Source organism: Artemia franciscana, chromosome 11, assembly GCF_032884065.1.
Source record: "Artemia franciscana chromosome 11, ASM3288406v1, whole genome shotgun sequence".
In the NCBI taxonomy this organism is placed as follows: domain Eukaryota; kingdom Metazoa; phylum Arthropoda; class Branchiopoda; order Anostraca; family Artemiidae; genus Artemia; species Artemia franciscana.
The window spans coordinates 44,734,271-45,022,628 of NC_088873.1; the positions used below are offsets into that span (position 1 = coordinate 44,734,271).

Genomic DNA, 288,358 nt, shown 5'->3' on the forward strand with positions numbered 1-288,358 from the left:
ATAAACCTACACGCTATAGACCTGATCAGAATCTTTTGCTGTTAGACCTCGTCATATTGCATTATCCTGATTCCCTCATTAAAAATGATTATTTGCCACCAATTGCTAGTAACAATCACCTAGTTATTCTGTCTGTGTTGTCCCTGAATATTCCTCCTAAACCTCAATTTTGTCCTCAAACTTTCACCGACTATGAGGCAATACAGCAGGAACTTTTATCTGCAAACTGGTCAAAGCTTATCACTGGTGACATCAATGAGTCTTGGTCAAATTTCAAAAATACTCTCCTTGTTCTTGAAAAGAAACACTCCGGGGTTATTTTTAGAAAAGAGCCTAAAACACTCCCCTCCCCCACTAAGGAAGTTAAGAAGCAGATTAACCAGAAATCTAGAGCTTGGAAACGGTTTATGAAGAAGAGAAACCAGAAGACTGTCAATTTACAAGGCAGCACAAAATTGTGTAACAGATTTTGTCAAAAAACTGAAATAGGCTTATGAGGAAAAATTATCTTCTGACATCAAGTTGAACCCAAAGTCTTTCTGGAGACATGTCTCTGCTAAAAATCCAAATCATCATACTATTCGTGAACTTGTTGACCATGGTGTACTACACTCATCTCTAATAGATAAGGCTGACCTTCTAAATGCACAATTCGCTACTGCCTTCACCAAAAACTCAGGTACCTCCTCACGAGATCTTCCATTGTATGGTGCTTTTTCCATGCCTGATCTGTCAGTAAGTGAAGTAATGGTTTTCAATAGCCTTGGAAAGCTTGATGTGACTAAGTCAAAGAGACCAGACAGTGCTCATCCAAATCCTCTTAAGGAGTGTCGAAAAGCTCTCAGTTACCCCCAATGCATGTTGCTCCAGATATCTCTTCAAAATGGAGAACTACCGTATGGTTGGAAAACATCTTGTATAGCCCCAATCCTTAAAAAGGAACAAACAAAACTCTTCACAAAATTGCAATCCTACAAGCATCGCTTCTGCAGTTGCTAAGGTGCTTGAAAGATTTGTTAACAAAGCTCTAATTGAACATCTTGAGGTCAATAACATCACAACATGGATTCAGATCTGGTAGATCTGTGGACACTAGCCTCATCCACACATATGAATTAGTGACTACACTGCTTGATAAGGATCTTCTCGTCAACATGATTCGTCTTGATCTGTCCAATGCATTCAACAAGGTTTGTCATGAATTCTTCACAGTCAAACTGAAGGCTACAGGTGTCAATGAAGATTTTCTACAGTGGATTATGGGGTTCCTATCTGAAAGATCACAGATTGTCAGAGTTTTTGATCACAAGGAACTCCTCATTTCTCTTCTCCCACAACTGTATTAAGTGGCGTGCCCCAGGGCACTATTGTTGGACCAACACTTTTCAACTTCTGTGTCAATGGTCTACCCATCCTTTAGTCAAATCTTATTACCCTTTATGCTGATGACTCAAAACTAGTTGAAAAAGCAGCTACTCCCTCTGATGAGCAATCAATTCACACAGATCTCGACAGTGTAGGAAGATGGGCTAACATGTGGCTCCTTGCTTTTAATGTTGACAAATACCACGTCATCCATTTTGGCAAACAAAACAAGCATCATAAGTATATCCTTCAAGACAACTTCCTTTCTGCTGTTTCCGTTGAAAGATATCTTGGGGTTATTGTTGATCACCAATTAAATTTTAGCAGCCATACTAAGTCTGTCTCATCTTATGCAAACAAATCCCTCAGTATCACAAAAAGACCCATATCCAGCCAACACCCAAGAGTTCTTATGAAGTTATATAAGGTGCTTATATGACCACGTCTGGAGGTCGGAATTTTATTGGCAGCCCCTTTTTAAATCAGATAAGAAGCTGCTTGGAAATGTCCAGCATCGTGCCACTAAGTTGGTTAGCAGTATGAATAAATTTTCATACAAAGAAAGACTACGCCGTTTGAAGCTGCCAACACTGAAATACTGAAGAAGAAGGGGTGATATGATTTTAACCAAAAAACCCTTCTTAAGAACACTTCCCAGTCTCTTTGAACAACCCTTGCATTCTGGTACTAGAGGATATTCAATGAAGCTCCCCTTGCAGCATTCGACAAGTAGACATAGAAGTCATTTCTTCAGCCAAAGAGTCGTCAATCTGTGGAATCAACTCTCTGAGGAACCAGTTTCTGCGACTTCAACTGACATGTTCAAATCCCACTTTGATAAGGAATGGCTCTGCAAGGAGTTCTTTTACAATTGGGAAGCTGCAGAGTCCTCCACAAGAGTATAGATCAACAGCCACAACCTAGAACAAACGAATTTTTTTCATCACTGGAGCATCACCAGGACGGAAAATTATTATATTCCGTCAAACTATGATTTAAGGTAATTTAAGGTAAATAAAGAATATATTATTTGGAATGGGGGAACATGTATGATCCTGGTTGTGACCAGATAGACTAAGATATTAAAATATAAATTCAGGATACTTGCTTAAATCCGATCAAAGTTTGGATATAGCCAGTTATCAGAATACCTAAAAGGTCAATAGTAATGCTTACTTGATCAAATTCCATTCCTGTGGCAAGCATTGTAAATCATCCAATTTTTTTTTTTTATTTAAACATAGAATTTACAAGTGGGATGGCAGGGATATTTTTATTTTGGGTGGGTTTGACAAGGCTAAAGGTGTCTGGGTTTAACCTTAGTGAATCTTAACGGGAATATTGGACTAAATTAAAAGACACTAAGTACACCCAGTTTACAAAAACACTCGACTTCAGTATTTCAGGAACAGCAGAAGGTGGTAAGCTAAATATTCAGGAAATGTTAAGAAAGATGATGTCTACCCAAAACACATGCAACATTAAGTTGAAACTTTCAGAGCAGTGAAAGGGTGTAGAAGGCAACAAGTGGGCAGTCCCAATGCCCTTCTCCTTTTGTTAAGTCCCAAATAATGACAGATACAAATTTGAGATAGCCATTTCTTTAGGATAAAACCTAGATCAATAACTATGGTTCCAGGGATCACATGTGTAATTCAGAAAGCTTTGTTCAAGGATTGTGAATAATGCCCTTTGTGTTTTCTTTGCATATTATAATTGTTTAATGAAAATTTCATCTCCATTCTTTTTGCAATTTATTTTCATTTTGATTTCAAATGCTTGCCAGACTGAATTGGACATTCAATTCTGAGGTTCAGCCGGATGACTGGCTTCACAACGAGACCTGAGGTGGTAGTATGGGTCTGTCATGTGCTGGCAAGGGGTGGTGTATTGCCACCCATTGCAGTGGTGCCCTGTTCCACTTAATGATTTGTGATAGTTAATGGACTACTGTAACATACAGGCCTACAATTCCACCCTATAAAACTCAGGACCGAATTCTCATCTATTCTCCCTTAAGAAAATTTCAAAATAAGATCCTTTAGTCTATATCCATTTAACGAAGACTTTAAAGTTAAATTCCTTATTCTATAAAGTACATGCTTTGAGCATGCTTTCGATTTGTTTGTTATTCTTGCAACGGCAAACAAAAGTTTTCCATTTGGACTAGCCAATAAGAATCTAGTTTCAACAAAAAAAAGGTCAACAAGTTTATTTGACCTCTGCGCCAAATAAGAATTTATTTGAGATAGAGTAGATGGCGCTGTTGCGCTAGCACAGCTGCAGAGCCCATCTACCAAGTTTAGCTCAATAGTGCCCAATATATGTGTGCTGGTTCGTCAATGGCGTCACCAGCTAAAGCAGTGACTATCCTGACAGTTTTCTGTGCCATCAATATGCAAATTAAGTACAGGAAAGATAATCTATTTGATTTTTCTTCACCCATGTATACGGTGGCGCCATCTACTTTTTCGAACTTTCTGTGATCTTCTGACGAAGCCACCAGATGCTTCTCCCGTCCCTTTTTTTAGATGTCAGCACTGTTCACAGTAGAGCTACTTCTAAGCCTACCTACAGACTTACGTCTGACAGCAGAACCAGATATAATGCCAAACTGATTCCTATGCGTTCAAGAACAAACTGATATTATAATTCATGTGTGCCTTTTTTTATGTCCATGTTTAAAAGTGCATAATTTTTATTTTTAATATTTTTGCAACTGCAAATTAGCCAAGAGCTACGAAAGTTGTTTAATAAACCGTTCTCTCTCTCTCTCTCTCTAAGAAAATCCGGGTAATTCCAAAAAGAAATGGCATATTATGGGAGTGGGAAATGCCTGTTTGGTTGCGAAAGAACAATACCCTTTTTGGAGGAGGTCAACTGCGCATTAAATACAGGATTAGCGCCCTCACCGAAAAATTTTTGTCGGGAGAAAAATTTCAAATTTTGAGTTAGTCAAGTTCTAACATTTAGACAGGATAGTCATTTTGTAGAACAGCCAAACCTTTGCTTAAATTGAAGTACCTTATCTGACAATTTGTATGTAAGTGCTGAAATAAATCTATTGTTTATTAATCGCCCTTGTTTGTGAATCTAAGCACCAGGCACAGTTTCCATAGTCTTTAGGTACGCTCTCAAGGGAATCTAGACAACATAGGAGAACCGAATATTACTAAGATGATTCTTTCACCCAAATCATTGGGGATTATGGGATTATTATCTGTGTCATTCTGTTCTAATTCCTCAATTACTAAGCTCCCATGATATAATCTTGTATTGAATAACCCCTATGTAATGCCGACGTTAAGCTCCCAAGACTCATGGAAAACTCCAAACATCACTCATAAATAAACCCCCTCAGTAGCATCACTTATAAATAAGGTGTCGACATGATTTCAATTATAGGAGTATAATTGAAATCAGGTATTCACGCGTAAACCCATTTGTTGTTCAAGTGCTTTATAATAATGTGAGGTGTAGGAGTATAATTTTAAAAATTCTAGGAGTAAGAACAAAAATAATAATGAAAAATACACGATGTAACACTATGGATGTGGTTTTTGTGGTAAAGGAATTATAAAAATGACCTTTAATAAACAATAAAGAATTTTAAGGAAACATAATATTTAAAGGAGATTAGTCGGAATGATGAGAGCATCATTGTACAGCGGGAAGGGGGATTTGTGATATACAGGCCTGCAATTCCCCTATGAAGTTTAGGACTGAATTCTTATTTATTTTCACTTAAGACAATTTTAAAACAAGATTCTTTAGTCAATATCCATGTATAAATTCGAAGATTTTAAAGTTAAATTCTTTATTCTACAGAATACATACTTTGAGCATAATTTCGATTTGCTTGTTATTTTTGCGACGGCAAAAAAGTGTTTCTTTTTGGACTAGCCAATAAGAATCCTATTTCTACGAAAAAAGTCAACTAGTTTATTTGACCTCTGCGCCAAATAAGAAAATCCTGGTATTTCCACAAAAGAATGGTTTATTATGGGAGTGAAAAATGCCTGTTTGGTTGTAAAAGCACAATACCCTTTTTGGAGGAGGTCAACTGCGCATTAAATACAAAGATTAGCGCCCACACCGAAAAACTTTCGTCAGGAAAAAGTTCAGTTTTTGAGTTAGTCAAGTTCCGACATCTAGACAGGATAGTAAATTTGTAGAACAACCAAACCTTTACTTAAGTTTAAGTTGATGTACCTGATCTGACAATTTGTATATAAGTATTGAAATGGAAAGGTTGTAAAGAGAATCCGATGTCGTGTGGGATTAGCAATGGCTCAATTCTATTCATGGCAGTATGACAGAAATTTTCGACGCTTTACCAAGTGACATTAAGCAAGTTGACAGTTCAGACCCTGTCATGTTTCCTAAATTTGAAGATGGCCTGATGAGTAGTTCTCCTAGTATTTCGGTGCCATTTAAGCTTGAATCTGACTTTCAGGAATCTAGCTCCATATCTATTACTGAACTAGAAGCAGCGAAGAGACAAGATCAAAAAGATCGTTTGAAAGGCGAGATGGAGAAAGGACAAAAACAAGAAAAATTGAAGGAAATGATGATGAACCTTGTGAAAGTGAGGAGTATTGGCAAAGTGAACACGATTCAAACAAGCTGTGGTATGTTTGCCAGTTGCCACATAACAATCAGTTTATGGTTTGCTGTGACTGTTATGACGAGTGGTTTCATGGACTATGCGTTGGAGTTACTAGGATTCTTGGTGAAATAAGTGACAAATAAATTTGCCCTCTCTGTAGATAAAAGCCAGAGAAAAGAGCAAGAAAACAAAGACAACAACAAAATAGCCGCTGGCCATCCAGCAAACGCTCTACAAAACAGTTGAAGTTGCTAGATCCATGGAGGAGTAAGGATTCTACATTTTCAAAGCGTATAGCGATAAAAAACAAAAAAGGCAATTCAAATCAAGGATCAGAAATTGAAAAGAATACTCCGGTGGCAGCAAAGAATCATGAAAGCACTTCCTTGATAGCAAAAGATAATGGAAGACAAGCAGAGAGATTTGGTAAAAACCTCTTTTCTAATGAAATAATTCTTTGCTGTAACGACTTACGCGCGGGGGGGGGGCACAACATTCTTTGCTGTCCCATTGTCTGTGCATATAAATAGATTGTCAGGTATAGCGACTCTTAAACATGCAACATAGAATTGTCCATGGGAAAAACAATCCGTATTCAGATCTATACCGCATTTTTCTAATGATTGCCCTTGAGCTTTGTTTTCCCCGTCGTCGTTTATATGACGGGGGGCCCCTGTGCCCCCCGGCGTCCCCTTTTTAGCTGTGTCCCGGTTGTCATTTATATTCCCGGTGTCCCGGTCGTCATTTGTGTCCCGGTGTCCCAGTCTTTAATTTCTCTTTGATTGTCCCGGTTGTCATTTATATTCCCTGTGTCCCGGTATCCCGGTCGTCATTTGTGTCCCAGTCTGTAATTTTATTTTTCAGACGTCATATGCAAACCCTCAAATATACAAAAAAAAAATGCAAACCCTCTAACATACAAAAAACAACAGGCATTATTTTTTTCTTTTTTGGTTTTTTCTTTTTTTAGTTCTGTAGCTTTTCTAGTTTTATAGCTTTTTTTCTTTTTAGTTTTTTACCTTTTTTAATTTTTACTTTTTTTAGTTTTTTTTCTTTTAGTTTTCTTTGAGCAGCTTTCTCGGCTGTTTCTTCTGCCATTGTAGAATTTAAACTAAAATTTCTCTTTGAATTAACTTTTTGAGCAGCTTCCTCGGCTGTTTCTTCTGTCATTTTAAGATCTATACAAAAAATTCTCTTTGAAACGCCTTCTTATAATGACGTCATATACAAAGCCTTTGACGTCATATACATAGCCTTTGACGTCATATACAAACATAAGAAATACATACATGACGTCATAATGATCAATCCTTATAATGACGTCCGTCGACAAACATGACGTCAGTTGACAAACAACTTATGTTTATATATATAGATTTTCATTTTTAAGTCAAAATTTGTTTCAAAATAGCGACGAAGACCACACTGCCTTTCCATAGCAAACATATACAAAGTAGAAACAATAGAGAAAATCGTTTCAAGACAGTGGATATCAATTCTGTGAATATTTTGGCCCTATGTACAACGGCCATCTTCAGCACAATACGAGAAGGAGAGAGAAGAAAATACGTATATATAAACAAACTTACATTAAAATGTGAGAATTAAAAATGGTAATGTTTTTTAAAAACGATTTTAAAAACAGCCCTAGCATCCTTACTTCATCAAAGTTCAACCAGGACTGACAAAAAGAATGTGAGGTGATAAATTCATTCAAACAACACAGAACAAAGTGATTAAACACAATTTCTCAGCGCCAACCTTGCCTTTTTGGCAACCTGTCTCAAAGGCCTTTTCGTAACTGGTTCAATACTATTATAAATCGGTTTAGTAAAATGTTTTGTAAGATCTTTTTAATTAAATTTGAGTATAAAAAATTTAGCGAGTACTCCCCTAAGTCTCTGTTCAAAGAAATAATAAAATTTATTTTGAGACTAATTTCGATGAATTCCCGAACCACCTGTTTTTTAGTGTTGAGTGAAGATTTTTCAAAAAGTATCGCGTGGGAGGGATTATTAAATATATGCCAGCCAAAAGCAGAATCAAAGTAGTTATTGGAACTATTTGAAATTAATACCTTGTCTGTCTTTTTTTATGCTGTTGTAGCCGTTTTTCTAGATTCTGATGGGTTCTGCCAACATAGTAATTTCCAGTCACAATCTATTGTGACGGGGGTCTGGGGTGAGACCCCTCTTTGGCGAGTAACTGGGGTCTTATGTTTACTGAAATTTAAGAAATTAATGATTTGAAAATTATTAGTAAAAACTACATACAGATTATTTTTGTGAAAATATTTTTAATTTTGTTGCGATTTCTGGGATATGAGGAAGATAGACAATATTTGAGGGCTTATCAGTAGCCTTACATTGTGAAATATCTTCTTGGATTTTACAAAAATGTCTTTTTAGTCTACGGGTAGCTATCTTATTGAAAAAAGGAATGGGGTATCCATTACCAAAAAGAATCTCTCTGATAAATTTCATTTCTGCATTTATATACAAATCGGAGCCAATGTTCAGGGCACGATCAATGAGGGAAGATACAACTGCTCTTATAATTTGTGGGGCAGATTTGAATCAAGGTGAAGATATCTAGTGTTTTGTGTTGGCTATCAATAGATAGTTAAATCCAGTTTATCTGCATTGCGAATAATTAACACATCTAAAAACGGTAGTTTATTTTCAATTTCAAATTCTAGGGTGAACTGCAAATTTTGGTCATAAGTGTTAAGATGATCTAAGAAGCCCCGAATTTCAGCTTCCTCATAATTCCAAAGTTAAATTACGTCATCCATATAACGACCCAAATAGACGTGATTTAAAAAATAAAAATTTAATGCCCAATTTTTAAGGTTCTCGACATAAATTTTTGCCATTAGCCTGGATAAAGGTGCCCCCATGGGTAAGCCAAATTTTTGCTGATAAAAATAATCACGAAATTGAAATCGCGAAACATTACAAATTTTAACCAGAGACATTAAAACTTCAAAATTAATTCCTGTCGTTGAGACCTCGATTAAGTGGTAATTTTTTCTATTTTGTTTATTAACAATTCCTAAGAAATAGTCAAATCTATATTTGTGTACATAGAAACAATGTCAAAACTACTAACTATTGTGTTTTCTGAAATACTTGTGTTACTAAGTTTTTAACTAAATCTGCCAAATTACGAATATAGGAATTTTGGGAATACAATAAAGGTTTGAAAGCTGTGCAAAGTCAATTCCCAATATTGGCAACGGGGCTTCAGTACAACTACGACAGGTCTTAAAAGAATACCTTGTTTATGTGTTTTTGGAAATCGTAGAGTTTGGGACAGAAACTACCACGGGGGAATTTATTGTATAATTGTGGGGTGATTTTACCATTTTTTTAAGCTGCTTTAATTCATTTATAATATTATTAACAAAGTGATCAGTAGAATCATGAGTTATTGTTTTATATGTAAATGTGTCATTTAAATGCGAAAAAATTTTGTTGTCATAGTCTGTCATATTCGTGACAACGAATGAATTGCTTTTTTCTGCTTTAGTTATTATAATAGAAGGGTCTTTGGGTAAATTAGATAGTATTTTAATGTCGTGCAAATTTTTCGGTGTGGAAGTGGTAGAAAGCTTAACCTTTTTTGGCTGTTATAAAGGGCATTTATAGAACCAGATCTAACTTCATCAGTGTTTGAAAGAGATGGATAGTGTTTATGCAAAGCGGACTCTAGAGAGAAAACTATATCTGCCACAGGAACTTGTTTCGGTAGAAAAGAGAATTTTGGACCTTTTTGCAGTGTTTCGAATTCCTGGGGCTCCAATGTTTTAGAACATAGGTTAACAATAGCAGGTCCAGGAGTGAATCTTGGAGACTAAATACGGTTTCTCGTCGAAGATTATTTCTCAAGCTTTCCAATTTCTTATAGAGGCTTTCCTCAGACAAACGAAAATCATGGCTAAACAAATTCCTTTCGAATCTAACAACTTGAGCAAAATCAACAGTGGACAGGTTTTCCCGCAAAAAAGTTTCCAGCGATTTTGTCTAGAAAAAAGGTATCTTTCTTTTTTGTCCTTAATAATATGGACTAAGATTTTAAACTTTACTGTATGGGCAAATTACGCTTCTTTCTGGGTATTTAAATGTAATTTATATCTTAAAGCCTTGGGAATAAGGTTTTCATTTCTACAGGATTCTAAAATTTTGATTGATTGATAATATTAGCAGATTTTTTAGATAGACTAATAAAATAAAATATATCTTAGGTCACCTGTTCCCCATAGGCTAGACGAAAATAGCGAAGAAGACCATACTGCCTTTCCATAACAAACAAATAGAAAGTAAAAACAATAGGGAAAATCTTATGACCGAAATTTCCAGTTTACCCTAGAAGTTAAAATTGAAAATAAACTTCCGTTTTTAGATGTGTTAATTCTTCGTAATGCTGATAAACTGGATTTTACTATCTATTGAAAGCCAACACAAAACAATAAATATCTTCATTTTAATTGAAATTACCCCCCACAAGTTAAAAGAGCAGTTGTAACTTCCCTCTTTGATCGTGCCCTGAACATTTGTTTCGATTCGTATATAAATGCCGAAATAAACTTTATCAGGGATATTCTTTTTGGCAATGGATAACCCCTTCCTTTTGTCAATAAGATAATTAACCGTATAATAAAAAGACATTCTTGTAAAATGGAATAAGATATTTCACAATGTGGGGCTACTTACATGCCCTGAATTATTGTCTACCTTCAGTATATCGCGCAAATCACAACAAACTGAAAAAATATTTGCACAAAAAATAATCTGTATGTAATTTTTACTAATAATTTTAAAATCATTAATTTATTAAAATCCAATAAAGGTAAGACCCCGGTTACTCACCAAAGAGTTACCAAAGTCTATCAAATACCTTGTGACTGTAGAAATTACTATGTTGGCAGGACCCATCAGAATCTAAAAAACGGCCGTAACAGCATAAAAAAAACACAGACAGGGCATTCATGTCAAATAGTTCCAACAACTCCTTTGATTCTGCCTTAGGTTGGCATATATTTCACAATCCCCTTCATGCGATACTTTTTGAAAAATTTCCGCTTATCACTAATGATTTGTGGATAAAACAGGTGGTTCGGGAATAAATCAAAATTAGTCTCAAAATAAATAATAATATTTCTTTGAACAGGGACTGTGGGGAGCGCTCAATAAATTCTTTTTACCCAAATTTAATTAAAAATGATCTAACAAAATATTTTACTAAGCTTATTTATAATAGTATTGAACAAGTTACGAATAGGCTTTTGAGACAGGCTGCCAAAAATGCAAGGTTGGCTCTGAGAAATTTCACTTTGTTCTGTTTTGTTTGAATGAATTTATCATCTCACCTCATTCTTTTTGTCAGTCCTAATTGAACTTCGTTGAAGTAAAGATGTTAGGGCTGTTCTTAAAAAAGTTAAAAAAAATAACATTATTAGTTTTAATTCTCACATTTTAATGTAAGTTTATTTATATATACATATTTTTTTTCTCTCTCTTTCTCGTACTGTGCTGAAGAAGGCCCTTGGACATGGGCCGAAATATTAACAGAATTGATTTCCACTATCTTGAAAGGATTTTCCCTATTGTTTCTACTTTGTATTTGTTTGAAAATTTGTACGGTAATTGTGTAAAATAGGTTAAAAGGTGGCGATCTAGTTGCCTTCCTATCACTTTGACCCTGAAATAGGATGACCCTGAAGTCCCATTTTTTTCCTTACAAATCGATATACCAAGTAAGGTCTTGACAACTATCTAAGTCAAACTACCCTTAAGCAAATCAAATAAACATTTAAAAAAACACTCTAAATATTACCAAACTTGTGTAGAACGTAAACAGTAAAGTACTATGGGTGAAAACCTAAAAACGAATTTTAATTTGGACGATTGATGATACACCAAATCAATTAGTGAAATTGGCAGAGACATAAATATTATGGCAGGGGTGTGAAAGGAAGAAACATTATAAACTTAGTGATAAAAATAAAAGAATGTGCCAATAGTGATTTATAAAATGAACCTAGTGACAAATTTCGACATATGTGCCAGTAGTGATTTTATTATCATGTAATTGTAATCCCATTTTGAAACTTTAATGTTTTCGAATATTTTGGATCAATTGGAAATCACAGTTCAATTATAAAGAAAAAAATTAATTACGATAAAAAAAACAATTGAAATAGGTATTCACAGTGTAAATTCATGTTTTTGTTCATGTGCTTTATATTAATTTGAGGTGTAGGAGTATAATTTAAAAAATTCTAGGAGTAAGAACAAAATAAAAATATACACAGTGAAACACTATAGATGTGGTTAAATAGTCATTTTGTAGTAAGGGAATTATAAAAGCAACCTTTAATATGCCATAAAGAATTCTTATGAAACATAAAATTTTAAGGAGATTAGACTGAATGATGAGGGCATCATTTTACAGCAGGAAGGGGGGAGGGGGTATGCGACATACAGGCCTGCAATATCCCCCTATAAAACTCCAAAATAAAAAGGTTTATTTTACCTCTGCACCAAATAAGAAAATCCTGGTAATTCCACAAAAGGAATGGCTTATTACTGAAGTGGGATATGGCAGTTTGGTTGCGAAAGCACAATGCCCTTTTTGGGGAGGTAGACTGCACATTAAATATAGGATTAGCACCCACATCGAAAAACTTTCGTCAGGAGAAAAGTTCAGTTTTTGTGTTGATCAAGTTCTAACATCTAGACAGGATTGTCAATTTGTAGAACAACAAAACCTTTGCTTAAGTTAAAGTACCATATCTGACAATTTGTATATAAGTGCTGAATTAAATCTAATGTTTGTTAATCGTCCTTGTTTATGAATCGAAGCACCGGGCACTGTTTCCATAGTCTTTAGGTACGCCGTCAAGGCAATCTACACAACATAGGAGACCCAAATATTACTAAGATGATTCTGTCATCCGGATCATTGGGGATTATTAACGGTGTCCTTATGATCTAATTCCTCAATTATTTAGTTCTCATGACATAATCTCCATTTGAATACCCCTTATGTTATGCCGAAATTAAGTTCCCAAGACTCAAAGAAAACTCCCAGCAACATCACTAATAAATAAACCCCCTAAGTAAAATCACTTATGAATAAACCCCCCACCCCTTAACATTTGGCGTGGCCTGTAGGATAAGTAATTGAAATCAAGTGTAGAACTGATTTCAATTATAGGAGTATAATTAAAATCAGGTATTTACGTGTAAACCCATTTGTTGTTCAAGTGCTTTATATTAATGTGAGGTGTAGGAGTATAATTTCAAAAATTGTTGTAGTAAGAACAAAAATAACAAAAATACACAATATAACACTATGGATGTGGTTAAATAGTCATTTTGTTATAAAGGAATTATAAAAATAACCTTTAATAAACAATAAAGAATTTTCAGGAAACATGAAACTTAAGGAAGATTATTCCGGATGATGAGGGGATCATTCTACAGCGGGAACGGGGAAATGTGACGAACAGGCCTGCAGTTCCCTCCTATAAAATTCAGGACCGAACTGTCATTTATTTTCCCTTAAGAAATTTTCAAAATAAGATTCTTTAGTCTATATCCATATAAACATTCGAAGATTATAAAGTTAAATTCTTTATTATATAAAATGCATGCTTTGAGCCTGGTTTCAATTTGTTTGTCATTCTTCTAACGGCAATCAAAAGTGTTCATTTTTGGAATAGCCAATCAGAATCTAGTTTCTAAGAAAAGGCAACTAGTTTATACGACCTCTGCACCAAATAAGGATATCCTGGTAATTCCAAAAAAGAATGGCTTATTATGGGAGTGGGAAATGCCTGTTTGGCGGCGAAAGCACAACACCCTTTTTGGAGGAGGTCAACTGCTTATTAATTACAGGATTAGCGCCCATACCGAAAAAATTTTACTGGGCAAAAAAAGTTCAGTTTTTTAGCTTCTCAAGTTTTAACATCTAGACAGTATAGTCAATTTGTACAACAACCAAACCTTGCTTAAGCTTAAATTGATGTACTTTATCTGACAATTTGCATGTAAGTACTTAAATAGAGAGGTTGTAAAGAGATCATTGTGTCATGTGGGATCAGCAATGGCTCAAGCTAATCATGGCAGTATGACAGAAATTAGCGACGCTTTACAAAGTGACATTGAGAAAGAGATTGTAAGTCAGACCCTGTCATGTTTCCTAAGCTTGACGATGGCCTGATCAGTATTTTTCCAAGCATTTCGGTACCAATTAAGCTCAAATCTGACTTTGAGGAATCTGGCTCCATATCTATTACTGATAAAGAAACAGTGAAGAAATCAGATAAAAAAGATCGTTTGAAAGGCGAGATGGAGAAATCACAAGAACAAAATAGAAACATTGAAGGAAATGATGATGAATCTGGTGAAAGTTAGGAGTATTGGCAAAGCGAAGACGGTTGAAACAATCTGTGGTGTGTTTGCCAGACATGACATAACAATCGATTTATGGTTTGCTGTGACTGTTGTGACGAGTGGCTTCATGGACTATGCGTTGGAGTTACTAGGAATCTTGGTTAAATAAATGAGACATGGATTTGCCCTCTCTGCAGAGAAAAGTGGAGGAAAAAAAAGACAAAACCAAAATAACTGCTGGCCATCCAGCAAACACCCTACAAAAACAGTTCAAGTTGCTAGATCCATGGAGGAGTAAGGATTCTACCCCTTCAAAAGAGGACGTAAAGAGAGAAAAAAAGGGCAATTCAAATCAAGGATCAAAACTTGAAAAGAATACTCCGGTGGCACCAAAATATCATGTAAGCACTTCCTTGATACCAAAAGATAATGGAAGGCAAACTGACATATTTGGTAAAAACCTCTTGTCTAATGAAATAATCAAATGGCAAGCTCTGAGAAAAGATAAAATTCTTACATATAATGATGCTTGGCCAATGTCAAAAACCAAAAGGGGGTCAAAGAATAGCAAAGACTCTTCTAGTGAAGATTCTGTGTTTGAAATGGCTACAGGGAGCAAAAACATTTACGAAACATCCATGGCATCACCTATACCAAAAACAGGCTTACTTTTGCAAGATGACGAGTCTTGACGTCAATTACTGGTAACCGCTCCCCAGGCAGTTAACCAAGATAATAGATTGTCCTGGTTAATCTGACATATGGATTAGACTGTTTTTGTAGAAAAGGAAACAAAATATCTCTGAGTCATCATAGTGTGATCTTCGTCATAGTTTACAGCACAAGCGCAGCAGCATATGCCAAGGAAAAAATGCACGGTCTGGATTGCAATATATTTGATTGCCCTGGATGTAGACTCACTGTCAGATTCAATTCTGAAAAGATGTAGGTCGGGAAGAATCATCTGTGATTTCAAGTTCATATTTATATTGTTACATTTTCATTTTTGTATCGTTTTTTATATATAAGTAGGTTTGAAGTGCTTTATTTTGATTTCTTTTCAGAACAGCCCTCTCTCCTTTTTCCCTTTTTTCTACCTTACTCTTTCTTAGTTTCCTTGAGGCTCATAATTTCCTTTAGTTGTAATTGTGGAAAATAGGGCAAGAGGTGGCAATCTAGTTGCCTTCCTATCACTTTGACCCTGAAAAAGGACAGTGGAACTTCTTATGCCTAATACAATGAGGGCTCTCAAACGTTTATACGACCACACTCCATAAAAACCTTATATATTCAGCGAAAAAACTTAACATCCGTGTTCTGAGGAATCGGGGGAAAGGTCAATTCTCAAAGATTATCTTATTGGACCCTCTAACTACGCTGAAAAACTAGGCTCTTTAAAAATTTTCATTGGATGTGCTTAGGGAGATGATGGGTGTGGGGGAAGAGTGGTTGCCCTCCAATTGCTTCCGAATATTCAAAAAGATGTAGAGCTTTGAATTCACAATTAAACGAGTTCCTTTCGAAGTTTCTACGACAACTCCTTCTGTAAAAAGTACTTCTGGTTAAAAAATACACCCATATCAGTTAGGTGCCTCTATCTAAAATAACTAAAAATAGCAGAAAGGGAACGAGCAAACAAAGAATGCACAGGTAATTGACATTAGAAAAAATAGATGACTAACGGTCATACCACGTAGATGGAGGAAGACGCTCAATACTTAGCGTATCACTTCTGATCGACCAAGACTTGATAACATTTCCCCATTCGCTTTCTGGCAAAGGAAAATACATAGGTATACAGTAATAATACATTGACTTAAGATATTTCTTATATTTACTACGCATCTAACACTTAGGGTCCGATAAAATTCCAGAATATAGTCAATCACATCCAATCTATTCTTTTATGCAGAGCTTAATTTTATTTTTCAATATTTTTAAATTAGGGTCTAAAGACTAAATGGGCTTTTTTCGGACCATATCTAACCAGGGGCACTTTTACCCACATCGATTTTTTCCAGGAATCACTATTGCGTAGCTGTGGACAAACTTCCTCATGAGCATCGTACCAGAAGCAGAATATATGCTAATTGATCAAGACAGAAGAAAATATACACTAGCAAACGTCCAGGAATTAAAAGAATGCATTTCATTTCAAAACTTAGTTTACCAACTGACATTACCCATATACAACATAAAAATAGGATCGGTACGCTAGATCTCTTTCTAAAAGATAGTAAACATTAAAAAAAACATTTATCAATTTAAAAAACGATTTATGGTTATTCAATGTACCAAAAATACGGTAGGAACTCTATCCTGCTACAACAATACAGAGAAAATTTAACCCAGTTACCGAACTGAACTATTACTAAAGGAAGTTGGAACAATTACCATTAAACAAGGTTGCCAACTTGTAACCAAAGAGACAAGTGTGCAAACATCCTTGATCACAATGAGCAAAAACATCAAGAGCCCAAAGATAATAAGGTTTTTTGGAATAAATATGTATTGACAATCCCAAATATAAACAACGAAGAATCAAAAACATCCATTTGGCCAGAAATAGAGAAAATCAAACGTACAATGCAATTAACAAAAATAAAGGAGGTATTAGACTTACAAATACTCCTGTTCACTAATGAAGAACAAAGATTGAAATATATAGAAAATCAGTATGGGTTATTTTCACCGAATTCCTGGTACAATATTAAATTTACTATATTATGCTCTTTCTGATTTTGCTGGCAATAAGAGGACTACTAACATTAAACTATGGAAAGCCCTAAAGAGTGAGAAGAAAAAAACCCAAACATGATAAAATATCGGCACAGGAAATGCATCAATTTAACCCTACTGCCCCCGACGACATCTAAGCCATTAGAACTGGGAAGATATAAAAATACAAGAGGATTAAGAGTTCGTCTCCTGTACATTCATATATCCTGTCGCTATAGTAAAGACGTATTGCTGATGTATATTAGTTGAAAGGCTATGACACAAGAAACTTTGTTTCCTTTTCAACACAATTACATCAGAAATATAGAACGCTTGGCAGAAGGACTTATCCATTTTTATAGAAATACAAGAGAATTGAAAAGTCGTCTCCTGTATATCCAAAGATCCTGTCCCTACGCCAAAGAATATTACTAATATATGATAGTTGAAAGGCTATGACACTATAAATTGTGTTTCTTTTTGACACAATCATGCATCAGAAATATAAAGCATTCGAAAAAATAGTAAATGTAAAATTAAGACCTCTAATATTTACGATGTATTTAACCAACTAGTAACCAAAGAGACAACTTTTCAAACATCTTTGATCACAACGAGCACAAAAATCATGAGCACAAAACATCATAATAAAGTTTCAAGGAATAAATGTGTTATTGACAATCCCAAATATAAACAAAAAAGAATCAAAAGCAACCAATTGGCCAGAAATAGAGAAAATCAAAGGTACAATGCAATTAACAAAAATAAAGGAGGCTTTAGACTTACAAACACTCCTGTTCCCTAATGAAGACAAAAGATTGAAATATACAGAAAATCTGTATGGGCTATTTTCACGGAATTCCTGGTACAATATTATATATACTATATTTGTGGTATTTCTGATTTTGCTGACAATAAGAGGACTCCCAACATTAAACTATAGAAAGCTCTTAAGAGTGAGAAGAACAAAACCCACATATGATAAAATTGAGGCACGGAAAATGCATCAATTAAACCCTACTACCATCGACGATATCTAAGCCATTAGAACTGGGAGGATATAAAATACAAGAGTTTGTCTCCTGTACATTCATATATTGTGTCCCTATAGAAAAGAAATATTGATGATGTATATTAGTTGAAAGGCTATGGCACAATAAACTGTGTTTCTTTTTCAACACAATTACATCAGAAATATAGAACGCTTGGTAGAAAATATTATATTTAAATAAAGACCTCTAACAATTACCGAGGACTTATCCATTTTTATAGAAATACAAGATAATTAAAAGGTTGTCTCCTTTATATCCAAATATCCTGTCCCTAAGCCAAAGAATATTGCAGATAAATGTTAGTTGACAGACTACGACACAATAAATTGTGTTTCTTTTCGACACAATCATGCATCAAAAATATAAAGCATTCGAAAAAATAGAATATGTAAAATTAAGACCTTTAATATTTACCATGTATTTAATCATTTTTTAGAAATGTGCTCCTATATTCACATATCACAGCCGTATTATGTAATTAGTGTTGAAATAATAATGATATTACTCGTTAATAAATATGTGCTATATTACTCTTTTATAATTACAATATTCTCTGAAGATATTAGTCTTTAATAATTTTTTCTATTTACATTCTGTTATAAAGATGTTACGCATTTATAAATGTCATTTTGCGTATTAATAATGTATCCTACCAAGAAATTTTTATTATTGGAAGTGGCAAGCTCCAACACTGACATAAGATGCATTATGGTCAAAGATCAAAAACGAGTAAAACCTACTATAATTTATCATCCACAGAAGAATGCAAGAAAAATCACACAATTGATTCTTCCCAACAGCTGCACAACGACGATAAAACACTTCAATGATACCAGTCGTGTAGGTGAAAGTACCAACTGCTATCTTACAATCATCTCTAATCCTATCAAAAAACCGTACAAGCCTAAGAAGGAAACGTATTCAGCTGAGAAGATACACCCACCACACATTGTGTAAGCACCAACAGAACCATGACCATCAATAGATCACATGCAACAAACTATATAGCATTCAAACATTGGAAACATCAGAAACATGTATGAACATCGAAAAAGAACAATATAAGACCCATTTTTTTTTCTTATAAATCGATATACCAAGTAAGGTCTTGGCAACTATCTAAGTTAAACTACCCTTAAGCAAATCTGATAAACATTTAAAAACATGCTATAAGCATTACCGAACTTGTGCAGAACGTAAGAATTAAAGCATTATGAGGTGAAGAACTAAAAAGTAATATTAATTTGGACGAATTATGATACACCAAATGTATAGCATAAATGGGAGACAGTAACAACGGTCATCAAAGGGGTAAAATTAACCTTTGCTGGGCTGCCCACTTAATTGGACAATCTGTCTTGGCTTTTTTCTACAATTGGCCATGACTTTGACTTTTCCCACAACTATTTCCTTTTTTTAAATTCAATTTTTTGGAAAATAAGGGGAACTTCCTCTAATCCTAGTTTCTAATCTAAATTAAGGACTAAAGACCATGATGACAAATTCTGTATGCTTCAGGGAGACAAGAAATTACGTGAAAACCCGTTCGAAAGAGGAGCCAGACGTGAATCCCCATATATCTATATGACTGATGATGTGACAAAAGGAGTTCGTGACATTCGCAATTCCCTTAGAATTAAACAAAAAGAATTTAGAGTAAAGGGAATTAGTGCTTGGATCCCTCTAGTGTTCTAAATTCTATCTAAATTCTAGACGGTGTCAATATTTATTATTTGTCTTCCTTTAGTGGAAAGTTTTAATCATGTTTAAGCTAGTAATTCGCTTAAAATTAGACTTGAATTTGGAATTTGTCTGTATATCTTTAGGAATCAATAGTATACATATACAGCAAAATATTTAAAATTTATGAAGATCAGACTGATATGCCTTTAAAGAAAATTGATTTTGGTAAACCAATTCTAATAAAAGTAGACAGTGGGGTAGCATTTGATTTGTATTCTTTATCACAAGAAAAAAACCAACAACAAGAATTGTCAATTAAGCATTATGCTTAATTGATAATGAAGCAAAAGTAAAGCTGAAGTGGTATAAAATCCAGTAAGTGAAATACATGTATGAGAAATAGATATGCAGATAGAATAGATAGAATCGTAGATAACTTTGGAATTAGGAAAAAACATGGTGGGAGGGAAGGGAAAGACTTAATAATCATATTTTAACAGTATTGCATCAAAACCTGAAGTTCTCCAACTCAAGCCTCGACTCAGCCCTCCCAGCGTTTTCCAAGCTTCAACTCAGCCCGCCACTTCAGATCAGCCCCATCGGGAACCTTTAAATCAGATAACCCAGTAGTTGCTTGTGCCCTCACAATGGGAGCACGATATGCGTTCCAAACTGCCGTATCAGCAGCAATCTTTAGAGGTATATCATACGGCGTAGGAATCTTTGGAGCAACAGCTTCAATGCTGGTGTATCACCATCAGAGGATTCCTGTGTTTGGACCGTTTGTTCAGCGGCTCAGAAGAATAGCGACTGAAGGAGGAATCGTTTCAAACTTGGAAGAAAGTTTTTGGCGATTGATTGGCTTTCTTTTCAGTGATGGTTTATCGCCTCAATAGACCGCAGTCTCTTTATTTTATCTATTCACTGTCAATAAAAAGGTATCATCCCTATTTTGAACTTTTTTACTTTTGTAATAGATAGAAACAGTCGCTTAGTATTTTTTTTTGGTGAATTTACAGTTTATGATGAGTATTCGTGATGTAGAAAGTTTCCAAATTTTATCGAAGCTCCGAATCATAATTTTTAGAAGTGGCAAATGAGCTGTCATCAGCACAACAAACAATTACATTAGAAGATAGTGAACTATAGTTGGCACTATGGGCAAAGGATGGCTCTGGATGACAAAATATACAACAATTAAGACAAACCAAAAAAAATACATAATCCCTAATGCCAAAATGAGACATCTTCGATAGACGAATTTCAGCGGTTAAGTAATCAAATACAATACGAATAAGGCAGCCAGAATAAATCCCGAATCTAATGCAGAATGTATAAAATTCAAAAGGGTTATGCAGGCATGTTCAGTGGAGTGCCTCGTTCGGAAACCAAATTGAAAATCATGAAAAAAGTTAAAAGATTTTAGAAAAAAAGGACACGAGAAAGGATAGTCTTTTCGAAGATTTTATAAAACACTGATAAAATTAGAATTTGTCAATAAATTGCTGGATCTATTTAAAGAGCGAGTTAAAGAGCTACAGAGTTAAAGAGCAAGGTATAGACGAGGGGTTTAAGTTTTAATGTTGCTCCTTACTTTCAGTTAAAAAAAACTTGTCTTTTTATTTAATTAGTTCAGAGAAGAGGGTGAATTAGAATAAATGCAGTAGTAAACAGTTGTTTATGTAATGTATTTCGATTGTCTTGGGTACATCAGAAAAATCTAGGGACTTTTAGGCAGTTTTTAGTTTGGGTAGCGGATATTTTACATAGAAAACGTAAATTTAGTGAAAATTATTAAAAATTTATAGCTCAAAAAAAGGGGTTCGAGATTTTTGGTTATAATCCTTTGACTGTTAAATCATTGCCTGTAAATTCAGGCTCTGCAAGCAGCACGGTATATAAGTTATCCACTAGATGAGTTAAAAACAAGAAAATGAAGCTTGAAGAGTCTTCATAGCCCTTGGCTCCCTTTGTTCCCTTCGTCCCAGTAGCTCTCTTGGTTATGAATTCTCAAGTCTAATTTTTCTTCTTTTTAGTGTGCTCCGGGAGGCAGCATGCTCGAATTGACGAAACAATTGGTCACAATTATGTTTGGACAAGAAATAATCAATTTGTTCAAGTTTGTGATTTTTTATAAAATAGTTCCTCTGATAATGAAGTGGTGGAGACCAATTGAAACGGATGTACCAAATGAAACGGATGGCAAGAAAAGTCATGGTGGGAGGACTATACTTTAAGTAGCTTTCCTCCTGAAGTTATTAAGAATTTAAACGTGGCAATGAGTAAGTAACATCCACACAATCAAGAAAGTATTTGGTGGTTTATCCACTCAGTTTTTATGTGTAAGATTTTGACTGTTAATCCTACTAAACAAACTATAAAAAAGAATCTTATTTAAAAAGAAAATTCTAGACGGTGTCAATATTTATTGTTTGTCTTTATTTAGGGGAAAGTTTTAATCACGTTTAAGCTAGTAATTCGCTTAGAATTAGACTTGAGTTTGGAATTTGTCTGTATATCTTTAGGAATCAATAGTATACATATAAAGCAAGATATTTAAAATTCATGAGGATCAGACTGATTTGCCTTTAAAGAAAATTGATTTTTTTAAACCAATTCTAATAAAAGTAGACAGTGGGGTAGCATTTGATTTGTATCCTTTATCACAAGAAAGAAACCAACAACAAGTATTCTCAAAAACTCAAAAGGATAAAAGTGCTTCTGTGTGTGGGATATTTACAGATAGCGATGAGATCATCAAATAATTTACAAAATATTAGAATAAACCGCAGCCAAAAATTGGTATGGATTGAATACACCTACCCTGTATCGTGATTGGCTGATTATAGAGCCAGCGTACATAGCCCAATTTGCAGCTTTTAGCCAATGAGATTGATTGAGTAATAGAATTGTATATTTAAACTAATATGCATTTTTGGACATATCAATGGGTGTAGAATCATCGGTCCGCATCCCCCTAGATTTTGAAAATACATTTTTGGTATTTCATTTAAGACATGGAAACCCCCCCCCTCCCTAATGTTTTGGAAAATATATTTTACCCGACCAGTTTAGTAGAAGGGCATTAAAATGGGAGCCCTTTAGTCAACTTACATTTTCTGAAGGCTGTTGAATACGATAGTGAGAAGCCTGATTCTAATGATGTCAAAGAACTCTTGTATCTCTTTGAGCTTTTCAATGGGCAGGACACATACTCACATGAAAGAGTCACTATTGGTCCATTCCGTAAGTAAGAGTATCTGATAATCCCGCCAGATTATGTTGTGCCTGAGATCGAACCACAATATGTGATGACTACGGATGCTAGGAACCATTTAGACATGCGTCATTCCTTCCTAATTGCCTATTTGAACACCCAAGCTTTTAAAGTTGAATTAAAAGATGGTGGGAAAGACACAGCGTTTCAATTATTAATGCTTTCATTGTGTTTCTGTTAAATAGAGAGAACAATCTTAAAAATCTCATAAAGGAAAACAAAAAAGCATTTTTATAGTTTAGTTTAAACTGTTGTTTGTGTTTCATAAAGCGTGTATATATATTTGAAGTGTTCATTTAGTATATAGTGTGTAGATAGTTATTTTTAGTGTTTTTACCATGTCTTATATTCCGCCATATGATACCGACATTGATTTCAGAGACAAAATCTCATTTCTTACTTCTCTAACTACGGGGCGGGTAAAGAGGTGTTGCAAATATTGGAAAATAACGCGGGGGGTCAATTTGAAAAAATATTAAAAACTAAAATAAAACCAACGAAAAACCAAAAATAAAAGACAAAATTCAGTATAAGCTGAAATTAGCAGAATTAAAACCTGATACCTTTTTTCGATTATTTCTTCTTATTTAACAGTGTGCCATCTTTCTCAAAACATAACCTGTCCCTATTTTCTATCCACCACCTCTCTTGATAGCGGGAGGAACCCAACTGAACACGTCAGAATGGAAAAAAAAACTCTCGCAAGTCTGAATCAATTGAAACGTATTAATGCCACAATAATCGTCTGCTTACAGTCTTTTGAGCTATGTGTGATCTTACTACCCCAATGGATGCCAAGAAAAGGGAGGGGGGGAAATCATACATGTCAAGAATTGTTAGATCACTGTTTCTTTTAGTTTGCAACCGCGATTCCCAACATGGTGTCCATGCCTTAATGGGAGGGGGGGAGGGCTAGAGAATCTTGGTGGGTCTTGTGATGGACATGTACCATTCGGTTCACTGTACTCTAGAGCCTTGATTTTGAAAAAAAAAACATTTGTTGAAAAAAAACGTCAAATTCACAAAATCGGTTGAGAACCATTACACTATGGCTTCTAAAAACAAAATAACACAAAAAACTAAAGAAAAAACCTATCAATCGAGTATTTTTATATTATATTGGTTGAGAACCATTACACTATGGCTTCTAAAAAAAAACTAAAAAAAAAACTAAAGATAAAATCTACCAATCGAGTATTTTTATATTATTATTCTTTTTTTTCTTCTTCCCAAACTCAGAATTTTTTTCTGGAAACATTAAAGTGATCAGCATCGTAAAATACTTTTTGTCAGACTAGTCTTGTAAGAAAATGCTTGGACACTTGTGTTTTTTGTGTACAATAAAGGAAATTTAGGCGACGTAATGGACCTGATTGGAAAGGTTTCGATCAGAACCAACGTAAACCACATTTAGTCCTTGTTTAAATCAGGTTTTACTTGCTTAATTTGTTGCATGGTTTCGCTTACATTTGATTTTCAAAAGAAGATTTGAAGGAAATGCCGGTAAAAATATCCTGTTTTCGTGAAACATGCTATCACAATTTTAAGGGAGAAAAAAAATATTTGATGCGCTAGTAAACAGTGCGTTTTTTACAAGTACATTTTGTGTTTTCATGTTCTTCTCTTCTTATTCTTTTTTTTCTATTGGCTGATGAACAACGCTATTAAGCCGGAAACAGGGGTAAAATAAAGTAAAAAAGATATATCCTCCGGATGTGATGACGAGGAAGACAAGGAAATAATTGAATATGGAACAAGAGAGAGACAGATCGTTCTGGGACGAGAGGGACGAAGAACAGGAATATCCCAATGACATAATAAATATAGTATTTCCAAGAAGACGTTTGGATGACGAAGTTGAAGATAAATCAATAGATGACGAAGGTGAGTCATTGGATGACGAAGGTGAAGATGAAGCAATGGATGACGAACCAGAGGAAGGTGAAGAAGATTATGCAACAGATAAGGAAGATGAAGAAAAAGGAAAGTGGACGGCAGCAAAAGAAGATTTTAGACCTTTAACAAAACCTTCCGAGATGGCCAAACCAAAATCAAGGAAAATGCCACATGAAGACTATGAGAAAAGATCAAAATGTAGGAAAACTGAAGTTTTCCATCATCTTACATTTTGATGTTTTCTTTTGATAAAGGGTTTTCATTTTAATAACAACGCAGAGGGTCAATTTGAAAAAATATTAAAAACTAAAATAAAACCAACGAAAAACCACTAGTTTATCATGGGGTTCCATGCCTCACTGGGAGGGGGAGGAGGGCTTGAGAATCTTGGTGGGTCTTGTGATGGACATGTACCCTTCGGCTCACTGTACTCTAGAGCCTTAATTTTGAAAAAAAAAACATTTATATTGAGAATAACGTCACATTCGAAAAAATCGGTTGAGAACCATTACACTATGGCTTCTTAAAAAAACTAAAAAAAAACTAAAGATAAAATCTATCAATCGAGTACTATTATATTATTATTTTTTTTTTCTTCTTCCCAAAACCCAGAATTTTTTCTGACAACATTAAAGTGATCAGCATCGTAAAATACTTTTTGTCAGGCTAGTCTTGTAAGAAAATGCTTGGACACTTGTGTTTTTTGTGCACAATAAAGAAAGTCTTCAGTTTTGTGTTTCTTTTAGTTTTACAGTTTGGGTTTTGAACCGTTTTCGTGACAGTCCTCCCACTGGCTCCATTGATTTTCTTTATCTCCAATGCTATTAACATTAGATTGGAGGCGAAGAAATTCTTGAAACGTTATCAGAGGCTAGTCGCACACACTGTGAAGGGCATTGGTATTTTAGGCAACGTAATGGACCTGATTGGAAAGGTTTCGATCAGAACTAACGTAAGCCACATTTAGTCCTTCTTTAAATCAGGTTTTACTTGCTTAATTTGTTGCATGGTTTCGCTTACATTTAAATTTCAAAAGAAGATTTGAAGAAAATGCCGGTAAAAATATCCTGTTTTCGTGAAACATGCCATCATAATTTTAAGGGAGAAAAAAAATAATATTTGATGCGCTAGTATACAGTGCGTTCTTTACAAGTACATTTTGTGTTTTCATGTTCTTCTCTTCTTATTCTGTATTAAATGAGAAAAGCGAGTTTTCCAAAAAATAATTTTTTTTCAAAACAGTAGAGCCATATCAAAACTTAAGGTGAGGAGAAATAAAGTAATACAATAAATCAAAGCTTAAAAACACTTAGAAATTACTGTAAAATTAAAAATGAAATAAATTTTAATGATTGACCGTGTCAAGCAAAAACATAGTAAATATATAGCAGACTATAGATAGATACATAAAAAAAATTCAAAATTATTAATTAAGTCAAATTTGACTTGAGTTGACGAACTTTAAAAATATGTCGTTCCATTTCAAAGCTTCGTTAAACCAAATTTGTTTGGTTTCGTTTATTTCTTTTAAATTTTACAGGAAAATACGTTCCAGGAAAATTTAAATACTTAAGCTAGAAGTTGTCAACATAGTTTACACTCAAAATTTCACCAAGAAAAAGAAGAAACTGAGGAAGTTGATTCGTTTAATTTGTTGTTGAAAGTTGATTTTTTGATGTAAACGATAACTGCAACATCACCCCATAGTTTTTCCTGGTAAATTAATCAAAAAGAATAAACTGTAAACTAAACAAACTGTTTAAGAAAAGACCTACATAATAAGCGTTAATTATAACGTAGTTATAGTATATTATGAAAAAATATAGGAATTCTTGAATGCCCCACCTTAATCTATGTGTTTAGTTTTGAGTTTGTTTGTTTTTCCCTATCCTAATATCAGATCGAACCTGATTAACAAAGCTAGGCCAAAGGAGGGCCAAATTTACATGAAGCATTTACATGAAATACCTAAAGCATGTGAAAAAATTGATAATAATAAAAAAAATTAATGCAAATCATACCAGAAAATGATCGTGATGGCACCAAGAAAATTGCTAGCTCTTATCTCAACAACTAACTGGTTTTTACAGCTGGTAAAAATTTGAAGAAAAGAGATTCACTCATAAGGTAAATTGAAAGCATAGTCTGGAAAACATTCGGTGCTGTTTTATCTATGTGCAACTGAAAAAATTACTGATCACTACCCGAGCAGTAGTGAATCGTAATTTGTGTTGGTCTGATAATAGCTGTAACGATTTCGAGATAGGTGTAAAAAAGATGTTTGGCAATAAAGGCGTATTCAATTATTAATAAATATGTTTTCACTTTTATTGATTTCCCCTTTTATTGTGTAAACAATAGTAGAAAAAAGGTATGATAACCATAAAAAATGAGAGGAAAAATTCACAAGCTAATTTGGCTGTTAATAAATAGTGCATCTAATCGTGCATTCATTGCTGAAAATTTTAAAAGAAAATTATTGTTATTAACAAAGCGTTTAGTAGTAAAATGGATGGATTATGTCGTGGGACATATGGCATCTAAACTTCAACATGTTTAATCTCTATCAGTTTTCAGTGATATGAGAAACGAAGCCCAAAAAGTGAAAATTATTTATTGATCGTGAAAATTATTAGTGAAAATTATTTTCACTGCAAGATTGATTTTCATCATCGATTTTGAGGTGTTTCATTTATATGTAAAGTTCTTATTAAACATGTTAGACTGTAACACCCATACTTCCGAAAATTGCAAAGGGGACATCAGATGTATAATTTGTCTAAATACATGAGAGATCGTGTGTGCACTGTTCCACTGACGGTTGAGATTTTGAGTTTAAACGTTTGACTGTGATTTCATAAGACAACAATTGTAAGGAATATAGTCAATCTTGATTGTTGATTTTGTACGGTTTGAGTCGAGTTGGATTTATAAACCTTGTTTTTTCACATTTTGCAAATCGGAAATCCTGTTTTATGAACTTATTTGTTGCAAAGATAATTCTCGATTTTTATAGGGATTAGGTTTGTCAGCAGGAAACCCCTTTGTTGGAATTGCAGAAATATCTGGTTCCCCGTGATCAGAAGTATCAGTTTCCCCCAAAATAAAATAAGTATTTCCTTTAAATTTACCATCACAAACTACACTGTGCGAAATAGATATTATAAGTTAATAAATGAAGCGGTAAATTCAATCTTATAAGCCATAGAAACAACTATTACCATAAATACGAGTGAAATACAGGAATAACATACGAAACACAAGACTAAAATTAAATTGAGAAACAAATCTTTGAAATTGACTTTACTTGGAAGCTTGGATAAACAGATAAGTGAGGAAAATTAATTGTCTCCAACAAAGAATGACAAATTAAATGGCCAGCTCATTTGAGCAGTATCCAAAAAATATAAAACTCACAGTAATAACTCCAGTGAAAGTAAGCGAAAGTTGTAGTTCCCCACAATTTATTTGTATGTTTTATTTCGCTTTCATTGGGTCGACAATAAGTGGTTCTATTTTGCAAACACACTTCAAGTAAAAAGTATTTTTTTTGTTCTACTTATTTATTTTGCTTTATTTTTTTTGCAATTACTTTTCAGTTATAATTCAAATCCTTAATATGTATTATTTAAAATTTACCTTGAGCATGTTTTGGATGTTTCTAGCTTCTGCACTCTCAATGGCATTTTAATTCGTGGTGCCATACCTTACGCACTATTCCTATATTGGACTCGAGCGATACCCAGGACATCAGAAAAGAGCTACCAATTGTTCGTCAGATTTTTGCTCTGACGACGTAATTCTTATTGAGGCTGGAGTTGTGTTGGCTAGCATTTTGCTCTGGAATATTCGTCAAAGACCATATCTGGATCTATCTCTGATATAAAAGGACGACCCACAAATTTAGTTTGCTATTTCAAAAACCACCCCATATCCCCTCGCTATAAATACATTCTAAGTGATAATACATTTACCATTTAATACATTTAAAGTGATAAAATTTTTAGAAAAGATTACCATTCAGAAATGATTAAATAATCCAAAACGAATATTAAACTCTAATTTTACATAAAGATTGAAGGGTGATGGTCATCTTTGTCGTAATCAACAGAGTCCTAGGGCAAGTCTTTTTTCTTTTAGAGTTTTGTGGCCCTTATAGTGTGGCTTGTTGACTATATTATACCCGCCATACCACGTCAAGTCCGTTATGAAACAGAGAGAACTTCTTGGAGACGAATTTCTGGAGTGGTTTTGTCCCCCAGAGGAGGATGTATAAAAGAAGTTGTTTCAACAGTTCTGAACAAACAGTTATTCTGTGAACATCTGTATTTGCACTGTACAATTTTCAGCCGGATTGACTAAGACAAGTAAATTCTTTAACATTTTTTCAATGAATTCGGAGTAATAGCATCATTTTAGTGAGCACTTTACAGAATTGGATGTGAATTATCTTGGGTGTTCGTTTATCTATTTTTTGACAATTATAAACATTATTGAATATAAATGTGGTCAACAACAGCAGGAAGCGATCAAGACAAAGTGATTTAGAGGATTCAAGAGGATCCACGGAGTCCACTAATAATATTTCAAAGTTAAATAAAATCCTTGAAATAGTCGGAGCAACTAAAAACGATGTCTTTGAAATAAAATTGGAAGTCATTGACATTAAATCTGGTTTAGAGTTCCTAAAATTCTCGCATGGAAGATCTAGAGTTACCAAGAACAGCCCAAGAAAATGAATTATCTAGTATCAAGCAGAAAATATCGGCATTACGAAGCCAAATTGAAAAAGAGCCTGGTTTGGGTGAACTAGCATCTAGAGTCCTTGTTTTAGAAAACATGAATAGGAGAAGGAATGTTATTATATGGAACATTAAAAGCGAATCTAAATTAAAGGCTAAAGACCATGATGACATATTCTGTATGCTTCAAGGAGACGAGAAATTACGTGAAAACCCGTTCGAAAGAGGAGCCAGATTTGAATTCCCATATATCTATATGACAGATTATGTGACAAAAGGAGTTCGTGACATTCGCAATTCCCTTAGAATTAAACAAAAAGAATTTAGAGCAAAGGGAATTAGTGCTTGGATCCCCCTAGTGTACCCACCTGCATTAAGCTTAATTGATTATGAAGAAAAAGTAAAGCTTAAGTGGTATAAAGTCCAGCAAGTGAAATACATGTATGAGAAATAAATATACAGATAGAATAGATAGAAATAGTCGCTTAGTATTTTTTGGTGGATTTATAGTTTATGATGAGGATTTGTGATTTGGAAAGTTTCCAAATTTTATCGAAGCTCTGATTCATAATTTTCTGAAGTGCCAAGTGTGCTGTAATCAGCACAACAAACAATGAAATCAGAAGACAGTGAACTATAGTTGACACTATGGGCAAAGGATGGCTTAGGATGACAAAATATACAACAATTAATAAGTCTCTGCTTTTTTACTACATACAAAAGATTATTTACATAGATCAAAAATAACACTGGCCGTAAAACTGATCCTTGAGGGACACCAAAATTCACTTGTGAGGGTGAACAGAAAAGTGGATCGACAGAAAATAACCCATCATTCAAATAAGACAAACCAAATAAATAAATTATCCCTAATGCCAAAATGAGACATATTTGATAGAAGAATTTCAGTGGTTAAGCAATCAAATACCTTACGAATAAGGCAGTCATAATTAATCCCAAATCTAATGCAGAATGTATAAAATTCAAAAGGGTTATGCAGGCATGTTTAGTGGTGTGCCTTGTTCGGAAACCAAATTGAAAATCATGAAGAAAGTTGCTAGATTTTAAAAAAGTAAGGAGACGAGACAGGATAGCCTTTTCGAAGATTTTATTAAACACTGATAAGAATGAAATTTGTCGATAATTTGCTGGATCTATTTAAAGAGCGAGTTAATGAGCTAGAGTCAAAGAGCGAGGTATTGCCGAGGGGGTTAAGTTTTAATGTTGCTCCTAACTTTCAGCTAAAAAAACTTAATTTTGTGTTTAATTAGTTCAGAGAAGAGGGTGAATTAGAATAAATGCAGTAGTAAACAGTGAATTATGTAATGTATTTAGATTGTCTTGGGTACATCAGAAAAATCTAGGGACTTTCAAGGCAGTTTTCAGTTTGGTTAGCAGATATCTTACATATTTTACATAGAAAACGTAAATTTAGTGAAAATTATTAAAAATTTATAGTACAAAAAAAGGGGTTCGAGATTTTCGGTTCTATCCTTTGACTGTAAAGTCAATGCCTGTAAATTCAGTTTCTGCAATCAGCACCGTATATAAGTTATCATTAGATGAGTTAAAAACAAGAAAATGAAGCTTGAAGAGTTTTCATAGCCCTTGGCTCTCTTTGTTCCCTTCGTCCCTGTTGCTCCCTTGGTTAGAAATTCTCAAGTCTAATTTTTCATCTTTTTAGTGTGCTCCGGGAGGCTGCATGCTCGAATTGACGAAACAATTGGTCACAATTATGTTTGGACAACAAATAATCAATTTGTTCAAGTTTGTGATGTTTTATAAAATAGTGCCTCTGATAATGAAGTGGTGGAGACCAATTGAAACGGATGTAACAAATGAAACGGATGGGAAGAAAAAGCCATGGTGGGAGGACTATACTTTAAGTAGTTTTCCTCCAGAGGTTATTAGGAATTTGAACATGGCAATAAATAAGTAATATCCACGCAATCAATAAAGTATTTGGTGGTTTTTCCACTCAGTTTTTATGTGTAAGATTTTGACTGTAAATCCTACTAAACAAACTATAAAGAAGCATCTGATTTAAAAAGAAAATTCTAGACGAGTATTCTCAAAAACTCAAAAGGATAAAAGTGCTTCTGGGTGTGGGATATTTACAGATAGCGATGAGATCATCAAATAATTTACAAAATATTAGAATAAACCGCAGCCGAAAATTGGTATGGATTGAATACATCTACCCTGTATCGTGATTGGCTGATTATAAAGCCATCGTACATAGCCCAATTTGCAGCTTTTAGCCAATGAGATTGATTGAGTAATAGAATTGTATATTTAAACTAATACGCATTTTTGGACATATCAATGGGTGTAGAATCATCGGTCCGCATCCCCCTAGATTTTGAAAGTATCTTTTTGGTATTTTATTTAAGACATGGAAACCCCCCCTCCCCCTAATGTTTTGGAAAATATATTTTACCCGACCAGTTTAGTAGAAGGGCATTAAAATGGGAGCTCTTTAGTCATCTTACATTTTCTGAAGGCTGTTGAATGCGATGGTGAGAAGCCTGATTCTAATGATGTCAAAGACCTCTTGTATCTCTTTGAGCTTTTCAATGGACAGGACACATACTCACATGAAAGAGTCACTATTGGTCCACTCCGTAAGAAAGAGTATCTGGTAATCCCGCCAGATTATGTTGTGCCTAAGATCTAGCCACAATATGTGATGACTACGGATACTAGGAACCAATTAGACATGCGTCATTTCTTCCAAATTCCCTATTTGACCACCCAAGTTTTTAAAGACGGATTAAAAAATGGTGGGAAAGACACAGCGTTTCAATTATTAATGCTTTCATTGTGTTTCTGTTAAATAGAGAGAACAATCTTAAAAATCTCGTACAGGAAAACAAAAAAGTAACAAACAAAGTTACTTAATAAAGTTGCATAATAAAGGAAAGCCTTCAGTTTTCTGTTTCTTTTAGTTTTACAGTTTGGGTTTTGCATCGTTTTCGTGACAGCCCTTCCGTTGGCTACATTGATTTTCTTCTTCTCCAATGTCATTAACATTAGATTGGGGGTGAAAAAATTCTTGAAACGTTATCAGAGGCCAGTCGCACACACTGTGAAGGGCATTGGTGTTTTAGGCGACGTAATGGACGTATTTGGAAAGGTTTCGATCAGAACTAACGCAAGTCACATTTAGTTCTTCTTTAAATCAGGTTTTGCTTGCTTAATTTGTTGCATGGTTTCGCTTACATTTGATTTTCAAAGAAGATTTGAAGGAAATACCGGTAAAAATATCCTGTTTTTGTGAAACATCCTATCACAATTTTAAGGGAAAAAACAAAAAAATATTTGATACGCTAGTAAAAAGTGCGTTCTTTACAAGTATATTTTGTGTTTTCAGGTTCTTCTCTTCTTATTCTGTATTAAATGAAAAAAGCGAGTTTTCCAAAAAATAATTTTTTCATCAAAAAGTAGAGCCATATCAAAACTCAAGGCGAGGAGAAATAAAGTAATACAATAAATCAAAGCTAAAAACACTTATAAATTACTGTAAAATTAAAAATGAAAAATTTTTAATGATTGACCGTGTCAAGCAAAAACATAGTAAATATATAGTACACTATAGATAGACACATGAATCTTGACACTAACAAAAATTCAAAATTATTAATTAAGTCAAATTAGATTTGAGTTGACGGACTTTAAAAATACGTCGTTCCATTTCATAGCTTCGTTAAACCATTCAGGAATGATAAAATAATCCTTAAACGAATATTAAACTCTAATTTTACAGAAAGATTGAAGGGTGATGGTCACCTTTGTTGTTAACAACAGAGTCCTAGGGCTAGTCTTTTTTCTTTCAGTGTTGTGACCCTTATAGTGTGGCTTGTTGACTATACTAAACCCGCCATACCACGTCAAGTCCGTTATGAAACAGAGAGAACTTCTTGGAGACGTTTGGTGGAGTGGTTTAGTCCCCCGGAGGAGGATGTATAAAAGAAGTTGTTTCAACAGTTTTGAACAAACATTCATTCAGTGAACATCTGTATTTGCACTATACAATTTTCAGCCAGATTAACTCTGACAATTAAATTCTTTAACATTTTTTCAATGAATTCGGAGTAATAGGATCATTTTTTCGAGCGCTTTACAAAATTGGATGTGAATTATCGTGGGTGTTCGTTTATCTATACTTTTACAATTATAAACATTACTGAATATGAATATGGTTAACAAAAGCGGGAAGTGATCAAGACAAAGTGATTTAGAGGATTCAAATTCTGTATAATTCAGGGAAACAAGAAATTACGTGATAACCCGTTCGAAAGAGGAGCCAGACGTGAATCCCCATATATCTATATGACAGATGATGTGACAAAAGGAGTTGACATTCGCAATTCCCCTAGAATTAAACAAAAAGAATTTAGATCAAAAGGTATTAGTGCTTGGATCCCCCCAGTGTACTCACCTGCATTATACTTTATTGATAATGAAGAAAAAGTAAAGCTTATGTGGTATAAGTCCAGTAAGTGAAATACATGTATGAGAAAGATATATTTTTGGTTTGTTTTGGTATTTTTTTGGTGGATTTATAGTTTACGATGAGTATTCGTGATTTGGAAAGTTTCCAAATTTTATCGAAGCTCTGATTCATAATTTTTTGAAGTGCCAACTGTGCTGTCAACAGCACAACAAACAATGACATCAGAAGATAGTTAACTATTGTTGGCACTATGGGCAAAGGATGGCTTATGATGACAAAATATACAGCAATTCAATAAGTCTCTGCTTTTTTACTAAATACAAAAGATTATTTACATAGATCAAAAATAACACTGGCCCTAAAACTGATCCTTGAAAGACACCAAAATTCACTTGTGAGGGTGAACAGAAAAGTGGATCGACAGAAAATAACCCATCATTCAAATAAGACAAACCACAAAAATACATTATCCCTAATGCCAAAATGAGACATCTTCGATAGAAGAATTTCAGTGGTTAAGCAATCAAATACCTTACTTTAAAACTATAGTGAACTATAGTTGACAATATGAGCAAAGGATGGCTAAGGATGACAAAATATACAACAATTAATAAGTCTCTGCTTTTGTACTACATGCAAAATTATCTGTTACAATTATCTCTGATGTTACTACATCACATTTATGTTTTGACAAAAAATCATCACTTCGTTCAAGTTTGTGATTTTTTATAAAATAGTGCCTCTGATAATGAAGTGGTGGAGACCAATTGAAACGGATGTACCAAATGAAACGGATGGGAAGAAAAGCCATGGTGGGAGGACTATACTTTAAATAGTTTTCCTCCTGAAGTTATTAGGAATTTGAACGTGGCAATGAGTAAGTAACATCCACACAATCAATAAAGTATTTGGTGGTTTTTCCACTCAGTTTTTATGTGTAAGATTTTGACTGTAAATCCTACTAAACAAACTATAAAGAAGCATCTGATTTAAAAAGAAAATTCTAGACGGTGTCAATATTTATTGTTTGTCTTTCTTTAGTGGAAAGTTTTAATCATGTTTAATTCGCTTAGAATTTGACTTGAATTTGACATTTGTCTGTTTATCTTTAGGAATCAATAGTATACACAAACAGCAAAATATTTAAAATTCGTGAGGATCAGACTGATATGCCTTTAAAGAAAATTGATTTTTTTAAACCAATTCTAATACAAGTAGACAGTGGGGTAGCATTTGATTTGTATCCTTTATCAAAAGAAAGAAACCAACAACAGGAATTGTCAATTAAGCATTATACTTAACTGATAATGAAGAAAAAGTAAAGCTTAAGTGGTATAAAGACCAGTAAGTGAAATACATGTATGAGAAATAGATATACAGATAGAATAGATAGAAACAGTCCCTTAGTATTTTTTGGTGGATTTATAGTTTATGATGAGGATTTGTGATTTGGAAAGTTTCCAAATTTGATCGAAGCTCTGATTCATAATTTTTGAAGTACCAAGTGTGCTGTCATCAGCACAACAAACGATGACATCAGAAGATAGTGAACTATAGTTCGCACTATGGGAAAAGGATGGCTTAGGATGACGAAATATACAACTATTAATAGGTCTCTGCTTTTTTACTACATACAAAAGATTATTTACAAAGATCAAAAATAACACTGGCCCTAAAACTGATCCTTGAGGGACACCAAAATTCACTTGTGAGGATAAACAGAAAATTGGATCGACAGAAAATAGCCCATCATTCAAATAAGACAAACCAAAAAAATGCCAAAATGAGACATCTTCGATAGAAGAATTTCAGTGGTTAAGCAATCAAATACCTTACGAATAAGGCAGCCAGAATTAATCCCGAATCTAATGCAGAATGTATAAAATTCAAAAGGATTATGCAGGCATGTTCAGTGGAGTGCCTCGTTCGGAAACCAAATTGAAAATCATGAAGAAAGTTTCTAGATTTTAGATTTTTTAAGGGAGACATCACAATTTTAAGGGAGAAAACAAACTAATATTTGATGCGCTAGTAAAAAGTGCGTTCTTTACAAGTAAATTTTGTATTTTCATGTTCTTCTCTTCTTATTCTGTATTAAATGAAAAAAGCGAGTTTTCCAAAAATTATTTTTTTATCAAAAAAGTAGAGCCATATCAAAACTCAAGGCGAGGAGAAACAAAGTAATACAATAAATCAAAGCTTAAAAACACTTAGAAATTACTTTAAAATTAAAAATGAAAAAAAATTTAATGATTGACCGTGTCAAGCAAAAACATAGTAAATATCCCTTTGATGCCTGAAGGTTCCCTCAGGAACCATGAACTTTTTAATTTATTTTAATCCTGACCGTTTGACCTATTAACGTCAATCCGTTTGCCATTGTCTCAATCTGATCTACCTAGACAGGTTTGTATTTTTCTTAGTCCGTAATCTGTCACCCTTGTGTGAGGTAATGAAGTTTGAACCTGTGCCCTCTAGCCTTGCTTGTTTTTCCTGAAAGGTGAGAATACTTTTTTGTGAATAACTTTATTGTTTATTGTGCTAGAGTTTTCATTCCAAAAGTTTTAGAAAGAGGACGTTTTGTTTGTTCAGATGAGCTATCATACACTCCTATAGCTGGAAAACCATAGGATAGAAACGACCCCCAACGTCGTGGTTCCTCTGGGAACCATCCGGCGGTAGCGAGACCAGATGAGACGGTAAGCCGTATACAGTGTGAGATGCCTAGATATCATGAAAACAGTTGCTTTACACCATTGGAATCAAATTTTGAGAGCTCGACCATGTTCTGTGGCTTCAAGGAACCATCCGACATGCATAGCTCCGAATTTTATCGCTCGGTTAAGAGCCATCTAGACAAGAACTGGTGGAGTTGCCGTCGTCAATAACAATGTAGGGGAGACCGGGGTTGACCCGGACGCGATTTTTTGAAACGGCATATCTTCTAAGCCATTGACTTTTCTCCAGTTCTGACTTCACCATAAAATGCGTATCCGTTAGGACTACCTTCGAGATTTTTTTCATATTTTTCTACAAAAAAGGAAAAAAAGATTTTTATTTTTTTTCATTTTTTTGAAATGTCCGAAACAACCCCTACCCACGGGGTTGGATCGGACGGCCCCAGTATTGGTTCGGACACCATGCTAAGACATTAGATTTCGACTTCTTTTTTTTCAAATATGCATAAAAGTATTAAAAAACAGTACTTCAGCTATATAAAATGACAAAAAAGCTTTAAAATGACACACCATTCACCGGAGTTGGTACGAGCTGAGATTTTACTCAAAGACCGCTTAGTATGCCACTAAAATATATTCCTAATGCGAACTGCTGTACTTGCTTAGTAGAAATACTTATTTTCAAGCATTCATCCGTGTATTTTCTACCCTAAATACCAACTTTTTAGAGACGGGGTTGGTTCGGACAGATAAAAAAAATGTCCGAACCAACCCCCAATCGCCGTGTCCGGCCCATTCCCATGTGTCCTCGTGCGACGTCAAAGTGGTTTGAAAAAAAATCAAATAGATGGCGCTCAATAAACTGCTCTAGGATCTTTCTATGTGAGCTACTTTTCTCCTGAAAAAATGTCATTGCAAATCCATCAGCCTGGTCCACTCTATTAAACTCCAAACAGAGACCCTTGAAAAAAATTCTTACCTTAAAAAACACTTTTTGCAAAATACAAACAAATGGCTGCGTGTATCTAGATCCAAACTGGCTTGATAATAGGGCAGTAGATGGTGCACCTTTCGTGATTTTTTGAGAATTTTTACTAAACCGCTAGGTGTCCATACTTGACTGTCCAGATCAACCCCGTGTCCGGGTCAACCCCGGTCTCCCCTACTAGACTGTTACCAAATATATTTTTTACAGTGCAGAAATGGACCAGCCTTCTCCGAGTACATCAAAAACTGTGGAAGATGAGTATTCGGCTGTCCAGCGAAGACTTCGAAGACGCCCCGTGTCATTAGCACAGGCTCTGAATTTTGTTCTTTGCCCGGAAGACAACTCCAACCTAGAAGATCTGTCTGATGAAGATGAGGACCCATCTGATCCTAGTTTTCTCCTTCCTGATCCTGATAATAACCCGCAGGAAGAAGAGATTGAAGAAGAAATAGAAAGCGGTCGAATTGAAGCTGACGACCACAACAGTGAGGATGACCATGAGGACGTCGAGATCGCCAGACAAAATACCACGATCTCAGGCACTGCTGCTTCGAAACCAAGCAAACGACGGGACCTTGCTTGGAGAAAAGTGGATTTCGTCCAGCCAGATGCTGCGTGGAAGGATCATCTTGTCGTCGACCAAGAAATGAGTGGCAAGACACCCCTGGAATTTGTCAGGCTGTTTTTTGACCAAGGCGTGGTCAACCATATACGTGACCAAACGAAAATTTACGCTCTTCAAAAAGATGCCAAAGAATTTGGAGTTTCATCTGCCGAGGTGGAATGCTTCTTAGGGATCCTTGCATTCAAAGGAATAGTGAAAATGCCGTCATACCGCAGTTACTGGTCAAACGAAACGCGCTACCCTGTAATAGCTGATGCCATGTCGCGTGACAGATTCGAGCAGATCAAAAAGTATCTTCATTTCAACGACAATCTTCCCAGAAACCACGAGGAGACCCTGGGCACGACAAGAACCACAAAGTTCGTCCTCTGATAGAGATGATCAGAGATAACTTTATGAAGATACCCCCAGAAGAACACCAGGCAGTAGACGAGCAAATTGTGCCGACAAAACAGAGGATTTCGTTGAAGCAGTACAATCCCAAGAAACCGCATAAGTGGGGTTATAAGTTCATCTCAAGGGCTGGGGAGAGTGGTTTCGTTTACGACTTTGAAATGTATACGGGTAAGGGGTCGGTTGATGTCAGTGACCTAGGAGTGATTTTGTCCTGCGGCTTGCAAGAGGAATACCCAAGCACAAAAATTACAAGCTATTCTTTGACAATTGGTTCTCCTCGTTAGACTTGGCACAAACACTAAGTGATCAGGGCATACTTACACTGGCCACAGTGAGGGCAAGGCTGTGCTTTGGAATCAGACAGCAAATTGAAAGCCCAAGGAAGAGGCTCATACGACTAGCGAGTGGAACCGCAGTCGAATGCCATTGTGGTGAAGTGGTATGACAATAAGCCAGTCCACTTGATTTTGACCTATGCCACCCTAGACCCAGAAGATACGTGTAGGCGGTGGGATGGTAAACGAAAAGAGTATGCCGATGTCAAGCGACCATATTGTGTGAAGGAGTACAACCGCTTTATGGGTAGTGTAGATCTTGCCGACATGTTGCTGGAGCTTTACAGGATCGACTTCAAGTCACGGAGCAAATGGTACATGAGGATCTTCTTCTTCTTGTTTGACCTCTCCGTTGTGAATGGCCGGCTCTTATACCGCAGGTGTCTTGCTGCTGGGCAGAAACCAATGAACCTGCTACAGTTCAAGACAGATGTGGCACGTGCACTTCTATCTGGTGCATCTTTGGCAACACCAAAGAGAGGTAGACCTTTCAGTGACGCAGATACCAACTCTCAGAAAAAAAGAAATTATACTTGTCGCCCCCCAGATTCGACAAGACTCGATGGACAGGGGCACTTCCCGGCTTGGATAGAGAGCAAACAGAGATGCAGAGTATGTGTACAAGCTCATTCCAAAGTGAAATGCGTAAAATGTGAAGTGTCCTTGTGTTTCACACCAAAAATGAATTGTTTTCTGACTTACCACACTATGTAGCCGATCAGAGTGTTTTTGTGCCATGATTGCCGGATGGTTCCTGTGGGAACCATTTTTTTATTTCATCATTCAATACATTTTTTTTTCTTGCCATTACTGTCGTGGAATAGGTCATAACGAAGCCTGGAAACGGCCAAAATATTTTTCCCATTCTTTTTTCATAATTCAGGCATCAAAGGGATATATAGTAGACTATAGATAGATACAAGAATCTTGAAACTACAAAAATTCAAAATTATTAATTAAGTCAAATTTGATTTGAGTTGACGGACTTTAAAAATATGCCGTTCTATTTCATAGCTTCGTTAAACCAAATTTGTTTGGTTTCGTTTATTTCTGTTAAATTCTACAGGAAAATACTTTCCAGGAAAATTTAAAAACTTAAGCTAGAAGTTGTCAACATAGTTTACCCTCAAAATTTCACCAACAAAAAGAAGAAACTGAGGAAGTTGATTCGCTTAATTTGATGTTGAAAGTTGATTCGTTGCTGTAAGCGATAACTGCAACATCCCCCCTTATAGTTTTTCCTGGTAAATTAATCAAAAAGAATAAACTGTAAACTAAACAAACTGTTTAAAAAAAGACCTAAATAATAAGCATAAATTAGAACGTAATTTTAAAATATTATGTAAAAATATAGGAATTCTTGAATATCCCCCCTTAATCTATGTATTTAATTTTGATTTTGTTTGTTTTTCCCTCTCCTAATATCAGATCTAACCTGGTTAACAAAGCTAGGCCAAAGGAGAGCCAAATTTACATGAAGCATTTACATGAAATACCTAAAGCCTGTGAAAAAATTGATAATAATAAAAAGAAAGTATGCAAATCATACCAGAAAATGATCGTCATGGCAACAAGAAAATTGATAGCTCTTATCTCAACAGCTAACTTGTTTTTACAGCTGGTAAAAATTTGAAGAAAGGAGATTCACTCATAAAGTAAATTGAAAGCATAGTCTGGAAAACATTCGGTGCTGTTTTATCTATGTGCTACTGAGAAAATTACTGATCACTACCCGAGCAGTAGTGAATCGTAATTTGTGTTGGTCTGATAAAAGCTGTAACGATTTCGAGATAGGTGTCAAAATAATGTTTGACAATAAAAGCGTATACAATTATTTATAAATATGTTTCCACTTTTATTGACTTCCCCTTTCATTGTGTAAACAATAGTAGAAAAAGGGTATGATAACCATAAAAAAGGAGAGGGAAAATTCACAAGCTAATTTGGCTGTTAATAAATAGTGCATCTAATCGTGCATGCATTGCTGAAAATTTTAAAAGTACAATATTGTTATTAACATAAAGCGTTTAGTAGTAAAATGGATGGATTATGTCGTGTGACATATGGCATCTAAACTCCAACATGTTTAATCTCTATCAGTTTTCAGTGAAATGAGAAACGAAGCCCAAAAAGTGAAAAATTGACTGAAATATTTCAGTAAGTTCTAAAAATATATTATTTCCCTTGGTAGCCTCTATAAATCAAATTTACCTGGATATCTTTTCTTTATTACTCTATAATTCTACGGTATTTAAACTAGACATACGTTTTCCACTATTTAAACTTGAAAAAATTTCACTAAAAAGGAACAAAGCCGAAGAAAATTCAAAAAAATATAATTGGTTTTTACAGGGGAAGAGGAATTCGAATTATATCAACCTTAGCTAATTTTCAGGTGATATGACGTAAGAAAGCATTGCTGGAAAAGCTCCAATCTTTTATACTCTGCTTATCGTCGTCAGGTCATTTGTCATGGCGTCGGGTCATCGGGGCATTCGCCAGTATGGTTTTAGGAATAGGAGAGAACGCGTCGACACAATTTTCAATTTTACATTGATAATTGAGAAGTGACTGAGTCATCAAACCCCTTCAGTCTGTGTTTTAGCAAGGGTCGTATCCCCATGTAAAAGGAGACTCCTTGTCACTTTAAAAAATCAGTCATTAGTTATATGTACGGGAATAGCTTTCCTTACCAACGGAGCATTAATAGTGAAGATGGTGGGTGCTGTGAAGATGTTAAATGTGAAATAGCCAAGGTCGAGTATTGAAAGATACAGTGATGACAGTGGTCAAGTGTGGTTCTGAAGCGAAGGCCTTCTGAAAGACGGAGGAGGATTTATTGGATATTTTTCAGAAAATTTGTGTCCATACTGTTGAGTATGCATCTGACAGACCAAATTTTAAACAGTAATATGTACCAAAACAGGGGCGGGAGGATGTTGTAAAGAAAAATTCAAGGTAAAACTGAACTTCGTTGGAGGGTGTAAAGAGGGAAACTTTAAATAGATTTGGAAGGAGGAGGAGACACGCACGTAGCTGCTTTGGCTTCAGGCGGCTTGGTACTGGAAAGACTTTTAGTAAAACACACTTTTTAGTGTTCCCAGTCACCATTCTTATTGAAGTAATGTTTTTTCTTTTAATACTTTTCTAGAGCATGTTTTTAGTGCCATTTATTTTTCAGGCATTCATCATAGCCTTCACGTGTGATTTTATCCCCAAATGTGTCTACTTTTATTATTATAGTGAAAATTTTATCATGAATGGCTATTTTAACAAAACCCTATCCTGGTTTGATACCCGTGATTTCATGGACGACAAACTGGATAAACCAGGTTTTGAATATTACCGGTATGTTTTTTCGTCTACTTCCAACTCTCTCTTGATCCCCTCTCTTCTCTTGCTTTCTCTTTTTTTGGCCTTTCTTTTTCTGTACCTCCCCCTTTCCTTGTGTTTATTTTTGGTTTGATCAATAATATACGTTCAAAAAACATTAATCTCGAAATGGCTATTTTTGTATGAAAAAAAAGAAAACACTATTAAAAATTCTACTTTTGAACTGAAAAGGGGAATAGTTGTGGTAAAAATCAAGTCATGGCCAATTGTACAAAAAGCCAATTGAACAGATAATATCGATAATAATCGAAAGTACCAAGCTCTTCCGCTGTTGCTGTTGTAATGGGACTGGAATTGTTTTCAAGGTCTCAACTTTTATCATGGGCCAGATCTGCTTATCTGCAACAACGTTTAGAGGCATAGGAATCGGTAAGAATTCAGAAGTATTCAGGTAGGAATTCAGAAAGCCTTCGAAAGTACCAAGCTCTTCTGCTGTTGCTGTTGTAATGGGACTGGAATTGTTTTCATGGTCTCAACTTTTATCAAGGACCAGATCTGCCTTATCTGCAACAACGTTTAGAGGCATAGGAATCGGTAAGAACTATACTGACTCAATTAACAAGCTAATCACAATATTTTTGCTAAATTTGAATTCCTAATAGCGAATATCTGGACGAAGTACAATCAGAAAATGCCTGATTTTAATCATCCTACGCTCTTCAAAGGGTTTGCTGTATTTAGCTGTACTCTGTATTCAAGAATTTGTGTGAAAATTAAGTTTTCAAAAAGAATTCGTGAACAAAAAAAAAGATTTAAATTTAAGAAAAGTGATTGCTTAAAATGAACCCCTCCCCCCCCCCATCGACCCTACTGGTAACAAGTATAAAAACAGTGGCAATTAATAAGTAAAGATCAAATCAGCAAAATAAAATAGCTTATACGTGTAATTTAACCAATAACATCCTAAAAAATTTAATGTGCTGCATAATTCGGTACTTGTTAAATTGAACTCACAAAATAAGTGAGGTTAGGTTTATCCTAATGAAATATACCAAAATATGATGATAATATAATACCTTAGAAACAAAATTATGGAAAGTATGGTAAAGTATTGTGGAAAGCTGGCCGCACAGAACGCATTATATTAAATACCTAAACTAACCACATCTATTTATTAAATTTGTAATAAAAATACATTTCAATGCCAGCAAAATTCAAAAACTATCCACCATGGCCAAGTCGAGTGTTGGAAATAATTCAGGCCAAGAACAAAAAAATATCCTATGTTGTATTTTGTTATGGTAGCCATGAAATCGTGACAACAACAGCCTCACAGCTTTCGGACTTTGTTAGCATTTCAAAGGAGGCTAAGAAGAAAAATTAATTAGGCGTTGCGAACTGTGAAGGGCATTGGTGTTTTAGGCGACGTAATGGACCTTATTGGAAAGGTTTCGATCAGAACTAACATAAGCCATATTTAGTCCTTCTTTAAATCAGGTTTTACTTGCTTAATTTGTTGCATGGTTTCGCTTACATTTGATTTTCAAAAGAAGATTTGAAGGAAATGCCGGTAAAAATATCCTGTTTTCGTGAAACATGCTATCACAATTTTAAGGGAGAAAACAAAATAATATTTGATGCGCTAGTAAAAAGTGCGTTCTTTACAAGTACATTTTGTGTTTTCATGTTCTTCTCTTCTTATTCTGTATTAAATGAAAAAGCGAGTTTTCCAAAAAATATTTTTTTTATCAAAAAAGTAGAGCCATATCAAAACTCAAGGCGAGGAAAAATAAATAAATACAATAAATCAAAGCTTGAAAACACTTAGAAATTACTTTAAAATTAAAAATGAAAAATTTTTTAATGATTGACCGTGTCAAGCAAAAACATAGTAAATATATAGTAGACTATAGATAGATACATGAATCTTGAAACTAACAAAAATTCAAAATTATTAATTAAGTCAAATTTGATTTGAGTTGACGGACTTTAAAAATATGTCGTTCCGTTTCATAGCTTCGTTAAACCAAATTTGTTTGGTTTCGTTTATTTCTGTTCAATTTTACAGGAAAATACTTTCCAGGAAAATTTAAATACTTAAGCTAGAAGTTGTCAACATATTTTACACTCAAAATTTCACCAAGAAAAAGAATTTTTTCATTCATCATAGACTTCACGTGTGATTTTATCCCCAAATGTGTACTTTTATTATCATAGTGAAAATTTTACCATGAATGGCTATTTTAACAAAACCCTATCCTGGTTTGATACCCGTGATTTCATGGACGATAAACCGGATATACCGGGTTTTGAATATTGCAGGTATGTTTTTTCCTCTACTTCCAACTCTCTCTTCATCCCCTCTCTTCTCTTGCATTCTCTTTTTTTTGGCCTTTCTTTTTCTGTACCTCCCCCTTTCCTTGTGTTTATTTTTGGTTTTATCAATAATATACGTTCAAAAAACATTAATCTCGAAGTGGCTATTTTTGTATGAAAAAAAAAGAAAACGCTAATAAAAATATAAAAAATTCTACTTTTGAACTAAAAAGGGGAATAGTTGTGGTAAAAATCAAGTCATGGCCAATTGTACAAAAAGCCAAGACAGATTGTCCAATTAAATGGGCATCAAGTCAAGGTTAATCCTACCCCCTTCATTGCCGTTGTTACTGTCTCCCACTTATGCCTACACCAAAAAAATAAAAAAAAGTAGTCAGTTTTGGTTTTTAGCTATGGTTATATTCGGAAAACATAGAAATCTTGTCTTTGCTAGAACACTAAACAATGGGTGCAAATATGATTGAAAAACAATCAAATGACAACAATAAGTCGAATTAATTAATTCTGTATAAATTTCCCAGCAGAAACATCAACAAATTTAGACAATTTTTAAGAAACTCCTATAGCTTATTTGGATTCCTGGTTTAAAGGCATTGACAACCGGGGTGGCTTCCAAACTTTAGACATGGAGTCTAGACGAAATCACTGCCGCAAGAAAAACGATACAGGTCATCTAGTCCTATGGTAGCAGCGTCATATAAGGAAGATGGGGTGTTTTTCATGTTGTGGGGTTTGAGCAAGCATGCTACCAAACAAGAAATTTGAATTTGGGTGTAAATTAGATAAGAGAAGCAGGTTCTTTTTAAGTAGAAGTTAAGAGGGACATTAAAACTTAACTGAACAGATAATATCGGTAATAATCGAAAGTACCAAGCTCTTCTGCTGTTGTCATGGGACTAGAATTGTTTTCATGGTCTCAACTTTTATCATGGGCCAGATCTGCCTTATCTGCAACAACATTTAGAGGCATAGGAATCGGTAAGAATTCAGAAGTATTCAGGTAGGAATTCAGAAGGCCTTCGAAAGTACCAAGCTCTTCTGCTGTTGCTGTTGTAATGGGACTGGAATTGTTTTCATGGTCTCAACTTTTATCAAGGACCCGATCTGCCTTATTTGCAACAACATTTAGAGGCATAGGAATCTGTAAGAACTATACTGACTCTCAATTAACATGCTAATCACAATATTTTTGCTAAATTTGAATTGCTAATAGCGAATATCTGGACGAAGTACAATCAGAAAATGCCTGATTTTAATCTTCCTCCGCTCTTCAAAGGGTTTGCTGTATCCAGCTGTACTCTGTATTCAAGAATTTGTGTGAAAATTAGGTTTTCAAAAAAAAAATTCTGTATAAATTTCCCAGCAGAAACAACAACAAATTTAGACAATTTTTAAGAAACTCCTATAGCTTCTTTGGATTCCTGGCTTAAGGGCATTGACAACAGGGATGGCTTCCACACTTTAGAAAAGGAGTCTAGACGAAATCAATGCCGCAAGAAAAACAATACAGGTCAACTAGTCCTATGGTAGCAGCGTCTTATAAGGAAGATGGGGTGTTTTTCATGCTGTGGGGTTTGAGCAAACATACTACCGAACAAGAAATTTGAATTTGGGTGTAAATTAGATAAGAGCAGCAGAATCTTTTTAAGTAGAAGTTAAGACGGACATTAAAACTTAACTGAACAGATAATATCGATAATAATCGAAAGTACCAAGCTCTTTTGCTGTTGCTGTTGTAATGGGACTGGAATTGTTTTCATGGTCTCAACTTTTATCATGGTCCGGATCTGCCTTATCTGCAACAACGTTTAGAGGCATAGGAATCGGTAAGAATTCAGAAGTATTCAGGTAGGAATTCAGAAGTATTCAGGTAGGAATTCAGAAGGCCTTCGAAAGTACCAAGCTCTTCTGCTGTTGCTGTTGTAATGGGACTGGAATTGTTTTCATGGTCTCAACTTTTATCATGGACCCGATCTGCCTTATCTGCAACAACGTTTAGAGGCATAGGAATCGGTAAGAACTATACTGACTCTCAATTAACATGCTAATCACAATATTTTTGCTAAATTTGAATTGCTAATAGCGAATATCTGGACGAAGTACAATCAGAAAATGCCTGATTTTAATCTTCCTCCGCTCTTCAAAGGGTTTACTGTATCCAGCTGTACTCTGTATTCAAGATTGTGTGAAAATTAAGTTTTCAAAAGAAAGAATTCTGTATAAATTTCCCAGCAGAAACAACAACAAATTTAGACAATTTTTAAGAAACTCCTATTGCTTCTTTGGATTCCTGGTTTAAGGGCATTGACAACAGGGGTGGCTTCCACACTTTAGAAAAGGACTCTAGACGAAATCACTGCCGCAAGAAAAACGATACAGGTCAACTAGTCCTATGGTAGCAGCGTCTTATAAAAGATGGGGTGTTTTTCATGCTTTGGGGTTTGAGCAAACATACTACCAAACAAGAAATTTGAATTTGGGTGTAAATTAGATAAGAAAAGCAGGTTCTTTTTAAGTAGATGTTAAGAGGGACATTAAAACTTAACTGAACAGATAATATCGATAATAATCGAAAGTACCAAGCTCTTCTGCAGTTGCTGTTGTAATGGGACTGGAATTGTTTTCATGGTCTCAACTTTTATCATGGGCCAGATCTGCCTTATCTGCAACAACGTTTAGAGGCATAGGAATCGGTAAGAATTCAGAAGTATTCAGGTAGGAATTCAGAAGGCCTTCGAAAGTACCAAGCTCTTCTGCTGTTGCTGTTGTAATGGGACTGGAATTGTTTTCATGGTCTCAACTTTTATCATGGACCCGATCTGCCTTATCTGCAACAAAGTATAGAGGCATAAGAATCGGTAAGAACTATACTGACTCTCAATTAACATGCTAATCACAATATTTTTGCTAAATTTGAATTGCTAATAGGGAATATCTGGCCAAAGTACAATCAGAAAATGCCTGATTTTAATCTTCCTCCGCTCTTTAAAGGGTTTGCTGTATCCAGCTGTACTCTGTATTCAAGAATTTGTGTGAAAATTAAGTTTTCAAAAAAAAAATTCTGTATAAATTTCCCAGCAGAAACAACAACAAATTTAGACAATTTTTAAGAAACTCCTATAGCTTCTTTGGATTCCTGGTTTAAGGGCATTGACAACAGGGGTGGCTTCCACAATTTAGAAAAGGAGTCTAGACGAAATCACTGCCGCAAGAAAAACGATACAGGTCAACTAGTCCTATGGTAGCAGCGTCTTATAAGGAAGATGGGGTATTTTTCATGCAGTGGGGTCTGAGAAAACATGCTACCAAACAAGAAATTTGAATTTGGGTGTAAATTAGATAAGAGAAGCAGGTTCTTTTTAAGTAGAAGTTAAGAGGGACATTAAAACTTAACTGAACAGATAATATCGATAATAATCGAAAGTACCAAGCTCTTCTGCTGTTGCTTTTGTAATGGGACTGGAATTGTTTTCATGGTCTCAACTTTTGTCAAGGGCCAGATCTGCCTTATCTGCAACAACGTTTAGAGGCATAGGAATCGGTAAGAATTCAGAAGTATTCAGGTAGTAATTCAGAAGGCCTTCGAAAGTACCAAGCTCTTCTGCTGTTGTAATGGGACTGAAATTGTTTTCATGGTCTCAACTTTTATCATGGACCCGATCTGCCTTATCTGGAACAACGTTTAGAGGCATAGGAATCGGTAAGAACTATACTGACTCTCAATTAACATGCTAATCACAATATTCTTGCTAAATTTGAATTGCTAATAGCGAATATCTGGACGAAGTACAATCTGAAAATGCCTGATTTTAATCTTCCTCCGCTCTTCAAAGGGTTTGCTGTATCCAGCTGTACTCTGTATTCAAGAATCTGTGTGAAAATTAAGTTTTAAAAAAAAAAATCTATATAAATTTCCCAGCAGAAACAACAACAAATTTAGACAATTTTGAAGAAACTCCTATAGCTTCTTTGGATCCCTGGTTTAAGGGCATTGACAACAGGGGTGGCTTTCACACTTTAGAAAAGGAGTCTAGACGAAATCACTGCCGCAAGAAAAACGATACAGGTCAACTATTCCTATGGTAGCAGCGTCTTATAAGGAAAGTGGGGTGTTTTTCATGCTGTGGGGTTTGAGCAAACATGCTACCAAACAAGAAATTTGAATTTGGGTGTAAATTAGATAAGAGAAGCAGGTTCTTTTTAAATAGAAGTTAAGAGGGACATTAAAACTTAACTGAACAGATAATATCGATAATAATCGAAAGTACCAAGCTCTTCTGCTGTTGCTGTTGTAATGGGACTGGAATTGTTTTCATGGTCTCAACTTTTATCATGGACCCGATCTGCCTTATCTGGAACAACGTTTAGAGGCATAGGAATCGGTAAGAACTATACTGACTCTCAATTAACATGCTAATCACAATATTTTTGCTAAATTTGAATTGCTAATAGCGAATATCTGGACGAAGTACAATCAGAAAATGCCTGATTTTAATCTTCCTCCGCTCTTCAAAGAGTTTGATGTATCTAGCTGTACTCTGTATTCAAGAATTTGTGTGAAAATTAAGTTTTCAAAAGAAAAATTCTGTATAAATTTCCCAGCAGAAACAACAACAAATTTAGACAATTTTTAAGAAACTCCTATAGCTTCTTTGGATTCCTGGTTTAGGGGCACTGACAACAGGGGTGGCTTCCACACTTTAGAAAAGGAGTCTAGACGAAATCCAGGTTTTTATCTTACCCGGGTATATTGTCAAATTATCTTCACACTATTTTTAACAAAATCACTAACTTCAAATTTCAATCGTATACTTTTGAAGAAAAACGTCATTTGGAGGGACTAGTTAACCTCCAATCACTGTCAACTCTTATAAAGGAGATAGGGCTTTCAATTTTCAATTAAATGATCCCCCTTCAAAGTTTACATGACAACCCCTTCCATAGATACATTATGTGTCCCAGGGAGTCTTTTAAAACCCCTGTCCTCAGGCTCTTGAGTTTTGTGTAAACCCTGGAAGTATTGTTAAATTATCTTTGGACAATTTTGGACAAAATTGCTTTTTCAAAACTTCGATCACGTGCATTTGGGGAAAAGAAGGTGTCGGGAGGCCATTCAACCTGCAATATCTTTTAACGTTTGAAGAGGGCACTAGACTTCCTGATTTATGAGCAAATGAGTCCCTTCTGAAATTTATACGACCACATCCTCCACAAGAACCTTATAAATTAATAATGGGCAATTAGTATAGCTTATAGCCCTTGCCCTTGGAGATAAGGGGTGACTGTCATCCCCAAGAACATCTACTGTACTTTTCAATTATGCTGAACTAAATGACTATCTCAATATTTAGTAAGGATGTGTTTTGAGAAATAACAGAGAAAGAGGGCGATATCCACTCAAATCAATTTTGACTCTTAAAAAATACACTAGAAATTTTAATTTCTAGTCAAATGAGCTCCTTTCGAAGTTTCTACGGCAATTCCTTCTATACAAAGTGCATTAGTCATCGAAAATAATAATAACTATGTGCCACATCACTCTTTATTTACTTTACGCCTCAATCTCAAAAGTTTATAAAAAAAAATTACAAGCATAGATAAAAGAAGTGATTTTTTAAATAAATCCTATCATTTTCCTCTACTTATGTACCTTAGCCTAAGTATGATACAACGTAGAAACCCTATGAAAATATTTGGGACAATTCAGTCGCACACCTGCCATCATGAGTCAGCCTTGGCACGTGCACAATGAAAACTTTTTAGTGCATTGCGATGGAATATATGAGACGTGTTGAAGCTATTGCTGTGACACTTGGGGAAACTTTCCGAACTGCGCAATGTGATGTGTCCCATTTCTGAACAAATTTTCCATACTGTCTAATATTTACGCTGAGGTATGTTCAAGTGCCTCAGAATAGAAAAGGGAAATTCTAATTTTTGATATAATTTCACTTCTGTACAAAGCTATGACTTTAGCCATTAAGAATGTCTCTCAAGTATAGATACCAGAAAATTGAGGTATATTAAAAGAAGTTGGTCACTGTTTGACTCAAATAGCTTCAAAATTGTAATATTTATAATGTGATTAGAGCAAACAAAAGTCAGTTTAGTGAATTTGACCTTCCGTTCTAATTCTGAGTTGGCAAAACTGTAATTAGAATTCTAATACCATTAAGAGTGAGCATTGAAATAAATACTAATACTACTACAACTAACAACAACTTTCCGTTTGATGTAAGCAAACGGTAAAACTGACGCAGCAAGAAAACAAGAAGCACAAGAAACTGAATATAAGGAAAATAAATCAAAATTTAAAAGGATATCTTACTAAGTTAAAAAGTATTCACAGATTAAAAATGATTTCAATAGTAAATGTGGAAATTTTATTTCATTTTAAACACAATGATGGCTATTGAATTGAAAAGATGATGAGGGTGACAACTACTAAAATATTTAAATATACAAATGGAAGGACAGATATACAGAATAATAAAAATAGGTCTTGCTAAAACTAATTTAGTTAACATTCTTTGAGTAAAAGCTACAAGGAATAGGTATTCTCTGCTCATTCATCATACTCGCCCGTTATTTTAATTCACATAAAACTTACAGCTCTGATGGCAAACTGGTATTGGATATATAACAGACCAATTCATTATAATTATTGACTGAATCATATATATATATATATATATATATATATATATATATATATATATATATATATATATATATATATATATATATATATATATATATATATATTTATATTTATATATATATATGAAATGGACAGTGCCATCTACATTCTAATTAAACACATGTACTTCTATGTAGATTTCGTTGACTGTAAAATAAGTACTTGTAAAATCATTATGTTAGTTCTGGTTTACCATAGTTCAGACTTAAACACGAATATTCCGTTTTGGTTCAAAATTTCGTATATATGATTACCGGATCATAGCATCCAAAATACCACATACAAAATTAGGATTTTAAAGTGAATTTTTGATAAAAGAAAAAAATTACTTAATCATCAGTAAATATTAGCCTCCAAATAATTTGAAGTTACTATTTACCATTAAGTATTATATCCAAATTAAACATGTATTACATAAAAGATTTAAACTAAGTGTATGATAAATGATAATAAAAAGGTGACAGAATGAATTATATAAAAACAACTTTTATTGAGTCTTATCATTATTCTAATTTTTTCAATTAAGGGTGACAAAAATGAAAAAAGGTAAAAACTAAAATATTTGTTATTACTTTTTCAAGTCGTATCAGAGAAACAAACCTTATATGGTAATCTCGGCTAAACATGCACAGAGAATATTATCTATGTCGAAATTTTAGCAGGTTGAACCTAGTCATTTCCTTGAGTTTTTGATAATTGAAAAGAATAAATCTTCTAACCTCAGTTTAATTTAAAATTAGATAAATCAAACTTATCAGGCCTTCATTCAATCTGTATTAGTTTTTTGGGGTAGGGAGGGTGGCTATTTGGTGGCGATTTGCCATTAGGCCTATGCGTTTCATTGGGCTTTTCATAAGTGTGCAAGAATTATAGTTCATCCTCTAATCTTTGTGTAATTCTAAATTGACTTCTTTAGTTCAAACATAGAATAGCAAAAATTTAAATAATAATTTAATACTGTACTAATTTTACAGGAAACACCCTCCTTGGATCTAATTGATCCAAAGAGGATCAAATTGTCTACGAAAGAAAGTCTACAAGACCAAATTGATACAAAAATATTGAGAAACCATAAATAGATCATACCCCTTTCGGAATCTAAAATGACCACCAATATTGCATTCTTTCGTTAAAATTTTTTACAGTTTATAAAAATTAGGGTTTGACAATTAAAGCAACTACTAACATAGTTTTATCATTAAAATGTTGTTTTATCCATCGATCCCAAGCTTTTCGCACTTCCCGTGCATTTATATGGGGATATAACGACTCGCAAAGGCTCAACTAACGAACTTGGATTTAATTTTCTTTCATTTTTATCAGACCAGAAAAAAATTATGATAAATTTAAAAGGGAAGTTGAGAAACTTACTTCCTAAACAGCAATATTTTTACTCTTCAGAGATCTCGGATTGTTGATGGTTGTTCTCACCTTAAAATTTTTCTATTTTACTATCATAGACTTCACTGCCTTCGTAAAGATGATTCTTCCATAGGATTTTGCTCTTCTTTGCTTCACATAAATGATCTCAATTTGGAACTAGGAGAATACAAAAATACAATACAAAAATCTAAAAAGTACTTCCTTCTTTTTGGATGCTCTAAAAGACAGTTTACCGTTGAGTAAAGCCATATCCAATGCAGAGTCTACATTAAAAGATATAGAGCGTTAATTCCTCTTTATTCAATCCACAAGTTCTTACAAAACAATTCTTATGACCTGAATGTTCCTATTTCTTATAATATAAAAAATTCTATACTGATTTACGGAAAGATATGCACATACTGATGTTTATTGAAAAATTTAATAAAAATATACGGATATTTATTCTTTGAAGTTTTTTTTTATTCATTTATGTTAAAAAAGTGGAAACATATACTTTTCTTTCTTTGAAAAATTATTTTTCTTTGAAAAATATTTCGGGGAAAGTGTTTGATATTAATTTCTCATTGCCTTTACTGACAGTCTCTTTCGTTAGAAAACAAAACAACAATTTAAATCTTTTTAATTTTCTATATAATAAACAATTTTCATAAAAATTTTGCTATCCAGCGCTTCCAAAACCTACCAGCGGGTTGCAAGCAAATATTGAGTGGGTCGCGGCCGTGAATATTAATATTTGCAACGCACAGATTCTGTAGTGGTAATTAATGGAACTTGTGTCTTTTAACTAAAATGAAAACAAAATCACAAGTAATACCAATATTAATGAAAGACTTTTAAAGTAGTTATTAGAAACATGACTTATTTTTTTTTGTTTCTTACCTAACTAAACTTGCAAGTTTTATTTTTACAAAGTTATTTCAATGGGGCATATTTTCAATATAGTATCAACATTCCCCAAATTTTTCACCTTAATGCAATAAGCCTTAGTAGCAGAAGTAGTAAGACGAGTAGTAATACTAGTAACAGTAAAAATGATAGTTGCAGTAAAAGTAGTTTTGGAAGCAGTAGCAGAAGTAGTAATAAGAGAAACAATAGCAATATGAATAGAAGCAGCAGTATTAGAATGCAAACGTTGTATTTTGGTTAGTTAAACAAGCCCTGTATGCTTCAACTTCAAAAACAGAGCTCTTCCTAAGATATTGCTGAAGTTTGAGCTTAGCACAATAAGCCGTTGCTCAGGCATTACTGATACATCATTCTCATATTCTACATATTCATACATTTCCTGCAATTTTTTTAAATGTCTTAAAACCTGTCAAATGTTTACCATCATACACGTGGCCTTAAAAGTATTAAATAAAAAAAATTGTACTGAAAGTAAGGAGCAACATTAAGACTTAAGAAAAACAGAAATTACTCCGTATATGAAAGGGGCTTTTCCCTCCTCAATGCCCAGCTATTTACACTAAAGTTTGATTTTTTCTCTCAAATCTACTTTTTAAAACAGTAAAAACCTAGCGCAAAGAGCGGGGCATTGAGGAAAGAACAGCCCTTTTCATATACAGAGTAATTTCTGTTCGTTTTAAGTTTTAACGTCGCTCCTTACTTTCACTTAAAAAAAATACTTTTCTTATTTAATTTTCTAACGTTTTTTTCAATAATGCATGTTTCGATTTTGGCTCTCTGCACAAGAGTACTTAAAACGAAATTTGCACATATTTTTTTTGGGCAAAATGGCTTTCTCTTAGTTTTGATAGGACGATTTCGATAAAATAAAGGGGGTGGGGGAGGAGGCCTAGTTGCCCTCCAATCTTTTGGTTATTTAAAAGGCAACTAGAACTTTAATTTTTTTACGAAAGTTTTTATTAGTAAAAACCTAATCGTAACGTAACGAACTTCTTATAATATTTGTATATTTTAATTAAGTAAGTGAGGGGGTTTGCCACCTCGTTAATACCTTGCTCTTTACACTAAAGCTTAAATTTTGTTCCAATTCTTTAAAAATGTCCCCTGAATTACAAAGGCCTTAGAATAAAGAATTGAAATTACTAAAAATAATTTTGCATAAAGAGCAGGTATTTAGGAGGAGATGAAACCCTCATATGCGTAATAATTTCAGTTCCTTTTAAGTTCTAATGCTGCTCCTTACTTTCAGTTGAAAAACTTTTTCATATTTATTTTTTCATTGATTTTTTTTTAAATAATGCTACAAAATACTGCGCCCCCTTCATAGAATTTCTCGTCTCCAATGACAAATTCCTCTGTGGAAAGATCCTTCCACGTAACCCACTCCCCTCAACTCATTCCCCGACAAAAAAAATCCCCTAACAACGTCTGTAAACTTCCCAATAACCATTACTATATGAAAACACTGGTCAAACTTTGTAACTTGCAACTTCACCCCGGGAACTGTGATGAAGTAAGCCGTCCTCAAAGACATAGTTATTATGTTTTTCGACAATGCTGAGCAAAATAACTATCTCAAATTTTGATTCGTTGATTTTGGGAAACTGAGCGTGGGAGGTGGCCTTCCAATATTTGTGGTCACTGAAAAACGGCACTAGAACTTTTAATTTCCAATAGAGTGAGCTCTCTCGCAACATTCTAGGACCACTGGGTCAATTCTACATATTTGTAGATAACAGCTTGAAACTTCTACAGAAGGGTTCTCTGATACGCTGAATTCGATGGTGTGATTTTCGTAAAGATTCTATGATTTTTAGGGGGTGTTTCCTCCTATTTTCTAAAATAAGACAAATTTTCTCAGGCTCGTAACTTTTGATGAGTAAGACCAAATTTGATGAAACTTATATATTTAAAATCAGCATAAAAATCCAATTCTTTTAATGTATCTATTAGTATCAAAATTCCCTTTATTAGAGTTTTGTTTACCATTGAGCTGGGCCACTCCTTAATACAGTTAGTTACCACGAACTGTTTGACTAGCATATCAGTAATAGCAGTAACAACGTTGTATTAGTAGTCGTAGTAACAGAAGTAGCGGCAGTATTATTAGCAGTAATAGAAGGTACATGTTGTCTTTTGGTCAGTTGAAGATCCCCCTCATGACACTCCAGAAGTGTCGAATATAATACGCTAAGCCGTTCAGGAAATATTCCTGATACGCCTGCATTAGCAATCTATATGCCGACAGTGTGTCTTGATTTATTTCAACTTTCTCCTAAACAGTTTCCACGGATGTTCTTGCTTTTATTTAGCTCAGCACACCCCTACACAATCTCTGAAAAAGCCAGTCGTCTTTTGAGAAAGTAAAGGTCAATCATTCCCACCTTTCTCAACAATATACACTATTTGTAAACAATGAATGGATTACCAAACTTTCAGGGCAAAAAAAGGGCACAGTTTTCACGGCAACGGATGAAGCCTTTGCCCTAAATGCTTGGGAGGCTGATGATATCCCCAAAGACATAATTAATGGACATTTCAACAATACTGACCAAAAAGGATGCCTTAAAGTTTTGGTTGGATGCGTTTTGGAAAATGACAGGATTGACGTGTGGAGTGAGGTAGTTACCCTCTAATTGTTATTTAATCTAAAAAAGAGCTTTAAAACTCCCAAATTCAAATCATATTAGCCCTATTCATAGTTTATTTGACCCCCCCCCCCAATCCATAAAAGAAGATACACCCCCGAGACACAACTTAAAACCCTTGCCCCTGGGCTCTGGGGGGTGTCGATACTGGAGACTATGCTACATGTTCTTTGGACTATTTTGAACGAAATAGTTTTCTCAAAATTTGAATCAGATTGGCTTTTTAGGAGAGGAGGGCTAAATGCCCTGAAAATCACATATGACTCTTAAAATGAAAATAGAACATTCAAGTTCAAATGCATTGAGCATCTTCTAAAATTTTACCACCACCTCTTCCCTTAAAACCTTATACCCATCCTTGAGCATAACTTAAAATCCCTATTCCCTGCCTCTTAGATTTTTTCCACCCCAACAACCTTTTTATATGATCTCTTGACTATTTTGAACAAAATAGCTACCTCTAAATTTCTAACGGATGCCTTTTGGGAAAAGAAGGTGGGGAGGGCAAGGATCTAGATGCCCTCAGATCACTTTTGACTTAAGACAGTACTACAACATTTGATTTTCAATCAAATCAGCCTCCTATAAAGATTATCCAGCCACACCTTTCATATAAACTTTCTATATTAGTAATGGGCAAGTAGTAAACTTAGATCCTTTGCCCTGATCGGATTTGTTTTGGGAAATAATGGTATAGGTGAAGAGAGGGTGCTAGTTGCACTCCAATCAATTTTGACTCTTGAAAAGAGCACTAGAACTTTTCATTTTCAATTCCATGAGCTCCTTTTGAAATTTCCGCAACAAATACTTCAATATGAAGCGCCTTAGTCAGAAAAAAAAACAAGAAAAATATATCATATGGTCGTTTAGTTTTAATTATTATAGAAATATATTCCTATATTGTTATATGTTCTTCAAATAATTTTGAACAAAACGTATAATACACAATTTCAATCAGAAACACAGGAGGAAAATAAAAAGTCGCGGAAAGACTAGTTGACCTATCAATTTTGACTCTTAAAAAGGAACGAAAACTTTCAATTTACAAATAAATAAAAAACTTTTCAACAGCCTATACGAAAACTTTTTCCAAAAGAAAAATCCTCTATCATCCCTGGACAAAGCTCTATATATATATTTATATACATCATTACATCAAAGACTTCATTTATTACATCAAAGACTTCAACTAAGGGTATCATATATCAAAGACTTCAACTAAGGGTATCATCAATGATAATACAAAGGTGACAGAACAAATTATATAAAAACAACTTTTATTGGGTCTTATCATTATGCTAAATATTTTAATTAAGGGTGACAAAAATGACGATAGATAAAAACTAAATGATTTATTACAACATTTTTAGAGTCATATCAGAGAAACGAACCTTTAATGGTAATCTTAGCTAAAAATTTCCTTTAAAAATTTCTTCAATTATTTCTGTCGAAATTTTTGTAGGTTGAACCTAGTCATTTCCTTGAGTTTTTGATAATTGAAAAGAATACATCTTCTAACCTCAGTTTTATTTAAAATTAGATAAATCAAACTTATCACGCCTTCACCCAATCTGTATTAGTTTTTTTTCTGAGGGGGGGAGGAATATTTGGTGGCGCTTGACCATTAGGCCTATGCGTATCATTGGGCTTTTCATAAGTGTAGTACAAGAATTATAGTTCATCCTCTAATCTTTGTTTAATTCTAAATTGACTCCTTTATTTGGAGTTACATTTCTGGTTTCATAGTGACAACATCAAAGTGAAGGGAAACAAAAACATTGACTATAAATTGTATTCTCAAACAAAAATAAGGTTGGGAAGTGAATTTAAAAAAAAAATGTCTCGACCTAAAAAAGGTGCCGGGACGAACAAGAAAGGGCACAGTGAAAGAAACGCTAGAAATATTGAAAAAGGTGAAACGAGTGATAGCTCTTTAGAAAGGAGACCTGAAACCAAAAGGCATCGACCAGAGTCAGCAAGCCCTTCGCATACTGAACTAATAGAGGCTGAAAGTGTGGATATAGCCCTACTAATAGTGAAGCTCAAAGAAAATAAACAAGGCCACAAAATCAGCAAAGTTACTGCGTGCCTATGGCTCTCAAGGAATTACCAAGTACAGGAAGAAATGAAAATCATGGCAAGAGGAGATATTCTAGTTAAGGTAACGAATAAAATTCATTTTGAAGACTTGAAGGCACTCGACTATATTAACGATTACCCAATTGAGGTATCACTGCCAAAAAGCTTAAGCCAATTTAAGAAAGTCGTTACATTATATGAAAACATCAACCCTGAAGAAATGGACCAAATAGAAATAGAATGGAAAAATAAATACGGCATCTCAAAAATTGAGAAACTGCTAAAAAAGATCGGGGAGGATTTGGTGCCCACTAAATTCTTAGTATTATATTCAAATGTTCCAATACCAGATAGGGTTACAGTTGGACCACTAAGTTTTTCTGTTAGGCCATGGACACCCAAACCTAGAAGGTGTACCAACTGTCAATTGTTTGGCCATATAAAAGATGTATGCCGTACCAACACGCAAACTTGCGGAAAATGTGCCTGCAGAGGTCATTCTGCGGAAAATTGTACTGAAAGTCAGATTAAGTGCAGAAATTGTCAAAGCACAGATCACATTAGTGGGGACAAAAATTGCCAAAAGTACAAGGAAATCCTGGAAATCAGTAAAATTATATCAAAGAACAAAGTTCCTTGGAAAGAAGCAAAAATGACTTATGCCGAAAAAACAAAAACAGGACTTGAAAGACAAATGCCTATCGACAGCACCAACCAAACCAATAATTCGTTGTCGGAAAGAGCTCACGTAGAAACAATTGAACCTGCGCAAATTCAGAAAGTATTGAAGCTACTTATAGAGACTATAAAAATAGTATCGAAACCAAAGTAAATGGAAACGAGATGATTAAAGATATTAAAAGAGCTGCAGAGACAATATTCCCCGGAATTATTAATTCTGACGAACCTGAAATAGAAGAAAGATTTTTAGCAGTAACTGAACATGAATCCAGGGCCTAGTAAGAGTATCCAAGATAGTAGATTAACCAGAAATAGTAAAACGAAGTTTTGGCAATTAAACTGCAACAGATTAACTAAATCGAAATTGGTAGAATTTAAGAAGATATTAATGGATGAGAACCCTACAATAGTTTGCTTGCAAGAGACATGGTGGCACAGTCCAATTATTACTAATTTTAAGGGGTATGAAATAGCCAGAATAGACCGAGAAAACACAGGAAGCCAACAATCAAAAGGTGGAGGAGTAGCTATCTTAATAAATGAAAATCATTTCCAAATAACAGAAATATTAGATGTGAGTGATAATATGATAAATCTAGAAGTTGTTATAGTAAAATGTGTAAGAACAGATGGTGCGGTTTATACCGTGGCAAACATTTATAATAGTAATGGCCAAAACACTATAAAAAATTATCTTGACTTCATTTACCAGAAAATGGAGGGGACCAAGATCCTATGTGGAGATTTAAACGGCCACTCTTTTTTGTGGGAATCTAATAGTAGACAAAATAGGTCAGGACAGGATATTACAAATTTTGCCTATGATGTATCTGATTTGGCATTGATAACTCCAGCGGATACAGTAACATATATGAATATTCAAACTAATTACTCAAGCACCATTGACCTAACATTTGCATCCTGCCGAATCATGCAAGTAGCGGAATATAAAACAAGGGTGGATCTTGACATAGGTAGTCCGCATTCATTAATACAAATAAGCTTTGACCTACTACCGGAAAAGGAAATGCAGTACTATAAAAAGTCAGTACTATAAAATCAGTACTATAAAAAGAGGAAATTTAATCAAGTCGAAATTAGTCATATATGTAAAAAACTAGAAGAAAATTTACCAGAAAAACTAAAGTGTCTTGAAACAGATACTAAATCGTTTATGTCAATAATGGAATCCGCAATCAAGGAAATAAGTGTAAATTGCCAAAGAAAGTTGAAAAAGGTGTATTTACACGGGTGGAATGACGAAATTCAGAAACTGGTGCAAGAGAGAAGAAAGGCCAAGAGATACTTACAGCGTCAATTTAGCACTCAGTTATACATCCAATACAAGGAGCTAGGTGCAAAAGTAAAAAATAGAATAATGAACTTAAAACGCGACACGTGGAAAAAGTTTTGTGAATCAAAGTTAAATAAAGATACCCCCTATTAAGAAGATGTGGGCCACATTTAATACCTTAACCAGGAAATTCAAAGAAAAAGCAAACAAACCAATACAGGACCCACATACTGGACAAATCACAAATGACCCTAAAACCATTGCAAATATCCTAGCGGCAGTTCTTGTCAATAAAAGGGAGCAATTACCAAGTTACTCTACGGAAGAAAACAATACTATGAAGAAACAAATTGAGGTTGCAATCAAAGAAAAGGGAGATTATGACAAAGACTTTGATATAGAAGAACTGTATCATGTCATAAATAAACTACCAAAGAATAAATCTCCTGGGTTAGACGGAATTACAAATGATGTAATCAAAGAAATGGGGCCAAAGAGTAAGGAATTTTTATGTCATTTGTATAATATGTGTTTAGCGAAAGCAAGATTGCCTAGGGCATGGGATACAAGCCTTATAGTGCCAATTCTCAAACAGGGTAGGAACTCGCTAATTCCCGACAATTATAGGCCAATATCTTTGACAACTGTGTTCAGAAAAACTCTAGAACATTTAATAAAGCACAGAATAGAAGAAAAAATAGATAAAGCTCTTAGTAGACGCCAAGTTGGTTTTAGAAAAAAACGGAGTACAATAGATGCAGTAGTTAAACTGGAAAATGAGATAAAAATTGGAATGCAGGAAAAGAACTCAGTTTATGCAATATTTTACGACCTAACATCAGCTTTCGATTCAGTCCCATTACAACTTGTGGCACAAAAGCTTTCAATGCATATTAAAGGGAAAATGCTCGACCTAATAATCAGCTTAAATAAGATTGAAGAAACTTATGTTGCAATTAAAATTGTAATCTCGGACAAGATAACATTCACAAAAGGTGTGCCACAGGGAAGTGTCCGAAGTCCTCTTCTTTTTAACTTAGTATTGGCAGATTTCCCCTTTAAGAATGTAGACGGCCAAATATTTGCCGACGATATTGTCTCATGGGCAAAAGGGAGAACCCCAGAAGAAGCTCAGAAAACAATGAAGATTTCCGTCATAGAGGCAGTTAATTGGGCAAAATTAAATAAAATGGTGTTTTCAAATAAAACTGTAGCTATGATTTTTAATGCAAATAAAAGAAATGAACTTCAGCGACTAGAGATTGATGTGGATAGCTTACATATCCCATTGGTGAACCATACCAGATATTTAGGAGCGTCAATTGATCTGAAACTCAACATGAAGCTGCATATCAATAATATTTTAAGGGAAACTAGCAATATTATTAATCTATTGAAATGTTTAGCTGGCAAAAACTGGGGAGCTGACAGATCAATATTGAAACTTTTTTATACAGCTGCAATACGGTCAAAAATAGAGTATGCGGCTCCATTGATGGCAGAAATGTGTGACAATAATTATTACCAACTAGAAAAAATACAAAACCAAGCTTTAAGAATAATTACAGGCGGAATGAAAACAACACCAATACCAGCCTTGAGGATGGAAACGAGAATAATGTCACTTAAAGGAAGAATTCAACCACTTGCAATAAAATACATTTTGAAAATATCAGACGAAGTTAACCACCCTAACCCAAAAATAATCCAACTACACACTTCGGAAGCTTGGAAATTTATTCCATGGAATTATGCTAAACCACTGGTCCCTGCTGTGGCCAATATTATTAGCAAATTAGGAATTAATGAAGATCTCATACACATAAGACTAGAATCTCCAGAAATAAATTTCAAAGATGTTATTGTCAATATAGATACTTATCCAGTTTGCGAGAAAGAAGACTCATTGCAGGTTCAAAGAAATTGTTTGCTCAATACATTAAGTGAAAAATATCCATCTTTTCAACAATATTACACAGATGGATCGAAAATAGGAGAAAAAGTGGGATATTCTGTATTATCAAAAGAAACAGGCATAACAATAACAGGAAGACTTGAAGAAGGAGTGTCGGTTTTTGATGCAGAAATGACAGCAATAGAAAAAGCGTTAAGAATGATTCATGGAGAATGCGCGCAAAATAGCAAAGCAGTAGTTCTTTCAGATAGCAGGTCGGCGATTGCAGCAATAAAAGGAAATAGTCATAAATCTGTAATGGGAACCTACGACGAATTTAAAAAATGTCAAAAAAAGCAATAACAGTTGGATTACAATGGTGTCCAAGCCATTGTGACATAGATGGAAATGAAAAAGCGGACAAACTAGCAAAGGAGGCTACCTTGATAGGCTCAATAAGTTCAGAGTGCACGAATTTCTATTCAAAATATCGAAGGATTACCTGGCTATTAAAGAAATCAGAAATAAATCGGAACCTTGAAAAATCTATTAATCGATATGTAGAATATTTTAAAGGAAAGACTCCAAATAAAAAGTATATACCAATTACACGAAAAGCAGCAAACATTATATTTCGATTGAGAACCCAACATGCCGCAACAAAAGAACACTTGAAGAAATTAAATTTAAGTGAAACAAATATGTGTGATTGTGCAAGTGATATACAGTCCATTCGACACCTATTGGAAGAGTGCCATATCACAGGAAACCTAAGGTCTGTAGTGAAACAAATATGCGACTCATTGAACTTCAGTTATGGTGAAGTGCCTATACTATTTCCCCCACAAAGTACAAGCCACTATGCCACTCTTATTACTAGAATAGGAAATGTACTTTCGGCTTCAAACCTTGCATGGATTTAGTTAGGATTTAAGTGGAATAAATAAAGAAATTGCATGGAGATTATGCACTTGCGTCTCCAGACAACCAATCAAGAAGAAGACTTCTTTATTTCACACATAGAATGCCAAATATTTAAATAGTAATTTAATACTGTACAAATTTTACAAGAAACATCCTCTTTGGATCTAATAGATCCGAAGAGGATCAAATTGTAATCGAGCAAAAGACCAAATTGATTAAAAAAATTATTGAGAAACCATAAATAGATTTAACCCTTTCGGAATCCAAAATTGCCAACAGTATTGTATTCATTCGTTGAAATTATTTAGTATATATAAATGAGGGTTGGACAACTAAAGCAACTATTCACATAGTCTTATCATTAAAATGTTGTTTTATCCAACGATCCCCAGCTTTTCGCTCTACCCGTACATTGGTATGGGAATCAGAACGACTCTCAAAAGCTCAACTAAAGAACTTGTATTTAATTTTCTTTAATTTTTATCTGACCAGAAAAAAATAGGACTAATTGAAAAGGAAAGCTGAGAAACATACTTCATAGACAGGAATATTTGAACTCTCCCGAGATCTCACATTGTTGATGGTTGGTCTCGCCTTACAATTGTTCTCTTTTGTTATCTTAGACTTCACTGTCTTCGGAAAGATGATTCTTCCATAGGCTTTCGCTCTTCTTTTCTTGACATAAATGATCTCAGTTTGGAACTAGGAGAATATAAAAATTCAATACATAAAATCCAAGAAGTACTTCCTTCTTTTTGGATAATCTTAAATAGATATTACCGTTGAGTAAAGCAGTATCCGATGCACAAAGTCTACATTAAAAGAAATAGAGCGTTAATCCCTCTTTATTCAATCCCAGCAAAAATACTTCTTATTACCTGAATGTTCCTATTTCTTATAATATAAAAAAAACACATCGTATACTGATATTTAAAGACATGCATATACTGATCTTTATTGAACAATTTAATATAAATATACTGATATTTATTCCTTGAAGTTTTTTTCGATTCATTTATGTTAAAAAAGGGAAAATATTTAAAATACATTTTGTTTACAGTAAAGTGCAATTAATTTTCTGGTTTTCTGAAGACCGGGGGAATGCGGACCCGACTCATTTCAGCATCTGCTTATTTTCAGTTTGGCAGTTACTTATTATATTTTCTTTTCTTTTTGGGTATTATTTTCGTTATTGATGTTTATATTCTGGTAATTTTACGCTTGGGACGTTATTTGACTTCATTTTTGCTTATTTTTCACATAATGAGGCTCTTTACTTTTCTTTGAAAAATATTTCGGGGAATGTGTTTGATATTACTTTCTAATTGTCTTTATTGACATAGTCTCATTCGTTAGAAAACAAAAGAATAATTTAAATCTTTTCAATTTCCAAACAGTTCGTGGTAACGAACTGTAGTAAGGAACAGTAGTAACAAAAACTCTAAAAAATAGAATTTTGATATCAATAGCTACATCAAAAGAATCGCATTTGAATGCTGATTTTAAATATATAAGTTTAATCAAGTTTAGTCTTGCCCATCAAAAGTTACAAGCATGAGAAAATTTTCCTTATTTTAGAAAATAAGGGAAAACAACCCCTAAAAGTCATAGAATCTTAACGAAAATCACACCATCAGATTCAGCGTATCAGAGAACCCTATTGTAGAGGTTTCGAGCTCCTATCTACAAAAATGTGGAATTTTGTATTTTTGGCCAGAAGGCAGATCACGGATGGGTGTTTATTTGTTTGTTTGTTTTGTTTTATTTCAGGGGTGATCGTATCGACCCAGTGGTCCTAAAATCTTGCGAGAGGTCTCTTTCTAATGGAAATGAAAAGTTCTAGTGCCCTTTTTAACTGACCAAAAAAATAGAGGGCACCTAGGCCCCCTCCTACGCTAATTATTTTCCCAAACTCACCAGATCAAAATTCTGAGATAGCCATTTTATTCACGTAGTCAAAAAATCTAACTATGTCTATAATAACTATGTCTTTGGGGACGACTTACTACCCCACAGTCCCCGTAGGAGGGGCCAAAAGTTACAAACTTTGACCAGTGCTTACATATAGTAATGGTTATTTGGAAGTGTATACACGTTTTCGGGGGGATTTTTAGGTTGGGGGGGTTGAGAAGAGAGGGATATGTTGGGGGAACTTTCCTTGGAGCAATTTGTCATGGGGGAAGAAAATTTTCATGAAGGAGGCGCAGGATTATCAAGCATTATTTAAAAAAATACAATGAAAAAATAAATATGAAAAAGTTTTTTCAACTGAAAGTAAGGAGAGGCAATAAAATTTAAAACGAACAGAAATTATTACGCATATGATGGGCTCACCTCCTCCTAATACCTCGCTCTTTTTAAAGCTAAAGTATTTTTAGTAATTTCAACTATCTATTCTACGGCTTTTGTGATTCAGGGGTCATTCTTAAGTAATTGGAACACAATTTAAGCTTCAGTGTAAAGAGTTAGGTTGTGACGAGGGGGTGAACCCCTTCGTATACGTAATAAAAACGTGAGAATACAGAAGTTCGCTAGGTAAGCTAATTTGTAAGTTACGTATATCTTTTACTAATAAAAACATTCATAAAAAAATTAAAAGTTCTAGTTGCCTTTTTAAGTACCCAAAAATCGGAGGGAAACTAGGCCTCCCCCCCCCACTCCTTTTTTTCTCAAAATCATTCAATCAAAACTATGAGAAAGCCATTTATAAAAAAAAATGCAAATTTCGTTTTAATTATTCATCTGCGGAGAGCCAAAATCAAAACATTCATTGATTCAAAAACGTTCAGAAATTAAATAAAAAAAACAAGGTTTTATAACGGAAAGTAAGAAGCGACATTAAAACTTAAAACGAATAGAAATTACTTCGTATATGAAAGGAGATGCTTCCTCATCAACACCCCGCTCTTTACGCTAAAGTTTTTTACTGTTTTAAAAAGTAGAGTTAAGAGAAAGAATCAAACTTTAGCGTAAAGAGCGGGGCGTTGATGAGGAAGCATCTCCTTTCATATACGAAGTAATTTCTGTTCGTTTTAAGTTTTAATGTCGTTCCTTACTTTCCGTTAAAAAAACTTTTTTTTTTCATTTAATTTCTAAAAGAATCCATAGCTTGCCTTACTAATTATATTAAATTTTATAACGTAAGTCTTTTCAAAAATCTGGACATACAAATTATAGTTTATATTAGTTTTACACATACAAAGGTTTTCTCGAAAATTAAAAACTAAAACTATTTCCACAAAAACTTAGCTATCCAGCGCTTCCAAAACTATGGGTTGTAACTCACCAGTGGGTTGCAAGCAAATATTTAAGTGGGTCGCGGCCGCAAAAATTGATATTTGTAATGCACAGATTCTGTAGTGGCAGTTACTGGAACTTGTGTGTTCTAATTAAAATGAAAACAAAATCACATGTATTACCAATATGAATGAAAGGCTTAAGTAGTAAGAAAAATGACTTAATTTATTTTTATTTCTTACCTAACTAAATCTGCAAGTTTTATTTTTACAAAGTTTTTTCAATGGGGTATATTTTCAATACAGTATCAATATTATCCAAATTTTCACCTTAATGCACTAAGCTTTAGTAGCAGAAGTAGTAAGACCAGTAGTAATAATAGTCACAGTAAAAAAGATAGTTGCAGTAAAAGTAGCTTTAGAAGCAGTAGCAGAAGTAGTAATAAGAGAAGCAATAGCAGTATGAATAGAAGCAGCAGCATTAGGATGCAAACTTTGTCTTTTGGTTAGTTAAACAAGCCCTGTATGCTTCAACTTCAAAAACCGACTCTTCCTAAGACATTACTGAAGTTTGAGCTTAGCACAATAAACCGTTGCTCAGGCATTACTGATACATCCTTCTGATAGTCTACATATTCATACACTTCCTGAAATTTTTAAAATGCCTGAAACCTGTCAAACGTTTACCTTCATACGCGTAGCCTTAAAAGTATTAAATAAATAAAAAAAATTACTGAAAGTAAGGAGCAAGATTGAGACTTAAAAGAACAGAAATTACTCCGTATATGAAAGGTGCTGTTCCCTCCGCAATACCCAGCTCTTTACTTTTAAAGTTTGATTCTTTCTCTCAAACATACTTTTTAAAACAATAAAAACCTAGCGAAAAGAGCGGGCTATTGAGGAGTGAACAGCCCCTTTCATATACAGAGTAATTTCTGTTCGTTTTAACTTTTAACATCGCTTCTTAGTTTCAGTTAAAAGGAAATTGCTTTTTTTATTTAATTTCCTAACGTTTTTTTTAATTAATGCATGTTTTGATTTTGGCTGTCTGCATATGAATACTTAAAATGAAATTTCCATTTTTTTTCGGGGGGGGGGGGGGGCTATATGGCTTTCTCTTAGTTTTGATAGGACGATTTCCATAAAATAAAAGGGGTGGGGGGAGGAGGCCTAGTTACCCTCCAAATATATGTATATATATATATATATATATATATATATATATATATATATATATATATATATATATATATATATATATATATATATATATATATATATATATATATATATATATATATATTTTTATGTATATATACATTATTTTGACATATGATAATGACATCTGGCATACTTGATAACTGATTCATTCCATCCAAAATATCTAGTGCAAAGTTAGAATTTCAAATCGAATTTTTGCTGCAGGAAAAAAAATTACTAAATTATCAGTAAATACTAGCTTCCAAGCAATTTCAAGGTACTTACCGCCAAAGATTATATGCAAATTCAACGTGCATTATATTGAAAGCTTCAACTACGGGTAATAGTGAAGATGATCGAGTCCTATTATTATACTAAATACTTCAATAAATGGTAACAAAAATGACTATAGATAAAAACTAAATCACTTAAAACAACTTTTATCGAGTCGTATTTAAGACAGAAACCTTTAATGGTAGCCTTGTCTAAACACGCAAAAAGAAATTGAAGTTTGGAATATTGTGTTGTAGATTGTATATTTATTTTCGTTTTTTAGGTAACATGAATTTTACTTAATTTTTTTAATTTTATTTTGCTGGAGAATAGCTGTCATTCACGTGTTAGCAGTTTGAGCCCAGCCACTTCCTTGGGTTTTTGATAATTGTTACAAGAATTACAATACATCTTCTAATCTCAGTTTAATTTTAAATTTGATTAATCAAACTTATCAATCCTTCACCGAATCTGTATTATTTTGGGGGAGAGGGGCTATTTGGTGGCAATTGGTCATTAGGCCTAGGCATTCCAATGAGCTTTTCCTCAGTGTACAAGAATTATAGTCCATCCTCTAATCTTTGTTTGATTCTAAATTAAATAAATCAAATTTATCACGGCTTCGCATAAAAACAGTCAGAGCGGCTGTTGACAAATTCAAATAATAAGAAGCAAAAAATTTGATCTATTTAGGATGTTCATTGATCAATTTCTAGTATTTCATATTGAGGACTTTACCAGTATGAAGAATAGGTCTCATATCAATGACGGTTACAAAATCAATAAAAAAAGCAAATGAAAATTGCACAAATATTGATCAATTATTATTTTCTTCTTTTGTCCTGAAAAAAAAAAGGTGTGGGCACTGAGCTTAAAAAGGGTGGGTAAGTTTCTACTGAACCAAATTATAGAACGTGAATAAATTTTACTGTTCTTTTAACTTTAAAATTGACTTCTTTATTTCATCCTAATCGACTTAAAAATCTGTTCTATAATAATAGCAGGTAAATACATTTGAAAAATAGAAACTAAGTTTCAGTTACTCCCAATTTTCAAATTGGAGTACTACCACCTTTGAATATCGGATTTTGCGTAAAATAATTAAATCTTATTTATCTGCTTTATAAGCCCAGACGTACAGACAAGGGAGGTTCATGACTAAAGACATTGAACTTCCACGTCCGATAGTGCAAATTTGCAATTCTCACAATTCTTGTGATTGATTCTAAGAGCCCTATGTTTTTACAAACATCACTCAAAATTCATTGCCCCTGGCTCACCTGGTCCAAGCCCAAGAAGAAAATCAAGATTAAACATTGCTACATCAAATAAAAACAAATACTGAACAAAACCCTAGATTAAAGCGACTTTACGGTAAATCCTTATAGTCCAAATATCACGTAATAATATATACGTTAAATCTCTTCTTATGCTTCTACACAGTTAACCAGCCAAGTGCTCATTTCTTGCACTTCTTTGACATATTTCTCCAGGATTATAATACCCAGATTTCTATATATTGAAGGTCAATATTCAGTCATTCACAAAATTGCAATATAACTGATTGTAATAAACCAAAGCATAAAAAATACATTAAAGTCCCTCCATATAGTCTTTTTTGGAGTTAATTAGATAAAAAAAACTAAGAACCCATAGAAAAGTAAAGATCTATATTAAATACAAAGTATAAGAAAAAGTTGAGGAGCCATATTAAAGCAATGTATATTTTTAACAGTGTACTTGAATTTTTTTAAATCTTGAAGAAAAATATAGAAAAATCTCATTAATAATATAGAAAACAAATGATAACTTCCAATCATAACTGGAAAGAACTATTGAAATTAAACTGAATATTTAATATATAAACATTAATTATTTAAAAAGGCTTTGGCTGAATTTAATCCAGTTTTTAAATAATGCTACTACTACTACTAACAACACACCCCAGCACCAAACCACCTGAGGTCAACCCAGCTACCCACGCTCCTGCCCCATCAAAACCCATTCAAAAACTCCTTCTTTACGCCCTCCCAGGAAGTTCCCTTAAATATTTCCATATGACATCCTCCCTCCAAAAATGAAGAATACCTACTTTCCGTTTAACCATAGACATTGGCCGAAAAGGGCAATCTTTGGTAATCTTGTCGTCTTTCATCCGCAGAACGTGTCTTAGTCATCTCTACCTTTCTCTCATTAAGGCTCAAGAAAGCAGTATGGATCCATACTTTTCATAGAGCCTACTGTTTGAAAAACAGTCCGTCAGTCGGGTATCCAAGACAATCCGTAAGCAATTTAACTGGAAAACATCTAGTTAATCTTCCTCTGTTTTTCAGAGCACCCATGTTTCAGAACAACGTTTTACTACTGTTGCTTCCAAGTACTTTAAATTTTAATATTCTAATCTTAGCTTGCGGACTTTAATTTCTTTTCTTCCTAACATTTTTCAGCTATGGTCTTGGCTACTCTACTTTTAACATCAAGGTAAATTAAGCTCTCCACTTGATTAATCTTTCAATTACCCAATGTCACCTTTTATCTTCACCAATCCGTAGTATAATTGACTTAGTCTTCTTAAATTAATTTTCAAATCTATTCTATTACCCTTGATTACTAAACCTGGCCAAGATTCATTTTCGTTCAAACTTGCATCTAGAACAATGCAATTCAATGAGAAATTTACTTCTCTATTTGAATCCATGTTCTTCGATTGCCTTAACTGTGCTCCTTAAAACCAAGTCCATCCAAATTCTCCACATAAATGGGATAAAATACAGCCCAGGTAAACTCCTGATTTAATACGAAACCAGCCAATCACCTCATATCCTACCTTACATGCACCCATGTTATTCTTGATAATTAAATCATCAGCATAATGTAATTCAAGGAGAAATTTACTTCTCTATTTGAGTCCATGTTCTTTGATTGCCTCAACTGTTCTCCTTAAAACAAACTCCATCCAAATTCCCCAAATAAATGGGGATAAAATACAACCCAGATAAACTCCTGATTTAATACAAAACCAGCCAATAACCTCATATCCTACCTTACCTGCAGCCATGTTATTCTTGTGCATTACACTAGTCACTTTAATGTATTTATCTGGTATACCATAGAAGGATAAGGCCTTTGCTAAGGCTCTTCTGTCGGTTGAATTGAACACCTGCTTATAATCTATAAAAGTAAAAACTAAAGGTGTTTTATAACTCAGATAATTCCTAATTATTACTCTAAGAGGGCAAATTTGGTCAACGTACACTGAGCCCTTTCTGAAACCAAACTATTCTACTCTTAAAACTTTGTCTACTGTCATTCTAAGTCTAAAAATAAACCATACTAAGCAGCTCCTGCAATCACTCTTGTCACCTTTCTTATACAGGAGTTTAATCGGGGTTTCCCTAAAAACGTTACGTACATCCCCAATCAAAAATAACATTCACAATCTTCAGTAACTTAATGTTACTAATTCTTCCTCACAAAATCTATCTTCCTTCACGTCCAAGGCTGCCTAAACTTTTTCACCTTCCTCTATAGTTTTTCATGTTCTATACCCATTTAGCACATTCTCAAAATATTCTGCCCATCTCCTTTGTGCCTTTTATTATTACTAATTGCGGTCCCTTTCCTATCTTTAACTGGGGCATTTATAGATTGACTACTCTCTCTCAATTTATTAACATGCCAGTACAGTATTTTACTATTATGCCATCTAGCACCATATTCGAGGTCCCAGGTAATTTTAACTATGATTTCCACTTCCTAACTCTTTAGTTCATATTTTAATGATTTCTGCACTTCCTTTACATTCCTCTTATGGACACATTATCTGTCACTCAGATAACTCTTGTACAAGCCCCTTCTCCTCTCTATTCCATAAAACATTTTCGCAAATGTTCCCAGGCTGTGTTCGAAACTTTCTTCTCTTTTACACCATCAGTGGCATCACAAATTATTTTGCTAAAATGGTTCTAACCATCTTCTAAAATATTATGATTAGCAGACATATCTTCTGGTCTTAGTTTGTTTTATTGGGTGCTTTTGGGCTGAAAAAACCTTTTTCTAGTTGAGATCTACCATGGCTTGCCTTCCTATTGCAGAATAAAATTTGTAGGCATGAATATACAATTAGCTAAAGGTAATAAGTTGTGATGGTCTGTGCAGGATTTCGACTTTTTTTTATGGGAAAGCAGCGCCAAGTGCTGAAAACCATGTTTTAACAAATATGATCCCAGGATTTCACAAAGATTCCATTCAACTAAAGTCCCAGGGACTTCTCGAATGGATAATCACAGGAATTTCATGACTCATAACTTTATTTTTGATTTCCAAGTACAATTATGGTATAATATCTAAATAAGATTAAGGTCAGTTTTTTTTCCAAAAATTTATTAATACAAACAATTAAGTTTGCCTATGAATCCAGGAAAATTAGCTGGAGACGCATTTGTCTCTAATCATCAGAGGAGACTTCAAGACATTAAACTTAAGAACTGCCCTTTCATATGAGAAACATATGAGAACTACTCATATGGTATGAGCTCTGGCAAAATTCCAAAAATTAATAGATTGATTTAAAAGGAAAATCAGAGGCTTAATGCCGGTCGGGATTTAAAATAAGAGCTCTGAGCCACGATGTCCTTCTAAATATCAAAATTCATTGAGATCCGATCACCCACTCGTAAGTTGCAAATACATCATTTTTTCTAATTTTTCCTCTCCCTTCAGCCCCCCAGATGGTCAAATCGGGGAAAACAGCTTTATCAAGTCAATTTGTGCAGCTCCCTGACATTTGCTTATGCTACCCACCAAGTTTCTTCCCGATTCCTCCACTCTAAGCTTTGCCCAAGATTTCCTATTTCCCCCTCCAACACCCCCCAATGTCAAGAGATCTGGTCAAAATTTGAAATATGAGCTCTGAGACATGAGTTCCTTCTAAATATCAAATTTCATTAATATCTGGTAACCCGTTCTTAAGTTAAAAATACCTCAATTTTTCTAATTTTTCCAAAATTAACCCCCCTAGCTCCTCCAAAGAGAACAAATCCGTTCCAATTATGTCAATCACGTATCTAGAACTTGTCCTTTTTCTTCTCATAAAGGTTCATCCCAATCTATCTACTCTAAGCTTTTCCCAAGATTATGAAAATCTGATCCGGGGACTCCTATGTCCCCGGATCAGATTCGAGTCGAAAATGGAGCATCTGAGACGTAAGATCCTTCTATATATCAAGCTTCATTAAGATCCGATGACCTATTCATAAGATAAAGATTTCACGTTTTCCAAGCATTCCGGTTTCACCCTCCAACTCACCCAAATGTCACAGGATCTGGTCGGTATTTAAAATTAGAGCTCTAAAGCACAAAATCCTTCTAAATATCAAATTTCATTAATATATGATCAACTGTTCGTAAGTTACAAATACCTCATTTTTTTCTAATTTTTCAGCATTATTCCCCCCCCCCCCACCCGACTCCACCAAAGAGAGCGGATCCGGTCCGATTATGTCAGTCAAGTAGTTTTAATTATTCATCTGCGGAGAGCCAAAATCAAAACATGCATTGATTCAAAAACTTTCAGAAATTAAATATAAAAAAAAAACAAGTCTTTTAACGGAAAGTAAGGAGCGGCATTAAAACTTAGAATGAACAGAAATTACTTCATATATGAAAGGGGCTGCTTCCTCATCAACGCCCCGCTCTTTACGCTAAAGTTTTTTTACTGTTTTAAAAAGTAGAGTTAAGAGAAAGAGTCAAACTTTAGCGTAAAGAGCGTGGCGTTGATGAGGATACAGCCCCTTTCATATACGACGTAATTTCTGTTCGTTTTAAGTTTTAATGTCGGTCGACAGTGGGCAAACTCGACAGTTAAGAAAGAGAAACTATTTTTCTAAAGAAGATTTTTAAGGTTTTAAAGACGTTAGCAAAATGTTGGTATGTTTAGCTAATTTCACTAAACATCCCCCCCCCTGATAAAAACACACCCAAAATCTAGACATGCAGGTGTGGAATAGCATTAATCAAGAAAAAGTTGGAAAGTAACCTGACAACCAGAAAAATATCACAGATATTGAGAAGAGCTAAGAGCTCACATGGCACTTGTGACGAGGTTGGAAGAGCCAAGACCCACGAACTTATATGGTATGAGCTCTAGCAAAATTCTAAGAATCAATAGATTGCTTTAAAAGGAAAATCAGAAGCTTAATGCCGGTCGGGATTTAAAATAAGAGCTCTGAGTCACGAGATCCTTCTAAATATCAAAATTCATTAAGATCCGATCACCCACTCGCAAGTTAAAAATACCTAAATTTTTCTAATTTTTCCTCTCCCTTCAGCCCCCCAGATGTTCGAATCGGGGAAAACGACTTCATCAAGTCAATTTGTACAGCTTCCTGACACGCCTACCAATTTTCATCGTTATAGCACGTCCAGAAGCGCCAAACTCGCCAAAGCACTGAACCCCACCATATAACTCCCCCAAAGAGAGCATATCCAGTCCGGTTACGTCAGTCTCATAACTACGATATTTATAAGCATTTTCCAACATTTCTGGTTTCCCCCTCCAGCTCCCCCCAATGTCAACAGATCTGGTTTTATTTGTTCTTAAGTTAAAAATACCTCAATTTTTCTAACTTTTCCAAATTAACAACCCCCAGCTCCCCCTAAGAGAACGGATCCGTACCAATTATATCAATCTCGTATCTATAACTTGTGCTTATTCTTCCCATCAAGTTTCATCCTGATATCTTCACTCTAAGCGTTTTCCAAGATTTCTGTTTTCCTCCTCCAACCTTCTATGCACCCGGATCCGATTCCAATTGAAAATGGAGCATCTGAGACATAAGATTCTTCTATATATCAAGTTTCATTGAGATCCCATTACCCATTCGTAAAATACCTCGATTTCACGTTTTCTGAGAATTACGGCTTCCCCCTCCAACTCCCTTCAAAGTCACCGGATCTGGTCGGGATTTGAAATGAGAGTTTTAAAGCACAAGATCCTTCTAGATATATAATTTCATTAATATCTGATCACCCATTCGTAAGTTACAAATACCTCATTTTACTAATTTTTCCGAATTACTCCCCCCCCCCCCCAACTCCACCAGAGAGGGCGGATCCGGTCCGGTTATGTCAGTCACCTATCTTGGACATGTGCTTATTCTTTCCACGAAGTTTCATCCTGATCTCTCTGCTTTAAGCGTTTTCCAGGATTCCCCCCCCCCATATGACACTGGACCCGGTCGGGATTAAAAATAAGAGATCTGAGTTTCGAGGTCCTTCTAAATATAAAATTTTATTAAGATGCGATCACTGTTTCGCAAGTTAAAAATACCTCAATTTTTCTAATTTTTTTGAATTAAAACTCCTACAAAAGAGAGCAGATCCGTTCCAGTTATGTCAATACCGTATCTAGGACTTGTGCTTATTTTTCCCACCAAGTTTCATCCCGATCCCTCCACTCTAAGCATTTTCCAAGAGTTTATCATCCGCCCCCCATCCCCCCATCATCCCCTTTACTGGATATGGTTGAAATTTAATATTAGATCTCTGAGACATTATATCCTTCCAAACATCAAATTTTATTAAGATCATATCACTCCTTCGTAAGTTAAAAATACCTCATTTTTCTAATTTTTCAAAATTAACCCTCCCCCTCCACTCCCCCAAAGAGAGCGGATCCCTCCCAGTTATGTCAATCACATATCTAGGACTTGTGCCTATTTTTCCCACCAAGTTTCATCCCGATCTCTCCACTCGAAGCGTTTTCCAAGATTTTTAGGTTGCCCTCCCCTTCAATTCCGCCCAATGTCACCGGATCTACTCAGGATTTAAAATAAAAGCTCTGAGACACGATATCCTTCCAAAATTTAAATTTCATTAAGATCCGATCACTCCTTCGTAAGTTAAAAATACTTCATTTTTCTATTTTTCCGAATTGACCGGGCCCCCACTCCCCCCCCCCCCTCAGGATAGTCAAATCGGGAAAACGACTATTTCAAATTTAATCTGGTCCGGTCCCTGATACACAGGCCAAGTTTCATCGTCCTAGCTTGCCTGGAAGTGCCTGAAGTAGCAAAACCGGGACAGACAGACAGACCGACAGAATTTGCGATCGCTATATGTCACTTGGTTAATACCAAGTGCCATAAAACTGGTAATAGACTCTTATTGCTAAGTTTTCTCTATATAAATTACAAATGGTTGATTCTGTCTATTAAATAGTAAAAAAAAGAAAAAAATATGAATAAATAAATATAACAATAATTAATCCTCCTTTGAGGATACAACTTTGAGGGGTTTCATATCCATATGCCTACACTTCTCCAACCCCTAAATAGCAAGAGGTTGGGGTCCGGGGCGTAATGTATTCCAAAAATAGTGTATTAAACATTTCACAGTTCACAAAAAAATAACAAAAATAGGGAATTAGCTGAAAAATAATCATATATAAGGAAGAAAACCATGATTGAAATAAAAATGTCTGATTAAGGAAATGAACCCTTGCCATTCTGATTCAGTCTAACCCGCTAGTAACTGAACGGCGGCCGATGATCGAATTCAATCTTTTTGTTCTTGTAGGACCAAGTTGTGTAACTTACAGCCCTTTTCCCAAAGACTATGGACAGATATGTCATCACCAAAAGCATAGTTATTGGACCTTATTCAGCAAATATATTTGTAATCAGCTATTATAAAACATCGAGTTAATAAATGCTTCTATTATGAAGAGTGAGAGCATTAAACTATATTTGGCGAAGCTCAACTTTTGCGAACAGGAGAAGGGGAGAGGGTACATCTAGGAATAGTCATTTGGAATTTTGAGATTCAATTATTTGTTCCACTATGAATTTCTTCTTGTTAAGAGCACTCGATATTTTAAAAATCATCTTGCGGGCCGTACTTATGTAGCAGCTTGTGCAGCAAATTTATCAGCATTTTTTAGCTATGTGCTATGATTTTTCACAATTTAAGTATGACTGACGAAAAACTACTGATTAAATCTTAATGAGATTAGCTTACCAATAAGATTACAATGAGCTACTTTTTTTTTACATTGGAAAAGAAAAAATTCTTTAGCTATGTCCTTTGTCAGATCCATGTCAGATGGGTACGTCAAGTTACTTCAAAGGAAATGGGTTGCTTTTAAGATTAAAAATTGATGTCAGTGTAAAAGAAAAAAAAAGAACACGCCAAGAGCAGCATTTATTTTTATTTTTTTAGTTGCAATAACAAAATTAATGAATTAGCAAGTTGCACATCTCAGTTTGCATAAGAAAGAACAATACAAAAGTATGAAAAAGATGTCAAGAAACAACAAATATTAGATGGTGTTGGTGATTTTTCCTGATGCTAGCCCCAGTTTACTTGTACTCTTTAGCATAAGTTACATGAAAACTTCGCAAAATGAAAAAAATAGATACAGCTGGCAAATTTCTATAATAATTATAATTACGTCTTTTTCAATTCGCTTAGATGATCGCACGGTGTAACAAATTTGATGTTACCGGCTTTCCTAGGAACATCTTAAACAATATTCAGTCAATTTTACCAAAACAAAATGAAAAATTTCACAATTTTCATCGAAATCAGGAAAGAACTTGAAATGGACAAGGTTGCATAGGTATATTTTGGCTACTTTGGAAGAGGCAGTGGAGAAAAGGAGAGAATAAAACGTCTTATAGGGGGGGGGGGGATTTATTTTGTATTTGTAGCTCAACCAAGGAAAGAAGTAAATACAACGACGGAAACACAAAACCAAGGAAAACAGAAAAGCATGTCTAAGAGTGAGCTTCATAATAAACTTACCCCAACAGCCCCAAACGGCAAATTCCATTATCCCCTAGACTTAAAATTATTCGTCTAGCCTTGCACAAAAGCTCTTATTGTTCCTTACTTGACTATTACAGTTTGAACAGAAAACGGTTCAAGCTCCACGTAACCGAAATGGGTACATGTCAGACCTACTCAAAATCCGATATACAATTTAGTTTCCTCTGTTTGTCATATTTAGACCCCAGCTTATCTTCCCTGCCAATGGGCTTTAAAATATCATTTCTATTAGATAAAAAATTGATTTTAAAGAATTTATTCTAAATAATCTATTTTATACTATTATTGTATTTCATAAATGCATTTAAATCCAATATAAATATATTGACCTGATGAAGATATGAAGACCTGAAGCGTTACGAGAACACAAACAAGCTTTCAAACCTTTTTTGAGGGATAAATCGATTGACGTTTCCTACATCTTTCATAAGACCCAAATTGGCACGCATTTCATTGGTTAATCCTGTTAGGAAGCTTCATTCTGGAATAAGTCTTACAAGATTTCGCTGCCCACGACGGAGATCCCTTTTCTTTGGGTTTGACACTAAAAGTGGTTGGTTCATGACCCCAATAGTTATCTGATAAGTATGTTTAAATATTCAGCAAATGTTACCTGAAAAAAGATCCTGCTTTAATAAAGATACATTACCAACAAACTTCTAAAAATAAGGAACAGTTTTTTTTATAGATCCGAGGGATCAATGGCTTAATTAGCAATTTGATATAGTCACTGTTTAATTTGGTGATTCAAATAAACAACTTTAAAAAAATCATTAATATCAACAATAATAATAGCACTAATAATGTACATAACAATAATATAATGCAATAATAAAAAACTTCGTAATAATTCAAAATCTTTTTCCGATTATTCCATTTGGATATTTGAAAGGTAATTTGAAAACTCTTTTCCTCAAAGGAAAGACCTAAGATTACACTTCTCATGTAGCGCTAATTTTTTAAGGCTCGTTTAACTACCTCTCTTCCCCTTTATTGCCTTAAGACAAATATGAGTCTTAAGGCAAAACCCAGAAAAGCAAAAAAACACGTCTATGATTGCTTTTCGATAGAACTGTATCTCAAGAGCCCTCAACTACAAATTTCTTGCTCCCCTGGACTTGGCTGCTAGATTTACCGTCCATATGTAATTAATAATGTACCATAAATTTACTATTTCAGCAAAACACATATATACTATAGAACATATGAATATATAACCTAAATATATGTACATACATATATATATATATATATATATATATATATATATATATATATATATATATATATATATATATATATATATATATATATATATATATATTCATGCATAAATCCAAATATATAAGTCACATATAAACAAATAGCTATAGAAAAAACATTTAATGAGTAAAATTAGGAAAAGCACAAACAACAACTATGTTTAGCCATTTTGGGTCGCTGACCATTAAATAGAGCTCATAGGACACACCCAGCTCCAAATAACTACCTTTATACTTGCGATTCCTACTAAAAATTAATGTTTATTAATCATTTGCGAAAGAATCCTCTATGTTCTTGAATAAAATATACTTTATATTTTGCAGTTTACATCTTTATTGTAGCTGTATAGTACAGCTTATAATCATGATATACCTTATATTCTAAATATAAACAAAAAAATGCCCCTTTTTATTCTACGAAGTTACAGGACCTTTTAGAAAAATCTTAGATTTCGCTTCCCAAACGTGTACAGGGGTTCAATTTCGAGAACAAATCTACTAATATTTTATCAATCAATACTTTAAATGAAAAACCGATTATTTTTTATTAACAACAAGCATTAACCATGACCTCATACTAAATATAATATTTTCTGTGTAAAAGTTTTTGGAAAAGAAAATTACGATAGTCAGAAGTTGAGCATTCTTGGCCTCTTCTTGGTTGCAGAAACCAAGGTTGCGATCCACTTAAGAGGAAACCATTGTCCATAGTAGTAAAAAATGTGTTTTTTTAACAGATATCTTACTAAATGAATTCCCTAAGGAACTCCTTTTTATTTTTTTTACATGGGTGACCGCATTGAACAAGTCATTATTGAATACCAGAGGAAGACATTACAATTCATATTGAGTAAAAAGCCGTGATACATTTTTAGATAACAATATAGGCCACGCCAGAGCAAAGTGCTCTTTTGTCCTATAATGTCACTTTCGGCTGAAAGAGACAATAATAATTAAAAAGAATAAATGGATACAACAAGGCAAGCCATCGATTTATCAAAAACCCTGAACTGGAGGTCTCCATCTTCAAAACCAAAGAAAAGAAAAGAAAAAAAGCTCTATAAAACTTTATCCTAATTAACGGATATTCCGGGAAAATCTACTCCGGTTGATACTACCTTAAAGGATCATGAAACAGAAGATGGAGCGAAAGACATATAGACATACTAGAAACTGGTAAACAGGATTCAAAGGAGATCGTTAAAATAAAGTAAGAATCAGCCAAAAAAAAAACAATAGCAAAAAAAAGATTCACGTAATAGAAGCTGGTGAGTTTATATGATGGTATTAAAAAATTATACATGGACATGGTCCATATACATGGACCAAACATGGGTAAACATTACCCTTATTTTTCCGTTCTTTACTAGATTCTAACCAGCAATAACACCCATATATCAAGGTTTTTGTGAGAAAATCACAAACCCCACACAAGGGGGTAAAGTTTAATCTAAAAATGCACTCTTTTTGACTCCCAAATCTCTCTTTTTTTAAATCCATTCGAAATACTTTATACCCCCACCCCAAAGATCGGGAAACTGAAAAATGTATAGATATTATAGAATACATTAAAGATTGTTTACTCATCTTGCAACTTCGTTGGTGTATTTCTTTTATTTTGTTTCTCCTTGTATTTTCCCGGTCATAGAGCCTTACAGGGGAGATTTTTCTCTCGTAAACTTATCGATGAAAATATAGCCTACACTCTGAAATAAGCGAGACATTTCTGTAAGTCTTTGACACAGCAAGTACTGATACTAGAGTCATTTACAATTTATGATTAGCAAAAACAAAACACTCCCGACTCATTTGCAATCAAAAAGCCCACGCTGTGGGTGTATCGTGACTGACGAAGGCCAAGATTTCTATATACTGGTAGTAATGGTAAAAATATTCCAGGAAAATCTACTCCGGTTGATGCTACCTTAAAGGGTCATGAAACAGAAGATAGAGCGAAAAACATAAAGATAGACATAGTAGAAACTGGTAAACAGGATTCAAAGGAGATCGTTAAAATAAAGTAAGAATCAGCAAAAAAAAGATTGACAATAGAAGCTGGTGAGTTAGAGTTATAGGATTTTGTTAAAAAAAATAATACCTAAACCGAAAATATAGTGCAAACTTTCAGAACCGACCCCTATTGACTATGTTTATACAAACAATGAGTGTCAACCACTCGTAGCTATACAAAAAAAAAACACATATTCTATAAGAGTTGATCTGGAAATAGCCAATAATCGGAAAACCTTTCTGTAAGAAAAACTAAACCAAAGGGTCGGTACAAAAAAGAACGGATAAACCAAATAAGAAGGACTGGTCACAATAAAAGCTTAATCGCGTTGTATAAGTAGCTGAGATGTTATTTTTTTCTTGAGCTTTTTCTTGTTTATTGTTTTCATTTTTGTTTGATTTTTCAGTATTTTTATATTCCTATAAGTGCATTTCATGCCTGCAAAGAGGGTGTAAACCAATTATTATTATTAAAAGCTAGTGAAGAAGAGTTAAAGTAAAGTGGTAGATTAAAATTAAAGATTATATCCCTAAAAAGACACTATACAAAAAAAAAATTAAAATGTGCGATACAAACATTATATCACGAAAATATCAAGTGGATATTTCACTTATCAAAATCACAAAATCACAAGCGTAAAAAATTTTCAGAGCATATATTTAGATCGATATGACTTATGAACATATTGCAAATCAAGTAATAACGTATATTGTATTTTTTCAGAAAAATTCCAACAAATGGACAAAGTCCATTTATAAGAAGATTTTAATCCAAGATGACTCAGATTATCTACTTATTTGTCTAACTGCAAAATTACTACAGTGTACATTCGCCTTTGATATTTCAATCACTTAACTTAATAGTCAATTTCAGAAATTCTAATTAAAAAAGATTTAAATAGAATTTAATTACTTTAAACATGTTAATTAAATTTGGTTTTAAATATAGTTATTTTGGATTAAATTTGAAAATGTTTCTGAAATTTGTCATTTCTCTTAATATTTCAGTTTTAACTATTCTCAGTATTAAGTTATCCAAACATTTTTGATAACAATAGATTTTAAAATAAAAACCCAAAAGGCCCGGTCAATATGAGATTTTATCAACACTGACCTTTAACTGGCACCCATTAGAATATTTTAGTCTGGTAAATTCTATAAATCTAGTTCTCTTACAGTGAGAATTGGTGACATATCACAGTGACTGGGCTTTAAAACTTACCTTCCTTTTCTCTCGATCTAATTCAAAAGTAAATTTGATCGGTGTATAGATTTACAGCAATTCCATATGTCTGATTGTAATACTTCGTCATAATTGTTTGGCCCTTCAGGTCTATTAATGCAAGCTCCCTGTAAATAAAAAATATCACACTAAAATATGATTAGGAGGCAAGATAACAGTCCACCAGAACAAATTTTCAAAAACTCTAGCTCGTTTCTGCTCTTCCATAAAGCAGTATGATGTAGCATAAGATGTACTCAAAACCTCATTCCAATGACGCAGTAGGCTTTGGATTTTTACAGGTAGGAAAGGAAGCAGTAGCAAAATTCTTGTTTGTAGTGAAACTAAATTTCTTGTGAACGGTCTTAGAAAGAAATAAGGTTAAACTAAATAATTGATATATAGTGATGGAAACTGAAAAGCCAATCAGTTCAAAATTTTATTTTAAAGCAACTTAATTTTTTTTTTCAATGACGCAGAAGGTTTTAGGATTTTGCTATTAGGGTAGGAGGTAGTACCCATAAACCTGTTTGAGCTGATCTTTGTTCGCTTCAATCTTGATTCGCATATTTAATTAAAGGCTTATTCTTTTTTAGGCTTATTTATTCACTTATCTTAATGCATGTTGTATGTTTGTTTACTATTATTGTTTATGTAGTTTATGTTCATTTTGGGATTCATTTATGCTACAACAGTAAAATATTTTTGTTTGTTTTAAAATCAATTGCATATTCATTTTTTACTGAGATCGCTTTAAGATTTATTCATTCATTTATATTAGCACAACAAAAGAATAAAAGCGAAAGCAATACGAAATCGGAAAAATGGAACAGCAAGAATTGTGAAAGAAAAGATAAAAAAAATAGAAAAAATATTTTTTAAAAAAGAAAACCAAAAAAATTACCCCCCCCCCCCCACAAAAAAACATACCAAATGTATTTAAGCTACTCCAACCCCATCCAGCAAATAAGAGTCCAGCCTAATGCAGGTTAGATTTTAATTACTTTTAGTTTTTTTGACGAGCAATTATGATTGTCCCCTTCTTTTCTTCACTTGATTAGTAGCAATTCCTTTTTTTTTTATTGTTAGACGTTTCTGTTCTTTTCTGGTTTATATCGGCATCAAGCATGCCTTAATTGACCCATCTAAAGATATTGGCGGTCTTTCTTTATCTTTATTGTCCTTTTTTGACGGTCAGCGTTAACACCCACCCCACCCCCCCGCAAAATACACCCCGCGAGAATTTCCCCCGAGAAAAAAAAAACGGAAAATACTCCCCCGCAAAATATCATCTCCACCCAGCTGGTTGGTCTCCAATCCCTTATGACTTCATAAAAAGGACTAGAAGTCTTAATTTCAGATCTAACGCGCGTACTCCTAATTGTTTTTAACTTGAAGGGAGTAGTGGATAAGGATATGGCAATACCCCTCCTGTACAGAAGAAATTCTGATCATTTGGGGTTTAATGTTTTTCTTAACTTTCAGAATAACAGCGTAGACCTGAAATATATTCAGAAATCATAAGGGAATACATATCAATTTCACATTTCTGACACAATTTTAAAATTTTCTTTTGTACCTCCCCCCCCCCAAAAAAAAAAAAAACCTTTGCTGAAAAATGCCCTTTTGCTGGGCAATTTTTCACGGAGGGGATTACCAGCATGATTTTAACAAGAGCTAAGTGCTCATATGACACTTGTGACGAGGTCGAAAGAGTCAAGAGCTCATATGGCACGAGCTCTAGCAAAACTTTAAGAATCAATAGATTAATTTAAAAGGAAAATCCGAGGCTTAATGCCGGTCGGGATTCAAGATAAGAGCTCTGAGACACGAGGTTCTTTTAAATATCAAAATTCATTAATATCCGATCACCCACTCGTAAGTTAAAAATACCTCATTGTTTCTAAATGTTTCCTCTCCCTTTAGCCCCCCCCCCCCACCACCACCAAACGGTCGAATCGGGGAAAACGACTTTATCAAGGCAATTTGTGCAGGTCCCTGACACGCCTACCAATTTTCATCGTCCTAGCACGTCCAGAAGCACTTAACTTGCCAAAGTACTGGACCCCTCCCCCCTAACATCCCTAAAGAGAGTGGATCCAGTCGGGTTATTCAATCACGTATCTATGATATTTTATAAATTCCATCCTGATCTTGCCACTCTAAGCGTTTTCAAAGATTTCCGGTTTCCCCCTCCAACTTCCCCCAAAGTCACCAGATCTGGCCGCGATATAAAATAAGAGCTTTCAAACATGAGTTCTAATTTTTCCGAATTAATACCCCACCATCTTTCCCAAACAGAGTGGATTCAGTCTGGTTATGTCAATCACGTATCTAGGACTTGTGCTTGCTCTTCCCTCCAAGTCTCAGACTGATCTCTCCAGTCTAAGCGTTTTCCAAGATTTCCGGTACCCCCCACAACTACCCCCAATGACACTGGATCCAATCAGGATTTAAAAGAAAGAGATCTGAGTTACGAGATCCTTCTAAATATGAAATTTTATTAAGATCCGATAATTGCTTCGGTAGTTAAAAAATACCTAATTTTTAATTTTTTCTTGTTTTTCAGAATTAACCCTCCCCCCAACTCTCCCAAAGAGAGAGAATCCGTTCCAGTTATGTCAATCACGTATCTAGGACTTGTGTATGTTTTTTCCACCAAGTTCCATCCCGATCCCTCCACTCTAAGCGTTTTCCAATATTTTAAGTTTCCCCGTCCTACCCCCCCCCCCCCCCAATACCACCAGATCCGGTCGGGATTTAAAATAGGAGCTCTGAGACACGATATCCTTCTAAATCTCAAATTTCATTTAGATCTGATCACCCGTTCGTGAGTTAAAAATTTCTAATTTTTCCGAAATAACCGTCCCCCATTCCCCACCCCCAGATGGTCGAATCGGGGAAACGACTATTTCTACTTTAATCTGGTCTGGTCCCAGATACGCCAGCCAAATTTCATCGTCCTAGCTTATCTGGATGTAACTAAACTAGCATAACCGGGTCCAACTGACCGACAGAATTTGCAATCGCTATGTGTCACTTGGTAAATAACCAAGTGCAATAAAAACCATTAGAAATTAGTCTCTTTCAAATGAAAGTGCGCAAGAAACATTTTATTAAAATTTTATTAGTAAATGTTTGGAAAAAAAAATCAATGCCATTCTTCTGATTCAAAATGAGAATTCAGAGACCCATCTATACCAGCTAGATAAAAAGAATTAGCACGTAGTTATTTACCTTCTTTTATAAACAGTTTTTCGAAAGTTTTTTTTTCTTAAATGGTTACTCCGACCTTGGAAGGAGTATTTCGACTCATATACTTAGTTTTAAGTATATACTTATACGAACTTTTATTAAAGTTCTAAAGAGTTTGGTCTTTATTTTAATGTTTTAGGATGAACAGAGGAGGTGATATGTCATATAATGCAGAGCTTTAATTAGATGAAAATAGGCAGTAAAGTGGCAACCATTTCCTCACCAAAATCCAAAACTCAAATTAATAATTTTTGCACTTCTACTACATTTGCTTTCTATTATACAAATCCCCTAAAAAACAACATTGTTGAAAAAACAAGAGCTAAGAGCTCTTATGGCACTTATGACGAGGCAAGAAGAGCTAAGAGCCAAGAGCTAATATGGTATGAGCTCCAACAAAATTCTAAGGATCAAAAGATTGATTTAAAAGGAAAATCAGAGGCTTAATCCCGGTCAAGATTTAAAAAAAAGAGCTTTGAGTCACGATGTGCTTCTAAATATCAAAATTCATTAAAATCCGATCACCCACTCGTAAGTTATAAATACCTAATTTTTTCTAATTTTTCCTCTCCCTTTAGCCCCCCAGATGGTCGAATCTGGGAAAACGACTTTATCAAGTCAATTTGTGCAGCTCCCTGACACGCCAACCAATTTACATCGTCCTAGCACGTCCAGAAGCACCAAACTCACCAAATCACTGAACCCCTCCCCCAACTCCCCCAAAGAGAGCGAATCCAGTACGGTTACGTCAATCACGGATCAAGGAGATTTGCTTATTCTATCCACCAAGCTTCATCCCAATTCCTCCACTCTAAGCGTTTTCCAAGATTTCCCACTTCAACTCCCCCCCAATGTCAACAGGTCTGGTCGAGAATTGAAATAAGAGCTCAGAGACATGAATTCCTTCTAAATAAAAATTTCATTAAGATCCAGTCACGTGTTCTTAAAATAAAAATACCTCAATTTTTCTAATTTTTCCAAAATAACACCCCCCAGCTCCTCCAAAGAGAACGGATCCGTTCCAATTATGTCAATCACGTATCTAGAACTTGTGCTTATTCTTCCCATCAAGTTTCATCACGATCTCTCTACTCTAAGCGTTTTCCAAGATTTATGTTTCCCTCCTCCAACCCCCTATGTCCCCTGATCCAATTCGAGTCGAAAATGGAGCATCTGAGACATAAGATCCTTTTATACATATTTCAAGTTTCATTAAGATCCGATCACCTATTCGTAAGATAAAAATACCCCGATTTTCACGTTTTCCAAGAATTCCGGATTCCCCCTCCAACTCCCCCCAATGTCACAGGATCTGGTTGGAATTTAAAATTAGAGCTGTAAAGCACAAGATCCTTCTAAATTTCAAATTTCATTAAGATCTGGTCACCCGTTCGTAAGTTACAAATGCCGTATTTTTCCGAATAACCCCCCCCCCCCAATTCCACCAAAGAAAGCAGATCTGGTCTGGTTATGTCAGTCACGTATCTTAGACAGGTTTTTATTCTTCCCATCCAGTTTCATCCTGATCTCTCCGTTTTAAGTATTTTCTAAGATTTCCGGTCCCCCCAACTACCCCCCAATGACACTAGATCCGGTTGAGATTTAAAATGAGAGATCTGAGTTACGAAGTCCTTCTAAATATGAAGTTTCATGAAGATCCGATCACTCCTTCGTAAGTTAAAAATACGTCATTTTTTCTAATTTTTCAGAATTAGCCCAACCCCCTCCCCCAATAGAGCGGATCCGTTCAAATTACGCCAATCACGTATCTATGACTTCTGCTTATTTTTACATCCAAGTTTCATTCCGATCCCTCCAATCTAAGTGTTTTCCATGATTTTAGGTTCCCCCCCCCAACTCCTCTCAATGTCACCAGATCTGACTGGGATTTAAAATAAGAGCGTTGAGACACGATATCCTTCTAAATATCAAATTTCATTGAGATCCAATCTCCCGTTCGTAAGTTAAAAATACCTCATTTTTTCAAATTTTTCGGAACTAACCCCCCCCCCCAACTACCCCAAAGAGAGCGGATTCGTTCCGGTTATGTCAATCATGTATCTAGGACTTGTGCTTATTTTTCCCACCAAGTTTCATCCCGATCCCTCCACTCTAAGTGTTTTCCAAGATTTTAGGTTTCCCCCTCCCAATCCCCCCCCCAAATGTCACCAGATCCAGTCGGGATTTAAAATAACAGCTCTGAGACACGATATCTTTCCAAAAATCAAATTTCATTACGATCTGATCAACCATTCGTAAGTTAAAAATACTTCATTTTTTCCGAATTAACGGGCCACCCACTCCCCCCCCCCAGGTGGTCAAATCGGGAAAACGACTATTTCTAATTTAATCTGGTCCGGTCCCTAATACGTCTGCCAAATTGCATCGTCCTTGCTTACCTGGAAGTGCCTAAAGTAGCAAAACCGGGACCGACAGAATTTGCGATTGCTATGTCACAGGTTCATACCAAGTGCCATAAAACACCCTGCTTTACAAAAAGCAAACCCAAAAAAAAACGAAAAAAAAACAGCCAAAAAAAGTAATGATATAAATTTCTTCACCTTAATGTCATAGCAAGACTGGAAAACAAATTTTTGACATCAAGAAGAAGTGAATATTTTGCTTTTCAGCCACGTTGTGACAGCACAATCCTGAAATATCATTTCGACAGCCTAGGGAAGTTAGGATTTTAAATTTCCCCTACTTGTTCATACAAAATGCAGATTTTCACTTCCCAGTTGGCTTTTGTGGTAATAAGGACAGATTCCTTTGATAAACCTAAATATAACTAAATACTTTTCAGCGGTATGCGACATTAGTAAAATCTAACAGAGACCGCACAAAGTGACTAAACCTTGTCTCAAACTTTTCTGTAGAAAGAAACAGTCTTAATAATAAAAACCTTTTTAAAACCTCAACAATTAAAAACCAATTGCAAAAAAAAATAACTTTCGTCCCAAACCAGAGCAAACGGTCCCAACCACAAATCCATCACCTCTTCAATGGGGGAGGTATACACCTCGCCCCCCTGGATCTGAGGTCCCTTACTCAAAACGTATCCAAAATTTTTTTTGAGAGATTAAAGGCTCGGAGAGAACAAGTAAAGGCTGAAATAAATGAGGTATAAAAACAGAAAAAGTTGACTATTAAAGGGGCTCAACACCCACAACTGTACCTCCCACACATTGCGCCCACCCAAAATGCACGAGCTGGTTATTTGTACAATACCGACACACGAAAGGCAACAGCAATGGACGGACATAGGGAGATACGGCACATCAACTGCAATTCCGGTAAATAAAGGCGAGAATTCATAATTGACAAAGGGGGAAGTTGGCATACTAATCAATTCCTATTCTCGTGTTTTTTTTTCGATATGCTATTTCAGTTGGTTGTTAATTTATCCCACCCCTACCCAGCCTAATGGTCCCAAGTTTAGCCCAAACGATACGTAGAAACTAAAAGAAAAGACTAGAGCAATAAAAAAAACATAGTTGAAAAAACTTGGGAATAGATGCTAAAATATTATCAGTGACAAGACAGCATCCATTTGGTTTTTGGTATATTAATTTTGTGTAAGCCTTTAGTTGAGAGGAGGGCAAATTGTTTTTTTTTTTAAATCTTTAAAGAAAAACCAGGGGGGTGGATGTTCAGATTTGCAGTGATAAGACAACATCCGTTTTGTTTTTGAAAAATTAATTTTTTTAATTTTACCAATAAAGAAGTTTTTCATAGAAAAATAGAGCTATATTACACAAAAACGAGAAAAAATAAAGTTAAATAACAATTTAAGCTTTACACCAAGATAAACCATGCGCTTAACAAATTTAAATTCGATTCGTATGTTTTTATTTGTCAAAACAGAAGAAAAAATGAAAATAATGACATTAAGCAAAATTACTGGGAAGTAATAAACAATATGGACTGATAGTTTAGTATATATTAACATCAGTTCCTCATAGCTTTGGCAACTTTGGATTTATGAGCGTTATAAAACGTTCAAAATATATCTAGTTTTCGGTAAATTGCAAATTCTACAAATGCATCTTCTTCATTCTTGATACACATAGTAGCTTTGATTTTGTTCAGCCACAGTCTCACTATTACATGAAAAGTTTCTACTTAATATGTCTTGGTTTCTACCTATTTCTATTATTATAATTACAACTAGTTTTTTTTTTTTTTTTACTGTATACCAGAGTTTATTCTCCTTCATCTTTATTTCACATGTATTGTTTGATTTAGGGTATTATTTATGGTTCTTTTAGTGCTCTATTATTGTGCTGTATGGCCCATAACAAGCAAAGCTTCTTGTGCCGAATAACTTTTTCATGTATGTAAGTGTTTTAGTATTTCAAAAATGATGATAATTGATGATTAATGAGTATTCTTAGAAGTTCCTGAGATACACCAAACACAACTTTTCGAAAACCACGATAAACATATTGCCTTATTACAACAACAAAAGAGAGAATAATGAGGGCTTTTTTCCCAAGACAGTGAACCAACAAAACCTATTTGAATATTTCGGCCCTATATCTAAGGGCCGTCTTCAGCAAAGAAAAAATAAAAAACAATAAAACTCTTACAATAAAAGTTCTCAGTTAAAAATCCATTTTTTATTTTAAAATAGCCTTGGCATCATTACTTTTTAACGAAAAGTTTAGCCAAGACTGTCTGATAAAAGCTAACATTTTACAAGATAAAAAGGTTCATTCATTTCACTAACTGTATTTATTAAAAATTGGAATGATTTCTTATTGCGATATTTGCCTTCTCTGCAGCTAATCTGATAGTTCTTTTGATATTGGGCTTGTTTTTGTTCGTTCCTATTTTTGTTTTAATTTAAATTAGATAATTTTCTATAATTAATTTTGTGTACATAAGGTCTAAGTTCAATATCCATAGAAGTTACTGAGTGCGGCAGATATGCATTTTTGACAACCGTGATGTATATAATGTCTACATTTAGTAGAACATCTGTTTCAAAACTCGATGAACTTTTCAGATACCTTTAGCCATTCCAGGTATCACAAACCGACCTGTGATACAGAGCTGGGACAAAAAGCGTCTTTTGAAATTGTTCGGTGGTCTAATTATCATACCAAAAAAGTTTCAATTTAGTACCCTTAAAAATTCCTAAATATTACAAATATCACCTCTTGGCAACCTGGATGCACATAGTGTGTCTTTTGATTGAGTTAAATTTTTGCCTAAATATTCCTGGAAAGTTCAAACTTACTTTCATTAGCCGCTCCTAAGGTTTCACAAAAGCCAATTTGAACACCTGGAGGTACACAACGCCTTTAATTTAGTCCAGTATGTCTAGAATATTCCACGAAAATTTCAAAGTGATACCTTCAACCACTTCTGAGATATTAGCAGACATTTCGACAAGCTTCTCCAGCAAGCTTCCTCCTCCTCCTTTAGATTTAGCACTGCTCGTCTTAAATTAAAGAAATGAATGGATCCACTATCGAAGAGGCCAGTGGTGCCTCAACAAGCAAACCCTAAAATGGAGAGCCTACTTAGAAATGGGTAAGTAAAAATATTCGAGATTGAGCAGCAACGGAAATCAAAATGGCGGAGATAAGAAACGATACCTAAAAGCTGTACCAATTGCATGCTGAGGCCATTTCCAGAAAGCAAGAAGAGTGTCTCACTTTAAAAAAGCAGACCAGAAATACATTAGTGATAAGATGATGAGGATTGACTGATGGTGAACATACTTTAAGTCCCTTCAGTCTGCAGACACTACGGATGAATTGGTCTTGGCGTCCAACATCACCTACTTCCCTCGCCCCGTATCCGTTCAAGGCCTTCAAGATCATATGGGGTAATGAACGTGGACCATACGACTCGTCAGGAGCAGCAAATTACCTAGCAAAGACTCAGTACTTCGTGAAAAGTTGTAATTGCTTTTTGAGTTTGATCTTAAACTTGGATAAAACAGTAAACGAGATCGAAGTCTGCTTTTCTCACAAGCCTGAACTTTTTAGCTAATTCTCTACGTACATTTTTTTTGTTGAGGGGGGGGGGAGAACAAACTCGAAGAATTTAGGTGTGTTTTCTTCTTCTCATGATTGAGCTACGTCTTTTTGCAAATCCAAGTTTTCTCCCAAGACTCTATTTCTGTAGTTTTATTCATTTACTCTTTTTAGTACAGAGTATACTACTGCTCATGTTTTTCTAGGACCCCCTTCTCCCAAATTTTTCGTTAGTGACAAAGAGCCTTTATTTCTCAATATCAATTAAAATAAATTAGAGGGGCAATGAAAAACCAGGTTTTAACAAGACTGTACTTGCTTGTAGGGCGTCTCTATATATTCTTTATGTGTGTGTTTAATCTGATATATTTTAATAGCCCATAATTACCGTTGTAGGTTTTTTTTTTCTATATTGATCCATTGACTGATTACTATATTTTTTAAAGTGATTGAAACTTTTCCCTTAACTTAACGAGTTAGTTTTGCTAATAATCAATAGCCTTGAATCTATTTTATCCATCTACCAAATTATATTTTCACAATTTGATCAGCAGTTTTTTTGTTTTTTCTTATTTAAGTTGTATGAATGATAAGAAAATCCAAATTAATATCATAAAGTTGACGCATAAAATGCAGGGTTTTGTTGAAATTACTATTTTGAAAAAAAAAGAATTTCACCATCCTAATTTAGGTAGAGACATGCGTCAAATTGCAGTGCGTAGACTTTAATTTCATAAGAAATGCATGCACTTCTAGAAATACAAGGTTTTTGCACAAAAAATGTTTGTTTTTTTAACAAAAAAAAATCTATGACGTACGACAACAAACAAAGAATTATTATCTAGAAATTGACAGATATTTCTAGCCAATGGGCAAACGAAGAGAGAATATAAAAACAGATATTTTGACAAGGATCTCCACCAGCCAATAGTTAGAGTAAAAAAAAAAACTAATAATAAAAAATAAACTTTTGAAGCAAACTCTCTTTTGTGGAAAATCTTCTCCGTTAGATAATTCCACTGGAAAAAAATCCATCCCTTTACGGAAAATTCTACTTGGGACCCTCCTTCATCTACAGAATATTCCCTCCGCAGAAAATTACTTAAAGAAAATTTATTAATTTGTTTCTTTTAATTTTTTTCTTTGAGCTATGTGGTTGGGTTTATACTTCCCCTAATAGGCTGAGAAACAGATTGTTTAAATTAATTTGCTTGTTGATTTGAAATACGAAATTTTGGCTAATCATTCATGGGAGCTTTCAAAAAACTCCTAGATATAAAAGAATACACGTAAATTAATGGTTTGGTTTCCTTTACGATAAATTAACTAAAGAGTAAATAACACCAGAATGCTAAAGGTATATTTTACAAAAGCAAGACCCAAAAATGTCAAATATCTTCTATTCTAACTCTTACATTATCCCTCCATCCCTTGCCCCCTCTCGACCTCATTTCCCTTCCCCTTTGATTTAAAGCCTCTATTAGTAAATTTATTTCTTAACCTTTCACTTGGGCCCATCTCTTAGTTCTGCACAATGCCCTCATATTGCCTATGACAGAGATAAGTGTAGTTTTATCTCTTCTTTAGAAGTTGTCAAAGTATTTTTCCATTTATTTTTATATTTATATCAGTAAACTACGTTATTCACTCTAAGAAATCACTCTTTATTTCCAAAAACAGTTCGCAGACATTAAGTTATGATAATGTGTATCACAACTTCACATATCTTAATCACTTGGGAGTATTAGAAGATTTTGCGTCTATTAATCGCCCGGGTGAACTGTTACTTCAAAGAAAACATCACAACCTTACAATTTACATGGCATCATATTTTTTCAGTCAAGGTTCTTGAGGGAGCGAGGTCCACAGAGCCAGTCACTTACACACAAAATTTCAGACACAGGGATCGATACTATTCTGTGGGATTCAGAATGATCCCATCAAGAAAAAAGGCTCTGTAAAAAGAACAGAAATTAATGTAGGAAAAATCAGATTTTGACTCATTGAAATTTAAGGTTAAAATATTCAGATCAAAATAATGTACCAGAAAGTATTACTAAGCTTGGTTAATTGTCCTATTTTAGTAAAAATGATATTTTGAAACAATGAGACTCTAAGGGGTGTTTTAAGCCTTCGCTTTAGGAGATCAGTTATTAGTTATATGGTTTGCTTTCGTTACATCTATTTTGTCACAAATTTTGTTGAACAAGCTCTCAAAGGGATTACACCTGTTTGAACTTTTGAATTGTTTGAACTTGATTCCTTAACCATGAATTAATTCAGTGACTACAAAAATTGTGCAATCTGACACTTGAATTTATCACACAATCAGATTTTAGGCGTTTTGAATTGAGAAAATTAGATACGATAGCCAAGTGTGGTGTGTAGAGAAAATTGGATATAATTTGCCTGCGCGTTAATTACGCTGTTTAGTGTCGAGAAGGATTAGCAGTTGGGCCGACCTCGCACAGTTTTGACTGATTGTTCACTTGGATACATTAGTGAGGCTCGGCCCTCACAGAAAGATAAGTTTCTTTCACATCTTTCATTTATAAGGCATGAATCCTGCAAACATTAAAATCGGTGAGTTATTCCTAGCCAAATTTGCGTGCTATCCCCTGTTGCCAATTCGAATCCTAGAGGTAATGACGACAAATACCGGAGACTGCAAATTTGTTGTTTTTTGCTACGGCAAAAAACACGATCGTCAGCATGTATCAGTCGCTAATCTTCTTAGTTTTAATGATAATGAGAAGGAAGCATCAACAAAGAAAACTAAGGGTGTAAATTATGCGTTTGATGAGCTAAAAAATCATCCTGATGTTTACCGGCAGTTTCCAAAGAAAGGGCAATATTTGGTAACGGATAGCCAGCTTTCGGATTCCACTGCTAATTTTCGTAGCTTAGTGGCTGCTACAGAGAATAAACTTGCGGCTACAAAGCAAAATATAACTGAAGAAATCAAGAAAAAATTGATGAAAAGGTTAAAGATTTGACATCCCAAACTACAGCTAATATTCATGCTAATTTTCCAGTTGAGACGATGGTTTCTGAAATGCAGTACGCATTGAGTTTCAGCCCAAATTTGAAATAATAGAAAAACATCTGAAAACCTGTATGCATATGATTGAATTATTACAAAACCGTGTTAATCAGCTTGAGCTGAAATTTGATGACATAGAGCAGGAAGGGAGAAGTGATTCCCTGCTATTCAACGGTGTCAAACAGATTTCTTCACAAAATGTTGGTGATGCTATAAAACACATATGTTTGTAAAGATGGGCCTAACTAATATTGTGGTTTCAGACATAGTTAGTGTAAAGCGATTTAGTGTTGGTTCAAATATTGCACAAAGACCAGATAAAGTTGCCCCTGTCCTCGTTCAGTTTGGACCAAAAGAAACAGCCCGCCATGTATTTAAAGCAAAGAAGCAGCTTATTGGCTCAGGATTGTTTGTTGCCGAGAATCTTACTAAACGAAAGAGTGCTTCAAAAGATAAGTTTGGAATTCGCAGTGTGTGGTCCGATCAAGGCCGTATTTTTGTGCGCGAAACCGATACTGCTCCGATTAGGCGGATCTGGTCTATTGATGACCATATATAGTATTTTTGATTTATGCGTTTTAAAATTGTTTTTCTTCTATTCTTCTTTATTTCTTTTCTATTATTATTTTTTAATGGAATTTTTTTTGGCATTTTTCATGCATATTTATGTCTAATTTATTATTTAGATTCATTATTATCATTTCTTATCCCCATGATTTATCTGTCTTCCCTGTTTGCTCGTCTTCCTCTGTGTTTTTTTTTTTTTCTCAAGTGTTACTTTTTTTATATGAAAAATGGTAACGTCTGATCAAGATCGTTTTATTCTTCAGGATTATTTATCGAAAAGTATTGCTGGTGATGATGGTATAACGAGTGTTGAGCTAAAGCATATGAGGGAAAGTGATTATATTGGGCTACCATATAATCAAGATATAAATGAAAGGAGTCTGCGACAATGTTCTTGGAATGTCCACGTAACTACGAGCTACCTAGATATTTTAGAATTAATTGATCAATTTTCTTCTTCTCTTGATATCATTGGATTATGTGAAACATTTCTTAGCTCAAACCAGTCGATCTCTCTGTATTCATTTCCAGGTTATGATCTTCGTATCAAGAACCGAGTATTGATGGGTCGTGGTGGTGTTGGTTTTCTTGTAATGAATGGGTTGAATTATCAGGAAAGGAATGATGTTAGTATATGGACGGAAGGTAAGGTTGAAGTTTTTTCAATTGAAATTAAATTTGATGGGAAAAAGAATATAATTTGTATGGTGTATAATCCGCCCAGTGCTCACTTGGATGATTTCGTGGGAGGAATGAGTCAGCTGATATCGAAAGTACCGTCTGGAGCAAGTCATATTGTTATGGGTGATTTTAACTTTAACCTGTTGGATTTATCTAGTCATAATGTTGATTTTTTAAATTTTATGATATCGAATGATCTATACCCGCTTGTGAGTGTACCTACAAGAATAAATGGACAGAGTTCAACCCTAATAGATAACATTTTCGTTCGTTCTGCTGATTTGAAGCTTTGTTATGCTGATGTGACTTTTCCTGGTTCTGACCATCTTCCTTTGGTTGGTGTTTTGAAGTGTCAGTTAGGTAGATCCAATAAAAAGAAAATAAAGACAAGGTTGATGAAAAAAGAGAATCTTCAAAAGTTTGTGAAGGAAGTTAGTGTCATCGATTGGACCCCTGTATTTTCTGAAGAAGAGTCCCCTACGAGAGCACTTGATAATCTAATGACTATTATTTTACCTATTTATGATACTGAGTGTCCCATTAAGGTAATGGGACCCCCCGTGAAACAGGAACCCCGTAAGCCATGGATAACAAGTGAAATATTGGAAGAGAGGAAGCGAAGGATTGAGCTTTATCAAGTATATCTAGATGATAAAAGTGATGCTTCGTTTCAATCATTTAAAAAGCAACGCAATTTAGTGAACAAATTATGTCGCAAAGCTATGGCTGAATATTATGATCAAAAGTTTTCAAATAGTAAAGGAAATATGAAAGAAAACTGGAAACTGATTAAAGAAGTGACTGGTGGGAATGCTGATACTGGCGGGGATGAAGTACAACTTGAGAGCTTTGCCCGTGAAGATAAGCGTGGAATTGTAAGAGTGGATCAGCTAAAAGTTGCGAAAGTGATACCACTTCATAAAGGTGACCCTAAAAAGGAAATTGAGAATTGGAGACCTATTTCTATTCTTCCATTGTTTTCTAAACTACTAGAAAAAGTGGTTCATAATCGTCTATATGGCTTCCTACAGTCTAATAGTTTACTGAGTGAGACCCAATTCGGATTTCGCAAAGGGCACTCGATGACGAATGCTCTGCAACATCTCGTGGAATCAGTGAATAGTGGTATAAATAGAGGTGAAACACCATTGTCTATATTTATTGATATTCGTAAAGCATTCGATACAGTTGATTTTCAAACGCTAATAAGTCGGTTGGAGTCGTTAGGTGTCCGAGGAAAGTGCATGAAATGGTTTGAAAGCTATCTAACAGGAAGATCTCTTAAAGTAGTCTTGAGTGATGTGAAATCAGCAGCATTTCCAGTGATTTGCGGAGCACCAAAAGGTTCAGTGCTGGGTCCGCTTCTTTACCTTATCCATGTTGATCTCATGCGTTTTTACCTGAAAGATGTGTGTCTTACCTCGTTTGCTGATGATACCGTTTTAACTGTGTTTGCCTCATCTGTGGAGGAGCTGGTGAGAAAAGCGATTTTTGCACTGGAAAGGCTAGAGGTCTTTACCTCATTAAGTCTACTGTGCGTAAATGTGCGCAAGACATTTTTAATGACGTTCTGCAGAGTTGGTACACCGCTAGATGTGTATGGACTCGTAACTTTATGTGGTAAACTAATTCAGCAAGTTGATCATCGCCCGTGGGGTTGGCATACTTCGTCGTCTGCAGCACTTTCTCCCACAGAGGATATTTCTAACTATATATTATACGTTGGTTTATCCATATATCTCCTACGGCTGCCTCATATGGAGCAGTAACTTCTTATCCAACTATAGAAGAGTGCAAATTCTACAAAATAAAGCTGTTAGAACAATAGGTAGATATGTCCCGGATGTGCATGACACCTGTGCTTGCCTTACGTCGCTGAAGCTCCTTAATGTCGGTCAGATAAGAGATTACCAGGCTGCTGTATTTGTGTTTCAGTGTATGAATGGCCTAGCCCCGGATGTCTTTAAGAGTTTTTACCAAACAAATAGTGATCTGCATAATTATGGAACAAGACATAGTAGTGATATCGTTGAGGATTTACGTCATTGTACCCGGTCTTCATTCTCAATTAAACACCTGGGTACAAGTGTAGGGAATGAACTACCAGTGAGCATTAGGGCGGCGGAACACGTACCTCTGTTTAAAAAGAAATTAAAAGATTATTTTTTGGGGGATAAATGTTGAATTCTACTATGGATGGTAGGGTGATTAGGTGAAGGGTGGGTTCGGGAGGTAAGGGTGGGGCTAGGGAGGTAAGGGTGGGCTAGGGAAGTACAGGTGGGCTAGAGAGGTAAGGTTGGGCAGGATGGTAAGGTGGGGTGGGGAGGAATGAGAGGGGGAGGGAGAGTTGTGTATTAATGAGTAAGAGAGATTAGATTTGTTATTATAGGTAAGTAGATATGTGGACTTTCGCGCGAATACAAACCCTCATAGGTTTTTCCCAGCGCGAAAGTGTTGTATTTTATTTATTTATTTGTGAATGTTGAAATAAAAACTTGAACTTGAGGAAGAAAAAAAACTTGAAATTGAGGAAAAAAAAACTTGAACTTGAATACTTTACAACACAAATTGTTCTAACGGTTTTTCAAAATAATAGAAAATCTATTGCATTCAGAGTATATATTTTCACATTAAGGAGGAAAGGGTTGTAAACTTCATTTCTGTTGTTAATGATTTCCTTAGTCTATACTCGTTTTCAATAATAGTCGTTCAATATAATATTTGTTCAACATAATAGTCGTTACGCTGACAGTGTATCCCCTTCTCCTGATAAACCCATTTAATGCCTATATGAAACATTTTTCTTTTATTATTTTTTTTTTCATTGTTTAGTCCGTTGTAATTGCGGTTGTGCTAAGTGACAAGACAAGTTTTACATTAATCCCGTTTACACTTTTCCAATGCGCATTATTGTATAAAAAACAAAACAAAAAACTTTCAATGAGTCCAAAAAAGGTGCTATTGCACTAAATTATTGAATGGTTACTGAAAAACTATGAAGTTATTTGAAAAATAACTTTGAAGAAACAAGACATGTGGAGATATAATTGGAAAATCAACTTTTGAGAAGCAAAATCTATGGAGATCTAATAGGAGAAAAATATTTTTTGAGTTCTTTAACTTTGGGAAAATAAAATTTTTGGAGATCTATTTGAAAAAACAACTGAGAAACAATATCTGTGGAGACTCCATTGGAAAAGCAATTTTGGAGAAACCATATCCATGGAGATCTAAATCCAACCTCTTCCATCTAAACTTCTTTTAGTTCCTTCTTCTAAACCTCCTTCTTCTAAACCAAGAGATCTAAATCTCTTTTAGTTAACCCCAAATACGATGAAAAAAAACATTTTTTCATCATTCATGCAAAATGACAGTGTGAAAGCATAAATTTCATACAAACATTGTAAATCCCTTAGTTGTGAGAAAATCTTTTCTTAGGACATCTCTAGCAAAACCAGCATGTTCAAAAAGAATATACCTAGAAAAAGCAAGACTTCGGGGAAAATTGCATTTCGCCAAAATTGCATTTTTTGTCATTTCACCAAAATGGCTAGTTGGAAAGTATTTCATTTCGTGGCACTCTAAGCGTTTTCCAAAATTTCCCGTTTCCTCCACCAACTCCCCAAATATCACCGGATAAGGTCGGGATTTAAAATAAGATCGCTGAGACAAGAGATCCTTCTAAATATCAAATTTCATTAACATCCGATCACCCATTCGTAAGTTAAGAACACCTCATTTTTTTAGTTTTGCCTCTCTGAAAGTAAGTTTTGTCCACTGAAAGTACGGAGCAGCATTAAAACTAAAAAAGAACAAAAATTATTACGCATATGACGGGTTTACCTCCTCGTTATACCTCACTCTTTACGCTAAAGTATTTTCAGTAATTTCAACTATTTATTCAACGACCTTTGTGATTCAGAGGTCAGTCTTAAGGAATTGGGACAAAATTTTAGCTTTAGGGTAAAGAGCGAGGTATCGACGAAGGTTGAACCCCCTCATACACGCAATAAAAACATAGAATATTAAAGTTCGTTACGTAAATTAATTCGTAAGTTACGTATATTTTTTACCAACGAAAACGTTTGTAAAAAATTAAAAGTTCTAGTTGCTTTTTTAAGTAATCAAAAAATTGGAGGGCAACTAGGCCTCCTCCCTCGCTCCTTTTTTCTCAAAATCTTCCGATTAATTGCAATTAATTAATATGCAAATTTCGTTTTAATTATTTATGTGCGGAGAGCCAAGATCAAAACATGCATTAATTCAAAAACGTCCAGAAATTAAATAAAAAAAAACAAGTTTTTTTAAATGAAAGTAAGGAGCAACATTAAAACTTAAAACGAACAGAAATTATTAAGTATATGAAAGGGGCTTTTCCTCCTCAACGCCCCGCTCTTTACGCTAAAGTTTCTTACTGTTTAAAAATAGAGTTAAGAGAAAGAGTCAAACTTTAGCTTAAAGAGCGGGGCGTTGAGGAGGAAAAGCCCCTTTCATATGCTTAGTAATTTCTCTTCGTTTTAAGTTTTAATGTTGCTCCTTACTTTCATTTAAAAAACTTATTGTTTTATTTTATTCAGCGTAAAGATCGAGGGATGAGTAACAGGTAGGCTAGTTCCCCTATTGTCCGATAAGCAATAATTTATGTTCTTTAAGTATTAATAACACTCCTTACTTTCTCCAGGAAAAAATTATACAATTTGGAAACAATACCAACTCGCAGTTTTAAAGCAAATCTGGGTACTTGATAATTATAGCGACCACACAAAAGAAGTTAATTATAGCGACCAAACTCATGAAGTGAAGCTAGAAAACAGAAAACAGAATAATTATAGCTAACATATTTTGTATGCAGACCCGGTATACTTCCCCCAGCCCCCTCCTAATGTGCAAATATATAGCCCAAATTATATATTTCCCCGATATTCTCCGAACGCGGCTCTCTTAATTGTGTTGTGAGAGCAACACTTTGGTTTTGTCGTGGTTTTTTTTTTTTTTTTTGTTCCTAGCACCCCAATTTCAGTTTAGTCCTAGAAAGTGGTAAGGGTCTAACCTCTGCGGTTTTTACGGAAAGTGTGGACCTTAGGCCGGATTGATGAATATGACTTTACATTTTGGAAAGCTTCGTAGAACTCTTGCCTGGGGCCAAAAAGGATGGTTTTTGCTTGTCCTTGAGCCAGAGCCTATAGTGTGTGAAGTGAAGAGGAGTTGTATAGCCTATGTCAGAGAGGACTATCTGAAGTTATGCAGCCAAGCTTTCGTTTCATCAAACCATGTTCCTGCTTTCGAGTGGAAAGCTCCGTTCTAGCAGGCAAGCAGTCAGGCACCAGTTTCAAATTGAAGATGAACTAAAATCTATAAGTGTTAAATATATGCGACAGTTACCTTGCCCCACAGCCAATATATCTTCTTTGAGTGATAAATAGAAAAATTTAGAGAAGCAAAAAAGCGGCATTTTCCCACGGGTCCGAAAGTGCTGCCGTGATTTCGGCTGAGTTTATCATTCGGTTTTTCGCACTTGGGATTGCGGTAGAGAAATGGTATCAGATGTGCCTCTTAAACTTTAAAAGTTCTCTCATTGCTAAAGAAATTAGAGTTTATCCTTTACTCCTTTCTAAGTGATGACGTTAGAAAGTTGGCCTACGGCAAAAAAGTCAACTTTTGAACTAAGACAGATAGATTTTTTTTTTCGACGGCAGTCGATAGCTTTTGATGAGCTGATTAAAGTATATGTCATCCATTTTTTTGTACAAAAATACCTTCATGAGATATATCAGTTTGAAAGTTTAAAGGGGTTGACAACTCCGAAAGTGCTGCCGTGATTTTGGCTGGGTTTATCATTTGTTCTTTCGGACTTGGGATTGAGGTAGAGAAATGTTATCAAATGTACCTCTTAAGCTTTAAAAGTTCTATCATTGCTAAAGAAATTGGAGCTTATCCTTTGCTCCTTTCTAAGTGGTGACGTTAGAAAGTTGGCCTACGGCAAAAAAAAAACAACTTTTGAACTAAGACAGATAGAATTTTTTTTGACGGCAATCGATAGCTCTTGATGAGCTGATCAAAGTATATATCATCCATTTTTTGGTACAACAATTCCTACAGGAGATTATGCTAGTTTGAAAGTTTCAAGGGGTTGACAACTTCAGTAGTAGGGCACACACTGAAACCAAAAATAAGCCGATACCAATTGTGAGACATGTAGGGGACATGTAAGGAAAGGTCGGTTGTTAGCTCATAATCATCTTTGGCAGTGAGGGGTTTGCAAATTTTGCTATTTGGTGTACCTACTATTTGTTTCCAGTGTATTTGATGGTAAGACCGAGTTGGCTCCAGTGGTAAGACATGTAGGGGACTTGTAAGTAATAATCGTCTGTTAGGCTACAGTCTTCTTTAGTGAAGAGGGGTTTGTAACTTTTGCTAATTGGTGTAGCCTACCCATACTCACTGTAACCTAGAATTAAGTGTTTACGCAACGGGTACAAACGATAACGTAACACAACGAGGCAGTTTTGTAATAATTAAGAGAGTGTCATCTATGGTATTTTGATCCTGAAATTCTACGAATAGCTTTATAATACCAACTAGGTTATATAAGATATTGTTCCAAGTCTTGATTCGTCACGATGTCTACGATTGAAAAGGATAAAGTTCAACTGGCTGCAAAGTCAATTTAGTCCCTCCTTTCGATATTCTTTTGTTATTGTTGTTTTTTCAACGCTGAGGAATAGCCTTTGATCATGCGATTACTGCTCGCGTTCTTCTTTGAACATAACGTTTTAAAAGCTTCGATAGGCTGACAACTTCAGCGTTTAACCGATAGCAAAGAAACAAAACCAAAGTGTTGCTGTCGCAACACTTTATTCGGCGAAGCCGGACAAAGGTTGCCGCAACACTTCACGTTGCTCAGGCAACTTAGGTCTAGTTCAACCTGTGTTCCTATAAATTGAATCACTGTGACGAAACAAGAACCGGAAAATACGTGACAGGTGACAGAATACATTTGACTTGTATAATTTGGGCTTCGTTTTTGTACATTAGGGGGGAGGGGTAAGTACAGCGGGTCTGCATGAAAAACGGGATTAGCTACAATTATTCTGAATATCATGACGCAAGAATTGTTTTCTAACTTCACGGTCTCCCAACATTGGCGTAGTTGCTATAAATAATAAGAACCCGGTCAATAGACAGACTGCATCAATCGCTAGCAAGACAGTTTGCATTATCTAATTTCTGAATGAAATTTTCACTACTTCGGTTTTGGTTATTGTTTCTGGCATTTCACTTTACTTTTTTTTGGTTTTTCCTTTTTCGAGCGCTAAGGACGGCTTTGTAATGGTACTTGCAGAAATATGCGCTTTATCACTTTGAAAACCAGCAGTTACATTGTGCCTTTTCATTTTTTTTTTTTTCAATCTAAAATTTCTCGAAAGTTTTTACTTTATACTCTATTAGTGCATCTAATAATTGTAGAAGTAGCAGTAGCCCTGAGAGTTTCAACTTAAAGCTCTTAGCGTTCCTGATCTATCCCTTTGCACAGCCATATTGCGACTACTTTATTATATCTATTTGGTCATTTACCTTCCTTTGAGTCTTGGACCACAATAATATTATAATCCGTGTCTTGAACTATGGTTATCCCCTTCTTGTTTCTCATCCGGCTTCTAAAAGCCAGAAATGCATCCTTATTACCAACTCAGATCAAAAAGTTAACAAAAACTCCGCATTCTGAATATCAAATCACAATGAAAGTAGTAGCCACGGAGACAAGGTGAATTTTGTTAGTTTGAATAAGTCAAAAAGTTCGTGGTAATGGACTGTAAATAAGGAACGACTCGGTTCAATAGTAACCAAGACTTAAAAAAACGGCATTTTGACAACAATGGATATATAAAAAGAACTGGCTTTTTATGATGATTTCAAAAATATAAGTCTAATTGAATTTTAGTCTACCCATCAAAAGCTACCAGCCTGAGAAAATTTGCCTGATATGCGAGACAAGGGGAAAGACCCCCTATAAGTCAAATAATTGTAATGAAAATCAAATCTTTTTAGCCAGACGAAAGATCACGGATGCGTGTTTATTTGTTGTTGTTGTTTTTTTATTTGTTTTTTTTTTGTTTTTTCTCAGGGATGATGATATCGACCCAGTACTCCTTAAATATTGGGAGAGGGATTGTCTGAATGAAAATTGAAGTTCTAGTGCTCTTTTTAAAAGACCAAAAAGATTAGAGGGCAAATGCACCCCTCCCCCCCTTTTTTCTTAGAATCATCCGGTAAAAATTTTGAGATGGCCATTTCGTTCAGCATAGTTGAAAGGCCAAATAACTATGGCTCTGGAGATAACACAATCACCAGCAGACCCTGGGGAAAGGTCTTTTAGCCAATTTTGGTTAAAAATAGTTAAAAGATTTAATAGCTATGTTTTTAAAAATAACTTGACCCCTCAACACCCACGGGGCAAAGGCTAAAAGCTTTGAATTCTGGCTAGTGTTTACATAGTTTATTGGTTATTGGGAAGTATACAGATATTTTTTTCGAGGGAATTATTTCCGGAGGGGGAGCGGGTATTTTATACGGGAAGATTTTCACATTGATAGGGTAGTTTCTGGAGGTAAGCTTTTCAAATAAAACTTTACATGGGGGGGGATACTTTACTAAAATTAATATGCAAATTCTGTTTTAATTTTTCATGTAAGTTGAGCCAAATTCAAACCTGCATTAGCTGAAAAACTTTCAGAAAATAATTTTTTTAAACAAATTTTTTTAACTAAAAGTAAGGAGCAACATTAAAACTTAAAACGAATAAAAATTATTTCGTATATGAAAGGGGCTGTCCCCTCCTCAGAGTAACTCTCCTTACGCTAAAGTTTGACTTATTCCCAACTCTATTCTTTAAACTGTTTCCGTCGAAACACTGGCAACCATGTATTTAGAGTACACGGGTTGAAAATGTAGAGGTTCGTGGCCAAATACTTGGGAAATACCAGACGGTATTTTCCTAGAGAAGTAACTGGAGAGGTGGAAACATACTAAGAAAATAATTCTTACATCACAGTATACAGAATAAGAATAATGTAACACATTTTGCATTCAGCCTCGCTATACTTTACCCCCAGCCCCCCCCCCAGACGATGCGCAAATATATAACCCGAATATATTTTCCAGCTATTCTCGCAGTGCGTCACTCTTGTTTCAACCCGTGTACCCAAAGCCTATATAGACAATGTCTATGTAGGCTGTGAGTGTGCCTGTAAATTGAATCAACTGCGACGAAATAAAAACTGGAAAAATAAGTTATGGTGGCCGAATGCATTTAAAATACATAATTTGAGCTATATTTATACATTAGAGGGGAGGGGCAAAGTATAGGGAGGCTGTATGCAAAATGTGTTAACCATGATTATTCTGCAGGCTATGAAACAACAATTGTTTTCTTAGCATGTTCCTTTCTCTAGGTAGTTCTCTAGGCCAGTGGTTCTCAAATTGTTGTACGCGCACCCCTTGGGGGTACGCAAAATTTTTAAGGGGTAAGTGGCCAGCTGAAAAAAAAAAAACAACCCTTTATCTCTAGGACTGACAATTTCAACTGGGCCTATATTATAGCTATAGTTTACTTGGTAGCGGTAACTGAGGTGTAGGCTACCTAAAAAATTGTTTGGGTAAAAAGGGGTACAGTGTCTAAATAAGTTTGAGAACCACTCTTCTAGGGAATGACCCAAGCAATAATTTGCGCTAAATATATGCACATTAGGAAACAAAGGGGGCAGAGTTGGTCCTGGAATTGATGGTGTCTGGAGAAAAGTTAATTATAGCCCCCTCCCCTTGCTTCCCAACTCAAAAATAAGAAAAATAAAGCCAAATTAAAGTGAAAAATTAGATTAAAATGGTCAATTCTCCGACCGCGACGCCTTCTATGCCACGGCACTCAGAGCAACTGCCCCAGTTGTCCCATCCCTCAAACAGAACAGGTTAGGGCAAAATTTGGTAAAATTCAAGTTAATTGACTTCTTGCTATCTCGGAAAGGGTTTAGGTTAGGAAAATGAAACTTTCAGGGATGGGTCTACAGGCTAAAGTATGTCCCGGGAAGTATTTTAAAGTACCCAACTCCACTCCTTCTCCCTCTAGAGGGCCCTGAAATTTGCCTACATGACAGGTCTATACCAATTGAAATTTTGACAAAACAATATTTTACCTTAATTTTCAGTTACTAGCTGCTTTTCCTCTGCCTTTAGTTCTGAAAATGTAATTGCTGTTATTTGAGTAGAATTTTGAGCCATATCAATGTTTTTTCTCAAAATTTAGGAAATGTATTTGCATATCTTTAAAACCTTATAAAATGGGATTGAGCAAAGTTATGAAGCTGAAAACGATTTTGTTGTACTTCAATTAAGCAGAAGATCTATTTTGCAAGGTTTCACTTTTATAACACACATATTTTTAAAGGTCATCCAAGGTCAGGGCCCTCTAGTGGGAGAAGGAGTGGAGGTAGGTACTTCAAAATACCTTCCCGGGACATACTTTAGCCTGTAGACCCATCCCTGAAAGTTTCATTTTCCTAACCTGAACCCTTTCCGAGAACGCTTCTCCCTTTAAAGGGCCCTAAAATTTGCCTTCATGACAGGTCTATAGGCCTACCTATTGAAATTTTGACAAAACATTTTACCTTAATTTTAGGTTACTAGTTGCTTTTTCTCTGCCTTTAGTTCTCAAAATGCAATTCCTTTTATTTGAGTAGAATTTTGAGCCATATTAATATTTTTTTTTCAAAATTTAGGAAATTCATTTGCATAGCCTATCTTTAAAACCTTATAAAATGGAATTGGGCAAAGTTATGAAGCTGAAAACAATTTTGTTGTACTTCAATTAAGCAGAATATCTATTTGGCAAGATTTCACTTTTATAACACACACATTTTTAAAGGTCAGGGCCCTCTAGAGGGAGGAGTGGAGGTAGTTGCTTCAACATACCTTCCCGGGACATACTTTAGTCTGTAGATTCATCCCTGAAAGTTTCATTTTCCTAACCTAAACCCATTCTGAGATAGCAAGAAATCAATTAACTAGAATTTTACCCAGGTTAGGCTGAACTATGGTGGAAGCACCTTCAAATGTGTTAACTATTTTTTTTTTTCTCTCTCTCTCTCTCTTGATAGATCCTTTTGTAGGTTAATATCTTTTTTGATATTCCCCCGCCGCCACCCCTAATGTACAAATATATACAATGAATTGGAATATATCTGAATTGGTAGGCTATATATAAGGTAGGGGTAAAGTTTATTTCCGATGTAGCCTAAATGAATGTTAAATCTGGATTCAGGATGCAATTCTGACTATAGAGGTAAGTCTGAACTTCACCCCTATCCCCCTTAATGTGCAAGAACATACTCTGAATTGGTATACATAGGGGTGGGGGTAAAGTTCATTTCTGACACATATGAATGTTAAATTTTGATTCAGGATCCAATAGAGGTAAGCTTATTTTTAAGCAGACAGAATAGTCCGTTAATATAAACATTACCCCCAATATCAGTCTGTTGACTAGGACCCAAAATTGCGTGATTCCACATTTCAATATACTGATGAAAAAAACAAAACAGAAACTTACATCTAAAAGAGTGAAATCATTCCAAATTCAACGAAAACAATCCAAAATTTATAAGTCAAACAAGATATTCCCAAGCACAGAATTCATGTTGGAATGAGTCCAGACTCTGACGCGCAGACTCTGACTCGGGCTTCTTCATACAAAGCCTGTCTAACCTGTTTATTTGTATCAATGAGAAATTAAAACTACTAATAAGCAGCGTGCTTCCACTTAGCACTTAGCACATTAATTTCCCTTCTGAAAAGGTGTTTTGTTTGGCGTGTCTTCAGCGGGTGGACTGTTTCATTTCGAATAATAAAAATCAACTGAGTTTTCTGAGGGATTTATCAGTTCGAACTTTAAAGATATACCTCACTACTTCATAAAACAGGGGTGCCAAATCATGGAAACTTTGGGGGAGGGTTAAGATTTTGTTGAGAAGATGGAAAAAAGGTGTTAAAATCATGAGGTATGGGGGACATTTAAATTTATTTGAATAAAATTACTCAAAAAGGGTTTATGACGAAAATGTTCTTCCCTAATTCTATCTAAAATTTCTATTACTCGCCCTCCTCTTATTAACAATGCCAGACTTAGCTAAGAGAGCACCATGTCATCAGTCAATCAAGGAAGTTGGGTGATATATTTATCCTGCATACTTATCTGATATAGCAACAACACTCAAGAAGGGAAATTAGGTTAATCCTAATAAATATACCTAAGTATGATAGAAATATTCTACTTTAGAAACAAATTCGGGCTATATATTTGCACATTAGGGGGTGAGGGTAAATTATAGTGGGTCTGAATGCAAGATGTGTTAAGTACATTTAATCTGTATATTATGAAGTAAGAACTGTTTTCTAACTTCACAATCAGGGGTGTAATTTGCTATGGGGAAGGGAGGAACTGTCCCTCCCAGACCTCAATTCCCCCCAGACCCCGTTTGCCCCCCAGCTTAATTTTTTTTTCTAAAATCTTGTCAAAACTAAGATTATCCTGCATAATTTAAGCATCAACAGAAACAGATTAGTTTTCTTAAATATATATTTACCTTTATAGCACTTTTATAGTACTAGATAGTACCTTCAAATGGCTTATTTTTATAGTTTTTACCATCATTTTCTCTTGATTTGGGAAAATTGGCTACACCTCCCTCCCCTCCTTTCATCCACTATTTTTACGAAATTACGCCATATGTTCACACTGTCAAAATATTTACCCCTACCTCCCCTAATATGCAAATATATAGCCCAAATTATGTATATTCCATCTATTATGTCGCTTGTCTTTGTCTTGTCTTTCGCTAAGCTAAAAGAAACTAATGAAAGAAACCGGTTCTACAGTGCGTCAATGGATGAAGTTTTCTTAAGAAAGAAGCTCTTTTTTGCCAAGCTTAGCCTTACCTATTTTAATGAGTATATAAATTTTGCATTCTTTTCGTATTGGATCGCTAATCATGAAATATTTCGAATTTTTTATACTTTTATGTGTTTTTTTAAGAAAGAAGCCCATTTTTGCCAAGCTTAGCCTTAGCTATTTGAATGAGTACGTATATTCTGCATTCTTTTCGTATTGGATTGCTAATCACGAAATATACCGATTTTTTTTTGTATTTTATGTGTTTTCTTAAGAAAGAAGCCCATTTTTGCCAAGCATACCCTTAGCTAATTGAATGAGTATATAAATTTTGCATTCTTTTCATATTGCAATGTTAGTTCAGAATTTTTTTATTGTATTTTTACAGGTTTTCTCAAGACCCGTGACCATCTTAAAATATGTCGTTTTTAACTACTATGTTTCAAGCTTGAAATCTCAAAAACTAGAGATTAGTTTTTTGCCAGTTATCAAACAGTTCGTGGTAACGAACTGTAGTAAGGAGCGACCCAGCTCAATAGTAACCAAAACTCTAAAAAATTGAATTTTGATATCAATAGCCATATCAAAAGAGTCGCATTTTAATGCTGATTTTAAATATATAAGTTTCATCAAGTTTAGTCTTACCCATCAAAAGTTACGAGCCTGAGAAAATTTGCTTTATTTGGGAAAATAGGGGGAAACACCCCCTAAAAGTCGTAGGATCTTAACAAAAATGACACGATCAGATTCAGCGTATCAGAGAACCCTACTGTAGAAGTTTCAAGCTCCTATCTACAAAAATGTGGAATTTTGTATTTTTTGCCAGAAGACAAATCACGGGTGCGTGTTTATTTGTTTTTTTTTTTTTTTTTTTTTCCCAGGGGTTATCGTATCGACCAACCAGCCCCTTCCTCTTCCTAGTGTGCAAATATTCAGTGTAATTTATAGCCCTATTTCCCATACATTTTGCCATAATGTACTCCAGTTCCAACCTGTAAATCTGTGGTGCTTTTTCCTCCGGCTTTATTTGATTGACTCGTCGTGGCTTTTGTCACAGAGTGCATTTTGAGTTGTTTTCTTTATTAGATAACCCTGATTGAATGTTAGACCTGTGACCCAACTGTCAATGGGAAACTGACCGATAAGAACATATTAATTCACACACTAACAAAATCGGCAGTTTTTGTATAGCCTAGAGCTACATCTGGAACACACTGAAGGGTGAGGGAGGTGCATTTTATTGGAATCAGTGTTAAAAAGTGCTTCGACTCTCACGTTTGTTTGTTTTTGTAGCATAGCTCACGAATTAATTGGGAAAATTGAGAATCTTCCGAATATTTATTTGAATAAGGGTACTTGTGTCTTATCGCCACCACACTCAAGAATTGAAGTTAGGTTAATCATAATGAAATTTACGAAAATAAGATGAAAATATAATCGTTTAGTGACAAAACTATGGAAACTACCACAAAGGATGATGGAAAGGGGGCAGCCAAGGCTGCATTAGGCTATATTAAATACGACCTAAACTAACCTAACCACAATTCCAACTAAATATTTAATTAGGTAATTATGTGTTATATAATACACACTCGAGAACTTGTATCATGAACATGAGACAATACCTGGTTATTACGGTGTTTATACCAGACAATTAGCTTCGTCTTGGTGAGAAATTAAATAAAAAATACTAGTTTTTTTAACTGAAAGTAAGGAGCGACATTAAAACTTAAAACGAACAGAAATTACTCCGTATATGAAATGGGTTGTCCCCTCCGCAATCCCTCGCTCTTTACGCTAAAGTTTGACTCATTGCCACAATTCTGCTTTTTAAAACAATTAAAAGCTTTAGCGTAAAGAGCAAGGGATTGCGGAGGGGACAACCCATTTCATATACGGAGTAATTTCTGTTCGTTTTAAGTTTTAATGTCGCTCCTTACTTTCAGTTAAAAAAATTAATTTTTTTATTTAATTTCTGAACGTTTTTGAATTAATGCATGTTTGATTTTGGCTCTCCACACATAAATTATTGAAAAGAAATTTGTATATTAATTTTTTTTTTTTGCTAAATGGCTTTCTCTTAGTTTTGATCAGACGATTTTGAGAAATAAGGGGTGGGGAAGGAGGCATAGCTGCCCTCCAATTTTTCGGTTACTTAAAAAGGCTACTAGAACTTTTAATTTTTAACGAACGTTTGTATTAGTAAAAAATATGCGTAACTTAAGAATTAACTTACGTAACAAACTTATATATTCTTATATTTTTATTATGTGTACGAGGGGGTTTGTACCCTCGTTAATGCCTCGCTCTTTACACTAAATCGTAATTTTTGTCCCAATTCTTTAAGAATGACCCCATGAAGTTTGACTCTGCCACAATTCTGCTTTTTAAAACAATTAAAAGCTTTAGTGTAAAGAGCGAGGGATTGCGGAGGGGACAATCCATTTCATATTCGGAGTGATTTCTGTTCGTTTTAAGTTTTAATGTCGCTCCTTACTTTCAGTTAAAAAAACTAGTTTTTTTATGTAATTTCTGAACGTTTTTGAATTAATGCATGTTTGATTTTGACTCTCCACACGTAAATTAGTTAAATGAAATTTGCATATTAATTCCTATTGTGGCTAAATGGCTTTCTCTTAGTTTTGATCAGACGATTTTGAGAAATAAGGGATGGGGAAGGAGGCCTAGTTGCCATTGAATTTTTCGGTTACATAAAAAGGCAACTATTAATTTTAATTTTTAACGAATTTTTTTATTAGCAAAAAATATACGTAACTTTAGAATTAACTTACGTAACAAACTTTTATATTCTTTAATTTTTCTATGTATATGAGGAGATTTGTACCCTCATTAATACCTCTTTCTTTACACTAAATCGTAAGTTTTGTCCCAATTCTATAAGAATGACCCCTGAATCAGAAAGGCCGTAGAATAAATAGTTGAAATTACTAAAAATATTATAGCATAAAGAGCGAGGTATTTATCTCCTCCTAAATACCTCTCTCTTTATGCTAAAGTATTTTTAGAGCCCCTCATATGCGTAATAATCTCTGTTCGTTTTAAGTTTCAATGCTACTCTTCTCTTTCAATTGAAAAAAACTTTTCTATGTTTATTTTTTCATTGTTTTTTTTATAGTAATTTTAGAAATCCTGCGCCCTTTTCATTGAATTTCTGTTCCCCCATGACATGTTTCTCCAAGGAAAGATCCTCCCACATAGCCCCCTCCCCTCAAACCCACCCCAAAACAAAACAAAATCCCCTGAAAACGACTGTACACTTCCCAATAACCATTATTATATGTAAACACTGGTCAAAGTTTGTAACTTGCAGCCGCTCCCCCAGGGACTGTGGGGGAGTAAGTCATTCCAAAAGACATAGTTATTAAGGTTTTTGACTATGCGGAACAAAATGGCTATCTCAAAATTTTGATATGTCGACTTTGGAGAAAAAATGAGCGTGGGAGGGGGCCTAGGTGCCCTCCAATTTTTTTGGTCACTTAAAAAGGGCACTAGAACTTTTCATTTCCGTTAGAATGAGCCCTCTTGCGACATTCTAGGACCACTTAGTCAATACGATGATCCATGGGAAAAAAAAAAAAAAAAAAAAAAAAAAAAAAAAAAAAAAAAAAAAAAAAAACACGCATCCGTGATTTGTCTTCTGGCAAAAAATACAAAATTCCACATTTTTGTATATAGGAGCTTGAAACTTCTACAGTAGGGTTCTCTGATACGTTGAATCTGATGGTGTCATTTTCGTTAAGATCCTACGACTTTTAGGGGGTGTTTCTCCCTATTTTCCTAAATAAGGCAAATTTTTTCAGGCTCGTACCTTTTGATGGGTAAGACTAGAAACTTACATATTTAAAATCAGCATTAAAATGCAATTCTTTTGATGTAGCTATTGATATCAAAATTCAATTTTTTAGAGTTTTGGTTACTATTGAGCGGGATCGCTCCTTACTACAGTTCGTTACCACGAACTGTTTGACTACACTGTAGATATATTTGCATTAAATATTTAGTTGGGTTTAGGTTAGTTTAGGTTACGTATTTAATATTATACGCTCAGGGCAGTATATATTGCAGTATACTTCGCCCTTCCATAATTATTCATTGTAGTTTTCTTAATTTTGTGACTAAAGTAGGCATATTGTATTTTCATTTTATTTCATTAGCATTTACCAAACCTCACTTCTCGAGTGTGTATTATATAACACATAAGTACCTTTAATTAAAATATAGCTAAATTGTGGTTTCCCACCGAGCCGAAACTAATATTGTCTGGTATATAGACCACGAAAACTAGCTATTGTCTCATGTTCGCAATTCAAAATCTCGAGAGAACTTAAGTGTGGTGGCTTTCAGACAAATGTGCCTTATTAAGATTTAATTCAATGCATTATTTGGATTTTTGTTTATTCCATGAAAACGAGCCTTGAAAAGTGGCCCATGGGCCAATGGGAACTATTTTAAAAGATTACTAACGCAAAAGGGTATACTGTTATTATCGTGAAAACGGAACACAAGAAGCAGGAACGTTGAACTTGTTAAACTCTTAAAAGTTTTGACTTAAGATTTTAACTAAAGTTAAACTCTAAACTTTTAACAATTTGTCCTAATTCCTTAAGAACAATTCCTGAAACACAATGGCCGTTTAATTAGAATAATAAGCTTTGTTTTAAAATTTTACAACTTTAGCGTAAAGAGCGAGGTCTTGAGCAGGAAGTTTTTAAAAATTTAATTTCTGATCTTTTAAAAAATACCGGTAAATCCGACTCTCTCTCAACCAAAAATTCCGTTACTTGAGTATTATATGCCACTCACTCAAGTTTACGATGTGTAAAATTCAAGAACGAACCGGTTTCTTCGATAGTTTTTTCCGTCTCTTTAAAAACAGATATGGCCTTTATATTTGCACATTGGGGGGGGGGGAAGAACAGTGGGTGTGTGTGCAAAATGTGTTAGGTACACAAATTTTGCATATTATGAACTAAGAATTTTTTCTGACTTCAAACAGTCCAAAAATTCCCCTCCCTTATGTGCAAATATATAGCACAAATTATATATTTCCCATATATTCTGTCACTTGTCTTTGTTTTGTCTCACGCTAAACCGAAAGAAATTAACGAAGAAACCAGTTTTTTCTCGAGTTTTAAGCAGCGTAAACTTGAGTGAGTGGTATATAATACACAAGTACCAAAATCCTTCCCCCTACGGAAAATAAAAAACAAAATTCAAATAAAATTCTCAAATTCGTAAAGTCTTGTTTCCCGTTGGGAGTATTTTCCTGAGAGGGGGGGGGTATTTATTGGAGGAATATTTTCCACGGGGCAATTTTCTGGGGGGGGGGGTGTTTTCAAAGGGGTTTATTTTTCGCTGGGATTATTTTCAACGGGGTGTTTTTTCTTTTTTGAGGGGATTTTCCAGGGGGTATTTTTATCGGGGGGAGGGGGAATATTTTCCCATGGGGGAAAGAACGCCTAGAGCTAAAATTGGTATACACCTCCCAACTGATGAAAACAGCGTAAACAAATTTGATGAAATAGAAATTTGAATATGCACAGTGTTCGGTTGCAGCAATAGCTACAAAATTATAGAGCAACCCGCGGCCCATAGTAATATTTCTTAAGCATCTTTATAAAAACGGTGCTACAAAATAGCCATTTGTAACTCAGTGAGAAATACCAACTATTATTACCATTGCTCTTAACTGAAAAAGGTCATTTTAAAAACAAATTTAAACAAATTCTCAAATAAGCGCTCGAAACCATTTGAAAATGGAGTCGGATAAATATGAAAATACACATTTGGAATTGTTGAAGCCCGATTCGTAAAAATTGCAATCCCCCCTTTTGAACAACAAAGAAACTCACTTATTGCATGGATGCTCGTTTAAGTTTGGTTTTAAGTTTCGCTGTTTCTTTTAAGTTTTAATGTTGCTCCTTTCTTTCAGTTGAAAAAAAACTTGTTTTTATTTATTCAATTACAATAATCTACAATAATACATTATAATAATTGCAATAATAAACGAGTCAAACTCAAAATGAGCAGAAATTAACATAAATAGGGTCACAATTCCTATGCCTTTTCAAGGAAAGAACATAATTTGCACTTTATTGACTTTTTTTTAATGTTTTCACTTTTATAGCTTTAATAAATACAAAATTATTAAGATTTTAAGAAATAGAAATCTTTACGTGTATATTAAACTGATAAATCATATTCATTTGTATTTTCTTAAGCAATTAAATGAAAAAAGTTTTTTTCAACTGAAAGTACGGAGCAGCATTAAAATTTAAAACGAACAGAAATTATTATGTATATGAGGGGGGGGGTATTATACTGATGATTTAAGCATCCTTGATGAAAGTGTGAGCAAAATAATTGAACTGTTAGAGGTTTTGCGGGTTCAGGGTGCCAGAATAGGCTTGAAAATTATGGTAAGAAAACTAAGTCACTAAGGCTAGGAATAAGTGAAGATGAGAAGGTGAGGTTGGGTCAGAGAATTGGGACAGAATTCAAATTTTTGTGTTAAGAGCGAGGTATTTTGGAGGAGTAAACCCCCTAATATAGGCCTACGTAATAATTTATGTTCGTTTTAAGTTTTAAAAAAAATTATTTAATTTCTGATCGCTGTTTAAACAATTCCAGGAAATCTGGCTGATCCAGAGTTCCTTAACTTAATGCTTCCAGATTAAGGAGCAGCACTAAACCTTTTTTAAGTTACCTCTTTTAAGTGACCTAAGACATTGGAGGGAAATTCGCCCACACCCTAGCCCCCTTTTCCTAAAGTCATCTGAACAAGAATTAGGGATTCATTTCAGCACTTATGTATTGTTTGGCAAACACTCAACAAATGAAGCTGGGTTAATCCTAATGAAAAATACCAACATGTAATGAAATTATAATACTTTAGAGACAAATTTGGGCTGTATATTTGTATATTAGACGTGTGGGGGTAAAGTATGTTGATTCCGCATGCAAAATGTGTTGCAAGAAAGACTAATTGCGAGAATAGTTTGAAATATATATAATTTGGGCTATATATTCGTACATCGGGAGGGGGGGGGGAGGATAAAGTATAGCGAGGCTGCGTGCAATGTGTGTTAACTATGCTATTCTACATATTATGAAGTAAGAATTGTTTTCTTAACATGTTTCCTTCTCTCCAGTTAGTTATCTAGGAAAATGCTACCAGGGTATTCCCTATGCATTTTGCCATGATTCTCTTGTGTTTCAACGCATGTACTCGTATATCTATAGTGCTTTCATCTTGCTTTATTTAATTGACTCCACTTGCATTTTGTCACATTGTGGAGTTTAAGTATCTTATTTTTTTTTAAATCAGAAATTCCTGATTGAATGTTGAACCTGCGACCTATCTGTCGACGAGAAGTTGACACAAAAAATACGCAAATCAACAAATTCAGCAAAGTTTTTGTGTTGCCTAGAACTATATTGGGACCCATTGAGGGGTACGGGAGATGTATCCGGAACGCTGAAATGGACATCGACTGACACGTTTTTTTCTTCATAGCTGAGCTCACGGATTTATCGGGAAAATCGAGAATGTCCCGAAAATGTAAGTTTATTAACTTAAAATTTAATATATTATTTGTATTTTTGTTTACCCGCTGATAGAGGGCCTTTATGACCTATGCTATTAGTATCATAGGCAGCGCAATATTGCTAGAGCAATGCGGGCGCAATGTATTATGTGTTTATTTATTTGTTGTTTTTTTTTGCTTTTTTTTAGACCAGGGTAGTATTATAAGTAGTAAAAGTAGTTATGACAGAAACTTTGAAACGGACTCAGCCAATTCGAAATTGAAAGTCCTTTTTGATAATCAAAAGTGATTAGAGGAAAGCCAGTCCCCCCTCCCACAGTCATCATTTCCCTAGACACATCCAATCAAAATTTAAAATAATGTTTTTTTCGGCTTTGTTAAAAGGGCCAGAAATTATGTCTTTTTGCATGACAACCCCCCTCCTACAGTCCTCAGGACAAGAGTTTTGAGTTATTACCCAGGGTCATTTAAGCTTGTAGTAATGTTAGTCAAATAAACTTTGGAGGGGGCTCGTCGGATTGGAAATAAGAAATTATGGTGCCTTTTTTTATGAGTCAATGATCGGAGGCCAGTTACCCCCCCCCCTCTTCCATGCCCAAAGAAGAAACCCCCTCTTCCCCCCTATTTCCATGCCCCCCTCTTCGGATTCATTTTCCCCAAATGAATCCGATAGAATCTGCTAAAAAAAATGTGCAAAGATCACGCTGCAAAGCCTTTGGGGCTGACAAAACTCCTCAGAGTCTGGGAGCAAGGGTTGTAGGTTATGACCCAGGGGTGTATGAGGTTTTTATGGAAGGGATGGTCCTGTGAACGTAAGAGGAGGCTCATTGGAATGAAAGTGTATAGTAAGAGTCAAAAGTGATGGCTTTGACAAAATTCCTTTACTTCATTCTTTTAATTTGTATTGCTTTCTCTTTGCCAACTCAATTTTACATTTGAAGATGTTCTGAGGGAATTGCCCGGGAGAATTTTCAGCTGGTTCGATTTCCCAGAAAATATTTCCACAGAAGGAGGGATTTCTGGAGTGATCACAAAACTATCAGAAATTTACGTCTCTTTCAAATTAAAGTAAGTTAAATGGAAATTTTCAGGAGAATTTTATGACTAGAGGGATTGTATCTTACGCTCGAGAAATTTATCACGGAGGAGTTTCCCGTGAGGGGAGGGCGTTTTTTATGGAGGGAGAACAAGATAAAAAATATTGAGGGAGGTGTGTAGCTAAAACAAAACAAACTGTGTGCTTGCCGTTTATCAAAAGGGTGCATCAGTGATATCTAAGAAAGGGCTCAGTTTATTTTATTGAAACTATTAGGACATGCAACTGTTATTAAAACTCAAGAAATGAAACTCTTCAGTTTACTACTAATGCTAATGCCTAAGCTATAACTACTGCTACTACTGTTGGAGTGCTAGGCTATTTGAAACTAAATAAAAAGCTATTAGTTGCAATTTGGATGTCCAAAGGGTAGGTCAGGAGCGCTAAGAGGGTTTATTTGCAACTCTTAGGGCTACTGCTAGTTCAACTATTGCACAGATGCACTGCTAGGCCATAAGTTAAAATTTTTCAAACACTTTATGTTGAAACAAAAATAGATGAAAAACTACTAAGGAGCTGCTAGTCTTCAGGCTACTACTAATGCTAATAAACTAAAGCTATAACTACTGCTACTACTTTTGGAGTGCTAGGCTATTTGGAACTAAGTAAAAAGCCATTAGTTGTAATCTGGATGTCCAAAGGGTAGGTCAGGAGCGCTAAGAGGGTTTATTTGCAACTCTTACTGCTACTGCTACTTTGCAACTCTTACGGCTACTGCTACTTCAACTATTGCACAGATGCACTGCTAGGCCATAAATTAAAATTTTTCAAAAACTTTATGTTGAAACAAAAATAGATGAAAAACTACTAAGGAGCTGCTAGTCTTCAAAATGACAATGCACATATTCCGGCAAGTACTTTTGCCATGCCGTCTTTTGCGCTTTAAAAACCTCCTTCCCGAAAAATAGTCCCACCCGCGAGGAAAATACCCCTTCGTAGAAAATCCCCCCGTGGAAAGTACCCCTCCCCTCGCGGAAAATACCTCCGTAAAACACCCCCATCCCCTATCCTCCCGTGGAAAATACCTCCCCCCATGAAAAATAAGGCTTTGCGAATTTAGAATTTTATTTGAGTTTTGTTTTTCTATTTTTCGTAGCGGAATGAAATTTTGGTACTTGTGTAATATGCTCCATTAACTCAAGTTTACGAAGTGCACAACCCAAAAATAAATCAGTTTCTTTGTTAGTTTCTGTCAGCTTGGCGTGAGACTATACAAAGACAAATGACAGAATAGATAGGAAATATATCATTTGGGCTATATATTTGCAGACAATGTGGAGTGGGGGGGGGTGGAGTATTTTGAAAGTTTGAAGTCAGAAGACAACTCTTACTTCATAATATGTAGAATAATTGTACCTAACACATTTTGCATGCAGATCCGCCATGCTCTACCCCCTCCCTAATTTGCAAATATAGAGCCAAAATTTGGTTCTAAAGTAACGGAGAAACTACCAAAGAAACCGGTTTCTTTTCCAATTTTACAAATCGTAAACCTGAGTGAGTGACGTATAATACACAAGTATTGGAATTTTTCATAGAGAGTGTCCGATTTCCCGGTATTTAAAAACGATCAGAAATCAAAATTTAAAAAAATTAAGGAAAATCATCAAAACTTAAAACGAAAAGAAATTATTACGCATATGAAAGGAGTTGTCCCTTCCACAAGATTTTGCTCTTTATGCTAAATTTTGACTTTATATCCTATATCTTTGAGAAAAATTCTTGAAACACAACGGCCGTTTGATTAGAATGATAAGATTTATTTTAGCATTCTATGAAAAAAACCTTTTTTGCGTAAAGAGCAAGGTCTTGAGGAGGAGGTAATCTATTTCCATATACAAAATAATTTCTGTTTGCTTAAGGTTTGATGTTGCTTCTTACTTTCAGTTGAAAAAAAATGTCGTTTTTATCTAATTCCTGATCGTTTTTTAAATAATACCGGGAAATCCGGCTCTCTCCCCATGAAAAATTAAAAATTGTTTTCTAGACTTCAGACTGTCCAAATACTTTAACCTCCCCCTTATGTGCAAATATTTACAGTCATTGTGTGAAAATTATATATTTCCTATTTTTTCTATCACTTGTCTATGTCTTGTTTTACACTATACTGAAAGATACTAACGAAGAAACCGGTTTGTTCTTGGGTTTTATACAGCGCAAACTTGAGTGACATATAACACGTACCAAAATGTCTTCCCTCCACAGAAAAACAAAAACAAAAATGAGTTAGAATTATCAGGACAAGGGCTGCAAGTTAGACAATTCGCTCATTGTTTACACATAGTATAGGCATGTGCTGTCGAGAAAGGTTCTAGGTATTTACCCCCGGTGTTTATCCCTCCTCCGTAAAATACTATGTGTTAAACATACATAGTATAAAACATATACTAAGTGTAAAAAATGAACGGATTGTCTAACTTACTGCCCTTGTCCTGAGGACTCTGAGGTGGTGGACATCCCCATAGACATAATTACTGGACCTTTCGACAATTCCAAACAAAATAACTCTCTTTCAATTTTGATCAGATATGTTTTTGGTGAAAGACAGACTTGGGGTGGCTGATTGCCCTCCATTCACTTTTGCTTCTCTTAAAAGGGGCAGTAAAATATGTGAATTCCAATGAGATGAGCTCCTTCCGATCGAAAGTTTATACGATTACCCGTTCCATATGAGCCTTATATATCCCAGGCATAACTTACAACCCTTGCTCATGGGCTCTGGGGGATTGTGTCCACCCTAAAGACGTTGTTACATGATTTTTTTTTGTTATAGCTAACAAAATGTGTATCTCACAATTCAATTGAATGTGTGTTAGGAACAGAGGATGTCAGGGAGGGGGGCTAGTTGCTTTCCTTTATGTTTGACTCTAAAAAGGGAGCTAGAATTATACATTTCAACTCAAATGAACCTCTTCTAAAGTTCACATGACCACCCATTCAATAAAAACGTTATATAACCCTGGGGCATAACTTACAACCCTTACTCCAGTCTCTGGAGGATTTCTTCCATCCCAAAGGTCTTATTATATGGTATTTGGACTCTTTTTGACCAAATGGCTATCTAAAAAAGTTTTGATGCATTTCTAGAAAATACGACGTGGGGGGGGGGCTATCTATGGTCACATTCACTCTTAAAAAAGAACCAGAACATCTGATTTCCAATCCAGTGAGCCCCTTTCGATTTTTATACTGCCGCAATTTCCATAAAAACCTTATTTGCTCTCGGGGCATAACTTACAGCCTTTACGCCGAGGGCTGTGGGGGGGATGTCAACCTCAAAGACATAATTTTCAACTACGCTGAACAAATTGCTCATCTCAAAATTTTTTTTAGATGTGTTTTAGGAATTGATAGGCGTGGAGGGGGGCTTGTTGCCTTCCAATCACTTTTGACTATTAAGAGAGGTCCTTTCAATTTCCAATCGAATGAGCCTTAATTACAACAAATGCCCATCTCAAAATTTCTATCAGATACATTTTGGGAAAATACGAGGTGGGGAGGGGGGGGTGAAATCCATCCTTCGATCACTCTGAATCTTAAAAAGCCTTAATAGAACTTCTGATGACCAATCCAATGACCCTCTCCAAATTTTATACGACCATTATATGCCCCATTATATGGGGCACATAAGGCCATTATATGGCCTTATTATACCATCATTTTACCGACCATTATACCGACCATTGTACCGTTATACCGACCATTATATGGGCATATAAGGTTCTATTAAAATCTTATATGCCCCATGGCATAATTTATAATACTTGCGCTGAGGGCTTTTGGGGGGTGGGGGTGTCATCTTTAAAGACATACTTTCTAGACCTTTTAACTACGCTAAACAAAATGACTATCTCAAAATTTTATCGGATGTGTTTGGGGATATGGGGCTAGTTGCCCTCCAATCATTTTTGAAATTTATAAGGGGTACTAGGCCCTTCAATTTCCAATCGAATGAGCCTTTTTTGAAGTTTCTGCGACAACAAATTGGTCATCTCAAAATTTCTACCATATACAATTCGGGAAAATGCAAGGTGATCGGGAGGGGGTATCCACCGTCCAATTTCGCTGAATCTTAAACAGGGCAATAGGACTTCTGGTTACGAATCCAATAATCCTCCTTCGAAGTTTATACAACCAACCTTTCAAGAGAAAACCTTATATAACCCCAGGGCACATCTTACAACCCTTACCCTGAGAGCTGTGGGGAGGGGATTTTATCCTCAAAGACCGTACATTTTACACCGATTTTGGGGGGGGGGGGTTCCTTGACATCCTCTGAAAAATTGTGAGATGCTAAATACTTAGAAACATTCAACTAAAATATTTCAAAAGAAGCAATATCTATTTTAAAGCGAACAGAAGGTATTTCGTATATTAGGGGCACTGCCTATGACCAAAAAGATTGAAAGTCAAATAGTCCCCTTTTCACACATATTTTCTCCCCCAAAATATCTGATAAATTTTTTAAATAGATGTTATTTTCAGCTTAGTTGTCAAGTCTTTAAGCTGTGCCTTTGGGAATCACATGACCCCTATCAATTCTTGTGTATTAAATAAAAAAAACGAGTTTTTTTAACTGAAAGTAAGGAGCGACATTAAAACTTAAAACGCACAGAAATTACTTCGTATATGAAAGAGGCTGCTTCCTCATCAACGCCCCGCTCTTTACGCTAAAGTTTGACTCTTTCTCTCAATTCTTCTTTTTAAAACAGTAAAAAACTTTAGCGTAAAGAGCGGGGCGTTGATGAGGAAGCAGCCTCTTTCATATACGAAGTAATTTCTGTGCGTTTTAAGTTTTAATGTCGCTCCTTACTTTCAGTTAAAATAACTCGTTTTTTTTATTTAATTTCTGAACGTTTTTGAATCAATGCATGTTTTGATTTTGGCTCTCCGCAGAGGAATAATCAAAACGAAATTTTGCATATTTTTTTTTTTTTGGGGGGGGGGGGCTAAATGGCTTTCTCATAATTTTGATCGAATGATTTTGAGAAAAAAAGAGCGGGGGCGAAGCCTAGTTGCCCTCCGATTTTTTGGTTAATTAAAAAGGCAACTAGAACTTTTAATTTTTTACGAATCTTTTTATTGGTAAAAGATTTACGTAACTTATAAATTAGCTTACGTCAAGAACTTTTGTATTCTCATGTTTTTATTACATATATGAGGGGATTCGCCCCATCGTCAGTACCTCGCTCTTTACACTAAAGCTTAAATTTTATCCCAATTCATTAAGAATGACCCCTGAATCACAAAAGCCGTAAAATAAATAGTTGAAATTACTAAAAATACTTTAGCGTAAAGAGCTAGGTATCATAAGGAGGTGAGCCCCTTATATGGGTAATAATTTCTGTTTGTTTTAAGTTTTATTGCTGTTCCTTATTTCCAGGTGAAAAAGCTTTTTCACATTTATTTTTTTTTTTTTTTTTAAATAATGCTAGCAAATCCTGCTCTCCCTTCATGGAAGTTTTCTTTTCCCATGACAAATTCTCGATGGAAAGTTCCCCCAGCATATCCCCCTCTTCTAAACCCCTCCCCCCAACCAAAAAAATCCTCCTGAAAACGCCTGTATACTTCCCAATAACCATTACTATATGTAAGCACAGGTCAAAGTTTGTAACTTATTGCCCCTCCCACGGGGACCGTGGGGGAGTAAGTCGTCCCCAAAGACATAGTTATAAGGTTTTTCAACTACGCTGAATAAAATGGCTATCTCAGAATTTTGATCTGTTGACTTTGTGAAAATAATTATCGTGGGAGGGGGCCTAGGTGCCCTCCAATTTTTTTGGTCACTTAAAAAGGGCACTAGAACTTTTCATTTCCGTTAGAATGAGCTCTCTTGCAACATTCTAGGACAACTGGGTCGATACGATCACCCCTGGGAAAAAAAAACAAAAAAAAAAAAAAAAACAAATAAACACGCATCCGTGATCTGCCTTCTGGCAAAAATGCAAAATTCCACATTTTTGTAGGTAGGAGCTCGAAACTTCTACAATAGGGTTCTCTGATACGCTGAATCCGATGGTGTGATTTTCGTTAAGATTCTATGACTTTTAGGGGGTGTTTCCCCCTATTTTCTAAAATAACGCAAATTTTCTCAGGCTCGTAACTTTTGATGGGTAAGACTAAACTTGATGAAACTTATATATTTAAAACCAGCATTAAAATGCGATTCTTTTGATATAGCTATTGGTATCAAAATTCCATTTTTTAGAGTTTTGGTTACTATTGAGCCGGGTCGCTCCTTACTACAGTTCGTTACCACGAACTGTTTGATAAGGCCATAGGCTATAAAATTTATCCATCGTTTACAAACATTGGTTGATTACATGTTTACAAACATTGGTTGAAGTATAATTGCCGTTGAATTATCCCATTGGTTTTTTTTAAGTCATTCATTTATTTTATTTTAAAACGAAAATTATAATTTCAATAAATACTTCTCCCCCAAAATATTTTATTTTTACGTCTCTGTTTACAATTTATTCATTAAAATTCAAATTTTCCTATTTTCCTTATTTTTATTTTATAAGTCAGGCTGGGATCGTGAAAAAGTTCTTAGAATGAAAATTGGTCCGTGAGCTAAAAAAAAATCTCGGAACCACTGCTCGAAACACTATTAAAAAATGACGTGATATCGAATGATAACACGTAACATTCGTGAAATTCAAAACTTCCTATTTTCCTTATTTGTAGTTTTTTAGTCAGGCTGGGATCGTGAAAAAGTTCTTAGAATGAAAATTGGTCCGTGAGCTAAAAAAAAATAAAAAATCTCGGAACCACTGCTCGAAACACTATTAAAAATTACGTGATATCAAATGATCTCGAATATTCCTCGGGTTTTTCTGTTCACAGCGCTACCTTTATTAAACATAGTTACCGCCGAGTGTTTCTAAAAGAAAAGAGCAGCAGACTTAGAACAACGCAGTGAACGAAGTAGCCTAGGATATATTATTTTATTTACAGAGGTTGCTAATGATATTTTTGGAATAGGCTGCTAATAGTTTTTTTTTAAACAGTCAATACAATATTCCTTGTTTGGCTAGAAGTCTAGAAAATAGGGTGTTTAAGAAGAAAGTAGCCTAGTTATTGTAAGGCTAACATATTTTTCCTGTGATTTTACGATAATTTGCCTTCAAATCTCATCCTAATGCCCAAATGCACAGCCCAAGCTGTTTATTTCCTATGCTATGGGTGTTATGGCTCTTGGTATTGTTAGAATTGATTCAATTTTCAGATAGAAGGGTTGAAATGTAACTGATACATTGTAAAATACCTAGAAAATGTAGAATCTCAGTAATGGGCCCTTTTAAAATTTGCTGCAAAATTCTATTTCTGAGCTAAATATGGCTAGACTTGCTTCAGCCTTGGGTTTTAGTCTACAGTTGGAAATGTTGAGAAAGAAGTAAGTAAAGAAAACAAGTTTTTCTTCATAATATGTAGGTAAATTGTAGTTTCCTCTATGACTTATTCCCTTATTTGCAAATATATGGGCCAAATTAGATTTCCCATGTATTTTCCTTGGATATGGGTTTTATGGTTATGGACCCTTGTTTCAACTTAACATCCACAAATTGTTACAACAATAACAAAACTATGAAACAGGAAAGTGTACTGGAAATATGTAATATATACTGTTTATTTTTAAATGGAGGAAGAGGGGGAGTAAACTATAGTAGTAGTACCCTCAAAGTAGGCTATATGAACTAAAATTTTTCATTAATGTAAAGTAATATTTTTTAAACATGTTTCCTTTTCAATAGCCTCAGTTGTTGGCTTACAGGTTACCAGTATAGTGTTAGACACATCTCTGTTTAAAAATGAAACAAATTAATTGGGTGCATAACCAAGGCTATTGAGAATGAAACCATTTACAGTTATGAAAACCACTTAAGAAATCCTGAAATACTTACTTATATCTTTGCTAAAAGTACTTTACAATACCTTACAACCCCCAAAATATATAGTTCAAATTCTTCAGTTCCCTTCTTTTTTTTCTGTTTTTTGATTAGACTGCCTTTTTGTTTACTGATTTAACACCATAAAAGCAACATTTGCAAAATAAAGGTAAGACAAATACATAGGGAACTTTTTTTTAGGGCCAAAGACACCCCAGGGCCAGGGGGTGACTTTATCCCAAACCTGTTTAACCCCTATTTTAAGGTGCATCTTGACTATAGGAGTAATATCAGTATTCCTAAGGGGTGCCCTTGGCCCACAAAATAGTTTAAAAAAAAACTTTCTTCATTAGACATTTTATTCTTCAAATATATAAAAAACCAAGCTACTGATATGGCACTTTCGAGAGATCAAAGCTCTGATCATGGGTGTATAACAATGTCTCGTTAAATATTCAAGAAACTCACTAGCTATGGTACTGGTACAGTATTGGAAGGTCTTCTAAAATCAACTTTGAGAATGAGAAGAACTCAACTTCAGCAACCACAAAAATCCTTCAGAAATCTGGGAATTCAAACACTAGTGATCTTGATGATGAACAAGTGTTAGACACTGCAGGTGGATTTAGTGGCTTTAGAAGATCAAGGTGTCTGTACCAGATCTCATCCACTTCTTCTGGCAACTTCTACTTCTTCACTCCAGCCATACCCATAGCTTTTATCTTTAGCCTTTTTTTCTTGGGATCAAGCTGAGGAACTTCTCCTGGGAACCTCTCTTCTTCATATTCAAACTGAACAAAATTGCCCAGTTTTAGATGATTGTAGATCTCAATTCCAGGCAGTCTCTTGCTCTCCTTCATCTTCAGACAAGCTTTCTGGTTCTGGTTCCTTGTTTCTTTTGTGAGCAATCTTCTTTCCTTTTTAGACTACATCTTTCTTTCTTTTCAGTCTGACTTGATCAGGGTGAACTCCTTCTTCAAGCATCCTTGTCTTGGCTTCCTCTGGTTCTGAAGTTTCAAAACAGAAGTCTTTGGCATAGTAACTTTTTCCAGCAGGAACATCAAGACATTTCTTTTTTGCTGTCCTCTTGGGTTTGTTGGTTCTGTGCATGTCAAGAACTGTCATATTGAGAACATCTACTGAACCTTCTGTTGATGATGCCAAAGGCAAACAACTGATAACCTTTGTTCTGTCCATAGGTATTATTCCACTTTTTGCAAAGCCAGAGATCAGGTCTTGTGCTCTATTTGCATCCATCAGTGAATCTGTCAGCTTCTTTAAAAGCCTAGGAAAATGCTCTTTAGGCAACAAAACTCCTTTTTGACTTTCACCATGTGTCTTGGATCTTGTCAGGATCTGCCTCCACTTCACTTTCATTGGCCAAAAGAAGGCCACATCAAGCAGCTGAGTAAGGTGAGTGGAGTTTGGGATCAATGCTACAAAGCTAATGTTTTCTTGTTCATACTGTTTGATAATGTCCACATCAAAATGCGAGGACAAATTGTTGCTGATTACCACCTTTTTCCCAGGGAGCTTCTTCAACCAGGGCAAATGACTGAGTGTGAACCAGTCATGAAAGGAAACAGCCTCAAACCAGCCAGACTTGGATTTGTTGAATCTACAACCTATAGACCCTCCTTGGACCCGCATATTCCACAATTTCTTACTTTTGTACACCACATAAGGAGGCACCACTTCCACTGCTGTGTTACCAGCAAACATTACAGAAATAGCATATTTTGTTGAGTTCAATATTCTCTCAGGGTACTTACTTCCACATTTTGTCACTACTTTTTTATTCCCTGGGTCATCTGTAAGGTTAGTTTCATTGTAGTTCAACACATTCTCAGGTGGTACTCCATCAACTTCCTGCTTCAAATGATTGAAGTATTTGTTAACTGCTTCTGCTCTGATAGCTGCTCTAGATTGTTAAATATTGCTGGTAAATCTCTCACTTAGGACTTAGTTCCTTGAAAGAAACAGCTGGAACCATTCATCCCCAGGAAGGTTGTTTGAGAATTTCACAACAGTTTGTCCATGACTGTTGAGATAAGACTGAACCAACTTCTTCTTTTCAAATCTGTCCAATGGGAAACCAAGCTCGGAGAGTTTAACTGCAGCATGTGCTATCAACCCCTCTTCCTCCTCACTCAGCACTGTGATACCCCCAGGGCTAAAAGGGTGAGAATTGGTGAGTTTGTTTTTCAAAGTGCTTCTGGGTATTTAGAATGTCTCCTCTGCCTCTCTTTGTATCATTCAACCACTTCTAATACCTGATAGAGCATCTTGCAATTTTTGGTCACTGTAGTCTCTGTACATTCGAGTCCCAGGTTCTCTTACGTATGATCTTGGCATCTTCACATTTGTTTGAATCTGAAAAAAAAAGTTAGTGTTGACTGATCATGAAAAACAGTAGTTGAATCGCCTTCTTCTTTGCTAAAATGTTTGGGTAAATTTCACCCTATATTTTTTTTTTGGTCTGGTTTCTGGGAAATTTGATGTTTAACTGCTCATTGGTGTCATTGAAGAGAATGTGACATGGCATTGTAGTCACTGTTGATTTCTCTGTGTACCTGTAAAAAAAGCAAATTTAAAGCTTTTATCCAGTGCTTCTCACCAGCCAAATTTTCAGAAAGTTTAAAATTTACAGGAAAGTCCTTTGTGCATATATTTATTTTTCAGAGGTGTACTTCATGATCTGCTACTCAGTGCTTAAACCCATTCTTTTCCATGATAGAATTTGTTCAATCTGTGAAAAAGGAATGCATAATCCATTACCTGTGAAAAAAAACGGCAATCCTTATTAAAACTTTTAATCCAGGCTTGGGCCAAAGTCACACACTTGGGCAAAGTAACCCCATTTTATGGCAATGGTGAAAGGGTAATTCTTTCACCATTACTTTGAGTAGGTCTTCATGTTTTAGTTTTTTGTGTTTGTCTCGAAGTTTTTTTTTATATTATCTTTGGTTTTTGTCAGTAGTTTTTATCTTAATATTGTGCATTGAGGATGGTCTAGTGGAGGTTTTGACTGAAATATTTACATTGTTATCTATGCTTTCACTGGCTTGTATTATTGTTGTTTCTCACTTCTTTACTGTTTTTTTTCCATTGTATAGCTACTTTATTCCACCTCTGCCTAATTTGTAAATATATGGCCCAAATTAAACATTTTTAGGTCATTTTCGTTTTTTATATTTTATCAATGCTTCTTTGCTGATAGATCTATTTTTAGGAAAGAATGACATAATTAGAAAAAAATACATAGGAAATATAAACTTGGGAATATATTTGTCTATCTAAGGGAGGAGTAGAGGGTAAATTGAAGCGATTTTGGGAATGGTTTAAGTATGTCAGCTTAGAAAAAAGCTGTTCTCAGAATTTTATAGTTTTTCCTTTGAACCGACCTAATTATATGCTAATGCCCTTTAAAAGTAAGGCAACTATTTTTAAATACTATCATTCATAAAAGTGTACTACCTTTTTTTAATACCACTTTTCCATTTGATGTTCAGATATACACCCCAAATATATATTCTCATTGAATTTTTTATCATAAAACTTTTGTTTCTGCTGCTTGGTTACTGTTAATTTAACAAGAAGAAAGATATAAGCTTCAGAAAAGTCATTTGTAACATTCTATCTTGGGTATTGCCTTGGATAACTTTCTGCATTTTGGTAATTATACTAACAAAAGTAGCAGCAAATTAGAGCAATTATTTTTGTATATTTAAGTCTATTTTTGCTTGGCCAGGTCTAATCTCAGATAGATATCTTGATTTTAAAAATGTTTTTTCAATGTATTGACAACAGGCTTCTAATCTCAAACATAAATAGTTGAGATTGGTTAATGTGTAAGACTAGACTAGTTGGAAATAACCAACTACAATCTTGGAAAACTAAAATTATATACATACTGCACAGATTTTAACAAATTCAATGATGAAGCAGTCTACTTCTTAGATAGTATGTTAGAAAGTTTACAAGGATTTAACTGTTGAACTATCCAACTAATCTTTTGTTTAGGATTGAACAGTATTTTCCAAGATTAGACTAAAGCTTGAAATGTAGGGGAGAGTGGGGCAGGCTGGTCACATTTTTGGTTTGGCAGACTGTGTGGCCAAAGTGTGCAAGCTAGGAAAGTGATTCTAGTGTCAAAAGATACAGCATTTCCTGTTCAACGTCCACAATTTTTCTTAGATTTAATCTACCGTTATTTTCTCTTCAGTAACATTTTTAACAGATGAGGTCGAAAGTGACCAATGTGCCCTGTAGGGGGGTAGGTTGTTCACACTGTTAATAGTCTCTTTATTACTTCTAACACCGGATACAATTGTAGTACTATTATTGTTTCGATTATATTTTACATAAAATGCAACATTTAACTAGTAATTTTGCATTAGATACAAAAAACAAACATTTTATTCAACCGAATATTTACTCAAATTAACGTCAAAGACTAGTGCTTTTGCAGCACGTTCGGTCCCCCCAGAGATTCTGGGAACTGGAAGCTTCATAACAATGTCACTTTGAGGAACTAGTGATTCGTCAGCTACTTCAGGAAAAACAAATTTCCAGGAGGGAGATTTCCTCTGAAGGAAGTTGACTACATATCCTTCACTGGTGTCTTCCTTGACTTCACCGGCAAAATACTTTTTCACTCTCTTGCCTAAAAACTCCACCAGGATAAAGTCACCAACACTGACTTCATCTTTTTCAGTTGTACAGTCATCCATATCAACATCAAGGTCGGAATCGTCGTCAAAGACCATCTTATTTTCACTATCTGAGCTGAAATTGTCTGCTTTGACAAAAAGTGTCTTATGTGGCATTTCTTTTGCAGTGTTCTTACCGGATTTACTAGTTTTTTTTTTCTCCTCAGTTTCTCCTTTGCGTTTCTTCTTAGCTGACAGTTCTTCAATTAAAGCGTTTTTTACTGGTGTGTCAGTAAGAACCTGAGACCTTCCCTTCTTCCGTTTAATCGTATCACCCTTTTTTGGTGGTGCTTTTGGGTAAGGTCTTACTACTTCTGGTCTAAGTGCAGCAGACGTTGATCCCACAAGGGCTTGAAGATCAGCTGAACTTGGTTCTGACTGTGATTGACTTCCACTATCTTGTCCAACAAACATCTCTGATCCTGCTCGTTGCGCAATACCAGATGGATCAAGTCTGTCAGTAACCTCTGCGGCAAGAAATTCCTCATCCGTGAACACAAAACGATCACAAGGCCAAATTCCGGCAACCCTGAATCCAGATGTGATATTTGTTAAAGTCAATGCACGAGGAAAGGCAGTTCCAACTAGCTCTGCTACATTGTAAATAGAAATGGATTTTCCTGGATTCTTTGTCATCCACATGTTGCAGGCAGCATTATAGTATGCCTTGAATGGTCCGTAACAACTCTGATCTAGCGGCCGCAGTTTATGGCTTGTGTGTGGCGGGAAGGTTAATGCAATGATGTGGGACTTCTTCATCAGTTCAAGCAACTCAATGGTAACATGGCTAGTGTGGTTGTCCATCAGAAGTAGCACTGGCCTTTCAACGCTAGGCTTGCTGTGGCGGATGAAATGTTCAAGAAAAACAACAAAGTTCTCTCCAGTCATCCATCCCGAGGGATGAGCAACGCCCACACTCCCAGGTGGAGATCCCTTCATCATGTGAGGAAGATACTTTACCCTTGGAAAAATCATGAATTGTGGGATGGCAATTCCTTGAGCAGACACAGCTGTGCACATTGTAACTAGCACCCCTCTTTCTCCTGATGTAATTCTTCCAACTTGCTTCTTTCCTTTCTCAGCCACTATTTTTCTTGGATTTTGAACAGTAGTGGGGTCAGTTTTGTCTAAATTTCATACATCACAAGCCGAAAAACTGTATTTGTGCAGCAATGACTCGTATGTGTCAAAAAAAGCATTGACTACAGGTCTGTTAAAGGCAGTAGCTCTTGCAATACTTGTTGCTTCTGGAGATTGTAGAGAAAGTGTTGGGTTGCAGCGTAAAAAGGCCCAGAGCCAGTCCTTTCCAGCTGTTTTTGCTTCTTCCCAGTGATGAATATCCTTACCCAGTTTCTCAGCAAAATCAAACGCTAATTTTCTGACCTCCCTTGTCGAAAGTCCATGATGAAGTTGTGATGCTCTAATAAGATAATTTTCAAGGCTTTTCTCCTCTTCAGCCGTAAATATTTTGCGCGTTTTGTACCGTGGGATGAAATTTTCCAGTGGTACTTCACTGACATCATTTGTACTTGTGCCAACTTCTGTTAAGAACTTCTGAGTGTAGCGCTTAAGAGTCGATCGGGGGATATGCATCTCACAGGCTACAGTAGCAAACTTTCCTCCTTCCAGTATTTTTTGCACACCTTGTCTTATAACCTCAGGAGGAATGGTCCCATTTTCTGTTTTTCTCTTGTATGTTCTCATTTTTGTTAAATCTCACCTACAATAACAAAAAATGAAGAATATTCAAAGAAAATATAAATAACATTTTCTTTCACACTGTGGGGCAGGTTGGACAGTGCGTCTTCAAAGTGACCAACCTGCCCCATAAAAAAGTGACCAACCTGCCCCACAGAGGAAAGCTAAACAAAAACATGGCTACTTTAAAAACTGTTAAAGTTAAGAATTCAGATCCAAGCCTAAAATGGAGCCAATCACCTGGCTTTCCTGCGATAAAAATCTTATTGTAATTACTCTTCTCGTTTTCTCTCAAAATGACACTATGTCTACCTTGATTTTTCATAAAAACTTACCGAAAAAACAAAATTTGTCCGCCACTTTTTTCACAAAGATGCTATAGCCACCATATTTTCATGGCATGCTTATGATGCAATTTCTCACATTCAGTAGCAGTTACAAAATTTTTTGGCAATAGATGGCAGACCAATTCCCAAGTGTTCAACCTGCCCCACTGGCCAACATGCCCCACTCTCCCCTACATCTTAGAATAAGCTCCAATATTGAATATCAAAATTTTAGGGGCTATTATATTGTAGACAATCACATTCTCATGAACAAAATTCAGAAAAATTATTAAACTATCTAGTACAACAGTTCAAAATAGGGATGATTACTGTTATACTTTTGTCATGGAAAGGCAGTATGGTCTTCGAAGTTAACTATCTAGTTCTTGGTGTTATAAGAAATTTTACACCCAGATTGGTAGAAATAAGGATAGATGGTATCCTAGACTAGGTAAATTAAATAAAGAAAAAGAAACAGTAATGGCTACAGACTACTGCAATTTTATAGGTATTACAACTATAGTTATAACCAATTGCGACAAGCTTGAAAGCTTACCGTATTTGGTATTAATAAATAAATAAATACAGTATTTAGTTGTACATGGCCCACCTTTGCAGTGTTCACATTACAATAAAGCAGCTAATCCAATAGATTTTGTTGTTGTAAACCAAAGACTGTTAGGATCAATACAAGATACAAGGGCATATAGGAGTACTGTTATTAATGATAAAAGTAAAGATCACTGTCTAGTAGGGTTTATGGCTAATTCACTGCTGAAATTAAAGAAAAATAACTACATTTCAGGAAGGTATGCTTTTAGTAAACTTCATGATGATAATTCGAGAGAAAATTTCCAAGAACAGTTGAATACCAAACTCGATAGTTTGAAACTTGACAGTGTAGAAGATGGATGGAATAATTTTTGGAAAGTCATATGTAAAGTTGCTGATAAAGGTACTTTTTTTTTTAACTTCAGTTTATATTATGTGCTCAGTCTCATTGAGAGACAGTTTTTGGTCTTGCTTCAATTTTTTGCCCAAATTGACAAAATTCTTGCCCTGATGCTTTAAAAGAAAAAGGCTTTTGCCAGCTTTGCCTCTTACTCAGACTATCAGTCTTGGGTTTTTCTTCAATTAGCCATGTCTCTTAACTCTTTTATTTTAAGACCACCAGCTTGATTTTAATTCTAAAATCTAACTCTTTTAAATTCGTCTAAAGATGTAAATCTATCAGAGGTGAGAAAGAAAAAAATTACAACAGTAAATTCGTTTTTTATGGGCTTCTGTCAATTAAATATAGAATATTAACTTAATTCAGGAAGGTTTAGATTTCTTATTTTAAATTATGTTATGAAAGAGAGAGAAGAAGAAGAGGTTTTATAGTAAAACAACGAAAAGAAACCCATCAATTAAATTATATTTAAAACAAAATTACAATTTAATATAGCTTTTTGAACAAAATTGAATATTTAAACATAATTCTAAACAAAGCAAAAATTTACAACTGAAATCAAATTCAAAAACATTAATTTTTTCTTGATTCCAGTATGAGGCACTAAAATTTTGACAACAGAAGCCTTACTTGTAATTTATAAGTTTGAAGGGCCATTGGAAAAAATGGATGTACTAATATCAATGATATTGTTTTTATGGCGATTGGTATTAACCAAGTGACATGTAGCAATTGCAAATTCTGTCTCTCTGTCCTGGTTTTGCTACTTCAGGCACTTCCAGGCAAGCTAGGACAATGAAACTTGGCAGGCGCATCAGGGACCGGATATACTAATATCAATGATATTGTTTTTATGACGATTGGTACTAACCAAGTGACATGTAGCAATTGCAAATTCTATCTGTCTATCTGTCTGTCTGTCTGTCTGTCCTGGTTTTGCTACTTCAGGCACTTCCAGGCAAGCTAGGACAATGAAACTTGTTAGGTGCATCAGGGACCGGACCAGATTAAATTAGAAATAGTCATTTTCCCGATTTGACCATCAAGGGGGGGGGGCAGTTAATTTGGAAAAAATAAAAAAAATGAAGTATTTTTAACTTATTAACGGATGATGGGATCTTAATGAAATTGGATGTTTGGAAAGATATCGTGTCTCAGAGCTCTCATTTTAAATCCCGACCAGATCCGGTGACATTGGGGGGAGTTGGTGGGGGGACCTCAAATCTCGGAAAACGCTAGAGTGGAGGGATCGAAACGAAACTTGGTGGGAAAAATAAGCATAAGTCCTAGATACGTTATTGACATAACTGGAACAGATCTGCTCTGTTTGGGGGAGTTGGGGCGGTGGTGGTTAATTCTGAAAAATTAGAAAAATCAGGTATTTTTAACTTATGAAGAAGTGATCGGATCTTAATGAAATGTGAATTCTGGAAGGATATCGTGTCTCAGAGATATTATTTTAAATCCCGATCGGATCTGATGACATTGGGGGGAATGGAGGGGGAGGACCTAAAATTGTGGAAAACGCTTAGAGTGGAGGGATCGGGATGAAACTTGGTGGGAAAACTAAGCACAAGTCCTAGATACATGATTGACATAACCGGAATGGATATGCTCTCTTTAGGGGAGTGGGGGGGGGGGTTAATTAAAGAAATTATAAAAATGAGGTATTTTTAACTTACAAAGGAGTGACAGGATCTGAATGACGTTTGATGTTTGGAAGGAAATCATGTCTCAGAGCTCTTATATTAAATATTGACCTTACCCGGTGAAGAGGAAGTTGGGGGAGGGGAACCTAAAATCTTGGAAAATGCTTAGAGTGGAGGGATGGGGATGAAACTCGGTGGGAAAAATAAGCACAAGTCCTAGATACAGGATTGACATAACCGGAACGGATCTGCTCTCTTTGGGGGAGCTGGGGGGGGGGTTAATTCTAAAAAAATAGAAAAAATGAGGTATTTTTAACTTGTGAAAGAGTGATCGTATCTTAATGAAATTTCATATATAGAAGGACCTCGAAACTCAGATCTCGTATTTTTATCCCGAGCGGGACCAGTGTCATTAGGGGGGGGGACCAAAAATTTTGGAAAACACTTAAAGTGGAGAGATCAGGATGAAACTTGGTTGAAAGAATAAGCACTTATTTTAATTATTTATTTTGAACTTGCGAGTGGGTGGTCGGATCTTAATGAATTTTGATATTTAGAAGGACCTTGTGACTCAGAGCTCACATTTTATATCCCGACCGGCATTAAGCTTCTGATTTTCCTTATAAAGCAATCCATTGATTCTTAGAACTTTGCTAGAGCTCACGCCATATGAGCTCTTAGCTCTTGGCTCTTCCGACCTCGTCACAAGTGCCATATGAGCTCTTACCTCTTGTTACTTGATAAATTTTTAAGATCTGCGTTTTCCCAGTTTGGAGCAACTGTCAAAAGTTGCCATGAGAGCCTGGCTGGTGTTGGTCATGACCAGAAGAAAACATGAGGGTGGCAAAAATCTGTAATCAGTGTTCTTGCTGTTACCTAACCGGTGTAATTAAAGCTGAAATAGGTCCTAATGAAAGGTATAAATACGTCTGGGAAAGCTTAGCTTTAAATAAAGAAGAAACAAGGTAGTTCTGCCATTTGGGCGATGGGGGTGGAGAGGTGAACATCAAATAATGAAAGGTATAACACATGTGAAATGTATAGAAGGAGTACCAAAAAGTAAAAATTTAAATGAACAATATACGGTAGCAATTTAAGAAGGAATGTCAGAAAGCTACCCCGAGCTGGAGGCATGGGAATTTAGATTGTAAAAATAAGTTATGATACTGAAAAACAAACAGTAGCTGGTACAAAGGAACGACAAAATTTTCTGGGAGAGACGGGGGTATTTTTAGCTGAAGGGAAAGGAAACAAAAATAAGTAACAAAAGAAGCAGATCCAAGATCTAAGAGGGGCCTAAGAGAGTCCCCCTGATAAGGTTGATGCAAAAATATGCATAGAAAAGGGATGTCAATTTTAATAAGATTAAGAAAAGCCTGAAGACTGGGGAGGGGGGGGGGCTTAAGAAAATAAATAAATATCAAACCAAAATGCTCAGAAGTTTGAATTTTTTACGTATAATCAAGACATATGGAAGGGTTCATTCTAGGAAGTAGTTCTATTATAAAAAATAAATCATTAGACAGATCCAGAACCCTTTTCTGGTATTTCACTTGGAGTAATTTAAAACCAACGTTTTTGAAACATAATAACAATTCTGTTTAGTAAGTAAAGTATACTACATAAGAGAAAATATTGATGGACGGATCAGGAGGTCCTCCCAGTGGAGAGGGACATGGACAAGAATATGTTAGTCTAAGAATACGCAAGTGCCTCACATTTTGGGCCCATAAATACTTATTAATTCAGGGTTATAGGTTTTATATTGTTTGATCCTATCCGGATTTTGTCTAATAGCTTTGGCAATTTGGTTTAATTTGATGTGACGTACAAAAATCAATAAAATTCTAGTAATTTGAGTTTTACTCTCATTATATCCTGGGCTCAAAGTAAAGCTCCTATGATGTTATAACACTCTAGGTCACGGACATCTCGAATCCCCCCCCTCTCAAAATTGATATCCGAAAGATTGCACCTAAGGTTGTTTATTCCCCAGTAAACGTTTTGGTTTCTTAGCCAACCTCATCGAAGTTTCAAAACTATCCCATACTATTTAATGTTGCTGTTCTTAATTTGAAGAAATGGTTGGATCCACTATCTAAGAGGTAAGATGTGCCTTAACAACCAAACCCTGTGGACCAAACACCTTTGATGCAAACTCTGTTTTGTGGAAAATCTTTTCCGTAAGAGAATTCCTCTGGAAAACCCCGCCCTTTCACTAGAAATTCCCTTTGGGACCCTGATCTCTACGGACTATTCCCTCTGCAGAAAATCACTGAAAGAAATTTATAACATTAATTTATTTCTTTTAAATCTTTTCTTTGTTTTTTTTTGTGGTTGGGATTTGAGCTCTATTATTGGGTTGAGAAACAGAATATTTTAATTGATTTGCTTGTTAATTTGAAATGAGGGATTTTGGCCAATCGTCCGTGTGAGCTTTCAAAAGACTCCTATATAAAGAAAAATATAAAAAACAATTGGTTTTTCGGTTTCCTTTCTGATAATTAAACTAAATAGAAAATTTACTAAAATACTAAATAAATATTTTTCAAAAGTAAGATCCAAATAAACGCAAGTATCTTCTATTCTATCTCTTACACTATCCCTCTGTTTTTCCCTCTATTCCAAGCCTCCTCATCTGCCTGGTTCCCCTTTCATTTACCACCTCCTATTAGTAAATTTATTTCTTGACCTTTTTACGTGGGTGCACCTCTTCGTTCTGGACAATGCTTTCATATTCCCTTTGACAGAGATAAGTCTAGTTTTATCTGATCTTTTAAAGTTGTCAAAGTTTGTTTTTTTTACGTCTGGTTTTATATTCATAACTGCCAACTATTTTATAGTCTGAGAAATCACTCTTTATTTAAAAAAAAAAAGTTCGCAGTCTTTAAATTGTGATAAATTGTATCATAGCTTCACATATCTCAATCCGGTGTATTATAAGATCTTCAAAGGAAACATCCCTGCCATACAATTTACAAGGTATTTTAAAGTTCATTTTTTCAGCCACGGTTCTCATGGGAGTAAGGTCCACAGAATCATTCCCATACGCAGAAAGTTGCAGAAAAAAGGCTCTGTAAAAAAAAAAAAAAAAAAAGAAATATTAACGTAGGAAAAACCAGATTATGACTCAGTGAAACTTACGTTTAAAATACCCAGTTCAAAATTAATATACCAGAAAGTATTGCTTAACCTGGTTAATTGTCCAATTTTAGTAAAAATGATGTTTTGAAATAATAAGACTCTTAGGGGCGTTTTATACTTTCACTTAACGAGATCTGTAATTACTTAAATGGGTCGGTAGTGTAATATCTATTTTGTCAGAGTTTGTTGTCAGAGTTTTTGTTGTAACTCTTTACAACACAAGTGGTTCTAACATTTTTCAAAATAATAAGAAATCTATTGCATATATACAATTCAGTGTGTATATTTGCACACTAAGGGGGGAGGGGGGTTGTAAAGGCATTTCTTTGGTTAATGAATTACTTAAAGTATGCTAGTTTTCAAAATAAAACTTCCTACCCTGTCAGTGTACTCCCTTCTCATGATAAACCCATTTATTGCTTTAATAGCATATTTTCTGTTATTTTTTCCCCATTATTTTTCCATTTTTTCCGCTTGTGTTAATTAGCCTCGAATATATCCAGTTTAAAATGAGCGACTGTGATGAATATTTGCACCAAAAAAAAACTTTCAAATGTGTAAAAAATTTGAATAGTAATCCTACACGGAGTGTAGCTCATGTGTATGTAATGCTTTTTCATTCGATTTGGGTAAATATTTTACCTATGATAAACTTGAATTTCCACTTTTTGCTGTGTCTGATTTTTGCAAGCAGAAACTCGTATGCTCCACAGACAAAATATAGATGAAAAGTTTTGCTAAAATGATCTATAAGTGGAACAGGAGGTATAGGCATACCGCTGTTTAGCAACGTCCACATTTTTCTCTTTGATATTGCCTTTGATAACACATGTCTAAATTGATATGGGAAGTTCTAGTTTTCTTTTTAAGAGTCAAAAAGTGATCGGAGGGCAACTAGTCCCCCCCCTCTCCAACATCCTTCTCCCCGAATATATCTGATCAAATTTTTCAAATAGCTTTTTTATAGTCCACCTGTCATTTAACATTGCCTCTGGGGTAGACACAGCCCCTCAGAGCTATGGGGAAAGGATTATAAGTGGTGCCCTTGGGACATGTAAGGTTATTATGGAAGGGGTGGTCTTATCAACTCAGCAGGAGGCTCATTTTATTGAAAATGGAAAGTTCTAATTTTATTTTGAACAATTAAATTTGATTGGTGGGCTATATGCCTCCCACGCTCCCCCCTCAAGTAATCCATGTGTCATATAACCCTCGCCACATATTGCTTGAGTTTCAAGTTGTGCTCTGCGTGCCTATAAGGTTATTGTGGAAGAAGTGGTCATATCAGCTTTCGAGGATACTCATTTGATTGAAAAATTAAAACTCTATATTTCTTTTTAAGAATCAAAAATGATTTGAGGGCAACAAGCCTCTGGAGGTGGGGGCTAGGGTCGTAAGTTGTGTCCTGGGGGTATTTAAGGTTATTTTTGAAGAAATGGTTATATCAGCTTTGGAAGAGGCTGATTTGATTGGATTTTAAAGGCTCTAGTTTTCTTTTTGAGAGTCAGAAGTGATCAGAAGGCAACTAGCCTTCCCCCCTAATGGATTGCCCCTCCAAATTAACAGATCCAAACTATGAGAGAGCCCTTTTGTGCAAATTTGTCCAGGTGTCTTAACAATGCCTCTGGGTTCGACACCTCTCCCCCTCGTCCCCCAGATCTTAGGGGGAAGGGCTGTAAATTGTCCCCTGAGCGCATATAAGGTTATTATGGAAGTCATTATTATCAAATAATGTGAAATCTAAAATTGGTGGCACATATTAACCCTTTAAAAATGTATTAATTCTATCATTAGTTATATCATTCCACTTTACATTATTTTCGTAGGGGAAAGAAATTTTTCATGGTACACTCATTCTTTGACTTTTTGTTTTTTTATTCAAACTTTTTAAAAATAAAATTGTCAGTTATTAGCGCCCTTGTCATATTACCCTCCTTCCCCTAAGATTTTGCTCTAGATCTAACTTCTCAAATATATACTCTTTTTTTTCAATATTCAACACAGACACTCATACTAAACTGGATATATTTGTAGCCACTTAGCACAACCGCAATTACAACGGACTAAACAATGAAAAAAAATAATAAAAGAAAAATGTTTAATATAGGCAATAAATGGTCAGGAGAAGGGGGTACACTGTCAGCGTAACGACTATTATGTTGAACAAATATTATATTAACGACTATTATTGAAAACAAGTATAGACTAAGGAAATCATTAACAACAGAAATGAAGTTTACAACCCTTTCCTCCTTAATGTGAAAATATATACTCTGAATACTATAGATTTTGTATTATTTTGAAAAACCGTTAGAACAATTTGTGTTGTAAAGTATTCAAGTTCAAGTTTTTTTTTCTTCCTCAAGTTCAAGTTTTTTTTTTTCTTCCTCAAGTTCAAGTTTTTATTTCAACATTCACAAATAAATAAATAAAATACAACACCTTTGCGCTTGGGAAAACCTATGAGGGTTTGTATTCGCGCGAAAGTCCACATATCTACTTACCTATAATAACAAATCCGATCTCTCTTACTCATTAATACACAACTCTCCCTCCCCCTTTCATTCCTCCCAACCCCACCTTACCCTCCTACCCAGCATTAACTCTTAACACCTTAACTCTAGCCCACCTGTACTTCCCTACCCCACCCTTACCTCCCTAGCCCCACCCTTACCTCCCGAACCCACCCTTCTTCACCTAATCACCCTACCATCCATAGTAGAATTCCACATTTATCCCCCAAAAAATAATCTTTTAATTTCTTTTTAAACAGAGGTACGTGTTCCGCCGCCCTAATGCTCACTGGTAGTTCATTCCCTACACTTGTACCCAGGTGTTTAATTGAGAATGAAGACCGGGTACAATGACGTAAATCCTCAACGATATAACTACTATGCCTTGTTCCATAATTATGCAGATCACTATTTGTTTGGTAAAAAACTCTTAAAGACATCCGGGGCTAGGCCATTCATACACTGAAACACAAATACATCAGCCTGGTAATCTCTTATCTGACCGATATTAAGGAGCTTCAGCGACGTAAAGCAAGCACAGGTGTCATGCACATCCTGGACATATCTACCTATTGTTCTAACAGCTTTATTTTGTAGAATTTGCAGTTCTATAGTTGGATAAGAAGTTACTGCTCCATATGAGGCAGCCGTAGGAGATATATGGATAAACCAACGTATAATATATAGTTAGAAATATCCTCTGTGGGAGAAAGTGCTGCAGACGACGAAGTATGCCAACCCCACGGGCGATGATCAACTTGCTGAATTAGTTTACCACATAAAGTTACGAGTCCATACACATCTAGCGGTGTACCAACTCTGCAGAACGTCATTAAAAATGTCTTGCGCACATTTACGCACAGTAGACTTAATGAGGTAAAGACCTCTAGCCTCTCCAGTGCAAGATTCGCTTTTCTCACCAGCTCCTCCACAGATGAGGCAAACACAGTTAAAACGGTATCATCAGCAAACGAGGTAAGACACACATCTTTCAGGTAAAAACGCAGGAGATCAACATGGATAAGGTAAAGAAGCGGACCCAGCACTGAACCTTTTGGTACTCCGCAAATCACTGGAAATGCTGCTGAGTTCACATCACTCAAGACTACTTTAAGAGATCTTCCTGTTAGATAGCTTTCAAACCATTTCAGGCACTTTCCTCGGACACCTAATGACTACAACCGACTTATTAGCGTTTGAAAATCAACTGTATCGAATGCTTTACGAATATCAATAAATATAGACAATGGTGTTTCACCTCTATTTATACCACTATTCACTGATTCCACGAGATGTTGCAGAGCATTCGTCATCGAGTGCCCTTTGCAAAATCCGAATTGGGTCTCACTCAGTAAACTATTAGACTGTAGGAAGCCATATAGACGATTATGAACCACTTTTTCTAGTAGTTTAGAAAACAATGGAAGAATAGAAATAGGTCTCCAATTCTCAATTTCCTTTTTAGGGTCACCTTTATGAAGTGGTATCACTTTCGCAACTTTTAGCTGATCAGGAAAACTGCCCTTTTCAAGTGACAGATTAATGATGAAGAGCAGGCATGGTAGTATATCATGCATTATTGCTTTAAACGCTCGAAGAGATAAACCGTCTACTCCAGCAGAATTTGATTTAAGAGATTTAACTATTTTAAGTAGTTCATCACGTGTACACGGATCAAACGCTAATTCAAAACTCTCACCTCTTTTATCACATATGATATGTTCTTGAACCTGTTGACATCTGTTTTTTACACTATTTTGCACTTCACAACCAATATTAGAGAAAAAACTACCAAATTTATTTACAATTCCACTCTTATCTTCACGGGCAAAGCCCTCAAGTTGTACTTCATCCCCGCCAGTATCAGCATTCCCACCAGTCACTTCTTTAATCAGTTTCCAGTTTTCTTTCATATTTCCTTTACTATTTGAAAACTTTAAATCATAATATTCAGCCATAGCTTTGCGACGTAATTTGTTCACTAAATTGCGTTGCTTTTTAAACAATTGAAACGAAGCATCACTTTTATCATCTAGATATACTTGATAAAGCTCAATCCTTCGCTTCCTCTCTTCCAGTATTTCACTTGTTATCCATGGCTTACGGGGTTCCTGTTACACGGGGGTTCCATTACCTTAATGGGACACTCGGTATCATAAATAGGTAAAATAATAGTCATTAGATTATCAAATGCTCTCGTAGGGGATTCTTCTTCAGAAAATACAGGGGTCCAATCGATGACACTAACTTCCTTCACAAACTTTTGAAGATTCTCTTTTTTCATCAATCTTGTCTTTATTTTCTTTTTATTGGATCTACCTAACTGACACTTCAAAACACCAACCAAAGGAAGATGGTCAGAACCAGGAAAAGTCACATCAGCATAACAAAGCTTCAAATCAGCAGAACGAACGAAAATGTTATCTATTAGGGTTGAACTCTGTCCAGTTATTCTTGTAGGTACACTCACAAGCGGGTATAGATCATTCGATATCATAAAATTTAAAAAATCAACATTATGACTAGATAAATCCAACAGGTTAAAGTTAAAATCACCCATAACAATATGACTTGCTCCAGACGGTACTTTCGATATCAGCTGACTCATTCCTCCCACGAAATCATCCAAGTGAGCACTGGGCGGATTATACACCATATAAATTATATTCTTTTTCCCATCAAATTTAATTTCAATTGAAAAAACTTCAACCTTACCTTCCATCCATATACTAACATCATCCCTTTCCTGATAATTCAACCCATTCTTTACAAGAAAACCAACACCACCACGACCCATCAATACTCGGTTCTTGATACGAAAATCATAACCTGGAAATGAATACAGAGAGATCGACTGGTTTGAGCTAAGAAATGTTTCACATAATCCAATGATATCAAGAGAAGAAGAAAATTGATCAATTAATTCTAAAATATCTAGGTAACTCGTAGTTACGTGGACATTCCAAGAACATAGTCGCATACTCCTTTCATTTATGTCTTGATTATATGGTAGCCGAATATAATCACTTTCCCTCATATGCTTTACCTCAACACTCGTTATACCATCATCATCAGCAATACCTTTCGATAAATAATCCTGAAGAATAAAACGATCTTGATCAGACGTTACCATTTTTCACATAAAAAAGTGACACTTCAGAAAAAAAACAGAGGAAGACGAGCAAACAGGGAAGACAGATAAATCATGGGGATAAGAAATGTTAATAATGAATCTAAATAATAAATTAAACATAAATATGCATAAAAAAAATGCTAAAAACAATACCATTAAAAAATAATAATAGAAAAGAAATAAAGAAGAATGGAAGGAAAACAATTTTAAAACGCATAAATCAAAAATACTATATAAGGTCATCAATAGACCAGATCCGCCTAATCGGAGCAGTATCGGTTACGTGCACAAAAATACGGCCTTGATCGGACCACACACTGCGAATTCCAAACTTATCTTTTGAAGCACTCTTTCGTTTAGTAAGATTCTCGGCAACAAACAATCCTGAGCCAATAAGCTGCTTCTTTGCTTTAAATACATGGCGGGCTGTTTCTTTTGGTCCAAACTAAACGAGGACAGGGGCAACTTTATCTGGTCTTTGTGCAATATTTGAACCAACACTAAATCGCTTTACACTAACTATGTCTGAAACCGCAATATTAGTTAGGCCCATCTTTACAAACAATACGTGTTTTATAGCATCACCAACACTTTGTGAAGAAATCTGTTTGACACCGTTGAATAGCAGGGAATTACTTCTCCCTTCCTGCTCTATGCCATCTAATTTCAGCTCAAGCTGATTAACACGGTTTTGTAATAATTCAATCATATGACTACAGGTTTTTAGATGTTTTTCTATTATTTCAAATTTGGGCTGAATTCAATGTGTACTGCATCATAAATTTCAGAAACCATCGTTTCAACTGGAAAATTAGCATGAATATTAGCTGTAGTTTGGGATGTCAAATCTTTAAGCTTTTCATCAATTTTTTCTTGATTTCTTCAGTTATATTTTGCTTTGTAGCCGCAAGTTCATTCTCTGTAGTGGCCACTAGGCTACGAAGATTAGGAGTAGAATCCGAAAGCTGGCTATCCGTTACCAAATATTGCCCTTTCTTTAGAAACTGCCGGTAAATATCAGGATGATTTTTTAGCTCATCAAACGCATGATTTACACCCTTAGTTTTCTTTGTTGATGCTTGCTTCTCATTATCATTAAAACTAAGAAGATTATCGACTGATACATGCTGACGATCGTGTTTTTTGCCGTAGCAAAAAACAACAAATTTGCAGTCTCCGGTATTCGTCGTCATTACCTCTAGGATTCGAATTGGCCACAGGGGATAGCACGCAAATTTGGCTAGGAATAACTCACCGATTTTAATGTTTGCAGGATTCATGCCTTATAAATGAAAGATTATAAAGTGAAAGAAACTTATCTTTCTGTGAGGGCCGAGCCTCACTAATGTATCCAAGTGAACAATCAGTCCAAACTGTGCGAGATCGGCCCAACTGCTAATCCTTCTTGACACTAAACAGCGTAATTAACGCGCAGGCAAATTATATCCAATTTTCTCTACACACCACACTTGGCCATCGTATCTAATTTTCTCAATTCAAAACGCCAAAAATCTGATTGTGTGATAAATTCAAGTGTCAGATTGCACAATTTCTGTAGTCACTGAATTAATTCATGGTTAAGGAATCAAGTTCAAACAATTCAAAAGTTCAAACAGGTGTAATCCCTTTGAGAGCTAGTTCAACAAAATTTGTGACAAAATAGATGTAACGAAAGCAAACCATATAACTAATAACTGATCTCCTAAAGTTAAGGCTTAAAACACCCCTTAGAGTCTCATTATTTCAAAATATCATTTTTACTAAAATAGGACAATTAACCAAGCTTAGTAATACTTTCTGGTACATTATTTTGATCTGAATATTTTAACCTTAAATTTCAATGAGTCAAAATCTGATTTTTCCTACATTAATTTCTGTTTTTTTTTTTTTTTTTTTTTTTTTTTTTTTTTTTTTTTTTTTTTTTTTTTTTTTTTTTTTTTTTTTTACAGAGCCTTTTTTCTTGATGGGATCATTCCAAATCCCACAGAATAGTATCGATCCCTGTCTCTGAAATTTTGTGTGTAAGTGACTGGCTCTGTGGACCTCGCTCCAATAAGAACCTTGACTGAAAAAATATGATGCCATGTAAATTGTATGCTTGTGATGTTTTCTTTGAAGTAACAGTTCACCCGGGCGATTAATAGACGCAAAATCTTCTAATACTCCCAATTGATTAAGATATGTGAAGTTGTGATACACATTATCATAACTTAACGTCTGCGAACTGTTTTTGGAAATAAAGAGTGATTTCTTAGAGTGAATAACATAGTTTACTGCTATAAATATAAAAACAAATGGGAAAATACTTTGACAACTTCTAAAGAAGAGATAAAACTACACCTATCTCTGTCATAGGCAATTGTGCAGAACTAATGAGGGCATTGTGCAGAACTAAGAGATGGGCCCAAGTGAAAGGTTAAGAAATAAATTTACTAATAGAGGCTTTAAATCAAAGGGGAAGGGGAATGAGGTGGAGAGGGGGCAAGGGATGGAGGGATAATGTAAGAGATATAATAGAAGATATTTGATATTTTTTGGGTCTCGCTTTTGTAAAATATACCTTTAGCATTCTGGTGTTATTTACTCTTTAGTTAATTTATCGTAAAGGAAACCAAACCATTAATTTACGTGTATTCTTTTATATCTAGGAGTTTTTTGAAAGCTCCCGTGAATGATTAGCCAAAATTTCGTATTTCAAATCAACAAGCAAATTAATTTAAACAATCTGTTTCTCAGCCTATTAGGGGAAGTATAAACCCAACCACATAGCTCAAAGAAAAGAATTAAAAGAAACAAATTAATAAATTTTCTTTAAGTAATTTTCTGCGGAGGGAATATTCTGTAGATGAAGGAGGGTCCCAAGTGGAATTTTTCGTAAAGGGATGGATTTTTTTCCAGTGGAATTATCTAACGGAGAAGATTTTCCACAAAAGAGAGTTTGCTTCAAAAGTTAATTTTTTATTTTTTATTATTAGTTGTTTTTTTTACTCTAACTATTGGCTGGTGCAGATTCTTGTCAAAATATCTGTTTTTATACTCTCTCTTCGTTTGCCCATTGGCTAGAAATATCCGTCAATTTCTAGATAATAATTCTTTGTTTGTTGTCGTACGTCATAGATTTTTTTTTAGTTAAAAAAACAAACATTTTTTGTGCAAAAACCTTGTATTTCTACAAGTGCATGCATTTCTTATGAAATTAAAGTCTACGCACTGCAATTTGACGCATGTCTCTACCTAAATTAGGATGGTGAAATTCTTTTTTTTTTAAAAATAGTAATTTCAACAAAACCCTGCATTTTATGCGTCAACTTTATGATATTAATTTGTATTTTCTTATCATTCATATAACTTAAATAAAAAAAAAATGCACAACAAATTGTGAAAATATAATTTGGTAGATGGATAAAATAGATTCAAGGCTATTGATTATTAGCAAAACTAACTCGTTAAGTTAAAGGAAAAGTTTCAATCACTTTAAAAAATATAGTAATCAGTCAATGGATCAATGTAGAAAAAAAAAAAACCTACAATGGTAATTATGGGCTATTAAAATATATCAGATTATACACACACATACAGAATATATAGAGACGCCCTACAAGCAAGTACAGTCTTGTTAAAACCTGGTTTTTCATTGCCCCTCTAATTTATTTTAATTAATAGTGAGAAATAAAGGCTCTTTATTGAGAAGCAGTAGTATACTCTGTACTAAAAAGAGTAAATAAATAAAACTACAGAAATAGAGTCTTGGGAGAAAACTCGGATTTGCAAAAAGACGTAGCTCAATCATTAGAAGAAGAAAACACACCTAAATTCTTCGAGTTTGTTCTCCCCCCCCCTCAACACAAAAAAATGTACGTAGAGAATTAGCTAAAAAGTTCAGGATTGTGAGAAAAGCAGACTTCGATCTCGTTTACTATTTATCTAAGTTTAAGATCAAACTCAAAAAGCAATTACAACTTTTCACGAAGTACTGAGTCTTTGCTAGGTAATTTGCTGCTCCTGACGAGTCGTATGGTCCACGTTCATTACCCCATATGATCTTGAAGGCCTTGAACGGATACGGGGCGAGGGAAGTAGGTGATGTTGGACGCCAAGACCAATTCATCCGTAGTGTCTGCAGACTGAACGGACTTAAAGTATGTTCACCATCAGTCAATCCTCATCATCTTATCACTAATGTATTTCTGGTCTGCTTTTTTAAAGTGAGACACTCTTCTTGCTTTATGGAAATGGCCTCAGCATGCAATTGGTACAGCTTTTAGGTATCGTTTCTTATCTCCGCCATTTTGATTTCCGTTGCTACTCAATCTCGAATATTTTTACTTACCCATTTCTAAGTAGGCTCTCCATTTTAGGGTTTGCTTGTTGACGCACCACTGGCCTCTTCGATAGTGGATCCATTCATTTCTTTAAATTAAGACGAGCAGTGCTAAATCTAAAGGAGGAGGAGGAAGCTTGCTGGAGAAGCTTGTCGAAATATCTGCTATTATCTTCTCTCTTTGTTTTAAGAAAAACCTCAAAATCACCCTCGTTTTCCATATTATATTTCCTTGTTTGTGTCAGGTATTTATATTTCTTATCAAATTATTGTATTTCCTTTCATTTGTGTTTATATTTCCTGTCATTTGTATTTCCTATTTTTAATGAAATTTGACACAAGTTTCAGTTTTTTTTTGTAGACCACTACAGAAGGCTGTATTTTGATGCAAGTTTCAGGTTTCTATTCACCAATTTTCAAAATTCAGGATTGTGAAATTCTTTTATTTTTTTTTCAAAATAGTGATTTATACAAAAAACTGCATCTTATGTTAAAATTTTTTATATTAATTTGGATTTTCTTTTGATTCATGCTAATTTAATCTAAAGAAAAGAAAAACATTGTGAAAATATAATTGGCTATTGACTATTAGCAAAATTGACACATTAAGTTACGGGGAAAAGTTACAATCACTTTAGAAAAGACTGTAATCAATTTAATTAATCAATTTAGTAGGGAAACAACCTAACAGTAATTGTGCGTTATTAAAAATATATCAGAGTGTATACAGAAATACAGAATATATATAAACGCCCTACAAACAAGTACAGTCTTGTTCTGTTTGTTTGACCCATCTAACAATGTTTGTTTTCCTTCAGTTTCCACTTTTTACTCTGTCTGATTTTTGCAAACAGAAATCCGTGTACTCAACAGACAAAAATCGATAGATGAAAAACTTTGCTTAAATAATCTACAAGTGGAACAGGAGGACGGGTATACCACAGTTTAGCAATGTTCATACTTATCTCTTTGATATCACATTTGATGACACATTTTTGTCTTAAAAATCAGTAAATGTTTAGAATTAAAAAGGAACGAATATTGCATAAAATATGAAGATCCCAGGTACAAAAATGCTTGAAAAGTGTTGAATTGAAAGAAAATAAATAATTTAATTTGTCAGAAGTTAGTGGAGCAGGAGACTATTGAACCCTTTACAGAGTGTAGTTTAAGCCAATTCATTTTGCCGGGGAAATAAGGTATTTGACAGATGTTAAACTTCAGTATGTTGCTTTTTACCCTGCGTGTTTTTTGAAAATAGAAACCCTTGTTTATACGGGTAGAAAAAAAAAACAAACTAAAATTCCAGCAAAAATGATGAAAATAGGCCCGGACAACATAAGGGCAGGAAGTACTCATCATTTACAATTATTTTTCATTTAGTTTAACGGCTTTCTCTCTGATTTTTTTCAAAGTCCACATCTTTTTTTGGGTCCCCCAATAGGCTAAGGCACCTTAAACACAAGGCTGCTTTCAGGAATGTCGATGGGGATGTTGAACCAAATCTTAACACAATTATTTGATGTAGATTCTCAAAAAAGTGCATCAGCAATGTCTCACGAAAGGCTGTTAGTATTAATGGGAAATTTCAGGGATAATTTGGGGATGTTTAACTAGCAGAAAACACGATATAAATCATTCTTGTCAAAAATGTGTTTCTGCAAGATCTCAGAAGTGGTTGAAGGTATCACTTTGAAATTTTCGTGGAATATTCTAGACATACTGGACTAAATTAAAAGGCATTGTGTACCTCCGGGTGTTCAAATTGGCTTTTGTGAAACCTTAGGAGCGGCTAATGGAAGTAAGTTTGAACTTTCCGGGAATATTTAAGCAAAAATTTAACTCAATCAAAAGACACACTATGTGCATCCAGGTTGCCAAGAGGTCATATTTATAATATTTAGGAATTTTTAAGGGTATTAAATTGAAACTTTTTTGGTATGATAATTAGACCACCGAACAATTTCAAAAGACGCTTTTTGTCCCAGCTCTGTATCACAGGTCGGTTTGTGATACCTGGAATGGCTAAAGGTATCTGAAAATTTCATCGAGTTTTGAAACAGATGCTCTACTAAATGTAGACATTATATACATCACGGTTGTCAAAATGCATATCTGCCGTACTCAGTAACTTCTATGGATATTGAACTTAGACCTTCAGGAAATAAACTCTCTGAGTTCAAGAAGGGTGTTGAACTCTCCCCTAGTGAGGGAGGGGTATCCGAGTTGTCCAAGGGTGCAGCTCATCTTCAACGTCTTGAGAACAGCTAAAGGTAATCAGTTAAAACTTTCGCGGAACAATGAGAGGACTATGGATCTAAATCATAAGGCAATATGTTTATCGTGGTTTTCGAAAAGTTATGTTTGGTTTATCTCAGGAACTTCTAAGAATACTCATTAATCATCAATTATCATCATTTTTGAAATACTAAAACACTTACATACTTGAAAAAGTTATTTGGCACAAGAAGCTTTGCTTGTTATGGGCCATACAGCACAATAATAGAGCACTAAAAGAACCATAAATAATACCCTAAATCAAACAATACATGTGAAATAAAGATGAAGGAGAATAAACACTAGTATACAGTAAAAAAAACAAAATAACGTAGTAATTATAATAATAGAAATAGGTAGAAACCAAGAAATATTAAGTAGAAACTTTTCATGTAATAGTGAGACTGTGGCTGAACAAAATCAAAGCTACTATGTGTATCAAGAATGAAAAAGATGCATTTATAAAATTTGCAATTTACCGAAAACTAGATATATTTTGAACGTTTTACGTTTTATAACGCTCATAAATCCAAAGTTGCCAAAGCTATATATATTGACTGATGTCAATATATACTAAACTATCAGTCCATATTGTTTATTACTTCCCAGTAATTCTGCTTAATGTGATTATTTTCATTTTTTCTTCTGTTTTGACAAATAAAAACATACGAATCGAATTTAAATTTGTTAAGGGCATGATTTATGTTGGTGTAAAGCTTAAATTGTTATTGAACTTTATTTTTTCTCTTTTTTTGTGTAATATAGCTCTACTTTTCTATGAAAAACTTCTTTATTGGTAAAATTAAAAAAGTTAATTTTTCAAAAACAAAACGGATGCTCTCTTGTCACTGCAAATCTTAACATTCATCCCCCTGGTTTTTCTTTAAAGATTTTTTAAAAAGACAATTTGCCCTCCTCTCAACTAAAAGCTTACACAAAATTAATATACCAAAAACCAAATGGATGTTGTCTTGTCACTGATAATATTTTAGCATCTATTCCCAAGTTTTTTCAATTATGATTTTTTTTTATTGCTCTAGTCTTTTCTTTTAGTTTCTACGTACCGTTTGGGCTAAACATGGGACCATTAGGCTGGGCAGGGGTGGGATAAATTAACAACCAACTGAAATAGCATATCGAAAAAAAAAACACGAGAATAGGAATTGATTAGTATGTCAACTTCCCCCTTTGTCAATCATGAATTCTCGCCTTTATTTACCGGAATTGCAGTTGATATGCCGTATCTCCCTATGTCCGTCCATTGCTGTTGCCTTTCGTGTGTCGGTATATTACAAATAACCAGCTCATGTATTTGGGGACCGTTTGCTCTGGTTTGGGACGAAACTTATTTTTTTTTTATTGGTTTTTAATAGTTGAGGCTTTAAAAAGCTTTTTATTATTAAGACTGTTTCTTTCTCCAGAAAAGTTTGAGACAAGTTTTAGTCACTTTGTGCGGTCTCTGTTAGATTTTACTAATGTCGCATACCGCTGAAAAGTATTTAGTTATATTTAGGTTTATCAAAGGAATCTCTCCGTATTACCAAAAAAGCCAAATGGGAGGTGAAAATCTGCATTTTGTATGAACAAGTAGCGGAAATTTAAAATCCTAACTTTCTTAGACTGTCGAAATGATATTTCAAGATTGTGCTGTCACAACGTGGCTGAAAAGCAAAATATTCACTTCTTCTTGATGTCAAAAATTTTTTTTCCAGTCTTGCTATGACATTAAGGTGAAGAAATTTATACCATTACTTTTTTTGGCTGTTTTTTTCATTTTTTTGGGTTTCCTTTTTTTAAAGCAGGGTGTTTTATGGCACTTGGTATGAACCAAGTGACATATAGCAATCGCAAAATCTGTCGGTCCCGGTTTTGCTACTTTAGGCACTTCCAGGTAAGCAAGGACGATGCAATTTGGCAGACGTATCAGGGACCGGACCAGATTAAATTAGAAATAGTCGTTCTCCCGATTTGACCATCTGGGGGGGGGGGAGTGGGTGGCCCGTTAATTTGGAAAAAATTGAAAAAATGAAGTATTCTTATCTTACGAACGGTTGATCAGATCGTAATGAAATTTGATGTTTGGAAGGATATCGTGTCTCAGAGCTGTTATCTTAAATCCTGACTGGATCTGGTGACATTTGGGGGGGGGGGATTGGGAGGGGGAAACCTAAAATCTTGGAAAACACTTAGAGCGGAGGGATCGGGATGAAACTTGGTGGGACAAATAAGCACAAGTCCTACATACATGATTGACATAACCAGAACGGATCCACTCTCTTTGGGGTAGTTGGGGGGGGGGGTTAATCTGAAAAATTAGACAGAATGAGGGATTTTTTAACTTACGAACGGGTGATTGGATCTCAATGAAATTTGATATTTAGATGGATATCGTGTCTCAAAGCTCTTATTCAAATCCCAGTCAGATTTGGTGACATTGGGAGGAGTTGGGGGGGGGGGGAAACCTAAAATCATGGAAAACACTTAGATTGGAGGGATCGGAATGAAACTTGGTGGTAAAAATAAGCAGAAGTCATAGATACGTGATTGACGTAATTGGAACGGATCCGCTCTATTGGGGGGGGGGTAGGGCTAATTCTGAAAAATTAGAAAAAATGACGTATTTTTAACTTACGAAGGAGTGATCGGATCTTCATGAAACTTCATATATAGAAGGACATCGTAACTCAGGTCTCTCATTTAAGTCTCAAACGGATCCAGCGTCATTGGGGGGGGGGGTAGTTGGGGGGACTGGAAATCTTAGAAAATATTTAAAGCGGAGGGATCAGGATGAAACTGGATGGGAAGAATAAAAACCTGTCTAAGATACTTGACTGACATAACCGGAACAGATCTGCTTTCTTTGGTGGAGTTGGGGGGGGGGGGGGGGGTAATTCGGAAAAATATGGCATTTGTCACTTACGAACGGGTGACCAGATCTTAATGAAATTTGATATTTAGAAGGATCTTGTGCTTTACAGCTCTAATTTTAAATTCCAACCAGATCCTGTGACATTGGGGGGAGTTGGAGGGGGAAACTGGAATTCTTGGAAAACGTGAAAATTGGGGTATTTTTATCTTACGAATAGGTGATCGGATCTTAATGAAACTTGATATATGCATAAAAGGATCTTATGTCTCAGATGCTCCATTTTCGACTCGAATTGAATCAGGGGACATGGGGCTTGGAGGAGGGAAACATAAATCTTGGAAAACGCTTAGAGTGGAGAGATCGTGATGAAACTTGATGGGAAGGATAAGCACAAGTTCTAGATACGTGATTGACATAATTGGAACGGATCCGTTCTCTTTGGAGGAGCTGGGGGGAGTTAATTTGAAAAAAATTAGAAAAATTGAGGTATTTTTATTTTAAGAACACGTGACCGGAGCTTAATGAAATTTTTTATTTAGAAGGAATTCATGTCTCTGAGCTCTTTTTTCAATTCTCGACCAGCCCTGTTAACATTGGGGGGAGTTGGAGGGGGAAATCTTGGAAAACGCTTAGAGTGGAGGAATCGGGATGAAGCTTGGTGGATAGAATAAGCAAATCTCCTTGATTCGTGATTGACGTAACCGTACTGGATTCGCTCTCTTTGGGGGAGTTGGGGGGAGGGTTTCAGTGATTTGGCGAGTTTGGTGCTTCTGGACGTGCTAAAACGATGAAAATTGGTAGGCGTGTCAGGGAGCTGCACAAATTGACTTGATAAAGTCGTTTTCCCAGATTCAACCATCTGGGGGTCTAAAGGGTGAGGAAAAATTAGAAAAAATTAGGTATTTATAACTTACGAGTGGGTGATCGGATTTTAATGAATTTTGATATTTAGAAGCACATCGTGACTCAGAGCTCTTTTTTTAAATCTTGACCGGCATTAAGCCTCTGATTTTCATTTTAAATCAATCTTTTGATCCTTAGAATTTTGTTGGAGTTCATACCATATTAGCTCTTGGCTCTTAGCTCTTCTTGCCTCGTCACAAGTGCCATAAGAGCTCTTAGCTCTTATTTTTTCAACAATGTTGTTTTTTAGGGGATTTGTATAATAGAAAGTAAATGTAGTAGAAGTGCAAAAATTATTAATTTGAGTTTTGGATTTTGGTGAGGAAATGGTTGCCACTTTACTGCCTATTTTCATCTAATTAAAACTCGGCATTATATGACATATCACCTCCTCTGTTCATCCTAAAACATTAAAATAAAGGCCAAACTCTTTAGAACTTTAATAAAAATTCGTACAAGTATATACTTAAAACTAAGTATACGATTCGAAATACTCCTGCCAAGGTCGGAGTAACCATTTAAGAAAAAAAAACTTTCGAAAAAATGTTTATAAAAGAAGGTAAATAACTTCGTGTTAATTCTTTTTATCTAGCTTGTATAGATGGGTCTCTGAATTCTCATTTTGAATCAGAAGAATGGCATTGATTTTTTTTACTCACAACATTTACTAATAAAATGTTAATAAAATGTTTCTTGCGCACTTTCATTTGAAAGAGACTAATTTCTAATGGTTTTTATTGCACTTGGTTATTTACCAAGTGACACATAGCGATTGCAAATTCTGTCGGTCAGTTGGACCCAGTTATGCTAGTTTAGTTACATCCAGATAAGCTAGGACGATGAAATTTGGCAGGCGTATCTGGGACCAGACCAGATTAAATTAGAAATAGTCGTTTCGACCATCTGGGGGTGGGGAATGGGGGACGGCTATTTCAGAAAAATTAGATATTTTTAACTCACGAACGGGTGATCAGATCTTAATGAAATTTGAGATTTAGAAGTATATCGTGTCTCAGAGCTCCTATTTTAAATCCCGACCGGATCTGGTGGCATTGGGAGGGGAGTAGGATGGGGAAACTTAAAATCCTGGAAAACGCTTAGAGTGGAGGGATCGGGATGGAAATTGGCGGAAAAAACATACACAAGTCCTAGATACGTGATTGACATAACTGGAACGGATTCTCTCTCTTTGGGAAAGTTGGGGGGAGGGTTAATTCTGAAAAACTAGAAAAATTAGGTATTTTTAACTAACGAAGCAATTATCGGATCTTAATAAAATTTCATATTTAGAAGGATCTCGTAACTCAGATCTCTTATTTTAAATCCTGATTGGATCCAGTGTCATTGGGGGTAGTTGGGGGGGGGACCGGAAATCTTGGAAAACGCTTAGACTGGAGAGATCAGTCTGAGACTTGGATGGAAGAATAAGCACAAGTCCTAGATACGTGATTGACATAACTTGACTTAATACACTCTGTTTGAGAAAGATGGAGGGGGTTTTTAATTCGGAAAAATTAGAACTCATGTTTGAAAGCTCTTATTTTATATCGCGGCCAGACCTGGTGACTTTGGGGGAAGTTGGAGGGGGAAACCGGAAATCTTTGAAAACGATTAGAGTGGCGAGATCGGGATGGAATTTATAAAATATCATAGATACGTGATTGACATAACCCGATTGGATCCGCTCTCTTTAGGGAAGTTAGGGGAGAGGGGTCCAGTACTTTGGCTAGTTTAGTGCTTCTGGACGTGCTAGGACGATGAAAATTAGTAGGCGTGTCAGGGATCTGCACAAATTGCTTTGATAAAGTTGTTTCCCTCGATTCGACCGTTTGGTGGTGGTGGTGGGGGGCTAAAGGGAGAGGAAACATTTAGAAACAATGAGGTATTTTTAACTTACGAGTGGGTGATCGGATATTAATGAATTTTGATATTTAAAAGGACCTCGTGTCTCAGAGCTCTTATTTTGAATCCCGACCGGCATGAAGCCTCTGATTTTCCTTTTAAATTAATCTATCGATTCTTAAAATTTTGCTAGAGCTGATGCCATATGAGCTCTTGACTCTTTCGACCTCGTCACAAGTGCCATATGAGCTCTTAGCTCTTGTTAAAATCATGCTGGTAATCCCCTCCATAAATAATTGCCCAACAAAAGGGCATTTTTCAGCAAAGGTTTTTTTTTTTTGGGGGGGGGGGAGGTATAAACGAAACTTTTAAAATTGTGTCAGAAATGTGAAATTGATATGTACTCCCTTATGATTTCTGAGTAACCTGCATTAGGCTGGACTCTTATTTGCTGGATGGGGTTGGAGTAGCTTAAATACATTTGGTATGTTTTTTTGTGGGGGGGGGGGGTAATTTTTTTGGTTTTCTTTTTTAAAAAATATTTTTTCTAGTTTTTTTTTTATCTTTTCTTTCACAATTCTTGCTGTTCCATTTTTCCGATTTCGTATTGCTTTCGCTTTTATTCTTTTGTTGTGCTAATATAAATGAATGAATAAATCTTAAAACGATCTCAGTAAAAATTGAATATGCAATTGATCTTAAAACAAACAAAAATATTTTACTGTTGTAGCATAAATGAATCCCAAAATAAACAGGAACTAAATAAACAATAATAGTAAACAAACATACTACATGCATTAAGATAAGTGAATAAATAAGCCTTAAAACGAATAAGCCTTTAATTAAATATGCAAATCAAGATTGAAGCGAACAAAGATCAGCTCAAACAGGAGTATGGGTACTGCCTCCTACCCTAATAGCAAAATCCTAAAACCTTCTGCGTCATTGAAAAAAAAAATTCAGTTGCTTTAAAATAAAATTTTGAACTGATTGGCTTTTCAGTTGCCATCACTATATATCAATTATTTAGTTTAACCTTATTTCTTTCGAAGACCGTTCACAAGAAATTTGGTTTCACTACAAACAAGAATTTTGCTACTGCTTCCTTTCCTACCTGTAAAAATCTAAAGCCTACTGCGTCATTGGAATAAAGTTTAGAATAAAGTTTTGAGTACATCCTATGCTACATCATACTGCTTTATGGAAGAGCAGAAACGAGCTAGAGTTTTTGAAAATTTGTTCTGGTGGACTGTTATCTTGCCTCCTAATCATATTTTAGTGTGATATTTTTTATTTACAGGGAGCTTGCGTTAATAGACCTGAAGGGCCAAACAATTATGACGAAGTATTACAATCAGACATTTGGAATGGCTGTAAATCTATACACCGATCAAATTTACTTTTGAATTAGATCGAGAGAAAAGGAAGGTAAGTTTTAAAGCCCAATCACTGTGATATGTCACCAATTTTCTCTGTAAGAGAACTAGATTTATAGAATTTACCAGACTAAAATATTCTAATGGGTGCCAGTCAAAGGTCAGTGTTGATAAAATCTTATATTGACCGGGCCTTTTGGGTTTTTGTTTTAAAATCTATTGTTATCAAACATGTTTGGATAACTTAATACAGAGAATAGTTAAAACTGAAATATTAAGAGAAATGACAAATTTTAGAAACATTTTCAAATTTAATTCAAAATAACTATATTTAAAACAAAATTTAATTATCATGTTTAAAGTAATTAAATTCTATTTAAATCTTTTTTAATTAGAATTTCTGAAATTGACTATTAAGTTAAGTGATTGAAATATCAAAGGCGAATGTACACTGTAGTAATTTTGCAGTCAGACAAATAAGTAAATAATCTGAGTCATTTCAGATTAAACTCTTCCTTATAAATGGAATTTGTCCATTTGTTGGAATTTTTCTGAAAAATACAATATACGTTATTACTTGATTTGCAATATGTTCATAAGTCATATCGATCTAAATATATGCTCTGAAAATTTTTTACGCTTAAAGTGATTTTGTGATTTTGATAAATGAAATATCCACTTGATATTTTCGTGATATAATGTTTGTATCGCACATTTTAATTTTTTTTTTGTATTGTGTCTTTTTTTTTAGGAATAGAATCTTTTTTTTAATCTACCACTTTACTTTAACTCTTCTTCACTAGCTTTTAATAATAATAATTGGTTTACACCCTCTTTGCAGGCATGAAATGCACTTAGAGGAATACAAAAATACTGAAAAATCAAACAAAAATGAAAACAATAAACAAGAAAAAGCTCAAGAAAAAAATAAAATCTCAGCTACTTAGAAAACACGATGAAGCTTTTATGTAACCAGTCCTTCTTATTTGGTTTATCCGTTCTTTTTTGTACCAACCCTTTGCTTTAGTTTTTCTTACAGAAAGGTTTTCCGATTATTGGCTATTTCCAGATCATCTTTCTTATAGAACCTATTTGAATATTCTTAATTTTTTTTTGTATAGCTACGAGTGGTTGACACTTATTGTCTGTATAGACGTAGTCAATAGGGGTCGATTCTGAAAGTTGGCAATATATTTTGGGTTTAGGTATAATTTTTTAATACCATCATATAAACTCACCAGCTTCTATTACGTGAATCTTTTTTTTGCTATTGTTTTTTTTTGGCTGATTCTTACCTTATTTTAACGATCTCCTTTGAATCCTGTTTACCAGTTTCTAGTATGTCTATATGTTTTTCGCTCCATCTTCTGTTTCATGATCCTTTAAGGTAGTATCAACCGGAGTAGATTTTCCCGGAATATCCGTTAATTAGGATAAAGTTTTATAGAGCTTTTTTTCTTTTCTTTTCGGGGGTTTTGAAGATGGAGACCTGTAAACCTCCAACTGAGGCTTTTTGATAAGGATAATTCGATGGCTTGTCTTGTTGTATCCATTTATTTTTATTATTATTATTATTGTCTCTTTGAGCCGAAAGTGACGATTATAGGACAAAAGAGCACTTTGCTCTGGCGTGACCTATATTGTTATCTAAAGATATATCTAGGCTTTTTATTCAATACGAATTGAAATGTCTTCCTCTGGTATTCAATATTGACTTGTTCAATGCGGTCACCCATTGAAAAAAAATAAAAAGAAGTTCGTTAGGTAATTTCTTTGAAGATTTCTGTTAAAAAGAAGACATTTTTTACTAGTATGGGCAATGGTTTCCTCTTAAGTGGATCGCAACCAAGGTTTCTGCAACCAAGAAGAGGTCAAGAATGCTCAACTTCTTAATATCGTAATTTTCTTTTCCAAAAACTTTTCCACAGAAAACATAGTATTTAGTATGAGGTCATGGTTAATACTTGTTAAAAAAAATAATCGGTTTTTCATTTATAGTATTGATTGATAAACTATTAGTACCCCGAAATTGAACCCCTGTACACGCTTGGGAAGCGAAATCTAAGATTTTTCTAAAAGGTCCTATACCTTCGGAGAATAAAATGGGGCATCTTTTTTGTTTATATTTAGAATATAAGGTATATCATACTTATAAGCTGTACTATACATCTACAATAAAGATGTAAACTTGAAAATATAAAGTATATTTTATTTAAGAACATAGAGGATTCTTTCGCAAATGATTAATAAACATTAATTTTTAGTAGGAATCGCAAGTATAAAGGTAGTTATTTGGAGCTGGGTGTGTCCTATGAGCTCTATTTAATGGTCAGCGACCCAAAATGGCTAAACATAGTTGTTGTTTGTGCTTTTCCTAATTTTACTCATTAAATGGTTGTTCTATAGCTATTTGTTTTTATGTGACTTATATATTTGGATTTATGCATGAATATATGTATATATATATATATATATATATATATATATATATATATATATATATATATATATATATATATATATATATATATATATATATATATATATATATATATATATATATATTTATATTTATATATATATATATATATTTGTATGTACATATATTTAGGTTATATATTCATATGTTCTATAGTATATATGTGTTTTGCTGAAATAGTAAATTTATGGTACATTATTAATTACATATGGACGGAAAATCTAGCAGCCAAGTCCAGGGGAGCAAGAAATTTGTAGTTGAGGGCTCTTGAGATACAGTTCTATCGAAAAGCAATCATAGACGTGTTTTTTTTGCTTTCCTGGGTTTTGCCTTAAGACTCATATTTGTCTTAAGGCAATAAAGGGGAAGAGAGAGGAAAAAAGTTTTCAAATTACCATTCAAATATCCAAATGGAATAATCGCAAAAAGATTTTGAATTATTACGAAGTTTTTTATTATTGCATTATATTATTGTTATGTACATTATTAGTGCTATTATTATTGTTGATATTAATGATTTTTTTAAAGTTGTTTATTTGAATCACCAAATTAAACAAGTGACTATATCAAATTGCTAATTAAGCCATTGATCCCTCAGATCTATAAAAAAAAACCGTTCCTTATTTTTAGAAGTTTGTTTATAATGTATCTTTATTAAAGCAGGATCTTTTTTTCAGGTAACATTTGCTGAATATTTTAAACTTAATTATCAGATAAATATTGGGGTCATGAACCAACCACTTTTAGTGTCAAACCCAAAGAAAAAGGATCTCCGTCGTGGGCAGCGAAATCTTGTAAGAGGTATTCCAGAATGAAGCTTCCTAACAGGATTAACCAATGAAATGCGTGCCAATTTGGGTCTTATGAAAGATGTAGGAAACCTCAATCGACTAATCCCTCAAAAAAGGTTTGAAAGCTTGTTTGTGTTCTCGTAACGCTTCAGGTCTTCAGGTAGCGCACAATTTTAACATTAAGGAGTGAAACTAGCTGACTTCTCGATTCAATTTAAGTGAATTTAGTTTCCAATTCATAACAAATTAAGACTTTTCCGTTTTGTATGCAGATATCAAGTCACTGTAGTGTGAAAAAGAATGTGCGTATTGTTTTTACAATTTGTTTATTTGAATCACACTAACGGTTTCAGTAGTTTAATTTAAATAATGGATTTTAAGTAAAATTTTTTTATCGGATTGAATATATTTATATTGGATTTAAATGCTTTTATGAAAAATAATAATAATATAAAATAGATTATTTAGAATAAATTCTTTAAAATTAATTTTTTTATCTAATAGAATTGATATTTTAAAGCCCATTGGCAGGGAAGATAAGCTGGGGTCTAAATATGACAAACAGAGGAAACTAAATTGTATATCGGATTTTGAGTAGGTCTGACATGTACCCATTTCGGTTACGTGGAGCTTGAACCGTTTTCTGTTCAAACTGTAATAGTCAAGTAAGGAACAATAAGACCTTTTGTGCAAGGCTAGACGAATAATTGAAGTCTAGGGGATAATGAAATTTGCCGTTTGGGGCTGTTGGGGTAAATTTCTTATGAAGCTCACTCTTAGACATGCTTTTCTGTTTTCCTTGGTTTTGTGTTTCCGTCGTTGTATTTACTTCTTTCCTTGGTTGAGCTACAAATACAAAATAAATCCCCCCCCCCTATAAGACGTTTTATTCTCTCCTACTCTCCACTGCCTCTTCCAAAGTAGCCAAAATATACATATGCAACCTTGTCCATTTCAAGTTATTTCCTGATTTTGATGAAAATTGTGAAATTTTTCATTATGTTTTGGTAAAATTGACTGAATATTGTTTAAGATTTTCCTATGAAAGCCGGTTACACCAAATTTGTTACACCTTGCGATCATCTAAGCGAATTGAAAAAGACGTAATTATAATTATTATAGAAATTTGCCAGCCGTATCTATTTTTTTTTTTCGGAAGTTTTCATGTAACTTATGCTAAAGAGTACAAGTAAACTGGGGCTAGCATCAGGAAAAATCACCAACACCATCTAATATTTGTTGTTTCTTGACATATTTTTCATACTTTTGTATTGTTCTTTCTTATGCAAACTGAGATTTGCAACTTGCTAATTCATTAATTTTTGTTATTGCAACTAAAAAAATAAAAATAAATGCTGCTCTTGGCGTGTTCTTTTTTTTCTTTTACACTGACGTCAATATTTAATCTTAAAAGCAACCCATTTCCTTTGAAGTAACTTGACGTACCCATCTGACATGGATCTGACAAAGGACATAGCTAAAGAATTTTTTCTTTTCCAATGTAACAAAAAAGGTAGCTCGTTGTAATCTTATTGGTAAGCTAATCTCATTAAGATTTAATCAGTAGTTTTTCGTCAGTCATACTTAAATTGTGAAAAATGATAGCACATAGCTAAAAAATGCTGATAAATTTGCTGCACAAGCTGCTACTTAAGTACGGCCCGCAAGATGATTTTTAAAATATCGAATGCTCTTAACAAGAAGAAATTCATAATGGAACAAATAATTGAATCTCACAATTCCAAATGACTATTCCTAGACGTACCCTCTCCCCTTCTCCTGTTCGCAAAAGTTGAGCTTCGCCAAAAATAGTTTAATGCTCTCACTCTTCATAATAGAACCATTTATTAACTCGATGTTTTATAATAGCTGATTACAAATATATTTGCTGAATAAGGTCCAATAACTATACTTTTGGTATAGTCTTTGGGAAAAGGGCTAAAGCTACACAACTTGGTCCTACAAGAACAAAATGATTGAATTCGATCATCGGCTGCCGTTCAGTTACTAGCGGGTTAGACTGAATCAGAATGGCAAGGGTTCATTTCCTTAATCAGACATTTTTATTTCAATCATGGTTTTCTTCCTTATATATGATTATTTTTCAGCTAATTCCCTATTTTTGTTATTTTTTTGTGAACTGTGAAATGTTTAATACACTATTTTTGGAATACATTACGCCCCAGACCCCAACCTCTTGCTATTTAGGGGTTGGAGAAGTGTAGGCATATGGTTATGAAACCCCTCAAAGTTGTATCCTCAAAGGAGGATTAATTATTGTTATATTTATTTATTCATATTTTTTCCTTTTTTTTACTATTTAATTGACAGAATCAACCATTTGTAATTTATATAGAGAAAACTTAGCACTAAGAGTCTATTACCAGTTTTATGGCACTTCGTGTTAACCAAGTGACATATAGCGATCGCAAATTCTGTCGGTCTATCTGTCTGTCCCGGTTTTGCTACTTCAGGCACTTCCAGGCAAGCTAGGACGATGAAACTTGGCCTGTGTACCAGGGACCGGACCATATTAAATTTGAAATAGTCGTTTTCCTGATTTGACCATCCGAAGGGGGGGGGGGGAGTGGGGGCTCGGTTAATTCGGAAAAATAGAAAAAGGAAGTATTTTTAACTTACGAAGGATTGATCGGATCTTAATGAAATTTAAATTTTGAAAGGATATCGTTTCTCAGAGCTCTTATTTTAAATCCTGAGTGGACCCGGTGACATTGGGTGGAATTGAAGGGGAGGGGAACCTAAAATCTTGGAAAACGCTTCGAGTGGAGGGATCGGGATGAAACTTGGTAGGAAAAATAGGCACAAGTCCTAGATACATGATTGACATAACTGGGACGGATCCGCTCTCTTTGGGTTAGTTGGAGGGGAGGGTTAATTCTGAAAAATTAGAAAAATGAGGTATTTTTAACTTACGAAGGAGTGATAGGATCTTAATGAAATTTGACGTTTGGAAGGATATAATGTCTCAGAGCTCTAATATTAAATTTCAACCTTATCCGGTAAAGGGGATGATGGGGGAAATGGGGGGGGGGGTGGAACCTAAACTCTTGGAAAATGCTTAGAGTGGTGGGATCGGGATGTAACTTGGTGGGAAAAATAAGCACAAGTCTTTGATACGGTATTGACATAACTGGAACGGATCTGCTCTCTTTGGAGGAGTTTTAACTCTAAAAAATTGGAAAAATTGAGGTATTTTTAACTTGCGAAACAGTGATCGCATCTTAATAAAATTTCATATTTAGAAGGACCTCGAAACTCAGATCTCTTATTTTTCATTCCGACCGGGTCCAGTGTCATTAGGGGGGGGGGGGGGGAGGGAAATCCTGGAAAACGCTTGAAGCGGAGAGATCAGGATGAAACTTGGTGGAAAGAATAAGCACAAGTCCAAGATAGGTGACTGACATAACCGGACCGGATCCGCTCTCTCTGGTGGAGTTGGGAGGGGGGAGTAATTCGGAAAAAACTGGTAAAAATAAGGTATTTGTAACTTACGAACGGGTGATAAGATCTTAATGAAATTTTATATCTAGAAGGATCTTGTGCTTTAAAACTCTCATTTCAAATCCCGACCATATCCGGTGACATTGAAGGGAGTTGGAGGGGGAAGCCGGAATTCTCGGAAAACGTGAAATCGAGGTGTCTTACGAATAGGTAATTGATCTCAATGAAACTTGATATATAGAAGAATCTTATGTCTTAGATGCTCAATTTTCAATTGGAATCGGATCCGGGGACATAGAAGGTTGGAGGAGGAAAACAGAAATCTTGGAAAACGCTTAGAGTGGAGATATCAGGATGAAACTTGATGGGAAGAATAAGCACAAGTTATAGATACGAGATTGATAAAATTGGTACGGATCCGTTCTCTTAGGGGGAGCTGTGGGTTGTTAATTTGGAAAAGTTAGAAAAATTGAGGTATTTTCGAATCCCGACCAGATCTGTTGACATTGGTGGGAGCTAGATGGGGAAACCAGAAATCTTGGAAAATGCTTATAAATGTCGTAGATATGTGACTGACGTAACCGGACTGGATGTGCTCTCTTTGGGGGAGTTAAATAGTGGGGTTCACTGCTTTGGCGAGTTTGGTGCTTCTGGACGTGCTATAACGATGAAAATTGGTAGGTGTGTCAGGGAGCTGTACAAATTGACTTGATGAAGTCGTTTTCCCCGATTTGAACATCTGGGGGGCTGAAGGGAGAGGAAAAATTAGAAAAATTGCGGTATTTTTAACTTGCGAGTGGGTGATCGGATCTTAATGAATTTTGATATTTAGGACTTCGTGACTCAGAGCTCTTATTTTAAATCCTTACCGGCTTTAAGCTTCTGGTTTTCCTTTTAAAGCAAAGATATTGATTCTTAGAATTTTGCTAGAGCTCATACCATATAAGTTCATGGGTCTTGGCTCTTCCAACCTCGTCACAAGTGCCATATGAGCTCTTAGCTCTTCTCAATATCTGTGATATTTTTCTGGTCGTCAGGTTACTTTCCAAATTTTTCTTGATTAATGCTATTCCACACCTGCATGTCTAGATTTTGGGTGGGTTTTTATCAGGGGGGGGGGGATGTTTAGTGATATTAGCTAAACATACCAAAATATTGCTAAGGTCTTTAAAACCTTAAAAATCTTCTTAAGAAAAATAGTTACTCTTTCTTAACTGTCGAGTTTGCCCACTGTCGAGCGACATTAAAACTTAAAACGAACAGAAATTACGTCGTATATGAAAGGGGCTGCATCCTCATCAACGCCTCGCTCTTTACGCTAAAGTTTGACTCTTTCTCTAAACTCAACTTTTTAAAACAGTAAAAAACTTTAGCGTAAAGTGCGGGGCGTTGATGAGGAAGCAGCCCCTTTCATATACGAAGTAATTTCTGTTCGTTTTAAGTTTTATTGCCGCTCCTTACTTTCCGTTAAAAAACTTTTTTTTTTTATTTAATTTCTGAAAGTTTTTGAATCAATGCATGTTTTGATTTTTGCTCTCCGCAGATGAATAATTAAAACTACTTGACTGACATAATTGGACCGGATCCACTCTCTTTGGTGGAGTCGGGGGGGGGGGGGGAGAGGAATAATGTGGAAAAATTAGAAAAAAATTAGGTATTTGTAATTTACGAACAGTTGATCATATCTTAATGAAATTTGATATTTAGAAGGATTTCGTGCTTTAGAGCTCTAATTTTAAATACCGACCAGATCCTGTGACATTTGGGGGAGTTGGAGGGTGAAACCGGAATGCTTGGAAAACATGAAATCTTTATCTTATGAATAGGTGATCGGATCTTAATGAAGCTTGATATATAGAAGGATCGTACGTCTCAGATGCCCCATCTTCGACTCGAATCTGATCTAGGGACATAGGAGTCCCGGATCAGATTTTCATAATCTTGGAAAAAGCTTACCTGTTCTCTTTGGAGGAGCTAGGGGGGTTAATTTGGAAAAATGAGAAAAATTGAGGTATTTTTAACTTAAGAACGGGTTACCAGATATTAATGAAATTTGATATTTATGCGGAAATCATGTCTCAGACCTCTTATTTCAAATTTCGACCAGATCTGTTGACATTGGGGGGATTTGAAGGGGGAAAAAGGAAATCTTGGGCGAAGCTTAGAGTGGAGGAATCGGGATGAAACTTGGTGGGTAGAATAAGCAAATGTCAGGGAGCTCCACAAATTGACTTGATAAAGTTGTTTTCTCCGATTTGACCATCTGGGGGGCTGAAGGGAGAGGAAAAATTAAAGAGGTACAAAAACTGTACCAATTGCTCGCTGAGACCATTCCTAGAAAGCATGAAGAGTGTCCCACTCCAAAAGAAACAGAACTGAAAGATGTCGAACAGACTTTAAGTCTTTTCGGTCTTCAAACACTACAAACGAATCGTTCCTGGCCTCTTGCATCACCTACTTCTCCCCTTCTCCTAGGCGCCCAGGGCTTTCAAGAACATATGGGGTTATGAATGTGGTTCACACGACCGGTAAAAAGTTGCAAATTACCTAGAAAAGATTGATAAAACAGTGAACGAGATCGAAGTCTGTTTTTCTCACAACTAGCTAATTCTCTGCGTATTTTTTTGCCGCTTTTGAACCCATTGCTATTTTTTTTTAATTTAAAACAAGTGGAAGGTTGAAGGGGAGGGGGGGGGGGTAAAAGTAAAAACTCGTCTCCGTTTCCTTTTAAAACTGAGTTGCTTTTTTTCATTTGACATGTTTTCTCTGTAGGTTCAGAATATATTTTTCCAAACATACTCAAAAGGCGAGGCAGCAAAAAAGGTACCATAACAAAAATCTTTTGGTGTTCTTTTTTCTTCTCAGGATTGAATTATGTCTTCACAACTTTTCACATTATGTTTTCACAACTCGGGGTTTTGTTCCCAACATTCTATTCCTATAGTTTTTTTTTAAATCTCCCCCCACGCTAGATTTTTTTACATTCCAAGAGCGTTCATTTCTCAATATCAATTAAGATCAATAAGGGAGGAGTCAATGAAAAACAAGGTTTTAACAAGTCTTTACTTGTTTGTGTAGCGTCTCTATATTATCTGTATGTCTGTATATACCCTGATATAATTTTAATAACCCGTAATTACTGTTGTAGTTTTTTTTTTAAATATTGAATCCACTGATGGACTGCTGTCTTTTCTGAAGTGGTTGAAATTTTTCTCCCCAACTTAATAAGTAAGTTTCGTTAATAATCAATAGCCTAGAATCTATTTTATCTGTCTATCAAATCATATTTTCACAATTTGTTTCGAATTTTTTTTTTAGATTTAAGTTGAATGAATCATAAGAAAGTCCAAATTAATATCATAAATTTGACGCATAAAATGTAGGGTTTTGTTGACATTACTATTTTGAAAAAAGAAGAAAAGAATTTCTTTTGAAATTCGAAATTTCATATGAAACTTGTGTCAAATTACCATAAAAATCCAACGAACGTATAACATTCTCCAGGTTTACCAGGATTTGACAAAATTCATATACGACATTCTTTTAATTTGTATTACTTTCTCTTTGCCAACTCAATTTTGTATTGGATGATTTTCTGAAGGAATTCCCCGGGGAGTTTTCAGTAGGTTTGATTTCCCAGAAAATATTTCCACGGAAGAAGGGATTTCTGGAGTGATCAGAAAACCATCAGAAATTTAAGTATCTTTTAAAGTAAATTAAAAGGAAATTTTCAGGTTAATTCTATGGTTGGAGGGGCTGTTTTACACGGGAAAAACTTTCACGGAGGAGTTTCCCATGAGGGGGGGGGATTTTTCATGGAGGGGGAGCCAGATAAAAAATATTGAGGGAGCTGTTAAGTTAAACTAAAACAAACTGTGTGTTTTCCGTTTATCAAAATGCTGTATCAGTAATATCTAAGAAATGGCTCAGATTATGTTATTAACACCATTAGGACATGCAACTGTTATTAAAACTCAGAACATGAAACTCTTAAGGTTACTACTAATACTAATGCCACAACTATAGCTATAACTACTTTGCAATCTGGTTGTCCGAAGGGTAGGTCAGGAGGGTTTATTCGCCATTCTCAGGGCTACTGCTACTACAACTATAGCACAGATGCACTGCTAGGGCATACATTTTCAAAACTTGTGTTGAAACAAAAAGAGATGAAAAACTACTAAGTAGCTGCTAGTCTTCAAAATGACAATGCACATATTCCGGCAAGTACCTTTGCTATGCCGTCCTTTGCGCTCGAAAAAGAGAAGGAAAAACTAAAAAAAACAGCGAAGTGAAATGGAAGAAACAATAACAAACTCAAAGCAGTGAAAAGATCATTCAGAAATTAGATTAGGCGAACATTCTTTTGCTTGAGATCAATGCTTTCTATCTAATGATTAGATTTGGGTACTTATAATCATATAAGTCTAATGATTCGGTCACCTGTCGCTTGTTTTCCGGTTCTTGTATAGTCACAGTGATTCAATTTAAAGACTCACAGGTTGAATCAAGAAAGCCGAATTGGGAGAATAGATGGGAAGTTTATAATTTGGGCTATATATTTGCACATCAGGATGGGAGTTGGGAGTAAAGCATAGCGGGTCTGCATGCAAGATGTGTTAGCTAGAATTATCCTGAAATTTATGAAGTAGAACTGTCTTCTGACTTCACTTCTTGCCTGCGGTCGCTATAATTAATTTTTGGGGGTAGTCGCTATAACTAACAAGTACCCAGATTTGTTCTAAGACAATAAATTTACATTGTTTTAAAATTTAATAAAAAAAGAATTTCAGCTAAAAGTATGGAGTGACATTAAACCTTCAAAGGAACACCTACAAAAGGAAAACTAAATAAAAGGGGACTATCTCTTCCTCATCCCTCGGTTTTTACGCTGAAGTTTGAGTTTTGTCCTAATTCTTTGAGAACGACTCCTGAATTGTAATAAGAAACTTCTAAAAGAAATAAAAAAACTTTGGTGTAGCAAAGATGAAACAGAGAAGAGGGATAATTTCTCTCAGAATTTCTCATATATGGGATAATTTCTGTTCCTGTTAAATATAATTTTCCCCCATATTTTTGACCGAAAAAACTTTTATACTTAATATCTGATCTTTTTTAAAATTCTGCCAGTGTAAAATTCTCCTGTAAAAATTCCCTAACTGGGCTTTCCACTAATATTCGCTCTGTGAAATACTCTCACAGAAAATAAATTTCCAATGGCTCTGGGGCGTCTTGCCATTCCAAGAGATATAGATATTATATCTTTCTACTATGCTGAATCAAATGGTTCTCCCAAACTTTTTACCAAATGACTGCGGAAAAAGGGGTTTGGGCAGGGGTTTGTTTCCCTCCAATCTCTTTGGTCACTTAAAAGGGGTCCTAGAACTTCTGATTTTGCTGCAGCAAGCGATATCCCGACGTTCTGGGACCATTGGCTCATACAATCATCCATGGGGAAAATACATCCCTGATCCGTAATATTTGGCAAGCAATATAAAATTCCCCATTTTTGTAAATATGCCCCTTGAAACTTTTATAAGAGTATTCTCTGACTCCCTGAATCTAACTTTTGAACTTTTTGAATCTGAACTTTTAGGGGATCCTCTTTTCGGAAATTAATGCAAATTTTCTCTGCATCGTAGCTTATGATGGGGAATATTAAACTTTACAAATTTTAGTTTAGTTGGATTCAGTATAAAAGCCAATTCTTTTGATCGATCATTTGTTATCAAAATTCCTTTTTTTTACATCTTCGTTTTTTTTTTTGGGGGGGGGGACTCGCTTCTTACGTACTGTTCGTACCACTAACTGTTTGATTCAAAGGAAAGCCAGTTATTTCTCGGTACATTAATTCATAATTTATCGGATTCATAAAAATTGTCTCATTATCTTTGTTTATACCGAAGTTTTTATATATTTATTTTTAAATTTCATTGGCCTCCCTAAAAGATTGTTTTAACTCACTTATTTTGGAAATTGAAGTTGGTTTGTCAAGCAAAACTAATTGATTTAGTTATTCACAAATCTATCGACCACTACTCGGACCAGACATGTGTAAATGGTCTTTCCAAATATAATAATTGCTGTTAATCGCGAATTCAGTATGGATCCTCAAAGATGATACCTTTTTTCTTATCTTGGATAGTGTTAATATAGCCTACCTTTGTTAGCGTCACCCTTGTTAAAACCGGTTTACCTGTAAGTTGAACCGACTGTGACAAATTTGAGAATCAATAAATGCATGGGAAATGTTTATCCGAATATAAGTACCAAGGACTGATATTGGTAACGCTGTAGATTTGCGGCTCTTCAGAAAGAAAAACTAAAGGAGTAGCATCTTTAAATTAGGCTATCTTTTTTTGTCTTTAAATTCTCTTATGTGACAATTAACTCCCCTCTAAATAATATGGAAGAAATTATATTTTATCAAAAACTAATTTAGAATTATAAATGAAGATATTACCCTATAAATGGAGCTATTAAGAAGGAAATGTGTTTTAAGAAGTTCTATTAAGAAGGAATTCATACTTCGGTAAATGCAGAAAAATTTCAATTGACACATTTGATGACGCTTCCACTATAGTATACCCCAGCCAGAACCGTTTCTTGGGGGGGGGGGACAAGGGCAGTTGGTCTTGCCGTCCTGTCCCATAAACTGCTCATCCTGATGCAATGTTTCACTTTGATTCGGCTTTATTGCATATATTTGAGTCAGGAGGGGGCACTGTAATTGCTTTTCCAAAGCAGAACCAGCCCCCTCTTTTTGCTAATGTGCGAACCTATAGTGTAAATTATAGCCTGTATTTCTCATGAATTTTTTGATGGTTCGCTCCTGTTTCAATCCGTGTACCCGTACATATGTGGTGCTTTTTCATCCGATGTAATTCGATTCACTCCACTTGGATTTAGTCACATAGTGCGGTTCAAGTATTTGATTTTTTTAAATCTTATTAGAAAACCCTGATCAAACAGTTAGTGGTAATGAAGTGTAAGTAAGGAGCGAACCGGCTCAATAATAATCCGAAACTCTAGAAGTAAAAACCCCTAGAAGTAATAGAATCTCTATGAAAGTCACGCTATTACATTTACCGTAACATAGAACCCTACTGTATGGGTTTCAGGCTCTTATCTGAAAAAATGTGTTACATTTGGCCAGAAGAAAGATCACGGATGAGTGTTTATTTATAATTTTTTCCCTTAGGGGTGTTCGTATCGACCCAGTGATCCTAAAATATCGTGAGAGGGCCCATTTAAACAGACATTAAAAGTTCAGGAGTTAAAAGTTCTTTTTTGCTTATATTTGAGTCGGGAGGGGGGGGGGGCTTTAATTATTTTTGCTCAGGAACACCCAACCCTTAGGAACGGCTCTTTCCCCAACCAGACCCTTCCTCTTCCTAATGTGCAAATATTCTGTGTAATTTATAGCCTTGTTTCCCATACATTTTGCCATAATGTACTCGAGTTCCAACCTGTAAATCTGTGGTGCTTTTTCCTCCGGCTTTATTTGATTGACTCGTCGTGGCTTTTGTCACAGAGTGCATTTTGAGTTGTTTTCTTTATTAGATAACCCTGATTGAATGTTAGACCTGTGACCCAACTGTCAATGGGAAACTGACCGATAAGAACATATTAATTCACACAATAACAAAATCGGCAGTTTTTATATAGCCTAGAGCTACATCTGGAACACACTGAAGGGTGAGGGAGGTGCATTTTATTGGAATCAGTGTTAAAAAGTGCTTCGACTCTCACGTTTGTTTGTTTTTGTAGCATAGCTCAGGAATTAATAGGGAAAATCGAGAATCTTCCGAATATTTATTTTAATAAGGGTAGGGGAGAGGGGGGCGAAACCGTACGTTTTTGAGTTTATGACCCCTATAAGATGTTCTTCTAAAGATACAAACTTTGTTTTTATATGAACAGAAAGCTTAAATATTCATCTTTTTTAGGATTTTTTTTTCAATGACTTCTATCAAGTCGTTTCTCCGTGAGACCCAAAAACATATGACGTCTTAAAGTGTCCGAAGTCGCCCCTACCGTGGGGTGACTTCGGACACATGAGGGGCATTTTCGGACATCTATTAGTTAACGATTCAAACAGTGCGTTCAGATAATATAAAAGTAGCAGAATTAACTGGAATATCAAAAGAACTCTAAGGGTATTTCACATTATTATTTTATGGCATAGCGAGACAAGTCACTCCCAAATACAAGGCCTTTGACTGCCTGATCGCCCTGTCCCCCTTGCAGCAAAAGGAGTAGGCAACTTCATAATTATATCATCAAAATCAGTTTCAGCACAATCGGGCCATTCTGGGAAGATGAACTTTTAACTTGATTTGCGGAGGTAGTTTATTTTAGCTAATCTGCCACTCACTTCTTCAATCTCACAAACATAGTGTTGTAATCTTTGATGTTTGAAATTTGATGTTTTTGATGTTTTGATGTTCAAAAATTTGATGTTTATCAGAGTTTTTTTCGCCCTAAACCTCACAAGCACAAATTTCCAGGAGAAAATTCTTCGTCAGTCTGAAGTTCACTGACACTTCCAATGTCTCCCTGATGGCATGTTTGAATGGTGCATAAACCGAAACATCAAGGGGCTGAATGCGATGAGAGCAATGGAGAGGAAAGGTCAGAAGATGAATGCCATTATCTTTGCACAAGGAAACTACTTAAATTGAAATATGTCTTTCATGATTGTCGAACAAGAGCAAAACAGGATTCTCTTTGCTAGGTTTAAGTTCATTCTGGAAGTGCTACAATGAGCAAACGAAATTTTCCGAGGTCATCCATCCACTGCGATGGGCTAAGCCAATGCATCCTGGTGGTCCATCTTGATACATTTTCTCAGCAACCTTGACTCTTGGAAAAACAAACACTGATGGAATAGTCTGACCAGTTGCAGACACAAAGCACAGCATTGTGGTATTTTCCCCTCTTTCTGCCGACACGGTCTGTGCCACCTGTTTTGCCCCCTTTTTAGCAATCACCTTCGGAGCCTGAAAAACTGTGGGTACTCCTGTTTCGTCGCAATTCCAAATCCTACCAGGACGAAATTGTAACTTGCTATACAGTCTCTGAAGATTACGAAAGAAGGCACCAATTACAGTGGCATTGAAGCCGGCAGCACAAGCCTGGCTTGTATTTTCCGGTTTTCTAATGGACAAAGTGGCATTACACTTCATAAATACTTTAAACCAGTCAAATCCTGCTCCTTCATTCAGCTCCCAACTTGGTGGGAATTTGAGCTTCAGAGTTGTTGCCCATTGTTAGGCTAACTTTCTCGTTGCATTTGGATTTAGTCCGTGTTTCAATATTGAGCAGTTTTCGAGGTATATAGCAAGATTTCTCTCTTGTTTGGGAGTAAAAATGAACTTGCAACTCTCCCGAACACTGTCATTATCATTGTTTGCACTTGGGCTACCCTTCTCAAGATCTTGCATTCTACTCTTGTAGTGTTTCACGGCATCCACAAGGGTAGACTTCTTCAAAGAAAATTCTTCCGCGGCTGATCGGAAAGATGAATTCTCATTTAAGACTTGTTGAGAAAACATACTTCAAAAATAGTTCTTTGCCTGGGTGTCTGGATTGATGGATAATAGATTTTAATATATAGTTTGTTGTGGGATTCTCACGCTGGGGTGACCTCCTCTGTTAACTCGTATGTTGTATGTTTTTTATGACGAGATGTTGTGGTTTTTCTATAAATTTATACTGTCCCAGCCTTACGAGCTCTGCTCTCTGTTGGGGCATAATATTGTTTTTGTTTTTTGAAAGTTGAATTTAATAAGTTCCTAATCCTAGTCTATAATAAAATTGAAATATTTGGTAATTTCCTAGCCCTAGCTACTTCCAATTCCAGACCCGGAGATACTTCCATCAGCAAGGGGTGAAACCGGACACCTCGAAATGTGTCCGGAGTCGCCCCCAAAAAACTGTCCGGAGTCACCCCTTATTGACGCCATTTTGAAAATTTACCTTTTTTTTGGAAACCGCCCGACATTCCTTGATGGAAATTATGAGGAAAATACCGGAAACATACCTCTTATGATCCTTCTAACTTACGAACCTGTAGCTAAAATAGCTTGGAAAATATTTGACGAGGACTTTAGATGTCAAAATTTCCAGAGAGTATATAAAAACTTCTTTACCTCTTATCTCAGTTGTCTTTGGCATCAAATATTCAAAACTTCCGCCTAATGTGCGCTACATGAATGGCATCTAGCAGCGATTTTCCGAATGTATTAGTTAAAAGACTTTGGACGAGAGGTCCAACGGACGGTTTCGCCCCCGTGTGGTTTCGCCCCCCTCTCGCCTACTTGTGTATTATCGCCACCACACTCAAGAATTTAAGTTAGGTTAATCATAATGAAATTTACGAAAATAAGATGAAAATATAATCGTTTAGTGACAAAACTATGGAAACTACCACAAAGGATGATGGAAGGGGGCAGCCAAGGCTGCATTAGGCTACATTAAATACAACCTAACCTAACCACAATTCCAACTAAATATTTAATTACGTAATTACGTATATATAATACACACTCGAGAACTTGTATCATGAACATGAGACAATACCTGGTTATTACGGTGTTTATACCAGACAATTAGCTTCGACTTGGTGGGAAACTACACTGTAGATATATTTGCATTAAATATTTAGTTGGGTTTAAGTTAGTTTAGGTTACGTATTTAATATTATACGCTCAGGGCAGTATATATTGCAGTATACTCCGCCCTTCCATAATTATTCGTTGTAGTTTTCTTAATTTTGTTACTAAAGTAGGCATATTGTATTTTAATTTTATTTCATTAGCATTTACCAAACCTCACTTCTCGAGTGTGTATTATATAACACATAAGTACCTTTAATTAAAATATAGCTAACTTGTGGTTTCCCAACGAGCCGAAACTAAAATTGTCTGGTATATAGACCACGAAAACTACCTATTGTGTCATGTTCGCAATACAAAATCGCGAAAGAACTTAAGTGTGGTGGCTTTCAGACAAATGTGCCTTATTAAGATTTAATTTAATGTATTGTTTGGATTTTGGTTTATTCCATGAAAACGAGCCTTAAAAAGTGGCTCATGGGCCAATGGGAACTATTTTATAAGATTACTAACGCAAAAGGGCACACTGTTATTATCGTGAAAACGGAACACAAGAAGCAAGAACGTTGAACTTGTTAAACTCTTAAAAGTTTTGACTTGAGGTATTGACTAAAGTTAAACTCTAAACTTTTGACAATTTGTCCTAATTCCTTAAGAACAATTCCTGAAACACAATGGCCGTTTAATTAGAATAATAAGCTTTGTTTAAAATTTTTACAACTTTAGCGTAAAGAGAAAGGTCTTGAGCAGGAAGTTTTTTAAAATTTAATTTCTGATCTTTTACAAAAAAATACCGGGAAATCCGACTTTCTCTCCACCAAAAATTCCGGTACTTGAGTATTATATGCCACTCACTCAAGTTTACGATGTATAAAATTCAAGAACGAACCGGTTTCTTCGATAGTTTTTTCCGTCTCTTTAAAAACAGATTTGGGCTTTATACTTGCACATTGGGGGTGGGGGAGGGAAAAAGAACAGAGGGTGTGCATGCAAAATGTGTTAGGTACACAAATTTTGCATATTATGAACTAAGAATTTTTTCTGACTTCAAACAGTCCAAAAACTCCCCTCCCTTATGTGCAAATATATAGCACAAATTATATATTTTCCATATATTCCGTCACTTGTCTTTGTTTTGTCTCATGCTAAACCGAAAGAAATTAACGAAGAAACCAGTTTTTTCTCGAGTTTTAAGCTGCGTAAACTTGAGTGAGTGGTATATAATGCACAAGTACCAAAATCCCTCCCCCTACGGAAAAAAAAAGCTCAAATAAAATTCTCAAATTTGTAAAGTCTTGTTTTCTGTTGGGAGTATTTTACTGGGAGGGGGGTGGTTATTTATTGGAGGAATATTTTCCGCGGGACAATTTTCTGGGGGGGGTATTTTCAAAGGGGTGTATTTTTCGGGAGGGGGGGGGGGTATTTCCGCTGGGATTATTTTCAACGGGGTGTTTTTTCTTTTTTTTTTTTGGGGGGGGGGGGTATTTTCCACGGGGGTATTTTTATCGGGGGGAGGGGGAATATTTTCCCATGGCGGAAAGAACGCATAGAGCTAAAATTGGGATACACCTCCTAACTGATGAAAACAGCGTAAACAAATTTGATGAAATAGAAATTTGAATATGCACAGTGGCAAAAAGCCAGTCTTCGGTTGCAGCAATAGGTACAAAATTATAGAGCAACCCGCGGCCCATAGTAATATTTCTTAAGCATCTTTTTAAAAACGGTGGTACAAAATTGCCATTTGTAACTCAGTGAGAAATACCAACTATTATTACCATTGCTCTTAACTGAAAAGGTCATTTCAAAAACAAATTTGAACAAATTCTTAAATAAGCGCTTGAAACCATTTGAAAATGGAGTCGGATAAATATGAAAATACACATTTGTAATTACTGAAGCCCGATTCGTAAAAATTGCAATCCCCCCTTTTGAACAACAAAGAAACTCACTTATTGTATGGATGCTCGTTTAAGTTTCGTTTTAAGTTTCGCTGTTTCTTTTAAGTTTTAATGTTGCTCCTATCTTTCAGTTGAAAAAAAAACTTGTTTTTATTTATTTAATTACAATAATCAAACGAGTCAAACTCAAAATGAGCAGAAATTAACATGAATAGGGTCACAATTCCTATGCCTTTTCAAGGAAAGAACATAATTTGCACTTTATTGACTTTTTTTAATGTTTTCACTTTTATAACTTTAATATATACGAAATTTTTAAGATTTTAAGAAATAGAAATCTTTACGTGTATATTAAACTGATAAATCATATTCATTTGTATTTTTCTAAGCAATTAAATTAAAAAAGTTCTTTTCAACTGAAAGTACGGAGCAGCATTAAAATTTAAAACGAACAGAAATTATTATGTATATGAGGGGTGTATTATACTGATGATTTAAGTATCCTTGATGAAAGTATGAGCAAAATAATTGAACTGAGAGGTTTTGCGAGTTCAGGGTGCCAGAATAGGCTTGAAAATTATGGTAAGAAAACTAAGTCACTAAGGCTAGGAATAAGTGAAGATGAGAAGGTGAGGTTGGGTCAGAGAATTGGGAAAGAATTCAATTTTTTGTGTTAAGAGCGAGGTATTTTGGAGGAGTAAACCCCCTAATATAGGCCTACGTAATAATTTATGTTCGTTTTAAGTTTTAAAAAACATTATTTAATTTCTGATCGTTGTTTAAACAATTCCAGGAAATCTGGCTGCTAGCCCCTTTTTTTTAAATTAGCCTCCACCCTAGCCCCCTTTTTTTTAAAGTCATCTGACCAAGAATTTGGGATTCATTTGAGCACTTATGTATTGTATGGCAAACACTCAACAAATGAAGCTGGGTTAATCCTAATGAAAAATACCAACATGTAATGAAATTATAATACTTTAGAGACAAATTTGGGCTGTATACTTGTATATTAGGGGTGTGGGGGGTAAAGTATGTTGATTCCGCATGCAAAATGTGTTGCAAGAAAGACTAATTGCGAGAATAGTTTGAAATATATATAATTTGGGCTATATATTCGTACATCAGGAGGGGGGGCGGGGATAAAGTATAGCGATGCTGCGTGCAATGTTTGTTAACTATGCGTATTCTACATATTATGAAGTAAGAATTGTTTTCTTAACATGTTTCCTTCTCTCCAGTTAGTTATCTAGGAAAATGCTACCTGGGTATTCCCTATGCATTTTGCCATGATTTTCTTGTGTTTCAACGCATGTACTCGTATATCTATGGCGCTTTCATCTTGCTTTATTTAATTGACTCCAGTTGCATTTTGTCACATTGTGCAGTTTCATTATCTTATTTTTTTTTTAAATCAGAAATTCCTGATTGAATGTTGAACCTGCGACCCATCTGTCGACGAGAAGTTGACACAAAAAATACGCAAATCAACAAATTCAGCAAAGTTTTTGTTTTGCCTAGAACTACATCGGGACCCATTGAGGGGTATGGGAGGTGTATCCGGAACGCTGAAATGGACATCGACTGACACGTTTTTTTCTTCAAAGCTGAGCTCACGGATTCATCGGGAAAATCGAGAATGTCCTGAAAATGTAAGTTTATTAACTTAAAATTTAATATATTATTTGTATTTTTGTTCATCCGCTGATAGAGGGCCTTTATGACCTATGCTATTAGTATCATAGGCAGCGCAATAGTGCTAGAGCAATACGGGCGCAATGTATTATTTGTTTATTTATTTGTTTTTTGTCTTTTGCTTTTTTTTTAGACCAGGGTAGTATTATAAGTAGTATAAGTAGTTATGACAGAAACTTTGAAACGGCCAATTCGAAATTGAAAGTCCTTTTTGATAATCAAAAGTGATTGGAGGAAAGCCAGTCCCCCTTCCCACGGTCATCATTTCCGTAGACACATCCAATCAAAATTTAAAATAACGTTTTTTCGGCTTTGTTAAAAGGTCCAAAAATTATGTCTTTTTGCATGACAGCCCCCCCCCCCTCCTACAATGCTCAGGACAAGAGTTTTGAGCTATTCCCCAGGGGCATTTAAGCTTGTAGAAATGTTAGTCAAATAAACTTTGGAGGGGGCTCGTCGGATTGGAAATCAGAAATTCTAGTGCCTTTTTTATGATTCAGTGATCGGAGGCCAGTTACCCCCCCCTCTTCCATGCCCAAAGAAGAAACCCCCTCTTCCCTCCTCTTTCCATGCCCCCCTCTTCGGATTCATTTTCCCCAAATGAATCCGATGAATCTGCTAAAAAAATATCCAAAGATCACGTTGCAAAGCCTCTGGGGCTGACAAAACTCCTCAGAGTCTGGGGCTGACAAAACTCCTCAGAGTCTGGGAGCAAGGGTTGTAAGTAATGCCCCAGGGGCATATGAGGTTTTTATGGAAGGGATGGTCCTTTGAAGGTAAGAGGAGGCTCATTGGAATGAAAGTGTATAGTTCTAGTTCCCTTTTAAGAGTCAAAAGTGTTGGAGGGTAACTAGTCCCGTGTCCCTGAGATACTCAATTCCCAAAACATATCTGATCGAAAGTGTAAGATAACCATTATGTTCATAATAATCCAACGAACATATAACACTGTCTAGAATGACCCCCATAGATTATTGGGCAAGGATTGTAAGTCATGTCTTGGGCCTTATTATGGTTTTTACAGATCATGTTATCGCATTAACTTTGGATCGGGTGAGGCTCATTTGATTGGAAGTCGAAGGTTGTAATGCGTCCTTTTTAAGAGTCAAAAGTGAATGGAGGGGACCAGCAATCACTTTAGCCTATCATTCCCAAAGTACATGTGATCAAAATTTTAAGACAGCCATTTTGCTCAGCGTTGTTTAAAGGTCCAGTAGTTATGTCTTTAGGGATTTCAACCTCCCCACAGCCCCCAAGACAAGAGTAGTTGTCGATTCCCATTTGGAAAATTGCCCGGGAGAATTTTCAGCTGGTTCGATTTCCCAGAAAATATTTCCACAGAAGGAGGGATTTCTGGAGAGATCACAAAACCATCAGAAATTTACGTCTCTTTCAAATTAAAGTAAGTTAAATGGAAATTTTCAGGATAATTTTATGGTTAGAGAGATTGTATCTTACGCTCGAGAAATTTATCACGGGGGAGTTTCACGTGAGGGGAGGGCGTTTTTTATGGAGGGAGAACAAGATAAAAAATATTAAGGGAGGTGTGAAGCTAAAACAAAACAAACTGTGTGCTTGCCGTTTATCAAAAGGGTGCATCAGTGATATCTAAGAAAATGCTCAGGTTATTTTATTGAACTATTAGGACATGCAACTTTTATTAAAACTCAAGAAATGAAACTCTTTAGGTTACTACTAATGCTAATGCGTAAGCTATAGGGGAGAGGGGGGCGAAACCACACGGGGGCGAAACCGTCCGTTGGACCTCTCGTCCAAAGTCTTTTAACTAATACATTCGGAAAATCGCTGCTAGATGCCATTCATGTAGCGCACATTAGGCGGAAGTTTTGAATATTTGATGCCAAAGACAACTGAGATAAGAGGTAAAGAATTTTTTATATACTCTCTGGAAATTTAGACATCTGAAGTCCTCGTCAAATATTTTCCAAGCTATTTTAGCTACAGGTTCGTAAGTTAGAAGGATCATAAGAGGTATGTTTCCGGTATTTTCCTCATAATTTCCATCAAGGAATGTCGGGCGGTTTCCAAAAAAAAGGTAAATTTTCATATACAAAAATATACAAAATATTATATATATATACAAAAATATTTTTTTCCGAGAATTGAAAATCTCTTGAATACCACTTTTCAGGGAAGTATTTAGCTTGATTTATGATTAATGTTTGCCAAAATTCTACACAATTTTTTTTTTACTAAATAACGATAGTATTGAGTTAAGAGCTGTTAGTGAAAAGGTTAAAAAAGATGACTTGTTTATTAAAGTATTTTTAACTAGTATGGAACTAGTTTTATTTTTTCAGCCAACAGGGTGTTATGAAGGGGAGTGCCTGTACTCATTGTTACCTTATGTTTGAAAAATTACCTTTTCCCATGGGCAAATATATTTTTGTCTCTATTTATCCAATGTTAAGGCAAAAACATCTTTAAGAATGACAAACGCATTTTCAAAACAAACCTACAGAAAATTTAAGAATTAGCCTACAGAATAAACAATTTTAGAATCCAGAAAACTAGAAGTTTGACTTAATTATTCCAGCCCAATGTAATCTTTTGCAATATTTAAAGCATATTCAATTCAATTTATTAATATAGTACGTATAACAAATAAAATACGCTGGGTCACCACGGAGAGGCAGAGCTTGTGATTATGGTGACTTTATCAACATAAGTAAAACTAGTTGAAGATCCAGGTATCTGGACTTTAGAAGTCCACGGCCAACCACACAAAGCAGAATGACAAAAAATATATCACAATAACAAAACAATCAAATAAACGTTCACGAAGAATGACATCATGAGCTGTCAGAGACGATGAATTAAAAAAAATGTCTGAAAAAAATCCAGAAAGAAAAAGAAACAATATATTAATGTTGAAAAGTTTCTATGAAAAAATTTTGATGTTCCTGTCGGATTATATTAAATGATTGACTTTCATCATATACACCGTGAAATTTTCTCCATGCGCTTGTTACCATGTTCCTTGGTGAAAGTCTCGATCGCTCCGTCATAAATCTAGAAGAAATACGCTGGTCTTTATGCCGAGTCTCATAACGATGAAGTTCGCCCTTACTCCCAACCCAAGCATATCCATGGACTGAAAATAAGCTGGGAGTATTTGACGGTCGTACTTAATTTTAAAAAGTACTGAAGAAAGATTACATAGACAAGAAATAGGAAGGATATGCATTAACAAACAAACAAAGAGTTTCTGTCGTTGTCTTACGAGGGTATGACGAAGGTGATGGTAGATACTTATGTAAAATCCTTAGAGCTGGGTTTTGCACAACTTGTAACGGTTTAGGATGGGTTTCAAATGTTGCCAGATAAACAATAGGACAATATGATAAATGGGAATGAACTAAAGAAAAACGTTACAATCTTAATATTTCATAAGGGAAAAAAATTTGTAACCTAGACATGACTCCAACTCCTTCTGCTGCTTTAATTCGAAGACGACCAAGATTATAATCAATCTCCATACCAAGGTACCGGATCGAACTTACTCTTTGAAAGCTTATATTTAGGCTTTCATCACTCACCTTATCAAATTCAATATTCTCTTTATAAATGTGGCTGTAAATCGTAAATTTTGTTTTAGCTACGTTTAGTGACAATCAATGAGCATATAACCATTGAATCAATGCTTTTAAAACTCTCTTAATCTTTTTTTTCAAATCTTCTGTGGACTCGCCAGCAACAGTTGAACCTGTATCATCAGCAAACAAAATATTGAGACCCCCCCCCGTCAGAAGAGTTGCAAAAATCATTAAAATAAACCAGGAATTGCAAGGGACCAAGTATGGACCCCTATGGAATGCTAACCTTTTCTGACTTATGACGAGGCATAGACAAGGAAACATTAATTTGCGTTACCTGATACCAACCATGTAAATATGATTACACAAAATTCAGGACTGGGCCTCTAATACCACGATTATTTAACTTGTACAGCAATATTTCATGAAAAATTGTATCGCAAGATTTTTCTAAATCAAAGAGCAGCTTCGCAGGAATAAGCCCTTTATCTAAACATTCATGAATATACTGCAGCATGGCAAGAACTGCTTGCTGGGTAGAATGTTCCTTCCGAAAATCAAACGGAAATTTACTGAAACATTTCTGCGATTCAAGAACTTGTACATTCTATTGTAAAAACACCTTTCAGTTACCATAGAAAAGCCAGATAATATGGATATTGGCCTGTAATTAATAGAACTTGCAGAATCCTCCCTTTATGCAATGGAATTATCTTAGCATTTTTAAAAGACTTTTTAAAAATGGTCCATATTTCTCTTGGTTCTGGTGGTAATGGTCTTTGGTCTTTGGCTGGTTGGTCTGGTTGGCTGGTTGGTTGGTTGGTCTTTGGTGGTAATGCTGTTTATGGGTTATAGCATTCAATGTCTAACCATTTTTCGGCGAACAGGAACGTTCTTGTTCAAAATGCAAGGCTTTTAAAGTGAACCATAATTATACTAATTCTCGGCATAGCAGACTTGACAATATTAGTCGAAAATCCATCAAGTCCTTAAACCATCTACCACCAACGCCTTACACTTCAGATTCGGGCCATCCTCATTCGCCTTATGGTTAACAAGGCGTCTAAAACATTGCTGATGGGGATGGCAAGTGCAAACCTTTTCTCCTGCGTCTATCGTGACATTTTGGTCCACTGTCAAAAAATAGTTGCTTCCATAATCCTCTCCAAGTTGTGACTGAAGGAGTCGGTTTGCCTCGATGGTAGCCATCCTTCTCCCGTGGTACTCAACCACTGCTTGGTTTTCGTAGAAGGGCAGTTTGGCATAAACGCCTTGTCCAGCTCCTTTGTCGAGGCTCTGGACTGCGGTCACTCCCGGCCAGGACTGATTTAGGACACTTGTGGTCAGATATTCGTCTACCAAGGGCTCAGAAGGAAAAAGTTTTGGGATCCTCAATCTGCTGTAAGTCTGCTGGACCAGCTCCAGAGACGGCACGGTGTCTTGGTATCCTAGCCGACGAATTGCCATCTGTAAGGCTTCTTCCGTGAGGGCCTCAGTGAGATCTGTTCCTATTCCACGCTTCTCCGAGATTTTTCTAAGGATCTTCTCAGCTCGAACCTGTTTGAGCTGCTTCCTGTAGAGATCCTTGACAGACTTCAATATGGGTGTGCTTTTTAGCTCCGGATTGATTATTCTTATTAATTTCAGGGAAGCCGTCTTCAACTCGGCCCTTCCATCTATTGGCTTTTCCTTCAGAACACGGTTGAGAGCCTGGAAAGAAAGAAAAGGGTCAATTAATACTTAGTTTAGTTGAAAGCCTGAAAAGAAAAGAATTACTTAAAAGCTTATTAAAGGATTATTAAAAGGGATTACTTAAGGATTATATAAAAGTTGAAAGTCTGGAAAGAAAGAAAAGGCTCAATTAATACTTAGTTTAGTTGAAAGCCTAAAAAGAAAAGAAAAGGATCACTTAAAAGCTTATTAAAGGATTATTAAAAAGGATTACTTAAGGATTATATAAAATGCTGAAGACTGTTTAAGAAATCTATATCACATAATTTAATGGTAAACTTACTGCCTTGGTCGCCCTTTTTCTGGTTGCCTCATCCATGCATGAAGCAACGTCTTCGTCGTCCGTGTCCCCAATTGTTTCCGAAGCAGAACATTTTTCAGCTCCTTGTGTACACTTTTCCATGATGGTTCTGCTTGCAGCAATCCGGCGAAACTCATAAGCTTCGTACCGATCCTTTGATGTAGTTTCTAAAAAAAAGGTTAAGAAAATCCTACATGAGGAATTAGACAATTAGATTTAATATACACTTAGATTTAATATATTTACAATACAGAGGTATAGACTCTAGCAAACGACATGCCTGAAAACCTGTTAATTGGAAAATTATTGACATTTTTCATAGGTCCCCCCAAATTTCACGAAAATCGTGTCGAAAGAGCGTGAAAATCTGTTTGTTTACAAATATATTGACATTTTGGAGTCAATTTTTTGTCGAAAAAGCGTAAAAACCAGTTGATTGGGAAATTTATTGAAATTTTGGATAGGTCCTCCCAAATCTCACATGAGGAAATAGACATTTATATTTAATAGACACTTAGACTTTATGTTTTTACAATATAGAGGTATAAATTGTAACAATAGACAAGCATAATTATGTTGAATGAGCAAAATTTAGCCAAGTGACAAGGAAATAGACACTTAGATTTCAAGTTTTTAAGAACTAGTGGTAGACATTCTAACGAAAGACAGCCTTAATTCTGTAGAATGAACAAAACTTACCAGAATGGCACAGGTAGTCAAACATCATATCTCTCTCCTCCTTTGACAGGTGGGTCGCATTCCTGTTAATAGTCGCGATTAGGTGGCGTATCGTGGTTTGAGTCGGAACGCGAACAGCCGGCCTCATGCCGTCTGGGAAAATTTTCTCTAGGAACCTCCGTAATGTTCCGCTTGTGTTTAGTATCTTGAGTCCCGACATGGATAAAAGGAAGTTTTCTGGTTCTGGCTTGTCTGGCTTTATCAAAGCAGGTCGAACGAACGATAGGTAATTCCAAAAAATAACTTCTTCGCGGACACTGAGTGCAACCCCAGCGGACTTCATGCTAGCGGTCTTATGTTTTTCAACGAGTATGACGAACATATTCTCCTCCACAAACCGCCTGTTCAGAAACTCCTTCACCGTCATATTCTCCGGAACTCCTGGCCGGTGTCCAAACATAAAGGAAACCAAAAAGCTGAGGTACGCAGTGAGGTTTATGTGGTCCTCTTCTACTAGCCGATTTCTTGATAGACGCTTGATCACAGGAGCCATAAACTTCTCCACGCCAGCTCTCAGGTTCTTGTAGTCCTCCGTATTGAAAGAGTTCGGATCGAAAGTCCGCTGGAGTTCCCTGTGCCTCATCTCCGCCGTCGCCAGTGATTTTTGCTTCTTATCCAGGAAGCTTAACGCCGACATAACAGAGTTGACGTGGGCTTTTAGCTCTGGCGGTGCTTCACTACCACGGGATGTGATAAATTTTACAAACCTGTAGTAACCCTGAGCGTATTTGTTTCTGCTACTCCCTTGCATCCCACAGTCCGCAAGCTTTGAAAAGAACAGCTCCATTTCGGCAGAGTGGAAATTCTTCCAATTATAGTTCCAATTATACTTTATGCCCTCTAATAGAAAGGATACGATCTTTTGGGCACGCCCAAAATGATTTCTATACTTTTTGGTACTCCCATCGCCACATTGCGCCGACCATTTCTCAAATTTGCTCATCAACTCGATTCAGTAGGCCATCTTCTTCGCCTCCTCTGTTGTTTTGACATTTCGGGTGTAGATGTCATACAGACCGTGCTTTTGCATCTTTTTCCTGACATCAGCTGTGTAACTCCATTCCTTCTTGTAGTATTGACTTCGCAGCTCTGATTTTTCTTCCTCCGACTCCGAAGATTTTTGCTCTGGGCTCTGTGGAGCGTAGAGGCTTCCCTCCTCGTCGGTATCCACCACATCATCAGGTTTTGACTCTTCCGAGACTTCTCCGGTGGAATTGAGAGGACACCCTTGATGGCTTATCGGAGAAAAGATCTGTTTCCAAGACAGGTGACGATTGCTGTGGTAGCGCCGATGTTGATGGCCCTGCCAGGTGTGCTATGTGCGTGTGTGTGCATGTGCCTTCAGGAGTGGCTGGTCCGGGGGCAGGTAGAGTCACTGGCCTGGTGTCATCGAATGAAAGTGCGCGGTCCGGTAGATTTAATGGGTCAAAGTATATTCCGGTCAAGGCCGACAAAGCCTTGCAGAAACCGTGCAATATTTTTGTTTCTTCCACCAAGCTGCTCACTTGCGACGCCATAAAATATAACTTGTTCTGCGACCTCTCTACAAGCTCATCCTTGGCCAATTCGTGCATTTCCTTCGCTTCTTTGACTGACCAAAGTTCTCCATTGGGATTCTTGCTACAGGTTCCTTTCTTCGCCAAAAAGTGCTTGTCCAATTTGTAGAAAGACCTGTGGCAAAATTGGCAAATAGTGAAAAAATTCCTTTGCTTCTTCCCTATTACATCCTTCGAAACAGCAAGGGTCATGGAAGGATTCCTAGAGTCATTTTCAGGTGCGATCAAAGAGGCCAGGTGTGTTTCAGGGGCAGTCAAGGTTAGTCCAGGGTTAGGCATGGTCAGTCTAGGGGCAGTCAAGGTCGCTTCAGGGACAGTCAAGGTCAGTTTAGCGGCAGTCAAGGTTGGTTCAGGGGCAGTCAAGTTATGTTCAGGGGCATTCAAGGTTGGTTCAGGTGCATTCAGGTTCGGTCCAGGGGCAGGCATGGTCGTTATCGAGGATTTTTCACGAATAATGGCTTCAATTTCTCTGGTCATCTAAAAAAGGAACCTAGTGTCAGTTTCCTTTTTATGCTTAGGAATTCAAAATAGTGTCTTTAAATTCAAAAATTATATCCAGGGAAGCAGGCAAAAATGCATATTTCCTAATAACAACTTTTGTGAAGTCAACTTTTTGTCGAAAAAGCGTTAAAACCTGTTAATTTAGAAAATTTTCTTAGGAATTATGGCCCATCCCCCCACCCATGGTAAAATTTCCCCTTAAAACTTTATCCCCCAAAAAGTCTTGTCTTGTATGATGTCATAAATAGCTTAAAAAACATTATATAAGCAAAAGTCAATGCATAGTATAAAATCTCCCCTTGAAAGTGTGAAAACCTGTTCATTTCTAAATATTTGGACATTTTGGAGAGGTCCCCCCTCAATTTTCACGAAAACTTGCTTAGGAATTTCCCCTTAAAATTTTATCTTAAAAATTTATTTTTATGCAAAAATGTGGGCCTATTTCGGGAATTTTTTTTAAGAATTACGGCCCATCCCCCCCCCCCCGCCCAGTGTAAAATTTCCCCTTAAACTTTTATCTATTTAAATTTTGTATCCATGAAAATCTTGCTTAGGAATTATGCCCAATTTCCACCTCTTCCAGTGTAAAATTTTCCCTTAAAATTGTATCCATGGCAAAACTTATATTCAGGGAAGCATGCAAAAATGCATTTTTCCAAATAACAACTCTTGTGGAGTCAACTTTTTTCAAGAATTATGGCCCGTCCCTCCCACCCAGTTTATAATTTCCCCTTAAAATTTTATGTTAATATTTTCAACTTGAGCCTATTTTCAATCTCAGGCCTGTAAAAACAGTTTTGTAATTTATATATATATATATATATATATATATATATATATATATATATATATATATATATATATATATATATATATATATATATATATATATATATATATATATTTATGTATATTTTTTTATATTCATATATATATATATATATATATATATATATATATATATATATATATATATATATATATATATATATATATATATATATATATATATATATAAATAATGACGAAGACCACACTGCCTTTCCATAATACAACAACAAAAGAGAGAATAATGAGGACTTTTTTCCAAGACAGTGAACCAACAAAACCTATTTGAATATTTCGGCCCTATATCTAAGGGCCGTCTTCAGCAAAGAAAAAATAAAAAACAATAAAACACTTGCAATAAAAGTTCTCAGTTAAAAATCCATTTGTTTTTATTTTAAAATAGCCTTGGCATCATTACTTCTTAACGAAAAGTTCAGCCAAGACTGTCTGATAAAAGCTAACATTTTACAAGATAAAAAGGTTCATTCATTTCACTAACTGTATTTATTAAAAATTGGAATGATTTCTTATTGCGATATTTGCCTTCTCTGCAGCTAATCTGATAGTTCTTTTGATATTGGGCATGTTTTTGTTCGTTCCTATTTTTGTTTTATTTTGAATTAAATTATTTTCTATAATTAATTTTGTATACATAGGGTTGAGTGTGTATTCACCCAAGTCTCTATTCAGGGATGTGTTATTATTTAAGTTTCGTTTGATTTCGATTGCCTCACGGACAGTTTGTTTGATTCCTAGGTCATAGCTAATTAGAATTGTTTCGTCAAATAGAACATAATGGTTTGGATTTTCAAAAATATGATTACTTAAAGCTGAATCGAAAGATATGGAGCTATTTTTAGATTTTAATGCTTTTTCAATACTTTCTTTGTGTTGCTGCAATCTTGTTCCTAAATTTTGGTGGGTTCGACCAATGTAATAATTTCCACAACTACATGGTATTTGATACACCCCTCTTAGACGAGTAATGGGGGTTTTATCCTTACCAGAATTGACAAGATTCATTATACTTAAATTGCTTGTGAATACAACACGTAAGTTGTTCTTTAAACAAAATTTTTTCAGTTTTTAAGCAATTCCCGGAATATAAGGTAGGTAAATCGTGCTTGTGGGTTTATTCGAATCATTTACTGGTGTGGGATTTAAGGCTTCAGAAGAATGCATCTTTAATCTTTGAGCAATAACAGTATTTATGAGAGAAATTGGGTACCCGTTGCCAAAAAGTATGTTTGTAATAAAATTTAATTCTTTTTTAACATACAGCTCTGAACATATATTAAGTACTCTATCCACAAGAGATATTACCACACCTCTTTTAACCTGTGGAGGGTGGTTAGATTTGAAGTGAAGGTATCTATTATTATGCGTAGGTTTTCTGTAAACTGTAAAATCAATTTTACTCACACTGCGTATTATCAATACATCTAAAAAAGGTATTTTTCCATCTCTTTCGGTCTCTAGAGTGAATTGCAGGTTTCTCTCGTAAGTATTTAAATGTTCTAGAAAATCTTTAAGTTCACTTCCGCCATAATTCCAAACTGAAATTACTTCGTCCATGAAACGTCCCCAAAACACATGATTAAGAAAATACGAATCTAGGGCCCAATTTTCAAGATTCTCGAAGAAAATATTTGCGAGTAGGCCTGATAGAGGTGCTCCCATAGGAAGGCCTCTTACCTGTTTGTAATATGAATCTTGAAACTGGAAGTGCATGGAATATTTGTTACATAATTTAACCAAATGCATGAGAACATCAATGTTTATACCTATTGCTGACTCTTCAATTAGTTGGTAATTGTTTTCCAGTTTATTTTGTAATAGTTGTTCAGATTTTGAAACATCAATACTAGTGTACATAGAAACTATGTCAAAGCTGCTTAATATGGAATTTTCAGAAATGTCTTTGTTTCAATTTTTCTACAAGATCAACTGAATTTTTTATATAAGATTTTTGGGAGTGAAGCAATGGTTTAAATGCAGTGCATAACCATTTTCCAATGTTTGAGGCAGGTGATTTTGTACTAGCTACAATGGGTCTTAGAGGAATGCCTTGTTTGTGCAATTTTGGTAATCCATGAAACTTTGAGCAAAAAACACCACCGGGGAGGAATTTATTGTTCAACTGTGGAGTGATTCTGCCATTTTCTTTCAAAGTTTTTAATTCTTTTATTACTTTTTGAGCAAATTGATCAGTCTGGTCATGGGTTGATTTAACATAAGTGGTTGTATCATTTAAATGTGACTGAATTTTACCATCATAATCAGTTTTATTCATAATTACTATGGAGTTGCTTTTATCGGCTTTAGTGATTATTATTGAGGAATCCTTACGGAGTTTGTTCAAAACTTTTGTGTCATATGATTTTTCCATTGCGTTATTGGGAGAATTAGGAAGTTTTTTAGGAAGGTGTTGTAAAGAGTGTTAATTAAAAAAAATCTAACTGTATCCGGGTTTGAAACAAGAGCACTATATTTGTGGAGAGAGGATTCTAAAGATGCTACCAAGTCTGCAACTGGAACTTGTTTCGGTTAAAACGAAAATTTTGACCCTTGTTCTAGGACTTTCTTCAACATAGCTAAGCTTTTTAGATGAAATATTTACAATCGCCTGTCCAGGACTTATCTTAGGATTGTAGACTGGGTTGACCACTTGAGACTCATATTTCAACCTTGTAAACTTATTAGTGAGTCTCTCTTGTGACACACGGAAATCCTGGTGGAATAAATTCCTTTCCATCCTAACAATCTGCAAAAAATCATCAGTGGACAAGCTCTGTGACAGAACATTTTTGAGTGATTTTCGTTCTGAGGAAATTATATGTCTTCTGTATTTTTTGTCCTTAATAATCTGATTCAAAGTTTTTAGCTGTAGTTTATGTGTGAACTGTGACTCTCGTAAAGTATTTAAGTGAAATTTATGCATTAAGGATTTAGGAATAATTTTATTCCTTCTGCAGGATTCCAGAAACGTTTGTTGATTAATAATGTTAGCGTGTTTTTTCCATAAGCTAATAAAATGAAAAATATCTTTGGTCAAATGCTCCCCATAAGCGTGACGTAAATAATGACGAAAACCACACTGCCTTTCCATAATACAACAACAAAAGAGAGAATAATGAGGACTTTTTTCCCAAGACAGTGAACCAACAAAACCTATTTGAATATTTCGGCCCTATATCTAAGGGCCGTCATCAGAAAATAAAAAATAAAAAACAATAAAACACTTACAATAAAAGTTCTCAGTTAAAAATCCATTTGTTTTTATTTTAAAATAGCCTTGGCATCATTACTTCTTAACGAAAAGTTCAGCCAAGACTGTCTGATAAAAGCTAACATTTTACAAGATAAAAAGCTTCATTCATTTCACTAACTGTATTTATTAAAAATTGGAATGATTTCTTATTGCGATATTGGCCTTGGCTAATCAAGGGCTAATCAGGAGAACACACTTGCCTATGAGGTTTCAGCACTTTAAATTCTCAAATTCTCTATTTTTTTTTTATTAAAGCACACAAGTATATCTACTAACTAATTTCGATTACATTCGATTGTACCAGTTGTACTACTAGTCTCGTATATATAATATGACAACTAAACTATCTCAATTACATCAATCAAGTAAAAAACAGACAAAACTCAAGAAAACAAAAATTTCTCAGATATTAATGATACCGATCAAACAACGTGTATCTGCGTCTAATCCATATCCTCCATGTTTGGCGACGGCCTAGTCATTCTCCCCAAAACATCAGTAAGATTAAGGGCTTTACCATGAGATGAAAAAGAACGCTAGAAGAAATAAGTCATAGCACGAAGTGTGCCTGAGTCAGTCTGAGCATATTTTGCAATCGCTTTAATCCCTACTAAAGACGATTTCGTAGCACCTCTTGATGTATCCATAGTTGCATTGATATATGCTTGAATAATTGGTGACAAAGTAGCAGCTGACTTTTTAGCATCTTCAAGCTGTATCAATTCGGCGGGCGATAATCTGGGACATCTATAAGCAACATGATTGATGTGCTACTTCCTTGGATTTTGTTTTATCAACAAGTCCATCGCTTCAATTTTAATGATATCTGATTTACAAAGATCAAACAGTTCCTGATACCAATATTTGTTCTTCCTTTGTCTTAGGACAGCACATGAAGAACAAACTACAGCTGTGCCTGCAGGTGTTGAGTCAGCCCTAATCTCTATAACACGGGGAACTTCAGAAATGGTGCTAGCTTTGCTTGTCTGTATTACCTCATACGCGTGTTTGACTGAAACGAAATGTTCAAGTTTGTGAAACAAGTATGCTGGTGGAAAGAAATCAATTACATCACCGGCTAAACAAGCTTTTAGTATATTTGTATTTACCTGTTTATACTCGTCCATTAGCTCAGTAATGTAATGATGGCCTCTTGTACGAAAAACCAATTCAGCCGCCATTGGTATAAGCTTAGCAACTTGGGAATATTTTGCTATAACAACTGCGACAAGATCCGGATGTATCCCATTGTTATCATCCTTTTTGTTGGCGATCCTTTTTTTGGACTCTTTTATATCATCTTTCTTAGGCATTTCTGTTTGTTCAGCCCTTCTAACTTCATTAAGTTCATTAGGGTCAAGCCAACCGTCTTGAACGATGAAGGCCCTTATGAAGCCAGCGGCAATGTCTCTACCCCCGTTTTTAAGGTCATCTTTGAAAACTTGTGTGTTCAGATATGCTATCTGAAAGAATTGTCGCACATCAAGTAAATCCCTAGCTGACTGTGTCATTACGTACATTGATGCAATTTTGGGTACTATATAATCTGGTGGTATTACTAGATATTCTTTCCTACGCAAAGGCCCTATGGTTACTCTTTCGTGAGAATAGGTGTTTTGACCGTTAAAGAGTTCAAAAGGGCACATCAATTTTCTAACATCTTCTGGATCAGGTGCATCTTCATCGTAGTTTTCAATCTTCAAATCACTTGCTTGTGTTTTAATGTCTTGATTCCATCAAATGTTTCAATGCCCACTTTCTTCCTAAATTCCTCTACATCTTTTACATAATTTTTAACCCCCCACTTATCAGCTGATACTCCCCTAGCTCTTGATGATGATATGTCTATAGTAGGTCTCGGATTTGACACATAGGCTTTGCAGGACTTGAATTAACAGCGGTTTTAGCAATAAGATCTTCCATCATTTCGTCAGCTGTGAATGTAACTGGATTATAACTCTGAGCACGTATGAGTTCATATCTTTGTTTATCGTCCTGTTCTATTCTAGTATTCAATTCTCTACGTTTTTCATTAGCGTCTTTATACTCCTGACTTTCCGGATCATTGTTTTCCAAAGTTACCAATACGGCCCTCCCCTCCTTATAAGCATCATTGGTTGTAAATTCTCATCCAATCCAATCATATTCATCCAAGATAGATTAATGGCACTTTGTCTCTAAAATCTATTGTATCATCATAAGGTGGCACATCAGACATATTAACTACACTAATCTTTACTATTTATGCACAAAATCAAGTAAAACACGGTTAAAAACCAAATACACAACTTTTAAACACTAAAATACAATTAAACAAACACTTTAAAAATCTTTTTCTTTTTACTTTTGTTAATTACTTATTCAGCCTTTTTATACTTTACATAAACACAATAAAAGCATCAAAAATTGAAACGCTGTTATTAACAAAAATATATAATAGGATAAAGATCCTCCAGTGCCATTGCTGGCGCATAGGGCGTCGAATCGACGTTTCAGTTACTGGGTGTTTTTACAGGAACAAGTAGCAAGCTTGTCGCCCAACCTTGCTGCGGCGGGGATCGAACACTGGGCCCCGTATTGCCAAGCAGAGCACCAATCCACTGTGCTACAACAGGTTATATATATATATATATATATATATATATATATATATATATATATATATATATATATATATATATATATATATATATATCATGAAAAGAGAAATCACCAATGCAACAGCACAAACACACAAAAAAAAGAGAGACAGAAGGAGAAAAGGGACTGTTTTCCTAAATTAGTGATTAATATAGACCAGCACTTGAATGACGCCTTAACCCTACTCATCCATACAATCACATAGGTCAAACAGCATAGCCATACACAATCAACCATAAAGAATAATCCATGGACAGGCAGTCATGTCGTCAATAAGTAAAAGTCGTCATTTACCAAACAATAGAAAAAATAATATAGACAAATAATTCAGAGGCAACACCCAACACAAGGGCTCATCAGGAGAATACACTGGCCTATATAGGGTTTCGCCACTTTAAATTCTCGTTCGCAATACTATTTCGCACGAGAGATTTCCATATATTTTGCTCTGTTTGAGCATTTTTGATATTCAATGAATCTGGAGCAGTTGCCAACATTAGAAAATCCACTTTATCACTAAAGAAATTTCCATTGATCAAAAGGGTCATATGTTTGGGTAATAATGGAAAATATTTTTCTAGAATAGAGACATGCACTAAAGCCGATGTCACAGGATCAGGGTGACCTCTGAGAATAAATTCTGTGAAGGGGAGCGCAGCTAGACCCCCTATAGATCTAGGAGTGAACAGTATATATTCCAATATATCCCTCAAAGATGTTGGATTGTGTTCAAGAGGCAAGCGTGTTGGGTCTGATTGATCGAACTTTAAATACATCCCTTCAGTTCGGTGACTTGCATATAAGGCTTGTAAATATAGTGGGAGCCAAGACAAACCTTTTGCACACGCAGCTTGCAGGACTGAAAAAATATGAGTGATTTGTGATTGCAATCCAGGGGATATCTCATTGGTGACCTCAAATGCTCGAGATACCTTTTTTAGAACGGAAGGGATAAATACACCGTCGACAAGCATATCCTTTCCATATTCCACAACTCGGAATGACACCCATGTTTCATCAACCTTCAAGTGTTGACCCATGCCATCTGCCACTTTCAAGATATGGTCTATGTAGTTCTTAATCGCATTGGTGAAGTGTTCTTCTAATTGATGCTGAGAACACATAATGCCTAGTGGAAACCTGATAAAGAATATAATAACTTGATTATCCCCTTGGCCCGTAATCAAAGAATCAATCCCAGTATCCAACTTCACTACTTCTAGCATAACTACTGTAATCAATGTCCACCCTTTTTGTCTCAAACCTTCCAACCCCCCATGATGCCCAAACCATAGATGGCAGTTGCATTGTTGTCTATGTTCAAATTTTCTCCCGGTCCAGTTCTCAGGAGGATTGGCGAAACTGCTCAAGAATAGCATAGCCATCTCAAAAAATTCATGCGTAAATGTGACCAGGTAGGGCATACCAAATAAACATCCTATCTGTAGAAAAATTGCTGAAACAGCCTCCTTCGTCCAATATATATTCCAACTTTTGAAGTCTAAGTTAGCTGTAAATCTTTTTCTTTCTTTTCCTTGTACTGCATCGGGCTGGGACATTTGTAACAATCGCCTATCTAACTGATCTGCATTTAGATTCATTGTTTGTTGTGGAAAATATTTAAACAAATATTTTGCGATATTAGCTTCTGTGAGCACAAAATAAGCTCTTACCTCAATTGGTAGAGTTGCAAATAAGTGTGACTCCATTTTCATTTCTCTTTCTTTAGGATGAAGTCCTACCGCTTTCCAGCTTTCTGGGATCTCTCTTTTGCATATCTTATCTATGATCTGTTTTGTATCAAACCCTTCTCTTTTGAGGATTTCTAGAAGGACTCTTCTAGAAGATTGAGTTGTACACTTATCACCTGAAGTACATTTCTTAAAGAGGATGGTATGGCACTCATCATTTGGCAAACAACACGCCTTATCATCTAATAACTCTAATAACTCAAGTTTATAATCGAATTCGAATTCCTTTCCAAACGCAATATTCTTCCAATCAGTCCAATGATAACCGGGAGCAGACTCATCTATCAGTAAAGACCTGCGATTGACCCAATTTAACAAAGGACCTTTTAGCGGCGCAATTGCTATGACCTTTGGCCATCTTCTGTGCTGCGCTATATATTCTAAGATGAATGATCTATTAAAAGCAGCTAGTACTTTATCGACAGTCTCATAATTTAGATTTTTTACTGAATCTGATATCCGTTTAACCTTTCGCATTCCTGCCTGTTGTGGAAAATATTTAAACAAATATTTTGCGATATTAGCTTCTGTGACACAAAATAAGCTCTTACCTCAATTGGTAGAATTGCAAATAAGCGTGGCTCCATTTTCATTTCTCTTTCTTTAGGATGAAGTCCTACCGCTTTCCAGCCTTCTGGGATCTCTATTTTGCATATCTTATCTATGATCCGTTTTGTATCAAACCCTTCTCTTTTGAGGATTTCTAGAAGGACTCTTCTAGAAGATTGAGTTGTACACTTATCACCTGAAGTATATTTCTTATAGAAGATGGTATGGCACTCATCCTTTGGCAAACAACATGCCTTATCATCTAATAACTCTAATAAGTCAAGTTTATAATCGAATTTGAATTCCTTTCCAAACGCAATATTCTTCCAATCAGTCCAATGATAACCGGGAGCAGACTCATCTATCAGTAAAGACCTGCGATTGACCCAATTTAACAAAGGACCTTTTAGCGGCGCAATTGCTCTGACCTTTGGCCATCTTCTGTGCTGCGCTATATATTCTAAGATGAATGATCTATTAAAAGCAGCTAGTACTTTATCGACAGTCTCATAATTTAGATTTTCTACTGAATCTGATATCCGTTTAACCTTTCGCATTCCTGCCTCTTCATCAACTGTGGGGTGCATCCATTGTCTATAAATCCCAGACAACTCTGCGCTCTCTAGGTCATCTACTAGCTGCAGTATATTATAAAGTTCTGTGTAATGTTGAATAGGAAGATTAACTTCTCCCAAAATCTCTCGCATATCCCCCAAACATCATCTGTGAAAAGACCTACAATAGTCATATGGTTCATTTCTCAATATGATAGTTCTTAGAATACTTTCAAATGTTTTCAACACTATATCTATCATTACCTATCGCGATTAGCTGTTTATCTCCCAATTTATATACCTGGAAAATTATTGAAATCTTTGGCATATATGATACATGCAAAGCTTCGTGTAATAGAGATGCTTCAATCGTGAGCAATCTCCCTTCTGATGTATCTGCAATACCACATATTTGATCATAATCCATGATGTAGACCTTTTTATCTATCATAATTGATTTGGTCTTCGGGCGAGTCACTACAAATCCATAATGCGAAGGTGGCTGTATAAATCACCTCAAAAGTTGTATATGGATGGTATACAGTTATCACCTCAGCCTGGGTATCTCGGGTTGCAGCAAACTTAGCAATCGCGTTGCGTATTTTAACAATCTGAGTATTCCACACTTAGTGAAGATGTGATTTGCAATCTTGATTGCAAATCACATCTTCACCTGGACTTTTTATACTCATGACCGGGATTTCAAAGTGATTGGATAGGCTTATAAATTGCCCATGTTCATCGATTGTTCTGCGATTCTGCGCTAAAACGGTTTGCAAAAAAAGTTTCAGCACTGCAAGATAATTCTGATCCAACCAATAGTATGCCACTTTACCCAACGGGTTTGACAAATCTGGTTTGTAATCCTGGCAATTACACTCTTTACAATGGTCCCAATTTAACTGGGTTTCTTCGTACCAAAATCTTTCTAGAACAATGTCATAGCCAGGTCCAACAACTGGTGCTTCATTTATGTAGTCTAGTGGTTTATCAATAACTTCATTATTGAATTTCCTCTCCCCTGACTTAAAACCATAGTGTATCTGAATTTCCCTATCGCACAGACACTGGTGGAAGAAAAATTGGATGAATTTGCCTATTATCTTAGTCGGGGCTCACTTTATAAGGAATAAATCACACAGCAACGCTAATGAAAGTCATTATCTACTTGGCAGATCGTTCACCATGGCAGTACGCAACAAAACAGTACGCACTGCTAACGATGATGAATAATATCCATATGAGTAGGCGTAAAAAATTTATTTTTATGATGATTGATTAACCGTCCTCTTTTTCTACGATATTGATATATGATATAAATTATTTATTTATTATCAGTTTATGCCCCAAACCTAGAGAAAAAAAAACAAAAACAGAATTAAATGGAATTTACTAAAAATTCTGTTATTTTCTAAATTGTAGACACTCTGTAGATAGTTATTAACACTCTGTATCCACTTTGTATTAACACTCACTATCAACAGTCTTAGGAAAGTATACATCAAAAGTAGTCATTTTCCATTTTATTTATTTCCCATATGTTCCCATTTGAATCATTCACTAACTCTCAATTGTGCTTGTGTAATGCCCCCCGGAAAATACCCCTTCCCCGAAAAAATATCTCCCCGTAATATATCCATCTGCTGAAATTATTCCCAAATAGTCACTTGGTATTTTTTCCATCGAACATTTCAAACAAAAGCGTCTATTTTTGTGTTCACTTTGTATTAACACTCTATAGGAAATATAGTGGTCATATAAATATAGGATAGTAATATAGGAAATAGTTATATGAAAGTTTACATCAAAAGTAGCCCTAAGGTCAGTTAACCTACTAAAATCTATATTTTAGGGATTCTATTGAAAAATTCCACTTTTCCTAAACGCATTTTTACATCTCTCTGAGATCATTGTCTTTCCAAAGATATATAGAAGATATTGACAAAAAGACATCTTCTAGACCCCTTTCGGCGGACCACTATAGATAATTTCAACTCTTATTGCCATGTTCATCCACGTGTCCCTTTGTCCTGAGGTTTACGTGCCTCTTCCAATTGTTCTTAATGTCCAATTGTTATTGAATGACGATGTGGTTTCGTCGATACCAATCATTGGTACTGCTATTGGGGCTAGCGGCCCTGTAATAGTACAGAGGTGCGTCGGGGCTGCCCGTACTTTTGACAGATACTTCTTTTCACCGGACCTCCAGTATTCATACAGACTTGTCATTTCTGTAGCACTGGTCTGAATCGTTCCGTCACTGAAGACAAAGTTATGTATTATAGCTTGCTCTATACTTTTCTCTAAATGTTCTTTTATTATTTGGATTTTGTTTTTTTCAAGTGGGTGGCCTAAAATTTTAGGATTATTTATTCGTTTCTGGTTACTATTGTTATGTTTTTTAGGCCTTTTCCTGCACATTCTGTTAAAATTACACTCTCTGTAGGCCTAACTACATCCTGATTTGGCCCAAGGTCATTTAAGTTACTAAAATCTATGTTTGGGGGATTCCATGGGAAAATTCCAATTTTCCTTAACGCATTTGTACAAATCTCTTAGGGCATTGTCTTCCTAAAGATGTATTGAAGATGTTGACCAAAAGACATCTTCTAGACCCTTTTCGGCGTACCACTATTCATAATTTCAAGTCTGTTGCCGTGTTTATCCACCTGTCCTTTTGTGCAGAGGTTTGTGTGCCTGCCAATTGTTCTTAAGGGGCTTAGATATACCTAGATTCAAGACCTGCAAAAAGTGGGTAGCATTTGGTATTATGCAGAATAGCTTAATATTGTTTTTCTTTTGCAAATTCTGATGACTTCAAGGATGTATAACTCTTGTGGCCATCCATAGTCAAAACGACCTTTTCATAAGTCTGTTTAGGCCCTTTGTTGGCTTTCATCAATAAAACAATAAACAAAAATTAAATACAAGATTGTGGAGTTACTGGAGGGCTCCTGGGTGAGGCGACGGCTAACAAAATCAGCAGTCCCATTATTGAAAGGACGCCAAACACAAACCCATAGGTACATCGGCAAGTATTGTTTTGTTTTTCTCCCGGTCTAGTTCTAGGAGGATTGGCGAAACTGCTCAAGAATAGCATAGCCATCTCAAAAAATTCATGCGTAAATGTGACCAGGTAGGGCATACCAAATAAACATCCTATCTGTAGAAAAATCGCTGAAACAGCCTCCTTAGTCCAATATATATTCCAACTTTTGAAGTCTAATTTAGCTGTAAATCTTTTTCTTTCTTTTCCTTGTACTGCATCGGGCTGGGACATTTGTAACAATCGCCTATACAACTGATCTGCATTTAGATTCATTGTTTGTTGTGGAAAATATTTAAACAAATATTTTGCGATATTAGCGTCTGTGAGCACAAAATAAGCTCTTACCTCAATTGGTAGAATTGCAAATAAGCGTGGCTCCATTTTCATTTCTCTTTCTTTAGGATGAAGTCCTACCGCTTTCCAGCCTTCTGGGATCTCTCTTTTGCATATCTTATCTATGATCCGTTTTGTATCAAACCCTTCTCTTTTGAGGATTTCTAGAAGGACTCTTCTAGAAGATTGAGTTGTACACTTATCACCTGAAGTATATTTCTTATAGAAGATGGTATGGCACTCATCCTTTGGCAAACAACACGCCTTATCATCTAATAACTCTAATAAGTCAAGTTTATAATCGAATTTGAATTCCTTTCCAAACGCAATATTCTTCCAATCTGTCCAATGATAACCGGGAGCAGAATCATCTATTAGTAAAGACCTGCGATTGACCCAATTTAACAAAGGACCTTTTAGCGGCGCAATTGCTCTGACCTTTGGCCACTTTCTGTGCTGCGCTATATATTCTAAGATGAATGATCTATTAAAAGCAGCTAGTACTTTATCGACAGTCTCATAATTTAGATTTTTTACTGAATCTGATATCCGTTTAACCTTTCGCATTCCTGCCTCTTCATCAACTGTGGGGTGCATCCAATGTCTATAAATCCCAGACAACTCTGCGCTCTCTAGGTCAGCTACTAGCTGCAGTATATTATAAAGTTCTGTGTAATGTTGAATAGGAAGATTAACTTCTCCCAAAATCTCTCGCATATCCCCCAAACATCGTCTGTGAAAAGACCTACAATAGTCATATGGTTCATTTCTCAATATGATAGTTCTTAGAATACTTTCAAATGTTTTCAACACTATATCCATCATTACCTATCGCGATTAGCTGTTTATCTCCCCATTTATATACCTGGAAAATTATTGAAATCTTTGGCATATATGATACATGCAAAGCTTCGTGTAATAGAGATGCTTCAATCGTGAGCAATCTCCCTTCTGATGTATCTGCAATACCACATATTTGATCATAATCCATGATGTAGACCTTTTTATCTATCAAATTGATTTGGTCTTCGGGCGAGTCACTACAAATCCATAATGCGAAGGTAGCTGTATAAATCACCTCAAAAGTTGTATATGGATGGTATACAGTTATCACCTCAGCCTGGGTATCTCGGGTTGCAGCAAACTTAGCCATCGCGTTGCGTATTTTAACAATCTGAGTATTCCACACTTGGTGAAGATGTGATTTGCAATCTTGATTGCAAATAACATCTTCACCTGGACCGTATATACTCATGACCGGGCTTTCAAAGTGATTGGATAGGCATATAAATTTTCCATGTTCATCGATTGTTATGCGATTCTACGGTAAAACGGTTTGCAAAAAAAGTTTCAGCACTGCAAGATAATTCTGATCCAACCAATAGTATGCCACTTTACCCAACGGGTTTGACAAATCTGGTTTGTAATCCTGGCAGTTACACTCTTTACAATGGTCCCAATTTAACTGGGTTTCTTCGTACCAAAATCTTTCTGGAACAATGTCATAGCCAGGTCCAACAACTGGTGCTTCATTTATGTAGTCTAGTGGTTTATCAATAACTTCATTATTGAATTTCCTCTCCCCTGACTTAAAACCATAGTGTATCTGAATTTCCCTATCGCACAGACACTGGTGGAAGAAAAATTGGTTGAATTTGCCTATTATCTTAGTCGGGGCTCACTTTATAAGGAATAAATCACACAGCAACGCTAATGAAAGTCATTATCTACTTGGCAGATCGTTCACCGTGGCAGTACGCAACAAAACAGTACGCACTGCTAACGATGATCAATAATATCCATATGAGTAGGCGTAAAAATTTATTTTTATGATGATTGATTAACCGTCCTCTCTTTCTACGATATTGATATACAATATAAATTATTTATTTATTATCAATTTATGCCCCAAACCTAGAGTAAAAAAAACAAAAACAGAATTAAATGGAATTTACTAAAAATTCTATTATTTTCTAAATTGTAGACACTCTGTAGATAGTTATTAACACTCTGTATCCACTTTGTATTAACACTGACTATCAACAGTCTTAGGAAAGTATACATCAAAAGTAGTCATTTTCCATTTTATTTATTTCCCATGTGTTCCCATTTGAATCATTCACTAACTCTCAATTGTGCTTGTGTAATGCCCCCCGGAAAATACCCCTTCTCCGAAAAAATATCTCCCCGTAATATATCCATCTGCGGAAATTATTCCCAAATAGTCACTTGGTATTTTTTCCATCGAACATTTCAAACAAAAGCGTCTATTTTTGTGTTCACTTTGTATTAACACTCTATAGGAAATAGAGTGGTCATATAAATATAGGATAGTAATATAGGAAATAGTTATAGGAAAGTTTACATCAAAAGTAGCCCTAAGGTCAGTTAACCTACTAAAATCTATATTTTAGGGATTCTATTGAAAAATTCCACATTTCCTAAACGCATTTTTACATCTCTCTGAGATCATTATCTTTCCAAAGATATATAGAAGATATTGACAGAAAGACATCTTCTAGACCCCTTTCGGCGGACCACTATGGATAATTTCAACTCTTATTGCCATGTTCATCCACGTTTCCTTTTGTCCTGAGGTTTACGTGCCTCTTCCAATTGTTCTTAATGTCCAATTGTTATTGAATGACGATGTGGTTTCGTCGATACCAATCATTGGTACTGCTATTGGGGCTAGCGGCCCTGTAATAGTACAGAGGTGCGTCGAGGCTGCCCGTACTTTTGACAGATACTTCTTTTCAACGGACCTCCAATATTCATACAGACTTGTCATTTCTGTAGCACTGGTCCGAATCGTTCCGTCACTGAAACCAAAGTTCTGTATTATAGCTTGCTCTATACTTTTCTCTAAATGTTCTTTTATTATTTGGATTTTGTTTTTTTCAAGTGGTGGGCCTAAAATTTTAGGATTATTTATTCGACTCTGGTTACTATTGTTATGTTTTTTAGGCCTTTTCCTGCACATTCTGTTAAAATTACACTCTCTGTAGGCCTAACTACATCCTGATTTGGCCCAAGGTCATTTAAGTTACTAAAATCTATGTTTGGGGGATTCCATGGGAAAATTCCAATTTTCCTTAACGCATTTGTACATATCTCTTAGGGCATTGTCTTCCTAAAGATATATTGAAGATGTTGACCAAAAGACATCTTCTAGACCCTTTTCGGCGTACCACTATTCATAATTTCAAGTCTGTTGCCGTGTTTATCCACCTGTCCTTTTGTGCAGAGGTTTGTGTGCCTCTTCCAATTGTTCTTAAGGGGCTTAGATATACCTAGATTCAAGACCTGCAAAAAGTGGGTAGCATTTGGTATTATGCACAATAGCTTAATATTGTTTTTCTTTTGCAAATTCTGATGACTTCAAGGATGTATGACTCTTGTGGCCATCCATAGTCAAAACGACCTTTTCATAAGTCTGTTTAGGCCCTTTATTGGCTTTCATCAATAAAACAATAAACAAAAATTAAATACAAGATCGTGGAGTTACTGGAGGGCTCCTGGGTGAGGCGACGGCTAACAAAATCAGCAGTCCCATTACTGAAAGGACGCCAAACACAAACCCATAGGTACATCGGCAAGTATTGTTTTGTTTTTCTCCCGGTCTAGTTCTAGGAGGATTGGCGAAACTGCTCAAGAATAGCATAGCCATCTCAAAAAATTCATGCGTAAATGTGACCAGGTAGGGCATACCAAATAAACATCCTATCTGTAGAAAAATCGCTGAAACCGCCTCCTTAGTGCAATATATATTCCAACTTTTGAAGTTTAAGTTAGCTGTAAATCTTTTTCTTTCTTTTCCTTGTACTGCATCGGGCTGGGACATTTGTAACAATCGCCTGTCTAACTGATCTGCATTTAGATTCATTGTTTGTTGTGGAAAATATTTAAACAAATATTTTGCGACATTAGCTTCTGTGAGCACAAAATAAGCTCTTACCTCAATTGGTAGAATTGCAAATAAGCGTTGCTCCATTTTCATTTCTCTTTCTTTAGGATGAAGTCCTACCGGTTTCCAGCTTTCTGGGATCTCTCTTTTGCATATCTTATCTATGATCCGTTTTGTATCAAACCCTTCTCTTTTGAGGATTTCTAGAAGGACTCTTCTAGAAGATTGAGTTGTACACTTATCACCTGAAGTATATTTCTTATAGAAGATGGTATGGCACTCATCCTTTGGCAAACAACACGCCTTATCATCTAATAACTCTAATAAGTCAAGTTTATAATCGAATTCGAATTCCTTTCCAAACGCAATATTCTTCCAATCAGTCCAATGATAACCGGGAGCAGACTCATCTATCAGTAAAGACCTGCGATTGACCTAATTTAACAAAGGACCTTTTAGCGGCGCAATTGCTCTGACCTTTGGCCATCTTCTGTGCTGACCTATATATTCTAAGATGAATGATCTATTAAAAGCAGCTAGTACTTTATCGACAGTTTCATAATTTAGATTTTTTACTGAATCTGATATCCGTTTAACCTTTCGCATTCCTGCCTCCTCATCAACTGTGGGGTGCATCCAATGTCTATAAATCCCAGACAACTCTGCGCTCTCTAGGTCATCTACTAGCTGCAGTATATTATAAAGTTCAGTGTAATGTTGAATAGGAAGATTAACTTCTCCCAAAATCTCTCGCATATCCCCCAAACATCGTCTGTGAAAAGACCTACAATAGTCATATGGTTCATTTCTCAATATGATAGTTCTTAGAATACTTTCAAATGTTTTCAACACTATATCCATCATTACCTATCGCGATTAGCTGTTTATCTCCCCATTTATATACCTGGAAAATTATTGAAATCTTTGGCATATATGATACATGCAAAGCTTCGTGTAATAGAGATGCTTCAATCGTGAGCAATCTCCCTTCTGATGTATCTGCAATACCACATATTTGATCATAATCCATGATGTAGACCTTTTTATCTATCAAATTGATTTGGTCTTCGGGCGAGTCACTACAAATCCATAATGCGAAGGTAGCTGTATAAATCACCTCAAAAGTTGTATATGGATGGTATACAGTTATCACCTCAGCCTGGGTATCTCGGGTTGCAGCAAACTTAGCCATCGCGTTGCGTATTTTAACAATCTGAGTATTCCACACTTGGTGAAGATGTGATTTGCAATCTTGATTGCAAATCACATCTTCACCTGGACCGTATATACTCATGACCGGGCTTTCAAAGTGATTGGATAGGCATATAAATTTTCCATGTTCATCGATTGTTATGCGATTCTACGGTAAAACGGTTTGCAAAAAAAGTTTCAGCACTGCAAGATAATTCTGATCCAACCAATAGTATGCCACTTTACCCAACGGGTTTGACAAATCTGGTTTGTAATCCTGGCAGTTACACTCTTTACAATGGTCCCAATTTAACTGGGTTTCTTCGTACCAAAATCTTTCTGGAACAATGTCATAGCCAGGTCCAACAACTGGTGCTTCATTTATGTAGTCTAGTGGTTTATCAATAACTTCATTACTGAATTTCCTCTCCCCTGACTTAAAACCATAGTGTATCTGAATTTCCCTATCGCACAGACACTGGTGGAAGAAAAATTGGTTGAATTTGCCTATTATCTTAGTCGGGGCTCACTTTATAAGGAATAAATCACACAGCAACGCTAATGAAAGTCATTATCTACTTGGCAGATCGTTTACCGTGGCAGTACGCAACAAAACAGTACGCACTGCTAACGATGATCAATAATATCCATATGAGTAGGCGTAAAAATTTATTTTTATGATGATTGATTAACCGTCCTCTCTTTCTACGATATTGATATACAATATAAATTATTTATTTATTATCAATTTATGCCCCAAACCTAGAGTAAAAAGAACAAAAACAGAATTAAATGGAATTTACTAAAAATTCTATTATGTTCTAAACTGTAGACACTCTGTAGATAGTTATTAACACTCTGTATCCACTTTGTATTAACACTGACTATCAACAGTCTTAGGGAAGTATACATCAAAAGTAGTCATTTTCCATTTTATTTATTTCCCATGTGTTCCCATTTGAATCATTCACTAACTCTCAATTGTGCTTGTGTAATGCCCCCCGGAAAATACCCCTTCTCCGAAAAAATATCTCCCCGTAATATATCCATCTGCGGAAATTATTCCCAAATAGTAACTTGGTATTTTTTCCATCGAACATTTCAAACAAAAGCGTCTATTTTTGTGTTCACTTTGTATTAACACTCTATAGGAAATAGAGTGGTCATATAAATATAGGATAGTAATATAGGAAATAGTTATAGGAAAGTTTACATCAAAAGTAGCCCTAAGGTCAGTTAACCTACTAAAATCTATATTTTAGGGATTCTATTGAAAAATTCCACATTTCCTAAACGCATTTTTACATCTCTCTGAGATCATTATCTTTCCAAAGATATATAGAAGATATTGACAGAAAGACATCTTCTAGACCCCTTTCGGCGACCACTATGGATAATTTCAACTCTTATTGCCATGTTCATCCACGTTTCTTTTTGTCCTGAGGTTTACGTGCCTCTTCCAATTGTTCTTAATGTCCAATTGTTATTGAATGACGATGTGGTTTCGTCGATACCAATCATTGGTACTGCTATTGGGGCTAGCGGCCCTGTAATAGTACAGAGGTGCGTCGAGGCTGCCCGTACTTTTGACAGATACTTCTTTTCAACGGACCTCCAATATTCATACAGACTTGTCATTTCTGTAGCACTGGTCCGAATCGTTCCGTCACTGAAGACAAAGTTCTGTATTATAGCTTGCTCTATACTTTTCTCTAAATGTTCTTTTATTATTTGGATTTTGTTTTTTTCAAGTGGTTGGCCTAAAATTTTAGGATTATTTATTTTACTCTGGTTACTATTGTTATGTTTTTTAGGCCTTTTCCTGCACATTCTGTTAAAATTACACTCTCTGTAGGCCTATCTACATCCTGATTTTGCCCAAGGTCATTTAAGTTACTAAAATCTATGTTTGGGGGATTCCATGGGAAAATTCCAATTTTCCTTAACGCATTTGTAGATATCTCTTAGGGCATTGTCTTCCTAAAGATATATTGAAGATGTTGACCAAAAGACATCTTCTAGACCCTTTTCGGCGTACCACTATTCATAATTTCAAGTCTGTTGCCGTGTTTATCCACCTGTCCTTTTGTGCAGAGGTTTGTGTGCCTCTTCCAATTGTTCTTAAGGGGCTTAGATATACCTAGATTCAAGACCTGCAAAAAGTGGGTAGCATTTAGTATTATGCACAATAGCTTAATATTGTTTTTCTTTTGCAAATTCTGATGACTTCAAGGATGTATGACTCTTGTGGCCATCCATAGTCAAAACGACCTTTTCATAAGTCTGCTTAGGCCCTTTATTGGCTTTCATCAATAAAACAATAAACGAAAATTAAATACAAGATCGTGGAGTTACTGGAGGGCTCCTGGGTGAGGCGACGGCTAACAAAATTAGCAGTCCCATTACTGAAAGGACGCCAAACACAACCCCATAGGTACATCGGCAAGTATTGTTTTGTTTTTCTCCCGGTCTAGTTCTAGGCGGATTGGCGAAACTGCTCAAGAATAGCATAGCCATCTCAAAAAATTCATGCGTAAATGTGACCAGGTAGGGCATACCAAATAAACATCCTATCCGTAGAAAAATCGCTGAAACAGCCTCCTTAGTCCAATATATATTCCAACTTTTGAAGTCTAAGTTAGCTGTAAATCTTTTTCTTTATTTTCCTTGTACTGCATCGGGCTGGGACATTTGTAACTATCGCCTATCTAACTGATCTGCATTTAGATTAATTGTTTGTTGTGGAAAATATTTAAACAAATGTTTTGCGATGTTAGCTTCTGTGAGCACAAAATAAGCTCTTACCTCAATTGGTAGAATTGCAAATAAGCGTGGCTCCATTTTCATTTCTCTTTCTTTAGGATGAAGTCCTACCGCTTTCCAGCTTTCTGGGATCTCTCTTTTGCATATCTTATCTATGATCCGTTTTGTATCAAACCCTTCTCTTTTGAGGATTTCTAGAAGGACTCTTCTAGAAGATTGAGTTGTACACTTATCACCTGAAGTATATTTCTTATAGAAGATGGTATGGCACTCATCCTTTGGCAAACAACACGCCTTATCATCTAATAACTCTAATAAGTCAAGTTTATAATCGAATTCGAATTCCTTTCCAAACGCAATATTCTTCCAATCAGTCCAATGATAACCGGGAGCAGACTCATCTATCAGTAAAGACCTGCGATTGACCCAATTTAACAAAGGACCTTTTAGCGGCGCAATTGCTCTGACCTTTGGCCATCTTCTGTGCTGTGCTATATATTCTAAGATGAATGATCTATTAAAAGCAGCTAGTACTTTATCGACAGTCTCATAATTTAGATTTTTTACTGAATCTGATATCCGTTTAACCTTTCGCATTCCTGCCTCTTCATCAACTCTGGGGTGCATCCAATGTCTATAAATCCCAGATAACTCTGTGCTCTCTAGGTCATCTACTAGCTGCAATATATTATAAAGTTCTGTGTAATGTTGAATAGGAAGATTAACTTCTCCCAAAATCTCTCGCATATCCCCCAAACATCGTCTGTGAAAAGACCTACAATAGTCATATGGTTCATTTCTCAATATGATAGTTCTTAGAATACTTTCAAATGTTTTCAACACTATATCCATCATTACCTATCGCGATTAGCTGTTTATCTCCCCATTTATATACCTGGAAAATTATTGAAATCTTTGGCATATATGATACATGCAAAGTTTCGTGTAATAGAGATGCTTCAATCGTGAGCAATCTCCCTTCTGATGTATCTGCAATACCACATATTTGATCATAATCAATGATGTAGACCTTTTTATCTATCAAATTGATTTGGTCTTTGGGCGAGTCACTACAAATCCATAATGCGAAGGTGGCTGTATAAATCACCTCAAAAGTTGTATATGGATGGTATACAGTTATCACCTCAGCCTGGGTATCTCGGGTTGCAGAAAACTTAGCCATCGCGTTGCGTATTTTAACAATCTGAGTATTCCACACTTGGTGAAGATGTGATTTGCAATCTTGATTGCAAATCACATCTTCACCTGGACCGTTTATACTCATGACCGGGCTTTCAAAGTGATTGGATAGGCATATAAATTTTCCATGTTCATCGATTGTTCTGCGATTCTGCGATAAAACGGTTTGCAAAAAAAGTTTCAGCACTGCAAGATAATTCTGATCCAACCAATAGTATGCCACTTTACCCAACGGGTTTGACAAATCTGGTTTGTAATCCTGGCAGTTACACTCTTTACAATGATCCCAATTTAACTGGGTTTCTTCGTACCAAAATCTTTCTAGAACAATGTCATAGCCAGGTCCAACAACTGGTGCTTCATTTATGTAGTCTAGTGGTTTATCAATAACTTCATTATTGAATTTCCTCTCCCCTGACTTAAAACCATAGTGTATCTGAATTTCCCTATCGCACAGACACTGGTGGAAGAAAAATTGGTTGAATTTGCCTATTATCTTAGTCGGGGCTCACTTTATAAGGAATAAATCACAGCAACGCTAATGAAAGTCATTATCTACTTGGCAGATCGTTCACCGTGGCGGTACGCAACAAAACAGTACGCACTGCTAACGATGATCAATAATATCCATATGAGTAGGCGTAAAAAATTTATTTTTATGATGATTGATTAACCGTCCACTCTTTCTACGATATTGATATATGATATAAATTATTTATTTATTATCAATTTATGCCCCAAACCTAGAGTAAAAAAAAAACAAAAACAGAGTTAAATGGAATTTACTAAAAATTCTATTATTTTCTAAATTGTAGACACTCTGTAGATAGTTATTAACACTCTGTATCCACTTTGTATTAACACTCACTATCAACAGTCTTAGGAAAGTATACATCAAAAGTAGTCATTTTCCATTTTATTTATTTCCCATATGTTCCCATTTGAATCATTCACTAACTCTCAATTGTGCTTGTGTAATGCCCCCTAGAAAATACCCCTTCCCCGAAAAAATATCTCCCCGTAATATATCCATCTGCGGAAATTATTCCCAAATAGTCACTTGGTATTTTTTCCATCGAACATTTCAAACAAAAGCGTCTATTTTTGTGTTCATTTTGTATTAACACTCTATAGGAAATAGAGTGGTCATATAAATATAGGATAGTAATATAGGAAAGTTTACATCAAAAGTTGCCCTAAGGTCAGTTAACCTACTAAAATCTATATTTTAGGGATTCTATTGAAAAATTCCACTTTTCCTAAACGCATTTTTACATCTCTCTGAGATCATTGTCTTTCCAAAGATATATAGAAGATATTGACAAAAAGACATCTTCTAGACCCCTCTCGGCGGACCACTATAGATAATTTCAACTCTTATTGCCATGTTCATCCACGTGTCCTTTTGTCCTGAGGTTTACGTGCCTCTTCCAATTGTTCTTAATTTTATTTATTTCCCATATGTTCCCATTTGAATCATTCACTAACTCAAAAAAAAAAAAAAGTTTGCAAAAAAAGTTTCAGCACTGCAAGATAATTCTGATCCAACCAATAGTATGCCACTTTACCCAACGGGTTTGACAAATCTGGTTTATAATCCTGGCAGTTACACTCTTTACAATGGTCCCAATTTAACTGAGTTTCTTCGTACCAAAATCTTTCTAGAACAATGTCATAGCCAGTTCCAACAACTGGTGCTTCATTTATCATTTATCTTCATTTACCTTCAGTTCGCATCTAGCATTCATTCAGTGCAGTCGCATTTCGCTAGCTCTGATAATTTGTGACGTGTGATTTGACCAGTCAACAACTAATTGAATTTAAGCCGGATTAACTCTGTACCTGTTTGGAATAAATAACGAGTGAAATACTTTTGAACTTGTAATTGAAACTTGTTCGATAAATTTATAAACTTGTATATGATTACGGCTTAAGGATTATTTATGAATTGTGGCTTAGAGTTAGTATTCAGCACTACTATCATCTGAGTCGTGCATTGAAATATTCGGATTACTTGCAAATCACTGGATTACTAGCCCCACTCAAAGATAAGTTATTATTTATTCTCATTGCATTCATTTAGCCAGTGTGGATCATTTCATAATTGTGCTTATTGAGAACTTCTCTGTGTATATACCTTTTTCACTTAATTGTTTTTGGACTGATGCCGAGCCGTGAGTGAAGTTTGCTTATCATGGACAATTGGAATACCAGTACGCTTTATTATTGCCCAGTTTTGAATTTTGCTCAGCACAATCTCGATGAGGGGTTGGACCATCAGTCTATTGTGAAATACGCTAGTGATTTTTTCCCATATGAAGATGTTCTTGGAGCTAAGAAACTTTTATATAGCAATTGCTTCCCAGATGAGCCTATACCTCGTCGTTCGGGACCCAGTGCTAAGAATAGTTCATTGTCGGACATTATCGCTACTCTTTCTCGCTGCTCTGCAGAAAATATTGATATTCCAGAGTTCGTGATCAAATCCCCCTCTGAAGTTCCTAGCATTCCGGCGTCAGCTTATTCTATTCTTACCGCCAAAGTCAACCAGTGCCTTGATCAGTTAAAATCGCTTGCTCACCTCAATAGTCCAACAACGTCTATTAATAGTTCTTTGGTCTCAGATAGTAAGGGTACCAATCACAAACCCTCATACGCCGTTGTTCTTAAATATCCGCCTCCAGAACTAAGAGACTCCGTTTCTCGCAAGGAAAAGCTTGATTCTTTCGCCGGACATGACGGTATTGTGTCGGTAAAGTCCGATCCGGTAAGGAAAAGATGGGTAGTTGTTACGCGGGATAAAGTTTCCGCCAATTCTCTTGCCGCATCTGCTGTTGCGAGCTATTCAAATATTCTTGCTAAAGTGATTGATCGCAAACCTCTTGGAGTAATTAGGGGACTTCCCGACAGTGTTTCTAGCAGTATACTCATCTCCGTTATTCCTGGTCTTGTTGAGGCCAGCCAAATCGGCTCTTCTCATACATTCCGTTTAGAGTTCCTTGATTCCGCTGCACTAAAATCTGCCATCGCTACAGGTCTGCGCTTGGGTTACGAGTCTTTTAAAATATCGGAATACAAAGAATTGCCCAGACGGTGTCTTAGATGCCAAAGTATCCATCATTCGTTAGCTCACTGCCCATGTGCCCCGAATGAGATGAAGTGCTCTAAATGTTCTGGATGCCATTCCAATACTAAAGACAATCCTTGCTTAGAGGCTCCGAAATGTGCCAACTGCGGCGAAGCTCATGTTTCCTATAGTATGAATTGCCCAGTGATAAAACGCGCTCTGAACTCTGCTCCAAAATGAACCAAGCCACTATTTTAAGTTTTGCTTCTCTTAATATTAACGGCACAAAAGACAAAGACTTGTTAATTAATGAATTATTAGTCCATGACATAGTATTCTTGCAAGGACATCTTTTGACCAAATCAAACGTTTCTAGCCTGAAGCGATCTTCTGTCCACCATTTCTTTTCGCAAGAGGCCAAGCAAACTAGAGGCTGCCCTTCCGGTGGCCTAGCAATTTTTTTCCGTTCCCCATCAAAGCCCTCTGTGATTCATTGTGATGATAACATCTTAGTGATTCAATGTGACAGTACCGCCTTTATAAACGTTTACTTACCTTGCGATCGACGTTCTATAGCATCGTTCACATCTTTCGCTAAATGTTGCTCCAGTTTAAAGTCTCTACTCGAAAGTCTACGTTTGAAAGACCTAAATTGGGTTTTAGCTGGTGACCTTAACTGTGACATTCTTGGTACCTCCGATAGATCAATCCTCTTGCTAGAATCACTTCCTAGCATATATCACGTCGCAGTTAAGAGCCTCCTATTCACGTATATTCATAACAGAGGCTGTTCAAAATCGAACCTGGATCACGTGATCTCTTCCAGTTCCAGCTTAATATCATCGATTGTCAGGGTGGACGAAGAGAAGATTGACGACGATCACCTTATTCTTAGCTGTAATTTGTCCTGTGAGCTATCTGGCAAAATACTTTCGGCTCAGCCGAAGTGGCATACGAAGTTGAATTGGGATCGTGCTAATGTCCCACTATACCTTGCTACGCTAACTGCTTTACTCTCGACCATAAAAGTGCCATATCAGCTGCTGCAAACGTCAGTTTCCTCGCCTTCAAGTACAGTTGACCTAAATTTCTATTATTGTCAAATCGTCCATTGCCTTAAATCAGCTTCCAAAGCTGCAGTGCCTGTGGATAAAGTTAGGATTGGTACAAGAAAGCCTAATTGGAACGTTGATCCTGAAGTAAAACGTGCTAAGCAAAAAGCCAAATTTTGGCTACGTATGTGGATATCATGTGACCGACCATCTTCCGGAGCTGTTTTCTCTGTGAAACAAAAATGTAAACTTGAATATAAGGCCAGTTTGAAGAGGGCACGCTTGAATGTATGGCCAGGCCCCACCGATAAGGCCTTCTGGAATAAGGTTATTAATAGTGAGAAATGTTCCCCATCTACCCTATCTTGTCTCCAGCTAGCTAATTTTGTTGATCATTATAAGCGTGTGTTCAGTGTATTTAATAGTTTTCTTCAGTCTTTTTATTATAAGTTGCTTAAACCGCTTTTACCATACCGTCTCCTGCAGGCTCATGTCCAGCCTGTAGCAATATCTGAAATTCGCCGGGCTTTAAGAAAAATTAAGCCTTCAAATAACCTTGATGGTGACGGCCTTTCTTACCGATTTTTTGCTTATGATTGTCCTGCTCTACTTAACCATTTACAAATATTTTTCCAGTCTTGCTTAGCACAGTCGCTTGTTCCTGATAGTTTCCTTTGTGGCCGTGTAACGTCTATTCAAAAGCGAGGCAAGGACCCCACGTGATGTATGAATTATCGTCCCATTACAGTATCGTGTTTCTTAAGTAAGTTGCTTGAACATTTGTTACTACCAGAAATTGAGTCGAATTGTGATTTTACACCTTTTCAATTTGGTTTTCGGAAAAGTTTCGGTTGCTCCCATGCACATCATGTTTTAAGCCGACTCATGAAAGATGCCGTAAAAGCTAAAATGTCTTTATACTGTCTTACTGTTGATATTTCTGGAGCTTTCGACAATATTGTGCACTCTCAGGCTCTATTTTCCCTTGCGTCTTCAGGTGTTAATCCTTCCGTACTAAGTTTATTGTCTTCTTGGTATTCAAAGTCTAAAATTCAAGTTACCTGGAATGGCCAAATATCTGACCCGGTAAAAATTAATAAGGGAGTTCGGCAAGGTGCCGTATTGTCTCCTAGTATATTTAAATGCGTGCTTGCATCGTGCCTGCGTCCCCTTAGAAGTTCTGTTTTTTACGGTAATACTGGTTTGTCTTCTATTGCATATGCAGATGACGTTCTTCTTGTTGCCCGGACTCGCCGTGGATTGCTTTCTCATTTTACTATATTAACCAATGAACTATCTAAGATTGGACTGTCAGTTAATGCATCTAAATGCGAGTTTATTTGTTTTAATAGCCGTTATGCGGTCGCTCCATTCGTTACTGGGACTGCAGTTCTACCATGTTCTTCTTTAGTTAGTTGGCTTGGTCTGTGTTTCGGCCCAACACTTTCCGCTACCTGCTCATCCCTAGTGAATCAAGCCGTGAAAAACCTACGCGTCGCTTACGGAAAAATATCCCCAAACAAAAGCCGTTACAACTGCAACGGTTTGTGCATGATTTATAACGCTTATTGCGCCCCTGTGCTTTTGTTTTTATCAGGCATGGCTCATCTGTTTCGTAAGAAAGATCGACATACGCTACGTACGGCTTATTTCAGATATTGCAAATTCCTCCTCCGGCTTCCTAGATGGCACCGAAACAAAAAAATAATTGCTCGATTTGGTTTAGTAGATGTGCCTTCTCGGATTCGGTCTTCCAGTGATGATTTATGTAAAAAGAGTGTCAACTTTATTCACGTTTATGACCCTCTGCAGCCTTTTTTCCATATTGATACTGGTTGATTAATCCATATTGTCTTTTGTTAGTTTGAATTTTGTATTTCTTCGCTGTTTATCGTATTTGTTTTTGTTTATTTATTTATAATACTCCGTACTTTGTGTTTTTTATACTTTACGGGTAATAAAGTTCATTCATTCATTCATTCATTCATTATGTAGTCTAGTGGTTTATCAATAACTTCATTATTGAATTTCCTCTCCCCTGACTTAAAACCATAGTGTGTCTGAATTTCCCTATTGCACAGACACTGGTGGAAAAAAAATTGGTTGAATTTGCCTATTATCTTAGTCGGGGCTCACTTTATAAGGAATAAATCACATAGCAACGCTAATGAAAGTCATTATCTACTTAGCAGATCGTTCACCGTGGCAGTGCGGAACAAAACAGTACGCATTGCTAACGATGATCAATAATATCCATATGAGTAGGCGTAAAAAATTTATTTTTATGATGATTAATTAACCGTCCTCTTTTTCTACGATATTGATATATGATATAAATTATTTATTTATTATCAATTTATGCCCCAAACCTAGAGTAAAAAAAACAAACAAAAACAGAATTAAATGGAATTTACTAAAAATTCTATTATTTTCTAAATTGTAGACACTCTGTAGATAGTTATTAACACTCTGTATCCACTTTGTATTAACACTCACTATCAACAGTCTTGGGAAAGTATACATCAAAAGTAGTCATTTTCCATTTTATTTATTTCCCATATGTTCCCATTTGAATCATTCACTAACTCTCAATTGTGCTTGTGTAATGCCCCCCGGAAAATACCCCTTCCCCGAAAAAATATCTCCCCGTAATATATCCATCTGCTGAAATTATTCCCAAATAGTCACTTGGTATTTTTTCCATCGAACATTTCAAACAAAAGCGTCTATTTTTGTGTTCACTTTGTATTAACACTCTATAGGAAATAGAGTGGTCATATAAATATAGGATAGTAATATAGGAAATAGTTATATGAAAGTTTACATCAAAAGTAGCCCTAAGGTCAGTTAACCTACTAAAATCTATATTTTAGGGATTCTATTGAAAAATTCCACTTTTCCTAAACGCATTTTTACATCTCTCTGAGATCATTGTCTTTCCAAAGATATATAGAAGATATTGACAAAAAGACATCTTCTAGACCCCTTTCGGCGAACCACTATAGATAATTTCAACACTTATTGCCATGTTCATCCACGTGTCCTTTTGTCCTGAGGTTTACGTGCCTCTTCCAATTGTTCTTAATGTCCAATTGTTATTGAATGACGATGTGGTTTCGTCGATACAAATCATTGGTACTGCTATTGGGGCTAGCGGCCCTGTAATAGTACAGAGGTGCGTCAAGGCTGCCCGTACTTTTGACAGATACTTCTTTTCAACGGACCTCCAATATTCATACAGACTTGTCATTTCTGTAGCACTGGTCCGAATCGTTCCGTCACTGAAGACAAAGTTCTGTATTATAGCTTGCTCTATACTTTTCTCTAAGTGTTCTTTTATTATTTGGATTTTGTTTTTTTCAAGTGGTTGGCCTAAAATTTTAGGATTATTTATTCGACTCTGGTTACTATTGTTATGTTTTTTAGGCCTTTTCCTGCACATTCTGTTAAAATTACACTCTCTGTAGGCCTAACTACATCCTGATTTGGCCCAAGGTCATTTAAGTTACTAAAATCTATGTTTGGGGGATTCCATGGGAAAATTCCAATTTTCCTTAACGCATTTGTACATATCTCTTAGGGCATTGTCTTCCTAAAGATGTATTGAAGATGTTGACCAAAAGACATCTTCTAGACCCTTTTCGGCGTACCACTATTCATAATTTCAAGTCTGTTGCCGTGTTTATTCACCTGTCCTTTTGTGCAGAGGTTTGTGTGCCTCTTCCAATTGTTCTTAAGGGGCTTAGATATACCTAGATTCAAGACCTGCAAAAAGTGGGTAGCATTTGGTATTATGCACAATAGCTTAATATTGTTTTTCTTTTGCAAATTCTGATGACTTCAAGGATGTATGACTCTTGTGGCCATCCATAGTCAAAACGACCTTTTCATAAGTCTGTTTAGGCCCTTTATTGGCTTTCATCAATAAAACAATAAACAAAAATTAAATACAAGATCGTGGAGTTACTGGAGGGCTCCTGGGTGAGGCGACGGCTAACAAAATCAGCAGTCCCATAACTGAAAGGACGCCAAACACAAACCCATAGGTACATCGGCAAGTATTGTTTTGAACAAGGCTTGTGGACTTTTCACCAGTCTGGGAATAGTGATATTGCCAATTATCTTCGTCAGGGTTCACTTTATAAAGAATAAAACATACAGCAATGCTTATGAAAGTCATTACTCACTTGGCAGATCGTTCACCGTGGTAGTCCGCAACAAAACAGTACGCACTGCCAACGATGATCCATAATAACCAGATGAATAGGGGTAGATTTCTATTGCCTCACGGACAGTTTGTTTGATTCCTAGGTCATTGCTAATTAGAATTGTTTCGTCAAATTGAACATAATGGTTTGGATTTTCAAAAATATGATCACTTAAAGCTGAATAGAAAGATATGGAGTTATTTTTAGATTTTAATGCTTTTTTAATACTTTCTTTGTGTTGCTTCAATCTTGTTCCTAAATTTTGGTGGGTTCGACCAATGTAATAATTTTCACAACTACATAGTATTTGATACACCCCTCGTAGACGAGTAATTGGGGTTTTATCCTTACCAGAATTGACAAGATTCATTATACTTAAATTGCTTGTGAATACAACACGTAAATTGTTCTTTAAACACATTTTTTTCAGTTTTGAAGTAATTTTCGGAATATCAGATTAGCTGCAGAGAAGGCAAATATCGCAATATGAAATCATTCCCATTTTTAATAAATAAAGTTAGTGAAATGAATGAACCTTTTATCTTGTAAAATGTTAGCTTTTATCAGACAGTCTTGGCTGAACTTTTCGTTAAGAAGTAATGATGCCAAGGCTATTTTAAAATAAAAACAAATGTATTTTTAACTGAGAACTTTTATTGTAAGTGTTTTATTGTTTTTTATTTTTTTTTTGCTGAAGACGGCCCTTAGATATAGGGCCGAAATATTCAAATAGGTTTTGTTGATTCACTGTCTTGGGAAACAAGTCCTCATTATTCTCTCTTTTGTTGTTGTATATATATATATATATATATATATATATATATATATATATATATATATATATATATATATATATATATATATATATATATATATATATATATATTATGAAAAGAGAAATCACCAATGCAACAGCACAAACACACATAAAAAAAAGAGACAGAAGGAGAAAAGGAAGACTGTTTTCCTAAATTGGTGATTAATATAGACCAGCACTTGAATGAGGCCTTAACTCGACTCATCCATATAATAACATAGGTCAAACAGCATAGCCATACACAATCAACCATAAAGAATAATCCATGGACAGGCAGTCATGTCGTCAATAAGTATAAGTTGTCATTTACCAAACAATAGAAACAATAAAGACAAATAATTCAGAGGCAACAACCCAACACAAGGGCTCATCAGGAGAACACACTTGCCTATAGGGTTTCGGCACTTTAAATTCTCAAATTCTCTATTTTTTTTTATTATTAAAGCACTCAAGTATATCTACTAACTAATTTCGATTACATTCGATTGTACCAGTTGTACTACTAGTCTCGTATATATAATATGACAACTAAACTATCTCAATTACATCAATCAAGTAAAAAACAGACAAAACACAAGAAAACTAAAATTTCTCAGATATTAATGATACCGATCAAACAACGTGTATCTGCGTCTAATTGATATCCTCCATGTTTGGCGACGGCCTAGTCATTCTCCCCAAAACATCAGTAAGATTAAGGGCTTTACCAGCAGATGAAAAAGAACGCTAGAAGAAATAAGTCATAGCACGAAGTGTGCCTGAGTCAGTCTGAGTATATTTGGCAATCGCTTTAATCCCTACTAAAGACGATTTCGTAGCACCTCTTGATGTATCCATAGTTGCATTGATATATGCTTGAATAATTGGTGACAAAGTAGCACCTGACTTTTTAGCATCTTCAAGCTGTATCAATTTGGCGGGCGATAATCTGGGACATCTATAAGCAACATGATTGATGTGCTACTTCCTTGGATTTTGTTTTATCAACAAGTCCATCGCTTCAATTTTAATGATATCTGATTTACAAAGATCAAACAGTTCCTGATACCAATATTTGTTCTTCCTTTGTCTTAGGACAGCACATGAAGAACAAACTACAGCTGTGCCTGCAGGTGTGGAGTCAGCCCTAATCTCTATAACACGGGGAACTTCAGAAATGGTGCTAGCTTTGCTTGTCTGTATTACCTCATACGCGCGTTTGACTGAAACGAAATGTTCAAGTTTGTGAAACAAGTATGCTGGTGGAAAGAAATCAATTACATCACCGGCTAAACAAGCTTTTAGTATATTTGTATTTACCTGTTTATACTCGTCCATTAGCTCAGTAATGTAATGATGGCCTCTTGTACGAAAAACCAATTCAGCCGCCATTGGTATAAGCTTAGCAACTTGGGAATATTTTGCTATATCAACTGCGACAAGATCCGGATGTATCCCATTGTTATCATCCTTTTTGTTGGCGATCCTCTTTTTGGACTCTTTTATATAATCTTTCTTAGGCATTTCTGTTTGTTCAGCCCTTCTAACTTCATTAAGTTCTTCAGGGTCAAGCCAACCGTCTTGAACGATGAAGGCCCTTATGAAGCCAGCGGCAATGTCTCTACCCCCGTTTTTAAGGTCATCTTTGAAAACTTGTGTGTTCAGATATGCTATCTGAAAGAATTGTCGCACATCAAGTAAATCCCTAGCTGACTGTGTCATTACGTACATTGATGCAATTTTGGGTACTATATAATCTGGTGGTATTACTAGATATTCTTTCCTACGCAAAGGCCCTATGGTTACTCTTTCGTGAGAATAGGTGTTTTGACCGTTAAAGAGTTCAAAAGGGTACATCAATTCTCTAACATCTTCTGGATCAGGTGCATCTTCATCTTAGTTTTCAATCTTCAAATCACTTGCTTGTGTTTTAATGTCTTGATTCCATCAAATGTTTCAATGCCCACTTTCTTCCTAAATTCCTCTACATCTTTTACATAATTTTTAACCCCCCACTTATCAGCTGATACTCCCCTAGCTCTTGATGATGATATGTCTATAGTAGGTCTCGGATTTGACACTTGTGGCTTTGCAGGACTTGAATTAACAGCGGTTTTAGCAATAAGATCTGCCATCATTTCGTCAGCTGTGAATGTAACTGGATTATAACTCTGAGCACGTATGAGTTCATATCTTTGTTTATTGTCCTGTTCTATTCTAGTATTCAATTCTCTACGTTTTTCATTAGCGTCTTTATACTCCTGACTTTCCGGATCATTGTTTTCCAAAGTTACCAATACGGCCCTCCCCTCCTTATAAGCATCATCGGTTGTAAATTCTTCATCATATTCATCCAAGATAGATTAATCGCACTTTGTCTCTAAAATCTATTGTATCATCATAAGGTGGCACATCAGACATATTAACTACACTAATCTTTACTATTTATACCCAAAATCAAGTAAAACACGGTTAAAAACCAAATACACAACTTTTAAACACTAAAATACAATTAAACAAACACTTTAAAAATCTTTTTCTTTTTACTTTTGTTAATTACTTATTCAGCCTTTTTATACTTTACATAAACACAATAAAAGCATCAAAAATTGAAACGCTGTTATTAACAAAAATATATAATAGGATAAAAATCCTCCGGAGCCATTACTGGCGCATAGGGCGTCGAATCGACGTTTCAGTTACTGGGTGTTTTTACAGGAACAAGTAGCAAGCTTGTCGCCCAACCTTGCTGCGGCGGGGATCGAACCCTGGGCCCCGTATTGCCAAGCAGAGCACCAATCCACTGTGCTACAACAGGTATATATATATATATATATATATATATATATATATATATATATATATATATATATATATATATATCATGAAAAGAGAAATCACCAATGCAATAGCACAAACACACAAAAAAAAAGAGAGACAGAAGGAGAAAAGGGACTGTTTAATATAGACCAGCACTTGAATGAGGCCTTAACCCTACTCATCCATACAATCACATAGGTCAAACAGCATAGCCATACACAATCAACCATAAAGAATAATCCGTGGACAGGCAGTCATGTCGTCAATAAGTAAAAGTCGTCATTTACCAAACAATAGAAAAAATAATATAGACAAATAATTCAGAGGCAACACCCAACACAAGAGCTCATCAGGAGAATACACTGGCCTATATAGGGTTTCGCCACTTTAAATTCTCGTTCGCAATACTATTTCGCACGAGAGATTTCAATATATTTTGCTCTGTTTGAGCATTTTTGATATTCAATGAATCTGGAGCAGTTGCCAACATTAGAACATTACAACATTAGAACCATCGACAAGCATATCCTTTCCATATTCCACAACTCGGGATGACACCCATGTTTTATCAACCTTCAAGTGTTGACCCATTCCATCTGCCACTTTCAAGATATGGTCTATGTAGTTCTTAATCGCATTGGTGAAGTGTTCTTCTAATTGATGCTGAGAACACATAATTCCTAGTGGAAACCTGATAAAGAATATAATAACTTGATTATCCCCTTGGCCCGTAATCAAAGAATCAATCCCAGTATCCAACTTCACTACTTCTAGCATAACTACTGTAATCAATGTCCACCCTTTTTGTCTCAAACCTTCCAACCCCCCATGATGCCCAAACCATAGATGGCAGTTGCATTGTTGTCTATGTTCAAATTTTCTCCCCGTCCAGTTCTCAGGAGGATTGGCGAAACTGCTCAAGAATAGCATAGCCATCTCAAAAAATTCATGCGTAAATGTGACCAGGTAGGGCATACCAAATAAACATCCTATCTGTAGAAAAATCGCTGAAACAGCCTCCTTCGTCCAATATATATTCCAACTTTTGAAGTCTAAGTTAGCTGTAAATCTTTTTCTTTCTTTTCCTTGTACTGCATCGGGCTGGGACATTTGTAACAATCGCCTATCTAACTGATCTGCATTTAGATTCATTGTTTGTTGTGGAAAATATTTAAACAAATATTTTGCGATATTAGCTTCTGTGAGCACAAAATAAGCTCTTACCTCAATTGGTAGAATTGCAAATAAGCGTGGCTCCATTTTCATTTCTCTTTCTTTAGGATGAAGTCCTACCGCTTTCCAGCTTTCTGGGATCTCTCTTTTGCATATCTTATCTATGATCTGTTTTGTATCAAACCCTTCTCTTTTGAGGATTTCTAGAAGGACTCTTCTAGAAGATTGAGTTGTACACTTATCACCTCAAGTATATTTCTTATAGAAGATGGTATGGCACTCATCCTTTGGCAAACCTCACGCCTTATCATCTAATAACTCTAATAAGTCAAGTTTATAATCGAATTCGAATTCCTTTCCAAACGCAATATTCTTCCAGTCAGTCCAATGATAACCGGGAGCAGACTCATCTATCAGTAAAGACCTGCGATTGACCCAATTTAACAAAGGACCTTTTAGCGGCGCATTTGCTCTGACCTTTGGCCATCTTCTGTGCTGCGCTATATATTCTAAGATGAATGATCTATTAAAAGCAGCTAGTACTTTATCGACAGTCTCATAATTTAGATTTTTTACTGAATCTGATATCCGTTTAACCTTTCGCATTCCTGCCTCTTCATCAACTGTGGGGTGCATCCAATGTCTATAAATCCCAGACAACTCTGCGCTCTCTAGGTCATCTACTAGCTGCAGTATATTATAAAGTTCTGTGTAATGTTGAATAAGAAGATTAACTTCTCCCAAAATCTCTCGCATATCCCCCAAACATCGTCTGTGAAAAGACCTACAATAGTCATATGGTTCATTTCTCAATATGATAGTTCTTAGAATACTTTCAAATGTTTTCAACACTATATCCATCATTACCTATCGCGATTAGCTGTTTATCTCCCCATTTATATACCTGGAAAATTATTGAAATCTTTGGCATATATGAAACATGCAAAGCTTCGTGTAATACAGATGCTTCAATCGTGAGCAATCTCCCTTCTGATGTATCTGCAATACCACATATTTGATCATAATCCATGATGTAGACCTTTTTATCTATCAAATTGATTTGGTCTTTGGGCGAGTCACTACAAATCCATAATGCGAAGGTGGCTGTATAAATCACCTCAAAAGTTGTATATGGATGGTATACAGTTATCACCTCAGCCTGGGTACCTCGGGTTGCAGCAAACTTAGCCATCGCGTTGCGTATTTTAACAATCTGAGTGTTCCACACTTGGTGAAGATGTGATTTGCAATCTTGATTGCAAATCACATCTTCACCTGGACCGTATATACTCATGACCGGGCTTTCAAAGTGATGGGATAGGCATATAAATTTTCCATGTTCATCGATTGTTCTGCGATTCTGCGCTAAAACGGTTTGCAAAAAAAGTTTCAGCACTGCAAGATAATTCTGATCCAACCAATAGTATGCCACTTTACCCAACGGGTTTGACAAATCTGGTTTGTAATCCTGGCAGTTACACTCTTTACAATGGTCCCAATTTAACTAGGTTTCTTCGTACCAAAATCTTTCTAGAACAATGTCATAGCCAGGTCCAACAACTGGTGCTTCATTTATATAGTCTAGTGGTTTATCAATAACTTCATTATTGAATTTCCTCTCCCCTGACTTAAAACCATAGTGTATCTGAATTTCCCTATCGCACAGACACTGGTGGAAGAAAAATTGGTTGAATTTGCCTATTATCTTAGTCGGGGCTCACTTTATAAGGAATAAATCACACAGCAACGCTAATGAAAGTCATTATCTACTTGGCAGATCGTTCACCGTGGCAGTACGCAACAAAACAGTACGCACTGCTAACGATGATCAATAATATCCATATGAGTAGGCGTAAAAAATTTATTTTTATGATGATTGATTAACCGTCCTCTCTTTCTACTATATTGATATATGATATAAATTATTTATTTATTATCAATTTATGCCCCTAGAGTAAAAAAAAACAGAATTAAATGGAATTTACTAAAAATTCTATTATTTTCTAAATTGTAGACACTCTGTAGATAGTTATTAACACTCTGTATCCACTTTGTATTAACACTCACTATCAACAGTCTTAGGAAAGTATACATCAAAAGTAGTCATTTTCCATTTTATTTGTTTCCCATATGTTCCCATTTGAATCATTCACTAACTCTCAATTGTGCTTGTGTAATGCCCCCCCGGAAAATACCCCTTCCCCGAAAAAATATCTCCCCGTAATATATCCATCTGCGGAAATTATTCCCAAATAGTCACTTGGTATTTTTTCCATCGAACATTTCAAACAAAAGCGTCTATTTTTGTGTTCACTTTGTATTAACACTCTATAGGAAATAGAGTGGTCATATAAATATAGGATAGTAATATAGGAAATAGTTATAGGAAAGTTTACATCAAAAGTAGTCCTAAGGTCAGTTAACCTACTAAAATCTATATTTTAGGGATTCTATTGAAAAATTCCACTTTTCCTAAACGCATTTTTACATCTTTCTGAGATCATTGTCTTTCCAAAGATATATAGAAGATATTGACAAAAACACATCTTATAGACCCCTTTCGGCGGACCACTAGATAATTTCAACTCTTATTGCCATGTTCATCCACGTGTCCTTTTGTCCTGAGGTTTACGTGCCTCTTCCAATTGTTCTTAATGTCCAATTGTTATTGAATGACGATGTGGTTTTGTCGATACCAATCATTGGTACTGCTATTGGGGCTAGCGGCCCTGTAATAGTACAGAGGTGCGTCGAGGCTGCCCGTACTTTTGACAGATACTTCTTTTCAACGGACCTCCAATATTCATACAGACTTGTCATTTCTGTAGCACTGGTCCGAATCGTTCCGTCACTGAAGACAAAGTTCTGTATTATAGCTTGCTCTATACTTTTCTCTAAATGTTCTTTTATTATTTGGATTTAGTTTTTTTCAAGTGGTTGGCCTAAAATTTTAGGATTATTTATTCGACTCTGGTTACTATTGTTATGTTTTTTAAGCCTTTTCCTGTACATTCTGTTAAAATTACACTCTCTGTAGGCCTAACTACATCCTGATTTGGCCCAAGGTCATTTAAGTTACTAAAATCTATGTTTGGGGGATTCCATGGGAAATTCCAATTTTCCTTAACGCTTTTGTACATATCTCTTAGGGCATTGTCTTCCTAAAGATATATTGAAGATGTTGACCAAAAGACATCTTCTAGACCTTTTTCGGCGTACCACTATTCATAATTTCAAGTCTGTTGCCGTGTTTATTCACCTGTCCTTTTGTGCAGAGGTTTGTTTGCCTCTTCCAATTGTTCTTAAAGGGCTTAGATATACCTAGATTCAAGGCCTGCAAAAAGTGGCTAGCATTTGGTATTATGCACAATAGCTTAATATTGTTTTTCTTTTGCAAATTCTGATGACTTCAAGGATGTATGACTCTTGTGGCCATCCATAGTCAAAACGAGCTTTTCATAAGTCTGTTTAGGCCCTTTGTTGGCTTTCATCAATAAAACAATAAACAAAAATTAAATACAAGATCGTGGAGTTACTGGAGGGCTCCTGGGTGAGGCGACGGCTAACAAAATCAGCAGTCCCATTACTGAAAGGACGCCAAACACAAACCCGTAGGTACATCGGCAAGTATTGTTTTGTTTTTCTCCCGGTCTAGTTCTAGGAGGATTGGCGAAACTGCTCAAGAATAGCATAGCCATCTCAAAAAATTCATGCGTAAATGTGACCAGGTAGGGCATACCAAATAAACATCCTATCTGTAGAAAAATCGCTGAAACAGCCTCCTTAGTCCAATATATATTCCAACTTTTGAAGTCTAAGTTAGCTGTAAATCTTTTTCTTTCTTTTCCTTGTACTGCATCGGGCTGGGACATTTGTAACAATCGCCTATCTAACTGATCTGCATTTAGATTCATTGTTTGTTGTGGAAAATATTTAAACAAATATTTTGCGATATTAGCTTCTGTGAGCACAAAATAAGCTCTTACCTCAATTGGTAGAATTGCAAATAAGCGTGGCTCCATTTTCATTTCTCTTTCTTTAGGATGAAGTCCTACCGCTTTCCAGCCTTCTGGGATCTCTCTTTTGCATATCTTATCTATGATCCGTCTTGTATCAAACCCTTCTCTTTTGAGGATTTCTAGAAGGACTCTTCTAGAAGATTGAGTTGTACACTTATCACCTGAAGTATAAAGATGAAGTACAAGATGAAGTCGGGAGAAATACTCAGAAATTCTTTACCACTGAAGGGGCCGACAAGAAGTTGACATCCGTCATTCAATGTGCCCTTATGAAGAATTCCTTCAAGGCGGGTCTTATTTCTGCGCAAATTGAAGTTGTCAACGACATGAAATTCAACACACTCCTCCGAAATTTCATTTTATTCAAGAGCTGAAGGCAATCCAGCTGTTGAAGGTGGCAGCAAATTTAAGAATTTCTTCAGAGTATCCAATCCATCGCCAGTCACGTTTGAGAGACATAGAATTGGGATATTCTGATCCATCCCAACAGGTAGCAATGTCTTCTATAACTCTCAAAAGACTTCGGAGTTCACCAACGGACTCCAGAAGCTTTTCTACGCTTCTGATTACATATTCCAAAGTGGGAATCGTTATAAGGTCAATCTTCGTGATAACAACGATTATGGGAATTTGGAGTGCCATTGCCAAACGTAGATGAAATTTTGGGCATCTTCTGGTGTGCACAGGACCAGCTGCGCCATCAACGACTAGCATAGCGTAATTTGGATCTTGACAATTTACTCCACGGATCGTAGTGAGCGAAAATTCTTCATGTCCAGCCAAGTCAATTAAGTTCACGATTTTGGTAGATTGCATGCAATAATCTTCGAGGGTCATGAAAGGTTTTGAGTAATCAAATGTATTTCCTTTTTGATCAAAACCCAATATTACATTGTTGATCCTGGAGGTATTTGGGCGTGTGGGTTTCTTATAGGACGGGCATTTGTATCGGGATTCTTTTTGAAGAATATTCTCGCAACTGCTTCCATGCCCGTTATCCAACATTCCTCTCGTCAGCACACGGATTAATGTGGATTTCCCGGCGTCTTTATTGCCCAAAAGAGCGATCCGGGTTTCCGGACAATTTTGGTCAGCCTATTCTTATTATGATTCTTTATCAACTCTGTAGAATGTTCTTGATACATCTGTTCTGCGTTTTTGACCTGGCCCTTTCCAATTCTATAGCCTTAAAAGCTCGTTTTAACACTTTTGATGAAATTTTGAATTTTGTTACTTAACTCATTTTTTCTGTTGAGATTTGTTCTAACAAGTAATTAATAATCTTGATATTCTATGTCAATATTCATTGTCTGTTCTGTAGTTAATAAGTCTACAAATCCTTCAGTTCCAAGAAACAATTCCTCCATAATTCCCAAAAATGCCTGAAAGAATATTTGCAAGGTTAAACGCTGATCATTCTTTTAATTTCTTTCTTACTCTGAGACAAAAGTCTTCTGACTCTGATAAAAGATTAAATCTGAATTTGTCGACTTTACATTTAAGGTGGCCTCTGTTAAACTGACTTATTTCATCATTAACTAACCTTAATCTGTTCATGTATTTTTTCAAATCATCTCTTAGAGAATGTTGTTTAATATTGTAGGCATGCATTGATTGATATGCCAAATTTACTTCAGTTGTAAAATTGGCTGTCGAAATTTTTGTTAATCAGCAGAGTTGTATAATGAGCTCTTAAATTAGAAAGCTTATTCCTCTGTTGCAGCATGAAAGATATCGTTTTCAGTTAAATAAACCATTCTAAGAATATTTCTTTCTCTTATATGTATTGAGTCTTCTTTTTTCTTTAAGCTAAAGAGTGTATTTCTATTAGTGTAGAGAAAAGACTGCTTTCAGGAAGGATTGTGTATTCGACTTTACTTTTAATATTATTTTTACTTCCATCTTTTCCCTTCTCACCTGTATTTCCAGTTTCACCATCTTTCTGTCTTTCAGACCAGGTTTCTTTGTCATTGGTTAAGTCAGTCGCGACAGCTGTTTTCGAATCAATTTCAATAGTGGGTTGCATTATCTTTTTTTTTCGGCTGTGAATATACCCAGAAAAGGTTCGTACGTTTTGTACTCATATTCTTCCCATATTCTAGTGTATGTTTTCGTCATTTTTTCGACATTGTTTTGTTACGGTTGGGGTTGACATTTTTAACTGATATTAAGTGATTAACCATAATAAATTTTCAGACTCGCTTTCTATCCTACGAGATAAATTAAATACACTCTTCCTTACAAGCACCGAAACTCCTCCATAGTATCTACCATTTGCCGAAACTTTTCTCCTACACTCAACAACATCAAAATCTTCACATGACGAAAAATGATCTAGAGAATTCCACGTCTCAACAAGGCCAACAACATCCCAACTCTCACAACCGGCTAAGGTAGTTGGCTCTAATAGATTTTAATAACCCCCTTTCCTACACTAAATACCGAAGCAGCACTTCCAAAACTCTGACCACTAGTATCAGAAATTGACGATGCGCTTCCTTCTCTCACGCGTAAAATGTCCCAGACTCATGAATAACATTGTGGGAGCTAGCCATCTCATCACGCGTACACTTTTCTGTCTGAACTTCAATAACTGTCCCATGCTTGACTGACATTGATCCTTCTTTACTGAGTAAATTTATATTGTCTTTTACTTCATTGCACCCCTGCATATTACGATTTAAGTCTAAATTCTGATGATTATTGGTTCTCATTTCCCCTAATGCTATAACCTTTCGTGTTATCGATCGATTTCTTTCACTTTACCAAGTTTACTATCACATGCAAAAATCTTATCCCCCACGAAGAGTCTCACACCCCTCAGTTTTGCGTGTAAATGTCCTTCCATAAGAGCGTCTTCCAAAATCGGTATCAACTTACTGCGCGCCGATAAATCTGAAGAAGTGTAGTCTGGGGCTAATGACAAATGAAACCTTCTGAAAAGTGCCGCTGAAGCAAATAGAGATTTTTTTTTAATTCCATCGACGCTAATTTAAATACGACCGGTCTGACTTTCTGGTTTGACGGTAAACGAAAAACATCTAACATCTTTGATATCTGTCTGCATCAACCGGGCGTCTCTTACAATTTCATTTAAGCATTTGAAAATGTCCTCTTTTAGAGTATAACCTCTTATCTTTGGGTTAAAATTGTAGAGTATCACATTACACCCTTTTTGATCCGCCTCAAATCGATCCATTATCTTTTTATTCTTTGCAACTTCCATTTTTAGCTCACGGACTTCCGCAACTGAATTTTCCACTTCGAACTTTTTCCACTTCGAAAATTTTCCTGTTCGGAGATTCCGAGATTGAACAAAATAATTGTTGTACCTTTTCGCTCGGGGGATCAAGTTTTTTAAGCTCTATTGACATTTCATTTAATTTTTTTTTTAATCTGTAGCTAGACTTATACTGTTTCTGTTAATTTGATAATAATTATTAGCTACTCAAAATAGAAAGGCGTACCTGTTTAAGAGTCAATATTCACTATGCAAAGGCAAAAATAAGTTCGTAAAGAAAAGTTGCCTTACAGGTTTGTTATAGCTTCAATTGAACGGATTCTGGTTGAACTTTTTTATTTATTTATTTATTTATTTATTTATTATTACGAATAGCGGTAAGCATCAATGCTTGTCGCAAAAATTACATTTTTATTAAGGGAATTCACCAAAATAAGTCCAAATGCCGTCACAGCAGATTCAAATATTCTTCGACATCTCGACTAAATTTGTACTCATCAGGGATAAAAAAAAGCAGCAATAAATATATCAGAAGGCTTACTATAATCATGATTCGCTTGGCTTCTTTCTCATTGTCGATCAAATAGGCCACAAAATAGTAGCCACTGCCTACAAAGACTAACAATAGCATAATTAATGCTGGTAAAAATTCCATTTTTATTGTTGTTGTGTAATCTAAGTCCGATTATGAAAAATCCGTAGCGAATACAATTTTGTCTTACTTTAAAATTTGATTATATCCAATAGAGGTGTTTTCAGTATAAACTCTCAAACGAGACTCTGCTGAGGATATAAAATACATCTTCGTCCTTCTTTGTCTTTGTCTTTTACCTCGACTTATCTTAAATTCGATAATTACTGACTAGAAGCTGAAATTGTCCTATATTAAAACTGACGTGGCAGGCTGGAGGTTTTTTTTGATGATATAAGAATATATATCGTTGTAACTATCGTTTTAGCAAGTATTCTTAACACACATTAATGTGTTCTTTTTATATAATTACTTCAGATATACATATTTGATAGAACTTATCCCTGAGGCCCGAGAACTTCAATTTAGATTTATTGGGAAACAGCCCTATTACTAAAAGGACTGAAAAACAATAAGGCCCCAGCTTCTGATAGCGTGGTAAATGAGTTTTTAAAATATGGTGGTTATGAAGTTAAAAATAAACTACCGAAGATTATGAACAAAGTTTTTAAGAATAGAAATTACTTTGCAATTTAATTATTCCTAAAAGCTAATATAGTTAAAGGCCCATTCACAATGAGATTATACTAATGCTGAAATTAGCTAGCACTAATTCAAGCCCATTAGACAGCACTAATTCAAGCCCATTAGACAGCACTAATTCAAGCCCATTAGACTTTCTTGTAGAATATTCAGCCAATCAGAGAATTCTATGTAAAATCTGATTGGCTCAAATTAGAGATAGCTAAATCTCGGTAATAGTAAAATCTCATTGTGAATGAGCACTAAGAACCACGATCCCAACCATGGCCATATTTAGTCTCGTAACTGTGTTTAATCAGCCTTCACAAAATGATGTAGATTAAAGGCAACAATATGACATTTCTTTGTTCTTAGCTTTCAATTTTGACACATTCTGATGCTTCTTGCCCGCTGCCACTCGTCGTTTAATCACAAAAATTTTGCTCTTCAATTTCGGTTTTGCATCGTTGTAACTGTCGTTTTAGTAAGTATTCTTATCACACATTAATTTGTTCTTTTTTTATATATATATTATTACTTCAGATTTTTTTAATGCCCTTTACTATTGCTGCTCGAAATGATTTGTCATTTCATGGTCAAGTTTGTTCATTTTCACTCTTGCATTTACAATTATGTGGTCTTCCCCTTTGTCTTGACTCTTTTGTTGTTCCAGTTTGTGAATTTTGAGCAATTGGTCATTTACATTTCCTTTTTCACTTCCCTGCTCTTCTCATCGAATTTTGATTCGTCCTGATCCTGGTTTTTGCATGTCATGTAACCGGATATTTCTTTTTTCTGCTCTTTTGTTTTTGACTTGTTGTAATTTTTGCTGTCACTTATCGAATAATCGAGTGTTTTTATTTTCTTCCCTTTTGTTGTCAACTCGTTGTAATTTTCTGTTTTCGCAATAAATATTAATTTACAGTTTTGTCCTCTTGTTATTATGAAACTGATGAAAATGTATTTCGTAAATAGGTTCATTATGCTTAGCTGCGTTTCTTGTGAAGTTTTGTATGTTTAATTGATACAATAGACGATACAATCACTCCTGTGGTGAAATTGACGTGTCTCTTCTTTCGAAATATGCCCATAAAAATGATGTCACTGGCATTATTTCTTTCCAAAATTAAGCTCTTAACGATTTTTTTTGAATTCATGACCTATCTATATTTTTTCAGGCCCAAAAATCACAGGATGTCAATTCTCCTCAAAAAATGTAGAGGTTTTCTTGGAAAATAGTTTATAGATAAATACAAATTATTTCTCGTTCAAAATGAAGACCATTGGAGTAGTCCTCTTGTAAATAGTTGTTGCAATAATAAAAGGAACTGAACTGAACAGAGGTAATATATTGTAAGAAATTTGTAGACCTTTGTCTACTAATTATGCAAAGATCTAGAAATTAAGGAAGAGTTACACAAGATTTTTTCACATTTTATTTTTATACTTCTCAGTTTTATATTAACAAGCAGGCTGGCTGGCAGAGATTGCTAATTTAGACCTATTCATAAAAGCAACATTATCATTACACAATAGAAAGTATCATTAGAAAATCGTCATATTTTCCCGAAAGTCGTAATGGACCTTACAATAGTTGGTTTATTGTATATATATATATATATATATATATATATATATATATATATATATATATATATATATATATATATATATATATATATATATATATATATATATATATATATATATAGATCTGGTAAGGACAAACTCTTGTCACAGCTAGTAACGGATACTGGTTGACAAAGACGACAGCAAATGGTAGGTTTTAAATTTTTAACCGCATTAATCAGGTCATTGACGTAGATTAAAAAGAGTATCGGCCCAATGACAGATCCTTGTGGAACACCAAACTCTATTCCAGAAGGATTAGAAAAGTCCGGATGAACCGAGATGACTCGACCAGATAAATATGATAGAAACCATGAATAAGCATTCCCTCTTATTCCAATATGGGACATTTTCAGAAGAAGAATCTTGTGTGTTAATGAGTCAAACGCTTTTCGAACATCAAGAAAAAGAGCAGCAGGTATCAAACCAGAGTCAAGAGCTGAATTTAAATAATTCAAGAGAGTTGCACATGCATGCTCAGTTGAATGTTTGGCCCTAAAACCAAACTGAAAATCATGAAAAAAGAGTTTAGAATTAAGAAATTCAAGAAGTCGAAAAAGCATAGCTTTTTCAAAAATTTTACTAAACACTGATAAAAGAGATATGGGACGATAATTTGCAGGATCATTCCTTGATCCACCTTTAAAAAGGATGATAACACGAGCACGCTTTAGAGCACTTGGGAAGACACCATTTTCAAAAGAAAGATTGATAAGTCTCGTGAGAGCACACACAATGACAGGAAGAATGAACTTGACAACCTTAGTCGGAATACGGTCTGGGCCAGAGGATGAAGAACCCCTCAAACAATTGACAATTCTGGTTATTTCAGCTTCAGAGACAGGTTCCAATGCCATTGATTTAGGACAAGGTGGTCCTTGATAAGACCTAAAATCAGGTAGAGAAGAAGAAGGACTTAGTTTTGCTCCCACATGTCAGTAAAAAAAATGCAATAAACACGAGGGCTTAATTTGGCGGCCATTTGACGCAATGTAGAAAACTTCCCTTCCTATCACTCACAAAGAAGTTAGAAGAAGGCTGTAGTTTTGCCGATATTAGCAAAATAGGAAGTAAACGCATCTTGAACTTTTAGCTCACCCTCTACATTTTTCCTGTCAATCACGACACTTGAAGGGACAGAAGGAGGCAGAAAAGATGGCCTGATAACAGAATTGATTACTTGCCATGTCTTCCTAATGTCTTTACCGCACGCAGAGAATTTTCTATGATAAAATCTTTTTAATTTCAAAAATACATATTCATGCACAGACAGATATTTCAAGTACATATTCGTAACATAGGAAATATCCAATGCTATTTATGCTTTGCCTAATCTATGCATTAATCTGCACATTCTATATCTTTACTGAAATACACTTTCAGTTAAAAAACCATTTTTTATTTAATTTCTGAACGTTTTTGTCTCTATTAACACTGGGTATTTTTAGAGTGGATACTGTTAAACTTTGTGTTTTGCTATTGTACTTACTATACTTTCTTTTTGGCTGTTATACTTACTCCGAAATTTCAATTAAAGCATGCGTTTTTGGTCGTTTTTTACAAAATAATAGGCTACGTTTTCTCAGCGCCAGAATTTGTTCAATATTACGATAATTAACACAGAAAAACATGAAAATATGAAAAACGTCGAATGTTTTTCATGAAAACAGAAAAACCAGAAAAACATTGAATGAAACAACAATTTTAATAGTAAAAAAAAGATAATTATCTTTATTATTGCAGTTAAACAATCTTGGAAGCTGAAACCAGCCGGATATCCGAATCCTCATCTGAATCCTCATCAGAATATTCTTCTTGGTTGGCTTCAGCCTCCACAACTCTAGAAGGTGTGGGCTGTGATCCGGAGGGGGGGGGGGTAAATTGTTTTTGCTTCAATTAAAAAATAATGCAGGCGCTCTTCTGGCTCATAGGTCTCAAGGAAGAGAAATTTAGCAATATACTGCTTCAAATACAGACTCCTCATCCCCGACCTTTTGCAACTTTTCTTAAGAGAGCGCCATAGCCTCTCAACACATTGGGTGTGGATGGTCGCATCCCCAGGGTCAACAAAGTTGTTGGAGTGATTGATTTGGTGGTGAGTAAAGCCGAGTTGTGACAGACTGGAGTATGCTGCCCAGCAGTCGCTCATCATTATTGAACCCGGCCTTATGTATTTTTGAATGAGAGGGATTAGAGTTTCTTTATCCCTTCTCAGAGTCTCACCACCATCTAAGAGAGGTAAAATAAATTTCCTCTTGCTCACCCTGCTCGATTCCTCCAAATACCCAAACCTGGCTGAGAGGCCTCCCCATAATATATTTTCTTCGAGCCATCACACTTTTGTCTATTTCGACAACAATACCCTCACCTCCTATTGGCTCCTGGTGTCCTACCCAATTCTCCAGCACCTCACTACACCAAGACTTCCAGTACACACTTGTGTTTGGGGTAATATTCAGTTCTAACATTGCTGAACGGTGCTCCCACATGTCAGTAAAAAAAATGCAATAAACACGAGGGCTTAATTTGGCGGCAGTTTGACGCAATGTAGAAAACTTCCCTTCCTATCACTCACAAAGAAGTTGCATCGTTTCCTCATTTTTGAACGTGGGAGTCGAACAGAGTTATTGCATATCCATTTATTATTTGATGGGGAAGTATATTGCGAACAGGGGAACTGACAGCGGTGACAAATTACTTCAGTTGGCAGCACACCATGAGCCCTGAGAATAGAAGACATTAGAAAAAAAAATTCATGATATATTGAAATATCATATTTGAAATGAACAGCATATTTCTTTTATTCCAATTCATTTGCAGCAGTGATTAAATTAATATGTTATTAAAGATGAGAAAAAAAAAGAAATGAGGAAAGTTAGAAAATTGATAAGTGTACTTATAATATAAATATAAATATCCACAGTACAAACTTAAGAAATATAAAAAATATACACATCACAAAACAGCATATATATATATATATATATATATATATATATATATATATATATATATATATATATATATATATATATATATATATATATTATGAAAAAAGGAATATTGGCTAAAATAGCACACAAGCTAGCATAAGCACGTCAGAACAATTACAATTACAATAATAAAATAAATGTTAAGGGATCAACATAGTTACAAAGTTAAATTAATTATTAAAATGCGAAACAAAATAGGGAACGAAAGAGTTTTTATACCTCATTGTCAACATTTGGGGACACAAGTCAAGTTGAGCATTTGGAGCTCTACGAGCATTAAGTCTTGTATTGGGAAGGATTGGGGGGTTTTCTTTGAAGGGGGGAAGAAGACGTCGATGATAGTCAGAACTAAGGCACTTGTGCCTAAAGTGCATGGTAAGGAAGTGACGTCGCGATTCCAATGTAGTGAGTTCAGGTCTAGCCAAATCTTCATCATAAGTAGTATAGGACGTCCCCAGTATAATTTTTATAGCTCTTTTTTGAATGCTTTCAATTTTAGAACATTGGGATTTGGTCAACCCGGGGTGCCAGACAGGGCAAGCATATTCAAGACAAGGTCTTATATAAGAACAATAAATTATTTTAAGGTTCTGGATTGATATGGAAGACCGTTTAAGAAGGGAGAAAGATCTAAGGAGAAAACCACCTGTTTTAAATAAGTGAAAAGAGTGAGATTTCCATTTAAGGTCATTGTCCAAGTGCACACCAAGTAGCTTAACCATGTTTAAATTTGGTATGCAAAGGTAATTATTGATTGGGTGTATATTTTTTAAGAAGGAGAATAGCATTAAACTGCTTTTCGGTATGCTCAAATTGAGTTTAACATTGCCAAGATCATTCTTTAAGTTGTTAATGAGTGAGTCAAGTTTGACGCCCAAAGTGTTTGAGGTTTGACAAAGGTTAAGTAATGCCAAATCATCCGAATATTTAAAAGTGTTGTCAAAGTTTGGTAAAACATTGTTAAAAACAATTAAGAATGCTAAAGGACCCAATTTAGTCCCTTGGGGTGCTCCACAGGAAATTGAGGTAAAACCTGATGAATCTCCGTTAGGGAGGACTACACATTGCTCACGACCAGATAAAAAAACTAGCTACCATACGTAAAACAAAATCTCTGACACCTAAAGCCCTTGCATTATCAATAACTGTCTGATGATCCAAGTTGTCAAAGTCTTTACTAATATCTGCAAAAACAGCCTCAACGTAGGAACTACTTAAATCAAGATGTTTGAAAACAGTGTCAAGTATATAACATAAACAATGGGTGGTGCTATGATTCGGCCTAAAGCCAAACTGATTTGGGTTAATTTTATCTTGAATATCGTCAAAGAGGAAATTGCAAATAAAACTTTCAAAAATTTTAGAGAAAATAGAGGTTTTTGATATTGGTCTTAAGTCAGAGGGAACTTTTGGGGTCTTGTTTTTCGGTATAGGTGATATAATAGCTCGTTTAAAACACACTGGAATCACCTGGGTATACTGACTTATTTGTATCAAGATTTTCGAGTTTAAGCTGGGTCTGATGTATTTCAATCACAGGAATGTCACTCAGTGCATTGTTGGCCGGCATATTTTGGAGTGGCGGATGAGTTTTACAAGTTGAAGTAAAATAATCATTTATGATGTCTGCACTCACTGGGTTGCCATTACTATCCAGTAGGAGAAACTTAGAAGAGATTTGTCCCATGAGATCTTGGATACATTTGTGGAAATTCTTAGGGTTAGAATACAGTAACTTATTGAGCACGTGAGCACCATGCTCTTTTCTTGCTTTACGGATTTCACTAATAACAATGTTTCGAAGATTTCGAGATTCCTGGAAAAATCCTTCCTTAAAGAGTCTATCACGTTCATTTATTAGGCACAAATTTTTTTTATTTATCCATGGTTTACAATTGGATTTGCAATTGACTTTTTTCACTGGAAAGGTGTCACAGTATAACTGGAAGTTCTGCTGAAAACTTAGAAGCCATTTCATCACCATTGGTAAGACATAGGATATTGGCCCAGGATTTGGAGCTAAGTTTTACTTTGAAATGGGCAATCTTCTCGTCAGTAATGGGTCTATATGAATAACTGATTAATGGCTTAGGGGGAAAGGATGATAAAGGGGTCCAAAAGATGCATAGATGGTCACTTGCCCCTAATGGAAGGGGCAGAGCAGTAATCTTCAATTTTGGTAAAAATCAAGTCTAGGGGTTTATCACTGCGTGTAGGTGACTTGACTACCTGATCAAGACTAAGAGCAGCACCACTTTATATATATATATATATATATATATATGTATATATATATATATATATATATATATATATATATATATATATATATATATATATATATATATATAAATAACCCACCGTTGTATTCTAGCGTGATCGAATCATAAATTTCCGAAACAATCAGTTCTGGGTTTAGAGTGGCTTGCTGTGATGAGCCTTCTGCTCCTGCCATGGAAGTAACTTTTTCTCAATTTCTTTAGCTAGGCCAGCCTTAAGCTTTACTACTTCGTTTTGTGCTAAAGTAAGCTGATTTCGAAGCTCAGAAGTTTTGCTCGAGGCAGTTCAATCAGTACTTGGGCTATTTGTAGCTTGCTTTTTATGAAACTGGAAATAAATATCAGGGGAGGATGCACACTCTCGATAAGCATGATTGACGCCCTTAGTTGTACTTTCCGAAGTTTTCAAGCGTTTGATATCATAAGACAGAAGATTTGCTTCCATCACAGTCTGAAAGTCATGAGATCCGTAGCAAAATACAACGAATTTTGGTGTAGACTTTTCTCGGTTTGTAATGCTAACAATCCGAACTGGCCAGAGGGGGTATCCCTTTAACTGAGCTACCGCTAAATCTCCCTTCTGAAACTGTACCATAGTGAAAGTAATAATATAACAAATCGAAAGTTTACTTATCTTTAGTGGACAGGGTCACGTTATGCGGTGGCAGACACCCTTGTGGAGGGGGCCCGGTGGAACGTGGGAGCCTGTCAAATTTTTCCGCCATACTCCGACATCCCAAATTGCTGCATTCAAATTATCCAAATCAAATCCAATCAAATTTATCTGTATTCAAAAACTTCTCAGCAAAATCCAAAGATAATTAACTTCTCGACCAATTCTGCAGGATTTATATTTCAAAAGTCAAACTAATTGAATGCTGGATTAAGTATTTCACAATTTCAGTGATATATATTCCGCATTTTTAGATGCAGTCCTTTTCTTAAGATTTTATCTACAACATCTTCATATTACTAAGTTTTTTTTCTTCCTACAGAAATCAGGCTAGTGTCTGTAATTTCCTTTCTCGTTCTTATCACCTTTTTCTTATGGAAAACCACACTGTCCTATAATGTCCAGAGGCTGTGTCGGCCTCTGGCGACTTGGTGCTGTAGTGATTTGTTAGTATTTCGTAAATATTTGACACTAAAACTAACTTTGAAAAATATTAGAAAGCCCAATTTTAATTTTTTACAATCTGAGGTTCATGCAAACTGCTAGTTTGCTGCAGTTGTATTTGTCAGTTTCGTCTTCTAGTACGTCTTGTTTCGTGGATCTGGTATTCTTTGTTTTTTCAACTGAAGAGGCACATATTTTTAAGGAATTGTATTTCTTTTATACCACTTTGTTTAACTTAATTCTTTTTCCAAGCCACTTTGTATGGTAAATTTGGTCTTAGGCAAAATTGGACTGGATGGAACCCACAATATTTATTATGAGTCAATAAATAAACTGTAATAAGCTAATTAAAAAGTCAAAAAGAAAAAAATCGGTCAAACTAAACTTAAAATAAATACAAGTCAGAAAAAGACACTGCAATAAAAACAAAAGGGAGAAACTAGTTGGGTATTTTATTCATTTTTTCATCACAGACAAAATCCCATCACAGAAAAAATAGTTTCAGGTACCCTGAAACTAGGAAAATGGGAAAGCTTGCAGAAGAGGGACTACCAGGGGAGGGGAGGGGTAAGGCTTCTAGGTTTTTGTGTCTGTTGGAATATCAAGATTTCTGCTATTTATTAATTTTTTTGTTTTACATACATTTAAACCTTTGCTACATTTGCTAAAGCCGAAATACGATTAAGTATCAGAAGCCAATTCCCAGAACATTTTAATTTCTAGTTCATTCATACTGTATGCTCTTTTTGTAGATTTTTTAAGCAGTGATACAACCTGTATATATTTTCATGTATATCCCTTTACTTCAAAAGGAAAAATATAAATCTGAAGAAAGATCGTCAACGCAGTTACGTAATTGATCTCAGTATAGATTTGTAAGGTTTTAGTGCTCTTTTTAGTACTTAAACATTGCTAACCTACACTGTCAACCAAAAGAAAGAAAGATTCTCTGCACTAATTTTAACAAAAATGAGTGTAACGTTTTCAATCAGTATGGTTTAAAAGGAAATCCTCCAATAGATGATTGCGAAACTGATAGAAGTTTTGTCAGGGTTCCAAGATGAGCTGATTCCATTGTTTGGAGTTCCGTATTATGTCTGTTACAAGAATGGGTTCCAAATCGATCTGCATTGTTGCTCCGTTTCCTGATTGTGTCTAAAAGTGCATTAAGCTTAAGCTGCTCGAAATTATTCTCAAATATCGAGATTTTAGAAGAAAGTTAAATGTCAGATTTCAACTGTAGATTTTCTAGCCTTCTATGTAAAAAGTGTAATTGAGAGTCTGGCATTACACTGGTAAATTGGCAAATTAAAACTGAAATTGAAGACGGCTTTATATTTTCTGACCGATGTCTTACTTCTGTTAGAACAGGCTTTTCATGTTAACAATAGCTAAAACCTAATTAAAAACAAACTTCGGCCCATAGTAACTCGGCTCATTGGTCTTGGATAGTCATGCGCATGTTTTTCTATTATCTATTGTCAAAATCTCCTTGTAAAAATATTCGTCATGGGAAGATCCTTTTCCTCTTTCTCTAGCATGAATGCCATAATCTGTATCGACTGTTGGGGTTTTGCTTTTCGTTTAGTAAGGATTTCTCCAAAGGATGTTGTTTTTGTTATTGTTGCAAATCTAGTCCGTATCCATCTTGTAAATTTCGCTGGTTCTTGGTGGGTTATTTTGTTAGCACTTCGTGATGTTTCATGATTGATTTCAGTTTGGTCGGGGACCATATTTATGGTAGTTTCCAATACTGAAGATTGCAATTCTTCGGGTGGCGTATCAGATTTTGATGTGGTTGTTGGGATAGAAGTTTCGATTTCGTTTGTTGTTGTGTTCATTTTTGGGTGGGATTGTAGGGTTACTTTCAAATAATTCTGTCTTTGTTTCAAATACTGTTTCTATTATTGTTGTTGTTTCAACTTCTGATTCAGTTGATTCGGTTTGTGTTCGTTTGGAATTGGTAACTTGGTTTCTGGTGTTTCTTGGGGGTTGCTTTTACCATCTTCGTTCTCTGTGTTATCCTGTGAAACTTCTACGTGTCATAATTCCTAGAGGAATGTGCACATACCTGGTAACTCTCTACTGGCCACAGTCTCGTCTGAGGTTTTTTTTTGTGGTTTTATCTCTCTTTGTTGTTTGAACTCATTGAACATTGATAATTTCCGTTGTAGAATTTCTTTTCTCTGGTAATAACAATAATAATAATATTTATTTATCACCCACTTACATCACAATATAAATAGTGCAGTAAACGCACATACAAAAAATGCTATTCAAAAACGAAAATCAACAATAACAATACGTATAATTGTTAGCAATAACAATTAAACAATAATAACATTAAATAAATGAAATTAATAAAACAAACGAATCATACCACAGTGAGGCGACAAACACCGATAAGCTGCTCAATAAAAAGTTTTTCGTGTAAATCTGTCAGCTTGTCAGTATTACTCGGAGGGTAAAACTTGTTATCAAACCTGCAAATATAATTCAACTCGAGTGTACGATCGGGTTTTGCTCCTAGTATAAATTGTACAAGGTCATGGAACCTGTTCACAGAAGAACTAAATAAATTATATAATGTATTGAATGTAAAATCATATATAAAAAACTACTACTTGTTTATTTTAACATTTACTCGAAAATCCAGAGGTAATGACGTACTAATGTCCGCAGTTTGCTGTGCCAGGCAATTACCAAAACGACCACAACATCTACCACATGTGTCGATCAGCTGGACACAGCATGCTCCAACCTGCAAAGGAAAGAAATATTTACCAATAATTTCTAAATAATAATCCCGTCCTAGATTTGAAACTGCTGTTTTTTAATATTTTTACTAAGAAAAAAAGAAAAAAAATTCGGTACTTGTATCATTTAGCCCCGACCTAATATTCTTCATTTAAGTAGAACCTGCTTCTCTGACGTTCACCCTAGTGAAATATACCACAGTAAGATTTAAAATAAAACACTTTAGAAACAAATTTGGGCTATATTTTTGGATATTAGGGGGGATTAAAGTATATTGGGTCCCGCATGGTTGTTATTTTTCGATTCCTATACCAAAGAGGAAGATAGGGAAGATATTTAAAAAACAAAAATAGGCCACTTGAATATCTCTATTCGAGTGAGATATTTACAAAAACGGAAATAGGCCACTTGAATATCACTAAAATCCTTTTTCCCAAAATAGGATAAAGCCCAGAAGGGTAATGGGTTTACGGGGCTTTTAGTAGATTGTGGGAAAGCATATTCGCTTGGAAAATTCTCGATATCCTTTATGGACCTTTTACTTTTGTTTTCTCTTGTATCGGTTCCTAGTGCCATATTACTTTAGTCCATCTTTATCGAAATAATCAGTTATAAATGTTGACAAGTTTTGGGATCATAGGTAGAGGGATTTCTTTCCAATTTATCTTGTAAGTTCCTTCTAGAATGTAGACCTTATCCAATCTTAAAAATTGAAATATGGGATCCTTAAGTTCGTCAGTATTTTTCTCTTATCTAATGACTTATTGAAATAATGTTTCGAATGGTTTAGGGTCTAATTTCATGATTATCTTCCAAGCATTATGATTGGCTGGTAGCGAATATAGAAGAACACCTTCTTTGAATATAGAAGAACACTCAAATAATTGTATTGCATCTTCGAATGCTTGTTTCATCAACAGCATCACAAAACTGGTACACAAATAAGCGCAAGGATACAAGGAACTATTTTATGAAAAGAACGAAGCGTATGTTCAATTAATTGTATTGCTTCTTTGAATGTTTGTTTCATCAACAGTATCACAAAACTGGAAATAGGCCATCGTTATTGGATACAAGGAAAAAAAGGCAGGAACTCAACAGATGAATATACGATTGTGATCTGAAAAAAGGAAAGAGGACTGGAATTTTTTTTTCATTGAGTATATATGTGGTCAACTCAAAAAAAAGAAAAGGAAAAAAAATGCACATGTTAAAAATATAACTTCCCTCTCTTTACCGGATGAGGTAAAGTACATAGTTATAGCTCATGGTACAACTTTATATGTTCACTAATGTACAACCTTGTATGTGTCGGATCTTAATGATCGGATATTAACGAAATTTGATATTTAGAAGAAACTCGTGTCTCAAAGCACTCATTTTAAATCCTGACTGGATCCAGTTACATTGGGAGGAGTTGGAGGGGGAAACCAGAAATCTTGGAGAACGCTTAGAATGGAGAGATCGGGATGACACTGGGAAGAATAAGCACAAATTCGAGATACGTCCTTAACATAACCAGACTGGATTCGCATTTTGGGGGGGGATTTCCAGTACTTCGGTGAGTTCGGTGCATCTGGATGTGCTAGTTTTTATTCTAAGACAACATAACGTTAATAAGAACACAATGCAATTTCTACACATGCATAGTCTCTACACATGCAATACGAAATAGGCAAAACACATGTTTATATTAATACAAATCAACAAGGTTAGTAGCTAAAAAGAGCGCCCAAAGATTTAAGTTGTTAAAAAACCTTTTTGAGAAGCTACCTGAATGGCTCAATATATCCTTAATATATCATTTTAAGGAAATGTAATACCTAAGAGACTTGGCCTGTCTCGTCAATTATGAGGCTTTTTAGTTTGTCTTGACAAACTATGGCTCTTGTTGAATTTCGCTTACCATTTTTTTGGCTTGTACAAATATATATTCCGTGTTTTGTCTAAAGTGAGAATTTATGTTGAGTATTTCCCATTTTACGAAATCTGCTTCGGTTACTCGTATTTTGGATGCTTTGCATTTCGGTTGTCCGCCATATAAGGTAGGGAAAAAGCTTATCTCGCAGTCTTTTTTCATAGAAAAGAGCTTGAACTCTACTTTGTAATCCTAGCGCTGTGCATATTTCATCGATGAGGTCTTTGGCTTCAGGGATTAAGAATGTATCAAAATTTTACTCCATTTCTGGAGTGTCTTTGACTTCTTCCCATGAAGGAGCATTCAGGTCGGACGGAGCTTCTTCAGTATTTTAGGTGTTATTTAAAGTTTCTGGTGTTTGAGATCTTTCGTTTGTGTTCTCTGTTGTGTGGTGAATCGGTAAGCGTAGAGATTATTTCGGTAACGTTGACCTTGAAGAGCTTAAACAAGTCTCTTCCTGTGGTATCTCTTTGTCATCAGATAGAACAGGTTCGAATTCGTTTGCTGATCGATATATTCTGTTCTTTGTAGAGATCACTTTTTGAGCAGAGATGATGTAATGCGTGTAAAATCTTTTGTAGTCTGATGTTTTCTTGTCGATAGTCGTGATTATATGCTAAATTTCATGCGAGTCAAACGAAAATAATTGCCAATAAACAAAGAACAGCAAAATCGTAACTCTAGTTCCGAGTCTAATTTTAGGTTCTGACCTTGTCATAAGTGTCATATGAGCTCTTGGCTCTTGTTTCTTATTTTTTGTTCCATTTACTGTATTTTAGCTATTTTGTTTCTTGGATTTTACTTTCTTGCTTTTCTTGTCTTAGATAGTTCCTTGATTTTCTATCACTTTTTCTTATGTAAATAACAAATAGACAAGAGGCTTCCTTTAGGATGGAGGATTATTTGAGTTACACAATTAAGCAATTTTCTTAATACCCTATTAACCTATGATTGTTAACATGAGTCAAATAAGACACTCAATATATCAAATCGAATAAGGTGAAATGAAGCAATTATGATAAATAGTGAACATTCTTTCTTTGAGGTATCAAATAATAATTTTTCACAGTGCTGGAACTTATTTTTTTGAATGAAATGAGGCTCAGCCGGCTCATCCATTTTGCTGTTTTGTGAGGTTAGTCATTAGTTCAATTCTACAAACTATTTCTGCTTCAGGATGTCGTTGTACGATTAAGGGCACATTAGTGTCGCACTACACAATTTACTTGCGACACTGTTCATGTCACCTATATGTTTCTGCTTTATCCTTTTTTGGCATTAATTCGATATAATTCGAGTTTGCTTTTACAAGATAACCCTTTACTGTAGATTAAGTAATAAGTGCAACGAGTTGCTATAGTTTGTAATAAATTCTAAATTTTTTCAAAGAAACGCTCGGTTTATCCCATGATTATCTGCTGATATTTTGAATATGGGCTTATCCTCGGGTCGTACAGTATATTCTTCAAACAATGACATATTTGTGCTCATAAATTTCAATTCCAAAATTATATTATATGTGGCATATTGGCTGGTTTTTAAGTGCATTAAATATATTAGTAATTGGTTTAAAATGACAAGACTGTTCAATGTGTTGGCGATATCCCATTTTTTGCATCTTTTACATCGAATTTTTTTGCATCGAATAAGGTGAAATGAAGCAATTATGATAAATAGTGAACATTCTTTCTTTGAGGTATCAAATAATAATTTTTCACAGTGCTGGAACTTATTTTTTTGAATGAAATGAGGCTCAGCCGGCTCATCCATTTTGCTGTTTTGTGAGGTTAGTCATTAGTTCAATTCTACAAACTATTTCTGCTTCAGGATGTCGTTGTACGATTAAGGGCACATTAGTGTCGCACTACACAATTTACTTGCGACACTGTTCATGTCACCTATATGTTTCTGCTTTATCCTTTTTTGGCATTAATTCGATATAATTCGAGTTTGCTTTTACAAGATAACCCTTTACTGTAGATTAAGTAATAAGTGCAACGAGTTGCTATAGTTTGTAGTAAACTCTAAATTTTTTCAAAGAAACGCTCGGTTTATCCCATGATTATCTGCTGATATTTTTAATATGGGCTTATCCTCGGGTCGTACAGTATATTCTTCAAACAATGACATATTTGTGCTCATAAATTTCAATTCCAAAATTATATTATATGTGGCATATTGGCTGGTTTTTAAGTGCATTAAATATATTAGTAATTGGTTTAAAATGACAAGACTGTTCAATGTGTTGGCGATATCCCATTTTTTGCATCTTTTTCCGAATAACAGCGACACCGTTCAGCTAGCGAAAGAAATTTCTCATGATTTTTACAAATTTTAAAAGTTAGTTGGACATGCGACTCATAACAATATTTCTGCTCATGTACTAATATTGAAACCAGGAATGGCTTTGGATCCGAAGTTTTCATCTTCTTTGAAGAAATTTCGAATGATTTTCTTTATATCTTGACAATCGCGTGTGATTATATGGAAAGCTTGAGTTTTTGTTATTGGGAATACGTAGGTAATGTTCAAGCAATTTTCATGCAAGGTCTTAAGAAAGTTGCTTCACTCGACAAATGGTATTCCTAATCTATCAAGAAACTTGAAAGACAAGGTGGTGTTTCAGAGGAGGTGAAACTGAGGACTTAAATATCTCCAAATGTAAAAGCGATATCAAAACGATTTTAAGAAATCTTACTTTTTATGACATTCGCCCGTCGGCCAAGTGCCATATAGCGATCGCAATTTCTGTCCGTCCGTCGGTTAATTCGGATAAATTAGAAAAAATGAGGTATTTTTAACTTAAGAACGGGTGATCGGATCTTAGTGAAATTTGATATTTAGAAGGACCTCTTGTCTCAGAGCTGTTATTTTGAATCATGAGTGGATCTGGTAACATTGGGGGGAGTTGGTGGGGGAAACTGGAAATCTTGGAAAACGCTTATAGTGGAGATATGGGGATAAAACTTGTTGGGATGAATAAGCAAAAGTCCTAGATAAGTAATTCACATAACCGGACAAGATCCGACTCTCTTTGGAAGAGGTGGGAGGGGGGATTTGGTGATTTCGGTGGTTCTGGACGTGCTAATTTTTACTTTCAGACAACATAACATTAATAAGAACACAACACAATTTCTACACATGCAATACGGAATAGGCAAAACACATTCTATCAGTATAAATCAATAAGGTCAGTAGCTAAAGAGAGCGCCCTACGATTAAAGTTGTTAAAATACCTTCTTGAGAAGCTACCTGGATGGCTAATTGTTGAATTTTTGTTGAATTTAAATTGTAATTTTTTTTTATTTTATTTAAAATCCACAGAGACTTCAAAACTCTGTAGACAGCTAAAATTGTATCTTCGACACCATTTCCTCTTGAAAAATATCAACATTAGAAGCTACATCATTCGACATTCAGCTCCAGCAGCTCAACCTAGCAATAGAGTAGGCACAGGGGGAGGTAATTTACAAAAAGGCCTTTAAACAGTGGTATATCTAAGGATAAGATAGACGATTCATCCCCCGAAAATTCGCCCTTCTCCCGTGAAAAAATCCTCTGCAGAAACTCCCGGAAGATTCCCCCGCAGAAACGTCCCCATCTCCCAGGAAAAATTCCCAAACAATTGATCCCTCGAAAACTATCCCCACTGGCCACATATAAATTAGCGATCGTGTTTTAAATTAAAATGAAAAATTAAGTTAGAATTGTCTCCCAGATTTTTTTAATAACATGACATTACAGAAGAGACTCCCAATTATTTGTATTCAGAAATCTCTAATTTCAGTCCGCTCGAAAAGTATTAACAGGACCTTGGGGTGGGGAGGGGGATACGCCTTTTTTGGTGATCGGATGGAGAACGAAGTAATGCATACAGGACAGACAGACATACACTCGATTTTATATACATTGAATAAAATAGTTTTTGAACTGAAAATAAGAAGCAAGATTAAAACTGAAAACGGACAGAAATTATTCCGTATATAATTAGGACTGCCTCCTTCTCAATTCCCCGCTCTTTACGCAAAGTTTTTTATTCTTTAAAAAAGCTTCTTATTCCAATTCAACATCCCTTGTGTCTCAGCAGCAGTCCTTGGAGAATTTTGAGAAAAAGTCAAACTCTAGGAATTGAGGAGGTATAGGCCCTTTTTATACATGGGATAATTCCTGTTCGTTTTAAGTTTTAAAGTCGTTCCTTACTTTCACTTGAAAAAAAAAAAACAACTTAGATTTATTTAATTTCCGTAACTTTTTAATCAGGCACAGGCCTAAGCAAGATATTATTCGGGGTACAAGCAGAGGCGGATCCAGGAGGGGGCGCGCCCCCTTACATAGTGGTGGATTTGTGGTTGGGACCGCTTGTTATTCTGTTTTATCACTTACACTATTACTAGCCGCACACATTTTGAACAAATATCTTCTTCTAGTAATAGCCTTTAAAAGAGCTCGGGTGATCCATGGTTTCTTTGGAGTTTCTCTACGACGAGTTGCATTTTTACAAATACTACAATCAATCTTTAAACTATTTATAATTGAATACCAGTTTTGAAATTTAGCATTAATATCTAGTTCACTACTATTTAAAAATTCAAAATGACATTTCTCTAACATTACTTTATAAGGAATGAGCACATTATTATCAATGATCACTTTTTTATATCTATTTTGTGAATTTGAGTTAAGCCTAGTACCTTTACTAAAAAAATTTTGAACACTCAAAAATATCCCAAAATGGTCAGATACTTCATTTATTATCACACTTGCATTATAGTAACTGACATTAGCAAAAATATTATCAATCAACGATGCTGAATTCATAGTAACCCTAGTTGGGACTGTAATCGTAGGCTTCAACCCATAACTCAGCATAATATTTAAAAACTGGCTAACTTCTGTATTAATAAACAAATTCATTTGGTCAATATTGAAATCACCACACACAAATATAGGTAAGTTTCTACTCCTAATCATGTCCAACTGTTCTTCTAGTAACATAAAAAATTCATTAATATTACTCGACGGAGGTCTATAAACAACAACCAAATAAAACACCTTGGATTTCTTGCTAACCTCTAATACCAAGCTCTTAAATACCATTTCTCTATTAACCCTTAAATCATCTCTTTCTATAACTAGCAAGTCTTTTCTAATGTAAGCACCCAGTCCACCATGCTGACGAGTCTCCCTATTCTTAAGACACAATCGATAATTACCTATTTCTAATAAACTAGAATTATGATTCTGTAACCAAGTTTCAGTTAGAGCTAATATTTGAATTCTAGAAAACATACATAGTTCATTTAAATATATTACACTGCTTTGCAGTCCCCGACAATTCAAGTGGAAAACCGTAAGAGAGTCATTAGGCATCGATTCAGAAATATCAACCGGGCTAATATAGCGTACTGCTATTTTACTTTCCTCTACAACAAAATCATCAATCCCTCTACTTTCATCTATTAACTCCAAATGAGCCAAATTAAGTTGACTATTCTCAAGTGGACGCAATCTATCAAAATCTACATCATTTTCAAAATCATCTAAACGGTACTAGTCAAGTGAGAAAACATCATCATAACTATCCAATATTATTCTTCTCAGTAAATCCCAGGACGAATGAAAGTTAAAAGAGCCCTTAATAACTTCCTTTAAAGGAAATATACAGAAGAGGGATAACGAAAAAACAAAAAATATTCTAAACTCCAACAAGAAAAAGAAAAAAAATGAAAGGAAATGAAAACGATTATCACTATCACTGATATTACAGAAGATCATCGATACCCCAAATACGCTGAATGGAACTAACACTACACTGTCGCACAAAAACTCTCCCCTGATCTGACCATACACATCGGTTTCCAAATTTATCTCTGGCAGCATTCAGTAACTCGCGCTTTTTCTTTGTGAGATTTTCAGATACAAAAATTCCACTATTTGCAAGATTCTTCTTTGCTTTGAAAACGGCGCTAGCAATGTCCTTAAAATGAAATTTCACGAGCACGGGAGCCACCTTGTCCGGTCTTTGTGAGTTACTAGAACCCAGACGGAACCGATGAACACTCACAACATCGGAATTTGCGATACTAGACAGGCTCATTTGGTCACATATGATATGATTATTAGCTGGATTTAGATTTTGCGATGGGTTCTGTTTCACACCGTTAAATAAGAGAGAATGTAGCTTAGCTTCCTGCTCATAATCATCAACTTTCGCCTCTAGTTGAGTTACCCTGTTCTCAAGGATTTCAATAGCATGCAAGTAACTTTTGAGCTGTTTTTCAATGATGTTAAACTTTGGGCTAAATTCTATAATGATCGCATCGTGTATTTCTGAAACCATGGTCTCTGTCGGAAACTTGGCAGTACTAGCCGCTGGAGTTGACCCGGTCGATTTCAGTTTTTCGGCTATTTTCTTTTCAATTGTCTCTGATAAATTTTTCTTTGTAGTGAGCAAATTTTAGTTTAATCGAAGCGAGGAAACAAAACCAAAGTGTTGCTCTCGCAATACTTTACTCGGCGAAGCCGAACTAAGGTTGTCGCAACACCTCACGTTGCCAATGCAACGCAGATCTAGTTTATCTTGTATGACAAAAAATAACGAAGATTTATCATGAGAGTTCCTCTTTTCTTCGCCAAGATTATAGCTCCGCATTTATTAAAACCAAATTCAATTTACTTTCATCGGTTCATTTTTTTTAATAACATAAATCCCTTTTTAGCCGTATGACCTATGATTTTCACATCTTTAGAAGGTATTATTATGCAGATATCATCAGCATACGCTTGAAATGAAAAGCATGCCGGTAATTCTTAATGAAGTGGCACCGCCCAGGTTAATACATCAGACAGAACATGCTTTCTTTTGAGAACGCCCAAAAGAGATGAATAAAAGTTAAAAGAATTATCCTTTGAAGGATAAAAGTTACATTATCAGCTTCATCGCCATAAAAAACCCGATCAATCAGATATATAACTTTTTATCGAGTCAGATAGACTAGCTGTAACATCTCGTTTAAAATCCCAGGGTGCCATGCATTGTTGAACCTATTCAGTCCAACTTTACACAAGAAAACTGTTGGACCAGATTCTATAAAAGTGATTTGTCAGATATACTGATAAATCATGGCAGAACTTTCAACATACCTGAAAGTCCGAGATCGTTTTCGTATTCTTTTTCTCTGTCAACAGCTTAATCTTATCGACATACTAAGTTTATACACTACTTGAAATGACCTTAAATCCGTAGACCAAAGAAGAGTAAATAATATAGAGGTTACCTTTTGCGGATAGTATTCCGCAATGATTCTGGCGGATTCTTCTTTAACCCCAGAGAAAGAAGTTCTTTGGAGTTTTCTTAGGTCAAAGCCTCCCTGAATATTCCCTGAAAGTTTCACCTTAATATCACTAACCTAAGTATAGGTTGTAGTTCTAGTAGTTGTAATAGTAGTGATAGCGGAAACAAGCAAATAGTGCCTTTTGTTTAATTCAACATTACCTTCAACACACCATTGGTCAATTGGTCACCCGTCTCATCATACCCTGAAAGTTCTAACTTATTATCCTCAATCATTCCTGAGTTTCCCTTTTTGATAACCTGCATATATACGACTTAATACTCCTACCGCATGATGTATGGCGAAGAGACGAAGTAACTTTGCTTCTTTAGGTGGACCGATCTGCAGCTATGAGGGGATCTCGCCAGCAGCAATGTACTATGCACATGACTTGGCCTGTATGAATTATACACATAACATGTTTCACAAAGTTCAACACTCTTATTTACAATTCTCTGAAAACTTCACCTTAACGCCATTGGTCTTTCTGAACAGTCAGGGTTAAACATCCCCTCTTTCCCAACAACAAATACTCAATATAAGCAATGGGTGAAATGTATATCTTACAACCCTTGCTCTGAGGGCTGTGGGGGTTTGAGATTCCAAACATCCCCAGAAAATATTTACTGGATCTTTCAACAATGCTGAACGACATGGCTATCTCGAAACTTTGATTGGATGAATTTGAGAATTGATGACTTTGAGAAGCGAGCTGATGGCACCCCAATCCCTTTTGACCCTTAAAAAAGGACATTGAAACGTTCAATTTCCGCTTGAATGAGCTTCTTTAACAGTATCTAAGATAACCCTCTCCAAACAAAAGGCCATTGAAAAAAAGTAAAAAAAAGTATAATACATTGCGCCCATACTGCCCTTTATGTCAGCACTGTTATTTCACTGTGTATGATATTGCTTATATCCCCTTTGAAATGCTTCATATTAATATCATTAGCTTCAAAAATATCATTAATAAAAGTATGAACAAAGCATATTTGGCTTCTTTTTTTTTAACAAGCCCCATAACTCACAATGAAACTTTCAACGTCAGTTCATGGTACTACCACTCGCTTTAAACATGAATTAAGCTTTGAGAGATTGTGTTTTGCGACAAACTCAATCCTATTAAACTGAAAGATTTAGGTGGAAGATACTTTTAAATTAACTAGAAGAAAAAAAATAACAGAAAGCCTGTATGATGAAGTAAAATTCTTAACTATGGCTGATAAATACTCCTCCCACAAGACCCACTCGTAAGTTAAAAATACCCCATTTTTTCTAATTTTTCCTCTCCCTTCAGCCCCCCAGATGGTCGAATCGGGGAAAACGACTTTATCAAGTCAATTTGTATAGGTCCCTGACACGCCTTCACATTTTCATCGTCCTAGCACGTCCAGAAGCACTGAACTCGCCAAAGCCCTGGATGCCTCCCCACCCAAAGAGAGCGGATCCAGTCCGGTTACGTCAATCGCGTATCTACGAAATTTACTTATTATACCCACCAAGTTTCATCCCGATCTCTCCACTCTAAGCATTTTCCAAGACTTCCGGTGTCCCCCTCCAACTCCCCCCAATGTCACCAGATCAGGTCAGGATTTAAAACAAGAGCTCAGAGACATGAGTTCCTTCAAAATGTTATATTTCATTCAGATCTGGTAACCCATTCTTAAGTAAAAATTACCTCAATTTTTCTAATTTTTCCAAATTAACACACACACACCCCACTCTCCCAAAGAGAGTAGATTTAGTCCATATATGTCAATCACGTATCTAGGACTTGAGCTTATTCTTCGCACCAAGTTTCATCCCGATCTTTCCACTCTAAGAATTTAGGTGATTGAAAAATCAGTCACCTGACATCCATAGCTTAGGTAAGCTTATTACCATCAATCATTATTATATAAGCATTTTCCTAAATTTTGCGTTTCTCTCTCCAACTCCCTCAATATCACCAGATACGGTCGGAATTTAAAATAAGAGCTTTGAGACACCAGATCCTTCTAAATATCACATTAAATCGAATTATATAGGGTCTCAGCAAAGTGTTACCTTTGCTCCCGAACTGTTCAACGTCATCATAGACCACGTCATGGCAAAGACAACATCAATGCTTGGATTTGGACTTAAATTTGACGATCGCATCTTCTCTGAAGCTGAATTTTCAGATGATCTGCAGCTCATGGCGGAATCCATGGACCAACTGGTGGAAGCACTTCACTTCCTACAAGAAGAAGATACGAAAATAGGTCTACAGGTAAATTGGGACCAAACCAAACCTGTGGCCCTGGACAAAACAACTACTGTCAATGTGGTCAAGCAGTTCACGTATTTGGACTCTGTCATTGCTGCCAACGGCTCCCTTCTCCCTGAACTACAAGCAAGAATATCATCTCCTGCTATGGGGAGGTTAAATCGTCACCTATGGTGGAAATCAAGTATTAGCCGAAGCACAAAGCTGCGAATCTTCAACGCCCTGGTTGGATCTGTAATTCCTTATGGAACAGAAGCCGGACCGGCTACAATCACACCTCTTACGACCGTAGACGTGTTCCAGACGAAAAGCCTTAGGAGGATAATAGGTTTGAGATGGTTTGACTTCGTCAGCAACGAGAACTTACTACAGACAACGCAGCACTCACTGTTTTCCATCTAAACTGAGGAGCGCACTCTAAGATTGATCGGTAATCTCCTTAGAATGCCATCCCACCTACCTGCAAAAATTATGCTTGATTTTAACCCCGTAGAAGCTGGCTGGAAGCGACAAATTGGAACACAAAAACACCGATGGTTCGATAGACTTTTAAATTGCTTGAAGCTGGCGAACATGGAAGTCCACGATGCATCAGCATTAGCATGTTATCGTAAACGTTGGACGAGGCTGACATCACTCTCTACGCAGAGTCACAAGATTCAGCAGGAACACAAGATTTGTTTTCATCTGTAAAAAGATGACAGTTTCATTTAATATGGTAGCAATTGAAAATGAATCGTCACTAAGGCAAGCGATAATCTGATTTTAATCTATATCCACAAAAAAGCGTCAGAGCTCCATTTCAGTTTACTATTGGACAATAAAGAATTCAGGTGAAATTGAAATCATAATGGCGTCACATGGTTCTTTTGAATTACCCATATTAAACAAAACTTGAAATCTTTCTGAAGATCTAAATTAGGCTTTCCTCATTGACTGCAGAAAGGCTGATAGGCCTACTACACATAAAACTTGAAATGAGTGCATTCTAACATACTACAACTAATATTTCAATAAAGTAAAGGCTTCACACCTAACCTTAATCAGAATATTCCAGAATATATCTGACACTACATTTCAACTTTGAATCAAATGAAAATACAGTATAAGCAACTAAGCTACTCCACACCATGAGAAAGAGATGACAAGGAAGGAGATGAATAACCCTTCAAAAACCAATCAGAAACCAAAAATTCAGAAAGCAATGTGTTGACTAGCTAAAACAAGGAAAATAAGGGCTTGAGGGACTTTTTCTGAAAATAGCGACTTCTTTAGAGACCGGTGTAACCACGGAAAGCAGTCATCTGTTTTTTAAGACCTAGACTTTCTTAAAGTTTTTTCTGAAGATTTTCTAGTTTTTTTTTCTGAAATAAAGTAAACACGCAAAAGAAAAAATTAAATTGAGCTTAAATAAAAGTTTTCTTCTAATAATCAGGGCCAGGAACCCTAATAATTACTATCAGGCGTAAACAATTATCTTTATTAGAAAAAAAACAAATTACCTTCAGTAGAAATTCCATTAGTCGTAGAAGAGTCGTAAGTAACTCTTCGTCATTGGTTTCGAACACTTCTCGTATAGCAAATGTTTCGAATAAAGAGCCATTCAATATAAAGGAACACAGATTCTCAAGGTTCCTCCCAATGATAATGTCATATATACACCAAAATGCTTGAGTCCTTAGATCAATACTTCCATTGTAAAACACCTAAACGAAAACATGCATTAGAAAACAAATAGTAGCTAATGAACGAAGAAAATAAAGTTAAAATTAGACGCACCATTTCCTATAGGTTTATAACTTGAATGAAATGCTATTTAATAGTCATAGGCTATGGGCTCAATGTATTCGTCAAGGCACTTCGCATTGAAAGAGTTTGGAAAACAATCCAAATTTTGACAGCCACTTGCTCAGCAAATTTGAAAGGTCCAGTAACTATCTCTCTGTATGCACCCCCCTCCCCCACTCATAGCCGCCAGGGCAAGGTCAGTAAGTTAGGCAATTCATCTATTGCTTACAGATAGTATTTACTATTGGAAAAGGTGGTTGTTTTTTATTTTTAGTATCCAAAAAGACAAAAGAATATTTTTGTAATCGAATTTTTGACAAGTTAATGGAAACATTAGACGATAAGACTAAAGAACGATGCATAGCAGCCAGGCTAAGAGAAAGTGACATACATAATTTCGAGTCAATGAGAGATAGAGAAACAAAGGAAATGAACCCTTCTAAACCAAGTTTATCAAAACGAGTCTTTGAAAAAGCCTTACAACTAAGGTAGATACGTTTAACGTCTCAACCAGAATTCACAATTACACGTATATTATTTGCTGGTCGATAGGCTTACAGTTAGAAAGAAGTGGAAGCGACAAAAAAATACAAAAAGTAAAATTACATACACATACGCGAGGGTTACCTAAAAAGATTCGAAGAATAATATTATCGCGAAAACCAGAAAATTTTTAGCAGGCTATTACCTTGGCGGAAATAGAGATAAAAATCGATAAAGCGATTAAAATGTTGATCAGATGTCAATAAATAGTACAGAAGACCAAGATGAAGTTAAAGTGAAAGGGAGAGAAAGCGTGTGAGATTCGGGGAGAGATGTTGTGAAGCAAAAATGCGCAAAGAGACCCAAGGGCCATCTTCTACGGAATGAGTCGACCGGTTCCACGATCTTGAATCTTTTGCGACTTGGAACTACAAATATTAGGAGCATCCACATCCTCCTCCTACAGACATTAGAGGTAGAAGAAATAATGACATGTCCAGGAAATAAAAAAACCGTTTTAGACCCTGTGGGGAACAGCAAATCCCCAGCCATATAGAAAAGGATCCGCTGCTATAATCGTGGTAAATCAAATCACTATGCGGTAGATTGTCTCACTAGAATACAAAATGAAACGTAACATACAATACAAGAAACCGTTTTCGACCACAAGGTGGCAGGAATTTATGAAGAAAAGTAATGAATAATGCATAGTAAGCACCAAATAATATTCCTGACTGCATCTAAAAATCAGACAGTAAACCATTCAGTAGGCCAAATAAATAATACTGAAGAATTCTTAGAAAACCCCAAATCTAAATAGTAGACCATTAGCTTATCTTGGTTCTAATATACCATCGGACGGCTGAATCAACCATGAAGGTCTCTACCGTCTTCGATATTATGAGCTATATTGGAAGAATCCAATAATCAAACGACCCACCAAAATAAAGATCCTTAGAGCCTCAGTCTGTTCAATCCTGCTGTATGGAGCTGAAACTTGGCTAACAGCTCCAGTTTTCCAGCATCGTCCCGACACTCTTAAATCTAAGCGGAATTGGAGAATTGAGGGAATCGTATGCATGGACCTTATCAGCAATGACCGTCTACGAAGCGAGATTTCCAAGTCAATCTTGTCACGCAAAGTTGCGCGGTGGACCCTTCACTGGCCCGGGCTTCTTATGCGGTTGCCTGTCAACACTCCGATTATAATTATTTCCAAATTTCAACCAGTCAACAGTGGCTGGAAGCATCAAAGAGGCAGGCCCATACTTCAGTGGAATGACAGTCTCGGGAAACTCATGGACTAGGCTAGAATTTTGCTGCATGACGCAGAAGCAGTCAGCAGCCCTTACTGCTGACCACTTCTTCTGGAGTCTAGTAATGCTCTCAAGACTACCCTGCCACGAGGATTAAGTAAGTATATTAAACCAAAAATGAACAGAAATAATGTCAAATAATTTTCAAGCGGTAAACTACCAACAAGTAGTCATCAATGAGTAAATGAAACCCAAAACAACGAGAAATTCCAAAAAGTAATTCAGTAAAGTCACAAGACACAAAATATGGTGGCTTCTGAAAACCAAAGCATAATTCCCCATTCATCGTAAACGAAACCCATGTTAAAACTTTGAACTTTTTAGCATTAGTAAAGCGAAAATGATTAAGATTTTGGGGAATAAATATCCGTGTATGTATATTAAACTCTCAATCCACGTTCATTTGTTAGCTGTTTTTTTTCTGTTCAATAATCTTGACTCACATTTCTTTTTTGATATTACGAATAATAGGAACATTCAACTCAACGGAATAATTACATATATTTATCTGCTATTTTTAGGTAACATAAATGTAAAAATGTCTGAGGAACCAGCTAACAATTTTGTTTTCTCAAACAATCTCGCTTATATATGTTGAGGTTTAAAATAATTTGATGTATTAACCATTATACTTAAAATTTGCAAACTTATTTTAGCAAACAAAAAGAATAACTTATTTATAATATTAGCGAATTTGTATTTTGCATGTACTAATTAAACTTAGTAAAACAATTTTTTTCCAAGCCATAGGTCTCATTTATAAATAGATCTGACAAGTAAAACAAAAATTATTATTAAGATAGAAGACTTACTTTCACAAGGTGGTCGAAGCATCCCGAATTTACGACCGATTGAATATGATGGTCATTCCCCGCTGTGATGTTACTAAGAATAAAAGCTGCTTCATTGACAATTTCTGGCTTCGAATCAGGCCAAAAAATGAAGGAATTGAAGGCTATACTTCTATCCATCTCAGACGGCTTTAACAAAGAGGCTAATACTTCTGAAAGTCCTAGAGACACCACAGCATCTGTCTAAAAGTTGTAAATATTAATGAACTCTTCTTAATTTTTGTCAATAAAAATAAAACATACAGTTCAAATCTAGAAGCACTAGATGCTAGAAGCTTCTTTAGACAACTTTAAAAGAGGTAAATTTTCTGATTAGCCTGACTTAATATTAAGATGGGCCTAGCTAAGAAATAGACACGTATTTAGCCAGAATTCCATTGTGAATCCAAATATAGCTAACTTTATCAAGACCCTCCTCCCTCCATAATGGTCCAGCATATAGCGTGAAATATAAATCCTCTAGTTTTTTGGTACATAGCCTAGACACAGAAAATTTGGCTTATCAGCACGATTAACAGCCAACTGTTCCTTACAAGTCCTCCATATGTCTCACAATTTGTATCGGCCTAGATTTCGTTTCAGTGTGTACCTTACTATTGAAGTTGTCACCCTTTTGAAACTTTCAAACTGGTATACCTCATGAAGGAATTTCTGTACCAAAAAATGGATGTCATACACTTTGATCAGCTCTTCAAGAGCTATCGATTGCCGTCAAAAAAAAATTCTATCTGTCTTAGTTCAAAAGTTGATTTTTTTTGCCGTAGGCCAACTTTCTAGCGTCACCACTTAGAAAGGAGCAAAGGATAAGCTCTAATTTATTCAGCAATGAGAGAACTTTTAATGTTTATTAGGCATATCTGATACCATTTCTCTACCGCAATCCCAAGTCCGAAAAACCAAATGATAAACTCAGCTGAAATCACGAACAGAAATGGATTAAAACAATAGATGGCGGTACTTTCGGAACCGTGGGAAAAGCCCACATTTTTCTTCTGTAAATTTTTCTATTTATCACTCAAAGAGGATATATTGGCTGTGGGGCCGGGTAACTGCCACATATATTTAACACTTATAGATTTTGGTCAATCTTCAATTTGAAAGTGGTGCCTGCCTGCTTGCCTGCTAGAAAGGAGCTTTCCACTCGAAAGCAGAAACATACGTTGATGAAACGAAAGCTTGGCTACACAACTTCAGATACTCCTCTCTGACATAGGCTATATAACTCCACTTCATTTCGCACACCATAGGCTCTGGCTCGTGGACAAGCAAAAACCATCCTTTTTGGCCCCAAGCAAGAGTTCTGTGGATTTTTCCAAAATGTAATGACATATTCATCCGGCCAGAGATCCGCACTTTCCGTAAAACCCCAAAGGTTAGACCCTTGCCAGTTTCCAGGAATAAGCTGATATCGGCGAAGTAGAAAAAAAAACCGGGACAAGTGTTGCTCGCAAGACAAATATAACTCAGTTTTGCTGAGATTTCTCTGCATATCTATACATCAATATATCTAGTAATTATGTCAGTGGTTCCAATTAATAAAATGTAAGGAGGGAGGAAATAAGTTGACCGTGATAAAATAGAAAATAAGCTATCAAATAGAAATAAGAAGGTATTTTTTTAAGTATAACTGAGATAATCACCCCCCTCACTAATTAGCACACGAGAAATATGTAGCCTATTTCTGAATTAGAATAAACACTGTACATTGGAAAGCATAAACAATACAACTACATGTCATATACGATTCATAATATAATGATATATATTACATAATGACAGTAACAGGTAATGATAATGATCTAATGATATTGGTTTATTTCATGAACATATTTCATCCAGAGGAGCCATGACTCTAATGTTGTTGTTAATATAATTCCTTGTTTTGTTCCATTTAAGTTTTTTTTTTCTTACATTACTTTAGGATAACAGTCTACTACAAGTAATTTTCACTAGTGAATACCCATAATATTTAGAAATGTCTATAGGCTAACATATTCAGAAAATTTTACGTAACTAGTTTAGGTGGCTTGTTCGCCTGCAAGTCCAGGCAACTCGTTGCTCACGTGTTAATCTTAAAACTTAGTTGCCATTGCCTGAGACTACAGGCAGGTTGGCCTTATTAGGCTAAGTCGCTTGTTCACCTAGCGACATAAACTAACCCACCTGTGACTCTAGGTGAGTGGGTCTAATTAGGCTTACGTACCTTGTTTGCCTGCAAGTCCAAGTGATTTATTGGTCAGCCAATTTCTAGTTGAATTTTAAATGAATGGATGGTCAATCTGAGACCGCAAGTCCAAGCAACCTGGTGGTCATGTGTCAATCCTAAAACTATTTCAACCTGACAGAGACTCTAGGCAGGCAGGCCTACTGAGACAGTCCACTGGGATTGCAACAGAGATGATCAAGATTTTTGGGTTAACTCATAACAGACAATGTCTACCGAAGTTGCCTGAACTTGCAGACGAAAATGTATCCTAAGCCTAACAGGTCTGTCCACCTAAAGTCTCAGGCAGGTTGAACAAGTTTAAAGATTGAAGACTAAGTGGTGTCAACTGAAGCCATTTCAATTATCAAGGACCAGGCTGCCTAGTTCTTCAAGCAAGTTTCTACGGGTATAATTTCATAATTGTTGTGTGCAGGAATACTTGTTTTGTTCATATATAACTAAAAGCACGTAGGAGATTAAAGAAAAGTAATGGGAGCTAAATTTTTATTCCTCATAACATTTTTTGTTTTAACAGTTTATGTGCATGAAATTGTAGAATTGTAAATAAAGGTGAACCAACTATTTGTCTTTTTTTGCTACCTACAAGAATGTTCTTTGCCTAATTTTTAGATTGATATACATTTCTTTCAAATAACGTCTTCATACTATAAGTTCATTAAGTTGGCCCTAAGCAGTTAAATCCTCTTTAATCATTAAATCCTTGGTCCTAAAAGTGAGATTGAATATGTCAAACCTTGGAGCCCTAATCTCCTGTCTGTTTAAGAAAACAGATACATATTGAAGCTTAGTAAAACTAGTTGAAGATCCTAGTATCTGGACTTTAGAAGTCCACGGCCCACCACACAAAGCAGAATGACAAAAAATATATCACAATAACAAAACAATCAAATAAACGTTCACGAAGAATGACATCATGAGCAGTCAGAGACAATGAATTAAAAAAAAATGTTTGAAAAAAATCCAGAAAGAAAAAGAAACAATATATTAATGTTGAAAAGTTTCTATGAAAAAATTTTGATGTTCCTGTCGGATTATATTAAATGATTGACTTTCATCATATACACCGTGAAATTTTCTCCATGCGCTTGTTACCATGTTCCTTGGTGAAAGTCTCGATCGCTCCGTTATAAATCTAGAAGAAATACGCTGGTCTTTATGCCGAGTCTCATAACGATGAAGTTTGCCCTTAATCTCAACCCAAGCATATCAATAGACTGAAAATAAGCTGGGAGTATTTGACGGTCGTACTTAATTTTAAAAAGTACTGAAGAAAGATTACATAGACTAGAAATAGGAAGGATATGCATTAACAAACAAACAAAGAGTCTCTGTCGTTGTCTTACCAGGGTATGACGAAGGTGACAGTAGATACTTATGTAAAATCCTTAGAGCTGGGTTTTGCACAACTTGTAACGGTTTAGAATGGGTTTTAAATGTTGCCAGATAAACAATAAGACAGTATGATAAATGGGAATGAACTAAAGAAAAACGTAACAATCTTAATACTTCATAAGGGAAAAAAAATCTGTAACCTAGACATGACTCCAACTCCTTCTGCTGCTTTAATTCGAAGACGACCAAGATTATAATCAATCTCCATACCAAGGTACCGGATCGAATTTACTCTTTGAAAGCTTATATTTAGGCTTTCAACACTCACCTTATCAAATTCAATATACTCTTTATAAATGTGGCTGTAAACGATAAATTTTGTTTTAGCTACGTTTAGTGACAATCAATGAGCATATAACCATTGAATCAATGCTGTTGAAACTCTCTTAATCTTTTTTTTCCAATCATCTGTGGACTCGCCAGCAACAGTTGAACCTGTATCATCAGCAAACAAAATACTGAGACCCCCTCCCCCTCAGAAGAGTTGCAAAAATCATTAATATAAACCAGGAATAGCAAGGGACCAAGTATGGACCCCTATGGAATGCTAACCTTTTCTGACTTATGACGAGGCATAGACAAAGAATCATTAATTTGCGTTACCTGATACCAACCATGTAAATATGATTACACAAAATTCAGGACTGGGCCTCTAATACCACGATTATTTAACTTGTACAGCAATATTTCATGACAAATTGTATCGGAAGATTTTTCTAAATCAAAGAGCAGCTTCGCAGGAATAAGCCCTTTATCTAAACATTCATGAATATACTGCAGTATGGCAAGAACTGCTTGCTGGGTAGAATGTTCCTTCCGAAAATCAAACGGAAATTTACTGAAACATTTCTGCGATTCAAGAACTTGTACATTCTATTGTAAAAACACCTTTCAGTTACCATAGAAAAGCCAGATAATATGGATATTGGCCTGTAATTAATAGAACTTGCAGAATCCTCCCTTTATGCAATGGAATTATCTTAGCATTTTTAAAAGACTTTTTAAAAATGATCCATATTTCTCTTGGTTCTGGTGGCATTGGTCTTTGGTCTTTGGCTGGTTTGTCTGGTTGGTGGTTGGTTGGTTGGATGGTCTTTGGTGGTAGTGCTGTTTATGGATTATATGATTCACTGTCTAACCATTTTTCGGTGAACAGGAACGTTCTTGTTCAAAATGCAAGGCTTTTAAAGTGAACCATAATTATTCTAATTCTCGGCATAGCAGACTTGACAAAATTAGTCGAAGATCCATCAAGTCCTTAAACCATCTACCACCAACGCCTTACACTTCAGATTCGGGCCATCCTCATTCGCCTTATGGTTAACAAGGCGTCCAAAACATTGCTGATGGGGATGGCAAGTGCAAACCTTTTCTCTTGCGTCTATCGTGACATGTTGGTCCACTGTCAAAAAATATTCGCTTCCATCATCCTCTCCAAGTAGTGACTGAAGGAGTCTGTTTGCCTCGATGGTAGCCATCCTTCTCCCGTGGTACTCAACCGCTGCTTGGTTTTTGTAGAAGGGCAGTGTTGCATAAACGCCTTGCCCAGCTCCTTTGTCGAGGCTCTGGGCTACGGTCATTCCCGGCCAGGACTGATTAAGGACACATTTGGTCAGATACTCGTCTACCAACGGCTCAGAAGGAAAGAGTTTCAGGATCCTCAATCTGCTGTAAGTCTGCTGGGCCAGCTCCAGAGACGGCACGGTGTTTTGGTATCCTAGCCGACGAATAGCCATCTGTAAGGCTTCTTCTGTGAGGGCCTCAGTGAGATCTGCTCCTATTCCACGCTTCTCCGAAATTTTTCTAAGGATCTCCTCAGCTCGAACTTGTTTGAGCTGCTTCCTGTAGAGATCCTTGACAGACTTCAATATGGGTGTGCTTTTTAGCTCCGGATTGATTATTCTTATTAATTTCAGGGAAGCCGTCTTCAACTCGGCCCTTCCATCTATTGGCTTTTCCTTCAGAACACGGTTGAGAGCCTGGAAAGAAAGAAAAGGGTCAATTAATACTTAGTTTAGTTGAAAGCCTGAAAAGAAAAGAATTACTTAAAAGCTTATTAAAGGATTATTAAAAGGGATTACTTAAGGATTATGTAAAAGTTGAAAGTCTGGAAAGAAAGAAAAGGCTCAATTAATACTTAGTTTAGTTGAAAGCCTAAAAAGAAAAGAAAAGGATCACTTAAAAGCTTATTTAAGGATTATTAAAAAGGATTACTTAAGGAGTATATAAAATGCTGAAGACTGTTTAAGAAATCTATATCACATAATTTAATGGTAAACTTACTGCCTTGGTCGCCCTTTTTCTGGTTGCCTCATCCATGCATGAAGCAACGTCTTCGTCGTCCGTGTCCCCAATTGTTTCCGAAGCAGAACATTTTTCAGCTTCTTGTGTACACTTTTCCATGATGGTTCTGCTTGCAGCAATCCGGCGAAACTCATATGCTTCGTACCGATTCTTTGATGTAGTTTCTAAAAAAAAAAGGTTAAGAAAATCCTACATGAGGAATTAGACAATTAGATTTAATATACACTTAGATTTAATATATTTACAATACAGAGGTATAGACTCTAGCAAACGACATGCCTGAAAACCTGTTAATTGGAAAATTATTGACATTTTTCATAGGTCCCCCCAAATTTCACGAAAATCGTGTCGAAAGAGCGTGAAAATCTGTTTGTTTACAAATATATTGACATTTTGGAGTCAATTTTTTGTCGAAAAAGCGTAAAAACCAGTTAATTGGGAAATTTATTGACATTTTGGATAGGTCCTCCCAAATCTCACATGAGGAAATAGACATTTATATTTAATAGACACTTAGACTTAATGTTTTTACAATATAGAGGTATAAATTGTGACAATAGACAAGCATAATTATGTAGAATGAGCAAAATTTAGCCAAGTGACAAGGAAATAGACACTTAGATTTCAAGTTTTTAAGAACTAGTGGTAGACATTCTAACAAAAGACAGCCCTAATTAAGTAGAATGAACAAAACTTACCAGAATGGCACAGGTAGTCAAACATCATATCTCTCTCCTCCTTTGACAGGTGTGTCGCATTCCTGTTAATAGTCGCGATTAGGTGGTGTATCGTGGTTTGAGTCGGAACGCGAACACCCGGTCTCATGCCGTCTGGGAAAATTTTTTCTAGGAACCTCCGCAATGTTCCGCTTGTGTTTAGTATCTTGAGTCCCGACATGGATAAAAGGAAGTTTTCTGGTTCTGGCTTGTCTGGCTTTATCAAAGCAGGTCGAACGAACGATAGGTAATTCCTAAAAATGACTTCTTCGCGGACACTGAGTGCAACCCCAGCGGACTTCATGCTAGCGGTCTTATGTTTTTCAACGAGTATGACGAACATATTCTCCTCCTCCACAAACCGTCTGTTCAGAAACTCCTTCACCGTCATATTCTCCGGAACTCCTGGCCGGTGTCCAAACATAAAGGAAGCCAAAAAGCAGAGGTACGCAGTGAGGTTTATGTGGTCCTCTTCTACTAACCGATTTCTTGATAGACGCTTGATCACAGGAGCCATAAACTTCTCCACGCCAGCTTTCAGGTTCTTGTAGTCCTCCGTATTGAAAGAGTTCGGATCGAAAGTCCGCTGGAGTTCTCTGTGCTTCATCTCCGCCGTCGCCAATGATTTTTGCTTCTTATCCAGGAAGCTTAACGCCGACATAACAGAGTTGACGTGGGCTATGTTCAGCTCTGGCGGTGCTTCACTACCACGGGATGTGATAAATTTGACAAACCTGTAGTAACCCTGAGCGTATTTGTTTCTGCTACTCCCTTGCATCCCACAGTCTACAAGCTTTGAAAAGAACAGCTCCACTCTTTCGGCAGAGTGGAAATTCTTCCAATTATACTTTGTGCCCTCTAATATAAAGTATACAATATTTTGGGCGCACCCAAAAGGATTCCTATACTTTTTGGTACTCCCATCGCCACATTGCGCCGACCATTTCTCAAATTTGCTCATCAACTCGATTCCGTAGGCCATCTTCTTCGCCTCCTCTGCTGTTTTGACATTTCGGGTGTAGATGTCATACAGCCCGTGCTTTTGCATCTTTTTCCTGACATCAGATGTGTAACTCCATTCCTTCTTGTAGTATTGACTTCGCAGCTCTGATTTTTCTTCCTCCGACTCCGAAGATTTTTGCTCTGGGCTCTGTGGAGCGTAGAGGCTTCCCTCCTCGTTGCTATCCACCACATCATAAGGGTCTGACTCTTCCAAGACTCTTCTCAGGCGGAATTGAGAGGACACCCTTGATGGCTTACCGGAGAAAAGATCTGTTTCCAAGACAGGTGACGATTGCTTTGGTAGCGCCAATGTTGATGGCCCTGCCAGGTGTGCTGTGTGCGTGTATGTGTTTGTGTGTGTATATTTGCATATGCCTTCAGGAGTGGCTGGTCCGGGGGCAGGTAGAGTCACTGGCCTGGTGTCATCGAATGAAAGTGCGCGGTCCGGTAGATTTAGAGGGTCAAAGTATATTCCGGTCAAGGCCGAAAAAGCCCTGCAGAAACCGTGCAATGTTTTTGTTTCTTCCACCAAGCTGCTCACTTGCAACGCCAAAAAATATGACTTGTTCTGCGACCTCTCTGCAAGCTCATCCTTGGCCAATTCGTGCATTTCTTTCGATTCTTTGACTGACCAAAGTTCTCCATTGGGATTCTTGCTACAGGTTCCTTTTTTCGCCAAAAAGTGCTTGTCCAATTTGTAGAAGGACCTGTGGCAAAATTGGCAAATAGTGAAAAAATTCCTTGGCTTCTTCCCTTTTACATCCTTCGAAACAGCAAGGGTCATGGAAGGATTCCTAGAGTCATTTTCAGGTGCGATCAAAGAGGCCGGGTTTGTTTCAGGGGCAGTCAAGGTTAGTCCAGGGGCAGGTATGGTCAGTCTAGGGGCAGTCAAGGTCGCTTCAGGGACAGTCAAGGTTGGTTCAGGGGCAGGTGAGGTCAGTTTAGGGGCAGTCAAGGTTGGTTCAGGGGCAGTCAAGTTATGTTCAGGGGCATTAAAGGTTGGTTAAGGTGCATTCAGGCTCGGTCCAGGGGCAGGCATGGTCGTTATCGAGGATTCTTCACGAATAATGGCTTCAATTTCTCTGGTCATCTAAAAAAAGGAAACTAGTGTCAGTTTTCTTTTTATACTTAGGAATTCAAAATAGTGTCTTTAAATTCAAAAATTATATCCAGGGAAGTAGGTAAAAATGCATATTTCCTAATAACAACTTTCGTGGAGTCAACTTTTTTTCGAAAAAGCGTTAAAACCTGTTAATTTAGAAAATTTTCTTAGGAATTATGGCCCATCCCCCCCACCCATGGTAAAATTTCCCCTTAAAATTTTATCCCCCAAAAAGCCTTGTCTTGTATGATGTCATAAATAGCATAGATAACATTATATAAGCAAAATGTCAATGCATAGTATAAAATTTCCCCTTGAAAGTGTGAAAACCTGTTCATTTCTAAATATTTTGACATTTTGGAGAGGTCCCCCCTCAATTTTCACGAGTATTGGCTTAGGGATTTCCCCTTAAAATTTGATCTTAAAAAAAAATTTTAATGCAAAAATGTGGGCCTATTTTGGGAAATTTTCTTAGGAATTATGGCCCATCCCCCCCCCCCCACCCAGTGTAAAATTTCCCCTTAAACTTTTATCTATTTAAATTTTGTATCCATGAAAATCTTGCTCAGGAATTATGCCCAATTTCCACCTCTTCCAGTGTAAAATTTTCCCTTAAAATTGTATCCATGGCAAAACTTATATCCAGGGAAGCATGCAAAAATGCATTTTTCCAAATAACAACTTTTGTGGAGTCAACTTTTTTTTAAGAATTATGGCCCATCCTTCCCACCCAGTTTAAAATTTCCCCTTAAAATTTTATGTTTATATTTTCAACTTGAGCCTATTTTCAAGCTCAGGCCTGTAAAAACAGTTTTGTAATTTTATATATATATATATATATATATATATATATATATATATATATATATATATATATATATATATATATATATACATTTATATATATATTTCTTTAAATTATATATATATATATATATATATATATATATATATATATATATATATATATATATATATATATATATATATATATATATATATATATATATATATATATATATATATAAATAATGTCGAAGACCACACTGCCTTTCCATAATACAACAACAAAAGAGAGAATAATGAGGACTTTTTCCCAAAACAGTGAACCAACAAAACCTATTTGAATATTTTGGCCCTATACCTAAGGGCCGTCTTCAGCAAAGAAAAAATAAAAAACAATAAAACACTTACAATAAAAGTTCTCAGTTAAAAATCCATTTGTTTTTATTTTAAAATAGCCTTGGCATTATTACTTCTTAACGAAAAGTTCAGCCAAGACTGTCTGATAAAAGCTAACATTTTATAAGATAAAAAGGTTCATTCATTTCACTAACTGTATTTATTAAAAATTGGACTGATTTCTTATTGCGATATTTGCCTTCTCTGCAGCTAATCTGATAGTTCTTTTGATATTGGGCTTGTTTTTGTTCGTTCCTATTTTTGTTTTATTTTGAATTAGATTATTTTCTATAATTAATTTTGTGTACATAGGGTTGAGTGTGTATTCACCCAAGTCTCTATCTAGGGATGTATTATTATTTTAATTTCGTTTGATTTCGATTGCCTCACGGACAGTTTGTTTGATTCCTAGGTCATTGCTAATTAGAATTGTTTCGTCAAATAGAACATAATGGTTTGGATTTTCAAAATTATGATTACTTAAAGGTGAATAGAAAGATATGGAGTTATTTTTAGATTTTAATGCTTTTTTAATACTTTCTTTGTGTTGCTGCAATCTTGTTCCTAAATTTTGGTGGGTTCGACCAATGTAATAATTTTCACAACTACATGGTATTTGATACACCCCTCGTAGACGAGTAATTGGGGTTTTATCCTTACCAGAATTGACAAGATTCATTATACTTAAATTGCTTGTGAATACAACACGTAAATTGTTCGTTAATCAAACTTTTTTCAGTTTTGAAGTAATTTTCGGAATATCAGATTAGCTGCAGAGAAGGCAAATATCGCAATAAGAAATCATTCCCATTTTAATACATACATTTAGTGAAATGAATGAACCTTTTTATCTTGTAAAATGTTAGCTTTTATCAGACAGTCTTGGCTGAACTTTTCGTTAAGAATTAATGATGCCAAGGCTATTTTAAAATAAAAACAAATGGATTTTTAACTGAGAACTTTTATTGTAAGTGTTTTATTGTTTTTTATTTTTTCTTTGCTGAAGACGGCCCTTAGATATAGGGCTGAAATATTCAAATAGGTTTTGTTGGTTCACTGTCTTGGGAAACAAGTCCTCATTATTCTCTCTTTTGTTGTTGTAATGTATATATATATATATATATATATATATATATATATATCATGAAAAGAGAAATCACCAAAGCTACAGCACAAACAAAAAAAAAAAAAAAAAAAAAAAAAAAAAAAAAAAAAAAAAAAAAAAAAAAAAAAAAAAAAAGGAGACAGAAGGAGAAAAGGAAGACTGTTTTCCTAAATTAGTGATTAATATAGACCAGCACTTGAATGAGGCCTTAACCCTACTCATCCATACAATCACATAGGTCAAACAGCATAGCCACACACAATCAACCATAAAGAATAATCCATGGACAGGCAGTCATGTCGTCAATAAGTATAAGTCGTCATTTACCAAACAATAGAAACAATAAAGACAAATAATTCAGAGGCAACAACCCAACACAAGGGCTCATCAGGAGAATACACTTGCCTATAGGGTTTCGGCACTTTAAATTCTCAAATTCTCTTTTTTTTTGTTTATTAAAGCACTCAAGTATATCTACTAACTAATTTCGATTACATTCGATTGTACCATTTTCACTACTAGTCTCGTATATATAATATGACAACTAAACTATCTCAATTACATCAATCAAGTAAAAAACAGACAAAACACAAGAAAACACAAAAATTTCTCAGATATTAATGATACCGATCAAACAACGTGTATCTGCGTCTAATCCATATCCTCCATGTTTGGCGACGGCCTAGTCATTCTCCCCAAAACATCAGTAAGATTAAGGGCTTTACCAGCGGATGAAAAAGAACGCTAGAAGAAATAAGTCATAGCACGAAGTGTGCCTGAGTCAGTCTGAGCATATTTTGCAATCGCTTTAATCCCTACTAAAGACGATTTCTTAGCACCTCTTGATGTATCCATAGTTGCATTGATACATGCTTGAATAATTGGTGACAAAGTAGCAGCTGACTTTTTAGCATCTTCAAGCTGTATCAATTCGGCGGGCGATAATCTGGGACATCTATAAGCAACATGATTGATGTGCTACTTTCTTGGGTTTTGTTTTATCAACAAGTCCATCGCTTCAATTTTAATGATATCTGATTTACAAAGATCAAACAGTTCCTGATACCAATATTTGTTCTTCATTTGTCTTAGGACAGCACATGAAGAACAAACTACAGCTGTGCCTGCAGGTGTTGAGTCAGCCCTAATCTCTATAACACGGGGAACTTCAGAAATGGTGCTAGCTTTGCTTGTCTGTATTACCTCATACGCGTGTTTGACTGAAACGAAATGTTCAAGTTTGTCAAACAAGTATGCTGGTGGAAAGAAATCAATTACATCACCGGCTAAACCAGCTTTTAGTATATTTGTATATACCTGTTTATACTCGTCCATTAGCTCAGTAATGTAATGATGGCCTCTTGTACGAAAAACCAATTCAGCCGCCATTGGTATAAGCTTAGCAACTTTGGAACATTTTGCTATATCAACTGCGACAAGATCCGGATGTATCCCATTGTTATCATCCTTTTTGTTGGCGATCCTCTTTTTGGACTCTTTTATATCATCTTTCTTAGGCATTTCTGTTTGTTCAGCCCTTCTAACTTCATTAAGTTCTTCAGGGTCAAGCCAACCGTCTTGAACGATGAAGGCCCTTGTGAAGCCAGCGGCAATGTCTCTACCCCCGTTTTTAAGGTCATCTTTGAAAACTCGTGTGTTCAGATATGCTATCTGAAAGAATTGTCGCACATCAAGTAAATCCCTAGCTGACTATCCCTAGGCCCTATGGTTACTTTTCGTGAGAATAGGTGTTTTGACCGTTAAAGAGTTCAAAAGGGTACATCAATTCTCTAACATCTTCTGGATCAGGTGCATCTTCATCGTAGTTTTCAATCTTCAAATCACTTGCTTGTGTTTTAATGTCTTGATTCCATCAAATGTTTCAATGCCCACTTTCTTCCTAAATTCCTCTACATCTTTTACATAATTTTTAACACCCCACTTATCAGCTGATACTCCCCTAGCTCTTGATGATGATATGTCTATAGTAGGTCTCGGATTTGACACTTGTGGCTTTGCAGGACTTGAATTAACAGCGGTTTTAGCAATAAGATCTGCCATCATTTCGTCAGATGTGAATGTAACTGGATTATAACCCTGAGCACGTATGAGTTCATATCTTTGTTTATTGTCCTGTTCTATTCTAGTATTCAATTCTCTACGTTTTTCATTAGCGTCTTTATACTCCTGACTTTCCGGATCATTGTTTTCCAAAGTTACCAATACGGCCCTCCCCTCCTTATAAGCATCATTGGTTGTAAATTCTTCATCATATTCATCCAAGATAGATAAATGGCACTTTGTCTCTAAATTCTATTGTATCATCATAAGGTGGCACATTAGACATATTAACTACACTAATCTTTACTATTTACACACAAAATCAAGTAAAACACGGTTAAAAACCAAATACACAACTTTTAAACACTAAAATACAATTAAACAAACACTTTAAAAATCTTTTTCTTTTCACTTTTGTTAATTACTTATTCAGCCTTTTTATACTTTACATAAACGCAATAAAAGCATCAAAAATTGAAACGCTGTTATTAACAAAAATATATAATAGGATAAAGATCCTCCAGAGCCATTGCTGGCGCATAGGGCGTCGAATCGACGTTTCAGTTACTGGGTGTTTTTACAGGAACAAGTAGCAAGCTTGTCGCCCAACCTTGCTGCGGTGGGGATCGAACCCTGGGCCCCGTATTGCCAAGCAGAGCACCAATCCACTGTGCTAAAACAGGTATATGTATATATATATATATATATATATATGCCACCCCAACAGCTATATATATATATATATATATATATATATATATATATATATATATATATATATATATATATATATATATATATATATATATATATATATATATATATATATATATATATATATATATATACATATATATATATATATATATATATATATATATATATATATATATATATATATATATATATATATATATATATATATATATATATATATATATATATATATATATATATATATATATATATATATATATATATTATGAAAAGAGAAATCATCAATGCAACAGCACAAAAAAAAAGAAAGAAAAAAAAAAGACAGAACTGGTTTAACTGAAAACCAGTTAAAAGTCTTTTAGTAAGACACAATGTTTATATAGTATGACAAAAAATTTTAATTCGTAAAATAATTTTGTTATCAAAGGACTATATATAGTAGAGTTCCCTCTGTTAGGCAAGTCAAGTTACAAGAAAGCTTTTTTTTGCAAGGAGTAGTTAACAGTTAAGATTACTGAAGAGCAAATTTATTTCATTACGATCACTATCACTCTAGCGCCAGGTTCCCTTCTGAATTGGAACAAAAAGTTAGGCTTAACTATGATCTTTTTGTATTTCACTAGGGTTTCTTACCCGTCACTAGATTCGATTGTCGAAGAACCTTCTATTTGATAGATGAAAGTGTGTCCTTTCTTGGACACGCTTGGTGAATCTTTTGCAATCTTGATTGCAAATCACATATATACTCATGACCGGGCTTTCAAAGTGATTGGATAGGCATATAAATTTTCCATGTTCATCGATTGTTCTGCGATTCTGCTCTAATACGGTTTGCAAAAAAAGTTTCAGCACTGCAAGATAATTCTGATCCAACCAATAGTATGCCACTTTACCCAACGGGTTTGACAAATCTGGTTTGTAATCCTGGCAGTTACACTCTCTACAATGGTCCCAATTTAATTGGGCTTCTTCGTACCAAAATCTTTCTGGAACAATGTCATAGCCAGGTCCAACAACTGGTGCTTCATTTATGTAGTCTAGTGGTTTATCAATAACTTCATTATTGAATTTCCTCTCCCCTGACTTAAAACCATAGTGTATCTGAATTTCTCTATCGCACAGACACTGGTGGAAGAAAAATTGGTTGAATTTGCCTATTATCTTAGTCGGGGCTCACTTTATAAGGAATAAATCACACAGCAACGCTAATGAAAGTCATTATCTACTTGGCATCTCGTTCACCGTGGCAGTACGCAACAAAACAGTACTCACTGCTAACGATGATCAATAATATCCATATGAGTAGGCGTAAAAAATTTATTTTTATGATGATTGATTAACCGTCCTCTCTTTCTACGGTATTGATATATGATATAAATCTTTTATTTATTATCGATTTATGCCCCAAACCTAGAGTAAAAAAAAAACAAAAAAAAAACAGAATTAAATGGAATTTACTAAAAATTCTATTATTTTCTAAACTGTAGACACTCTGTAGATAGTTATTAACACTCTGTATCCACTTTTTATTAACACTCACTATCAACAGTTTTAGGAAAGTATACATCAAAAGTAGTCATTTTCCATTTTATTTATTTCCCATATGTTCCCATTTGAATCATTCACTAACTCTCAATTGTGCTTGTGTAATGCCCCCCGGAAAATACCCCTTCCCCGAAAAAATATCTCCCCGTAAAATATCCATCTGCGGAAATTATTCCCAAATAGTCACTTGGTATTTTTTCCATCGAACATTTCAAACAAAAGCGTCTATTTTTGTGTTCACTTTGTATTAACACTCTATAGGAAATAGAGTGGTTATATAAATATTGGATAGTAATATAGGAAATAGTTATAGGAAAGTTTACATCAAAAGTAGGCCTAAGGTCAGTTAACCTACTAAAATCTATATTTTGGGGATTCTATTGAAAAATTCCACTTTTCCTAAACGCATTTTTACATCTCTCTGAGATCATTGTCTTTCCAAAGATATATAGAAGATAGACATCTTCCAGACCCCTTTCGGCGGACCACTATAGATAATTTCAACTCTTTTTGCCATGTTCATCCACGTGTCCTTTTGTTCTGAGGTTTACGTGCCTCTTCCAATTGTTCTTAATGTCCAATTGTTATTGAATGACGATGTTGTTTCGTCGATATCAATCATTGGTACTGCTATTGGGGCTAGCGGCCTTGTAATAGTACAGAGGTGCGTCGAGGCTGCCCGTACTTTTGACAGATACTTCTTTTCAACGGACCTCCAATATTTATACAGACTTGTCATTTCTGTAGCACTGGTCCGAATCGTTCCGTCACTGGAGACAAAGTTCTGTATTATAGCTTGCTCTATACTTTTCTCTAAATGTTCTTTTATTATTTGGATTTTGTTTTTTTCAAGTGGTTGGCCTAAAATTTTAGGATTATTTATTCGACTCTGGTTACTATTGTTATGTTTTTTTAGGCCTTTTCCTGCACATTCTGTTAAAATTACACTCTGTAGGCCTAACTACATCCTGATTTGGCCCAAGGTCATTTAAGCTACTAAAATCTATGTTTGGGGGATTCCATGGGAAAATTCAAATTTTCCTTAACGCATTTGTACATATCTCTTAGGGCATTGTCTTCCTAAAGATATGTTGAAGATGTTGACAAAAAGACATTTTCTAGACCCTTTTCGGCGTACCACTATTGATAATTTCAAGTCTGTTGCCGTGTTTATCCACCTGTCCTTTTGTCCAGAGGTTTGTGTGCCTCTTCCAATTGTTCTTAAGGGGCTTAGATATACCTAGATTCAAGACCTGCAAAAAGTGGGTAGCATTTGGTATTATGCACAATAGCTTAATATTGTTTTTCTTTTGCAAATTCTGATGACTTCAAGGATGTATGACTTTTGTGGCCATCCATAGTCAAAACGACCTTTTCATAACTCTGTTTAGGCCCTTTATTGGCTTTCATCAATCAAACAATAAACAAAAATTAAATAAAAGATCGTGGAGTTACTGGAGGGCTCCTGGGTGAGACGACGGCTAACAAAATCAGCAGTCCCATAACTGAAAGGACGCCAAACACAAACCCATAGGTACATCGGCAAGTATTGTTTTGAACAAGGCTTATGGACTTCTCACCAGTCTGGGAATAGTGATATTGCCAATTATCTTCGTCAGGGTTCACTTTATAAAGAATAACACATACAGCAATGCTTATGAAAGTCATTACTCACTTGGCAGATCGTTCACCGTGGTAGTACGCAACAAAACAGTACGCACTGCCAACGATGATCCATAATAACCATATGAATAGGGGTAGATTTCTATTGCCTCACGGACAGTTTGTTTGATTCCTAGGTCATTGCTAATTAGAATTGTCTCGTCAAATAGAACATAATAGTTTGGATTTTCAAAAATATGATTACTTAAAGCCGAATAGAAAGATATGGAGTTATTTTTAGATTTTAATGCTTTTTTAATACTTTCTTTGTGTTGCTGCAATCTTGTTCCTAAATTTTGGTGGGTTCGATCAATGTAATAATTTTCACAAATACATGGTATTTGATACACATCTCGTAGACGAGTAATTGGGGTTTTATCCTTACCAGAATTGACAAGATTCATTATACTTGAATTGCTTGTGAATACAACACGTAAATTGTTCTTTAAACAAACTTTTTTCAGTTTTGAAGTAATTTTCGGAATATTAGATTAGCTGCAGAGAAGACAAATATCGCAATAAGAAATCATTCCCATTTTTAATAAATACAGTTAGTGAAATGAATGAACCTTTTTATCTTGTAAAATGTTAGCTTTTATCAGATTTTCTTGGCTGAACTTTTCGTTAAGAAGTAATGATGCCAAGGCTATTTTAAAATAAAAACAAATGGATTTTTAACTGAGAACTTTTATTGTAAGTGTTTTATTGTTTTTTATTTTTTCTTTGCTGAAGACAGCCCTTAGATATATTCAAATAGGTTTTGTTGGTTCACTGTCTTGGGAAACAAGTCCTTATTATTCTCTCTTTTGTTGTTGTAATAAATATATATATATATATGTATCATGAAAAGAGAAATCACCAATGCAACAGCACAAACACAAAAAAAGAGAGACAGAAGGAGAAAAGGAAGACTGTTTTCCTAAATTAGTGATTAATATAGACCAGCACTTGAATGAGGCCTTAACCCTACTCATCCATACAATCACATAGGTCAAACAGCATAACTACACACAATCAACCATAAAGAATAATCCATGGACAGGCAGTCATGTCCTCAATAAGTATAAGTCGTCATTTACCAAACAATAGAAAAAATATTATAGACAAATAATTCAGAGGCAACACGCAACATACGGGCTCATCAGGAGAATACACTGGCCTATATAGGGTTTCGCGATTCTAAATTCTCTACCCAGCACAGTCTTGTGGCTACCACAGAATATCCATGGCATCCCCGCGTCAGGTATCACCCCCAAAATACATGCCTATGAAAGAAAAAAAAAAAACAGCAAATGTAAAACAACCAAGTAAAACCAAAACAAGCTTATCCTGTTAATATATCCCTCCCTTTAGCAACAATAGGTAAACTAAATATTATAAATTTTACCAAATCACAAATATTAACACATTACAAAAAACCTGAATGAACTAAACAATTATGGAATTCATCTTTACCATGTGGCTAATTTTTAAGAAAATCCGCTCAATTAGAAACACAATTCAAAATAAATGGCGCTTCGACAACATTTCTCGAACCTCCGAAATTAGTTGATTTTCATCAACTAATTTTCATCTTCTCTAATTTTTGTCCAAAATTTTGGACAAAATCTATCTTCTTCTTCTTCTTCTTATTCTTTTTTTAAATAGATGGCATTATTCTTATTCTTCAGCCATTAATAAAATACATAATTTTAGGAAGTCCAAATGATATAAACAAAATAGTTTTATGGTATAGGCCGGTATTAACTGCATTATTAACTGGTATTAACAATTATGGAATTCATCTTTACCATGTGGCTAATTTTTAAGAAAATCCGCTCAATTAGAAAACAATTCAAAATAAATGGCGCTGCAACAACATTTCTCGAACCTCCGAAATTAGTTGAAAATTTCTTTAAGTACTTCTAGATAATTCTTTTGATATTTATTTAAAAGTTCGTTATAATGAAAACTAAATTTTTTAAATTGCCAAGTTAATTTATTTGCAGAAAAACCTCCTGATATCAATTTTTGGCTTAAAATTTTACATCTATTTTTATAATCAATATAATTACTACAAATCCTTGCATAACGAAGTAACTGTGAGAAAAACGCTGAATATGTGATATTTGAGTGTATATTACTTTCAGGGGATGGGAAACTAATCACTTCAAAATCAAAATCATCCGTTCTATTATACATTTTAAGCTTAATTTATTATTATCACAAATATTAATATTTAAATCTAAGAAATGATCTTCATGACCAGCGCCATGACTAGGCTCAAGAATAAGCTCTGATGGATATATATTTTTAGAAATATCAATGAAATCCTTACAATTTAAGACCAAAATATCATCTAAATATCTTTTATTATTTGACAAAGCATGTTTTAAATTAATTGGATTATTCTTATCCATCATATATTTATATTCTAGGTGACTTAAAAACAAGTCAGCTATAAATGGGCTGGCGTTCCCCCCCATGGGAATTCCCACAATTTGCTTGTACAAATCACCCCCAAATTTTATATAAGTATTGTATAAAACAAATTCCAATAACTCAAAAATCATAACCAAGCTGTAACATCTCAAGTTAACTGTAGTATTAAAGCAATTTGTTCATATAGCTTTTTTATTATAAATGTCTATTTTTAAGAACCTTTTACTTGATAAGAGGAAAGATTTCTTGATAACAGTTTTTAAATTATCAAACACTACATTAAGTGATAAATTAATATACATTGTCGCAAAATCGAAAGACTCAATTCTTTTAGCTGAAACCATTGTTAAAGAATCTATCACCTGCAGTGACATATTACTCCAATATGGATTAAAATTCGAAAATTTTTTAATACCAGAACAATAGGTTTTAAGTGTATTTACAAATTCCTTTAAAATTAAAGAAAGGTCAGTTATCTAAATAACTTACTCTCATGTCTTCTGGATGGTATACAACTTTTTCAATCGGGTCCTCAATAGGACCACTAGGACTTTGTAACATTAAAACTCCCAAAAGTAGGTTTAAAAGAATCATTTTCATCTTCTCTAACTTTTGTCCAAAATTTTGGACAAAATCTATCTTCTTCTTCTTCTTATTCTTTTTTAAATAGATGGCATTATTCTTATTCTTCAGCCATTAATAAAATACATAATTTTAGGAAGTCCAAATGAAATAAACAAAATAATTTTATGGTATAGGCCGGTATTAACTGCATTATTAACTGGTATTAACAATTATGGAATTCATCTTTACCATGTGGCTAATTTTTAAGAAAATCCGCTCAATTAGAAACACAATTCAAAATAAATGGCGCTGCGACAACATTTCTCGAACCTCCGAAATTAGTTGAAAATTTCTTTAAGTATTTCTAGATAATTCTTTTGATATTTATTTAAAAGTTCGTTATAATGAAAACTAAATTTTTTAAATTGCCAAGTTAATTTATTTGCAGAAAAACCTCTTAATATCAATTTTTGGCTTAAGATTTTACATCTATTTTTAAAATCAATATAATTACTACAAATCCTGGCATAACGAAGTAACTGTGAGAAAAACGCTGAATATGTGATATTTGAGTGTATATTACTTTCAGGGAATGGGAAACTAATCACTTCAAAATTAAAATCATTCGTTTTATTATACATTTTAAACTTAATTTATTATTATCACAAATATTAATATTTAAATCTAAGAAATGATCTTCATGACCAGTGCCATGACTAGGCTCAAGAATAAGCTCTGATGGATATATAATTTTGGAAATATCAATGAAATCCTTACAATTTAAGACCAAAATATCATCTAAATATCTTTTATTATTTGACAAAGCATGTTTTAAATTAATTGGTTTATTCTTATCCATCATATATTTATATTCTAGGTGACTCAAAAACAAGTCAGCTATAAATGGGCTGGCATTCCTCCCCATGGGAATTCCCACAATTTGCTTGTGCAAATCACCCCCAAATCTTATATAAGTATTGTTTAAAACAAATTCCAATAACTCAAAAATCATATCCAAGCTGTAACATCTCAAGTTAACTGTAGTATTAAAGCAATTTGTCCATATAGCTTTTTATTATAAATGTCTATTTTTAAGAACCTTTTCTAGATAAGAGGAAAGATTTCTTGATAACAGTTTTTAAATTATCAAACACTACATTAAGTAATAAATTAGTATACATTGTCGCAAAATCAAAAGACTCAATTCTTTTAGCTGAAACCATTGTTAAAAAATCTATCACCTACAGTGAATTATTAACACTCCAATATGGATTAAAATTCGAATTTTTTTTTATACCAGAACAATAGGTTTTAAGTTTATTTACAATTTCCTTTAAAATTAAAGAAAGGTCAGTTATCTAAATAACTTACTCTCATGTCTTCTGGATGGTATACAACTTTTTCAATTGGGTCCTCAATAGGACCACTAGGACTTTGTAACATTAAAACTCCCAAAAGTAGGGTTAAAAGAATCATTTTCATCTTCTCTAACTTTTGTCCAAAATTTTGGACAAAATCTATCTTCTTCTTCTTCTTATTCTTTTTTTAAATAGATGGCATTATTCTTATTCTTCAGCCATTAATAAAATACATAATTTTAGGAAGTCCAAATGAAATAAACAAAATAATTTTATGGTATAGGCTGGTATTAACTGCATTATTAACTGGTATTAACAATTATGGAATTCATCTTTACCATATGGCTAATTTTTGAGAAAATCCGCTCAATTAGAAACACAATTCAAAATAAATGGCGCTGCGACAACATTTCTCGAACCTCTGAAATTAGTTGAAAATTTCTTTAAGTATTTCTAGATAATTCTTTTGATATTTATTTAAAAGTCCGTTATAATGAAAACTAAATTTTTTAAATTGCCAAGTTAATTTATTTGCAGAAAAACCTCTTGATATCAATTTTTGGCTTAAGATTTTACATCTATTTTTAAAATCAATATAATTACTACAAATCCTTGCATAACGAAGTAACTGTGAGAAAAACGCTGAATATGTGATATTTGATTGTATATTACTTTCAGGGAATGGGAAACTAATCACTTCAAAATCTAAATCATCCGTTTTATTATACATTTTAAACTTAATTTATTATTATCACAAATATTAATATTTAAATCTAAGAAATGATCTTCATGACCAGCGCTATGACTAGGCTCAAGAATAAACTCTGATGGATATATATTTTTAGAAATATCAATGAAATCTTTACAATTTTTGACCAAAATATCATCTAAATATCTTTTATTATTTGACAAAGCATGTTTTAAATTAATTGGATTATTCTTATCCATCATATATTTATATTCTAGGTGACTTAAAAACAAGTCAGCTATAAATGGGCTGGCATTCCCCCCCCCCATGGGAATTCCCACAATTTGCTTGTACAAATCACCCCCAAATCTTATATAAGTATTGTATAAAACAAATTCCAATAACTCAAAAATCATATCCAAGCTGTAACATCTCAAGTTAACTGTAGTATTAAAGCAATTTGTCCATATAGCTTTTTTATTATAAATGTCTATTTTTAAGAACCTTTTACTAGATAAGAGGAAAGATTTCTTGATAACAGTTTTTAAATTATCAAACACTACATTAAGTGATAAATTAGTATACATTGTCGCAAAATCGAAAGACTCAATTCTTTTAGCTGAAACCATTGTTAAAGAATCTATCACCTGCAGTGAATTATTAACACTCCAATATGGATTAAAATTCGAAAATTTTTTAATACCAGAACAATAGGTTTTAAGTTTATTTACAATTTCCTTTAAAATTAAAGAAAGGTCAGTTATCTAAATAACTTACTCTCATGTCTTCTGGATGGTATACAACTTTTTCAATCGGGTCCTCAATAGGACCACTAGGACTTTGTAACATTAAAACTCCCAAAAGTAGGGTTAAAAGAATCATTTTCATCTTCTCTAACTTTTGTCCAAAATTTCGGACAAAATCTATCTTCTTCTTCTTATTCTTTTTTTTAAATAGATGGCATTATTCTTATTCTTCAGCCATTAATAAAATACATAATTTTAGGAAGTCCAAATGAAATAAACAAAAAGATTTTATGGTATAGGCCGGTATTAACTGCATTATTAATTGGTATTAACAATTATGGAATTCATCTTTACCATGTGGCTAATTTTTAAGAAAATCCGCTCGATTAGAAACAATTCAAAATAAATGGCTCTGCGACAACATTTCTCGAACCTTCGAAATTAGTTGAAAATTTCTTTAAGTGTTTCTAGATAATTCTTTTGATATTTATTTAAAAGTTTGTTATAATGAAAACTAATTTTTTTAAATTGCCAAGTTAATTTATTTGCAGAAAAACCTCTTGGTATCAATTTTTGGCTTAAGATTTTACATCTATTTTTAAAATTAATATAATTACTACAAATCCTTGCATAATAATAATAATAATTTATTTATAACCCACAAAGTACATTAAACTGTGGAGTAAACACACAAAAAAAGAAAAAACAAGACAAAAAACATAATAACATAAATAACATAGCAGCATAACGACATACAACATAAATAAATTACCTCCAATCAAAAAATGGCCAAAGAGGGTCAAAAACACCTACCATTTGCTGAGTTTTAAAACATATATCTTTAGATAAATGTTTCAGTCGAGAGGGCGCATCAACGATGTCAAATTTAGAGACGACTGTATGATTCCGATACCAACGAGGCAGACGCAGCAAATACTTGCAATACTTAAAATGTCCTGAGCGTATTTTCTTTGTATCCTTCTTGCGAAGGAGGAAAGCAAAACCAGAAAGATAAAAAACAGCAGGGGCACAAAAACTAGAATAAAGACGGCATAGTCCATTTCGGTTATACCGACCACGATTTGGTGAAATTTTCGCGTATCCAACCCGCATACTTTTCAGCACGCTGGACGTAATAGCGGAGCAAGTAGACGAAAGTGACTTGGAAAAAGAGAGACCCAACCATTTAATAGTTGCTGAACATGGTATAGTTGAAGAACCCAAGCAAAGAGGTGATGCTGGTGGAGGACTCCCAAAACACAAAAACTCACATTTGGAGGCATTAACTGAAAGGCCTACTGTGGATAGTGCGGCTGAAAGCCGGTAGAATTTGGTAATTAGACTATTTTTTGTCCGGCTAAGAAGCAGAACATCATCAGCATATGCAACGTGACTAATGCCTAAATTATCATTGTAAAAAATTGACGGTTGAAGACGTTGGAGACACGAAGCTAAAACACATTTAAAAATGCTCGGGGATAACACGGCACCTTGCCTAACGCCTTTTTTAACAGGAATATACTCCCCTACCGTACCATTCCACTTCACCCTAACTGAAGAATTAGCATACCAATACTTAAGCACGGAAACAATAGAAAGGTTAACAACCGAGGCTGCTAGAGAAAACAAAGCATTTGAATGAATTACATTATCAAAAGCACTAGATATGTCAACAGTCAAACAATACAGGGGACTTTTTTGAGCAACAGCTTGTTTCATTAGCCGACCCACAATATGGTGAGCTTGAAAACAGCCCATACCTTTTCTAAAACCAAGCTGGAAGGGTGTAAAATTGCACTTGGAGTTAATGGCCGGTAGCAATACATATTCAAATAGCTTACTAACAAAACAAGACACAGTGATAGGACGATAATTAGAGCAAGCACTGGGGTCCTTTTCCCTCTTGACTATGGGAGATGTACAACCGGACAAAAAACTATCTGGCACAACGGACTGTGCCAAACACATCTGAAACAATAATTGCAAATGCTGCAGCAGTTCAGGACAATCATAAGCAAAAAACTTGAAGCAAAGACCATCACTATCGAGAGACTCAGACTTATTCACTTGCATAAGAGCTCGGAGTATAACACCAGATTCCACCGACAACATTTGAGATTGGTTGATACGAATTGGGAGGATTGAGTTTACAAGCTTTGTAAAATGATTTTGGAGATTAATATTAAACGAAAGCAAAATATTTTTATAATGAGAAACGAAGTCACATAGCCGAAGAGACGAATTAATTGGAGGTGAACACTTAACACTGTTTATAACACGATCCCAGGATTTCTTGTCACAAGGACCATCCCAGGCATTCAGTCTCGCTCTACGCAGGGAATATTTGTACTCTCGTTTGGTTTTCTGTTTTATTTGATGTACTGAACCAGAAGAAGGACGATTACAGGCTATCCACATACGGAGCCAGAACTTAGCTTTTTGTTTAGCTATCTTCACTTTAGGATCAACCTTCCAAAAGGGATTGCGAGTACCCGTTCGCACGCACTCGGAGGGTACAGCTGTTTTAGCGGCAGACTTTAGACAGAACACTATTTGCTGATAATACGAGTTGATATCTATCCGCGTTGAAGTTGTAGATACAGATGTTTGCAATAAGTGGAAAGGCACTTTAATAGATGATAATAACTGGGACAATGTCAATACATAAAGTGGAACATTGGTATTTTCCCAATTTAACTTTGAGAACCACTTGGGAGAGTTACGTTGCACAGAGGTCGCCATGGAGCAAGATAGTTGGCACGTGATTGGTAAATGATCGTCGTCGATTTTAGAGTCTTCCACATGAACTATTGATGAAAGTAGAGTTGAATCTGACACAATTACATGATCAAGGTTGGAAGTAAGACCACCACGATTTTGAATATAAGTAAATAGAAAATCTTTATCAGCAAGATGGATTCCTCCTGGTAGTGAATCGAGAAAGATTTCAGATCGGTCGGAATTAGATAATAAGTCAGTGTTCATGTCACCGGCGAGAACCCATTTGGTATTTTGTTTTGAAAGGTCGCTACGTAGTGTTCGTAGGCGATTACATGCTTGTGAAAAACTAGACAATGACTGCACAGTCTTTTTATTACAGGGGAAATAAATGTTTATGAATGCGGTATCACCACATATTATCGCTAAGATGTTAGCGTCGCTTTGCAATAATATCGGCTGAGTCTTGTGTCTGAAATAGATGGCCAGACCTCCTGATGGTCTTCCACGGGTGTTTTGGGCGGCTCTCAAGAAGGTATAATGGGTCCGAGAACGCTTTAGGCTATCAACATTCACTTTAGAGAGAAGGTGCTCCTGTAGAAACACAATATCATTTTCAAGTAGCTCACTTATCAGTAGATTCTTGTCTTTTGTACCATTAATATTAAGGGAAACAAAGCTAAACGGAGTTTGAGCATTCATTTATTAGCTTTGTTGAGAGCCGATCGGAGAACTTTGCATTTCAGGCTAAAACTTACGTGTTCCATAATGCAATTTGCACATTTTGGTGAGGCTTGGCAAGGGTTTTCCTTGGAATTCACATGAGGGCCAGAACATCTGGAACACTTGGGATGTGCTGGTGAGCTGGGACAAGCTCCAATCAGGTGATCAGTACTTTGACAGCGAAAGCATCGACGCGGAATGGATTGAAAGGGCTTAGCGCGAAAAATTTCATATCCAATACGGATTCCCGACTCCAGAACCGCATTCAGAGCGGTTTTGTCGACGAACTCGAGGCGAAAAGTACGAGAGTCGCCGATTTGACTAGCACTAATAAGTCCTTCAACTGAGGCCTCCAAATCAGCTCTTGAATAATTATGGGGTATATCCTGGACCACAGCTAAAGGCTTTTTATCAATCACTCTGGCTCCAACGTCAGGGATGGAGCTAGTAACAGCTTCAGCAAGCGAGTCGGCTGAGCTGTTAAGACCAAACTATTTAATAGTTTTTTTTATAAGCAGAAATCCTTACTATTTAAGACCAAAATATCATCTAAATATCTTTTATTATTTGACAAAGCATGTTTTAAATTAATTGGATTATTCTTAGCCATCATATATTTATATTCTAGGTGACTTAAAAACAAGTCAGCTATAAATGGGCTGGCATTCCCCCCCATGGGAATTCCCACAATTTGCTTGTACAAATCACCCCCAAATCTTATATAAGTATTGTATAAAACAAATTCCAATAACTCAAAAATCATATCCAAGCTGTAACATCTCAAGTTAACTGTAGTATTAAAGCAATTTGTCCATATAGCTTTTTTATTATTAATGTCTATTTTTAAGAACCTTTTACTAGATAAGAGGAAAGATTTCTTGATAACAGTTTTTAAATTATCAAACACTACATTAAGTGATAAATTAGTCTACATTGTCGCAAAATCGAAAGACTCAATTCTTTTGGCTGAAACCATTGCTAAAGAATCTATCACCTGCAGTGAATTATTAACACTCCAATATGGATTAAAATTCGAAAATTTTTTAATACCAGAACAATAGGTTTTAAGTTTATTTACAATTTCCTTTAAAATTAAAGAAAGGTCAGTTATCTAAATAACTTACTCTCATGTCTTCTGGATGGTATACAACTTTTTCAATCGGATCCTCAATAGGACTACTAGGACTTTGTAAAATTAAAACTCCCAAAAGTAGGGTTAAAAGAATCATTTTCATCTTCTCTAACTTTTGTCCAAAATTTTGGACAAAATCTATCTTCTTCTTCTTCTTATTCTTTTTTTTAAATAGATGGCATTATTCTTATTCTTCAGCCATTAATAAAATACATAATTTTAGGAAGTTCAAATTAAATAAACAAAATAATATTATGGTATAGGCCGGTATTAACTGCATTATTAACTGGTATTAACAATTATGGAATTCATCTTTACCATGTGGCTAATTTTTAAGAAAATCCGCTCAATTAGAAACACAATTCAGAATAAATGGCGCTGCGGCAACATTTCTCGAACCTCCGAAATTAGTCCAAAATTTCTTTAGGACTAAGTAACTGTGAGAAAAACGCTGAATATGTGATATTTGAGTGTATATTACTTTCAGGGAATGGGAAACTAATCACTTCAAAATCATCGGTTTTATTATACATTTTAAACTTAATTTATTATTATCACAAATATTAATATTTATATCTAAGAAATGATCTTCATGACCAGCGCCATGACTAGGCTCAAGAATAAGCTCTGATGGATATATATTTTTAAAGATATCAATGAAATCCTTACAATTTAAGACCAAAATATCATCTAAATATCTTTTATTTTGACAAAGCATGTTTTAAATTAATTGGATTATTCTTATCCATCATATATTTATATTCTAGGTGACTTAAAAACAAGTCAGCTATAAATGGGCTGGCATTCCCCCCCCCCATGGGAATTCCCACAATTTGCTTGTACAAATCACCCCCAAATCTTATATTAGTATTGTATAAAACAAATTCCAATACCTCAAAAATCATATCCAAGCTGTAACATCTCAAGTTAACTGTAGTATTAAAGCAATTTGTCCATATAGCTTTTTTATTATAAATGTCTATTTTTAAGAACCTTTTATTAGATAAGAGGAAAGATTTCTTGATAACACTTTTTAAATTATCAAACACTACATTAAGTGATAAATTAGTATACATTGTCGCAAAATCGAAAGACTCAATTCTTTTAGCTGAAACCATTGTTAAAGAATCTATCACCTGCAGTGAATTATTAACACTCCAATATGGATTAAAATTCGAAAATTTGTTAATACCAGAACAATAGGTTTTAAGTTTATTTACAATTTCCTTTAAAATTAAAGAAAGGTCAGTTATCTAAATAACTTACTCTCATGTCTTCTGGATGGTATACAACTTTTTCAATCGGGTCCTCAATAGGACCACTAGGACTTTGTAACATTAAAACTCCCAAAAGTAGGGTTAAAAGAATCATTTTCATCTTCTCTAACTTTTGTCCAAAATTTTGGACAAAATCTATCTTCTTCTTCTTCTTGTTCTTTTTTTAGAATAGATGGCATTATTCTTATTCTTCAGCCATTAATAAAATACATAATTTTAGGAAGTCCAAATGAAATAAACAAAATAATTTTATGGTATAGGCCGGTATTAACTGCATTATTAACTGGTATTAACAATTATGGAATTCATCTTTACCATGTGGCTAATTTTTAAGAAAATCCGCTCAATTAGAAACACAATTCAAAATAAATGGCGCTGCGACAACATTTCTCGAACCTCCGAAATTAGTTGAAAATTTCTTTAAGTATTTCTAGATAATTCTTTTGATATTTATTTAAAAGTTCGTTATAATGAAAACTAAATTTTTTAAATTGCCAAGTTAATTTATTTGCAGAAAAACCTCTTGATATCAATTTTTGGCTTAAGATTTTACATCTATTTTTAAAATCAATATAATTACTACAAATACTTGCATAACGAAGTAACTGTGAGAAAAACGCTGAATATGTGATATTTGAGTGTATATTACTTTCAGGGAATGGGAAACTAATCACTTCAAAATCAAAATCATCCGTTTTATTATACATTTTAAACTTAATTTATTATTATCACAAATATTAATATTTAAATCTAAGAAATGATCTTCATGACCAGCGCCATGACTAGGCTCAAGAATAAGTTCTGATGGATTTATATTTTTAGAAATATCAATGGAATCCTTACAATTTAAGACCAAAATATCATCTAAATATCTTTTATTATTTGACAAAGCATGTTTTAAATTAATTAGATTATTCTTATCCATCATATATTTATATTCTAGGTGACTTAAAAACAAGTCAGCTATAAATGGGCTGGCATTCCCCCCCCATGGGAATTCCCACAATTTGCTTGTACAAATCACCCCCAAATCTTATATAAGTATTGTATAAAATAAATTCCAATAACTCAAAAATCATATCCAAGCTGTAACATCTCAAGTTAACTGTAGTATTAAAGGAATTTGTCCATATAGCTTTTTTATAATAAATGTCTATTTTTAAGAACCTTTTACTAGATAAGAGGAAAGATTTCTTGATAACAGTTTTTAAGTTATCAAACACTACATTAAGTGATAAATTAGTATACATTGTCGCAAAATCGAAAGACTCAATTCTTTTAGCTGAAACCATTGTTGAAGAATCTATCACCTGCAGTGAATTATTAACACTCCAATATGGATTAAAATTCGAAAATTTTTTAATACCAGAACAATAGGTTTTAAGTTTATTTACAATTTCCTTTAAAATTAAAGAAAGGTCAGTTATCTAAATAACTTACTCTCATGTCTTCTGGATGGTATACAACTTTTTCAATCGGGTCCTCAATAGGACCACTAGGACTTTGTAACATTAAAACTCCCAAAAGTAGGGTTAAAAGAATCATTTTCATCTTCTCTAACTTTTGTCCAAAATTTTGGACAAAATCTATCTTCTTCTTCTTCTTATTCTTTTTTTTAAATAGATGGCATTATTCTTATTCTTCAGCCATTAATAAAATACATAATTTTAGGAAGTCCAAATGAAATAAACAAAATAATTTCATGGTATAGGCCGGTATTAAATGCATTATTAACTGGTATTAACAATTATAGAATTCATCTTTACCATGTTGCTAATTTTTAAGAAAATCCCCTCAATTAGAAACACAATTCATAATAAATGGCGCTGCGACAACATTTCTCGAACCTCCGAAATTAGTTGAAAATTTCTTTAAGTATTTCTAGATGATTCTTTTGATATTTATTTAAAAGTTCGTTATAATGAAAACTAAATTTTTTAAATTGCCAAGTTAATTTATTTGCAGAAAAACCTCTTGATATCAATTTTTGGCTTAAGATTTTACATCTATTTTTAAAATCAATATAATTACTACAAATCCTTGCATAACGAAGTAACTGTGAGAAAAACGCTGAATATGTGATATTTGAGTGTATATTACTTTCAGGGAATGGGAAACTAATCACTTCAAAATCAAAATCATCCGTTTTATTATACATTTTAAACTTAATTTATTATTATCACAAATATTAATATTTAAATCTAAGAAATGATCTTCATGACCAGCGCCATGACTAGGCTCAAGAATAAGCTCTGATGGATATATATTTTTAGAGATATCAATGAAATCCTTACAATTTAAGACCAAAATATCATCTAAATTTCTTTTATCATTTGACAAAGCATGTTTTAAATTAATTGGATTATTCTTATCCATCATATGTTTATATTCTAGGTGACTTAAAAACAAGTCAGCTATAAATGGGCTGGCATTCCCCCCCCCCCCATGGGAATTCCCACAATTTGCTTGTACAAATCACCCCTAAATCTTATATAAGTATTGTATAAAACAAATTCCAATAACTCAAAAATCATATCCAAGCTGTAACATCTCAAGTTAACTGTAGTATTAAAGCAATTTGTCCGTATAGCTTTTTTATTATAAATGTCTATTTTTAAGAACCTTTTACTAGATAAGAGGAAAGATTTCTTGATAACAGTTTTTAAATTATCAAACACTACATTAAGTGATAAATTAGTATACATTGTCGCAAAATCGAAAGACTCAATTCTTTTAGCTGAAACCTTTGTTAAAGAATTTATCGCCTGCAGTGAATTATTAACACTCCGATATGGATTAAAATTCGAAAAGTTTTTAATACCAGAACAATAGGTTTTAAGTTTATTTACAATTTCCTTTAAAATTAAGGAA

At 35.2% G+C, this 288,358-nt stretch overlaps 2 protein-coding genes and 1 long non-coding RNA gene across 4 annotated transcripts; 1 reads left to right on the forward strand and 2 right to left on the reverse strand.

Moving 5' to 3' along the window:
* Nucleotides 1-124,456: 124,456 nt before the first annotated feature.
* LOC136033276 (uncharacterized) lies at nucleotides 124,457-231,056 on the forward strand. Of its 2 annotated transcripts, XR_010618898.1 has the most exons (8): nucleotides 124,457-124,534; nucleotides 133,006-133,155; nucleotides 147,950-148,157; nucleotides 157,104-157,231; nucleotides 160,336-160,565; nucleotides 177,847-178,080; nucleotides 227,632-227,741; nucleotides 230,508-231,056. It is a non-coding gene; the product is annotated as an uncharacterized LOC136033276 (long non-coding RNA). The 2 variants fall into 2 exon arrangements; XR_010618899.1 differs by lacking the exons at nucleotides 160,336-160,565; nucleotides 230,508-231,056 and having other exon boundaries at nucleotides 124,473-124,534; nucleotides 227,632-229,727.
* A 6,263-nt stretch (nucleotides 231,057-237,319) lies between these two features.
* Nucleotides 237,320-237,628, reverse strand: LOC136032634 (hepatoma-derived growth factor-related protein 3-like). Its single transcript, XM_065712907.1, has one exon. The coding sequence runs from the start codon at nucleotides 237,626-237,628 to the stop codon at nucleotides 237,320-237,322; it is 309 nt and encodes a 102-aa protein (XP_065568979.1).
* Nucleotides 237,629-261,714: 24,086 nt separating this feature from the next.
* Nucleotides 261,715-265,270, reverse strand: LOC136032635 (uncharacterized). Its single transcript, XM_065712908.1, has 3 exons — nucleotides 263,467-265,270; nucleotides 262,748-262,932; nucleotides 261,715-262,443 (listed from the first exon to the last, which is right to left on the reverse strand). Exons 1-3 carry the CDS (start codon nucleotides 265,268-265,270, stop codon nucleotides 261,715-261,717), a joined length of 2,718 nt encoding a protein of 905 aa, XP_065568980.1.
* Nucleotides 265,271-288,358: the final 23,088 nt, after the last annotated feature.

What these genes read in the sequence shown, in the direction of transcription:
- LOC136032635 (XM_065712908.1), bottom strand. Translation starts at nt 265,270, where the DNA reads ATGACCCTTGCTGTTTCGAAGGATGTAAAAGGGAAGAAGCCAAGGAAT. An exon ending in TGACTACCTGTGCCATTCTG is followed by an intron (nt 262,933 to 263,466) that starts GTAAGTTTTGTT and finishes TTTTTTTTTTAG; the next exon opens with AAACTACATCAAAGAATCGG. An exon ending in GAAAAAGGGCGACCAAGGCA is followed by an intron (nt 262,444 to 262,747) that starts GTAAGTTTACCA and finishes CTTTCTTTCCAG; the next exon opens with GCTCTCAACCGTGTTCTGAA.
- LOC136032634 (XM_065712907.1), bottom strand. Translation starts at nt 237,628, where the DNA reads ATGGTACAGTTTCAGAAGGGAGATTTAGCGGTAGCTCAGTTAAAGGGA.